The sequence below is a fragment of the Phalacrocorax aristotelis genome, chromosome 1, assembly GCF_949628215.1.
Source record: "Phalacrocorax aristotelis chromosome 1, bGulAri2.1, whole genome shotgun sequence".
In the NCBI taxonomy this organism is placed as follows: Eukaryota; Metazoa; Chordata; class Aves; order Suliformes; family Phalacrocoracidae; genus Phalacrocorax; species Phalacrocorax aristotelis.
This window is the reverse complement of record NC_134276.1, coordinates 95,658,094-95,946,451: the sequence shown is the minus strand read 5'-3', so window position 1 is coordinate 95,946,451 and position 288,358 is coordinate 95,658,094. Positions and strand designations below refer to the sequence as shown.

At 38.8% G+C, this 288,358-nt stretch overlaps 3 protein-coding genes across 6 annotated transcripts; 1 reads left to right on the top strand and 2 right to left on the bottom strand.

Annotated features, from left to right (window-relative positions):
* The first annotated feature begins 48,715 nt into the window (after positions 1 to 48,715).
* CASK (calcium/calmodulin dependent serine protein kinase) lies at positions 48,716 to 277,757 on the top strand. 4 transcript variants are annotated; one of them, XM_075098315.1, is made up of 26 exons: positions 48,716 to 48,915; positions 105,344 to 105,456; positions 143,830 to 143,935; positions 152,681 to 152,758; positions 153,641 to 153,713; positions 182,571 to 182,673; positions 193,891 to 194,066; positions 196,249 to 196,371; positions 198,814 to 198,897; positions 200,477 to 200,576; positions 213,234 to 213,355; positions 232,575 to 232,652; positions 233,950 to 234,030; positions 239,617 to 239,805; positions 240,349 to 240,427; positions 245,160 to 245,245; positions 247,053 to 247,121; positions 253,025 to 253,093; positions 254,433 to 254,468; positions 256,933 to 257,129; positions 258,403 to 258,518; positions 263,462 to 263,542; positions 263,634 to 263,714; positions 267,652 to 267,854; positions 270,097 to 270,180; positions 276,353 to 277,757. In XM_075098315.1, exons 1-26 carry the CDS (start codon positions 48,857 to 48,859, stop codon positions 276,527 to 276,529), a joined length of 2,763 nt encoding a protein of 920 aa, XP_074954416.1. In that variant the 5' UTR covers positions 48,716 to 48,856; the 3' UTR covers positions 276,530 to 277,757. The 4 variants fall into 4 exon arrangements, with proteins under 4 accessions (XP_074954416.1, XP_074954427.1, XP_074954420.1 ...); XM_075098326.1 differs by lacking the exon at positions 253,025 to 253,093; XM_075098319.1 differs by lacking the exon at positions 254,433 to 254,468.
* GPR82 (G protein-coupled receptor 82) lies at positions 162,167 to 163,697 on the bottom strand. The gene has a single exon (XM_075081944.1). The coding sequence runs from the start codon at positions 163,436 to 163,438 to the stop codon at positions 162,401 to 162,403; it is 1,038 nt and encodes a 345-aa protein (XP_074938045.1). The 5' UTR covers positions 163,439 to 163,697; the 3' UTR covers positions 162,167 to 162,400.
* Positions 175,716 to 180,778, bottom strand: GPR34 (G protein-coupled receptor 34). The gene is made up of 2 exons (XM_075098344.1): positions 180,694 to 180,778; positions 175,716 to 178,938 (listed from the first exon to the last, which is right to left on the bottom strand). Exon 2 carries the CDS (start codon positions 178,913 to 178,915, stop codon positions 177,770 to 177,772), a length of 1,146 nt encoding a protein of 381 aa, XP_074954445.1. The 5' UTR covers positions 178,916 to 178,938; positions 180,694 to 180,778; the 3' UTR covers positions 175,716 to 177,769.
* Positions 277,758 to 288,358: the final 10,601 nt, after the last annotated feature.

Sequence of the window (288,358 nt, the reverse complement as noted above, 5' to 3'; positions counted from 1 at the left end):
TTGTCTTCTATCTATGTTTTAAAGTCTGTATGGACCTCTGAGATGAAGCTCATTATTGTTATTGCTGTAACAATTGTTATTGTATTTTTCATTCTGAAGTACCAAAATATAAGAACAAGGAGTTCAAAATTAGTTTGATTAAAAGAAGGGAAATTCACCCAAGTATATATGATATTTAATTATACATGTATAACCATACCTACTACTACAGGAAATAAATCTACATGGTCAGGATCCAGATCCAGCCTACTTAGACAAAACTGATGAATGAAAAGGTACTTTACTTCTGGAGACATCTGTTGTCTGCTACTAAGTAGGGAACTAATTTCTAATTAGATAGATCTTACATAAAATGTTTGGCATTATTTGAAGCATCCTGCATTCTGTATCTTGTTTTATCTACCTGACTTATCAATATTTTGCTTTTGCAGCTAAGGACAGCCACACTATGCTAAGGCAAAAATAAACAGTCATCTGATCTGTAAGTAAATAATAATACAGTAACAGTAGTGACCCATTATTTATAGTTCCAGAACAATTTTTGCTTTAAAGTTCATTAGATTAGAAAGCTTCAGCACATTTTTCTCTGCACTGCTCCATGGTTAGTTCCCCATCAGGGGAAAACATTAGGAAGTTGCAGGGTTTAGGAGGAGCTGTTTTTTCAGAACACAAAATCAGCCATTGCTAACCTTTCATACCAAAGGTTTTGCCCATTCGTAGTCCAAAATAGAAAAAATTGAACAGAAGTTTTCTCACTGGCCATGGAATATTTTTTGCCAAGAGCTCTGGGGAGGATTTGTTACCAAATCTCCGCACTCGGTATAACAGCATGAGAAGTTTAGGGAAAGGGTACAAGTACATCACCTGTCCTATTTCTAATTCTATCATACTTTGATGGCTGGAGATACATTACGTGTGTCCGGGGACTTATATTAATCGATTTTACATAAAAGTTCCCTGTCTCTGCCATTGTATCTCTCTAACAGAAAGTGAAGTCCTCAGCCTCCAAAGATCATCCTGAAATCCACCTCAAGCCCATCTCCTTTTATGAACATTCCTGGCAGATGATGGCAATGAATACACTCAAGCAGTCATTTAAATTCTTCTGCTTTCCCAGGAAGGGAATTTGTTATAAATTTATTTGGTAGCCTCTACTAATTCATTCATTCTCCTTCAAATGCCAGCTACAGACTGATCCCGTATGTGCATTCATGTGAAAAACTTTCCCTTTAAGCATTGAGACGCCAAGACTTGACAGTAAAAATACTTGAACTTTTGATTTTATTTCCTAAAAAAAAAAATGTGGAAAACAGCACATTCCCATGGAATGTTTCTACCTTGATTAAATTATACACTTTCCACTAGGAAAAAAATCCATTAGACATTTTCCACTCTCTATTTATGGAAGCATCTGTCCACCTTCCTGAAGTTTTTCTGTAGTTCGGATGAGGGCAGTTTGCACTTTGCACCAAACAGCTTCAAAGACCAGTTCCTGGGTCACAACTAAGGGAGCACTTGAGTTATGCTTGACTTAATTGTTAATGTATATTTAAATGCTTCTCTGGGTTGGAGTTGTTATCAGTTTAGACCACAGCTTAACATTCAAGGGGCAGTAAGTTTCAATGCAAATACCATCATGCAGAAAACAAATGCACATACTCTGGAGTGACATGTCATGTGACAGCTAATTAGGAACTTCAGCTGATGAACGGTGAGCATGTATGGACACGGGGATAAAACTAAGGATGTTGTAGACTTTGCACTGCCTGCTTCCTGGATTTTCAGTACTTGTTTCGCTTTTATTAAACAGCCTCATTGTTTTGAACAACAATAAATTCTTGCAATTATACCTGCTTTACAGTTATCTTGTTTGGGAAGTTCTTTATGGATCACAGTCTTTTCTGAAATTACACTGTGCAAATATTATTACTTGTGAGGTGAAATTATCGTTAGTGAGTAAACCAAATATATGTGCAAATAAATAGATGACCTCCACTGAGGAAGTTATTTCTGAACACATTGGGACGTATCCATTATTTTGGCCTTCTACTGGCACTGAACCATAATTTCACCACCTCAGTAACACAATGAAGAGCAAATAAGAACATCGTCCCTGGGTTTTAGTGCAGGCTGTACAGAGTAGCATCTAACTACAAGGCCACAGCATCAGATCATGGCCCTGGCAAAGACTGGAAAGTCCTATTCTTTGAAATTTAGAACCACCAATGCTGAGATTTTCTTTATGATAACTTTTCTTCAGGGTTTGTTTCTCCTGTTTCAAGTGGAATATTACGGAGATACTGTTTTCCACCAGTATTGGCTCAAAAGACTATGAACATTTCCTTCCACTTTCTACCTCTGTATTTTATCCTGTACCCATTCCACCTACTTTGAGATACCTAGCTGAGATGTCTACTTTAGAAAGCTCACCACTCAAGATATGTTATCTGCCATTCAAATCTCATTGCAGTCACCGTCTCTCCCCACTAGTCCCAGAGATGTGTTTTTTTCAGCCTGCAATCTGCAGACCCAGAGACAGCTATGAAATAGTTCTTGACAGGGTTTTGAAAGGTAACCAAGAAAAACAATCCCATAGTCTGCGGGATGAAATTCACTGTAGAAGAGCTCCACCTTACACTGGCAAGTTGAAAGGAACTGTAAATCAAAAAAGGCTAAGGAAGACTCTGGCCGCTCTTAGCCACTTCAGTGACTAAACCTAAGCATTTGGTCCTGGCTTTGCTGTGTAATTAGCCAATTCTGGGCACTCTGAGAAGCAAGAGACTTCAGCAGTCCTTAAGCATCTTTGTAAAGATGGCCACATTTTTAAGCAGAACATGAAATATCTTCTAAGCAAACTTCTCACCAGTTAACTGCATCCGATTGTTCAGAAACATCCACATGGTTATCATCTCATAAGCACAGTGTTTACAGGTAGTAAAAATCATGAAAACTTACATTTTGTCCTGCTGAATTCCTAAAATTACCTAATTACAAAGCTCTTTACAAAATGAAGAGGAAGAAAGCTGAGGACAACTGCAATAAACTCTAAAGTCAACATTGACAGAAACAAGGTGGCAGGTGTCAGATTAGATAAAATAACTTGTGATGGCATACCACAATGTGGCTTCATTAAAAATACAAATAAAATTTAAGCCTGGGGTTATGAAATTGACCTTAATTTGTCTTCGTAATGACATCTAAAAATTTCAGAAAATGTTGGCAGAAAACGAAACTAAAGACAACACTGTAAAGATGTTCTATTTTTTGTACAACATAATCAAAATTGAAATAAGCCTGAGGTTGAAAATCAGAAATATGACCTGGATTCTAATTAATTGGGTAAAGTTAGGTAATTAGGTAAAAATTAATTCATGTTACCTTGAGCTTAAAAGAAAAAAACATATAACCAAATGGAGAAAGGCACTTTACCTGCTGTGCTCAGCTGAACTCATGTTGCTATGTGTTCAAAGCTACTTACAGTCTTTATATGAACCATGTAATTAAAGGGAAATCTTTACCTGTACATAAAAGCTAACCAAGGATCCAGTGCAATCACCGGCCTGCTCATCATTCATACTAGTCAACTTTTAGGTCATTGCCTTGCAAGCTCTGTTTTGGACTGTTTCAATCAGGTATTTCCAACCCAGATCTGGTACTCAGGGACTAGTTCTAAGCACTATAAATTCAGGCTATTAAACATAACTCAGCTGCAGTGCCCCTTTGGTTTTCTTTTACTGGGCCATACAGACATAGCCTGGGTCACTTGCTTTTACAATCTGAGCCTTGCTCCGCTGCCCTCAGTTTTCTAGTATAGCATCCATATACACTACATTTCTGCTATAGTTATTTTTTAAGGACACATCAAAGGGTTTTTTTAAAAAAGTTATCAGAACTTAAGTGTGAAGGTTTTGCTAATACAGCCACGCCAGTAAAGATCATAGAGCATAGGAACGCCATTACACTCTTAGCATGGGTATGAATTTTGAAGGTATGGTTAACTTTGCTTGGGAAAGTAGAGGAACAGGAAAGCTTAAAGCATTTTTGTTTCATTTTGATTTGTTTTAACCAAGTTAAGCTACAATAGCAACATTCAGGTTCCACAGCATAAACAGTAGAATTTCTTCAGCTGATTTTCATCAGTTCCACCATGCCACCCTTTTCCTAACATGGTTGTGAGAGCTAAAACTTTTCTCTCTGATGCCTAGAAAGCTGGCTTCTGTCTTAGGCAAATTCTACACATCTGAACACAAAGATCATCCTAGTATAGTTTTAGATATGAGACTTCATTATTAAATATTATGAAGGTATTTTATCTCTGTCTGACAAACAAAGGATATCAGAAAAGGTAAACTGGAGTATCTGAGCTGCAGAAAGTTCTAAAATGTTCATTAGATTAAAAAAATCAACATTAATTTAACTCCTAGCCCCAAAAGATAATAGCAAATTGCTTGTGTTTGCATTTCAGCTAGATTTTTTTCCAGCTTTCTCTACAGGTTAAGAAAAAAACCCTCGGAAACAGTGACTCCTAAAACAAACTGAACAAAGATTTATGTCTATTTGCAGAAATATTAGCTCTCAGTGGGTATGTCTGCATTCAATATTTTCTATATTATTACATGGTTTCACTGTTGCCAGAGTCTGTTCAGCTACTCTGAATATTTTTTTGCTTAAGGATATATTTTATTTCTGTTGATGGGAAAATCTGAGCCTTGTAACTTTCTGGGCTACAAATTCATAACTGACAGTCAGACATGAACGGAATTTCTCACTCTCTCTCTACAGCACACTCAGAAAACAGAAACATGAGGACGATATCTTAAGTATAAGCAGGGGATACTGATGTTAGTGTTGTTTCAAAAACTGCCAGGAAGAAACAATGAAATTCATAGGTATTCAACAAAGAAAGCTGAGAAAAAAGAATGAATTAATCTATTTTCAGCCAGCAAACATGACACACATTTAAAGGCCAGCAAAACCAAGCTCATGAAATAGGATTCCTCTAGATGGAACTCTTGAATTTGAAAGATGACAGTCATGTAACAAAAGCATCGAAACTTAGGAAATTATTCTCTTCCTCCGCTGATTATTCCTCCTACTGAAATACCTCCTTAGAGGGAAATGGGCTTATCTCACCTACTCAGTCCATGGCATGATGAGACACAGCACCCCTGTGCAGCAGACTTGAATTTAAAGGGCTTGAATAATGTGGTAAAACAAACAAAATTATTACTATGATAGAGGTTTTGACAGGTGCAGAGAGCTGTCTATCTGTGTAGCTCCTTTTAGGGTAGGATTAAAGCTGCTAATCAAGGATTGTAGATTGGACTCAGCTCTTGCCTTTGAACTTCCTACTAACACTTGTAAACCTGCCTGGACTAGAAATGGGAAAATTTTTTTTTAATAAACTTTTAATTATTACATAAATGAAGCAATTATATAAAAATACTTAGGAAGTTAATGAGCAACAGAAAATCAAATTCAATTAAATAAAACAGAATCTTTGTAAAATATTATGAAGTACTGACACAACCATAGAAGTTGCTAAGTAATATCTTAGCAACTTTGTCAACAGCATCAGAACAGCTCTGCAATGATCTTTAAGACAAGTCTGATATCTTTTAAAACCAGTCATTCAAAATATATGGGAGAAAAAGAAAAAAATCTATATACCTACAGACCTTTGGCTTTCTAAAAACACAAAGATGCCAGCAGTAACACCTAGGCGCTACAAATATATTCAATGAGAACACAAAAGCAGATGAGGCAGAAGTGCTAAAATGGCAAAGAGCTTTGCAGGATAACACATCCCAAGGGAAGCACTTGCAAGGTAAAGTATAATAATATGAGGCAGCTGCTCCTAAAGCCTCTGCACTTGCACTGAGAAACCAGGTATCAGCTGGATGTCAGGCCCTTGAACCCTCCATCAACACTGCAGTGAAAGTAACTGCCGTAACCAACTGCACTTCAGCACGGCACATGGTGTGGAAATTCTAATAGAGATACATTAGAAAGCACGATGTGGTAACAGGTAGCGAACGTTGACTTCTGCCAGTGACTGTGCAATTTTTATTCTTTGCATTCTTAGCTTCACATCTTGACTGCTGAAAAGCACTTTTCTTGGGGCTATCTCTGAAACATATAGAGAAATCTTGTCTGGCAGAAAACATAATGTGCATGACCTACTGGTACATATAAGCATGCGCTATACTCTCTCACAGCTATCTGTTTGCTTCTGGCTGTTATTAGTTACCCTCCTAAACTCGTACTGCATATGTAATACATTTATCTTCAAAAGATCACTAGTCTCATTGAATCGCTCACAGCAGTAGCAATGCTTTGCTTCCCTATTTCTGTGAAGTCCTAGGACTGCATCTGAAGATGCCAGTAGCCAGATATCCTCCATGTACGGGCCACTCCCCTGGTGCTGCCCTTCCACTTGCGGGGTTCCAAAGAGGATCCCAGCTCCTGTAGTCAATAGTCAATGAAACATACAGCTCAGATGTTACTTGCAGTAAAAAATTAAAAAATGTATGCAAAAAATCTTTTAAAAGACCCCCCCTACACAACACATGCAGCAATAGTGCCCCAGCCCCGAGGCAGCCCAAAAAACACAGTCCCTGAGAGAAATAAATTGCCACATGTAGGATTATTGCTTCAGTGTATAAAACTGCACAATGTGAAAAAAAAAAGCTGCACACAGGAGAAAATGATGCAGCAGATCCAAAATATATTAATTGATCTATTTCTATTTCTGACATAAACAGTAGGGAGGACTAGAGCCACCTACATCCCTCTGAGGTGCAGCAGAGACCTCTGTTACTGCTGCCGGAGGAAAAAGTCCCTGCCCATGAGTTCCATCTTCTGCCCTGGCACAGCAACTGGTCCCAGCTCCGGTACCAGATGAGCCAGAGTGTGGGGTGGGCCCTGGATGGCAATGCTCCGGCCCTGGGTGCTCAGCAGGTGTTCCTGAGCCTGCAAGTGCCAAGCCAACAAGTACCATGCAAAGTTTGCAATTGCCTGCTACCCCGACGCACAGCAGCAGGCAACAGGGGTGGTGATAGTTTTTCAGAAGACATTTTGTAATTGCAATTGTGTGTTTCATACGCAGCAGCCAGATGCATAGGGGGGTGGGGGGAGAAACAGCTATAAATCTATAAATAAGTAATGGAGTGTTGGGCTATGAAATTCATAGATTAATACAGGAGAAATTCTCTCAGCGGCTGCATTAACGCCAGCACAGCATTCAGCTGTTTATCACTTTGAAACGGCTCCTGCTTCTCGCCACAAAGGCCATGTGTGGCTTGCCTGGGCTCCTGTGTGCTTTTCTCATGTTCTTCTCTGGCCAAAAACAATTAATTCCCTACAGAGATCATACAGTCAGGATCTTAGGCTCTGCTAATGCCCACTTAAATAATATGATTCTGCCTTATCTAACACCGACCTCTCTGGTCTCAGAATGTGGCTTGGTCCTCACTGCCTGTGTGAGAAGTTTTGGGGGAACAAGAGGCACGTGGGGCCACCTCAAACCTATTTCTGCTCTCACACTGTGAGCCCACACTTGACTTCAGAGACCGCAAGGTCACAGCAATGTCCCACACACTTGAGACAGGTCTGCGAGAGGATTTGTTGGTCTCGGAGAACGCCATGAGCCACTCCTGGTTGTCAAGCAAGGACCAATTCAAACCTGCTGAAGCACTTCCAAATACTGCTTTTTCAGGGAGGAATTTAAAACTTCTTAAACACTGCAGCACCCAGCTGCTCACTGTGCACGCTCTGGAGGTGCTGGTACTGTGTCTTCTGGAGAGCTGCTGCCACGACCTGCATCTGCCCAGCAGATCCATGTCTGAAGTGGCAGCCATTTTCCCAAAGTCCCCTCTGCCCCCCACTGCCCAGGGCACCGCTGAGATCCCTGCATCCCCAGGGCAGCTGCTCACCGTGGTGGGTGGCTCCAAGCCTGTTTCTAACCCCTCTGTTGCAGGGAAAACGCACACTTCACCTTGCCCAGCTGCCCAGCTCAACACCAGACCTTTCCTCAGGTTCCCCTGCAGAGGGCAGGCCCCAAGTGCAGCACGGGGTACAGGTTCTTGCACAGCTCAGAGATGTACCTTACTGTCCAGCACCTCAATCCTACAGCTCCTCTCCACCTACATTTGTTCTGTCCCTTATCTATTCTATAGTGCTTCTCCAACTGATTATCATCTTCCATCATGGAAATATCATACGCTTTGTAGTTAGTCACTTTATTCCTCTGCCAAGGATGCTCTCAAGATGCTGTCACTAGAAGAACCCTGTGTTCTCTTCATGCCATAGATCTTTAAATGCAGTAGTTATACATCACTTGAGCTGCACATATTTCTTCCTAAAATAACACAGGTGTCTCCATAGACCTTCACTAGGCCTTTGATGCACTCCAGGCATCTTGCTTTTTGGTCTATTATTCAGTAGCACAACTAAAATAATTGGGCCTTAGTAGCATCTAAGACTTCACAATTTTTTTAACTCCTAATGGGGCAAGTGGTCAGGTGTGATTCAGAGCTCAGAGGAAGCTGGAAGAAAATTGAATACATGAGTATGCTAGGAATTAAGCTAGTTCTTGTTGTTTGCCTCAGTAGAGGGGTGAAAGGCCTACAGAGGAGAAAATCATAGTACCATTCTGAAAACAAGAAGATGAATGAATGGGGAAAATGTAAGTCAAAGCTCACAAAAAGTGTGGAGCTCCTGAAGCAGCATTTCATTCCCCTCAAAATGCTAGGTAAAATCCCAGGAGATTCCCATCTCAAGCAGACCAGCAAGGAAGTGCACAACTGTGGTGTGTGTGAGACAAATCTTGTTCCAACTGCTTCATTGGGTGCTGCCTGATCTTGGGCAGGAGCATCCTGGAAGGATGCACAAGGTGCCCAGACATGAGTCATTGGGACATCTATGCTGTCAAGGTGGAACACTCCCCATTTTCAACCATGGTCCTGAAATCCCAGTTACCCACAGCACGTTCATGTTATACTTTGCATCTAGTCTTTGCTATGGAGTGAATTAGTTCTCTAGACAGGGAAATTTGAGCACAGATGAGAGACTGGAGCTGATGGTGACTGACCCCTCAAAGTACATGCATTCTAAATGTGATGCTTTTGGCCTGCAACAGTTCTGCAGGAATACCCCAGTGAAGCCCTCATCTTGCTGCAGTCTCCCACACCCGCACGCTGTGCCCCCACGCACTGTGGCTTGTCACAAAAATGTGGTCCTTAGCTGCAAACCAACCCTTCCCTTTTGCTTCTAGTTTTTCTGCGTACATATGGCACATGCACAGTGTTTCAGATCAATGTCTGGAGGAGACAGGGACCTGCTTCCCTGTGGGTACATTTATAGACAGGGATCTGTAGGTGGGAAATACTGTTCTGAAAAAATACAGATATCAGGGCTTGTGGTGTGTCCTTTGCTGGGGCCCAGGAGTATCCTCCACTTGGGCAATAGGGCCCTGGCATACCAGGGAGGAATATACCTTGTGATGCATGTGTTGTCATCATTCTTAAGTACCCTTTCACTGCTATCAGAGCTCTCATGGCTTGGGGTTAAATGTTTATTAATCAAATAGAATAAAATCATTACACATATTTTTAATGTAGTCAACATTTGAAGTATTACAACCTAAAGAGATAAAGAAAAACATTGAAGAGGAACAACACAGAATACCTGTTAAAAAAGACCCAAGGTTTGAAATAGGTTGTACCGGTTGTAAACATATTCCATTGTTTAGCTGCACCACTGACTCCAAGGAAGCAGTCATGGGATATGCTCCTTTCATAGTCAGCTCCAGGAACATATTTCTGCAGTATCAAGGCGTGCAGGCTCACAGTAAGCCCAGCTGGCCAGAGTTGCCCTGGAATCAGCTCTTGCATGATCCCACTGAAATTAGTAGGGTTGAACACACTTAAAAATCAAGAATGCAGGATGCCCACTTCTATATGTCAAAGTTGCAAACTAAATCTGATGATCACAGCCAGAAATGTATGAGAGTGTGGTTAAAACATTACAGAGAAGTCTAGAGGTGGTGTGGCAAATGTTCACAGTGGTTACTCCAGTAAGCCCAGAGCACTCTGTTTAGGTAGATCATTTTTCTCCAGGTTTAAAGTAGTGGGACTGCAAGCAGACTTTGGAACAAGTGATCCAGTTTTGCCTGTGGCTGGCACAACAGAAGTCAGGAATGTTTTTGCTAAGTCATATTAGTTGTGTAAGGGGACCTGGGTGAAGTCATAGGATGGCTTCTTGAGCAAACTGTGACATACAGTAACACCTGAAGCAGAAAATGCTCCATCCTAAAAAAAAAATAAGAAAGAATTACTCTAGAGGCAGACTCTTGTTTTATTAGATGTAAATCAGATGTGATATTAAATCCATATGGTAAAGGTTAACATGTAAGGAGTACTGCATATTGATCTCAGCACTTTAGAACTGGCCCATTTGTCATTAGCATTTTATCAGCTTCACAACAGGCAGCAACACTGATACAGAATGCCTAAGAATTCACTGTAACAGTTTATGATAATGCAAGTTCTAAAAAAAATAGTAAGGCCTTCCTTACATTTGTGATGATAGCAAACAGCAGAGATCTCTAATAGCAGCATCAATTCCATCTCACAGACAAGGAAGAATTAAGATGGGAGAAAGAAACTATGCAGGCCTACCAATAAAATCATAAAGCTGATAGTAAAATGATCCAACAGCAGAGGAAAACGCAAAATCAATAGCAAAAACATATTAATTACACAGAATATGCAGAATCGTGTAGATTGGAAAAGACCTTTAAGATCATCAAGTCCAACCATTAACCTAGCACTGCCAGTTTACCACTAAACCATATCCCTAAGCGCCACATCTTTTAAATACCTCCAGGGACAGTGACTCAACCACTTCCCTGGGCAGCCTGTTCCAATCCCTGACAACCTTTTCAGTGAAGTCATATTTCCTAATATCCAGTCTAAACCTCCCCTGGTGCAACCTGAGGCCATTTCCTCTCATCCTATCTCTCCTTACTTGAGAGAAGAACTGACCCCCACCTCACTACAATCTCCTTTCAGGTAGCTGAGGAGAGCAATGAGGTCTCCCCTCAGCCTCCTCTTCTCCAGACTAAACAATCCCAGCTCCCTCAGCTGCTCCTCATAAGACTTGTTCTCCAGACCCTTCAGCAGCTTTGTTGCTCTTCTTTGGACACTCCCCAGCAGCTCAATGTCTTTCTTGTACTGATGGACCCAAAACTGAACACAGTATTTGATGTGCAGCCTCACCAGTGCCGAGTACAGGGGCACGATCACCTCCCTACTCCTGCTGGCCACACTGTTCCTGATACAAGCCAGGATGCCATTGGCCTTCTTGGCCACCTGGGCACACTGCTGGCTCATGTTCAGCCGGCTGTCAACCAACACCCCAGGCCCTTTTACACCTGGCATTTCCCCAGCCACTTTTCCCCAAGCCTGTAGTGTTGCATGGGGTTGTTGTGACCCAAGTGCAGGACCTGGCACTGAGCCTTGTTGAATCTGATACAACTGGCCTCCGCCCAACAATCCAGCCTGTCCAGGTCCCTCTGTAGGGCCTCCCTACCCTCAAGCAGGTCAACACTGCTGCCCAGCTTGTTGTCATCTGCAAACTTACTGAGGGTGCACTCAATCCCCTCATCCAGATCATTGATAAAGATTGTAAAGAGAACTGGCCCCAGTACTGAGCTCTGGGGAACATCACTGCCAACTAGATTTAATTCTATTCACCACAACTCTTTGGGCCTGGCCATTAATACCTTCTCCATTCCACTGCATATATGTCAGACTCCAATGCTTGCAAAAGCAGTGAAGTTTGTGGTATCAGGGCTCTGGTCTCTGAAACTCATCCTTCTATGACTGAGCAATTGTCCCCAAAGGTCACTAAATTAAATAGAGGAAGACAGAGATGGTAGCATTTTTCTCCCAAGGACATATGTGGATTGTAAGATTAGGCATGTCCCTGGCACTGATCTCGGTGGAAAAGTAACACCCTGCTTCCCCCTTATCGCCACATATGAACATGCCAAACTCTGCAAAACACCTCCACGATGGGCAAACTGGACTTGGCGGTGACCATGCACACTGCCAGGAGTGGGATGGGGTAGGCAAGTGGTGGGCTTCAAGCCCCTCTCTGCCCTTTGAGGTCATTGCCTCTCGCAGCCGGGAGCCGTGGTCGGTCCTTGGCTCTGGGAATTAGCCCACTGCTCAATCCTCGGGCTTACACAGGGATATATATGCTGATTCATGCCTTATTTGCAGTTCATGGGCATGCCTGTTTAAATGCAAGCAATTGGGACTGTGAGCACACAAAGTCCACGTGGTAAGGAAGGTACCGGTGAGTAAAACCGAAGCCTGCTGATCCACCTGGACCTGGACCTGTGCACAATCCTGTCAGCTGAGCAGAGCCTACACACACAACCGACGTAAGTCCTGGCCATCGGTGTGTGCCCTGCAGCATCCCGGAGGCAGGGGGCCTCTGAGTCCTACCAGCGGCTGGGGAGCAGTGGCACTTTGTGAACCCAGGAGACCACAGCGATGGTTGGCATTCAACAGACAGCCAAGCTGAGGATTTACACCACAGCACAAGGGTGTACAGCAGTTCCAGGCAGACTTTTTACCTCTTGCCTGCTGCCGAACACTGCTTTTCTCAGAAAACTGCCTGTTACAACCCAAGCTCTTTCCTGAGAAGTAGTAGCTAGTTCAGACCCCATTGCTGTGCATGTAAAGCTTGGAGAAAATGTCCATTTGCACTGCTTTCTACCAATCAGCACTGAATTTCACTTGCTGTTTTACTACATGCTCATTCAGTGTCATGAAATCCTTCTGCAGCTCTACAGACAGCTTTCATTTGCACTGCCCGCAGTAACTTAGTGCCATCAGCCAGAGATGAAGTTATTTTGGCAAGATATCTGAAATGCCGTCTTCTCCCCACAAAAATAATCATTCTGTCACAAAAACAATCCCTCTTCTGTGAGCACACCACTCCAATTAATGGAGGTTAATTGTGTATAAGAAACAACCATTCAATGTATTCATTATACTAATGAGATTTCCTTTTTAGAGGATTTATTAGTTGAAAAATAGTTTTTTTCACTTGGCTTTTAACTGCAGCAAGGAAATGTACTTGAATTTGGGAAAATCTTTCATTCCAAGGGAAAATTACAAACTGCTCTTAAAAGAAAATGGTTATTTATCTACTAGTTGGCACTTTAGACCTCACTGAGCAAAAGATCAAAGCAGTGGCTTTCAAATGCATTCATTTACTACGTGTTTTGTAATATGTGGATGTATGATATTGCAATTGCACCCCCTTGTTACACTAATTATAAAGATTCTTTTAAAGCTTAACTGGCCCTAAGAAAGCAACCTCTCTTCCCATGTCACCACCAGGTTGCTATCATAAAGCTAAAATTACCTAGTTTTAATAGCAATGTGCTGGAAAGCCAGTGGTAAGTTAACAGTTAAGATACTTTCAATTCTCTTAATTTAAAGTTTTCACGGTTAAAATAATTTGGCTGATTAAAGATTGTCCATTAAAATTAAAAGGCATGTATCACCAGAGACAATTACACTGAGCCAGGTTTGGCACTGCTACAGCCAGACTACTAGGACTTTTAATTTACAGTTAGGCTGTGTATTGCTGTTCTGCTCTCTATTCATACCCATGTTTTCAGTACAGACTATACCTCAAATACGAATCTAGTGTTTTAAAGATTAATAAAGGGATATCCATAAGAAAAAAATAGATTTTCATACACAGATATTAGCAAGCCCTTAAAGAGGGAAAGAAAATACATTGACTATGATTTTTGTTGCATATTCCTAAGCCCATCCACAGCATTTTCATATCCTGTGAGTATTTGTGCAACTTTTGTTTTGCTTGCACAAATGTTTGCACTGATGCCTCTTCGTTGGTGTGCGCCACATAATAAGCTGCTATCATAAACAAGGCTTTGCCAGGCCAGCTGTTCTGCAAAGACCTATAAAGATATTTTATCCTAAGAAATTTGAAACTAAGACATTTAAAAAGCGACCACAGTGGTAACAACTTTAAGTCTTATGCACATGACTTTATGGTATTTACCTGCTACTAGTTTATATTGCACTTTCCCTCACATCTGGGTCAAACTCCACCCTGAAGGTAAGGTTCTCCAGTGAGGTTGTCCATGTGCACGTGGACGTGTAGTCATCACTTGTTAAAGATACATAAAAGCTACATGATGCCTTGTGAGGGCAGTGCTCTGCAGTACTTAGCGCAGTTTCAATTTGATGGAAAAAGACATATATAGGATGGTGAGTATGAAGGGAAAGAAATGGGAAAGGAAAGATAATGAGAATCCAGCAAAAAGACAGACTGAAAGCCTCAGATACTCCACCATGACAACAAGCCAACTCATTCTGAGTGACTTCCACAGGGCCAGTTTCACTTATCTTTTCCAAATAATATGTCTTCAGCTTTCAAGAAGGGCTTAGCTGTGAGGACTGAAAAACAGCATGGGCCACAAGGCAAAGAATGGTGCATGAATGTTTATAAAAGCATCAACTTAAAAGTAAAAACTCACTTTCGTTGTAGGTGTAGGTTCATTTCTCACTTCAGCTGAGTGTGAAGAAATGATCATTAAGAGCACAGGCATGAGTTATGAAAATATTTAACTGCAACTAATAAGTTGCTGAACTGACTGAGATGTGATTGGAAACACATCTCTTGGTGTGGATTCCACCACTGCTCCATTTGGACCGAAGAAAGCAAATACTGGCTTCAACTCAGTTATTTTACTCCAGCAAAAACTGCTGTGGCCTTACTCATCCTATTGAATTTGCCTTCTCTTGATGTCTCACATATAGCTCCTCCTCCATGAATGGAGACAAGAGCCAGATGCTCCCGTCAGTTGAATGACACCATGATAATTTTACTAAAAATAAGTTCCAATATGCAGTTCCTGGTCATTTTGATGACCATTTGAGCTCTACTTATAATCCACTTCTCTCAGCACCCTTCCCTAAAGTCTCCCAGCTAGTCACATATGCAGCCAGTAAAACAAACACAAAACATTACTCCATCAGAACTCATATTAAGAGATTACACTCTGAGGTGCTGCTGCCAGTCTGGGTCATTTCTCAAAGCTAGCACTTCCAAAACAAACCTTTATTGCATGCCTTGGATATGTGCTACCTTCTGGGTAAATGGGGTTAGGAATATTTCATTAATGCCAATTAATGAACTGGCAATAATTAATTAATAGAGTAGAAAAGGCATAAGACGTTCCAAAAATGAAACATTTAGTAAGAGTAAATGAAAAGAAAGAAGTCTGAAGAAAAAGAATCCTCAGTCTTACTTGATTAGGTGATACTTCTTTAACCAGCAAATAGCAATCTTGTTTCGGACTGAAGATTGTTGCTACAAATAGCATAAGAACAAACTAAATCATCTAGCACTTAAAATGCTGCATCACCAGCAGGTTTATCGTAACATAATAGAATAGTAGCGCAATTACACTCTGAGATTAATATTATATAACATAATCAGATTTTTTTTTTCCTTATTTCAAATATTATTCAATAAACAGTGCTCCTTAAAAGCATCTTCAAAGTCAATGGAGGGTTTGAAATAAGTGTTGACAGAAAGCTATCAAAACCCTGGCAGGAATCTGGAACGATGTACACCGCCCCTCAGAGATCGCATGTGATTTGGTCCCCGCAAGTCTTGCACTTCAGAAATGAGGATCTCCTTTTCTGATCTTAGGGAATAAACACGAGAGAGATTAGGGGATGTGTTGTAAAATGGCATGCAGTAGGTGCTGTGAAAGGGATTTGCCTGGGACAATGACCATTCTGTAGTGAGAAACACAAGAAGCCAACAGAGGTCAAATACAGAACCTCACAAGGAGGAGGAAGAGGAAGGTATTTTTCCACAAGCAAGCAATCCAAAAAACTGTGATACTGACATACCAGCAATCCCTGTGAAGCCATAGCCTCAGACAAGTAAGTGTGAGCCTCCAGGATCATCGGTCAGTGACACGAGGACACCGTGACACAGTTCCCCAGGTTTCTTTCTTCCTGGAAATTACCTTTTCTCAAGCAGGAGCTGTTGGTCACCGTGCGCTTATACTGCACAAAGCCCAAGCATGGGATATTGCCAGTCTGAGTGAAGGTCTCTGTGGGCTATTGCAACACAAATGGTGTGTAATAATGACTGTTATTTCTGGAATATAGTTAAAACTAGCATCAGAGCTCTTCAATTATTTACTTTAAATGTGAGAAAACTATAAGCTATCATTTCGTTATCTGAGTCAGAGCAAGAACAGTGCCCAGATTAGAGAAAGAGAGATGGAGCTAGAAGGTAACAAATCCCTTACACCCACAGCACAGGGGATCAATGTCTGCTTTCCATCAGCAGGAATTGACAGCATTTTAAGGTGCTAATTGTTAGTACTGGCAATTCTGAGCTCAGTCTCTTCTGCTGTAATGAGCCCTGCTTCAAATTCCCAAATGCATGCACAGTTTATAACAGGGTGTGGGAGTGTTGTTAATTGCTTAGCTGTGCTCTTCAGGAAAGCATTTCTTACATCTGAGTGTGTATAACTATTAAACATTTTACTCTTTGCTTTGTAATTCCCACTTCTTTTTACTGTAGAGTAAGTAATGAAAGTGCTCTATCAACTTTGTACCTATTGTTACTAACCAAGACGTGACTTTGCTTCATAAGCATGTGGGAAAGTCCTTCATTTTCCATGTCTTCAAGGTATGTATTGCTTATAGGCAGGGCAAAACTGTCACCAGGTTCTGGAGTGCTCAGCATCCAGTTTCTCTGGTATTAGCAGAGATTCCCAGACCCTGCTCCTGGAATACCACAGTCTCACTCAGCACCCAAAAGCTGCTTGGTGCTGCCCAGTGGAACCTGGGTTCAACTCAACACCCTCCTCAGATTAGCCTGGGGAAAACCTCCACACCTTTCTGGAAATGGCCTGTGACAGCAGTGGAGCAGAATACAGCCCAACCAAGCATCTTCATAGGGAATAATGATAGGTTACAGCAGACACACAAACGGAGAAAATATAATACTTCCACTTAAATTAATTAAATTCATTTCTGATACGGCTTCTGGCTTCGGCAAACTTGGGTTTTTACATCTCACCAAACACACAGCTCCCTGGCCTCCCTTCTTTGTGTTGAAATTGTAAGAAGGCCAAATTTCTTGTTTGTTCGTACTGTCTAATCAGCTTCCTGGCAATAGCTGTCAGCAGCAGACTTCTTTTGACATCATTTCACTAAAAGGGACAATTTGCAAAGTATCAGTGCAACATGGAGCAAAAGGTGTTTCAGCTTTCATTTTAGAAAGCATCCACCATGTAATTCCCCTGTACAGTCTCTGTTAACAGCTCGGAGGTGCTCAGCACTTGGGAAATCCTTGAAATAAAAGAGCATTTCCTCCTGTGACTTGATCCAGACAATCCCAGGCTGATTGGGGTTGCTGGTGGAACTGAAAACAGTTTTGCCCTCTGCCTTTTTTAAAACAGCAGCCAACCATGTCAGTCCAGCTTTGCTTGTGACACAAGTAGGAGCTACAACAGGGCCACTGTCATTGTTTGTTTTTTAATTTCCCTCCATCAAATGGTACTTTATTTTCCTTCATCTTCATATGTAGCCTGCCAATCCAGTGATTCACAAATATATCTTTTTCATATCTTTAGCAAAGATATTTTAATAAAAATATTAGTTTGACTTAGGCAAACAATGCCAAAGTGTACTTCCAAGTGTAAGCCTGAATCGAAAATCAGGAGTTTGTTTTGATATTCACAAACAATGAATATTGTCTTGTAAATATTCATATAAAGGCTTTTTCTCTACAAAGGCAACCAATATGTTTGCAAGTTCATATGAAGGCACTGGCAGTTTTATAAACAACTACAAGACAGTCATCTAATAACAGAACAAAATAAATGGCAGGGGACTTAAGTGGCTATTCAAGAATCAGAAATAATAAGGTACAAATGGATGACAATATAAATATTGCCACATGCAGGGGAATAAGAGTGTGGCTTGTCTTCACCTCTGCCAGTACATTAATCCATATCTCACATATATTATTATTTTGGTTATTTAAATAAACACCTGGATTCCTCCATCTTCAGTGGCTAATCTGAAAAGTGAAGATTCCTATTACTACATCACATGGGTGAAACCAGAAAGGAATTGGTAATTCTGTTTTCATAAAAGGGACTGGTCTGTACTGGATCACTGATTCTTTAACAGAGCTCTATATTTAGTCCAATATATCTCTTAGTTTTCTTTTTAACTTCTAGCTTTAATTCTTTCTCTTTTTTTTTTCTTATTTTCCTGTCTGGAATAATTAGTCATGTTAACCTGGAGGGTACATCAGCTGGAGCATATTCATTTAGAAGTTCAACTAGAAAAGTACATTCTTGAACATAGAGCCATTCCAGAAAGCCACTTCCTGGTGCCTTGTGGAAGATAGGGAAAACACTTTATAGCTTGTGACTTGCATCTTGAAGAGGAAGCGCTCGCAGTGCCTGACACTCTTCTGCACTCATAAGAAAGATTATCAGGCTGCAGGCCCAGGAAGGGCCTACATTTTATTTCTTTGCTTGAAGTTCATGAAGCGGGCTAGAAAAACAAAGCACTGTATGGAAGAGCTGTGCAGCATGGGGCTATGGCTGCTCATGGTGGCTGTCCTCTCTTTCTTCCCCCTGCTGCCTCGGCTCAGTGATGAGCTGGTGTGGTGTGTTGACCTCCGTTGGATGCCAGGTACCCACCAAGCTGCTTTATTACTCCCCTCCTCAGATGGGCGGGAGAAAAAAATACCATGAAAGGCTCGTGGGTCAAGGTAAGGACAGGGAGAGATCACTCACCAATTATCATCAGGGGCAAAACAGACTCAACTCATGAAAATTAATTTAATTTATTACCAAATCAAATCAGAGTATGGTAATAAGAAATAAAATTGAGTCATAAAACACCTTCCCTCCATCCCTCCCTTCTTCCTGGGCTCAGCTTCACTCCCAAATTCTCTACTTCCTCCCCCCAGGTGGCACATGGGGACAGGGAATGGGGTTTGCTGTCAGTTCATCACATATGGTCTCTGCTGCTCCTTTCTCCTCACACTCTTCCCCTGCTCCAGAGTGGGGTCCCTCCACAGGAGACAGTCCGCCATGAACTTATCCAACGTGGGTCCTTCCCACAGCCTGCAGTTCTTCACAAACTGCTCCAGCGTGGGTTCCTCCCATGGGGTGCAGTCTTTCAGGAACAGACTGCTCCAGCACAGGTCCCCCATGGGGTCACAGGACCTGCCAGGAAACCTGCTCCAGCGTGGGGTCCTCTCTCCATGGAGCCACAGGTCCCGCCAGGAGCCTGCTCCAGCATGGGCTTCCCACGGGGTCACAGCCTCCTTCAGGTATCCACCTGCTCTGGCGTGGGGTCCTCCATGGGCTGCAGGTGGATATCTGCTCCACCATTAACCTCCATGGGCTGCAGGGGAACGTCTGCTCCAGTGCCTGGAGCACCTCCTCCCCCTCCTTCTTCGCTGACCTTGGTGTCTGCAGGGTTGTTTCTCTCACATATTCTCACTCCTCTCTCCTGCAGCTGCTGTTGCGCAGCAGTTTTCTTCCCTTCTTAAATACATTATCACAGAGGTGCTATCACCACCACTGATGGGGTCAGCTTTGGCCAGCCATGAGTCCATCTTGGAGCCGGCTGGCATTGGCTCTATCAGACCTAGGGGAAGCTTCTAGCAGCTTCTCACAGAAGCCACCTCTGTGGCCCCCCTGCTGCCAAAGCTTTGCCATGCGAACCCGATACAGCTGGCTGTTTAAACAATGCAGAAGATGGGACTGATTTGTGAAACTTTTCCTGTGGATCAGAATGCTTTGTATGCAGTCTTCTTGACAGGTAGAATCTCCTGTGCACTCCAAGGCTTTCTTTTCTCCTTTATTTAGGAATTCTTAATTTTAACACAAGAATATTGACTGTTGAAATCATGAGAAAGGTTATATGGTGTCAATCTCAGATACAATGTAGAATGAATTGGTACAGAAAAGACTGCAGGCAAATTAATGCATGCTGTCAGTCTAAACTCACTGTTGCCAGATATTCACATCCCGTATCTAAATTATATTAATTTTTGACTGCCCATACTGCCAGCCTGGCAGATGACTGGTTCATGTCATAGTTGTATTTTCTTCTCATTAAAAGATACTTGCAAAAGCATCTTTAAGTATATATACAAGTCACACGACAAGAAAGGGGTGTTTTTCTAGCAAACTTTGCTCTGCACATTTCTGGCAGGTTTTTCCACCACATTCCACATCAATAATGCAACAGCAACCAAAAGGCCATGTAGGCATTTAATCTGTGAGAGCTGAGGGTACACAGCTACCAGCCGAATGCTCTGCAAACATTCTCCATCACGTGCTTCCACTCCAGGGAGTTGTCATTGGAGACTCCTCGAAGTCTAAGTTATATTCATTCTAAAATATAGTGCCTTTTGACACTAAATAAAACAAACTCTTTGCTTTATTGAATTATATGAAGTGCTGCAGAAAAAAAAAGAAGAAAAATTATGCCTTTAAACCATATCCTGGTCTCACCTGAAAGAGTTACCAGGAGCAGACTAAAATTTCCAAGTGATGGCATGTAAAAGCACCCTTTGTTCAATGTATGACTTGTATATATCTACACAAAGGTATATATTATCTTTCTTACTGCACCCAGCAGAGCTACATAACACTAATGCCAGCAGGAGAGAAGGAACAACAAGAGACAGAGCAAAGAATGGGAGCAGGGCTACGAAATGAAGAGACTGAAGGACAGACAGACTCCATATCTACTCTCATTCAAGGAGAATGGAGCAATACGAATTATTTTCTCCCATGGTGTCTTCCAGACACAGCTGAAGGTGCTCTGTTTGACTTTGCCCTATTCTTTGAGATTGTTCATTTAGTTAAACCAACACACAGATATGGAAAGCAATTATTTTTGTGAAACGTGCTTCAAATAGTGAAATATTATTGACTATAACTCATATCCCATTATATACACATTGCCAAAGTGCAATTAATCATATGCAAACATTATAAACATTATCGTTGTTAACATTTAAAATCTATATAAATGCTGTTGTGGGTAATTAATATACGGAAAGTATTCCCTCGGTTAAGGAAAGAGAACACCTAAGGGATAGTATGGTAATATTATCTTCTCTCAAAGGCAAAACTGTAAAGATTTTAGTGGTGACACTGTCTCTGTAATAAATGTAGGCTGCCTGAGCTAAACACATGAGAATATATATAGCGCATGAACTTTTAAATAAAAGTTAGCTTGTTGCCCACAGAAAAATAAGAGGTTTTTCTCCCTTTTCTTGCTGCTTCTGGTACTTTCTAACTCCTGAATGCCAGGAAGTAAAAAAAAAAAACAATTAATATTAAAAATTACTGTCATTACATAGCAAATAATAGATTAAATAATGCCCAAATCTTAGGTAAGAATTCAGCTGACAAAAGGAAATATTCTTGTGCAACTGCAAAAGGAAAAAAAAAAAAAAGACACACAACCCTTGGTTTTGCTTCTCAGTCCCAGGGGCAGAAATAAAAATAGAAACTCTAGGAGGTGCAGGGACAGGAAAGCTCAGAGGGTAAGGAACTGGGCTGCCTTCACCTCTTCCCTCTTACAATGTCACAGTAATCTGCTCCTGCTCTTGTCCTAAGGATGTGTCTATGGCCACTGGAAGGTCCTTGGCTTAGCACAGTTTGGAAAAACCACTGCAGCTTACCAAAGGGAAAAGATTCTGAAAGTAATGAAGTGAAAGGATAGTCCTTCCTACCCACGTGTATATATATCTTTATACTTTATCTGCAGTATTTCTGGAACACCCTAGAACTTAGTCTTTGCATGTTCCTTGAAAAAAAGTGTACATAAACATACGGCAAACATATTCCTGGAAAGAAAGATAGCTGCAAATAAATGGGCTCTAAATTAAGTGGAAAACCCAGTGCAGGGGGAAGGACTGGAAAGATCAAGGTATACCCACATGCCATCTATGATACAGCTGCAACTGCTACTGTAAGTGCATCAGTGCAGATCTGGCTTTGCGCTGAGCGCTGCTTGGGTGGGTTTGGCAGCCCGAGCTGTACTCGGAGCTGCTACCACCAAGCTGCAGGGAGCAGCTGTGAGAGTTAATTTAAGACTGGCTTGAGCATCCTTCCAGTGTAGTGCTGCAATAGCACTGGCTCTGGTGTACTGTTTAGGCAGAATTACAAAAGTATAAAAGTATTCTATATAAAATAATGATTAATGTACAGTAGATAGATGGGTGTTCCTTATTTATTCTTTCGCATAAAACAGCACTAGGACAGTGACAATAAAATAGAAAACAAACATATCTAAGACAGACTTTTGCACACAAGGCATAATTAGCTGATGGAGCTCCTCTCTAGCACACATTACTACACCCAAAAAATCAGAAGAATTCCAAAAAAGGGTAGACATTTTTATAAACTGCGAGAAGAGAGTAAAAGAGACAAATCACACATAAACATTGAAAAACACCAATGCTAAAGGCAACAGCAAAAAATCTCTTCTCACTCTAAGGATTTAGGAAGACTACAGATAATATATTTCATAGTTGTTTCTTACACCATTTTCTAAGTTGTTTGGAGTGGCCTGGTCTCAGAAATTTCCAGCACACTGGAATAGAGGACTTCTCTGTATTGGATTTGATACAGGAGGTGCTAAGGATGGTGGGAATGATCATCACAGTTGCTCAGCAAGCATTCCTCAGACGCGAAGCGGGTCTACAGATGCTGCTTGTGAAAGCAGCTCTCCTTTGTCCTAAGATGTTGAGCAGTGATACTCTCGACAGCTCACTTTTTTACTGTATTGTTTTTATGGTCTTTAAATATGGTCTGAATATGCCTTTCCATCTTTCCGGCAGTGCTTTTTCTTTATCGCTTGCATGAGTTGTTCCATTTCATTATCCACTGGCATAGTAAATCTTCCTTGTTTTGACAGGGACTGTTCTGTTACAATTACCTGCTGTCATTGCGGTTCAAATGAAGGTGCTGCCAGCTGGACAGAGCTGTAAAGCAACACGAGTGTATTCCCCAATGTTAAAGTTTTTTTGAAAATACAGGAAGCAATTAGCTATCTCTATATTTAGAAGAGTGCTTGTATTGCAATGAGATGCTGGCAGCCTGAGGTTAGGGGCAGACGGAGGGTTGATGCTTCCCAAACTTATGAAGTTTGACTCTTTTGTCGCATTTAAACGCTCTTCATCTTATCCGCAAAACTTTTAACATATAGGGATATGCAATACTTAGCCACAAAACAACATGGGGACAAACTATACCAAACCTTTCACTAACAGTATTACACATCATTCTTACAAGGGAAACAAAAAGTTCATGACAGGCAGCAGAACTGACAGAAAGTGCATGGTTTTGTGATGGGCTGAGCACCTCTTGCCTCAGCTAACCTGAGTAGAAATCAGTAGGGAACAGAAACCAGGGCTTACCGGAATTACAGATCTGCAACCAAAAACATGAAAAGGAAAGGGAGAGGACACAGATGATGGCAGCATGGGCTTATGCATGTCACCTGCTCCACTACCAATGGATGGACAAGGAACTCCCTCACATACCTGCTGGAGGGACGATCTGTGGCTGACAGTGACCACCGGACCTGGACTGCTGGAGGAAAGGCTTAGAACATACAGCACACCTACCACCTCCCTAAGTATTTGTTCACACACTGTAACAACAAACAGAAAAAAAAAAAAAAAAACCAAAACAATAGAGCCTCATTTTAAGAAATGAACAAACACAGCGCAATATTTCAAAGTTACTTTTCAGAAAGATGACTAGAACACATTTGGAGGCCATCATAACCCTAAAGCATATTACCATTAAATCAGACTTTGCAACCAAACATGCAGCTTCTGGCAATGGATGAGTACAGACCAGAAGGTTGAAGCCATACATGCTCCTACGTGTGGGATAGAAGACTTGGAGAAAAAGAGGAATTTCAACCACAACATGATAAGTGAAGCTAATCAAAATCTAGTACATTTAGCACAGTTAGTACTTTTTGCCAAATTAGTCTTAGTTAAACAAATTATCCTCATTTGCCTTAATAAGGCACGGGAACATTTTTTGGCGTATTTTGCAACTTGTTTCCAGTGAGCTGGTAAGTCTAGAAATAATTAGTATCTGAAAAATTAAAATTAACCCTTTACTTGCTTATTTGCTCTAAAAGGTTACCTGTTAATCATAATTGCAATATCCTTTCCATTTTGCAGGCTATACAGTACAAACAGAAATATTTTCCTTCACCAAAGCAGCTTCGGTTTCATGGAAACCTAGACAGATTCCTGTAATTTTCGAACTATTACAGTCCCCAAACATTTTACTCTTGAACGTGATTATTAGATCCACCAGTTTTGTCTTTCATCTATGTGTTCCTAACAGATGAGCTGGTTTTATACCCCCTCATAAACTCACAAATTAAACTCCTACATGCTCTCCTGCTTCATAATCCGGTGCTTTGGGACAGCGCAGCTGTTACATCACTTAAGAACAAAACCGTTATTCAGATGAGCTACAACTGCCTCATCTTGCAACAGCAAACTGCAACTTACAAATCTGCATTACACTCTGTTAGCGTAACACTGAGCACCACACAATACAAGCTCAAGTGCATTCAATTTAACAATATATGAAAAACGTTCTTTCCAGAAAAGAAAAGTGACTTTTATATCAGAAGTCTGGGGTAATCTTCTGTTAATGAAGATGTTTTTGATGGGTCTTTTATAGTCACATTCATCACTGACTGCCCCTTGCAGCACTGACAAGTGAATATGGGTAACTATTATCAGGAGCAGCATATAACTGCCACTTTATACAGTATAAATAATTGCTTAGGCAACAAAAAAAATATTCAACTGTTTGTTCTCTAGACTTTAAACTGGACTATTACTTTTTTAACATAAAGAGATGTACTATAGCCTCTTACTGGAGTGCATGATCCAATAATGAGGCCTAGGGTTAAGGAGGCAAGTTAATCCATAACTCCTAAAGGCAATTAGGGTACCTAAAAGTACTAACTGCCAGGATGCTTCCAGTGACACTTGAGTGATGCTTAGTAGATAGCAAATTCAGGAACAGCAAGTGTCATGCCTTTGGAAGGTTCAGTGTGTGCTCCAGGCCCAAAGGTACCAGCCAGTTTAGGGGAAAATATGGAGGTATTGGTGTCCTTGCTTAGGCAGCAATGACAGTGTGCAGGAGGCAGGTTAAACCTTGCTGTTTCCCCAACCCTGCACACTTGCTAAATGTGGTCAATAACTGGCCTAAAATATTTAGCTCCATTTTCTATCTAACACTTGCATGATGATAGCAATCCTCATAGTGCAGGCTGCAAATGTGCATAAGCAATAACTATCAACACTGCAGCAGCTGCTGCCTTTCCAGAGGGACTGATGTGCCCGGGGGAGGGAAGCAGTGCTGGAAAAGAAGGTTTGGTCCTTCTGTTGCTTCCTAGAGATAAGAGACACGTGTGAAACAGGCCAGGGTGGGTCGGCTAATTAAGAGACAGGAGTAAACTCAATCTCCTGGTGGTAAGGATGAGAGATTCAGCTAAGGAGCCATATAGCCAAGTAAATCATGACGTAAATGAGACATTCCCTGAACAAAGCCTCCGTTTATTTAAATAAAAGTCCTTACAGAGACCTTTCTGATGAACAGATGACTGCTTCCTAGCAAGAATGGCATCTGGCCAACCCTGGGTTCACAAAGGTCAGAACACTAGGCTGCTGAAAGGTGTAAGGTAGTGAAAGAGAAAAGAAGAAAAAAAAACCGGAACCTGGTATTTGTTTTACACTCCAGAGGTAAAAAGTGGCACTTCTATTACAGTAGAAGTGTTCTCATTAAAATCTTCCTCTTTCTGTTTCAAAAGCTTATTAGTTAGAATAGAAGGAACTACATGCAGGTTTTTATAAATCAACAGGGCTGCATTTATGAGGGCTTATGATGCAATGATGCCATTTTAATAATAATAATAATGATAATTATTGGTTTACTTTTGAAAAAACTATATCTGAATATAACTTGTAACTCAGTAAGTCTCTTGTCTAGATTGCAATTTAATTTTTCAGAAGAAATTACCAACTGTGTTAGAATTTTAATCAGTTGCTATTGTAATATTCGCAGTGCTTTAAGTACATAGTTTTACACAGGGTTTAATTCCATATGGGTATGTATCCTAGGGAAACAATGCCTATTTTGTCTCTTTGGGCTAGACTCGTAGGTGACAGGTATGGCTCTCTACATTCCCGCCCAGGTGAAACCAGGTCATCAAATCACTGTACCAGAAGGGGTCCAGGTATCCAACTAAGTTAACAATGTCACCCCAAACTGACACCATAAAACACAGAGCTGTTAATTCTTTTCCCTGAAAGGTACAAAATATTTGGGAAAGCACACTCACACGGTGACTGATGTCCATAGATGTACTTCTCCTTGCCCTGGCTTAATCTCTACCACCCTTACCTCCAGGAGACCCATTTTCACTGACCTCTGAATTAATAAGCCGTTATATTCCCTGCATTTGTCTCTCTCCCACTTCTCTTTCAGTGTGGATATCAGATTCCATTTGCTGACAACCGACTTCCTATTCCTGGGATGGGAATCTGTGAGGCTTAAGCATTCTTTTTTATTTCAAGCCTTGGGAAGAGTAAACACTCCTAGACTGGATGAAGTCAGGCATGTGGGTTTTTTTTTCTTTATTCTGTTCTTTTTCCTGAGGGAATTATGTTTTCCTATTGTTTCTTCTCCTGTGTCATTTTCCTTTACTGCCCTCTTCTGATTTAACTCTTGGACATTAGGTAGGTTAGTAGTGAATAGGTAACCTACAAGTCATCCAGTATTGTGAAGGTATTATAAATATTAGTGGCACTTCCCTTACTCTGCCCATTAGAGATATTCATCATTGTATCTTCAGTGGGAGCATACACATAAAATATCACCAAGGATGCCAGACAAGAGAATCCCCAAGCTTAGTGGATAAATCAGAAAAATTAAAACAATATAACTATGAACTTCCATTCTTTCTACAAACTTCCATTTCTGCAGCAATACATTTTGAGATTATGTCATAATTTGTACATTGCAAATAACCAGATAAGCAAGGTTTGCAGCAATCTTCCTAACAAACAGACAGAGAGCATACATGCATGAATATTTTTTGACAGTATTAGTTCTGGAGGAAAAAATAACATTTTTTGCAGGCTTACCAAAAAAGCAATTGCCTTTTTAAGCACAGGGTTTCATCCATGGGGGTTTATTTAGGGGACTTTATTGTTTTCAGTATTTTTGCATTGAATTGTTTATATTGATACAAACAACTTATTCTATGCATATTTCAAATTTTGTCTTTGCTCATTGATAAATTAAATGGCCTGATATGAAATTCGAAATTACATGCTTTTATTTCTGTGTAAACAGGATCTCCCAATAAAGTAACTTATAATGCAGTTATGGAAGGAAATTATTTTAGAAATGGCAATTCTCAGTTGAACTGTTCTGCTCCCTTTATAGACTGAGTCACCAAATCTTTATAGACAAATGTTTGTCTTTACTACTTTTTGCTTTTGCAAGTACTGCATATACCTCTGGGAGCCTAAACTGGGGTGTCTTTATAAATTATTAGACTTCAGGAATCACAATGAGACCCACTGACTGCATCACAGCTTCAGAAATCCTGCTGGTGGTGGTTTACAAGCTATAGAGAACACAGTCTTAATTTGCAGGATATGCTTGCACCTGACAAAGCAATATACCTGACATAGAAAAGACAGGAGCAGTCTGTCTGGGGCCCTCTAGTCACTGATTTTACAGTCTTGTTTCTGTCCAGAGCTGCAGTGTCCCAACAGCACTTTTGGCCAGGGGCTTCCTGAATGCACAGCAAGTTGGTAGCATCCCTTGGTTTTGATCACAAGAGCCAAGGTAACCGATTGCTACCCTCCCCCAGAAATAATGGGCTTAGGACCTGAACCTCCCAAAGCCTTATCAAATCAGCTGGATTTCTGGGAGGGGAGCATCTGAAGTCAAACAAATGGACATCCTCCCTCCAGTCTGCCAGACAACAGTTAAGTGGCTGCTTTAACGTTGCTGAACCTGATTTAATCAGAGCAGGTAAGCCTCATCTTCTAATCACTCCATCATAAAAAAGACTTTGCAGCACCACCTTAGAAACTCTCCATGAGAGGACAGGTAAAGGGAGAGGTAAAGGGCTACAGAACAGCACGTGCACGGTAGCCCTAAAGAGGCTGGAAGGTCCTTACTATATCTTCACATCAGACAACTGTCTAATCATCGTGGTCTGTGACCTCTTGCTCATGGCATTTGTCTCTGGCACTGCTAGGTAGCTGAACTGAACCACAACAATTATCCAGGCTGAACTCTAGGTAGAGATGTAATTGCACACACCCTGCTGCCACTCTGAAAATCTCATACGTTGTAGGCTGGAGAGTTTCCAGGGCCCCAGGCAGTGTCTCATTGACAATACTTCTTATGTTTAGAAGCTACTCTCCTTTAATAGCCAAGATTTTGTATATTACTCTTAGAGCTTTCACTCTGTGACTTTTTAATGACTTGGCTATTAAAATCTATAGACATTACATGCAACAAAAGTGTAGCTTAAAAAAAAAAAAGAACCCCCAAACCCCTGTTATTGGTAGGTGATAATGGCTGAGTTAAAAGGGGTGATACTTCTCAGAAAGGATCACTCAAAGGGTAATTAGGAAACTCTGGAAATCTGAACTGTCCATTAAAGAGAAGGTCTCAGCAGTGGGAGTCAAGTGTAACAAGACAGACACTGATGTAGAGTGAGGTTCCTGCAGACTGCAAGGTAAGCTGAACAGAGAGAGAAGGGATCAGAAGTTGGTATGAGAAGAATGTAAGAAATTAGTTAAAAAACAGAATGAGGCACACAGAATAATATTCTGTATACAGAATATTCTACGGAAAAGATTTAAATTTAAAAGGGATACCTTTGATCAGGATGGATATGGACAGAGAGCCATGGACTCGGATTAAGAGAAAAGTGTTCTTATTTATAGGTCCAAGTAAAGAATAAAACTATACGTTTCTGGACCAAAGAGAGGACAAAGAAAGCTTAGGAGTACTAAAAACCTAAAATTAAACTCTGAAAGACTGTAAGTATTGGTTTTAAAATACAGAACTAAGAAAAGGCTCAGTATAAATATAAGACTTGTTTCCGTAACAGAAAGACCAAGCTCTCAGATTAGAATCACTTCATATTTAAGGAGCAGGGCTGTGAACATCCTTGGACTCTTACTAACTTACTTCGAATCAACTTCAGGTCTCTAAAGTGCAGGCTATAACATGTGATAGAGGACGAAGATGTTTCTAAATAAGCTTTGACACCTGAAGAGGTCCAGAATGACACTTTTATTCCTCCAGGGATGCTGTGGAAATAGCTAATTGGGTTTTTGGCAGAGGCAGAGTGCACTTATTCAGTGCAGCTCCATACCATAGAGCAGCAAATTCCTGAGCGGGAACATGCCCGTGTCTTCACTTCTGCCTAACACCTCTTACTTTTTTCACCCTGGTGGAGCATGAGCAAACTCCTCTGTCTTTGGAGTGTGTAGATGGAGCATGACCAGCTCTGTCATGAAAGCAAAGGGGTCCCAGTTCAGCTGGTGTGGTGCAGCTGTTAGCTACAACTGAGCACTCCTGCCCGGGAAGCTGTAACGCTGGTACATCCTTAGCAAAAGTCCCTACCTGCTGGATAATATAGCAGAAGATAGGAACCAGCAGTTGTTTTTCAGGATAGTGGTGGGGCAGGATATAAATGTGGGCTGAAAAGTTACAGTAAGCTACTTAAATGCATCTCTTTAAACGCTAGTTGATCTATGCTTTAAACACAAAACTCAATACTGTTCCTCATTATGAGAAAAACGTAAACTCTTTGGTGGGCAGCAAGGTCTCTGCCAACTTTGCTCTCCACAGGTCCATGTGCGACCCCGTTCTGCCGAAACCTAACTCTTTCACAGGGGCAAGGTGACTGCTTTTAATAAGGTGTTTAAATAATATGGTGGGGTGTCAGGGGAAGGTTTATACAACACGTAGATTAGGAAGCTCGTGGTTATTTATACCCAGTTACACTGAGCGAGAGGCAGGCCCAGGCGAATGGGGGTTCACAGCTTGCAGCCAGGGCAGCCGCTTCTGCATGATGGTGTAACCTGAGGTACTGCTGCACCATATGTGACCAAGAGGACTCAGGTCAACACACAAGTCCCCTTAATTATGTATTCTGCCTGCCCATCACCCACAATTGTGAATCTCTTCCTGAAGGGAATATATGCTAAAAAAGGTTTTCAAACTGAACCATGTAATTGACATCCTCTCACAGCCTGTACTGCTTAATTTTTCCTCTACTTCAATTACATCAAAAGTGAAAGCTGTCTTCCAGGAGATTTATGGCCTTTATATCACATTCCATCAAGCCCGTCAAAATTTAAGATCAATGGACAAGACACAGTGCACGAGACTTCTTAGCTTATGGACATCCACACTACTGGGGAAATGGAAAAGACATAAACTCAGCAGTACAAAAGGACAAGACTATGAGCTTGGACACATCTTAGGCACCTTCTGGTTTTCTCTTCTCCGGGATGGAAAACCCAGGCATTAAAGTGGATGTGAACAACAAAAAGATGGAGACAGGAGTCTCCACGGTTCTGTGGGATAACCTGTCATTTTGCAAATGATTGTTTATTTTAAATGGAAATATTTCTGACCTCTGGCTTGTTCGGATAGCTACAGCCATGGTCGTGGTGCAACAGCAGAATCACATCGTTCTGATCCTTGTTCTGATGTTTATATGACAGTTGAGGATTTCTCTTTATTAATAAATTGGCCATAGCTGTATTTCCTTTCTTTTATGAAATACTTCACTGAGACAGGTTTACCTCAGGGTAACAGATGGGAAGATGGCAGGGATATATAGGTCATGTGCTCTTCAACGCTGATAAAGAAATTCTTCCATGCCTATATACTGTCTGTCTCCTGCTGACTAAGATTGAGATAACTATAAAAGATTCATTATAAACTGAATATTTGAATCTAAGGATAAACATACTGCCTAAACTAATTATTATGCTCAGTTTTATATACCCCCTGTGAAAATAAATTTCCTGATTAAACAAAAGGAAGCATCTGATCATCCAAAATATAAAAGTGACACAATCTGCTGTTTTTTTCTATTGTTCATGTTGATTCCTCTAATTGCACCTTTGACTTCCAAATGGGTAGACTAGATGACACCATCTAATATAGGATTATGTCAGCAGCTGTTGACAGTCCCAGATGCTTCACATGAGGAAGACAAAATCTTCTTCTTTGTGCAAAGATCAAATAGCCACTCCATTTCCTTATTGTAATGTTTGTTTTTAAGCCCCTGAATTATGGTCGTTTTTACTATGCTTCCTCTTCAGTCCTATGCATACTGTAGTACGTTCTAATTGAGAACATAAATATCTTTTAACTTCCTCCATCTGGTTCTACTCCTGGCCTCAGGATTATAGTCTAGTATTGCATCCATTGCCATCCATTATCCATTCTATCTTTATTTAAATATAAGTTTTATCTTTCTTGTTTGATGTTTGGATTGACTGAACATCTCCTTGCTCTATATTATAATTAAAAATACAAGAACATGAAATATCTTCCCTTAACTATATTTAATGTGCACTTCTGCAGTTATCTATCCACTTTTTACCCAAGTAATCCTAATTTGAAGTTTATACGGAAATTTTTCCATGTTGTTCTTCCCAGTTGCTTCTAAATTCTTCTTTTCTGCTGCTTATTCTTTTTACATGATAACCAGAACTGGAATTTCCAAATAAACACAGCACAGATTTATTTAGCATATAAATCCACTCCTCCTTCCATGCCATTGACAGATTTGCACTGAAGTTTTCACTCAAAACTTTCTTTTTTACTGGTTGCCATTAACTTTGAGCCCTGACATCTGCATAAGCAGTCTGGGCAATTCTTCCAAAATGCAATATCCACATTAATTTTCATCTGGTGCTTGGTGACCTAGCTTAGCTATCTCAGTAGTGCTCCTCGGGCTTCTCTTGTTTTAATTATCCCAAACAATTTTGTCATATTGCAAATGTTGCCACCTCACTGACCATTCTTTTACAGATTGTGGATTACATAAATCACTGAGTACTGGTACTCAGCCTCAGGCCATTCCCCCACTTCTTTTGACATTTTGTTACCTGTCTCACTGTGTCCTGTAACAACTTTTTCTTCCCCCATAACAATTAGCTTTTTTTCACAGGTTCCTACCAATAATTTTTCAGAATTAAAATATGTCTTATCCATTTCTGTAGAAAATCTTGCATTTTCTTTAATGAAAAAATGTTTATTCCTACCACATTGCATCCATTTATGTGTCTCATACCTATTCATAATTTTTTAATCCAATTTACCCAGCAGTTAAGCAAAGCTCACAAGGGCTGTAATTACAAGATTGTCCAGAGGACTTACAATCTGTTCAGCTGCCTAATACCTTTGCAGTGCCTGATTTCCCGTTCGTGCTGTACCTCTCTGGAACACAAGCCAGCCCAGTGATGCAGGCAGAAGGCTCGGAGGCAACACTGGATTCTTGCTTCGGCTCTGCCAGCTACTGGCAGTGTAACCTTAAGTAAGTTTTTTAACCTTTCTGCATCTCCCTCCTTTCTCCAATGCAGGTGGTGCTTTACAACATCACAGGAACAGATTTGACAGGTCTCTGTGTTTGTCTTAGCGCTGATTTCTGAGGGCTTGTTAGACGTCTCCACCAGACCATTAGAAGTCAGGGTACCTGAAGCAGAGCAAGCAGGGCGCCCTGCTCCTTTGTATGTCTCTGAATAACCACCAGCTTTCCGAGGATGTCCCTTCTGGACGGGCCAGGGAACACTTTGCGGGCACTGCGTGCAGGCTGGCTCTGCAGGCAGCAAGGCTACGAACCGCCCCTCTGTGGGAGCAGACACATCTGGAAAAGCTACACATGATTTTTTCATGAAGTTGATTATTAACGTTTTGTAAAATGCCTGGAGATCCTTGGTAGGAAAATTTTACCACCTGCTAAGTATTAGCCTTCTATAAATACTTCCAAGCAGGGCACAGTTGCCAAATGTTTTGGTTCAAGTTTAACTGTTATAATGCTGGGCTGGGGGGATTTTTTATGACAACCCAAATCTTCTTGCCGAACAAATGTTTTAGACCGCTCATTTTTCTGGTTTCTTTCTCAATAGTGCCCGTTGTTTTCTGCCCTAGCCTGTCATTTCAATGGTCACTGTAATCATGGGCATAAACATTTCTTGTGTATCTTCTTTCTCAAAGCCAGAACTATACAGTCTTAGTATTAATGCACCTGTATGCTTCAGATATTAGTTTCAAGGTCTCAACATATGTAACATAATTAGAGAATCTGAATAATTTGTTCCATTATTGTCATTTTAACACTGTATTTGTTTTCAACTTCATAAAGCATTGCATAGGACCTAAATTGCAGAAAGTCGGAGATAAATTACACCTCTTGAATTTTGAATTTATTTACTTCGTCAGTAGCTTGTAGCAAAGTTCATAGCAGTAATTTTATTGGGTAAATTATGGTTGTAACTTTTTGGAAGCTTCATTTGAAATATTAGTAGTTGACATCAAAATTAGTGAAGCAATTTAGTCACATTCAAAATCATGCAAATGGAAGAGAGCAAGCTTTAGTAACGTAGAACTACTACTATTTGAATACATAGGTATTTAAATTAGTATTTAAATAACTACGTCACAGAGACACCAGCCAATGCCAGTTGGTCCTCCTACAGTGTGGGCTGGCTTTGACCTCCATGTTCCACATATTTTTTTGCTTATTTCAGCAGAACTCTTTTCTTTCTCTCTGTGAAAACACCACTTAAATGGCTGATTTCAGAGCAAAGTTTTTCTTTTCTTTTCCATATGCTGGTACTTGAATCAGAAAATATTATTCTGATTTTGTACTATATTTGCATAGGACACTATTTGTTCTTTTCTCAGTATGCTGTGTTAAAGACAGAAGAGAAAAACTGTTTGATTGTTCATGCTGAATTCCTGGCAACAACCTGTCATACTGTAAAGAAGATCCTGCTCGGGTCACTTTTTACTTAGCATCTCTCCCAGAAGCATACTAAGAAGATGGGGTTAAAAATACACAGAATTGCATTCAGGAATAATGTTTTCTTCATGTTGTATGTCCAGTCTACATGTCTGAAGATCTACTCTAAAGATTTGGTGTTCCACAGCAAGAATCAGCAGCAAAGAAATAAATAACTATCCAGGGCAGGCTACATGCTGAATTTGGTGGGAGACTCCCCAGTTCGTCTCTCTCCTGCATTATCTCCCACTTGGAGGGAGGTCTTTTCACTGCACTGGCTGAAAATGAGCCATAAATGCTTTCAGAGTGTACTTGAGTTTGATATCACCATGCAGAAGGCTGATTAAGTTAAAAAGACAAAACAAAGTTTTCAGATACTTAAAAACCCACTTAATCTTAAATATTAGAGATCCCAAGTTTAAGGAACAGATTATAGATGTGATCATTTGGTGTGCTGCAGGATTGAACCCCAGGGGTTTAAGATTGTGTGGGAAGATGGCCTTTTCTGTGTTGTCTCGCCTTCCCAAAATGTTTTCCAAAACATTTTGCTTGTCTGTCAAAGAATGACAAGGGTGCTTAAAGTTGACCTTGAGTCAAACAAAGGGAAAAAATATTTAATTTTTAGTCAAGAGCTAAGTTTAATCAATTTTTTTCCTAAGACTAATTTAAGAGAGTCTCATGAGCAATCTTCTGCTATATTTAGGGCTACTGTGTCATTTGTGTGACATGAAAAATCAAAGCATGAAGAGGAAAAGGCAAAATGAAAAATCAGGCAAATGCATAACGTAGTATCTAAGAAACAGAGCAAATGATGTTACCAGCCTCCTCTTTTTTGAAGTGAGAGGTTAAACCTAAAAGAAAACAAAAAGCAGAAGTTCCTTTGAAAATCTTAACTTTTGTTTTCAAAAGTAATTCTAGTAAAACAAGGGTGTGCTGTGTAACAGCATACAGGACTGCTGATACTTGTGACATTTTCACATTCAAGATGGAATCCCTTGAGTGTTGAAATGAAATTTTTAAATTACAACTAAATTGCCAACATTTTTTGCCTATCCACAGCAAGTTATTTCTGCAAACATTTTCAGCATTGGGAAGCGTGTTTCAGAGATGAGTGATAGTTACAAGTGCCACCCATAGACTTCAAATTACCAGACCTGAGAACATTTTCTGCGCTGCAGCTGCTGTTAGCTGACTGTATCAGCTGTAAGGCTGGCCAGTGCAGGGAACTGCAGCTTTCCAGAGCTCTGGAAAAAGCCAGGAGCTGGTGTAGAGGGCCAGGTTAAGCCATGGCAGTCAGTGAGGTATCAGACAGGGAATGAATCAGATGTCAGTCAAACATCTTGGCTCTCTATACTTACAGAACAAAGCCAGGGGCCAAAACTAAAATGCAGTAAGGGTATAACTTCCCTGAAGAATGCAATGGACAGCACAGATATCTGAGCCAACTTCAAATTAGTGAGCTTTCAGCAGAGCAAATTAACCTATGCAGAGCTTTGTGCTGTCATATACAACTAGCTTAGCATATGAGCACGCTCTCAGAAATTTAGTCATAGCTGCTTTAGTTTATGAGGTTTAAACTAAGGCATATAATCTTGCAACTGGGACGTGACGGATGCTTAGGGACCAATAGACATCCATTCTGGTTGTAGCAGTCATGGCAGAAGCTCATGTGTTCAGTCAAAATGAGCTGGGTAGCTTCAGCAATTTAAATAATAAGCCTTCATTAATCCAGCTCATTTTCCAGAATGGTTTAGGAAATGATCACACGCGGGAGGTTGATGTTATCATTAGTATACCTAGCCTGACAGACAAGAAAGGGTTTAAAGATTCCTTGGAGAGACGAATGTTGTAGGCAAATGTGTGTCTGACAGAGCTGCCAGAACCAGCTTTCTAAGCCTGCCACTCTACAAAACAGAGGATGTGGCAAAGTGCTTGAGAAACGAGCACCACCGCTAGTGACAAAGCCTTTGAGAAACTGAAGGAGTTAGAGGGGCCTGTAAAAGTATTCACAACATGAAGTTTTTTGCCACCTGCTCCAAAAAAACCCGTGGCACAAGTCCTTTATGAGCAGCATGGCAGCAGCGTGCATGTCACAAGTGCCAACACAATGCCAGTGTCCTCAAAAGGAGAGGGAGGCAATGGTCAAAAGCAGCAGAAATGGCAGCTAGAAAGGTCCACGCTCTCATTCTCCAGAGTTCAGTTTTAGCTGAAAGTGACTGAGAGCCACAGGGACTTGGGAAATGGTACTTTAAAGAGGATATTCAGCTACAGATATGGGATTTGCAAGTTAAATGTAAACCTAGGAAAGTTTTGGTGGTTGAAGGCACAGCCTCCTATTTAACAACAGGGCCATGGTTCAAAGTCCAGAGTCAGATTTTACATGAATCAGGCAGACAAAAAGCAACAGTAAAAATAGAATACGGACTTTGTCAAAACTGCTCTTACAAACAAGTTTCTTACAAAATGTAATTAAAACTATTTACATGCTGTGCCCAACACATTATACTGTCTTTACTGATAATCTTTATCATGCTAGAGTTGGGGAAAGCTCTTAGCACCAGATGGATGCTTAAAGACACTGGAGGTGTTTTTTTTAAGATGTTTTTGAAAAATGATAAAATGGACAGGGGAAACTCATGTAGGAATTAAAGACTCTAAGAGAAGGACTAGAGATTTGCCCTGATCCTAAACAAACAATGCCATTAAGGAAGTGGTAAGACTTGTCACATGGCAGAGCAAGTATTTGTTCCCAATGCAAAGTAGAAACAAACTCGCATGTCCTGGCTGGAAAAGGAAAACATAGAGTCAGCAGTCCTTTGTTCCTAGATAGGTATTTAGAGTATTCTCATTTTCGTGAGATAGTGTGGATAGAAAACATAATAGCTTAGAAAGATGACATCCCAAATTTGATTCAATATGCTAGGCCTGGTATACCTGATATAGTAATGTCTGACATTTATCAGGGTCATGTTTAACTGTTCTGCTCTGAAATATAAGTTTAGTCATATAACCATAACCTCTCTTATCTCCAGCCTCTGAAGGCTAGCAGAAAATATGTTAAAGAATGTACAGGAATGGATGCCAGTTCTGATCCATACTTAGTACTGTTAAATAACAGAGTGGTACCAACGTAATACAACTTGTTACTTGCTGACATTTTATTCATCAGAAAACTGAAGAATGCCAGCTCTTGAGCGCCTTTTAGGAATTCATGTCAAAGTCATGGCAACCAGCAGATATATGGGGAAAAAAAATGGGTGGAGGGAAGGTAAAAGGGAGACATGATCTGGGGTACTGGGAGCTGTCACTATTTTGTAAAAAACAACTGTGAGGACATCTGTAATGAAAAGCAATGGCTGCAAACAGCAAAAATGTCACAAGAAATATCCTGTGGTCAGAGACAAACTTGACACACCAGGTGGACATATGCAGAGGAATAAGTGACACTGTCTCCAAAGGAGGAGTACAAACACAGCCATTTTACCTGAGAAATTCTCACAGCTGGCACCCTCAGCTGGTTGAGATGAATTAGTTTCAGGACATGGCGCAACTGGAACTAACAGACTTGCTGCCATCTGACAGCAAGAGTATTGATACTGTGGGAGAGATTTCCAATTCCATGAATCAGTGCAGAGTACCTCAGAGACTAATTGAACATGTGCTTGTTCATTAAGTTAGATTAAGTTAGTATCTGAACTTCCTTATTATGTTAATGTTTAATTTCAGGATGCAGAGGGAAGTTGCTGAGAACCATGTCTTTAAGAGGTTCTGGCTTGAACCGGTTGTTAAATACAAGCTACAAAGTGCAATGGTCTTGTAAAGAGCTCACAGTCCCAGTAAGGCAGATGCCTATCAAACTCCAGGGTGCCTGCTGGTCATAGGACAACCCAGACATATGGAGGAGACATCTTTTTCACTTCTGTGGAAGGTGAAATCCAGACTGGGAAAAAATGATACGTTTCTCATTACTTCTTAAAAAGCTAGTAATTTGCTCCTTTTCTTTTAGGGCACCCATTACAATATTAATGGAATGATTTAAAGCATTCCCTCTGAAAGATCAAAGGCAAAATATCCCTATTTTTTATAAGGGAAACCTAGAAAATTTGCTGGAGCTACTTTCTGCTTCCCCAGCATATCCAGAGTGATTATGCCCCAGAAATGCCTATACCTGTTGACTGGCTGTAAAGGAAGCCCAGATAACTAGCTCAGATGTAGAACTCTATACTGTCATATTAGAAACTCACAAGACGAGAAAACAGAACTACTGATCACTTGCCAAAATCTTGGTTTACCTGACCAGCTGGGCACTGGCGGTAGCCATACAGCAGAGGCAATAATACTGTGTTTCCCTATATATTTTCCACTCCTGGTGTGCAGGCCCTTCACATTCTTGAGTTGACATGCTTCTGGACAGGTACAACTACTGTGGGCCACATCTGTTTTGGGATTATCTTCATACTTACATCCAAAGGCACCAAAGGAGGGACAACACAACCACCATCATGCCTAGTACTATGAGTCACAGCTTGTTCACCCATGGAATGATTTACCCATTGTTCTGACAATTACTGTAAATAAGTGCTTAGCAGTTAATTATTAGATATCAATACTAAGTTAGAAGTTTTTAAAATAGCATCTCCTTTCTTCTGAAACAAGAAAACACTTGATCCTGCTTTGTTCTTATTTGAAAGAATCAGTTACTATGACTGAACTCGAGCCTCCTGTCTGAGAGTCACCCTTTATCCAAAACTGTAATGACTGAGCACAGGCACACCTGTGGGTGTGGGGCACATAATGGACACCATGGTATTTGTAAGTCTTCCTCAAAGAGAAACCAAACAGCAAAGGAGTCTGAGGAATTTGAGTGTCACATAGTTACAGCATGGTGAGGATGTGTATTCCTGCTCTGGGCTGGCCTCAGAGGTGCTTCTCTGTTCCTGTGCCTGTTACAGCGCAGTGGTTTGGGTGGACTGTCAGCAACAGGGATGGCTTTAATTAGCCTAAAAACACTGCACTGTAAGCGGGTAGTTCAGAGTCTGAGTGACAGGCAACACGGCTGTGGAAGGGTGTGGAAGACAAGAGATGTTAAAGTAGATCCCCTTCTTCATCATCAGAGCCCTAATTTTCTTCAGTTCTTTCTAAAGAAGCCAATACATCCTTCCAGAGCCCTACAGCAACTAAAGACGAAATTATTTAGAGTTCATCAAAAAGTGTTATTTCTGTCTCTTTTCCTCACAGAAAACATAATTACTCCTAAAGTTTTGTCCGCCTAATTTACAGTAAAAATATAATCTTCCGAATTTAGTCCTCCTGGATGCTTTTGTGTTACTTGCGCTAAGGACATCACCAGCATCAGACAGAGCTTCTGATTAGGAATCATCATCCATAAAATACATGCTAAGTTAGAATAGGAATTCACAGTTATTTTAAAAGTGTTTATATATTTCCATGCTCCTTGGCTTTCCTCTGCTCCAATGATAACCTATGGATTTTACATTGGCGAAGGAGCAGAGAGATGTGTTTGATGTTGCTGTACACCTGGAGCAGTGAGAAAGCTGAGGGCAAAGTCTTGCCTCCAGATGAGCACTGATGGCCAAAAAAACCTGAAGCTGATCATATAGGCCTCACGTATAAACAGTGAGCAAAGCGTCACCGGAGACCACACTTTACCCCAAGGCAAATAACAATTTGTTCACCTGTGTGCCAATCTCCTGTCCTAACATCAAGATCCTCCTCCCAATTCTTCCCATCTTCTGTTACATTCTCCACTGACATTCCAATAGTGAGAGCAAATAGGGCAACAGTCCTGAAAATAGTCTCACATATAGCACAAAAGTGCAAAAAGTGCCTTTTCCCAAAGAAAAAAATATTTTGCCTTTGTGGAAGTATTTTCTTCCTCCCAAATGAAAAGACCCCAAGCTACTCATAAAAATCTCTGCTGAGATCCGGACCATGTGCAGTGCATAGGCTATTATCAGGGGAGTATGGTTTGAATTTCTTCAAAATAAGGGTGCTTTGGACTTAGTATGAAAACAATGTTGATAACACACAGATGTTTTGGTTGTTGCTGGGTAGTGCTTGTACTAGTCAAGGACTTTTCCAGCTTCCCATGCTCTGCTGAGTGCACAAGAAGCTGGGAGGGGAGGGGGCACAGCTAAGAAAGCGGGTTCAAACTGGCCAAAGGGATATTCCATATCATGTAACATCATGCCCAGTATGTAACTGGGAGGAGCTGGCCGGGGGAGGGAAGCAGCAATTGCGGCTCAGGGATGGGCAGCGTCAGTCGGCAGGTGGTGAGCGGTTGTATCGTTTCTGTTTCTGTTTTTTTTTCCCTTTTTCCCTTTTCCTTTTTATTATAATATTGCTATTGTTATTACTATAATAATAATTATTATCATTATTATATTATTTTAATTATTAAACTGTTCTTATCTCAACCCACAAGGTTTTTTTTTTGCTTTTGCTCTTCCAATTCTCTCCCCCATCCCAGAGGGGTGGGGGGAGTGAGAGAGCGGCTGCGTGGCGTTTAGTTGCCGACTGAGGCTGAACCATGACAGCTGGGTTTTGAGAGAACTATTAGAGCGTGGTTTTGTTTTCTCTCTCTGCTGTCTCCAAACTTCACTTTCACATCAGCTTTTTAGCTACAGCCAGAATGTCAGGCTCCCAGCACAATGCTGTGTGCAGTGGACGCTGCCTGGGATGAGAACGCCCACGGCCAGTCGCCTTGGATGGCTGCCAGAGTGCTGCTGCCAACATAAGCCATAGGAAAAAAACATATTTTTCTCCCAGTTTCTGTTTCTGTCAGACCCAAACAGAATTTCATGGGACACAGAAAAGCATACAACTTTGCCCTCTAGGACTTTTTCCCTGCTAAATTTGAAAGATCTGTTGCAAACAATCTATGAATTGGATTTCTGCAGGCAAAAGATTTACAAGAAGCTTTCTCAATGGTAACTTGGCCAGTCCGAATCAGGAAGTCAATACTGACTCCTTCCTTTGCAGGTGGTTTTGCTCTCCAAGGATAAAAGAGCCTCAAAGTTTGGGTGTGAATAATCATGCAGTGTCAGCATAACACTTCAGAAAGGGAAAGCATAAGGAAGAGGGAAGAGGAAGTGGGAAGTAACTCAGTGGCCAGGCAGAGTGGTGTTTACTTTCTTCTGTGAAGTTAAACCCTGTCTGAAAAAAAATGAGGCTGAGAAAACCAGGAGGAAATGAAAAAAAGCTGGGTGACAAGGAGGAAGACAGAATACTTGGCAAATAATTATTGACAGAATTAGTATTCTCTTTGAAAGTTATAAAACATGGTAAGCTTGGCTTACCCTAAGGCTATAGGATAAGTGGTAAAGCCATAGCTGCATCTTAGAAGTCTTTGACTATTACCCTTGTCAGCTTTTCAGTTGTATTACTGCACGTTAATAGCAGAAGTGATCTGGGAAATGCAGTAAGAAAAAAATAGGTATCTTAAACCTCATAAATAGAGTTTGGAAAATAAATTGTTGGCAGAATGAGGACAAAATAAAGGACAAAGTTGGGAATGAAAAATTAAACATAGGATGAAACTAGAAGGCTGAGAACATAAGAAATGCCCTAATGGATCCTACTTACCCGACAGGGGATAGACTGAGATCAATAACGTGCCTTTCTCGGTAGGGTTATTCTTTGCATTCCAGGTATGCTGACTTTTGTGATTTCCCCGAATGCGGAGAAGCCGATGGCATAATTTGCAGTGAAAGACTGGATTTACACCTTTAAAAATGAAAATGGAGCAGTGGAAGTAGGAGATAGTTTAGAAAGTGCATGAAAGCCTAGCCACTGTCTGCAGTCAGTTCCCCTTCCTCTTCCCCAGCATCTACATTTGTTGTACTAGGATGCTCCATGGCACACCCCTGCCTATTCCTTCCAGCGTCTGTTTATAGTCGTGTAATTCCTGAAATGGCCGAATTCCTTTTTGAACCTGCTGATACTGTTGGTGTCAGCAGCCTCCTGTGCCAGCAAGTTCTCAATGTTCACTATCCTCTGTGTGTGTATATTTTTTAAAAAAATCACTTTCATGTATCTGTCTTGAACTACCTTCCTACTTGTTTTACTGAGCACCCCTTAGGTTTAGTATTGCAGGATTCGGTGAACAGCAGTTCTGCTTTCACCTTATCTACAACCTTCATGGTTTTGTAAACCTCGACTATATCCTACCTCAGTTGTCTCCTCTGCAAATTGACAAGTCCCAGCCTTTTGCCCTCTCCTGGCAAGGCAGATGGCTCATCCTTGGTTTCTTTTCGTTGCTGTTATCTCTCTCTTCCTTTGCAAACTCTGTTGTGTCCTTTGGGAGATGGGGAGTCCTGAAATGTCCCAGCCCTCCAGCTGTGGGTGCATCAGAGCTTTGTATGGAGGCAAAATGACACATTTTGCCCTGTTTTCATGCCTGTCCTAATATGGCCAATATTTTATTGGCCTTTTTTGACTGTCACTGCACCCTGCAGCAATGGTTTCAGTGAAATGCCAGGGTGAGTCTGAAGGCTCTTGCAAGAGCTGCAGCTGCCAGTTCTGAGTTCAGCATTACACAGGGGTGGTGCAGAAGAGGATTTCCTCTAGGTGCAGTATTCCTTGCCATTTATCTACACCAAATCTCCTCTGGGCACTTGCTCTGCTTTGCAAGGCCCTTCTGGAGTTCCTAACTATTAGGGTGGCACCTGTCTACTCAAAAGAGCTTAATATATTTCCATAAAAGATAGTAGGAGGGCAAGAAATGCAAGAAGAAAAGAAAGATATGAAATGAAAATATAAGGGGGTTTTGGTGTATTTTTTTTTATTTCAGTGCTAGTACGTGGCATTTCAATATGATCCTTATGATGTGATTTTTAATTATTTTTCTGTATATAGCTGCATGTCCGTAGCATATGGTTACAAATTTGTGTTTGGGATAATGATGAAAAGATAACCAGAATTTTGAGTTGTTTTTATTACCCCGTTTCATACCCTGCACATCTTGTAAGACCTTTTTAATTTAAAAAAGTTTCAATAAAAGCATCATGGAGAGATATCCTCCATAATTCTTATTATTTAATTCATAACCCTCAGTGAGGAAAGGCTGCAACTGGGAGAAAAGAAATAAGCACTTCCAGTCAGGGTTGTTCACAGGTACACAGTACACGAGGAAGGGAAAAATAACCACAATGGCAAGGAATAGCTGAAAAAGAAACTCCATTAAGTAGGGGTTTGCATAATTTTTAAATTTTCCCGTCTCTTTTGATGTTGCCAGCTGTTCCTACCTGGGACTGTTTCACTTCTGGAAATCAATTTTGAAGGGTGACTGTGAGCTGCTTTGGCAGATTCAGATAGGCTCAGCTTTGGTTTAGCTTACTACCTATCTCCAGTAGTGTTCCTGTAATTTATGTTTAATTATGACTACAGGCTAATTACAGGTGAGGAACGTGACATTTTCCCTTACCATTCCTTGACCAAGACCTGGCTGATTACTTGAGCTGGCACTCTCTCCCAGCTGGGTGGCTGGGTCAGTATGAGCCGAGTGTCTGGCAAAGGTGTGTGGTCACCATGTCTGAAGGGCAGTGAAAAAGAATTTCTCATTCAAAAGAGGCAGGTCTTCACCAGTTGCCTGAGGAAATGACCTTTATGCTTTGCCATGTTCACGTATACATACAAGCCTGCATCTTTCCCAGGAACTTTTGAACCTGGGGGTCAATTTCAACAGAATTAGGTGGGGGCAATGCACAGATCCCAGAGATTAGCTCCAACTTCCCTCTGAAGATAGGGGTCTGCAGAAAAGAGACCTGGTAGTGTCTTCGGTGAGGAAGGGTGGCAGTGAAAGTCCACTTCTCATTGAACAATGGAGAATCGACACCATGAAGGAACTCACAAAAAAAGAACTCCACTAGGGAGAAAAATGCAGTTGGAGATTTATCTTCCTAGACAAACATCATTCACCTGTTAAGACACGCATTCGTGGGAAACCCGGCCTCCTTAATTACGGTGTGGCACGATTTGTGCACTGTGCTACACCTGAGCTCTGCAGCTGCAGACTGCCCTGCCACACAGTAGATTTCCAAGTTGATTTAGTTATATACTTTTGTAATAAGTTATCCAGGCTTATTCAGGGCTGGCTGATGACTTTTTTGAGTTCTTTTGACTGACATTTTTTTAACAAAGATTGAAAATGTCTGTGCCTGTTGTGATCAAAACATTGCCTCTTTTCATTGCAACCAAAATACATTTCTAGTGCCCAAAATATGAACTATTTTCAGTTCATAGAATTCACACTCCTAAACAATACAGCAGTTTGTCAAAATCTGGTAGGCCTACAATATTCTCTCTTATGAAGTAGTAACAGTTCATACTCATCTTCAGTGTCAGTATCATCCTCAAGCTTTGTAAGAGGGAGTGAATCAATACCTGGGTTACAGAAGCAAGTACCTGGGGCCCTGTTATACTTGGAACCTGAGGCACAGAATTTAGTGCTTCCTACATCTTTTGGACTACAGACCACTGTCAAACCCTTAAAATTTCTTGTTTGTCATCACGTACCTTATATCACATTTTTAAATGAAAACAATATAAAGGCTGTTTGGAGGTAACCGATAATTATGGTTCCATAAACAACCTTTGAACAACTTACCTGCCCTGTGGCTCACCAACAGCGTGCAGAGCATGTGTCCACACCCTGCGAAGAACACAGCCAAATAAAACTTGAGAACCCCGTAAAATTTTAAGAAATGGCTTTTCTAGTGCCCAAGCACACACTCAGCTATTTCTTAGGCCTTTAAAATAATATTTTGGATAAAACAACAACAGTGGCATGCCTAAAAATACACCACCTTAACCCGGCAGTTATGAACCTGACAGACAGGTAGCTCAAACACATGCTGCAGTGGTTTGGGGAAGGCTACTAGGGATTGTAAAGCATTTCTTTCCTGTGCATAGTCGGTGTCCTTTTCTTGCTATTTCCTCATGAAGAAGTCCCTCTCCCAGCCCCAAAAGGACTGATGCCCTGAACTGTGTTCAGACCAACCGTTACCCTTGCCAGTAAATCATTCCAGGTCTCAGGTGTGAAGTTTCATCTGCTTGTAAGTCAAACATTATTGTTACCTACTTTTTAATAAGATGTTAGATGTGCGCATTTCAGAATTTAACCTTAAACTTTTAAATTAAACCCAGAATCTATAAGGAGATGTATTGGATACATGGGTGAAAATCAAGAATGCCTGCCTGTGAAAGGGAATTACTACTTTCAAACTTGTGGCTGAAGTTAATGATCACAAACATATCTGTATATGCATTGCTTGGATGGTCATGCTATTGGGTATTGGCTGCTGGAAAACTTGGCCAACTAACACTCCTATTTTCTTCAGCCCATTCAATCTGAAACGGAGTTACAGCACAGTTCTCATTTGTTCTGTAATTGCTGATGTAGTGGTATCCTTGCTGCTTTTGCTGGTTCAGTATGCAACATTTTATGACACAGATCTGCACACAAATCCTAGTTCAGACAGATTCTTCTCACGCAACTGAAACGGTAGGTAGCTCCCGTTTTCACTCTCCCCCTGCACTGGATGTGGACAGCTGACAGGTTTGCAGGCTTTGATGGATTTGCCTTGCTTCTTGCCAGCCTAAGCAATGAATGCTACAGCTGCTCTAATAAGCATGTCTTCTTTGCTCCTGAATGGAAAACAAAAATAAATAAATAAATAAATAAAATAGGAAGCTCAGCTCTTCACATGAAAAAAGGAGCCGCTACCCTCCTTACTGGAAGGTAGTAAGACCCTTCAAGCAGGCTAGATGCCAGGGAATGAACCACCTCTCTTAGGGAAAGCCCATTTTGTTCAGTGTCTCCCATGAAACTACCTTCCCACAACAACTCTAACTCTCTAGCCTCTGCTGAGACCCCGTCCGTTAGCAGAAAAAGCATGTTTTATGTGCTGTGTCACATCAAAATGGAGCCAACTGTCCTCCAAAGCTCTTAAAGGGTTTCTTCTATTACAACAGTTTGGCCCAAAGCCTCCCATGTATTACATTTCATATTCCTTGTTTTCAGTTTTATCTGTCACACCTGGGTGATGTGGCCTGGTGTGACTCTTAGCGCCTGACATCCAGAAAATGAGGCCTCTGTGAAGTGACACTGCTGGAGCGGTAGAAGCATTTGCCTCGGCTTGGGAAGGGATGTGTTATGAACATTTTCCTTCCATGTGTGTTTTCTTATTGGTTTTTTTTTTTCTTGTTATCTTCTAATAATGGCTCTGCATATAGTCAGATGACAATTTCTGCTCAAAATATAAGTGAGCGCTCACCCATGTTGTAAAGCTTATGACTGTCAGGCCTATGTGGTACAAAAGGTACAACGGTTGTCCACATGTTCAGCTGTGTGAAATTTAGGGAACAACCTAAATATATTGGCTTCTTGTCTGCATTCCAAGTAACAGATAGTGTTTAAATATTTTTTTAAAGGTTTGTATGGCATAGAGCACAGCCTCATGGGAACATCTCTCACCTTATTTGCTACCATCGTGGAGAAGATAGATGTTATTATTTTCACAGCTTTTCCCAAATTATTTTTCTCTTTTGAATTCGTCTGGAGACAGGTACAAGGTGTTCTTGGTGAAGTATCATCAGTTCTGCATTTTAAAGCTAACCTTTAAACCATTTCATAAGATAATTCTGCTTTGACAGTTTTTTTCTGGGGAACAACTGTATAATTTACCTTTGTTAATGAGTTTTTAAGGAGTTGCATATGTGCTGAAGTACTTTGGCAAAAGTAAATACTCTGTAAAATGCATCAGCTCCTGACTAATCCCTTCAAAAGAGCTTTGATTTCTCCTACAAACCACCCAATTCAAGACTTGGAAAAGCACACACCTGCAGCTTACACAGAAAACTATTTACAAAAGATAGGTGTAACGTGTTAAAAATCATGGAACACAATGTATCAGGTAAGTACTTAGTGCTTTAAAATTCGCCGGATGCCTGAGACTTGGCTTTTAAGTAGCTTTTAAGAGAAACGACCGCCGCCAATTACTTGCCCAACTGGAAGAGTGTATCTAAGAACACTCCTAAAACGTTCCTTTCATCCACTGCTTTCGGGGGCTAATAAGATGACGACTGTTTTCCTAATAACAAAGAGGGTCCAAATTATGCTCCGGAAAAAATATATATCCTCTTCGGGAAGAAAGTAAAACAAAAAAGGCGCACTTTAACGGCCCCCGGACAAAGCTCTCCAAGCCCAGTTTTGCACAGAGGTTCTTTATTAAGCCGAGCTCGTGAGTACAAGGGCCGCCCGTCACGACAGACCACGCGTGCGTGCGCGCGCGGCCGAAGCGCCGTACCCTTTACCGAAGCAGCGGCCATCGGGACCCGCCAAGCGAGCGGCGAAGCTCCAGTCGCCCCTTCCCGCCCACGCCCCGCCGGCTCTCCGGCCCCAGGGCCGCGCTCCCCCCCGCCGCACCCCCGGGGCGGCGGCGAGCAGGCGGGGAGAGGAGGAAAGCCGGTGCCTCCGTCCCGCTCGCCACCTCTCCCGCCCCCAGCCCAGCCGAGGCGGGGCGCGCCCCCTGGCAGCACCGCCGGCCGCCCCGCCGAGCCCCCTCCCTGCGCCATGACGTCATCCCAGCCTGCGCCTGCGCAGCCCGCCCCCGACCGACCCGCCCCCCACCCCCCGCAACGGGCGGTGGGCGTGGCCCCGCGCACGATTCTGGTGGGGCGGGAGGGGTGGGGGTGGGGAGAATGGGAGCGGAAGCGAACGCAGCCCCCCGCCCCCCTCCCGCCTGCCTGCCGCGCCTGCTCGGCCTGCCGGCGCGCGCGCCACCCCCCCCTACCGGCTCCCGCCTCCGCGCGCGCGCGCCGTGACGATTTTGCGTGACGGCGGCTGGGCGCGCGCCCGCCCGCCCTCCAGTACAGCGAGCGCCTATCGCGGCCGCTGCCGCCGTTGCTGTTGCTTCTGCTGCTTCTCCTCCTCGCGCCTGGGAGCGTAATCAACGGCCGCGCCCGCAGCTCCCCGCCCCTCTCCCTCCCACTATTATCCTCCCTCCCGGCGCGCGCCCTCCCCCCCTACCCCTCCGCCCGGGAGCGCGCGGCCGCCCGCCCGCTCGGCGAGGGAGCGAGACGGCGCTGCCGCCTGCTGCCGGCCCCGCTCCCCGTCGCGCCGATCCCCTCCATGGACTCCGCGCCGCCCCGCTAGCCGGAGCCGCCCGCCCGGTGCCGCTGCCGCCGCCGCCAGGGAGTAGCCGGCTGAGAAGAGGAGGGGAGGGGGCGGGAGGGGGGTGGGGGGCGGAGGAAGGTGGGGTCGCGGAGTGTGTGACACGCGCGGGGAGCGGCGGCCGGCTGCGGCCCGCGGGAGGAGGAGGAGGAGGAGGAGGAGGAGGAGGAGGAGCGGGGAGTCCCGACGCGGCCGCGGGAGCCCCCGGGCGGGCGGGCGGCGGCGGCGCCCCCGGAAGGTGGCGGCGGCGGCGGCGGGAGCTGCGGTAGCGGTTGGGATTTACCGCGGTGGTGGCGGTTGGCGCTGACCGGCAGGGGAGCGCGCCGCGCGGCGGGGACCGTGCCCGCGGCGCCCCCTCCCCCTCCCTCCCCGGGGCCGCCGCCTCTCGGGTTGATCCCCCCCCTTGCCCCCCCCCGCCCGGACCATGGCCGACGACGACGTGCTGTTCGAGGACGTGTACGAGCTCTGCGAGGTGATCGGCAAGTGAGTCCCGCGGGGAGCGGGCGGCGGGCAGGGCCGGGCACGGTGTGCGCCACCGGGCAGGGCGGGGGGGTGGGAGGCGGCGGTGCCCCCCTTCCCGCCGGGCGCGGGGGGAGAGGGGGATGCTCTGCTCGGCACCCACCTGAGTCGCCGCGACCAGCGGGTCCCCGTGCGAGCGGTGCGGGGTCCGCGTCCCCCGTGGCTGGTGGCGGTGACAGGGCGGGCGTCTCCGCCGCGCTGCCCACCGTCCTCATTGCAGGGGAGGCGGAAGGGGGGAGAAGTGACCCGATGTTTCCTCAGCCACCATGATTAACCGCCTAACCATCACTCAGGCTGGCTGCAGCAAGCGGCAACCACTTCCCACCCCTTTTCTTCTCCTCCCCCCTATATCCCATTCCTGGCACACCCATCAAGGATTACCTATTGGGGAAGGGAAAGGGAAGATATCTCTCTGTAGATCCACCTATTCACTGGGTGCCTGCATATTTGTGCGCCAGGTGTTGGTTTTTCCTCCTCTTTGCTGCATAATAACCAGCTTGGTAGTGGCGGTAGTAGTGACGCTCGGGTAGTGCTCGGTTTTCGTCCAGATCTTTCCCTCCACTCTCCTTCGCGTGGAAATAGAGATGGGTAAGGCGGTAGGAGTGCTTGGCCTTTTGAATCTTATTATGCAACTGCTATTAAACCGGTGTTCGAGGCTTGTATCAAACCTAGGAGTTGAGGTAGTTGCTAGCGTTCCCCAGCTGCCTGTTTCGGGTAACCACTGTTGCAGGGCGGATGAAGACGACAGTTCAAGTCTCAGTCTGTGTAATCGCACCAAGTAGATGCACAGAATCCCCCAGATCAGATGCTGTTAAAGAATAAAGGCTGACCTCTGTTTCCCGCCTCCTACACTCCCCCTCCCCCCCCAATATTTTTGTGACTGCCCTGTTTCGAAATCCAGTTTTTATTTATTTGTCGTCTTTCACATATTTTCTGTACTTGTGTCTGTGTTGCAAAACGGACCTGAAAGATGTAGCAATATTGTGACTAACTAAATTTTCTGTATGTTTCTGATTCGGAAGCTGAGATTGCTGTTAGTAGTGACGCGGTTCAGTGTGCTTGCAGCTTTTTTTTTTTTCCCCTGACAGTGAATTTTATAAAAATAATTGTTCACCGTGTTTTGATTATAAACTAATAATTTTTTCTGCATGTATTGTCTTGTCTGATCTCCACCAGGATGCTTTCCAGTTTCTATCAAGTGCTGTCTACTTTCAGAGCTGGGGCTAAAAATACTCTAGAATTAATCTTTCCTTGGGATTATACTAAAATGCTAGTCTCGGACTTAGCAGGTGACTTAGTTGTCAGCAGAAGTTTCAGCACTCATTTCTGTCATTTCACAAGGTATTAGTTCCTTTCTTCTAACACAAGCAACTTTTAAAAATATTAAGCATAAAGGGCCTTATTTATTGTCATAAATGGTAAACGATCGCATTACCTTAATGCTGATTGTTGGTGAGGAGGTTCTGAGAAACAGAATTCTGTTATTAAACATATTTTGAAGACAATTTTTGGCACACTCCTTTCACAAGTGGTTTTATGCTAACCACTGCAGTTCACACACTATTTTATTTGTACCTGATTACCGTTAGAAAGAAGGCGTAGTGATTATGCATGACCGCACACCCTTTTAGAGAATCGATGATTCACGGGGGTCCAGATGTTCACACATCTTGAATGACTTTTTGTTTTGTGGTCTGTGAATTTTGGTGAGAGAGCTCAAAAACTGTGGATTAGGTATTAGCTACAGAAGTTTCGCATGAGATTCAGGTAGTATAGATAGTGTTATGATGTAACTAGATCTAGCTGATAAATATTGAATCACAGTAGCATAATGATGCCAAGAGTGCTGTAGCAAAAACAGGGTGGATCACTGAAAATAGCAGCAGTGATGGTGTGAAGGGTTGGTAGCTGGTTGTGATTGCTTAGGCTTTTCCACACAGATGTCATGCTAGTCCTCTAAGAAACATTTCAAATAAATACACAATTTCATGTATAGTTGTATAAGCACGATTCCTGTTTCTTTGCAGTACTATGCAGGTGACTTCCAGGGAACCAGGGATGCAGCATCTTTTCTAGCTTACAGATTTTGGGTACCACCTCGCTTGTCTTTAAGCAACTTGAGGGAAGCTGCTGTAAATCTGCTTTGAATTGATACATATGCATCTTGCTAAACATCTTTTAGTGAAACATCCACTAATGTCTGCACGTTCCCATGATTTATTATTGATTGGTACAGTAATTTAGTTCTTGTAAATAGCACATCTGGCCGTGATTTGCATTTCAGACACATGAAATATTAAAACATGTAATTTATCTTTCCTAAATAGGTAGTTACCACTGTCATTTAAGGTAGTAAAATGTATTTCCACAAAGGGTGTGGGAAAGAGATCTTTGCCTGTAAAATGTCTCAATATTTAGTCTAAGAGAAGTCCCAAAGTTCCCATGCAATTTACTAGAGAAATAAGGAGACTGCTTCTTAGCTGACAGTATGCTGTCCAATTTGTTGAGGTGTATTCTGATCTTTAGGATAAACTTTAAACACTTTTAAACGCAATAAACTGATCGTACTTACTTTGTGTAAACACAGGGATAATAACTTTTGGTGTGCTGGAGTGTGGAACAATTACAATGCAGTAGTGTAGGAATTAATTGATTGGAATGACAGTGACAAACTGTGTATTGTGTGGCATTTAATATGTTTAAGTTCTGCAAGCATGCATGTTTCATTTTGAATGGGTGCAGGAGAAAAGAAAGGCCAGGACGGATAGAGAAAAATTCTAGTTCTTGTTTCCTTTAGAAAAAAATTAAGGGAAATCTTAATTTGCATATCTTTCCGGTATACCTTTCCATTGCTGAAAGCTGTATAGAGATAAAAGTTGGAATAATAATCCAAATTTCTTGTTGAACTTTTTAAAGTGGCATTTATGACACTAACGTTAGTCGTGTGGTTTTACTTTGCCAGATGTGTGATGTTCTAGGTTACTGTCCTGTCTTCAGACTTGGCTGAGACAAACATACTTCAAGCAGGGAATAAATTGGGGATTTCTGTATTAGCCTTCAAAAATGTATTGGCGTTATCTCGGGATAACTTGCAGGGATGAAATCCCCAGCTGTGCCATTTTTTTCCAAATTTGCTTCTAGGTAACTTTGAAGAGATTCTCCCTGTACATTGTATTTCACTGACAGTTCGCAGATAATAGTGCTAAGTGTACTTCTTTATTTTCTATTAAAATTTTCATTCAGAATGCATTGAGTAGTTTATAAAAAGTATGAGGCATAGAGTTGAAACATCTTGGGTATTTACCTGAGGTAAAAACTGTTCTGAGTTTATCATAGGGAGTTCCACATACATGTACGTAGCAGTAGTTTTCTTTATGTCAAAGAGAGAATACCTGTCTTTAGCTGGTATTGAATCTAGAAGACCGAAGCATGACTTTTACGATCGACAGAATCCTTGTTCTGCAGTGACTTTATTTTACATTATCTGCATTTGACTTTCCGTACCTCTTAAGATTCATGTCAGTTTATGTTAGCATTAGAGGAGTACCATAAAGATTGTCTGATCTTTCTAACAATAGGATTGCAGATTGCTTAAAAATTTCTCCGGATTTTTAATTTGCAAATACTATGTAGTAAAGTTGATAAAAGTTTATTTGTGTTAAAAAGGTTACAATTGAAATCATTAGTCTTCATATCAATAGTCACTTAAACTGTACATTTTTGTAATTTTTTCTTCCATTTGTGGACCGTATATGCGTACAATCGTTGTGCATAGTAGTAGTACAGTCATTGGTATTTTGAGTACCAAAGTATAATGTGATGGTTGGTGCTAATGCTATTGTAGCTTTCAGGATGTTCTCTGCAATATGACTGGGTTTGGTCTGGTCCTTTTCTACACTGCACGCTGAGGGTTTTAGTTTGTTTTCATCCCTCCTTCCCCTGTGATGGGACAATTCTCTCTGCTTGGGCTCTTCCATCTAGTAAAGAGGAGTTAAGGTGCCTAGAGCCTGCAGGGCTGCTTCTCTTCTGCAGCCTGCCAGCATTGCTGGAACACTGTAGGAGATGCAAGGGGAAGATGCAAGGTCTTGGGGTGGGAGATGGGACAGGGCAGTTTTTTGCATTCAGGTATGGACGCTTTTATCCCATTGAAGTCAGACAAGAAGATCATGGCTGCATTTTCCATCGCTCCACTTGAGATGGAGATGCTGCTTTAGATTTATGCCTCAGTCTGTGAGTGTTAAGGAAAGGGAGGAGAGAGCCCACGGATTTCTTGTCCAAGAAATATTTTAATAATTTAATTATAGTGATAACAAAACTATCTAGAAGTATTTTGATGGTTTCAGTGATACTGTTTTTCATTATTGCCTCCATTTTCTCTGCACAGGAGTGAGAATACTGTTGAGTCTCAATTGTATTTTTTCTCTAGTACACAAGTGAAATTTTGTACCTCCAGTAAAGCCAGTGCAAATAACTGATGGGTATAATTTTGACAAACCAAATGAAAATGTGAAAAATCTGTATTATGTACTCACTGTTTGGAAAGGAGGGAGAGGGAAGGGAACTTCTCTGGGATATGGAAAGAGTTTTGTCTACTTTAGCTTTTGAGTTTCTTAGTACTGTTTGAAACACTAGTGTACTAATAAAACATTCTCAGCTGTTTTCTGTGTTAGTGTTTCAGGTGAACAGATTACAATGAATATTTGATATAAGCATGAGGTCATAATGTGAATTGCTTCAGGAAAATAACAGTAGATAATTTGAAGTGTATAGTTGCTAGAGTATCTCCGTAGCCAAGTTATCCTGCTGTGGATTTTAGCTGTAACAGTGACCCGTTTCTACTCAAGAGGCTCTGTCTACTTAAGAGGTTCAACTGTAGCTGAACACAGAGTAGAATTAATACACCTAGTTGAAGAGTACAACATTTTAATCAGTACTCTCCATTTGTGTGGCTTTCTCTAGTGTTGGTTTGGTAAGCAGTTGCATTCTTGCATGCATCCTTATGATGTGAACAAGATGTCTGTAGTAATTGGGAAATAGAGGCTTGCTTAAGAGGGAAGTTTGAAGGAACTTCATCTAGGAAAATGCAAACTGAGAAAGATTGTGTAAGGGCTTTGCAAATATGTTTTTGTGCTTAAACGCTCAAGAGAAGGAAGCCCTTGAAGGTAAGAGCAGATGAGCAAATGTATGCAGACCAGTCCCAAGTAATTTGAGGCTGAAAATAAAAGATTTTAGACCAATTTAATACTGAGATTCTGTAGCAGCTGTATGTAAGAAGTTGTGGGACAACAAAAACTACCTTGTCTTGAAGATTTGCTAAGTTAAGAGCTTGATGTTTTTATTAAAATAGTATGAAACTTTGTTGCCTTCGAGAATGAGGGCTAGGCTTTAGGACCCAAGTGATCCCTGATAATCATTTCAGTTCAAGCACAATGCTTGACATAAAATGCTCCGGGATAAAGAAATACTGTATTTTATATCAATGCCCACTCACCTACTTAACCCTCTGTATGATACACTGGCCTTCTTATCTTTTATACAGGTGTCATGACAATGCAAGGTAATTGATCAGTATTAACCCTAATATGATGTTTCCAAAGATCACTTTTCAGAAACCTGTCGTCATACTAAATGTACCATCTAAAAAATGGTGACTTCAGAATTGACAGTGGTTATTCTTAAAAGTAGGGGGTTTTACGACAAATTATGGAGTTAATAATAAAAAAACCCAAACCTGTTCCGAATTTTCCTTTTTTCCAGGAGTGAGTACTTTTTTTAATATACAGTGGGAAAATGTGTATACACAATATATTATATGAATATCCAGAATTATCATCCCTCGTTGTTTAAAAGTTAGATATCTTAAGACAGTGTACTAATCAGCTAATATGCTCACTGAAAGAACCCCAAGAAACCCTTTTCTTTTTCTTTGCATATATCAGATAAGCATGTAAGAGGATACCTAGGTAAGGCACCCGAAGCATGGGAAGAGAGAGCCTTCACTTCAACGTAGCTGTAAACTGAACTGTATTTGAACTGTATTTTAGAGTGTCAGGTTAGTAACTTCTTTTAAAAAACTTCTGCTGTATTCAGAGTGAGTTAACAATGTTTCGTGGGACATGTCTATTGGTAAAAGCAATGCCTCCTGTGTCAGAAACAGAAGTGGACAGCAAGCTTTGGTGTTTCAATTACAATAGGGTTGTTAGTGTTTAAGCCCCATTCTTACCAGAATCTTTGTTTTTCTGAAAAGAAAACAGCTAAATAAGGTTTGGAATAATTTTTGGAGCTTGACCATAAAAGACCTTTGCATTATAATAAGGGTTTAATTTTTCACTTCAGTTCGTAGGAGAAGCAAAGTTTCTTTTCAGAGCAACAACTAGAAAACTGTTACAGGATACATTTAGGACTAAAAGGACCAAGGGCTATTTCCTAATGTATTCTCAAATGACAGAAGTGACCCTCCATTGGTTAACAAGTGTCTTGCTCTTGTACTTTCATAGCTTTTTGCTGTATTAGGGTAAGAAGGGGTATCCAGAAAGTTACAACATACCTTCTGCCTTTTATTTCAATATTCAATGTACAGTGGGGCTGTACTTTCAGGCTTAGGATTTGTCAGAATTTTTATATCGTCTATATTTTGTCAATTGCTATATTGACAGCTTTTTCAGAAACCAATAGGTAAAACATGTCTTCACCATGTGAACACACCTATAATTGATGCATAGTTTTACACTCTTACAAAGTTAATTGTGTGCCCCTTAAGTTCTGTATATTTTCCTTCCTCCAGAGGTTTCTAAATACCATTTGGTTAAAGAGATCTTCACTTGGCTCCTTCACCTGTTTCTTTGGCTACCCAATGCCCTGTGTAACTGCTTGCAGGTACTCCAATTTCATTTTTGACTAACAAACATCCCCATTTTCTTTTCTGGATATTGTGGATATAAGCAGTTACTCCTAGCATTTAATATTAAGCAAATTTCCTCGGATAGGTGAATTAAGAAAGCTGTAAAGAACTTGTCTCTGAACAAAATTTTTCCAAGTAAAAGCTGGGTTATAAGTCCTATGGGGGACTTTAAACTGGTATAAAATGTGTTCTGTTTCAGTTGTTTAGGAAGCACTTTCAGCTAAGTTGAAAAACTAGTTTTATCTCATCAAAGTGTCAGTTCTGCTGTAGTTGAGACTTGAGAAACCCTTACAGTTTTAAAGTGCGTTTTCTAGGGAACACATGATTCTTGGGTAACTCATGACTTCATTTAAACTCACTGTTACCAGGGTTTGGAAGGTAGTCCACATTTGGAAATTTTTGATCCAAAGAGGTCTAGGGGTAAAGGAAAAAAGTCTTAGCTGTAGTGAGGCTGAGACTTCTCAGGTACGGTGGCCTCTAAGGCACTTAGAACTTTATGAAGTCTGTCTCTAGATGTTGTCTTGTGTGGACACATAAAGTATCCATTTTTCTTTTGTGACTTCAGGATTCATTATGGACTTTGCCAGTATCAGAGCTGTTGTCTTGGGGAGGGGGAATAAATAATAACAACAAAAAATACAAACAAACAAAACCCCAAAACCAAACCCACACTCACTCAAACCCCCCCCAAAACACAACAGAAAAACACAAACAAAATGAAAAAAGTTCTTACTGTTTCTCCTACAGGGAAGTTTAACTTGTCCTGACAAGATCTTCAGACATGTTCCTCTGTCGCCTTTATTCTCCCAATTTTGTTTTGAGGAGAGGGTCTACGAGTAAAACCTTTGGCTGCATTCCTGGTGTTCTAGCTCAGAGAAGTCAGCCGAGAGTCTCCTATTACTTTACTCCCACCCTGCTCCTGGGAAATCCTGCAGCTGTTGCTGCAAATAGAGTTGTTAGCTGCCCACTTTTCTCCTTTTTTTTTGGCTCCAGATGTTGTTCACAATACTTGAACAGAGGGGAACAGTTTTGAATAGCGGGAAAGCACTAATTTACACTGTATTTGAGGGATCTATACACCTGTAAATGGAAGGGACAGAGAAGAAGCAAGTAAGGCAGTCTTATCTCCCTTTGCCAAACCACCCCCTTACCTACCTCTTACCAGTTAGCAAAAGATAATGTAGAAGGTGGGGGTGAGGGTAGTCTGGGAAGATTACAAAAAAAACCTGGGGAATGGTGTATTTCAGTGATAGGATCTTTCCTGCATCAACAATGATCTGACCTAGTAACTTTTCCTGGAACAGAGCAGATCTTTGTGGAGCTCTTTAGGTTTGCCAGGGTTGAACTTGAATCCAGCAGGACTGGATACACTGGGTTCAGATGGGTTTAGAGAAAACATATGTCTGGTCAGCACTGGTCTAGCTATACAGAGCAGCTAATCAGGGTGGGAACTGAGGTGAAATCCTGCGTCTCTGTAATACTGCAGCCTTTTAAAGTGTATCATGATTCCTGAAGGAGAGCTGTATCAAGTTGTAGCTAGTCTGTAGATTCTGTAAACAAGGTGGTAGTAGCCTTTTTCCTCTCTTTGTCCCTGTGTGAGGCACTGTAGGAGTATATGAGTACAACTTTGCGATGAGCTGAATTAAATTTGCTGCTGCTGGAAGAGGGAGGTCTTGCTCTCTTTATGTGCTTCCATGCCCTGCGTGATCCACCCTTCCTCTGCCAGCTTTAGCATTCATCTGGTCTGTATCAGCCAGGTGCGCTACAAAAATACTCACTTGTTGGATGGGTTATTCTGCTGTTTTCACTGGCTTGACTAGACCTGCAATGCAGTCAGGGCTAGCACAAGTTAGAAGACTTCGGGATAGAGAGAGATAAGGTGTCCAGGACCTGTCCCTTCTCCCCACCTTTGACAACAATGAACTATTAAGTTAGGCCATATCATAAAATGCATTGTTGTCTTTTAAAGCATGTTTGGCTTTTTTGCAAAATAAGGAGGAAGATAGCCTCCAAACTCTTCCCTGCAATGGTAAGGAAAGGGGTGGAAAAAAGGGATTTTCTTTTAAAAGGAAAAAAGTAAGTTGCAAATTAAGAAACAATTACTAACACACACAAAAAATCACTTAGCTTTATGTTCTTAATTTGCTTCTTCCTTCTTTCTGTACGTGTAGACATTCCCCATAATTAAAACCAAGCACTAACTTAGTCAGGACCTCGCCTCATTCAGGATTTAAATTGGATACACGATAGAGTCAAATTAAAGTTAAGGAGGCAACTGTAAATCTGGGATTTTAATATTTTGAATATTTGAATTAAGTCTTTGAAGCATGTTAGCTTACAACATAGTTAGATGCCTTTCAAGTGTGCATGTATTTTGTTAGGTCCTTCAGGACTTAAATATCAGCAGTTGGATGTACTCTGAACTGCAAGCATGCGTAATGTTTGTGAAAGCTTCTATTATAGAAACCAAATCTAAGTCTGTTGCTTCTGGTTCTGATGTGATTATGTGCAAAAGTACTGATAGCATATTTAGGAAAATTCAAGAAATCAAAACCAAAATTTGCCTGAGCTGCCTTTTTTTTCAGATTTTGTTTTGTTCTAGACCTAAATGTAAAATGTATTGCATTGACCGAGAATGTTTCAATTAAAAAAAAATATTAAAAAGGCAAATATTTTAAAAGTTAGTTATGTGTTAGTTTAGATTGAAAAGTGCCAACTTCTGCTTCCAGAGAACCCTGTTTTCCTTTCTACAGCCCCCAAACTAGAGGTAATCTCTTCGTTAGTGTGTTCCTGCAAGCGTCTTAACTCCAGAGCTTCAGCACTAAAGACATGAAAGCAAAAAAAGGGGCTTTCAAAACTGAAGGGCACACAGAACTGTTTTGCTCAGTTACAGATATTAGATTAAGATTTGATTTGTTTTTACTTTTTCCTCTGTGGTAAAAATGGTTACCTGTTGGCTGGGTTTCTCGGATATTCAGCCCTTAAGGTTCAATTATCTTTAAAAGCATAAAGTAAACAGGCTGCTTAAAATATCAGGAGCTCTTTCTCTAATCTTAGATCTCAAGTGTGTCAAATTTTTTTATCAGCTGCAGGCACTTCCAATTGGAAAGTATTCAATACTTCATAGCTGCCATTGAGACCGGATACTTTCTGAACTCCTGCAGATATATTGTCTTTCTTGGACTCTTAGCTTCTTAGCTGTTTGAAGTTTTCAAAAGTTAGAATTGTCTGTTTGCTCTACTGGTTAGGGATGTTTTCAAATAGATTGCTGGCTGTAGAGCTGGTTCCCTTGTGTTGTGTGTATCAAATACTTACAACTCTTTCAGAACAGGGCTGGGAATCAGAATTTTTTTCTTTTTTGCTTAGTGAGTATGATCATCATGGATGCTTCTTTTCCCTTCTTCGTGATCTGGTGAATATTAAATGATGCCATCAAACATCAGCTGGGAGTGCTGAGAATACCTTTGCTTCCCATTTCTTCTAGCCGGGTGAATGTTTTTTTCATGTACCATGTGCTAGGGGAGGACATTAATATGTGCCTCTCAATTTCAAAGTGAATGTTCCAAGCACTGATGAGGTGAGTAGCAGCTGCTGCTCCACTGGGCATGGACCAGCAAGCTAGGTCTGAGAATGTGTCCCAGTTAGTAGTTAGGCAAAATACGTGCCAGAGCTGTTGGTTCGGGTGTTCTGCTTAGTTGTGAGATACTGAGCTATTCATTGCTGTTGGACAACGCCTTTCAATATGCTAGGATCCTTTAATTTTAGAATTCCACAGCAAACTCAGAAGTGTAGAATGTTAGAGTATTCTCAGGGGTGCAGTTTAGCAGAAAGTTGAGATCACTTTGTGAAACTTTTGTGGCTCTTTCCCTGAATATTTGTAATTTTTCAGAATAGGGCTTAGTTTCCTATATAGCTAATGTATGTTTTAAACATGTAAAGTGTTGCAGAAAACTAAGAGTTGAAAATTCTCTTCCTGAAACTGAGCCTATAACCAATTTTCAGTATTTGTTACAGTTGCCAAGCCAAGGAAAAGCATGACAGTAAGACCTTCCTGAAATGTGGTTTCAGATACGTGGCTGAAACATTCAGAAAACAGCGGTGACTTCTTAGAATATTGATACATGGTAGATGTAAACATGCATATTTTGTTGAAAGCTATTTTAAAATGCTTTTTCTGATATGTGCTAAAAACTGGTCTGTGAAGTCATTGCATTTCAAAATAAAACCTTACTGTACTTTATACCTGCTCTTTCTACCGGGTTTCTAATTTTTTGTCACGGTTTAAAAATGGGAAAAAAAGAAAAAAAACTTGAGATGTTTACTGTTTGAACAAAGCTGTAAGAATTATTCAGAACTTTCCTTTTCATTTAACTTTTTCCCTTACTCTCATCTGATAGCTTGAGACTTTGCTGCCATCTCTAGTTTCTTGATGAAATTTATCTTGAGCTGCTATTTGGTCCTACATTTTCATCTGTACTCTTAAAAAGACAAATTTTGGCCGGATTTCATGACTGACAGCTGCTATGAGAGTTTGTTTGGTAAAGCCTGTATCAGTGAAGAAGATAGCTCTGTCCTGTCTTTATTTCCTTTAGAAAACTTTGGGGAGTTTCTCTAAAGAGAAATATCTTATATGCTGTCTTGCCTCATCTTCAGATACAGCTGTAGTTAATAAGCAAACTTTTAGCACTTTTTGCTCTCATTTTGACTGTTAAACAGACTGTTAACAGAATAACACTCCTGTTACTGTTCTTACTCATACAAAACCATAAGTTTCTAATCTTAGTTCATTTCCTGTAATTTTAAGAGATATTTCAGAAAACCATACTTCGGTTTTAGAGACTAATATACTCTCTTACATGACTTTTATGCATATTTATATCTTTCGTATAGTTTTTCTCATCTTCCTCCTTCCTACACTTTTGAGTGCTTTCAGAATATCTTGAAGAAAAGATTATACGGGCTTTGACTCTGCTTCCTCTGTTGGTTGGTGAATGAATATGGAACAATTTTATTTTTTGCTGGTCTCTTCAGTACCAACATTTTACTTCCAATTTGAGTGTCAGTATATCTTAATGGTTTTTTTTTAAGAGTTCCTCTGCCAGTTTTCATTCTTTCAGCGTTTCTTTTATAATATAAAGCTCCTTGGTAGCTCTGCAAAATCTTCTTTCTGGCCTTTTTTCCCCACTTTGCCTTCCATTTCTTTTTCATATCTATACTTCCATACATTGTTTCACACTCTATGTGCTGGCATACACTGAGATCTTGTTTAGTTTTCTTCAGAATCACTGGCATCCCAGCAGACTGTAGGATGTCTGTCAGTCAGAATTTTGCTCCCATGGAAACTGTCTTGCTGCAGAATTGAACTACGATTTCAGTTTCTGAAATCAAAACTAACAAGAAGTTTCTCTAGACTTTTGAAAAAATGTCATTATTATAGTTTTATCTTTGAATCTGCAGGCAACTGCAAACCATAGTGTTGCAACCTGGATTATTTTCCTTAGAGGGAGTGGTACACAGTAACCTGTTCTGTTATTGTCTCCTGAAAGTCCTGATGACAATTCAGGTATTTAATATGTGATGGTTTGGGGTTTTTTTTCCCCTTCTTTTTCTTTTTTCCTCCCCCGTAATATTTGTAAAAGCTGTAGGGGAAAGAGCTTTTCTTTTAGCAGGTTGACTTTGCCTCTGCAGTATGAAAAAAAGTAGTTTTGTGGCTTCACTGCTTCTGCCTAGAATTCAAGGAAGAGAGGTAGTTCTCTGCGCTCTGCATCCTTGTGAGCATGTGCAGAAGAAGGAAGTTTACCTAATCTTTCTCATTGGGATAATAAGGTCTCGGCCTTCTTGTTTGAGCAACCGTGCTTCCCTACCCTATCAGTTTGGGGGTTAAGAAGGGTTTTTCAGCACACGAGCATGTTTTATACCTAATTAGTACAAACCTGTTCTAATCTTTCCTGTATACTGTAACTAGCAGAAAATATTTTTTATATTTTTCACATTTTTCTTTTATCTAATCCCTGTGGCTTTGTGGGGATTAGAGGATCATCCTCAAAGAATGCTTAAAAAATGCTTTTTTTCTCCCTGCTACTTTTGTTAAGCTGCTGCTGTTTTACGGGGTAACTCTTGAAACCTCAGGAAATGGAAAGTTTTATGCCTACTGCCCATGTTTGAGGTCCTGTTACTTCCAGAAATATAAGCCTCCAAGGGAAAGGAGAAAGTCACATCTCCCAAGCCTGAAACTGTCAAGTCTTCTGCAGGAGTGTATGTGTTCTGTGGAAAATGTTACTCCAGTAAGCTCCTTTGAAGGGGTGTGATCCTGCCCTGTTAGTAAATGAGAGATGATATCAGTGCTGTACTACTATTTTTTTTTTTTAACTTTACAACTTTACCCACGTGTAAATGGGCTGGTGGTAAAGGTTTTTGGTGTGTGTCTCGTCCCCTCCCCCCACACCCCTTCTTCACTTCCAGTAATCATAAATATGATCTTCCATCCTATCAGCTTAAATGCTATTTGGAAATTTGTTGCTTATAAACCTTCAGAAAGTATGCTGTTCATTAATGACATGCAAAAATCTTTTAATCAGCATTCTTTGGAGTGGCTCAAGTGCACAGAGGTGTGCTAATCCAAATTCACATTTGACAAAGTGCTAATCAAGTGCTTTTTTTTGTTTGGGGTTAAGACCCTGTGAAACATACAAGAGCCCTGTATTCTTGTCTGCTTTACTGGATATGAGCTGAGTTGTTATGGTCTGTATCTTGCTAAGGAGCAAATTTTTGACCCTGGCATACTTAATGCATACAGTAGGAATGAGAAAGTGGATGGTATTAATCTAATGTGAAATATCCTTTATTTTTTGGTGTTTTTCTTAGGGGGGGTGATGGGTGGAGTGTTACTTGTTTCAGATGTTCTCTATATGCTTCCTAGCCCTGTTCTCAGTAAAGCATGTGTAATCTGTTACCTCCTCCTTGCTAACAGGTAGACTGGGAAAGACTACGGCTCAGTATTAGCAAGCTGGTAGTCAGCAATGTTAATATGCTGATATGGCTCGGAATGATCCAATATTCAAAACTGTCAGTGTATTTATGAATGTTTGGTGCCATTCAGAGTGGACCAAGAAAATCATGTTCAGTCTCTCAGTATTATGTTGGGGGTGACTTGCTAAGTAAAAATGGCTAACATATGCTCTTTCATCATTTAAAATGGTTTCTCAATTTACATTCTTGAGAAAATCTGTCTACTAGTGGAAGATGCTAACTGTAGTCAGCCAGTTGTCATAAAAATAGTTTATTTAAATTATAGTCCATGTTGGTCTATGTAAACAGTTTGTAATGTTTATGTAGTACATGAAAATCTTAGATTTACATAGATGATTTTGTAAAATAGGAATTATTTCCTAGTGAGGATATTGGGAGCAAATAGTAGAAAATGTTCACAATATTAATATTACAGATCAAATTCATCTTCATCTTATACAGAAAAGAGTTTCTGTGCAAACGGTCACTTAAGAAGATTTTTATGTTTCATAGCAAAATGTATATAATGAAGTTCTAAAAAATATTTGTCAAGCAGTGTTCCTTCAGATTTGTTACCCCCTCCTTGTCATTCCTGTTCATGTTCTTACTGTTTTGGGGCCTAAAGTAGACAGAAAACAAAGTCAGGATTAGAGAGTGTCTCTTTCCCCCTGCCCCTTTTATAAGTTTCCCACTGAGTCATTCTCTTCAGAGATTTTGGCCAGTTTTCCAACTACAGACCAGTTACTCTTAAAACCTTCCATTTTTACCTGGATAGGAATCAGGGAACACTGGAAAACAAATTGCTGTATGAACAGCCATGTGTCTTCACGAAAACAGTTAAGGCAGGGAACTAGTTTATTGGAAAGAAGATTACATGTCTTTGTTTTTAGAAGGAAAGGACAGATGATAGTTTGTTGGGTTTTTTTTTTACCTCTCAGGCAAGTATTTTCTGCTTCTCAGTGGATTATGTGTGATTGTCATGGGACATGCTTTGGAGCTGGAAAACATTAGTAAGGAAAGGGGCTTTTAGTGTTGGTTCCCTTTCAGTGGTGCTGCCTTCGTGATGCGTCAAATGTGTCATATTTGGAATCTAGTTTGTCACAGAGGAAGTTCATACAGTAAACAGATTTGTCTGTCCCTTGACTGTCCCATGTGTAGAAATTATTTTTTTAAGAAGCAGGCCTGCACCTTCCTTGAATGTTCAAAAAAAGCCCAGGAAGAGGAGGAGAAGCTAAAACACCAGGTCATTAGCAGTTTTGAATATAGATATTTTTAAAAAACTTGTTTTAGTTTGTCATAATCTTCCTCCAGCTTGTATTTGAAGCCATATTCAGACTAGATACTCAATAATAAAGTAATGGTTTTAAGCTTTGTTTGGGGCAGATTCTTACAGAAAGGACAAGACTGTAAACGTGGAGTTTTCTAGCCTTTTGAAGGGAGTCCTTTCTCCTGAAGGTAAGGAAATAAGTAGTCAACTGGAAATAATAAATTTTGAAAGTGTGTATCAACCACTAAAAAAAAATATGCTGCTACCCTAGACAACTGGTTGAACTATGACATCCATGACCAATGTAAAATGATTTCTAGATATCTTAGAGCACTCTTTTCATGGCTTATTTATTCTGGTTTTGGCCATAGTAGGATCTGGTTTTGGCTGTGTGGTTGGTGTTGAGTAAGATTTCCATAACAAATGGAGGGATACCTTCTTCGTATTCAGCAGGAAAATAGCCTAGGTATAGAGGAGACCATGTTTATTCTGCGTTCAGAGTCTGCACGGAGAGGGGAGAAAAGAAGCAAGATTTTAATATCAAGAGGTGAGCAGGGAGTTGCTTTATTTTTTTCAGTTGCGCTTTAACCTAAAAATGAGAAAGGGGCCTTTGATTCAATTTGTAGTATGTTTGCTTTGAGAATCAGGAAATGGGCTCTCCATTAGTTTCGTTTGTAGGGGCTAGTGAAGGTGGCAGTTCTAGACCTGTTCAGCTGCTTCTCAATTGAATGTGGAGAGAAAAAGCAGATAATAGCAGTGACCATTGTTCTGCCTGGTTCCTACTAACATATCAGTGGGTCTTCAGGTAGAATTAAATGAGACTTGGTTTTTGCAAGGTAGGATAGATTTGAAATGTATGCTTGGGCAAACCGATTAAAGAGAACTTTACCTAGCTGCTGCAAGTCCTTATTTTAATTAGTACATTAACTTCTGAAATATGGCCTAAACTTACCCAAGAGAGTTTTAGAATAAGCTGATAGTCTGCGGGGGGAAAAAAGGGTGTGTGAATTTGTTGATTTTTAAGGCATATGCATGGCATAATTTTTGGCATGTTGGGGAAAAAAAAAAAAGTTTTGTACAACCTGCTTGGCAGTAAATCCTTCCTTTCAGCATTCGACCTTATTCCAGCTGTGAAGGTTCACGCAGTACAGCCTTGGAAGTTTTTTTCTACTTGTTGCAGCTGTACTCTCTGTCAGATTTATCATCTGCTACAATGTCTACGGCAGGCTTTCACCACCAGTCAGGATACATGCTTCACTTCTCTTTTGGCAGCCACTCATTGCCAAGACTTGTCCACACCCAAACTTGAGGCAGGTAGATGCACTTACTGTAGTATCTGCAAACCTTTCCACCCCTCTCTAAAATGTAACTGGAGAGACAAAACTACCTGCTGGAAAACTTTTATGCTGTTGCTTCCAGTCAAAGGATGTAATTTTTGCTATTTTGTATCTATCACTCATGCCGAGCTGCTGAGTTTTATCTTATTTAGTATTTTGCCATTGCTGCTTTAAGATGACTGAAATGATTATGTTTTTCCAAATATCCTCAGTGCAGATGTTTTTGAAATATATTCGCATCTCTTATGGGTTATAAGGTATAAAAGCAAATTAAAAGTTTGAGCCTTTATGTTGTGACAAACTCTGAAGGGTTTATTATCTGTGGTTGAATGACATCGAGTTCATCATTGGGCTTTTTGACCTGATACAGTAAGTGTACATTTTCTAGGGATGAAGTTCTACATTTGAAAAAAAATACTGCTTAGTATTTCTAAAGCATCATTTAATTTTTTTCCCCACAGAATCGGCTTTAGTCATATAATGTACTTTCTAAAACTATTGGTCAGTTCCAGTCACTGCTTGAATAGACCTGTCCAGGAAAAATATACATGGAATTGATTCATGGCTACATTTATATCACGGATTTTCCCTAAATTCTGCTTTCAGAGCCTCAGTTGTAGGCTGTGTTTCACTTTTACTTTTTTGTTATTTATTTAAAGCTTCATATGTACCTTAATTTCACATGGTGTTGAAAATAATTAGTACTTTCTTTTGGAGCAATAAATTAGTGATGTGCTTCAGCAAAGTCTAGAAACTCATGCTCAGGTCTCCTGATCTGCCCAGATGGTTGCTTAGGGTTGGTTTGTGCTCTGTTGTGTTGCAGCAGTGAAGGGAACAGTGCAAAACTTCTCCTCAACCCTTGAATGTTTTTACACAAGCTTTCTCAGGTCACGCCTGGCTGTTTTAGAGTACCTTGAATTCAGTGCAGAGCTCATCAAGCATTTGTTACTTTTGATGAAAACTAGGGGGAAGGGGGACAGGGAGGGGGAATTGAAAGCAACTTCCTTCTGTCCAGTGCATGGTTAGTGCATCAGCCCTGGCTGTTAGAGACCTGAATTTGACTGGGCGCCCCAAGTACTATGTTAGAAGTCAGACTTAGCTGTGGAGCTCTACAGTCCTGCTGTTCTAGCTGGGTGACTCTGTACCCAAAAATACACTATTACAGGACTACAGGTAGTGGGGAGTTTAGACTGTGTTCTTGCCTGTGAAGGCAACTGCATTGTACAGGTTGGAGCTTCTAATGCTGTTTATGCATCTTATTCAGTGCTGCTGTAATGAAGAGAACATAAGTCTTTGGAGCAGAAGTGTTACAGCCATCTAGGATTTCAGTATATCCATAAAAGTATGATCTGCTCCTTCTGGCTGTTTGTCTACAGTTCAGCTCATGAATGCTGTTTTTTGGTTGTTGGATTTTTGTTTGGGGTTTTGTGGTGTGGTTATGTTGTTTTGTTTTGGGTTTTTTTTGTGGGATTTGTTTTTTTTGGTGGGATTGTTTTTTCTCCCCTTCAGAGACCTAACCAACCTAAGTTGGTTTAATCAGTTTTTCAGTTTTAATCAGTTAATCAGTTTTTCAGTTTTTTTAATCAGTTAATCAGTTTTCTGTCTTATATGCAATAGTATAAAACACTACTTCTAGCTCTTATAAAAAGACACAAGGTATACCATAATGAAAGTAGTAAAGGTAAAAATTGAAGAATTTCATTAATTGTCTTAAAGCTTTAGCAACTTCAGAAGAAATCTTAGGAAAAGGAAGATACAGAATAGATGTTGATATTTAAATGACATGAACTTCTTAAGTTCTGAGAATACTGTGAAATTGGTTATAGTTGCATTCTAGATTTAACGTACAAAATTTCTGTAAGGAAGATAAGTATGAAGAAATGAAGACTGTAGAAAAGAACAAGCAAATATGTTCTAGAGAGCAAATATGTTCTAGAGAATACAAGGCAATTTAAAATGTAAAAAACCCCCTCATTTTCTCACTAAGAATTAGTGTTATAACATTTTATGGGAAAAGTATGGTATTGGTACATATAAGGTTAATACATCAGAAAAATAAGAATTCTAAGAGTTCTAGCAACTTTTAAGTACAAGACTGTTATTTGTGTGTTTGATAAGCAAAAAACTTCAGATAGGCTGTGAAAATGTATATGTTTTGTTTAAAAACTAAATCCTAGTTTAAAATTATTTAAAATTATTGAAAACCCGGCTGAATGGATTTTGGAAGCTCAGTTGTTAGGTGGAGCATGTTCCAGCCCAGCTCTGCTCAGGAGTGTTTACAGTTGCTGCAGGATGAGAAAGGGGGGAACAGAAGTTGGAATTGCAAGCTGCTGAGGCAGAGATTTCTACCAGGTTGAATGTGGGAGGAAGAGGGAGGGAAAAGGATGAGCAGAGTAGGTTGATAGGAAGGAAGAAATAAGGAACGGTGTTTGAAAAATAAAATTGAATAACCAACCGGAGGAGGAGGAAGATTTGTGATTGCCAGCCCGTAAGGATGGAGAAAATGGGTTGAGGGAGGGACAAGGAGCAAGCAGGTAGAAATTAATTTACAGGTTAATAACAGAGGTTATTAGTATGTTAAAGTAAGCTGTGCACAAAAATGTTGACTTAGAAACTGTACTGAGCTGAATCACAGGGGATAATCATGGGTGTTAACAGTTGACTTCTGTCAGCCATCTAACTGATTAAATTACTCCTTCTGAATCTTCATTCTTGCTCTACCTTCCCCCTTGTCCCCAGTGCTTATGGCATAGCTACTTTCATTCAAAGTGAATTGGGTTAATTTAAATGTTCGAAATATCATATCTTGCTAACCTAGTCCATTCAGGCTAAAGCAGATTAGGGAACAATTGCATGGACAGCCAAGGTGAGGGATGAAATCATGCTTCAACTCTGACAGAGGAAGCAACAGTTGGTTATAGCTAGGTTTGACTGCTCTGTTCCAGCTTGCATTCTGTGATCCTGTATGCATGCACCTTGCTGCAGCTATTTGTAAATATATATACACATTCGTAATTTAGTAAAAGTTTTTTAGTTTTTTTTAAATACAAACGCCATAATGTTATGCTAAGGTTATGCAGTTTTTTAATATCTTTAAAATATTGTTAATATATTTATCTGTTGGTACAGCCTAGCTTGAAGAGGTTTTCTGGTCAAAATTTGGTGATTCACTCCCTGTTGACAGAACTATTCTTTTCAGACAGCACAGAAAATAGAAGACTTTTTACCTTTTGATAGTCAGACTTTTTTAAATCTTGAGGTCACAGCAGACACTTTGGTTTTTGTTTGTCTGTTTTGGTTTTATGGTGTTTTGTTTTCGGGTTTTTTGTGTTGCTTTTTTTAGTCTTCTAAAGCTGAGTGCTCAATACATTCTGTGTTAACGTTATGATTCTGAGTCCTGTGGATTCCTTTTAGCTACTTACTGGTACTTCTGTTGTTTTTCTTCTGAAAGAATTAAGTTTTTCCACTTGAGATTCTCTGTATTTTTTTCTTTGTTAACATTTCCAGCTGATGTGTGTAAGTCATTGGTTTAAGGAAAAAACAAAATAAAACAAAACAAACCCAAACATCCTGTTAGTATTGCAAACTTAAAATTAGTCAGGCCAAATTAGTGTGAGTCTTAAAATTAGCAAGTGTGACTCTTTCCACCTTTCCTGTGATGTACAGTGTGAATACTATGACCAGAACAGATTTTTAATTTTACCATCTAGACTTGAATGAGTTGCGTAGAACTCAGCATATGGTTGTTAAACTGGCAATGATTTCCTATATCATATCCTCGCAGTCTCCTTGAGTAAAGGTAAGATTGTATAGGGTTACCACAGATAGAATTCAGCTTGCAGCACTGCTGTTGTGGATGGCACATTACAAAGAAAGAACACTTGATTAAACGTTATTGGAAGGATGTTGCCATATAGAAATACTCATTTTGCAAATATAAATCTGGAAATTACCTACTACTTAAGCGCTGCTTTTCTGTAAAAGATCCTTCTGTATAGATATACTAAAAAATTTAGCCATTACTCCTATAGTATTTTTGTATACTGGCTTAGCAGAAATCAAGCATTGTGATTTTTACATTTCCTTCTTAAGAATGTGCAAGATACTGTGATTCCACTCAGCTTTCCATGTCTCTCTAGAATTTTGTGATGGTCCTAATTGTCACTGAAAAAGAAGATTCCAGTGTACGGATGTAGTCAGAGGATGGGGTTTTTTGTGTCAATCCAATAGTTGTTTATATGCAGTCACCAACAGGAAATGGTGCTTTGTTCCTCCTCCCCATGGGTTTTTTTCCTGTCTTTTATGCTGCTGGAAAGAAGCAGGTGGTTGTCAACTCTCTGCCTCAGACTAATGAGACTGGAGATGCTTAATGTATTATATAGTATGAATGCAATATAAACTCTCTTGCTGCTGGCCTGTTCGAATGACTGAAAATTTATAGGTGAGAAAATGAAGAATATCCCTTTAAGCCTTTGTTGTGGACATTTCTTTCCTGTATGGTGACCCATCAGTCCAGGGACAGCTGGATGGATAAATAAGATCTGTATTGCATTTTATCTTTGGCAAAACAAACAAAAACCCCTGAAGACTCAGATAAGTGAATGAGATTTTGGCAATGAATGAGTTATGCTGTGTATGCTTACTACATGTATGCTGTTAGGCCACTAGAAACATAAGGTAAAATTGATTTCATGGATTCTTTCAGATTAAAGGGCCCTTGAGAGGTCTTCAGTCTGATCTGCTTGAAGCAGATGCTCAAGGCTTTGTCCAGTTGGGTCTAGAAAAGGATGGAGAGCCATAATTTCTCTGGCTAGCCCATTACAGCGTTTAATTATTTCCCTAGGGAAAAATGTATCCAGATGGATCCATATCCATCTAATATCCAGAGGGAACCTTCACTGTTTCTCTTTGACTGTTGTGGTACATTCTTCCACTGTATACCTGAGCAAAGACCATGGTTCTATCTTCTTGATAACCTCTTAGGTGTTGAAAGACTAGTCCTAAGTTCCCATGGTAAGGTTTCTCTTCCCTAGGCTATAAAAGCTCACTTTCCTCAGCTTATCCTCATAGGCCAAATATTGAAAATTTACTCAGATGCTGGATTTGTCAGGTTTTTTTCAAGGATCTTTGGTCCCTACTTGCAGTTGGCTCATCTCCATTTTTTTCTTGTTGTGTTCCCCCCGCCAAAAAAAAAAAAAAGAAAAAGCGAAAGAAAACATGGTAGATCAAGCGACAGCAAGGGATATTGTCTACCTAGACTTCAGGAAGGCCTTTGACGCTGTCTCCTTAAAGATCCTCATAGAGAAGCTGAAGAAGTACAGGCTTGTTGAGTGGACAGTGAGGTGGACTGAAAACTGGCTGAATGGCCAGGCCCCAGAGGGTGGTGATCAGTGGCACAAAGTCTAGCTGGAGGCCAGTTTACCCCAGGGGTCCAATGCTGGGTCCAGTCATCTTCCACATATTCACTAATGATCTGGGCGATGGGGCAGAGTGTACCCTCAGCAAAGTTGCAGATGACACCAGATTGGGAGGAGTGGCTGATACACCAAGGGGTCATGCTGCCATCCAGACACTCCCCAACAGGCTGGAGAAATGGTTTGGCAGGAACCTCATGAAGTTCAACAAGGGGAAGTGTAGAAAGTCCTGCGCATGGGGAGAAACAATCCCAGGCATCAGTACATACTGGGGGCTGAGCAGTTGGAAAGCATCTTTGCAGGAAGGGCCTTATGGTCATTCTGGTGGACACCAAGTTGAACATGAGCCAGCAGTGTGCCCCTGCGGCAAATAAAGGGTTAAAGGTATCCTGGGCTGCCTTAGGAGGAGAGTTGCAATTGCAGAGACATGGTGGGATAGCTTGCATGACTGGAATGGTGTCATGGATGGCTATATACTTTTTAGGAAAGACAGGCCAGCAAGGTGAGGTGGGGGAGTTGCTCTTTATGTGGGGGAGCAACTGGAGTGTATTAAGCTCTGACTAGGGGTGGAGGAGGAACGAGTCAAGAGCTTTTGCATAAAAATTAAGGGGTAGACAAATACGTGTTACGCTGTTGTGTGTGTTTGCTACAGGACACCTGATCAGGAGTGGAAGTTGGTGAGGCCTTCTACAGACAGCTGGAAGTAGCCTCACAGTCACAGGCCCTGGTTCTTATGGGGGACACAAACCACCCTGACATTTGCTGAAAACGTAACGCAGTGAGGCATGCACAATCCAGGAGGTTCCTGCAGATCATCAGGGATAACTTTTTGACACAGGTTGTGGAGGAGCCAATGCGGCAAGATGTGCTGCTGCACCTTATCCTAACGAACAACAAAGGTCTGGTTGAGCATGTGACGGTTGGGCACAGTCTTGGCTGCAGTGACCATGAGATGGTGGAGTTCAGGATCCTATGTGGTAGAAGCAGGGCAACAAGCAGGATTACAACCCTGGAATTCAAGAGAGTCAACTTTGGCCTCTTCAAAGACCTGCTTGGAGGAATCCCGTGGGCTAGGGCTCTAGAAGGTAGGGGTGTCCAGAAGAGCTAGTCAATATTCAAAGTCCGCTGCCTCCAAGCTCAAGATAGATGCCACATGCATGAGCAAAGAGCTTCAAGAGAAACTCACATGGAAGGAGGTTTTACAGTATGTGGAAAAAGGGACTGGCCACTTGGGAGGAATATAGGAACAATGTCTGGCTATGCACAGATGCAATGGGGAAGGCCAAGGCCCACTTGGAACAAAATCTGGTGATGGATGTCAAAGATAAGAAGGATTTCTTTAAATGCATGAGCAGTAAAAGGAAGACTGGGGAAACTGTGGGCCCACTGCTGAACAAGGAAGGGTCACTGGTGATGCAGGATGCAGAGAAGGCAGAGTTATTGAATGTCTTCTTTGCTTCAGTCTTTACTGCTAAGGCTGGGCCTCAGGGATCTCAGCCCCCAGAGGAGAAAGAAAGAATCTGGAAAAAGGAGGACTTTCCCTTGGTTGAGGAGGATTGGGTTAGAGATCTTTTATGCAAACTGGATCCTCACAAATCCATGGGCCCCAATGGGATACGACCATGAATGCTGAAGGAGCTGGCGGTTGTTCTTGCTGAGCCACTCTCCATCATCTTTGAAAGGTCGTGGAGGACAGGAGAGGTGCCCTAGGACTGGAGGGTAGCCAGTGTCATTCCAAGTCTTCTGAAAGGGCAAGGAGGACCTGGGAAACTATAGGCCAGTCAGCCTCACCTCCATCCCTGGAAAGGTGATGGTGCAGTTCATCCTGGAGGTCATCTCCAGGCATGTAGAGGAAAAGAAGGTTATCAGAAGTAGTCAGTGTGGATTCACCAAGGGGAGATCACGCTTGACCAAACTGATAGCCTTCTATGATGGTGTGACTGGCTGGGTAGATGAAGGGAGAGCAGTGGATGTTGTTTACCTCACCTTCAGCAAGGCATTTGACACTGTCACCCATAATATCCTCACAGGCAAGCTTAGGAAGTGTGGGTTAGATGAGTGGACGGCGAGGTGGATTAAGAACTGGCTCAACAACAGAACTCAGAGGGTCGTGATCAATGGCACAGAGTCTGGATGGAGGCCTGTTACTGGCAGTGTTCCCCAGGGGTCTCTGCTGGTTCCAGTCTTGTTCAACATATTCATCAATGACCTGGACGAAGGGACAGAGTGTAACCTCAGCAAGTTCGCTGGTGATACCAAGCTGGGAGGAGTGGCTGACACACCAGAAGGCTGTGCTGCCATCCAGCCGAGACCTGGACAGGCTGGAGAGATGGGCCGAGGGGAACCTCAGGAAGTTCAACCAAAGCAAGTATAAGATCCTGCACCTGGGGAGGAACAACCCCATGCACCGGTACAGGTTGGGGGCTGACCTGCTGGAAAGCAGCTCTGTTGAGAAGGGCCTGGGAGTGCTGGTGGATGGCAAGCTGACCCTGAGCCAGCACTGTGCCCTTGTGGCCAAGAAGGCCAACGGTATCCTGGGCTGCATTAAAAGGAATGTGGCCAGCAGGTTGAGGGAGGTTATCCCGCCCCCTCTACACTGCCCTAGTGAGACCACATCTGGAGTACTGTGTCCAGTTTTGGGCCCCCCAGTTTAAGAAGGACGTGGAACTGCTTGAGCAAGTCCAGCGGAGAGCCACCAAGATGATCAGGGGACTGGGGCACCTCCCTTATGAGGAAGAGCTGAGAGACCTGGCTTTGACCAGCCTGGAGAAGAGAAGACTGAGGGGGGATTTCATCAATACCTATAAATATCTAAAGGGTGGGTGTCAAGAAGATGGGACTGGACTCTTTTCAATAGCGCCCAATGACAGGACAAGGGGCAATGGGCACAAGTTGGAACACAGGAAGTTCCACCTGAATCTCAGGAAAAACTTCTTTCCTTTGAGGGTGGCAGAGCAGTGGCACAGGCTGCCCAGGGAGGTTGTGGAGTCTCCTTCCCTGGAAATATTCAAAACCCGCCTGCACGTGTTCCTGTGCCCCCTGCTCTGGGTGTGCCTGCTCAAGCAGGAGGGTTGGACGAGATGATCTCCAGAGGTCCCTTCCAACCCCTACTGTTCTGTGATTCTGAGTGTTGCCAGGAGCTTGCCAGAGGTGAGAGAGTCAGTGGGTACAGACTGAAACACAGGAGGCTCTTTCTGAATGATAGGAAACAGTTTTTTTTTACTGTGCGATGACTGAGCATTGGCACAGCTTACTCAGGTGGCAGAGTCTATATCCTTGGAGATATTTAAAAGCTGATGGTCCTCACTTTAGCTGGTCCTGCTTGAGCAGGAGGGGTGGACCAGAGGACTTCCAAAGGTCCTTTCCAATCTCAACCATTCTCCGATTGTGTGTACATGATTTAGAAAAATAGATGGTATATCTCATGTTTTTTATAAGCTCTGTAGCCAGTTTTCTCAGCACTAGGCTGAAGGCTTGAGTTTTTAATTGGACCCAACCCAGGTCTGCATGTGGCAGCTGCTTTTGATGTTTGAAAGTGGAATGGCGTTTGAATCTATATTCAATATCTTGCAGTATAGAAATAGTGGGAATGGTATGCACAGGTCTATGTGCTCAGGTTTACCCTCATCAGAAATACGTTGAAAATCTGGCTGTAATATACCTTTAAGTTTGTCATCTTAAGTTGGTTGGATCTTTCATTTAGTACTGAAAGTTATCAGACAGCATTCCAGATCTGATATCCTAGCAAACCTGGGGGGCACAGGCAACTTCCAGAACATTTGGAAACTTTTCTTATGATGCCTCAGTGCATAATCACTGCCTCATTCACTAAGTATGTTTTACGATGCTTTCTCCCACAGCGTGGTGCTATTGTGTTTAGTTCTGTAAAGCTAGTAACAGAACTGAAATAAATCATTCTTTAAACAGTTATGAGGCAACAGTGCTACAGCTAAGAAGGATCCTAATACTTTTCCACCTTCTGAACAGCATACTCCAGTTAGGTTTGTTACAATAGAAGCTGTGATCATGCGCAAAGTTTGCATGGGGTTAGGTGCTAGTAAACCTAGTCGTTGTTAAAATTGTTGTGGCTTCACAGCCTCTTCTCATTTTGCATTGTAAACAGAAGCAAGAAGTGGAATGTTTTTCAATGTCAGTCTTTCACTGCATCTGTCACAGAAACATGAATGAACATGCATGCTCCTCATAGGTTTTCCATGTGGACTTACGTAGAGAAGGGAGATAATAGGAGTAGGTGAAACACATGGATACAAGGTAGGTCTTTTTTCCACTTCAGTCTCTGCTAAATTAACGTAACGTTAGACTAGATCATTGGACCACCTTTTCTAAAGCAGAAGTGAATATGCTTTTGCACAGGAGTGGAAAAAACTGAGCTTAACCTAAACTCATTATTTAATTTTGTTTAATTATGAATTTGATTTCCCCTTCCCTCCCCTTCAAATGATAGTGGAATTTAAATAGAAATGCTAAATCAGTGGGATGTTATATTAAGATACACCTCACACTGAAAGAGAGACATAGTAAACTCAGGTAATCATTAATTGTTTTGTTTCCTGTAATAAAACATGCCCAGCTGCTTGCAGTTCATAAATAGTTGTTAGTTTTGCTTGTTCTTTTTTTCCCACTTTTCTTAATTATGAATCAAGAACTTGTATTTCTGAAGGCTTTGATTTACACTAATGTGGCCATGAGTGACTCTAATAGAGCTTTCTTTGGATTTTTTGGCATGCTATTCAAGCATATTCCTTTTCACCCCATTGCGTACACTGAGTTCAGATTCTTTTTTATTTTAAATCTTTTCATCACATTCTTCTCTTCTTTTTCAGAGTTGCATCTTTCTGCCTGCAATGACATCTGTGCAGCAATGTTTACTCTTCTCTGTTTTAGCCATGTGGGTCTGTGATTTTAAGCCTCTCTCCTGTTACTGAGACCCAGAGCCAAAATACCAAAATTAGCTTACTTAAATCCAGTTACAAAAAGGTTCCTCAATTTGTCTTGCTGATTTAGTATGCATATACAGGCTTTTACTTGAAGGTAATGTAATGAATGGCTTGTTTGCTGTGATTGTTCAGTTTGTTTGAATTCATGACATCCTTTAATGTAATATACTCTGTAGTTATTAAAGGTGTGAAGGGCTTCAAGATTAGTGTTGGCAACAGACTTAATAGGGTGTTGCTTAAGCTTTAAAATGTTTTGAAGAAACCGAGGGTCATGCAGTAATTTTTAAGCTATTGCATCTTAAATAAACAAATCTTCAAATAACTGTAAATAGGCTAATAAGGCTTATCTGGCCTTCACCATGTTTATGCTATAAATAGATCTAAAGCCAGTCCTTGGCAGCAGGCCGCTTAACAGGCTTCTGTGTGGCTTTACAGCTAGAGCTGTGCATGTCTGGGAGACCCACCTGGTGAGTAATCTCACTTCTTAAATAGACCTTTTTTCAATGGTGAAAGTAAATAAGAAAAGAAGTAAAATTTACAGACATGAGAAAAGAGGGAGGGGGCTGGATCCATCTAGTGATTTTAGCTCTTCTAAAATCTTCAAGACTTAACAGCATGCCTGTGCTACCTCAGGAATGAGATGAATAAGTTCATCACCAAATATCCAAGAAGTATTCTGCTCTAAGTATACCACACTTAAAACATCACAGTTGATATAATTTGTAATTTCAAAAAGACATAAGTAAAAACTTGGTATATAAAGAGGATCACCTGCTCCAAGCTTGTTACTCAGGGAGAGTAAACATAAAATAGCCTTCCCATAATTAAATTATACTTGAGCATGCGTCCCAATTTAGGGCACACATAAGATAATTGGAAAGGATGTCCTCAAAATCTGCTACACTAGAATGGGAGACCAGATTTCACCTGGGCAGTTTTAGATACATACTGCAATATTGAGGTTATGGGGAGTCAGACTGAAATAATTTTCTTACTGAGATACTGAATTTAAAAATCTTTTTCAGGAGAGCATGATGCTATTTCTCTCATTTAAATGATCTTGTAGACATTTGATGAATAATTAGGTCTTTAAAGAACGTAGGCTTAGATTAGTTTTTGAATCTGCTTAAAATTAGTATACATACATATATAGAAGTGGCTGAAGTGCATCAAAATTGTTCTCTATTACGCATTATCTATAAAAAAAACAAAAAACCCAAGATATGTATTTGAGATTATATACTGTACACTGTAATTGTTATATGCAAAGCAGCATGTCTTGTTTTCTGCACACCACAGTGACAAAGCTGCTTCTTGATTAACAGTGCTTAGATTTCTGTTTAACTGCCAGTAGTATTGAAACGTGTCAGTTATATGCTGTCTGTAAGCTGGTTTTGCTTTTATACCTAACACTGGCCTTAGTTTTAGTAGCCACTTGCTTAGAAGTATTGATGTCACAGGACATTAAGCAAGTTTGATTTCCAACCCAGACACGCAGAACTTTATTTTTAAAACAAAATTACTGAAACTAACAGCTGGGAAACTAATACTATCTTGTTTGTGAGCTGAAAAATAATGAGTATGGCACAAATAACGATTTGGGAGAAGCTGGGGGTTTTTAATCTGTGTATCATTGTGCAGAGTGTGTTATTAATGCATAAATGCATTTCCTCCGAACATAATTTTTTGGGGTTTAAGGGGATGGCTATAGCCTTAATGTCAGCCATGATCTAGAAAATTCTATTATTCTATAACAAAATTGTTTTGTAACATAATTGTGGCAAAGACTTTTAGTACTGGTACATAAAGACAATTGATTTCATGAGCACGTTCCTCCCCCCAATCCTGAAAAGTACTGCTTTTGCAAATACAGAGTGAAATCAAGAAATTAGTTTCACTAATACCAGGAGAGTGTATTATTTGGGCATTTTACATAGAACTTTAATTTTCTTTTAGTGTTAGATAAGAGAGAAATTAAAAAGGTAAAAATTTCTCAGGCTTGGCCCTACATTGATATCACCATGCACAGTATTCTAGAGTTGTGTTCTGTAGTATGTAGTCTGTATGCATGTAAATATAACTTACAGGGTACCTAATAGTGTCTCTTTGTCAAATACAAATTTGTTGGAAGGTTCATCTTGGAGCATTATGGAGGAAAATTAGCTTTTGTCACTGCTTTCTTGCATTGTCTTGGGAACTCCATGTACTTAAAGTTGAACCATATCAGATATTTCATGAGGCTTGAACTTTTCCAACAAAGAACTGATGTATTTTACCATGTACACAGATCACATTGATGATATAAAGTATAAAATATACATGAAAGAGATATTAATGACAGGAGCATCACTAGCACAGGCAAACGAGTATTATAATTAATCGGTTTCTATTGTTTTGGAAATGGTGTAACTTATTAATATGGTCAATGTTTAAGTGAATGTATCCTGCATGCAGTAATGCTTTATAGCACAGTGCTTAAACAGTAATTTTAGTGGTTTCATTTCTTTTGTTTAAGGTTCTGTAAACCCAAGGTTGTGGTCTGAGCAGACGCTATTTATGAATGACCAGACCATTTTCAGTTAAGTAAAAACAGAAATGAAATAGTTTCCAATTCAGCTACCAGTGAGCAGTGATTCTTTAATCTAAAACAAGAGTGCTACTGTTTTTGATTGCAAGCACAACAGTGTAAGTTAGACACAACGACAACGTTCTTGATAGCTTTCTTAACTCGGAGTTTTTCTTCTTCATAACTTTACTTGTAACTGCTTTACTTATTCCTTATGGATCTGTTAATCTTGCTGTTCAAAACCAAAGCATAATTTGAGATATTGCATAAAAGTTGATGCAAATATGTGCCAAACAGCTAACAATCATTAAAGTGCCCGTGGAATTCCTGTGCATTTTCCAGGTAACTTTCGTTATTGCATGCTGTAAAAAATTGCAGTACTAGTATTGTAAATGATAATAAACTGATCTCCATACATCTTTTCCAACAGCTAAAATACATCTCTAAGTAATACTAAAATGCTTTTCCGAAAGCACGATTAGAAGTGGTTTTTCTAATATTCCTGTGCATGAACCGTGACCTAAATATTAGTCTGTTTAAAAACAATTAAACAAAACTAACAAAAAAATCCACAACAAAGAAAAACAAAAAAACCCCCACCCCCCTCCCAACAAAACCAAACCAAACAAACCCCACAACAAAACAAAATCCCACAAACACACAGAGCGTACAGGTCATCCCCCCCACCCCCCCAATTAATACGCATTTTGTTTTGAAGAACCACCAGCCATGGAAGTTCTACAGTGGTTCAAGTAATGAAGTAACATTAAATGAATATGATGACTATAAGGAAAGGAATATATGCAAACTTAGTTCTATGTATTTCGTTTCAAATGTGTCTCAAGTTAAACTGCTTTGCTCTGCAAGGGGCTTTATTTTGTTGTGGTTGTTAAGGGTAGCATCTTATTTTCTATGTTAGATACGCAGACTAAACTCCTCTTTTGTAACTGTGTGTAGGTTTTCTAGCATGTCCATGTCACTGGCAGGTGGTTAAAACTGGACCAGAGGAGAGAGTGCCCCACTTTGTGTCATTTCATGTAATCATTCCTGTCTATGAAATTTTGGGAGTTAATGAGAGCTACTTAATTCTGTTTCTGAGACAAAACTATTGACTACCTAGAATATTTACTAGTTACAAGAAATGTTTTGGCCTTATACTTTGTGTGTGTTTTGGGAATTTAGTATTGTTAGAATAACTGCTTGTTCATGCTAAAATATTCTAACAAAATTGGAATGCAATCAGTAAAATGGATGTTGTTATGGGATTAGAGTTACATTAAACTCTACTGTCAGAACTCATTAGAGGAAGTATTGTCTTGTCTGAATGCTTTTTTAAAACCTGTATGAGTAGGACTTGTGTAACTTCTTCCTGCAAACACTATTCTTTCATTGCTGTTATGGTCTAAACATAATACACTAGAAGTATTTGCTTAATTTCTTTAATATTGGTAACAGTAAGGCTATCATTCAGATATACAGCATTTAGTAGATTTCACCATCTCTGGATTATGGTGTACTTTACTCCTGCAGTTAAAATACTTTGGGTAAATTGTGTTGCCCCTTGTTCAAACAGAATTCTGTATTGTATTTTCTAAATACACAGAAGTAAATATAATGTATCTCAAGGTTATTTGCAGATAACTTAGGGTTGATATTTTCGCTATAAAAATTCTTTCAATGAGTTGCATTGTTTTTATTAAAAACTGTGCCCTGCTGGTACTTGTGCTTATGGGTAAGTTGAGAAATGTTATATCTAGTGAATTTGGCTTATTGCTTTTATTAACAAAACAAGACTCTCTTAAATTTCCATCATTCTAATATTACTGTGTTACTAGCCTTATCTGTACATATCTATTCAGTTTAAAGCTGATCAAGCATTCAGTACAATACTTTGGTTCTGTTCTGAGCACAGGTAACAGTGGCTTGCTGTTTGCTTTGGAGAGTGACCTTTCAAACTGAAGAACAGAATGAGTTGTATGCTGATTTCATTGGTTTTGCGGAATGTATTTAAGTTGCATCCTGGCATCTACTCTGCTGGTAGTAGATTCTTAAAAATCCTGATGTGGACTGGAATAAAAACAAAAGCAGATTAGTTTGTAACTTGAGCAGCAATGTCTGGGACCAAAACTTCTACAAAAATTGTAGTGTACAGTTAAACAAATTTCACTAACCTTTTAAAGTGTCATTTTTTTGGAAACAACTTCTGTATTGGTTGCCAGCATAGTAACATTACTAAGTAACAGTGAGAATGTGAGCCAGTAAAAGAAATGGTCTTAATGTATCTACTTTTTTAACACTGATACAGTGAATGCGGATAGATTCCATACAGCCTGCATGCATCTTGCCCTCTAGATGGTCCAACCGTATATATTATGCTTTAGGGCATATACCTGTGATCTTAAAAAATAGCCACTAAATCAGGTCAAATATAAAATCCAAATATTTAAATTGGACAGTTGGTAGCTCTCTCTGTGGCTTAGTTTTGATTGTTCTCACCGCCTCTCAAAAAACCTCCAACTTCTGTGGAGCTGGCCAGTTGTAAATGATGTACATTTGAGCCAGGTGGTGTTGCTTGACCTAGAGTCCAGGAATGGGTCTTTAGTTGTCTCTTGTTTGGCTGTTCAACAGTTCAAAGGTCAATCTCTAACTTCTTACATCTGATTATACAAAGTTATTAGCTGAAATAAACACTTTAATTATTGCTTGCAATTACAAGTGTAGTGTTCCCAACTGTATAGCAGATTATCTGTATCAAGTACAGTATGGGGAAGTATTTTAAATATTGTTTTTCCAAATAATCTAAACTGTGGGTTGGTGTGCTTACAGAGGAAGAAGGTGGAGAGCCCGTCAAAATTAATTTTGTTTTTTTTAAAAAAGCAGCATAAATTAGCAAAAATTAACTACATGTACGAAAGTCAGAGTACAGAAAACCAGATTTGATCTCTTAAGGTCTAATAACAGTGGAGATGTGAAAGAGTGTAACAGTATTTCTGCCCATAGATTACATGGTGCATCTGTTGATAGAGTATCTTTGGAAGATTGCTGCAAAAGCACTTAAACATTAAAGTTAATTTAGTGTTCCCCTTGTGAATTCTGTAGGAAAAAAAGGAAAACCAAGAGACGAATTAGGCAATGTAAATAAATGTGAGATGGAGCATACTGAACTCTCCAGTCACTTCCTATATTAATTTTTCAAAGGGAAACAATTGAATTTTAATTATTTTCTTAAAATTTTTAATTTGTCTGATATTTTTCTTTTTTTCCATTTTTTTCCCACATGTCTGCCTCACAGTAGTATGACTTCGTGTTTCCAAGTCACGTCAATATATATCATAGTATAACTTTTAATGGTGTTTGAGAGAAGAGGATGGCTCTTAAAATGGGGCTTTATCAGAAATGTGTAAGCCATACTACTTCTCTGGACTGTGTCAACACATTTTTAAAAAATGCTTCAGAATTTACCAATCTAGTGCATGAAGACTAGCATACACTTTGCCCAAGAAAAAACGTGCAAGGAAGATACAATACTGTAAATCCCTTTCTGCTTGCACTGTAGGTTGTTTTTAAGTATGTGATGTATTTTTTCGTACTTGCACTGCGAGTTTTAGTTTTCTTTGTAACAGAAAAATATTTTTTTTAAATCAGCAGACCTGCAATATGGGTGTGTCTCTATTGGTATTTTATTTCAGGTTATGAATACTCTTTTGAATTTAGTCTCTTGATCATCCAACCATAAAGTCCTTTGCTGTCTTTCATACGGTAGAGTGACCTCAGAGTGTGTGAACTGAATTCTTTTTGAATTAAACTAAACTGAATAATGCGCTCTGAAGGTGAACGTAATGCTCTCCAGCTACTAATGGGTATTTAGTCCGTGGGACCAGGCTAGAGCTAGTTCAGAACAAAACTTCTGAAAACTATTTCAGTGTGAACGTTTGGATTCTCAATATTCTTTCACTCTACCAATCCATTCCTATTCCACTGCACCTTTTGCTAATGTAGACTTGTGCTCTAGTACATAATTTGAAATGATTTTTTGACAGGGGAGGTGTTGCAGAATATTAATCTTTAGCTGTTCTAGTGAATTTGACAAATGGTTTTATCTCTTAGGTTGTCTCTCTTTTTGGATATATATGGTACCAAAGTTTTGATACAAATTGATTTACTGGAACATTTTAGAGTGTGTGACTGCAGCGGTAATAAAGTATGAGGGATGTCAGGCTGGGTAGTGGCTGTATTGCTTTAGGTATCTGACTACTACCATTTAAAGATGGGGAGCTATTGCTACTCTGAAGTGGGTGGGAAAGGGCAGGGATAACCACCTTCTTCCAGTATTACCTTCACTGTAGCTCTGCTTTCCAAAGACTGAAAGCACAGGGGGTTGACCAGGTTAGCTTGGACTAATTTAAACCTCATCACATGTTGGTCATATCTCAAATCAAAAGGACAAAGGTGAAAGTTTCATTATTAATGCTCTATTCATATAGAGCTTGCCCTTCACTTAGATAAACCTGTGCATTGTCTTGCATTACCAGACTGGTTTCTTATTGAAGTGAAACTGCTGCGTGAGGTGTGTTTTTGCTTTGGGGAGGCCTTCAGCATATAGCAGGCTTGGACAAAGGCAGTGCACTTACGCTCTGGGTCCTCTGTGCGGCAGTGGGCAGGATGAAGGCCTGTGCTCCTCTGTTGGTTAGCTGCTTCTAGCTTCTGAAATATACTGTGGAGGAAAGTGAGGCAGTGACTGACCGCTTTTAAGCCAAAGTAAACTGGGATAGCCAGTTGGTGTGGAGAAGGCCAGATCCTATGGCTAAGACTTTATTAGGCTATATTATTAGGCTTTATTTGGCCCTGGGAAACACTGACGAAGTTCAACTCAAAGTCAGGGATGTTGCCTGTGGTTGGCAGGTGGGTCTAGTGGTAGTTACTGGCTCAGCTGCAGTGTCTTGTACCTTTGGTTTATTAGTTGCAACCTGGGATGGGTTTCTCACACCCAACTGGGAATGCAAGTGACACCTGAGAATGCAGGAATTTGTCACTTATTACGTAAACACATTTGAAATTACTCTTGTCTGCTTTTATAGTTTTAAGGAAGAACTTCCAAACTGACCCTCTCCTTTTCCTGCTATTTTGGGTTTCATGTAGCTCAGTGTACCCTCTACCCTAGCTGCTGTATAGGCAGCTCTATTTGTTTTCATAGCTTCCAACATAACTTTTGCAAACAGTAGAAGAGTAGATTGCTCTGAGAAGAGGACCATCGTCCATTTGTATCTTCTCTTTATTGGTAGATTTGTGATATCCGTATTTCTCAGTGTACATGAAAGGGCAGGGGCTAGCTTTTTCTCTGTTGGTATCACAGGACTGCTTAAATTCTGAATGAAAAACTCCATAAACTGCTGTTTTCTTCCCCCAAAGTAGTCTTACTTGCTCTCTGTAGAGCGATTAGAAACTTAATTTGGGCAGATTATGATGTAGCTTTTAACGTTTGGGGGCTTAAGAGAAATTTCAAAGAAATATGGGAATTCTCCTGTAAAATATTGGTAGATGGCAAACTTCTATAGCTACATTTCACTTATGCCTCCTGAAGAATTGACAGGTGAAGGAGCAACACCCCCTGTGATTTTCTTCTGTAACTGATATCAAGGGTTTACCTGGGGAGAGGGAACATGAATACCAGATGTTGCATAATTACAGTGTGCTCTTGTGAATATGTATGCATATCAACATAGAAACAGAACTAATTTTCAAAGCCTTTAGCATTCCTTTTCTGTGAGAACATCAGAAATGACACTTCTGCGGTACTCAGATAATTTTTTTTTAAACTTGTCTATGGATTTAAATAACTGTCAGCTGTTGAAAATAGTCTGTATCCTAAATGTATTCTGCTGTTTCATTTCTGCTGTCTGTAGAGGAATTTTTTTTTAAACTTAAATTCAGTGCCTGGTGTTCCTAGATAAAGACCTGATGCACAACATAAAAATATTGATTAAAATATTTGCGTAGGATTGTCTTTTGTAAGATTGTGATCTGAAGCTAAACCTTTTTCAATAGATGGGAAAGACAGATAGGGAGACAGAGGAGATGGGATGTAACTGCATTCTAACCAAAAATCCAAACCTGCGCTTGACTAATATACAATAATGAAAGTGTTTATTATAAACCATGAATACAGACTTTGCAAAACTGGAATGGGCTCCTTGTGTTGCTGTTTAGCTTGCAATTTGTAGAAGTGGAGTTTTCTGTGTGCTAAAGACAGTTATTCTTGAGAATTACAGAGCAGTAATTGCCAAGAGGACTGGTAAATTTCAGTAATGTTCTAGGTTTACGGTTCTATTGGGACTTAATTTTTTTAACTTTCCTGAAGAAACAGGAAAATGTCTAGCCTTGTTTTTCTATTTGTACTAATGCACAGATTTTATCTAATGGGTAAAAAGAGTAATGAACGTAGGAGAGCTAGTGAAAGAGGTTCTGTCAGTTGACAGGAGATATCAAGGTCAATCCTGCTGAACTGTGTTTTGCTGTTCTGCGAAGCTAAATCATGAGGTGCTTCATAGACATGAGCACTTTTCTGTCTTTTAGCAAACTAAGATCTGTGGCTGAAGAATTTTGCTCAGCTATAACTTTTACAGGATGGATTAAATTGTTGTCTGATCAGAACGACATTGTTGATAAATGCTACTGAATGCCATAAAATTTAATATCAGGTCTTAAATTATTGGGGTTTTGCTTCATTGTCAGTCCATCAAACAAGATGTTTTTGTGCCAGTGTGCTACAATAATAAGAATATGTAACTTTAAGGTAGTGAAAATTTATACCTCAGACATCTGCATTTTATGCAAGAGTGGATGGAACTGAAAGCTTAGAACTTATAGTGATGCTTTTATTGGGCTTTTTTTTAGAATGAAATACCTTTATCTGGTAACTTTCTGCAAGTTAGCTTGCATATTTGTACTTTACAGAACTCCAGTAGAATTAAATTTAGAAGAACAATCTGAGCTATTTAATGATGGCTCAGTAATTCAGCTCAAATTAAGTATTTTCAGAGAAGAAAACTAAATTTCAAAAGTGTTTTCAAAAGATTTGATTTGAACTTACATTGAAATTTCTTTGGCATACCACATTTTAACTCTGTGTGTGTGTGTACACATATGGGGGTGGGGAAGGTTTGTGTGTGTATACCTGCATCATGTATATCTATGCCAATTTCTATTATTAATAATGTACTCATTCAACTACCTCAGCTGAAACTCCATGGAAAGGCTAGATGCAGCTTGGATATCCCCTTGAAGTTGCTGTTTTTTTGAGTGAGTGCTTTGAATATTATAGCAGTTTTGCCAGGGAATTGGGTATAGGAATTCCTCATGGTATGCAAGATTCACTGCTCTAAATATGTTGCCACATGTTCATTTTAATGTGAAATTTAGTTTAGTACTATCAGCCAATAAAGTTTCCAACTGCAAGGGCATTGCTGAGCTTCTAATGAAGCCATAATTCATTATAAGACTTTATCTGGGGATGCCACAGACACTAAAGTAGGTTGAAAACTACAATATACAGCTGAGTTAGGAGCAAAACTCTTATCCTGACAGTTACCTGAACAAGCAGATTTTGTATCTAAATGACTAAATACAAAACAGCCTGATTAAAATGCTCTTTTAATTCTGGGATTGCAAGATGTCAAAGCTACTTTCTGACATCAAGGGATTTTTTGTTGCTCTTTATTTTCCATCATTCTTTGATTTACTTTTTTAAATGCCTAGCCAGGTGTGCTAGTAAGCTACTAAAGTATCTCCTGCGTTCATTTCTGTGCTAAAGTCTAGGGTTGCGATACTGCATTTTGCCTTGCTCTTTCCTCTTGGGATTCTAAACTCCACCAACTCATTGTCCTGCAGCAAAGCCTGCCCTGGGTCTTTGTAAGTACTTTCTTGTTTGTAAGTGTGAGGTTTCAACAGGCCATTGGTTCCTCAATCATTTGTGTCGGGAAGTTACCATCAATATACTCCAGAAACCCCCTGGACTGCGCGTACCCTGCTGCTTTATCCCTCTAGCATTTATCAGGATGTTTAAAGTCCGCCATGAGGACCAGGGCCTCTGAACATGAGGCTTCTTCCTGTCCTCTGATAAAAGACCTCATCTGCTACATTAAATAAAACCTCTTGGAAGATACGTCACAGAATCACAGAATGGTAAGGGTTGGAAGGGACCTCTGGAGATCATCTCGTCCAACCCTCCTGCTTGAGCAGGCACACCCAGAGCAGGGGGCACAGGAACACGTGCAGGCGGGTTTTGAATATTTCCAGGGAAGGAGACTCCACAACCTCCCTGGGCAGCCTGTGCCACTGCTCTGCCACCCTCAAAGGAAAGAAGTTTTTCCTGAGATTCAGGTGGAACTTCCTGTGTTCCAACTTGTGCCCATTGCCCCTTGTCCTGTCATTGGGCGCTATTGAAAAGAGTCCAGTTCCATCTTCTTGACACCCACCCTTTAGATATTTATAGGTATTGATGAAATCCCCCCTCAGTCTTCTCTTCTCCAGGCTGGTCAAAGCCAGGTCTCTCAGCCCTTCCTCATAAGGGAGATGCCCCAGTCCCCTGATCATCTTGGTGGCTCTCCGCTGGACTTGCTCAAGCAGTTCCACGTCCTTCTTAAACTGGGGGGCCCAAAACTGGACACAGTACTCCAGATGTGGTCTCACTAGGGCAGTGTAGAGGGGGCGGGATAACCTCCCTCAACCTGCTGGCCACATTCCTTTTAATGCAGCCCAGGACACCACTGGCCTTCTTGGCCACAAGGGCACAGTGCTGGCTCAGGGTCAGCTTGCCGTCCACCAGCACTCCCAGGCCCTTCTCAACAGAGCTGCTTTCCAGCAGGTCAGCCCCCAACCTGTACCGGTGCATGGGGTTGTTCCTCCCCAGGTGCAGGATCTTATACTTGCTTTGGTTGAACTTCCTGAGGTTCCCCTCGGCCCATCTCTCCAGCCTGTCCAGGTCTCGGCTGGATGGCAGCACAGCCTTCTGGTGTATCAGCCACTCCTCCCAGCTTGGTATCACCAGCGGACTTGCTGAGGTTACACTCTGTCCCTTCGTCCAGGTCATTGATGAATATGTTGAACAAGACTGGAACCAGCAGAGACCCCTGGGGAACACTGCCAGTAACAGGCCTCCATCCAGACTCTGTGCCATTGATCACGACCCTCTGAGTTCTGTTGTTGAGCCAGTTCTTAATCCACCTCGCCGTCCACTCATCTAACCCACATTTCCTAAGCTTGCCTGTGAGGATATTATGGGTGACAGTGTCAAATGCCTTGCTGAAGGTGAGGTAAACAACATCCACTGCTCTCCCTTCATCTACCCAGCCAGTCACACCATCATAGAAGGCTATCAGGTTGGTCAAACATGATCTCCCCTTGGTGAATCCACGCTGACTACTTCTGATAACCTTCTTTTCCTCTACATGCCTGGAGATGACCTCCAGGATGAACTGCACCATCACCTTTCCAGGGATGGAGGTGAGGCTGACTGGCCTATAGTTTCCCAGGTCCTCCTTGCCCTTTCAGAAGACTTGGAATGACACTGGCTACCCTCCAGTCCTAGGGCACCTCTCCTGTCCTCCACGACCTTTCAAAGATGATGGAGAGTGGCTCAGCAAGAACATCTATCAGCTCCCTCAGCACTTGTGGGTGCAAAACATATGGAAAGCAAGGTGATTCAAGACAGCTGACATGACTGTACCAAGGGGAAGTCATGCCTGACTCATCTAGTGGCCTCATGTGATGGAGCGACAGCATCAACAGAGGGAATATCCACAGATGTCATCTATCTAGATTTCTGTAAGGCCTTTGATACAGTTCCTCACAACATTCTTACCTCTAAATTGGAAAGAGGTGGTTTTGATGGATGGACTGTTAGATGGATAAGGAATTGGCTGGATGGCCATGTCCAAAGAATTATAGTCAATGGCTTAATGTCCAAGTGGAAACCAATAACAAGTGGTGTTCCTTAATGGTCAATACTGGGACCAGTGCTATTTAATATCTTCATCAGTGACACAGGCAGTGGGAATAAATACACCTTCAGTTAGTTTGCAGATGACACCAAGCTGAGTGGTGCAGTTAGTTCACTAGAGGGAAGGGATGCCAGCTAGGGGGACCTTGACAGGCTTGAGGAGTGGGCCTGTGCAAACCACATGAGGTTCAACATGTCCAAGTGCAAGGTCCTGCACACAGGGCAGGGTAATCCTCAGTATCAATATAGACTTGGAGATGAATGGATTGAGAGCAGCCCTGTAGAGAAGGACTCGGGTATAACTGTGGACTAAAAATTGGACATGAGCTGGCAATGTGTGCGGGAAGCCCAGAAAGCCAATCACATTTTTGGCTGCATCAAAAGAACCATGGCCAGCAGGTGTGGGGAGGTAATTCTCCCCCCGCCCTCTGCTCTGGTGAGACCCCACCTGGAGTACTGTTTCCCGTTCTGGTGCCACCAGCACAAGACAGACATGAATCTGGTAGGGCGAGTCCAGAGGAGGGCCATGAAAATGGTCAGAGGGCTGCAACACCTCTTCGATGGAGAAACGCTGAGAGAGTTAGAGTTGTTCAGCCTGGAGAAGAGAGGGCTTCAGTGAGAATTTACTGCAGTCTGTCAATATCTGAATGGGGCTTATAAGAAAGATGAAGAGGAACTTTTTACAAAGGCCTGTAGTGACAAAAGAAGGAGCAATGGTTTTAAACTGAAAGAGAGTAGGTTTAGATTGGACATAAGGAAGAAATTAATCGCTGTGGTGTGGTGAGACACTGGGACAGATTGCCTAGAGAAGTGGATACCCCACTACTGGAGGTGTTCAATGTCAGGTTGAACTGGGCTTTGAGCAACCTGATCTAGTGAAAGATGTCCCTGCCCGTGGCAAGGGGCTTGGACTAGATGACCTTTAAATGCCTCTTCCAACCCAAACCATTCTGTGATTCTGCATTTTCCTGATCAGGCAGTCTGTAGCAGATACCCACTACAGTGTCTTCCATATTGGTTGTATGCTAATCCTGACCCACAGTCTGTCACCTGGCTCCTCATCAGTCCCAAGGAAGAGCTCCATACATAAAGCTGTTCTCTTACATAAAGAGCCACTCCCCCTCCTTACTGTTCCAGCCTGTCCTTTCTAAAGCCTTGTACCCACCCCTTGCAGCAATCAGTTGTGTGAGCCAGCCCACCATGTTTTTTGTAAAACAGATGAGACTGTAGCCCTGCACCTGCATGCAGACCTCTGACTCTACATGTTAATTCCCCATGTGGTGTGAGTTACTGTACAGGCACTTCAGAAAGGCATCTAGTTGCGGTAATTTCCAAGAAGAAGTATGAGAACTGTCCCTCTGCTGTCCTTTAGCTGCTTCCTTACTTACTAAGCTTGAAATTGGTCATTACAGGGTCTCTGCTGTTCATATCACCCTGGTGTTTATTTCCCTCCCCTGTCATTCCTAGTGTAAAACTCTCCTTTACCAGGACGACCACCCTGTTGGCAAAAATGCTTTTTGCCCTACTTGGGTGGAAACTGTCACTTCCTAGAAGTTCGTGATCCTCAAAGTGGATCCCATTCTCCTAAAAGCTAGATAAATTCTTGTTGCCAACTTCAGCTGCACAATCAGTTGCCCAGTTAGTATGACATAAAAACTGCTGGACAGGTGTTTGAATGGAATAAATACCATCATAAGCTTTCATTGAAGTTTAGGGAGTTGTTTTGGGTTGGGTTTTGGTTTTCACTTGGACATGTTTGACCCAAAGTATTGGGTGTCAGGTATTTATGTTTTTATATCTTTACAAATAGTGTTGTACCATTATTTTAAACCTTGTTGCTTTCTGTGGTTGAGCAATACTCTACGTATTCTTCGTGACCTATAGCACTTATCTTTCTCTTTTTCTCTCTTTAAATTATTTTGACTAGAGGAGCATAATTAAGAAAAATAGTAGCATAATTTGACTACTTCTTTCCATTTTCGTCTCCCCCATCCTCAACTGCCAGCACCTTTCTCCTAATTCACTTTTTCATAGATGTTGCCTCTCTCAGCTGTTTACTTCTGGTTCTGCTTTGTATAGCCGTAATTCATCTAAAAATATGGTTAGACTTAAATTTACAGTGACATTTCTAGTATAAAGCAGGAGGGTGCTATGGTAGGGTTCTGTAACACATGTTCATATGTTTAATCCAAAACCAATTGGCAGCTTTAAATCATAGTTTTGTTCAAATTTGTAACCTCACTGTTTGAATACTCGGGGATTCTTCATAGCTCAGAGAATGTGCCATCATTCAAACCACAGTACTAGCTAAATTACATTTTTCTGCTTTCTTTTAAAAAGACAGGGAAGTAGGTGTGGATATGTGCTTACTCTTCATGTATATATAGCCTAGAACAAAGTTGGAAGCTGCATTTCTACTGCTGGGCTCCTTTCTGGTGACAGCAGTAGCAGCTGCCACCAGCTACTTGTGGCAGCCAAGCAAGGTAAGCTTGTGAATGCCTCAAATAGGCAGCAGGAAGTTTCTTCCTAAACAGCTTCCTAATTCTCTTTTTAGGACTCCTACCAATGTCACTAGATTGGTTATTTATTTAAGAACCTTGGTACACATAGGTGGTTTGGTGCTTTGAGACAGTAATTTAGGGAGTGACTTTGATTCTGTGTTCCAAATCAGGGACCACAGCATTTATTGCTGCAGTTGAAATCACTTTTAGTTTGATTTGAATTTAGAGTGATATAACTTGAAAGGGTACTTTGACATTTTGCTTGTTGATGTGAGAATATGTAAGGAAACAAGCTGAGATCTGCTCTTCGACCCAAGGTGTTGTTCGCCTGCCTCATTTCACTATTCAGTCCTTGAATAAAATAAAGGGCAGCTGAAAAGTGGTAAAATGTCAGATGCTGTTCCTGTCCTGGACCATGAATCCAACTTCCTATTTTTGTCAATGTCCCAAAGGTTAAATAATCACTTCCAGGAGTTGGGAATCTTTCAGTGTCTGCACCATACACAGTCATGCAGAGATGTAGTCAGTGCTCTGATTCCTCCTGATTTCAAAGTTCAAAAAATAATTTGTTGTTTGGTCTTTTTAAAAAAAGCAGTACTAAAAATCTTGTCCTCTCCTGGCAGGCTGCTAGCGTCCCTGTGCTATCTTCATATTAGTACTGGCACAAACTTCAGTACAACTGTGTCTCAGACCTGAATGGGAAATAGATCCAGGCAGTTTTTCCTTTTTCAGAATCAGAATCATTTAGGTTGGAAAAAGACCTCTAAGATCATCACGTCCAACTGCTAACTTAGTACTGTCAAGTCTACCACTAAACCATGTCCCTAAGCACCACACGTATATGTCTTTCAAATACCTCCAGGGACAGTGACTCAACCACTTCCCTGGGCAGCCTGTTCCAATCCCTGGCAACCTTTTCAGTGAAGTCATATTTCCTAATATCCAGTCTAAACCTCCCCTGGTGCAACCTGAGGCCATTTCCTCTCATCCTATCTCTCCTTACTTGAGAGAAGAACTGACCCCCACCTCACTACAATCTCCTTTCAGGTAGCTGAGGAGAGCAATGAGGTCTCCCCTCAGCCTCCTCTTCTCCAGACTAAACAATCCCAGCTCCCTCAGCTGCTCCTCATAAGACTTGTTCTCCAGACCCTTCAGCAGCTTTGTTGCTCTTCTTTGGACACTCCCCAGCAGCTCAATGTCTTTCTTGTACTGATGGACCCAAAACTGAACACAGTATTTGATGTGCAGCCTCACCAGTGCCGAGTACAGGGGCACGATCACCTCCCTACTCCTGCTGGCCACACTATTCCTGATACAAGCCAGGATGCCATTGGCCTTCTTGGCCACCTGGGCACGCTGCTGGCTCATGTTCAGGAGGCTGTCAGTCAGCACCCCCAGCCCCTTTTATGCCTGGCATCTTTCCAGCCACTCTTCCCCAAGCCTGTAGTGTTGCATGGGGTTGTTGTGACCCAAGTGCAGGACCCGGCACCGAGCCATGTTTGAACCGCACACTGTTGGCCTCAGCCCATCAATCCAGCCTATCCAGATACCTCTGCAGAGCCTTCCTACCTCCAGCAGATCAACACTCCTGCCCAACTTGGTGTCATCTGCAAACTTACTGAGGGTGCACTTGATCCCCTTGTTCAGATCATTGATAAAGATATTAAACAAGACTGACCCCAGTACTGAGCCCAGGGAAACACTGCTTGTGACCAGCTGCCAACTGGAGTTTTGTAACAACAACAAAAAAAACCAAAAACAACAACAACAAAAAAAGGAAAAATAGTAAATGTGGCTTTTATGTAAAGGCTTTACATTTAGTTTCAGGTTTTTAACAGTTGTATTAAATGTTTTGCAATTAGAAAAATAATGTGGGTTTTTCAATAAAGAAATTGTGAAATAATCATATAATAAATTATGCTGTATGTGTATTAATAATTGTCTTGTAGATTATTATAGTTCATATAGGAATAACTGTCCTGTACTTAATATGAGGTATTTTGTACGGTAGAGTCTTTTTAATGACTAAGGAGAGACCTTTAACTTTAAATTAGCATGTCAAGAGAAGAGTTGAAATCATTAACGTTTCTTTTACAGGAAGCTGGTATCTCATGTTTAAATATCTAGGGTATTTGTTACTTCTGCATACAACAGTGGGTAAGTTTCCTGCTATATTTATATAGCAATATACCTTCCAAATATTTAGTGAAGTGAATAGCTCTATTTAGTTTTAAAGGTTTTTCTTGTAGCTGTGCTAGCTCTTTCCAAGACATCTTTCATTTTTGAAGTTAGTGAGAGAGATTACCTTTCTAAATAAACTACTAAAAAGTAACTTGTTTAATGTTTAGAAAAAGGCTGAACTAGTACAAATGGTATAGACTATGTTTTTTTTTTAAGAAAGATATCTAGGCTGTTGAAATGCAATCTGTACTTAAAAAATAATAATGAAAAAAAACCAACCCTGACTTTGAACAGTAGTTTATATGCATTAAATTTATAAAAATACAAGCAACTACTGTTCAGAAACCTAACAGATCCAGGTGGAAGAGAGAAACTAAATTTTCTTGTCTTCTCTGCATCAGATTTTTCATTCCAGTACATTGTTGAAAGCTTCAGAATTCAAGAGGTCAGAATTCATTAATTTCTCCCCTGGAGAGAGAATTCAACAACCTTCTATAAATACCATAACCAGGAATTCTTTTCCCAATATTCAGCTGACTGTTCTTAATAAATCCCATAATCCTTCCATAATTTAAAATGTTATGAATGATCCTAAAGGCTGATGATTTGAGTAATACATTCAATATCTGAAATTTCAGAAGTCTTCCAACATCTTTAAAAGAAAACCTCAAGTATTTATATTTTCCTTCACTTCATATATGATCTTGATGACAACTTATGAAATTTAATACTAATCTGCATAGTTTTGAGACACACAAGACAGACTTTCTTTTCAGGATCCTTTTCTTTTTGTTCTCCTAACACATGAAGGTGTTTGGCAGTTCAGAGGTCAAACTGCTATAAGAATTACAGGAAGCCATTCTGTCTGGATCAAGATTCTTTGGATAATTTATCTTTAACTGAACAGTGCCATACCAGAGAACTTTCTCACTTAGAAACTTGGTCTCTCTCGCTGACCGCAGTAATTTCTATTTATTGGTTCCGAAGGGTCTTGTGAATTCCGGTGCACACAGAAATAACCATGAGGCTATGATTCTAAACGACAGTTAAACTGAACTCAGATTTTTTTTTTTTGTTTGTTTAAATGCAATATTTAAATATTGAGCTATACAGGAAGCAATTTTCATTGACCTGATTACCATAATAAATACTGTTTAGATTCAGGTATTGCTTTTGTGGGAGATACTGATTTCTAGTATATGTATGTGTTTTAAAAACATTGTTCTGTTTGACCATTGCTGTCTTTCAAATTTTAGACTTTACTGTTGTGTAGTGGTAACAGATTAAATGGGAGTTTTGTTGTTAGTCAGATATAGGAAAGAGAGAGGCCCTCAAAGAATTTCTGAACCTTTTGAACATACTATGATACAAAGGTGACACATGTTTAATTTTGAGGAACTTTCATATGTTAACACAGACATAACAACAGTATTTAAAGGAGGTTGTTTCCAACAAAAATGTTAAGTTTCTTCTCTACTACTGTAGTGGCCCATACAAGTTAGCTGTACCCTTCTCCATTCTCATGTACACATGGAAAATTTCTGATTTTTGTACCGCAGCAGTGTTGAGGCAGCTGAATTGTGGTGGTGTATTCCAAGCAATGAGATAACCCCTTCTATCTAGTGTCGCTTCCCTCTTGTAGTTCGGGATGCTGATTTCTTTAAAACAAAAAGTTTACAATATGATAAACGTGAAGTATTCCATAATGGACTAAAGAAAAAATGAAAACAGGGCATTAAAAGAGGAAATAGTGAAAAAGTGAAGTTTGCTCACTGGTCAGTTTTGGATTAGTTGTCTGTCAGGTTATTCTAAAAGAAAAAACCAATAATTTGAACTGTACTGATTAAACCATGCTTTTTTTTTTCCTGCAACATTTGAGGATAATTGCTACAAAGGAGGATCTGGACATTATGCAGAAAGGAAAAAACCCAAAGATTATAGTAGTGGAAATTATGAACCCCTAAATATAGGATCCACTTGAGAATGGAAAAACTGGTAACAGGCTTTGGGGTAGGCTAAGGCTGGTTGGTTGGAAACAGCTGAGGAGAAGAATGCAGCTATACTAGGTAGCCATGTGATGTAGGTGTGGAGAAGGTGAGTACGGGATTGTACCAGGCACAGTATTTCTAGCAGAGAAGAAAGCATCATTAACGTTGTGCAAACTTTTGCGAAGACCTCACCTGGAGTACTGCTCACGGTTCTGGTTGCTTTTGTTAAAAAAAGTTAAAGCTGGAACAGATGCAGGGAAGAGATTCTGAAATGAGAGAGCCTGTCATTAAAAAGTGCATTTTGTTAGGCTTGGCAAAATCTGTGAGAGAAAGAGAGGAGGTGGTAGTAAGCGAGCTCAGTTTTGTTAGCAGGACTAATAGATATAAAGTGGCCATTAATAGTCTTAAAGTGGAAATTTAATGTAGAACCACAATGCAGGAGGGAGAGATGGTAAGTCTTTTTCCTTTTGGGTGTAGGGAGCAATTCATGTGTGTAAATTCACTTGAGGGTGTAATCTTATCAAGGAATTTTTGGCAACAGTGGTGGCTGACATATTCCCATCCTTCTTTCTCATCTTGTTCTGTGTGCTATGTGTTGTCAAAAGCACTTGTAGTTGCAAAACAAAATATACACAGTGGAGCCAACTATATGTGGATTTACCTACGACTTCCTTGGTTAGATGAATTCCTTTGCGTCATTGCACCTATATTGGTGCAGGTCCTACAGGTGGCTGTAGGATAGTATGAAAAATCATTGTGGTCTGAGACTTGATTCACTTTCAGCAGCAGCACTGCTTAAGCACCCCCTGCATCCTAGCCATTTGTTCCTGGTTTTGACTGTCTTGACACAGCTCATTGTGCAGCCATGCTTTAAGTTAAATCATGCAACTGCTCTGGATGAAAAGTAATGCAGTAAAAAAGAAAAAAAAAAAAGATAAGTGGTTTGTGTAGGATATTTGGGTGGTTTTTGTTTCTTTTTGATTTGGTTCAGCGTAAGCATGCCAAAGCTGTTTCAGGGTGACAGAGTAGCTAGAAGCGTTGCTGGTTTGGCCAGTACTGCTGCAGAAGAAATGCTGGTGAAGCCACAGCCTGAGGTAGAACAAGGCTGTGTTAATACATGAATGGGATAAAAAGGTTCTCTGAATGGGAAAAGAGAGAAGTAATGATCATTGTCTCTAGCTGATGAGTCTGAAGTTACTCCACAATCTTTCTCTATTCTTTTGGAGGTCAAGCTATTATTTTTAATATATTCCCTTTTGTTCCTGGGATGGAAGTGCTCTTTTTAACGTATTTCTTCATTCTTGCTGCTTTTCTTCTCACTGTTGAATGATTTCATATCTGATGTAGTTTTATAATTTTTTTTCCAGATTTCCTTCACTGCCTCCTGATCTTGTGCACTAGATCTTTCCTCACAAAGAAGAGAAAGGGGCAAAAGATTTGGTCAGATATTAAAGGAGTCTGTTAGGAGAACAGCATCAGTTTTTCCGAACACTTTTGAACTGATGCTCTTGATTGAGCTGCTGGTGTGTTGTATTTTTCTGTGAAGTGTTACAGAATGTTAAAGCATAAAATAAAATTTTGGGGATTTTGATTCCATGCTTTTATTGCAGTATTTCCAGTGGGAATTTATCAGTGAGCAAACCTCTCCTTATTTCTCCCCTCTCCTGTTGAAGAAGTAGATTTTGTGCTTTAATTACCAGACTCTACCTGCCCTAAATAATTTCTTGCATGAGATGTAGAATTCTACCTACCCTAAGGTGAATAAGAGAGAAAAGTCATATTTATCATCAGTTTCTCGAGTTCATTACTGGTGAGGGGACAGGATGTTTCATCTCAGTTCAACAAACCGATTTTCATCCTTCTTTCTCACCAACAGTTAAAAAACAGCACCATTTTCTGAGACCCTTATTTATATCTCAGTCAAGAGAGTGTATCATAATTTATCTGTGTATGCTTAGTACCTACATGCCTTTGAAAGAAGGAACAAAACCTTATTTCTTCCATCTGGAAACAGGACACATAATCAGTTACTTTCTTGAAGTCTGAGGCTGCTAGCGTAGCATTTTAGACCTATGTACTGATTTAGGAAAGTGAAAATAGTGTCCAACGTATAATCTTGCAGCAAAAGCAAACTAGTAGTGAATCACTGGAACAGATTATCAAAGAAGAAATGAGCTAAAAATGGAATCCACAGAGCCAAGAGCCTAAATTCTTTAAGGAGGCTATTTAGGAGTTACTTGAATTTGAGGTCTTGACCCTTCTCTTGCAAATGACTGTTAATGAGTTGAAAAATAGGACATAAAATGAGGTCTGAGGACAGTCTCTTGAAAGAGCTGTTCTATGTCAATAGCTATTGCGTCTGTTTAAAACAGTCATCATACTTCAGTATCATCTAAACATGAACTTGAAATGATATGCAGTAATCTTGCTCTAAAAACCTTTCAATCTTCTGTATGTATCATGTGGCCCTTCATGTGGAAGCATGCCCCTCAGAAAGCCTCTCAGCAGCTAATGTCTGATCTTGGTCCAAAAATCTTATATGTCTTAATAAAGTAGTGCACTTACTATTCCTGCTACGGCTGCATCTTTCAGACCACCTCTTTTAAGACCATAAAACCTATTACTACAATAATTATCGAAAGCCAAATCTGCTTCTCTGTATGACGAGGTTAATAATTATTTGTAAATGGTTGTTTTCAGGGTGTGAGGTAGTTTCTGCTGTTTTCTTTTTTTTTTTTTTTTAATAAAAAAAGTAACATAGTAGTATTGTTTTTGGTAGCAACAAGTAGATGTTCTGACAAAATTTATTAATCATGTCCCTTCAGAGGTACCCTCCAGTGTAAATTCTTCTGTGGAGTTGCTTCTGATGGTAGAAAAACTTCAGTGATAAGGTCATTCTGGGTGTCTAGTTAGCTCTTATAGTGCACTGCATTGATATGACTATTCTTTTTTTAGCATGTTTCCCCACCCTCACCTCCGCATCAGGTATTTCTACGTCAAGTAACCAAAGTTTAAGTTACTCCAGCTTTTTTTTTTTATACACGAGTGTTTCCCCTGAAGTTTTTGTTCCTATGTATAAAAGCTTCCTTAAGCCTTTAAAATAGGCAGTAGTTGAATATTTTTAAGCTGTAACAATAATTTCTTGTAACTCATGTTTTATCACTTAGCTAATATTTTTAAAATTTTTAAAAATGCTATTATTTAAAGAAATGCCTGCTGTTTCCAAATCTTTTCTTGACTTCAGTTTCACTGTTTTTAAATTACCTGTTTCAAACCCTACCACTTTACTCAGTAGCCATTCTCCACCTATTTAATTATTTACAAAAACATTAAAAAAGAAAATCTACATTGTACTCAAATATTATGTAAGCACTATGATTGAGTAATTTCAAAGGTGTTTCACAGAATCACAGGTTGGAAGGGACCTCAGGGATCATCTAGTCCAAACTTTCTAGGAAGAGCGCAGTCTAGACAAGATGGCCCAGCACCCTGTCCGGATGACTAATGAAGGTGTCCAGCGTGGCCGAGTTTAAGTGATAATGTCTCGCAAAATTTTCATGAAGGCAAAGGAAGACTTGTGAGTTGTGTTTTTTGGTTTTGAGTTTTGTGGGGTTTTTTCCCTACCATCGCTTTGGTGGTCTGTATATTCTTCTTTCTGTTGGATTAATATTAGAAAGTATGTATTCATATTGGGCTGAGATCCAACAAACTGCTGTCTTGTACTTTGTTCTTTGTATGTTTTATCCTAGAGTTGAGTTAGAACACAGACTTGGTTTTGAGGATGTGAACTGTTGAAGCATACCTGTGATAGAAATGTTGCTGCTTGTGAACTCAGTTTTGTGACTTGTACTGGGATATCTAATTTTCTAAAGAAGTATCAGATCTTCAACCGATATGTAACCCAAATGTTCTTCTGTGCCACAGTCATAATAATGCAGTATTTTAAATTTTCCTTTGAGAATGAAACAAAGAATGTCTACCCAACATTGCCAGTAATGGTTTTTAAAATATGGATGCCCTCTAATGTGCTAATTGACACAGAGGTTCAATCACTATTTTAAGCTGCAGTTCTGTGTGCAAATGAGCTGATATAGTGTCTAACTGCAGATTTAGTTAATATTGGAAATACTTAATTTTCAAAAGACGTTCACTTCAATCAAAAGGAAAATTAAAGAACAAGTATATATTTCTTAATAGTTAAGCCCTGTTAAATCAGGAAAAGGAATCCAAGGCCTTTTACTTCTAAATGGAAGCTCATTTTTAAAGGAGTGCTCTGTTCATTTGAAGAGATGTCATTCACTATTTTTTGTTTTACTGACAAAATGTTCAACTTGTGTTTCTTACCTTTTTTTTAACTTAATGAAACTGAATTTGAGAGTCAAAATGTATTGTTTTATGTTAGGTTCCTCAAAAACTTGTGACTCACTTGGGAGAGATGTTGAGCCCATTCCTGGTGATCTGATATGTAAATGACTTAAAATCTCAAGTTTTGGGGTACTGAAGCATAGGCGTTCAGAAAGTGTCTTTATAGCATCCATCAGTAGGAACTCCATTCCCTCAAGTCAGCTCAGTTCATTCAGGGCGTGGAAAGGGAACAGGCTGTAGCTATTGGTTGCAAGCATTTGTGCTTGTTAGGAGGCAACAAGGTGTATTTTAATCACAACCAGTTCTCATTCTTGCACACCAGCATGGATTGGAGGGAAGGGGAGAGGAAGCAGAACAGACAGATAAAACAACAAGATTCTAGTATAAAAAAAATAAAGTTTGCAAAATATTGGTTTAAGATCTTTTTCCTTGAAGTCCTAGTGACATACGCTAAGTAAAATACTTTAAAGATTATAAAAAAGGCTTTGATGGTGTGAAATTTTTAGGATTTTATTCTAATTCAGGTGCTGTACTCCTGAAGGAGAGAGTAATTAAAAATTTATTTTCTTCATGTTTATGTCTAGCTGTTAAAAATTAACTGTTCTGTGCTAGCCAGTAAAGCTATTCAGGAGAAATTAGTTTCACTAGGGTTAAGGTTACATCAGGACCTGCCCTGCTTACTGCAAATTTTGGAAGCATGAAAAGAACTGGTTATAAGGCACCTCACCAGCATTCCTATCCACTTTTTTATGGCCTACATGTAATCATCAACCTCCTTAATAATGTATTGTAATATATTGATTTCCATCTGCAGTAGACAGCAAAAATCAGCCTGCATTCCAACTTCAGTTTAAGAAAATACATTTTGCTTTTTGGTGTATATTGCAGGTGGGACTCCAAGTGCTGGAATGTGTTGCTGCCAATGCTGACAAAATATCAGTGAAAAATAGAATCTGTCCTTACTACTTGTGTATTTTAATGACTTTCACACTTCGAGCTAGTGTAGTCTGTTGTGTGCATGCTAACTGCAGTGAAAGATTTTGAAAGCTTGGGGGGAGGCGGGAGGGTGGGTCTGAAACCATAGATTTGCATATCTCAGCAGGCATATCTGTTCACGGTAGCCAGAGAGAAATGAAATGTAAGACACATTACCTGATAATTTTAGTTTGCATGACTGTTAAAAGATGAAGTCTGTAACTTCATCTTTAATTTAGTAATTACTTTAATGCAACTTAACTCAGTTCCTCTGTTTTAATAAATAAAAAGATAAGGAGTCTGATCTATTTATAACAGTTTTGATGATTCCTTCTCCTATCTGCATCACCTGTGTATTTTAAATCTGTATAATTTGAGCTGCGGGGTTAGTAAAATGAGCTACAGAAATTGTCATTTAGTGAGGATGTGATATATGTTTCCCCAGTGGCAGACACAACTGTTGAATAGCTCCTTGTCTCATTTGAAAGATGAAATATTATACTCCTTATTCTGACTGAGTGTAATTTTTAGTGATGAGACAGGGTGGCCAGAAAGACTTTTCACAGAATCACAGAACGGTAGGGGTTGGAAGGGACCTCTGGAGATCGTCATGCTTGAGCAGGCACACCCAGAGCAGGGGGCACAGGAACACGTGCAGGCGGGTTTTGAATATTTCCAGGGAAGGAGACTCCACAACCTTCCTGGGCAGCCTGTGCCACTGCTCTGCCACCCTCAAAGGAAAGAAGTTTTTCCTGAGATTCAGGTGGAACTTCCTGTGTTCCAACTTGTGCCCATTGCCCCTTGTCCTGTCATTGGGCGCTATTGAAAAGAGTCCAGTCCCATCTTCTTGACACCCACCCTTTAGATATTTATAGGTATTGATGAAATCCCCCCTCAGTCTTCTCTTCTCCAGGCTGGTCAAAGCCAGGTCTCTCAGCCCTTCCTCATAAGGGAGATGCCCCAGTCCCCTGATCATCTTGGTGGCTCTCCGCTGGACTTGCTCAAGCAGTTCCACGTCCTTCTTAAACTGGGGGGCCCAAAACTGGACACAGTACTCCAGATGTGGTCTCACTAGGGCAGTGTAGAGGGGGCGGGATAACCTCCCTCAACCTGCTGGCCACATTCCTTTTAATGCAGCCCAGGACACCACTGGCCTTCTTGGCCACAAGGGCACAGTGCTGGCTCAGGGTCAGCTTGCCGTCCACCAGCACTCCCAGGCCCTTCTCAACAGAGCTGCTTTCCAGCAGGTCAGCCCCCAACCTGTACCGGTGCATGGGGTTGTTCCTCCCCAGGTGCAGGATCTTATACTTGCTTTGGTTGAACTTCCTGAGGTTCCCCTCGGCCCATCTCTCCAGCCTGTCCAGGTCTCGGCTGGATGGCAGCACAGCCTTCTGGTGTATCAGCCACTCCTCCCAGCTTGGTATCACCAGCGGACTTGCTGAGGTTACACTCTGTCCCTTCGTCCAGGTCATTGATGAATATGTTGAACAAGACTGGAACCAGCAGAGACCCCTGGGGAACACTGCCAGTAACAGGCCTCCATCCAGACTCTGTGCCATTGATCACGACCCTCTGAGTTCTGTTGTTGAGCCAGTTCTCTATCCACTTCACTGTCCACTCAACTGGTTACTTAACTTCCAAATAAAGTTTGAGACGACTGTGCTAGGAAGCACAGATTTTTATTTTCTGGCTCAAATTTGACCATATCACTGTGGGTTATTATAACTTCATTTGTAATAAGGCTCTGTTTCATTGCAGTTGTGAGGAAAAAGTAAAAAAGCTAACTGGAACCATAATTTATGTAAAAGGTCCTTTCTGTTACTTGTACATGGAAGCAATGGTGTCTGCTTAATTGATGAGGTCACCTCTCATGAGTGTTTTAATATTACCTAAAATTGGGAAATTCAAGCCTTTTTTTTGCTGCTGTTGTTATGGAATGTATCCAACTAATATATTCTCATAATATATACTATTTTGAGGCAGTCTGTGGCTTGAATATGAGAGAACTAGTTTTGAAAAAGTTGGAAATCTGAGGCTTGTAAATAGCTTAGTCTTCAGGTTATGTTTAAAAATATTTTTATTTCTATATGAAACTCTTACTTTGTATTTTTTAATAGAATGAGTTCATTGTGTGCATTGTTGAATTCTTCTGTGATGTCTTCGGTGCTTCACAGCACCCTTGATTTACTTAAGAGTCTTTGGTATTCCTTATTCTAAGTAGAGAACGTTCTGTTAAAACCATAGCCAAGTTTCAATATGGCTATAAAGGTGCAGACTGTACAGATATCTCTTCCACCCTCTCTGTTACAGAACTGTCTAAAATGCTTTTTTTTTTTTTTTGTCCCTGACTTAATATGCAGGAAGCAAATCTCTCAAGTCAGGTTCTAAAATGTTAATACATAATGGAAAGAAAAAATAAGTCATGGTTATGAGAGTGAAAGGTAGGGGTGACCACAAGTCTGATCCCTCTTGGAGCTGCAGTTTGTATGCTCCTCTTTAATTTATGATTCCTCCAACTATCTCTCCTTGTCTGCTCAAAGTAAGTACACACATTCAGGTGGCTGGGCAAGTTCTCCAGCCCAGACTTGAGGAAACGAGGAAATCTAAAAGTAACTTGGTCAACAGCAAGGGATATTTTTATTCATAGAGTTTATGTGAATGAACAGAAGTCAGGAGTCTATGTATAAGTAAGGATATGGTCTTGTCAGGCATCTATACCCTCTAGTGATTTACCATTCTGATCAGATTATGTTAAGAACATTATTTAATGTCATCAGAAAGGCTTTGTACGGGGAAAAAACCAATGAGAATGAAAAGAAAACGGATAATTTTAATGAAATACATTTAGTTTCTAGTAATTTTTGGCAATTACGAATGAAAACAAGAGTGGCCAATGTTATTCTAAAGCTGTGGTTTAGGGTTTGAAATGTTTTTAAATTGCTATAGTTTAAATGTGTTTATATTATTTTTACTTTGACAGACGCTAAACGAGTAAGCAGAGACTTGAGATGAGAAATTGGTACTGATCTTTATAAAAGGGGACTTTTAATAAAAGTTTACTTTTTGAAATGTGGATGGAGGATTCCAAGTCAATAGTTGTAGTCCTTCCAATGCCAAATGAAGTCAGTTGAGCCTTTTGTGTTTACAGATGTAAGTGGGTTTCTATGTACTAGAGTCTTAATTGAACATCTTATTAAAAATACCTGTGGAAACTGTTGGTAAAAGACCAGATACTGAATAATAGTGGGGTGTGGATTCAGAGGAGAAAATAGGTGTCAGTAGGGGGGATTTCATTGTATGTTAGGAGCAAGGAAAGAGTTAAAAACCCATGTGTTTTCTTGTATAGTTAGTTCTGTTTGAGCACATCAGCATAATTCACATGTATATAGTTGTGCTTACATTTTTTTTCTTTGCTTGTGAACATTAGATTGTGATTCATTGACTGTTCTGGTATTCATGTTCTGGGTCAGAAATGATCCTATTTCAAGAAAATATTTGCAAGTGTGTTTAAAGAATACAAAACCAGTATTTTAGCTATGGGAGTACAAACTAGGTAGTCTGATGAATCACATACTTTGAATCATCTGGTATGCAAAGCAATACCAAAAGCCAGTTACCAAGGTCTGTAAGTGCCCTCAGAGGGACATGTCTCCCTTTTCAGGGAACCTTTTATTTTGACAATTGTGTTGCTTTGCTCTGTGATTGCTCAGAAACCTGTAAACTAACTTGCAGTTCACTACTTTAATGGAAGAATTTCTCTTTTAAGCTATATTTAAGCATTTCTTTCACTCAGCAGGTGAATGTTCACTGAATAGATGAACTTCTGAACAAAGGCTCTTTCCAACCTCAAATTTTCCCTTACACCTTTTTGAGAAGACTTTAGAATGGATTTCTTTAGAACTATCATGTCAGTCATTAAATAAGTAGCAGTAAAAAAGAAATTATTTGCCACAACTCTTGCAGTCTTGAAACAATCCTACTCTGTTTCATAACCTATTAATTTTTTATGTTTGAAAGCTTGACCTACTGTAATTATCTGATTGTATTGTTTGTTGTTAACAATGGATGGAAGATTCTATATTTAAGTCAAGGAACCAAGAACATAAATCATCTAATAAAAGAAACTTCAAAAACTGTGTATTGGTGGTGATGGTTTTTAAAAGGTTGCCTTTGTTCTAACTTGTGTTTTGGCAAATGTAACTTCAATTTTGAAAAAATAACTAGCTTTTTATTAGTTGAGTGCAATACTAACATCTGTTTGTACTGATTTTATTAAATCTTTTTGTCTGTAACTTTTGTGGGGGTCTCTAAAGTGTCATAGATGAGAGGAAAGTATAAGCTTTTGCAGAATTTTGAGGTATTGTAATGGGAGGCTGTCTATATCTAGTGATGTCAAATAATCTCAAAATAAACCTAGTTTGTGTAAAACTGTCAGACAAATAAAACCAAACAGCATGACTTAACAATTCTGTTACTCTTACCATTGTTTTGAAGGAATAAACTTTCAGTTGCTTCACATAATAATTTCTAAACTCTAGCCTAGGACTGAAAGCAAGAATGTGTTTCTCACCTCTGTTTCCCCCCCTCCCCCCTTATTTGGATTATGCATCCAAATAAAGTCCACTTAAAATCTAATAACAACTTCAGTATGTTACACAAGGTTTCTAGAGTATAGCCTTTCTAAAGGGACAGGGTAGAGAATATGTCTTTAATATAGGAAAATACAAAACTCGTTTGGTGTTCTTTACACTAGTCTGTAGTTAAAATTATTAATTTTACATTTAATTGGCAGCAAGGATGAGAGGTGTAAGCTTCTGTGTAAATACTACACTTGAATTTTGGAATCAAAACTTTATTTAGAAATAATAGAATTGTAGCTCAACACATAGAAGAGAATGGTTTATTCATTGCTGTTTTGTGTGTGTGTGTTTCAGGGGTCCATTCAGCGTTGTGCGACGATGTATCAACAGGGAAACAGGGCAACAGTTTGCTGTAAAGATTGTCGATGTAGCAAAATTTACTTCAAGTCCTGGATTAAGCACAGAAGGTAAGAATGAACAATTAATAGAATTCTAAGCAGACAGGTTTTCTTTAATTGGTCAACCTTTTCTGTGTTTGTTAGCTTTTTAAGATCCTTTCTGGTTAATATTTTGTAGTTTTAAAGCAAGGTCTTATATCTCACATTTAACCTGATTTAACTTAGTGCATACATTTCTAATCTTTAGTAGTTCCTATAGCTATCCAGTTGTGATAATACATACAAGAAAAAATAGTAGGTCTATACTAACTCTAAGCCATTGCTATTTCTGTTTGGATTTTTTAAAAAGTGAATTTCTTAAAAAATTAATTAAGAATCAAAAAAACATACAAAGGAAGTAAAGTAAGAACACATGAGTTTTGCTTTTCCTAGTCTATATTTAGCAAGTAATTTGCTATAAAATGGGTGAAAACTTGAGATAAAAGTGTGTGAAATTATATAACTGCATACATTTTTCATATAATCAGGATTTTAAAACAATGCTGCAGAACTTCTACAGTGTAAATAAAAGGCTGTAACTCTTATTATTTTACCCTAAACAGGAAATGTTATGTCTTTTCTAAGTTGATTTTGCAACTTGTGTGTAAAGTGCTGCTTTTATGCTATAAGAAAATGAGCATAGTAACTGAATGACAATCACTGTGTATTCCATGTCCAGTGTATTTTTGCTGGAGATTATGTTCTTTTATATGGTAATGTTTGGAGATTCCACTTGTGCCATCTAAGTCCTTATGAACCCAAGTTCAGCAGCAAAAAGGTTCAATGGCTTTTTTAAGTAATTATAGCAAACGGTGTTAAGCCTTAATGGGTAGTTTGATTGGGGAAAAATCTCAGATCTTGCTTCAGACTTTACTAAAGATTTTCATTTAAATCTGATAATTGCTTACTTAAATTGCTAGTTTCTTTTTCCTAGCCCTCCAACAAAAGACATGCTTTTCACAATATTCAGCTTGTAGATAGCCACATGATGGTTTCAGTAGGTTATACCTAAAGCATCATATTTTGAGCTAGTGTATTTTTAGCAAAATTATTTGGTATCTGCTAAAGAAGTTCTGTCTGTATTCTAGTCTTTTTCTGAGCCTCATCTTAACTACTGATGCTAGGACACATTTCCACCTTTAGTGGAGTGCTGCTTTCCTCACTCCATGATAGTAAAATTCAACCTTTTGGGGCCACGAAGGAATAATTGCTGAAAGGGAGAAATAGTAGGCAAAGGAGTAGGACTCATCAGGAGGGAAAGAGAAGCCAACAGAAATTATAGGTTCACTTGGAAAAAAAATGGAGGATAGCCGTTGATGGTTTGCATTTGCTACCTGGGAATAATGAAAAGACTTGGGAGTATACTAAGAATTTTCGGGTTTCTGATTCCACTTGTGTTATATTGATATATCTAGAATTCAAGCTGGCAGATTTGAGTTAACAGATCATAAACACTTTCTGGGTTTAGTGGGTTTTTTGTTTTTGTTTTGTGGATTTGGTTGTGGGGTGGGGCGTTGTTCTTTGTTGGGTTTTTTTAAAGGTTTTGTACTTCTATGCATTAGATTTGTAATATTAAGACACATAAGCCGTACAAGTGAATGTGCAGCAAGTCTGTCATTCTACATAAGAATCTGAGCCTGTTTTTCACAAACTCTTTCCAAATTGTTTACACTTTATTTTGTTCTGCGTTGGTTTTTATTTTTTTTTCCTTTGGTTGGGTGTTTGTTGTTTTTTATTTTTTTCCTGACCTCTCCTCTATCCAGATTTTAGCTTTTTTTTTCCCCTCCCCCTAAAGTTTTTATTTTTGGCTTGTTTCTGATACAGCATTCATTACACACATTAGTGGGGAGCCATGATGGTGGGACTTGCATAAGACAAATATTAGATATCTTACCTGGGAGGAAGCTGTATTTGTAAATTGTGTTTCAGTGTAAGCTGGAATGAAATGCAAGATTTATCCTTAGGAACATTCTTTACCTCAAATTTTTGCCCTCTTCAGGACTGTTTTGGTCCTGAAAGTTATCTTTGTACAACAGCCTTTCCCTGAGGCACAGGAGAGGGAGAGCAGGACATTCTGCAAATGAGGGAGCTGACGACAGTTTCGTCTAATTTCACATACATGTAGAGTGCTGAGAGGGAAAGGGCCCAATATGCCTCCACGCTTATGATTTTGTTCTTGAATGCTTTTGCATAAGTACCCATGTGGGATGAAATGTGTTTATAGGTAAGAACTTCGTCTTTACATTTGTCAGCAGTGTCTTCTTGTGGCAAAGGCAGCCAACTGCATAGTAGACTGTTGCAAAAGTGTAGCCAGCGGTGATTATTCTCTCTACTCATCCCTTGTGAGACCACATCTGCAGTTTTGGTTTCCCCAGTACAAGAAAAATAATGATGTACTGGCATGAGCCCAACAGAGATGGACTGAGAGAACTGGGTTTGTCTAGCCTTAGGAAGAGAAGCAAAGGTGAGATTTTAGTGCTGTCTTCAAGTACTTCAAGTAATAGAAGGGTACAGAGCAGATGGAGCCACACTCTGCATATAGGCACACAGTGAAAAGACAAGAGGCCATGCGGAAAAGTTGGAACATAGAAAATTCCAAATAGAGACAAACAGACAAAAAAAAAATCACCCTGTGAGTCATAAAACTCTGCTACAGGTTGCACAGACAGATTATGGAGAGCATCCTCAGAGATGCTCAGAACTGGGCTACACAAGGCCAAGTTGCCTGATCTACTTTGACCTGCTCTGAGCAAGAGTTTGGACAAGGTGACCTCCAGAGGCTCTTCCCCACCTACATGATTCTGTGATTCTGTTGTATTAGCATCAACAGCCTACATGTAATCTGTGGGGCAATATAGCTTTAATACTCTTTAGGGACAAAATTTAGACTTAATAGCACTGTGCTTAAAAGAGTTAATTTAAACCTGATTTTGAAGCAGCATTTCAATTTAAAAAGAATATCTCAAGTGATTTTTGTCTGTGTGCATCTCTGCAGTGGTTTGGTAATAGGAGAAAAAATTAATGCTATGTAACGATGCCTGACAGCTAACAAATCTAATTTAGGCTACATTCTATTGGATTTAAGTATTAGTATTCATGGTCCTGCATACTGTGTGTCATCAGTCTCTGTAGTGTTGTAATTCAACCATCTTAATGAAGTATATTGACACCTTGTCACTGTTCAAGTGGCCGCATGATCTACTGGATTAATGCTGGCTATTTTACATGATGACAAATTCTACTACAGTTCACTATGTTTTCATATCGCAGAGATAAAAAAAATTCAAAAGATACATAAGAAAATGTGAAGCTTGATTATGTTTAGGTATAAAAGAGACTATTTTGTACAGTTCAACTAGGGGATTCATGTGGAAGAGTCCTTGATGCTCTCAGAAGCTAGTTTACTCATTAAGGTCTAATAAAAAATCAGTGTAAATAGACTTATTTTCAAATACAGTTCTTAGCTGCTGAACTTAGAACTTTTGGTATAGAGAAGTGTAAAAAGCATTTTCCTTATTTTAATTTGTAACAGCTCACACCATAGTTACTTCTTAGGTTTCTTCTGCTGCTCTCTTCACATCCCATGCATTTTCTTTTCCTTTTATTTTCCTCTGCATGGCTTTCAGTTAGCTGATCTAACACCAAATATCTATAAGTGCAAACACTATTTCTCAGGAAGAGAATGGTGACTGGCTCCTTACTACGTAGTAAAAACCAATATATGTTATTTGTCTGCCTTTTCTTAATGTCAGATTGCTCCCTTGTAAAATGCTGAGTTTTTTAATGCAATTTAAAGGGCAGTGCCCCATGCTTACAGTGCACATCTTTTGAAGTTGCTTTTCAAGATTAAATTAATTGTATTTTAGATTCAGTTATCTGTAATTCATTTTGATAGAAATGCCCTCAAAAAGAAAGTGATTACCATTACTTCCACAACCTTCTAAATAGGCTAGGCCTATTTATTAGGCTGATATATGGATCTGCACAGGTTTGTATGCATGCAAGCCACTGTGAAGCTGAATAGATGAGATGTTCAGGAAAGATTCAGGTTTCCTTTAGATCCCCAACTGGTTCTACTGTGTCATGATTTAGCACTAGTCAGCAGCTAAACACCACACAGCTGCTCGCTCACTCCCCCTGCTCCTGTGGGATGGGGGAGAGAATCGGAAGGGCCAAAGTAAGAAAACTTGTGGGCTGAGGTAAGAACAGTTTAATAATTAAAATAAAACAATAATAATGATGAAAAGGAAAATAATGAGAGAAAAAAAGAGGTGAAACCTTAGGAGGGGAAAAAAACCCAAGAATTGATGCAACAGCTCACCACCCGCTGACTGACAGTGCTGGTCCCCGAGCCACTATGGCTGCTTCCCCCAGCCAACTCCCCCCAGATAATATACTGGGCATGACGTCATATGATATGGAATATTCCTTTGGTCAGTTTGGATCAGCTATCTTGGCTGTGCCCCCTCCCCTCCCGGCTTCTGGTGTACCCGGCAGAGCATGGGAACCTAGAAAAGTCCTTGACTAGTACAAGCACTACCCAGCAACAACTAAAACATCAGTGTGTTATCAGTATTATTCTCATACTAAGTCCAAAACACAGCCCCATACCAGCTACAGTGAAGAAAATTAACACTACCCCAGCTAAAACCATGACATACTGGAAGCAGGCTGTGCAGGCAGTCTCTGCAAAATGTTTTGGTTGTGACAAAGGACAAAATTGTAGCCAAGAAAGAATTGTTTGGAATGTAATTCCTGGACTACTAGTACTGAAAAGGGCAAGATAATGGAATCAAAACTGGTATTGCTATGGATCATTCAAGAATTCCAACATTATTTCATTGGGGGAGAAAAATGTGAAAGTTGGCATCAGTTTCGTTCTTTCCACAAAGGGCCTACAGATCTTTTCTGTGACATATTTTCAGGTTGTGAGTGATTTTCTTACAGTTGAGACCTTACCCCTGTTGGTTCTTTTAATTCCTTTTTTTAGACTTGCATTTTTTAAAGTTACTTTGTTAATGCAGTTCATTTGAAAGGCTTTTTAAATTCTGAGTAAAGATGCACAACAGACTATCTTAACCTTTTGATATTGGAAGGCTGTGGTGAATCATGAGTTATTTTTTGCAAAAGTGTGTGTGTAAGGTTCTGTTCTTCCCTCCCTCTTTTTTTCAAGGGTTTAAGCAAAAATGCAGTGTTAGTGTTGAGCTCAAGTTTTTTAGTACAAAATACTACAAATCTGTATGTCATCAAATTTTATGATACTATATCATACGTAGGCTTGATTTGAAGAAAGAGCAAGTGACTCTGCTTTTGATTTGGAAACACCAACTTATTTGGAATTTCTGGTAGTTGTCAGTTCTGTGTTGTACAATATTTCATAGATCACAGGAGTTACTTCCTTCTGTGTGGCATTATTGGGCCCACACCTGAGCTACTGTGTCCAGTTTGGGCCTTCACAATTTGTGGGATGCTAAAGAACTGAAAAGGTCCCAGCAAAGGACTATCAAGATAGTCAGGACCCTACAGCTCATAATGGATAAAGAGAGGTTGAGGGAACTGGGTTTGTTTAGTGTGGTGAAGAGGAGGCTAAGAGGGTGTGTCATGGTTTCAGCTGGGATAGAGTTAATTTTCTTCACTCTAGCTGGTATAGTGCTGTGCTTTGAAATTAGCATGGAAAAAGAAAAAAACCTGTTGAGATAACACACAGATGTTTAGGCTGTTGCTGGGTGGCGCTTATACTAGTCAAGGACATGTCTAGCCTCCCATGCTCTGCTGGGTGCACAAGAAGCTGGGAGGGGAGGGGGCACAGCTAAGAGAGCTGATTCAAACTGACCAAAGGGATATTCCATATCATGTAACGTCATGCCCAGTATGCTAGCTGGGAGGGGCTGGCCGGGGGAGGGAGGAAGCAATCGCGGCTCGGGGACGGGCAGCGTCGGTCGGCGGGTGGTGAGCGGTTGTATCGTTCGTGTTTCTGTGGTTTTTTTCCTATTTTCCCTTTCCCTTCCTTTTCCCTTTTATTATATTATCATTATTGTCATTATTATCATAATCATTTATCATTATCATTTTATTGTAATCATTAAACTGTGCTTATCTCAACCCACAAGTTCTCTTGCTCGTCCGATTCTCTTCCCCATCCCACAGGGGTGGGGGGGGGTGAGCGAGCGGCTGCGTGGTGTTCAGTTGCCAGCTGAGGCTGAACCACGACAGTCTATTTTTGGCGCCCAACGTGGGGCACTAAGGGTTTGAGATAATAACAGTTGCTGGTCACAGCATTGATTCATCTGCTCGCAGTATTAGTTTGTCCAGTCTTTACCATGCTGATAGTAAAGTACATGTTAAAACTTGCTGTTGGTTTTGTCAGTTTGCTGTGCCCTGCAGTGATTAGAGATATTTTGCCTAGGAGACTTGTTATTAAAACACTGGCCTTGACTGTTATCGGTTATTTAGGTTTTGCATGGAAGCCGTTACTGTACTACAGCTACCACCTCATGGAGGCAATTAGCAATTATACCTCCTCCTCTGAGGAGTTTTTTATGGAGGAAATACAGAATGGCACCGTAGCTACCATCTTATGTAATGTCTCCTCCTTCATTACAACTTTTCAGTATCTTGAACATCCTTGTGTAGTTAAGATACATCTGTTGATATTGCTTTGGCAGGTGGTATCAGATCTGTCTAAGGTTAGTAAGCAAGTTAAGAATATAATCCAGAGATCTGTCCCAAGGCTCGATAGCTATGCGTGGCAGGGTATGTGGGAAAGTATGGGCAAATGCCTAAGACGGTGGGCACCCCCCGTGGTGTGGGACTTCACCCCTGAACAAGTGCAGAATCCTGAAAAATTAGTAGAACATTTGGAGGAAGTATGTTGTCACCCTGGCAATTCCAGAGAGATACAAATCACTGCCATGTGCTGGGGTCTGGCTTATGCCTATCGAGCCCTATTTAACACTATTCAGTACCCCCAAGGGAAAGAGAAGGGAGCTACTCCAACCCCAGCGACAAGCACTGTGGCCACCCAACCCCCTACGACAGATACTGCAGCTACTCCAACCCCAGTGGCAAGCACGGCGGCCACCCAACCCGCCGCGACAGATACTGCAGCTACTCCAACCCCAGTGACAAGCACGGCGGCCACCCAACCCGCCGCGACAGATACTGCAGCTACTCCAACCCCAGTGACAAGCACTGCGGCCACCCAACACGCCGCGACAGATACTGCAGTTACTCCAACCCCAGTGACAAGCACGGCGGCCACCCAACACGCCGCGACAGATACTGCAGCTACTCCAACCCCAGTGACAAGCACGGTGGCCACCCAACACGCCGCGACAGATACTGCAGCTACTCCAACCCCAGTGACAAGCACGGCGGCCACCCAACACGCCGCGACAGGCACTGCAGCTGCTCCAACCCCAGTGCCAAGCATTGCAGCTAAACCAGAGGACCAACCTGTGCCAGTATCAGTCGCCCCTATACGCAAGAAGAAATCATGGAAGAGAAGGTCAACTCGTTTAGAAAGAGATTACGAGGAACCAGGGCCATCACGAGAAGAGGAGGAGGAGGAGGAAGCATGTGTACAAGAAACGGAAACTACCCGATCTCTATCCTTGAATGAGTTGCGGGATATATGGAAAGATTTCGGGTGTCATTCAGGTGAGCACGTTATCACCTGGCTGCTCCGATGCTGGGATAATGGGGCCAGTAGTTTGGAATTAGAGGGGAAGGAAGCCAAACAACTGAGATCCCTCTCTAGGGAAGGGGGCATTGATAAAGCAATTGGAAAAGGAACACAAGCCCTCAGCCTCTGGAGGCAGCTCCTGTCCACGGTGAGAGACGTATCCCTTCAAAGAAGATATTGTATTTCGCCTAGGAAAATGGATGACCATGGAGAAAGGCATTCAGCCTCTAAGGGAATTAGCCGTGCTTGAGGTGGTTTATGGTGACCTGGACGATCAACGGTCCTCCAAAGATCCAGAGGAAGCTGAGTGCACACGACCCACGTGGCGGAAGTTTGTACGGAGCGCACCATCCTTGTATGCAAACTCATTGGCAGTGATGTCCTGGAAAGATGACGAGACACCAACGGTGGCTGAGTTGATTGATAAACTCCGGGAATATGAAGCGAATCTCTCTTCCTCGCTCGTCTCTGCTGTTGAGAAACTGTCCCGAGAGTTCCAGCAACTCAAAGAAGATATGTCCTACTCCCCACCAGTACGGACCAGTATCTCAGCCATTAGGAGTAATCGTCCCTTGGCTCAAGAGAAGGGATACACACGATGGGGCACCCTATGGTTTTACCTGCGTGATCACGGAGAGGACATGAAGAAGTGGGATGGAAAACCTACCTCAGCCTTAGAGGCACGGGTACGTGAGCTGCAAGGGAGAACAATTACTCAGGGGAGTTTTTCCAGGAGAGCTGCTGCTCCAGTTTCCCATAAGCAATTCTCCAGACAGAGGAGCAGAAGTGCTGATGGCCTGACTGATCTTAACAGAGACACCCGTGATTCATATTTACCGGAAGTGAGTGATGAATACTATGATCAGGACTAGAGGGGCCCTGCCTCCAGCCAGGTGGAGGAAAGGGATAACCGGGTTTACTGGACTGTGTGGATCCGATGGCCTGGCACATCTGACCCACAGGAATATAGAGCTTTAGTGGACACCGGCGCACAGTGTACCTTAATGCCATCAAACTATATAGGGGCAGAACCCATTAGCATTGCTGGAGTGACAGGGGGATCCCAAGAGCTAACTGTATTGGAGGCCGAAGTGAGCCTCACTGGGAATGAGTGGCAAAAGCACCCTATTGTGACTGGCCCAGAGGCTCCGTGCATCCTTGGCATAGACTATCTCAGGAGAGGGTATTTCAAGGACCCAAAAGGTTACAAGTGGGCTTTTGGTGTAGCCGCCTTGGAGACAGCGGAAATTAAACAGCTGTCTACCTTGCCCGGTCTCTCAAAGGACCCTTCTGTTGTAGGGTTGCTGAAGGTCAAAGAACAACAGGTGCCGATCGCCACCACAACAGTGCACCGGCGGCAATATCGCACCAACAGAGACTCTCTGATCCCCATCCACGGGCTCATTCGTTGACTGGAGAGCCAAGGAGTCATCAGTAAAACCCACTCACCCTTTAACAGTCCCATATGGCCAGTCCGGAAGTCTAATGGAGAGTGGAGACTAACAGTAGACTATCGTGGCCTGAACGAAGTCACTCCACCGTTGAGTGCTGCTGTGCCAGACATGCTAGAACTTCAATACGAACTGGAGTCAAAGGCGGCCAAGTGGTATGCCACAATTGATATCGCTAATGCATTCTTCTCCATCCCTCTGGCAGCAGAGTGCAGGCCACAGTTTGCTTTTACTTGGAGGGGCGTCCAGTACACCTGGAATCGACTGCCCCAGGGGTGGAAACACAGCCCTACCATTTGCCATGGACTGATCCATAATGCTTTGGAACAAGGTGGAGCTCCCGAACACCTACAATACATTGATGACATCATTGTGTGGGGCAATACAGCAGAAGAAGTTTTTGAGAAAGGAAATAGTTCAAATCCTCCTGAAAGCTGGTTTCGCCATAAAACAAAGTAAAGTTAAGGGACCTGCACGAGAAATCCAGTTCTTGGGAATAAAATGGCAAGATGGTTGTCGTCAGATCCCCATGGATGTGATCAACAAAATAACAGCCATGTCTCCACCAACTAGCAAAAAGGAAACACAAGCTTTCTTGGGCGTTGTGGGTTTTTGGAGAATGCATATTCCACACTACAGTCTGATCGTAAGCCCTCTCTATCAAGTGACCCAGAAAAAGAATGATTTCAAATGGGGCCCTGAACAACAACAAGCCTTTGAACAGATTAAACGAGAAATAGTTCATGCAGTAGCTCTTGGGCCAGTCCGGGCAGGACAAGATATAAAAAATGTGCTCTACACTGCAGCCGGGGAGAATGGCCCTACCTGGAGCCTCTGGCAGAAAGCACACGGGGAGACCCGAGGTCGACCCCTAGGGTTTTGGAGTCGGGGATCCAGAGGGTCTGAAGCCCGCTATACTCCAACTGAAAAAGAGATATTGGCAGCATATGAAGGGGTCCGAGCTGCTTCAGAAGTGGTTGGTACTGAGGCACAGTTGCTCCTGGCACCCCAACTGCCAGTGCTGGGCTGGATGTTCAGAGGGAACGTCCCCTCCACACACCATGCAACTGATGCTACGTGGAGTAAATGGGTTGCACTGATCACCCAGCGGGCTCGAGTAGGAAACCCCAGTCGCCCAGGAATCTTGGAAGTGATTATGGACTGGCCAGAAGGCAAAGACTTTGGAATATCACCAGAGGAGGAGGTGACACGTGCTGAAGAAGCCCCACTGTATAACACACTGCCAGAAAAGGAGAAGCAGTATGCCCTGTTCACTGATGGGTCCTGTCGCCTTGTGGGAAAGCACCGGAGATGGAAGGCTGCTGTATGGAGCCCTACACGACAAGTAGCAGAAACTGCTGAAGGAGAAGGTGAATCGAGCCAGTTTGCAGAAGTAAAGGCCATCCAGCTGGCCTTAGACATTGCTGAACGGGAAAAGTGGCCAGTGCTCTATCTCTGTACTGATTCCTGGATGGTGGCAAATGCCTTGTGGGGCTGGCTACAGCAGTGGAAGCAAAGCAACTGGCAGTGCAGAGGCAAACCCATCTGGGCTGCTGCACTGTGGCAAGATATTGCTGCCCGGGTAGAGAACCTGGTTGTAAAGGTACGGCATGTGGATGCTCACGTCCCCAAGAGTCGGGCCACTGAAGAACATCGAAACAACCAGCAGGTAGATCAGGCTGCCAAGATTGAAGTGGCTGAGGTGGATCTGGACTGGCAACATAAGGGTGAACTATTTCTAGCTCGATGGGCCCATGACACCTCAGGCCATCAAGGGAGAGATGCAACATACAGGTGGGCTCGTGATCGAGGGGTGGACTTGACCATGGACGTTATTGCGCAGGTTATCCACGAATGTGAAACATGCGCTGCAATCAAGCAAGCGAAGCGGGTAAAGCCTCTGTGGTATGGGGGACGATGGCTGAAATATAAATATGGGGAGGCCTGGCAAATTGACTATATCACACTCCCACAGACCCGCCAAGGCAAACGCCATGTTCTCACCATGGTAGAAGCAACCACCGGCTGGCTGGAAACATATTCTGTCCCCCACGCCACTGCCCGGAACACTATCCTGGGTCTTGAGAAACAAGTGCTGTGGCGACATGGCACCCCAGAGAGAACTGAGTCAGACAATGGGACTCATTTCCGAAATAACCTCATAGACACCTGGGCCAAAGAGCATGGCATTGAGTGGGTGTATCACATCCCCTATCACGCACCAGCCTCTGGGAAAATCGAAAGATACAATGGACTATTAAAGATGACACTGAGAGCAATGGGGGGTGGAACATTTAAACACTGGGATACACATTTAGCAAAAGTCACCTGGTTAGTCAACACGAGGGGATCTGCCAGGCGAGCTGGCCCTGCCCAGTCAGAATCCTTACGTACTGTGGAAGGGGATAGAGTCCCTGTAGTGCACATTAAAAATATGCTGGGCAAGACAGTCTGGGTTATTCCTGCTTCCAGCAGAGGCAAACCCGCTCGAGGACCTGGGTGCACTTGGTGGGTGATGCGGGAGGATGGAGGAGTCCGGTGTGTACCTCAGGGGGATTTAATTTTGGGTGAAAACAGCCAATGAACTGAATAATATGCTGTTAATTGCTATATGATGTTGTATGTCATCACTACTATGGTTGCATCAATGGAATGTTATCATGGTGGGAATCTCCCAATTAATAATAATAGCAAATGAACTTTCAATGGAACCGAGCAAAGTGCAGCAGTGAGAGAACAAGAACTACCAGTGCAGCGGTGATGGAACAAGGACTGACATGCAATAATCTGACCCCACGCACACCGCCTCTCTGAAGGACCCTTACAAGAGATGAAATCCAAAGTCATGGACTAAATGAACTCAATGGACATTTCACAGGCATTTTACAGGGGTGGTCCATAGACTAGGGGAATGATAAATGAAAAATCTGTATAGAGATATATATATTGTTAAAGGATGAGAAGATGGAGAGGGATTATTGAATTTGTACTGAATAGTATGGGACCTGAGCATGATGTCAATGATATGGAATAAGGGGTGGATACTGTCATAGTTTCAGCTGGGATAGAGTTAATTTTCTTCACTCTAGCTGGTATAGTGCTGTGCTTTGAAATTAGCATGGAAAAAGAAAAAAACCTGTTGAGATAACACACAGATGTTTAGGCTGTTGCTGGGTGGCGCTTATACTAGTCAAGGACATGTCTAGCCTCCCATGCTCTGCTGGGTGCACAAGAAGCTGGGAGGGGAGGGGGCACAGCTAAGAGAGCTGATTCAAACTGACCAAAGGGATATTCCATATCATGTAACGTCATGCCCAGTATGCTAGCTGGGAGGGGCTGGCCGGGGGAGGGAGGAAGCAATCGCGGCTCGGGGACGGGCAGCGTCGGTCGGCGGGTGGTGAGCGGTTGTATCGTTCGTGTTTCTGTGGTTTTTTTCCTATTTTCCCTTTCCCTTCCTTTTCCCTTTTATTATATTATCATTATTGTCATTATTATCATAATCATTTATCATTATCATTTTATTGTAATCATTAAACTGTGCTTATCTCAACCCACAAGTTCTCTTGCTCGTCCGATTCTCTTCCCCATCCCACAGGGGTGGGGGGGGGTGAGCGAGCGGCTGCGTGGTGTTCAGTTGCCAGCTGAGGCTGAACCACGACAGGGTGATGTGATAGTAGTCTACAATTACTTGAAGACTTAAAAAAATGGTAGAGCCAAGCTTTTTTTTAACAGCGACAGCTATTAAAACAAAGAGTAATGGCCAGAAATTGCTCCTTGGAAGGTTCAGGTTGAACATGAGGAAAAACTTGTCCACTGGGAGGGTGGTGCAGCAGATACAGGTAGCCCAGAGAGATTATAGGACCTCTGTCCCTGGAGGTTTTCAATACTCTACTAGATGAAGGCACAGCTGTCCTGATCTAATGTTAGCACTAACCTTACTTTGAGTTGAGGTCAGATGGGATGACCATCAGAGGTAATTTCCCACCAGCGTTTGTGTGATTTAGTGAAAATATGAGGAAAGCACCATTATAGGTTTCCTTTCTTGAAGGTAGAAAATATGAGGGTATTTCAGAGAACGAAAATCTGCATCAACTTGACTTTGATTTCTCTTTTATTACTGTCTTAACCCTATGAGAAATCTTAAAGTATTTAGTGATAGTAGTGTTGCAGATATACAGGAGCTTTCTTGAACATTCATTGAGTTCGTATGTCTCTGTACTTGAAGAGGTTGAGGCATCTGTTTATAGAATGTATAAATCACATGGTATTAGTGACACCTCTGTTAAGAATATGCACAAATATGGAATTTTGAAGTGAAGGTGTTTAAAATGTTGGTAGCTGCCTGTCATGGAGTTTATGTTGCTGGTCTTTTAAATACTACTCTAGTTTCTGTGTATGCTGTACTACTAATACAGCAGGTTGGTGTAAAAAGGTGGGAAGGATTTGAGTTTACTGTTTAGCTATGGTAATACAAAATCAAGTATAAAAAGAATGCTTTTCTTCTTCTACTTCTTTCATACATGGGTAGAACTGTTCCTGTTTTGGTACAGGAAATGTTACTTAAGCCTTTCTGAGGGGTTTGCTTGTTTTAAGTTAATGAAGGAGTTGAGTTTTCTTCTTTTCTTCTTTTCTTCTTCTGGAGAAGCTGATTTGGTTATAAATTCGACTAATTTGTATGTATAAATTTCATATATGTCTAATTGTTTAATAATTCTGCTATAACTTTCACAAACAAAGTGCCATTAGAATTAAATACTTCTGTGCAGAAATACAACATCAGAGATGGAACCAAACATTTTTCCCCAGAAGACATTTCTGTCAGTGTTGAAGCATGTTAACTGTATAATAGATACAATGAATCACATAAATGCATGAAAACATAACAAGGATTTCCTTTTCAGAACTCCTTTTTTTCTTGGTACTGGAAGTCAGTTCACTGCAGAAATGGTGCACATGTTTTTTTGGTTGGAAACATACGATTCAGTCTTGGGCAACACTTCTTTTTTTTTTTTTTTAAGTGTAAAATACAGCCTTATGTATTAGGGGCCTTTTTTGGTGCTGTTTCTAGCATGTGCCTAGATACAGACTTCCAGGAGTGGGAGTCCAAGTGTCACTGGTCAAATAAATCATCATTGTTTTGACCTCTTTTGAAGTACCACGTACAAATCTGATTGGTCCAGGGATGCAAATATGAAGTTCTAGTAGGAAATATGGCCTTTCATCCAGATCATAAGCAGAGTAATAAAGATCAGCTATATGGTATTATTTTATTTCAAGAACATAAAAATTCCTGAAACTCGATGCAAGCATATTCACAGTAGTGTTGATGTAATGCTTTTCCTTTCCATCTTCAGAAGGGAAAACATAGCTTATGAATTTATTACACCCACTTTAAAGCACATAATAATGTTTACCTAATTTTTATGAACTATTGCTTAAATAGAAGGAAAATCATTAAATTTTTATGCATTGCAAGCAATTGGGTTTTTTTATCCCTCCTAATCAGTCTCCAAAACAAGGACAGCTTTGATTGCTGTATGACTTCAGTCCCTTGCCTTGAATACAGATCTGTGATCATTTAATTAAAATCTTTACTGAAATAACTAGTATTGTTAAATATGTGAATCTTGTTGGGTAACATAATTTGAAGCATTTTTCTGAAGAAATACACATAGTTTATGCACATCTGAGTCATCTCAAGTCATAAAGGATATTTACTAATTGAGGAGAACCTCTGTACAGACTTGTACTTATGTATCACCTGCTTAATCTGGACAAAAACTGATTGGTCCTTTAAATCTGTTGGTTGAATCCTATCTGTACCTGGGAGCTCACAACTATTTAGATTGCAAGTTTCACTGAAAATTAAACTTGAAGATACTTTAAAGTCTTAATAGAATTTTTGAATTTAGGAAAAATTTTCAGATGGTGCTTGCGATTCAACATAAATCACAGAACCCAAAAGGTAAGCTGCAATTGGTACTATTTATTCCAAGCAGACTAGCAAAAAGATGACTGCCAGGTATTTGGGACATCCTGTGGTGTATTGAATACCTTACAAAAGTTTTGGAAATACCTGTTCTAGATTTGTTTTGTGGTTTTTTTGCTGGTGGTAGGGCTGTCATTGAAACGTCCATCCCAGTCAGCTACAGTTGCATCCTCAGTCAGTCACTCTGAACCTGATACTGCTTTCCAAACCATATCTCCCAAACTGTAATGAGAAAGATTGTAGTTGAGCAGAGTTCTAAAAGACCTTCTATACCCCCAGAAAGCCAAAGAAAATAAAATATCACAGGCACACTTTGCTGTTATTCAAAAATAGTATTTAAAATCTCATACTATTTCAATCTCGCCTGTCCCTTTAATAAATATTTAGTTGCATATGGTAGTTTAAGAGTATGATGACTTATGTGATTATGTTTGGTAGCTAAATATGTGAAGTATTTGGTAAAGGAGATGCCTAAGAACTCCCTGCTTTGTTTCAATGAGAAACAGGCCTGAAGAATCTAAGAAGATAACATATTGTTGAAGTTTCATTGCCTCTAAGTGCATTTACACAGGTGTGGGCCCATTCCATCAGGGCCCAAAGGTGTCGAAGGAGCTGAGAGGTATCATTGTGAGGCCACTCAGGATAATCTTTGAATGATCTCGGTGATTGGGAGAGGTGCCTAAGGACTGGAGGAGAGCAAATGTCACTTTGATCTTCAAAAAGGGCAAGAAGGGGGACCCAGGAAACTACATGTCTGTCAGCTTCACTTCCATCCCTGGGAAGGTGATAGAACAACTAATCCTGGAAACCATTTCCAGGCACATGTAGGACAAGGAAGTCAGCATAGATTTGCCAAGGGGAAGGCATGGTTGACCAACTTGAGAACTTTCCAAGATGAAATGACTGGCCTGGTAGATGAAGGAGAGCAAGGGATTTTGTCTGCCTAGACTTCAGGAGGGCCTTTGACACTGTCTCCTTAAAGATCCTCATTGAGAAGCTGAAGAAGTACAGGCTGGTTGAGTGGACAGTGAGGTGGATTGAAAACTGGCTGAATGGCCAGGCCCAGAGGGTGGTGATCAGTGGCACAAAGTCTAGCTGGAGGCCAGTAACTACCAGTGTACCCCAGGGGTCCAGTGCTGGGTCCAGTCATCTTCCACATCTTCACATCTTCACTAATGATCTGGGCGATGGGGCAGTGTACCCTCAGCAAGTTTACAGATGGCACCAAACTGGGAAAAGTGGCTGATATACCAGAGGGCTGTGCTGCCATCCAGAAGGACCTCAGCTGGCTGGAAAAATGGATTGACAGGAACCTCATGAGTTCAACAAGGGAAAGTGTACAAAGTCCTGTGCATGTGGAGAAACAACCCCAGGCTCCAGTACATACTGGGGGATAACGAGTAGGAAAGCATCTTTGCAGGAAGGGCCTTATGGTGGTTCTGGTGGACACCAAGTTGAACATGAGCCAGCAGCGTGCCTCTGTGGCAAAGAAAGGGTTAAAGGTATCCTGGGCTGCATTAGGAGGAGTGTTACCAGCAGGTGGAGGGAGGTGATCCTTCCCATCTACTCAGCCCTGGTGGAGTGCTGTGTCCAGTTCTGGGCTCCCCAGTACAAAAGAGACATGGACATACTGAAGAGAGTCCAGCAGGGGGCCATGACCAAGATGATGAAGGCACTGGAGCACCTCTCATCTGAGGAAAGGCTGAGAGAGCTGGGACTGTTTAGCTTGGAGAGGGAAGGATCAGGGGGCATGTGTACAAATACCTGAAGGGAAGGTGCAAAGAAAATGGAGCCAGGCTCTTTTCAGTGGTGCCCAGTGACAGGACCAGAGATGGGGCACAAACGGGAACACAGAAGGCTCTGCCTGAACATAAGAAAATATTATTTTTTTTGTGTGTGTGTTTACCCTTTTACCCTGAGCATGCATTAGTCATCAGGACATGTTCCTGGGCAACTAGCCCTAGGTGGCCCTGCTTGAGCAGGGGTGTTGGACCAGATGACCTCCAGAGGTCCCTTCCAATCTCAAACTAATATGTGATTCTACAAGTGCAGCTTCATAACTTCTTTGATGGGTGGATGGCTGTCTTATGATGGGCCTGGGAACAACGGTGCAGGGTATTAATTAGGCTCTCCCCTGTCCCACACACCATAGTCTCTCTGTGCTCCTTTGTTGGGTGAGCAGATGAGGTTTTATGACATAACCTAACAATGTTTTTCTTTTCTAAAACCCCAGTTGAATTATAGCTGCCTTCTTGCTTAAGAAAGCAAACTGTTTGAGAAGGAGTTTGAGACAAGTAAGTTTGTTTGAAAAAGAAATCTAGGTTGGAGGAGGAAGCAAGGATGTTCCTGAAGTAGTAAGCAATGCCTGGAGATTTTATCAGTGCAGTAAGCCAAATCACAAAGGTGCGTTTCTTAGCTCTCTTTGTAAAGCAAAGTCATAATTAAATTTATGCAAAGAAATCTGGAAATACGCTTTTAAAAAGATTTATTTTGAGGATGCTCTCAAGCCTTCATTCTTAAACCTTCTTGTCTTTAATCTCTCTACAAAATGCATGAGGTATGTCCAACTTCTGTTCTGAAGAATGAAAACGCTTTCCAAAACACTTCTGTCTTTGTACACAGTCTGCACTCGTCTAACAAATCATGATTCTTGCCAATAGTCCAGAAATAGGCTTCTAACTGTGCTTGCCATAATTCAGGCTAGTTACAAACATAGGGAAGATAATAAGCATCAGCTGTATTTTCAAATATTTTCTGTTTGTATGTGAGCATGTATTCTGTTCTGGTTTGTGCAATCAACAAAACTCAAGATTAATTGCAGCTGAGCTGCAATTTCTGTTAATTCGTTGATCCAAAGAGAACTTCCTTTGACTCTTAAATGTTGGGTTTTGGTTTTTTGTGAATCTAAAAATATGTCACTGTGATATAATAAATAATGATCTTTATGCAATATCAGTCTTCGAGAACTGCTTTCATGTTAGAATGACAAACCTGATCTTCATGAAAACTTTCATTCTAACATCTGCATCAGCAAATATTTGACTAATACATGTAGTATATAGAAATTGAGAAATCTCCATAGTATGTCATTGTGTGGGAGAATGGAAAAACTTTGAGAAGAAAGTTCAAAATGTATGGGGTTCAGGAAGTTGTCACTATGTCATTTGCTTGTGAGAATTAGATACTGTAGGTCACATTAGCAGATACTAACTTGTACAAATGCAAAGGTATCCATCTTTCTTGGGTGCAAGTCAATGGGTTTAGTCCAGTTGTAAACAATGCCAAATGATGGCTGTGTCTTCCAGGGTAAGAGTTGCTTCAGTAAGGGGAAAAAAAAATCTTGTAATCTTTTTAAGTAAAGAAAATGTTTGGATAAAAAAAAAGGTTAAAAAAACCAATTAAGTCTACCTGATATGAAGGCAGACAGAAATATTTGTTGCTTGGAAGCTATATTGTAAAACAGTTTAAATTAAAAATCTTGGCTAACATATAGAGCAGAATATTGGACATTTCTAGCTTCCCAGCAAATAGAAGCATTTTGATTTAAATAAATCAAAGACCTGGAGGTCTTGAGGAGACCTATGAACTTAATTCTGTTTCTTAAAATCTTTCTACATTTTACCTGCTATGCTAGTTCTACCACATCAAATATTATCATGTCTGTTGTCTTCCAGTGTATTAATTATTTTAATAGAATGAAAGAAGTTAGGTACAAACAGTAAGTGGTTGTCTATACAGTTAGATTTAAGATAAAAATCCACTTCAAAAAAACTTCAATGAACATGTTATATGAATTCAGTTTTATCTTTAATACTGCATTTAATTTATTCCTAATTCTATGTTTTTAAACTATTACATGTATAACCAGTAACTTCAAGAATTTGAGACAACTGTCATTTTTCTTGCTGTAGAGTATTAGAAATTGAAGACGTATGGTTTTAAAACACTTCAATCATGTAACTACCTGAAGACAGAAGGATGAGAATTATATCTAACTAAGCACTGCAAGATACTTGCATTTTCTTAGGGTTATAGCTTAGCAATGTTGGGTTTTTTAAGTGCCAAAGGCTTGAAGGGAGAGACCTGTTTAGCTCTGTGTATTACTGCAGTCTGAGCACTCTGAAACAGCACTTACAGGTATGGCATTTTCCAACTACCAGTCATGTATTTTACTGAAGGCACTTATCACGGACACCTGGATAACCTACTCACGCTGAATGTATTGTATGTATTTGATTGCCTGGTATGAATCCAACCAACAAATATACACAGTGTCAGTAAGTAAATTGGCAATGTAAATAAAAATACTGTGATCTATAGTTTGTTTACTTAAAATCTATGACAGAGATTTTTCTTGGGGGTTGTTTTTTAAGATCACTTCCTACACAAGTAAGACTTACGGTGAGTTTCTTTGTTGGGGCAGGGGACTGATCTATGTATGTATTTTGCCTAAAATATTCACTGGTCAAATTCTGTCTTTTTTGGAAGTTGCTGTAGAAGAAAAAGCCTGATTGCAAATGAGACTGGTGCTAAAAAGTAATGTTTTATTCTCTCAGAATGCCTTAGCATTTGATAAGGCTCTTAAATGAGGATTTATTTTTAATACTTTACAGAACTGAGAAATTGCTTTAAAGATACATTCCAAGTTCCACAGAAAGTTATTAGCAGAGTCAGCAATATAAAATCCAAGCTTCTTGATTTCCTCTTGTTTCCCAGAAAACTAACTAAAGTTAGGTTAAAAAATATATTGTTTGATCTACTGTGACAGAACCAACTATTGTAGGTTTCTTAATATCTGTCATTTTTAATGTTGCCTGTGCTATAGTGACAATTAACAATTGCAGGTCCTCGTAAAAATATTGCCTTAGTTTATAGCATCATAAATAGAAGTACTATTTCGCCTGAGTAAGGTAGATTTTTTTTCCTTAGCCAAATCAACTAAGTATTTGAATCCAGGATGCCACCACATAAATGGTTATTACAGTGTGTGTGTGTTACACATCAGTGTTTTCAGGTCTGTACAGGTTACCATCGCTGTATTCTCTTTTGTCCTTGTAGTTTCTTTTGAAAAGCAGTGCAAAACTGGAGCCTGTGTTTCCAGCACAGGGCTGGATGAATGGGATTGATATGTTTGGAAAGAAGCTTTTCAGCTCTAATGTTGTAGTTTTACAAGAACCTCTGTTCTGCTGCTGCTGCAGAGTGATAGGGCACCTATCACCTCTGTCTCTCAAAACCGTATCTGTTTGAGGGGAAAACCAGTAAAGAAACTAGTATGCCCTGCAAATGTAAGATGCTAACCTCTGGGATTATTAGATGCCACATACCATCCGTGCAGTGTGTGAGTGAATCTCACTGTTTTGCATCTCCTCCCCTTCCCCCTCAATAAGATGGGCTGAACTGATTTAACATTTCCTGTCTGCTGAAGGGGGAGGGAAAGCCCTGTTTCTTCAACCCAGGTTCCTTACTATGCAGTCCTGTTGCTTCATTTGCATTGGCTTTGGTGCTTTATTGACCTTTGGACTGACTGATTTATTTTAACTCAAGCTGGGGGAAAAAGTGAACCGACGACTTGCACCCTAAGTCTCCTAGTCTTTACTTTCTTGTTGATTGGCTTGCTTCCTTTTTTAAACTGTGCCTTATTTAGAAACCTGTTAGGGTCAAAGAAGAATTACCTTGTTAAGGGGAAAGAAAAAGTGAACGCAGTTTGAATTTATTCAGCTGGGTATTTTGATACTCTCTTTAGAGAAAAATGTTTCTGTATATGTGTCTTAGTCTAGAATCTGAGATAATAAACCAGTGTGGTATGCTTTGAAAACGGAAGAGAGGTTCACTACTTTTAAGGGCTTCCAGTGACTCTCTTTAACACGAGTGCGAGCTGGGATTGGAATAGGAACTGTAGGAGCATGTCCTGTAAATAAGTGTGGTTGCTACCTCCATTCCTTCCTAAATAGCTGGTAAGCATTGTTTGTTTTTTCTTTTTGCCTTAAATGACAAGCAAAGAGGCTAGCTGGAGAACGTGCATACACAAGGTAACATTAACAAGGGGGGTGAGAGGAAAAAGCATCACATTTTATCAAGCTGCTATCCTTATCTGTGCTACTGTCCATCTGGTAGGACTGGTCAGCAACTAAATATCAATTAAAGATCTGAAGATACATATTCTGTTCTAGAAATTTCCTGGACTACCAGTCTTCTCCCCGCAGTTTCCTATTTGTGTCACGTCCTGTTCTGTTTGTGAGTGTGGAGCTGCCTGTGTGATTGGCCCTTCTTCAAGGGAACTGCCTGGTTTACTGAAGGCACGCGTTCAGTTGGGATTTACTGCTTTTGTGTCATCATCCCCTCCCTCCCCCATCACATATCCAAAAGAAGAGTTTACTAATTTGGGGGAATTTCAATAAATTCAATTTATTGTCAGTTAACAAACTTTTGATTACTGAGTCTGGTATTGAAACACACACACACACACTTAGGCACAACATCCCTTGCTTCCCTGTTCCTGGCCTCCATTCCCCTGGCCACACGTAGTCTTCAGTCCATTTGGAGAGGCAGCAGGCAGGTGGGAGATGGGGTCAGCGCATGCTGCTTCCTGCAGCGGTGGCAGCCTCTCTGGCGCCATACCTCTTGGCCCTGCTCAGGTTGCTGCTCTGCTCCAACCCCTGCTCTTCTCCCCTGCTCCAGCCTGCTCCTGTTCTCTTCTGGCTCCTCACTCCTCCCACTCAGGCCTTGCTGTTCCTTATTTTGTTTGGGGTTTTTTTTTTTTTCTCTCTCTTGGTTTTTTTGGCGTTTACTGCCCTGTCTTAAACATGTTTTCACAGAGACTCTATGAAGTCCTCTGGATCAGAAGCGCCACACGTGGCTGATAGGATTCAGCTGTGCCCTGTGGTGGGTCCATTACAGAGCCAGCTGTGTCCAGCATGGGGCACCCCTGCAGCATGGGGCACCCCTGCAGCCTCTCCTCTCGTCTTTTTGCACTGAGGGCACCCCTGCAGCCCCCTGCTACCAACACCTCACCAGTTATGCTGAAAACACACCCCACACCACCAGTCTTTTATTAATTTGTATGAATTTGCTCTTCTTTTTCGCTTTTTGCTCTTTGCCAGTCTTGCTTTTTCACTGCCCTATTTGAAGATATTTGCTGTTGTCAGGTAATGTTGGGCTAAATTGATTAGAGGGGAAACACAGCTGGAGTTCAGTGCAGGCTACTGTTTTGTTCCTTGCTTATGCCTTCGCATGTTACAACACCAGAGAAATTTCTGCCTTGGTTCTGTTGTATTTAATAGCTTCGCTCAGTAGAGTGTAGTTTGTCACAAGTTTTGAGGTATTATGGGATGTACTCAACTAACAGTCACAGCTATTTACAGCTTCAGGGCATGGTAATCTGAGTTGCAAATGCTGGTCTGTGGACTGAGGGCACAATCATGTGCCAAGGAATGCAGCAGTCTCCAGAAGAAAAAAAAAATCTTTTACTATCTATTCTGGATTTTTATAAAGATAATTTACATCTTGAAAACTTTTTCTTTTTAGGTTTTCCATGTAGTGCCAACTACTGCAAAAAAAATTGGTTTCTTCAGCGAGATAAAAACTGATGGGGAGAGATAGTTTCTTTATAAAATTGGTGTCTTTTGGGTTAGTATTTAGAAGTGTGGACTAGATTCTGGTTTAGTATTCCTACAGATTGAATTTTCCACTGCAGTTGTCTGCGGCTGTGAGAGTTTAAGGAATCTTGTTTCTTTCATAGTTGGATGGAGTCTGTCTGGCAGCAGCTCTTGTCATGTGTTAATAGGAAGTTGACTGGTGTTCACTTGGACGTTTGCATATAGAAAAGTTGAACCTATTGAAGAAGGACCCAGTTCCCAACAGAGTTTAGAGGTTTGGAGGACTGCAGTGGGGCAACACTTGAATTTTTTTGCAATGTGATATGTGTTATTACTTGTTTGTGTAAGTGGTGGTCTGGGTAGCTGTCTGAAGTGGTACAGGGAGGACAAACTTCCCTACAGTTAATTCTCCTCATGCTGTTCTTTAAAGGTACAGTGTTTCCTCAAGTATTCTTCGAAAGATTAATTCCTCCTAAAACAAGATGTTAGCTTTTGCCACAGAAGTACAGTGTTTTGGGAGTGCAAAGAGTAGTTATGTTTTACATCACAGACCTGCAGAGGAATCTTTTGAATAATAAGACGACCAGATTCTTAGGGCAGGCCCAGTGCTCTTTGCACTGATGTATATATATAGGAATATTCATTCCTGTGTACTGACTTAAGAGGAATAATGGCTGCAATAAAGGTCTACTGTAACACTGTCAAGGTGGACCACTTTTCAATTGTAAGAAAACACTCTAAGTGCAGAAATATGTTGAGTAACATCTGCAGCCTTAGTATTTGCTAAACAGCCAGCTGGAGCTCGATTCACATTTTAAACAAGTGATATACTGTGGTATATTTCTTTCAGCAGTGAAGGCTACATGTACATTCACTTCTGCTCTCTTCACCCTCCGACTGCTCTGAAATTCCTTCAGCATCTGGTTGGGCTCAAAAGGGGACAAAAAGAAGTGTCTTTGCAATGTTTCTTTTGCTGTAACTGTAGGGCACGCATTCTGGTAGCGCTGACTGGCAGAGAGTTAAAGCTGGGCAACTGTCCTTTCACATTTACTAGCACAATCTAGATGGGCATGCTTTCCCTGTTTGCTCTTTGGACTTGTGGCCATTGGGTGATTTACATGTTGCATTTTGATGTGATGCCATAAGATGGCAGCCATTGTAACAGTGTGCTAAAACAGGAAAAGGAACAGTTTTGTTTGTGTAGAGTAACTTACGTTGTTCCTCTAGTTTTGAGATGTAAATTATAATTTTCATTTGGTATACAGGCTTTTGCACAAAGGCTAACCCAGAAGAGTGTTCCTGAGGTCAGGTGGTTTGCTTTGGTTGTTACAGCAATGGAGTTTAGTCTATCCACCTGAAGTTTCCGAAAAGGATGGCTTGTTTCACGTATTGAGACTTCAAGAAAGAGCTTGTAAGAACAAGCAAGCTCTGTTCTAGGCATGTCCAACTCCATTCTTCAACAGATTTTAACCACTCAAAGAGTGGCCAAAGTCCAACTCAAATATCAGTATTAGGTGCTTATACTGAAAATGTGTTATAGCAATGAGGGATATGTGTATACAAGAAGCAGAAGAAAATTTTTGAACTTTTAAAATTAGAAAATGGAAGTTTTAGTATATTTCCGTACAAACTTTTTGTGCTTACTGATTACATTATGTGTAAACGATAGATGTATATACTGAAATTCCTTTCCAAAATAGAGATGATAAATCAGATTTCATTGCTATTAGCAGGCAACTGGTTTTACATCATTTTTATCATGTGAATTTTGTCAGTATTTTGGGAACGTGAAGATAAATTTGCAGTTAAAAGGCAGGAAAACAAAGAAAATTGTAAGAGAAATGGTTGTTACTTTTGTGCAGTATTTACATTTATACTTACATACAGGAAGTTAAGGTTCTGTCAATGTTTTCATTAAAATCCATGGGCCATTGTAACAGTCCTCAAAGTTTAATTTGGCATATAACTTCATAGATATTTGGTACATGTATTTTTGCAAAAACTCTTAAAAATGGGTTATCACAGATACATCGTTGTCTGCTTTCTCCGTTCTTTGATTCCAGTATTCATTGCTGGCAACACATTGTACTTTTGTGTCTGTTATTGTTCTAAAGTCAACACTAACATCACTTGAATAATATTGCTTGTGGTAACAAAAGGTTAAAATGGATTCCAGTTTCATGACTTTGTGGCATTTGGAAAACAAAAGATGAAAGATGATTTAATTTAATAAAGCACATCTCAAGAATGATGAGAAGTTCAAAGCTTTAGGCTCAGGTCCAATGCTAAAGGTTCAAAGGTTTAAAAAACTGTGTTGAGAGCTTTAATTTTTTTTTCAGCTTAAGAATGTTATGATAGAATTTATTGTGTTTTAAAATCTACTTACCTAGAAATTACAAATAGGCTTTCCAAACTGACTGTAGTATGGGGAAAACATAGGACATATTTATGAACTGTATGAATTTTTCTGTGCTCCGAGGCCATTTTGTTTCCCTAATTAGTTGTTCATGGATGAAGATTTATGCAACAGGATGTTTTAAGCCACCAAATCTTACTTCTCTATGGTAAATGGAGACTGAAGTACTGTAGCTATTAAGAAAAAAGTAGTGCAATAATACAGGTACAGTGTGATGTGCTAGAAGGCGCATGGATGTACAAAACATTTACAGTGTGCTTGTATCTGTGAAGATGTGTGAGGTCTAGCTCAGCACCAGTCCAGAACTGACCATTTGGAGGGTATCAGCCCCATTTTCTTGGCACTCCATTTCTGGGAGTGTTTGTTAGCATATCCACAGTTTGTGTGTAGCTGAGCTAATAAATCATCAAGAATCAAGGTCACTGTGACCTTCAAGTGACCTTACGTGGAGCTAGCTCAAGCCCATCATGGTGTATTAATTCAGGTATTGACTAGGAGACACTATACTGTATCATCATGCCCTGAAGCAGCATAGCTGTTTTGCATATACTGCATTTTAAGCTAATAAACTCTGCTAGACCTGAGCTGGCTTTTAATGTTGTTGCAGATGCATATACAATCTGCACGAACAGCTCATGGATTTGCAAATTTGACTTTTTATGTCGAAGTTGCAGGTGCATAACTCATCTCCTTCCTATACTGGTGGATACACCCCTCCCTGCCTCAGTTTCTTGTCGTCTTCTGCCTACTGCAGTACTCTGGAAAAATGAGAACCTGGTTGTGCAGCATGAGACACACTGAACAGGTTGTTTCACCAGAGGAGGTTTGTGAGGGAAGGGAGGTCAGGCTTGAACTAGTATTTGCTTCCTCCTTCAAGGAAGGGGTGGGGAGCACATCTTGTGCAACTAGCCGTGCATCACATTATTTTCAGGATCTGGACAATGCTGTATTCAACCTGAGAGTCATGTTGTCATGTTAAGACATGGTTTTGGTTTAGTTGTGCCGACAGGAAAGGTGGTCTAAAGAATCTGTGGAATGGGTCAGGGCTCTAAATTCAGCTGACCTGTGAGTGTTGTGTTTTACATTTCCAAATACCCCATCATGTCAATGAAAGTCTTTATCATTGTGGTATTTAATGTAGACAGATACTTACTCTTTTTTTTTTTAACTTGTGAGGAAAGGAAATTTGATTCTTTTGAACAAAAGAATCCTGTTAACTGTTTCTTCCAGTGCTCTTATAAAGCTGTTTTGCAGAGAGGATACAGATGATTATCAGTTATTCTAGTTCTGTGGACTTCCAAGATACAATAGCAGACACATGAATTGACCTTTTAATATATATGCAAGCTTATTGTTGCCTCGCACTTTTGAGCAAGAAAAATAGACAGAATTTATAAGGTTCTGTTCTTACTCTAATTGGTCATCATTTAATATTTGGATACCAAAGAAAGAAAATGGATCTCATGCTGAGTGTGCAGGTGTGAGATAATACAGGTTAGTTGCTGGAACAGATCTGAGTCAAGCCTTTTAACACCTGAAGAAGGTTTATTCAGTTCTGAGGGTGTTTTATATGCAAGTACTGAGTGTAAGTACTTAAATAATCTTTGCTCTGTCAAGCAGGAGGAGCAATCCATTATCCCCAGCTGGTTACTGCAAGGCTTTATAGATCGATGCCAGTCCCTAGGAATGCATTGTAACAGCGAAGGAAATTGTTGTATATTACTATGCAGTTCTTGCCGTTGGCATCACCTGGAATTTCAGAGGCAGCGGGAAACTCAGAAATTATTTAAAAAGCCCTGCAGTGTACTGTTTTCAAGTCTGTATCTCCTGCTTTCTGATATAATTTCTAAGTTCACAGATTGGATTAGGTGACCAAACCATTTCTAACTCAGTTTTTGCTAAGTATGAATTTTAGGTATTTTTTTGTTCCTCACTCATCACCAGAAAATAGAGGGGAAATGAAATGCTGTTTTCTTAATGCTTGGGTGAGATTAAAGAAGTAAACTCTTCATGTCTGTACTGGTGAAGAGGAATTGTCCTTTAAATATCATGACAAGTGTGTGAATATTATGAAAGAAAATATTTCTCAGATAACCTTTAATTGCAAAAGGTTTCAAATCAGTTCATAGGCAAAACTGGCATTGGATAGGTTCTTTGTGGAGATATGTTACTTCTGCCAGTTTTGGCAAGTTTACAGAGAAAAGCTAAGTGACTACTTGTAAAATGTTGCAGTATTTTTGGCCTGTTGTACAATCCAAGACAAGTTAAGCAAGTTAAAACCTTATTCTTAGAGCTGTGACTTGAATGTTGCTAGAAACAAGTTTGAGATGAGTTGCACTGGTTTCATCACTAACATTTGATTTCTGTGGAATGAAAGGGGAGATATATTCTAAAGGCATTGGTTTCAGAGGCTTGGAGGAGTATTGCAACTGCAGAAGCAGAAAAGGGAAGATGTGCTCTTTAAAACGCTGCAACCTTAATAGTATTTTATGAATATGTGGAAGTAATTAGAAGGCTAATTAAAACTTTTTGGTTCTTAGCATGAAATCCTGAAAGTGCTGGTAAAGAATGCATTCTGTAATGGGTTTTTTGTTACTGAAGAAAGACATGCACACCTGTTTTACAAAACTTGCTTTATAATGTGTCAGTTAACAAAGAAAAGAAAGAAAAATCTATGGCTTTTGGTAATAATTGCAAAGAGAAGCATGTGCAGAAGGGGAGCAAACGAAAACTGACTTTTTTCTTATCCTCATGTACTACTGCTTGGAAGGAGTTTTCTGGTTCCTGGCATTGTTCTGTCACTCAATCAAAAACAAGTTTTGATATGGTAATTGTTTTCCAGCATGCAGACATCACTCTGCTACAGGATTTCCTAGTTAGACAGAATTGGTATAATCCTTAAAAGTTGCCAGATAGTTATCTATTTATTACTCAGCATGCATCTCCACAGTACACTGTAGATGCTGTTCTACAGTGCAGTGTGCTGTGGGGCAGCTTTTGGTACTCAGGCTGTCTCAGGACAGCAGTGTATAAAGCAACTTGTACTCTTTTACCTAACTGAGGAAAAGCTGTAAAGTAACCTGTGCTGCATGCCGCAGGTACCACAACTAAAATGGTGTCACTCACTGAGCTATGTGACATTGTAGAATTAATTTCATCAGAGTAGACTGATATTTTAGATGCTGGGTTTGTCTGGGTTGTCTAGACTTGATATAGGCAAAATAGACTATTTCCTTTCTGGCATTAGTGAGCAACTGGTTTCATATTGGGTATGCAGAGCCCAGCAGTTCAAGGCCAAAGAAACTTTGATCAAAGCAAACAAACAAGTAAATTTTTTCTGTATGAGAAGCATCTTAATCAGTCAATGCCCTCTCCCGAGTGCCTTTGGGCACTCTGTTTCCGCCTGTTAGTGTTCGACAGCAGCAGTGTAATGGTTTATTTAACCCTTCTAGAACAGGAGTTAGGGACGTTTTGTCTAGACTAGCTGAATCTGGTGAGAATAGATTTCCTCGGTGGCTTTCAAATTCCAGACTTCTTCCTGTAAAATTGAGATTCTTTGTTAATATCAGAAAGTAAATTCCCCTGCCATTATGTTCAGAAAAAGGCTAGGCCACAGAAGAAAAGACATTTCAAACCAAAAGAAAACTGCAAATATTATAATGATAAGGAACAGAAATAACTTTTAATTTTTAAGGATCAAGTAACATTCTTTCCTTGAAAATGTTCTGTTGCCTTCAAGGGTACCTACTTGATGTAATGTCATTACATTTTAGTACATGAGTACTAAAAACTCATTTGAAGGACTGTAAAGGCTAACCTCTAGTTAACATGACTGCCTAAGTGAATTTTGGCCAAAATATTAAAGAGATGTCAAAGTTTGGTTTTAAAATTTTTCTGGCAATTGGAATTTAACTTGGATAGTGATGCTCTTAGCTCATTCTGAGATATACATTACCCGCATTGCCTTGCCTGAAGGCTTAAGAGAAAACCTAAACACACGCATACATGCACACACACACCACCCCTGCAGCAAAAATAAAACCCAAAACCAAACCAAAGAAAACAAAACAAAAACCTCACCCATTGTGATTTACCTTTAAAAAAAAGATAAATTCCAGTTATTTAAGCTGAATTATTTGCAAGTTCTAGCTTTCTAAAGCTTTTTGCTGGACTTCAGAGCAATAAACACACTGCTCTGTTATAGCTTTGTGGATTAAACAAAGAACTTCTGGCTCACAGTAGCAAACTGTGCTTAAATGTGTTCTAGTTGTGTAATACAAGTATCGATGTGTGCAGCATAGTAGATCACTGGTGTAGTCATCAGCTCTGGGTGGCTTGTGAGGCGTAGTGGAGAGAATGGTCTTCCACAGAATCTGGATACTTTTTTTTTGTTGTTCTTAGGTCTGAACTGTAATCATCCTTAATCAGATCAATGGTATGAAACTGGACGAAGCTCTCTGCAGCTAAGTAAATGCATCTACCTTTCGTATTCAGTTGCTGACTACGTTCCAGTTCAAAGTAGGAGCTGTGTTGCCACCTAGTGAGAAATCTGTAGGTACGCATGTTGACTTGGAGTTGCATAAACATAGGAACTTACAGAGAGAAAAGAGAAATAGGACCTGACTTATGAGTTCATTTTTCAACTTTAATTTGAGTTTCACTTAAATAAATGAAAGTATAAAGATACTGCAAGTTAGCATTTCCTGATAATACTGTGAAATCTAGTGTTCTTAACTTTCTGACTTATTTTGTCTTTGGGAGGAGGACAGCAATGTTACAGACGGGTGTGATTTGACGTACTGTCAAAGATTTTAAGCCAGTGCTGCTGTTGAGATGAGTAATGCTGCTGTAATCTGGCCATTTGTTTCTATTGCTGTGCTATCAACACTATTGTGTTCGTGTTTGCACAGATAGACAGAACTAGTCTGGTTGAAAAATAGCTCTGAGGGGAGGGGAAAAAAATTGTTTGCAGTCGGACCGATTCCTTGGTCCTGTCTATTATGCAGTTGCACAAGCAGTTGCACTAGCATGAAGGGGAGAGGTGGTGCAGGAGGGGAGAACGAGTTAACAGAAGAGGGAACAATTGTTGCTTTTAATGGGGCTGCTAGTTTTAAGTGTTTATCCATTACTTTTCACTACAAGAAAAAACAATCTGTGTAACTTAATGAAATTATGACCTTCCAGTCATTTCAATAGAGACCACTGTGACCTTACAGCAGAGCATTTTGCCAGTTCAGCGCTCCAGCCAGTGTGTAGCATTCTTTTGCCAAAAACAAATTGCATCAAATAGGTTTTCTATTTTTTTTTTTGTTTTATTTTTAAAAGAAGTTTCACAGCATACTCTGACAGATGAGCTTCTGCACATACCCTTCCACTTCCCTCTGTTAAAGAATTCATTGTATCACAAAATGCTTAAAATTGTGGTTTGTAGTGTAACGACATGTGGTCTATGGTAATTGGGAAGGTGTTGGGTTTCAGACTATTATGCAGTGCTGCATAACAGGTGGGAACATGGGATTTAATATAATACGGTTATCAGTAGTGAACCCACTTTCATAATTTGATTGATCATGGCTTGAGAGTCAGTGACCATTTTCGATTTCCTTTCATTACTTATTGAAAGCAGAGCAATGTTGGGAGACAGGGAAAATGTTTCAGATTTTACAGCAGAGGTTCCAAAATATCTTCAGCAGGAACTCCGTTTCTGTTTGGAAGTCCAAACTTGTGACAGAGAGAACCCTCCTTATTCCTTTTTTAAATCAGTTTATGGAGTCTATAAAAATACTTCTGATTAATGTGTCCCCTTGAGTTTGTGAAACACTTTTGAAACTGCTACTTTGCATCAGGGAGAACTACTAACAGTGTTTTGAAGTACAGATTGTGCATCTAAAGAAAAAAAAATCTAGGAAGTGTCCGTTTCACTTTGCTGTGTTTCCCCTCTTCTTCCTCTGTTCCCCTACCTCACTAAACCTGCTGTTGAGCATAAACCAAGAGGAGGTAGAATGCAGAAAATCATAGAGGAGAGATATGGGCTTATCCAATCTTTGTTCCCGCCTGAGAAAGATTAGATTAGATTATTTTTTTTTTCATTGTGGTTGGTGCTTTGTAAAAAGTTGCTAAGAATTATCATTTAATTAAACAAAATTAAATTATTTGCTTTTCATTATCTGCAATAGGCAGCTGTTAATATTCTTTCAGACATTCTTAAAAACTTTTATTAGTTCAGAGTTGATTCATTACCCAAAATACACCATCTTATTTATGAACCATTGCTTATTTGTATGCCAATAAAAATGAGGAAATGAGTAAAAGGAAGGAGGGTTTGCTTTCATGCACACAACCATGCAAACCAATTTACCATATCTGTCAGATATGTGTTTCTGGACAAGTCTGGTGGATGTATCAGAAGTTGTGAGAGGAAAGTGTTTTTTTACACCCACTTTCATGTTCTTCATAGCTCATGGAGTATGAACTGAGGAAGGAAAATTGCCTTTTAAGTGTCCCAAGACACCCAGCTCCAGCTAAAAAACAATTAACATGTTTATATTTATGTCCAAAAACTGAGAAAGAATAGAGTAGAAAATGGAAGTTATTCAGAATTTGCTGAGTGTCTATGAAGTCTGATTCTACAAAATTGAGATTTCCATAGGTTTCTGCATGGGGGGTGGGGCTCAGAAATGGATTCTGATTATTGAGCATTAGCTGTAACTGCATTTTGTTTGTCTTTCTTCATGTCATCAGTTTGATTCCAAATGCTACAGTAGCATTAAAATAAAAGATACTGACTGGAGATGGATTAACTCACATTGTCATTGTAAGTGTTCATTACCATGGTGTTTTTATCAAGGGCCATTCACAAGCTATATGCATTTGTTTCTGTTTGGTATATGTATTAGGTATGTTTGTTAAGGTACAGATTGATTATACAATAAAATGCTTGGTGACAATGGAGACACTTTGCCAGGAAAGGTATGTGCTTGTAGTTGTACTTGTGTTTTGCAACATCCGAAGCAGCTCCAAGTGCTGGCTTTCCTAGTCTTATTTGCTTTCTCCTTCCATATTCCTTTCTTGTCTTTCAAGCCAGCTTCTATACTTGATATTGCTCACCAAGCCATTTCACACACTAAGACTGCGTGACATCGAGCCAGTGGGGAAAAAAATGAATGTTTTTTTACTGAGTTACCACTGAAATGGTTTGGTGTATGGTGTGACAAGCTCCAGGCTGCTGCACAGTGGAGCAGAGGGCAAGATATGTGTGGGATGAAGGGAGAAACAGCCGGCAGTTAAATCAGCTTGGCAACTGCGGAGCTTTAGCCACCCCAAAGTGTGCGGGAGGGCAGGCAGGAAAGCTTTTACTGCTTATTGAGACGAGGAGCCAATAAGTGGTCAGATGTATCTGTGTGATGAGGAGTTGGTCACATACACCAGGAAGGTAGAAAGTGCGGTTTTAATTAAGAGAAAGAGGAATACTCGCTTGTGGAAGAAAAAAAAAAACCCAAACCCCTTTGGGGCAGAAACATCACCATGGTTCTGTAGTATAGGAGTTTCGTTGCCAATGTCCGTATAGGATGTGCCAACCTCCAGCTGTTCATTCCTGTTGCAGTATGTTGGCTGTGCTGAGAGCTTTTATGACTTCCTTGCTATATTATTAGAATATCAAAGCCTAAAAGTAATTTTCACAGAAGAGCAAGAGTGAGCAGAGAGGGGATAGGGAAACTTTTTTAGCTAGTATTGCCCTGAAAGCTTACCTGGTTTTGGAAGTGTGACCTCAGGTACAGTATGATTGATTAAACTAGAGTTTGCTGTTGTGCAGGGTGTTGTGTGCTTGTTACATGCTGTCTTGAGACAGAGGTGTAATGTGGTATGCTCAGCTTGGGGGTAGTCAACTCTTCTGGAACCCCTTGAAGCGCGGTGTCTAGTGCAGTCTTGGCTACTAGGAAATGGAGCAGACCTGTATTAAATGTAAGTGGCAAGTTTTTGTAATGGGAGGCTGCAGGGTTGGCTTCCATGGGAAGAAGCTCAGGGCTGCCCTGCACTGGTCACGGCTGGTTCCATACAGCTCCAGCAGACCAAAGCTGGAAACCATCAGCCATGAGTGTGGTGCTTCTGCGAAAATATATTTAAGGAAGGGTAGGAAACACTGGAGCAAGGCCTGGGGAGCGTGGAACAAAAATAGGGAATGCCAAGGTCAGGGAAGGAGGAGGTTCACCATGGCAGAGCAGATATCCCCTGTAGCCGGTGGAGGACCCATGCTGGAGCAGCAGAAAGGTGTGAAAACGAGAGTGCATCAGAGAGGAGCCGCTGTGTACTGAGCATGACCCCCACCCCCCTGCACCACTTAGAGTTGGGCGGTAGAGGAGTCTGGAGTGAAGTTGAGGCTGGTAAAGGGGGGAAGACATTTGTTGGTTTAATGTTTATCTTTTTTATTCCCTCCACCTTGATCAATGTCTTTTAATTGGCAGTAAATTAACTTTGTCAAGTAAAACTATTTTGCTCACAATAGTAACTTTTAAATAAGAAACCTCCTTGTCTTTATCTCAACCCATGAGCTCTTTTGTTCCTGTTCTTTGTATTTTCTACTCCCTGCCCTGCTGAGAGCAGAGAGCCTGGGTGGGAGTTCAGCAGCTAGCCAAGGCTAATCCACAAGTCAAAACACCAGTGCATTTGTAGACTGAAACAGTTGGTGCTGAGGTCTCAGTGTCAGCCTTATATGTGCTTCAGGGTGTTACTTTAAACTAGAACTAGTCTGGCCTTGTGGCCTGTTCAAGACTGGAGTGCATCAGGCACATTTCTGAAGCACATCATTGAGTTTAGTTATATCTGGAAGAATTCCCGTTGGAGTCATCAGCAGCTTCTTCATGATGCGCACCCAGGGATGGTAGGTGAGAATGACAGAACCAAATGAAAAAAGCATATTGATTTCCTTTTAAAACTTAGTACGACCACATCTATTTGAATTACATATAATCATATTCTCACTGTACAAAATATATAGGAGCATTTTAAGCAAGAAGTTTACTACTGATGTAGATACTTCCTTTCAAAATACTGTCATACCGAAGCTGTGGCTGGAGAACTAATCTTTTAAAGGACTGAGCCTGGAAAATCAGAATGCTGTACGTTTAAAAATGAAGTATGTCTTCCATCCTGCTAAGAAACTTGATGCTGTCCTTCACCAAAAAACATGTGGCTGCTACAGTCTGCTTGTCACTTTTAAGATGTTAAAATGGTGCTATAATCTAGGCTGCTAGCGAGCATCTCATTTTTCCATGCTACAGGATACCACGAGCATATTTTCAAAATACGTTCCGTATGCATTAGATGTTGTAAAACCTTGGGTGTCAGATTTTGAAAGGAAAGTAGGTGTTTGCCAGAATTGTCAGAGATGCATAGGATATTAGGTAGCTAACATCCATGGAAATTTTAAGTGATGCTCATGTTCTGTATTTCCTATCAAAGACTGACATAACTTTCTTTAAGGTTATTTAGAGCAGTTATTTGTTTAGTGCTTCCAGTAATTAATTTTCAGTGTTGTTATCCAAACACAGGGCTGCATTTTCTCTCTGTGGTGGTTGTAACTGGGAATTCCCTTTTCCATCTTAGAAGTCTGAACTTTCATGCAATTTTAACATTTCAGTGTCTCTCCCTAAATAATTAGCCATTTATAAAATGGAGACTTCAACACATCTTCAGTTGCTTAAAAAAACCTCAAAGTTTTGTAAACAGACTGTGAAATTCCGGAACGTTTACTGGTAACAGTAGTTTAATGATTTTAAATGCTTTTCAAGTTATGATGTAAAGTATCAGACTGTGTGCTAAACAAGTTAGATGAAACATCGCTTCTTTCTCCCTATTGTGGAACAATAACTTTCATGCGGTTGGCAGACAAACTTTTAACACTTGCGCTTTTAAACCTTGCTCTTCTATTTCTTATCTCTGTTGTCATTAATGTTTAATTTTGAAAGAAGTGCTGACAGAGAAGGCTTAAACAACAGAACAGAAAGTCATTTCTTCAGCCATACCAAGAAAAGAATAGATAAAAATGTTCAAAAAGTCTTCAAATATAAAGTAAAATAGTCCAGCAATGAAAAGATGACAATTTGTTTTAGATTCTAAGACCTTGTCTTGCCTTAAGGTATGTTCTTTTAGCTAAGTGTGCTTTACCAGATAAGGAGACTGTTCTAAATATGAGATGCATAACTATTAGTAAATGGTACATGTCACCTCTTGCTGCTTAAAGCCGACTTAGTCCGTTGGCAGATTCTAGAGTTGTTGTGAAGCTCTTTTAGGTGTTTAGAATATGAAAGGCTTATTTTGATATGGGATGTGTGGGACCTTTATTACTATGTGACATGGCTAAAATAGCAAGAGGTTTAGAAAACTTCACAGGAGGTAGTAAATAGTTCCTATGATGTTATATTCAGAGTGATAAGTTACAGATAATACAGTGGCTCACAAGATAATGGGATTTTTCTTGGGAAATCTTCAGTTACCTGCTCGCAGCCAAACATCTGCTTGGTTTTATGTTCATAACTGGAACAGTATATGTAGGCACTTGGGATTTTAATTACCTCTTGAGGAACATGTGGAGATGAAATTTAATCCAGTCTGGTAAAAGCATTTGATAAGGGATTGAGTAGGCAATGATGTAATTTTTTTAAGTGAAAACAACAAAATGTATGTGCCATCTCTGCCTTTTCTCCTCCCTCCCCTTTCCTTTTTAATGGTCTTAAACATGGCATATTTTGACATTTGGATCACAGTCCAAATGGCCTGCAGAGTCTCTCACCTCTTTTCTGCCCTGTAGCTTTGCTGAATCAATGTAGTATGTACTTGTCTGTCTCTATATACCTAGTTTTCTTCTTCATCCTTAATAGGTCTACTGTTGAATAAGTCCCTGCTGGGGACTTTGTAGTAGGACTGCTGTAGGGCTTTTTTCTGCTGTTAGCTCCAAAACCCCTTAGTCACACAAAGCCTTGTTCTGTGACTTCTGTTCATTTGTTTTCCTGTTTGGAAATTTTATTTTCCACTTTCTCCTTCCTCTGCTGCCTCAGTCTGTGAGCAATTGTTTCACTCATGCAATATTACGGAAAGGAACAAGGTAAATGGCAGCATGTATTTTCTTCCTCACAGTTCTACTTCTCTTCAAAATATAAATAAAGCCTACAAGAAACTAATAAAGTAAACAGCCAAAGTAAACTATTTTGAACACATTTTTTTACCTGTAAATAAAGCAGAACTTTTCTGTAGTTTCCTGTTGGATTTTCACTTTGCTTTCCGTCTAAAATAGGTATCAGATACCATGGTGAAGTGTGGTAGCATTAAAGTCATTGTGAGACAAAATAGAAGTGCCATACTTTCTGGAGATCATAGTCATCCACAGAATCACATAGTTTTTCTATTCTTTTATGTTATCTGCTGATATGCTTACCTGTGATCTTATTTCCGAAAGACAGGATGTGTACTTCAGTGAAACACAAGGAGAGCCTCAGTGTCTAGAAAAGAGGTGGTAATCACTTAGTGTCAAATCAATGCCAAGCATGATGGAAGGGAATGTTACAATATGGTTTTAGTAGTTCCTCTGCATGAAGGTGATGTAAAGGCTGATATGCAAGTATTTTCAACAATGAAAGACATACTGCTGTTTTCTTACTTGATAGAAACTCTGTATAAAGGACAAATTTTACATTAGTTTCTTTATCTGAATTTCTTCTGTATCAGTGAGAGAAAGCTATTTGCTTCTTTTTGCTGCTCTCTTTGAACTTCCTAAGATGACATTACATAATGGTTTCTAAGGGGTTGCTCTGCTCATTTTGCTTTTAGATTATATTTGCAAGAAGGGAGGAAGCACATGATGCAAGTGTAATATGTAAGTTCTAGGAAGAAAATTTTTACTCTGTGAATATGAACATTTTTCCTGGGTTAAAATTCAGTCATTTCCAAATTCTGAGCATTTTTCTGAATTTATAGATGACTAAAAGATTGAAAGTCTAGCATAAATCTGAGTAACCTGTTAAATGCTTCACCTGAAAGAATGTTAATCTCGTTGCTTGTATTTTTGAATATTATTGATTCATTTTAGAAGTGCAAGAAGGCACATATGAAAATGGTGCATTTTAAATTTCTTTCTACTACTGTAGCACAACAATATGGTAAACATTCTCAAACCCAAAAAACGTATTTATATTTTCCCATAAATACATACGTAGGACATTCTTGAACAATTAACAATTGTATGGAAAGAGAATAGAAAAGTAAAACGTCTACTTCAGAATACAAAGTAGTATTTTCCTCTCTTCTCAAATTACCATCAAGGTTATTCTTTCAGGATCTTGATATTTTTCTGGAATACTAGTCATAAGTTAAAAAAAGTTTCAGGATGATTAAGTAACAAAAATACTGGATTGTTTCAACAAAGCAGCAAAAAAACCCCGCACTAAATTAATTTTCTTTCATTTTTTACTAGCAGAAGGATTGACTTGTGATCAGAAAAAGTAAAACTGTTTGATTAAAAACTAAATCTCTCAAGCTTTGAGAGATGCCACAGTGGTTTCTGCTCTTTCTTTATTCACTTTTTCTTCTTTTTTCTCTCTTCTCTAGAACAGAGATGCGAGCTAATATATGCTGGTTAATTTATGCAAGTGTCATTTCATATATTGTGATTTAAAAAAAAAAAATCCATATATAAGAAGTAAACGGCAAGAATTTTGAACATAAGAAAAAAACTTCTTTACTTATGAGGGTGATCAGATATAAGTTTCCTAGACAGGTTGTAGAGTCTTCATTCTTGAAGATGTTCAAAACCCAGCTGGGATGTGGTCCTGGGCAGCCTGCTCTAGTTGACCTTGCTTTGAGCAGAGGGATCAGACTAGAGACCTCCAGGTTTTAATAGTTACGTAGTGTGGTAAAAGAGCCTGTTTTCTATATTTGGAGATAATTTCGCAGTGCTACTGGATATTTAGGATTAAAATCTTGGTATAGTCTGAATATGTGTGGAGATCTCTAGGTCAAACCAAGAAAGCCTATTAAGTTTTATGTGTTTATATTTTCAGATCTATGTGACTTTTTAAATTTAATTTCGCACTTAAGTTATGAAGGAGAATAATCAAATATCATCTCATCAGTGTTCTTTATAAAGGTGAAAGAATTTAATAGAAATTTCAGATGTGTACGTGTTTCCAAATGTTGTGTTCTAATCGTTTTCAATGCTTTTTTTAATTTAATAGCTTGGTTATGTAGCTAATACACTACCTTATTATCTTCCACAGATCTGAAGAGGGAAGCCAGTATTTGTCACATGCTGAAGCATCCTCATATTGTTGAACTATTGGAGACATACAGCTCAGATGGAATGCTTTATATGGTCTTTGAGTTGTAAGTTTCTCTCTTCCATTTTACCTCTCTCTTGCATTTGCTAAATAAAATCCTAAAAGTATGTCTGCTTCCACCTGCTTGTTTTGTAGCTCAGAAGTCTTGAGTGCTATGGAAATATTTTTTTATGGCAAGTACATATTGTCCCAAGTGAAAAAAATTGTCACACTGGCTAAGTGGCTAACATCAGGCTGATTCGTTATAGCATGCTTCCTAAGGGCAGACATACTGTTTCATTGATGGCTTCCATGTCCCTAATAGAATACATGAGAATGAGTTAAAAATCTGCTCATAGTCATCATCTTTGGGAAATTGATGATATTCTAGTCCAGGTGTGAAGTTTTGTTTGTTTGGTTTTTTTTCCAGACTATTGTTTCTTTAGCACTGCTTTTCCTTTACTTGACAAGAAAGTAAAGCTTGTTGGAGTATTTAAGTATTCCTGTAAATCGCTATACCTGTTCACATCACCTGAAAAGAGGCATTTGTCTAAAAGCTTTGTTTTGGAAGTTCAAATCTAAGAGTTCAGTTACCATTGGCGTATGGAAGGTGAACAAAACATGACTTTTCAGCAGTGTAAAGTGGGTATTTTTAATCAACAACGAGAAACAAGAAGGGGGGCAGCCCCTAAATTGGCACATTCCTTCTTTGGGGGAAAATTATTAGCCCTTCCTGAGTTTGTTTTTGTCCTGCCCGGTTAGCTAAAACCTGACATGCAGAATGCTAACTGTGCGTCTTCTGTATTCAATCTTCCTTCTCTTCTCTGTACCTACCAGCTCTTCTTTTTGTGTTCCCCACACATGCATTCCTAGTGTGTCTGGGCATATACCTCTTTAATTTCTCTGATCTTCCTGCATTTTGTTTTCTGATGCATTTAGCCTGCTTACGTTGGAGCAAGACACATCATGCCGGTGTGTTAGGTCAAATTGGTATGTCCCCTAAAGCCAAATATTTGATGCGAGATATGCACTTAAAAAATAATTCTCACATACTAGCTTTACGATTGAGGTAGAGAAAAAGTTAGGTTGCAAGAGCAAAACAAATTGTTGAAAGCTGAAAGTTGTTGCTTGAAAGTCTTCTGCTTTTTTTTATTTTAGGTGAGTTTATAAACCTATGATTGGGTGAAATAATTGTTTTATGCTTTCCTTGCTGTAATTTATCATTCAATACTGACTTGGTTTTTTATTTCGTAAATCCCAAAGCGTGGACCCAGGGACTTTAATTACCCTATTATGAAATAATTAGGTACACCTCGGGGAGACATACTATGATAATTAACAAGATTTTGAAATGGAAAAAAGGTTTTACTTCTATTTTTACCATGCCAGTAGCTCAGAAATATGATACAAAAGCAGTAAGTATTTTTTAATGATAAGCCTAGTATAATTTATGTTTGTATACATAGAAAGTAGTAAGATTACTAAGTAAATACTCTACCTGACTCCAGGCCACATGAAAGAAGGAAATATGAGGCTAAATTATTTGAAGGATAATAATTCTTGACCATCTCATATGTCCTTGTCTCCCTTGAACAATATAACACATCACTCTCTTGTAACGAACAGAGATAGAAAATGAGACACTTGGAATACCTGTGCTCAAAATGTAGCAGGGAATGGAACAGTTGTGGGCACGATGAGTTATGCTCTAGGGGGTGCTTTGGTAAAGTGATTCAACAGAAGACTGATGTTTGCTGTGAAGTAAGACTGCATTGTCTGAGCTTGATTGGTTTAGTAGCATACTATATAATTGTGACCATAAGAAGAAACTTCTGGTTAGTACAAAAGCATCTATGTATTTGTAGGTAACTTATTTTCCCTCATACTGCTTTCTATTCAATATGCTATTATTATAACAAACTTAACTGCTTTGCAACTAAGTTCTGTCTAGAGTGATAAAATATATTTTATTAGGGTCTAGTTAATCTGAAATGACAGAAAAGGGAAATGTGACACAGATCTTAAGAGGAGATATAAGCCCAGCTGCTGATGGGCTATTTGTGGACTGGCAGGTGCCTTGCATGAAAATTAATTCACGGCCAGCACATGAAATGCACACAATAACCAAATCAAAAACTTTGTGCCATCAGTTGTGCCTAAATGAGACATAGGTCGACTACTGTTTCATAACAAGTGAGCTACATGGAGCGGCTGCTTAAATGACCCTGAGTATCTTGCCAAATCTATTGTAACAAAAAAGTACAAGTTAAATAAGTAAACGCAGCATGTATCTGTTAACAAGAGATTGTACCACTCAGGAATAAATACAATCTGTGCCCAATTTTGACAACTTTTGTTACAATAAACATTAAAAAAATCAAGTCACAATTTGTAGAAGCACTGATGAACGTGAACAGTAGCGATGATGTTTAACACCAAAAAATTAGCTATGTTTTTAACCATTATTTATACACAGATTCAAGCACTCTTTAGAATGGGGTGACCATGTCAAGTTACCCATAGGTTGCCATTAGCCATGAGGTACTGCTGTAATAAACTGCACAGAAGCAGTTGGCCATAATAGATTAAGTGCGTGCAGAGTACAAAGCAGGCTGTGTCCCAGAAAGTCTTAGTCTTAATGTAAAATTGTTATTTTAAAAGAATTTAGATATTATTATATCATAAATAAAGTATGTGCCCGTGCCAAGTGATTTCCCACACATACCCCCGAGCTGCTCCCCAGAAGGGTGAGGGACTCTTTCTACTGATGGAAGAGATCCACTGCAGCCTCTAGAGAGACCTTGCAGCTGAGACAGGGTCAGTGATAGCCTTTATCATACAGGCACAGGTTTCTTTCCCATTCTGTGGTGTTATTTGCTAACAGCTTTATATCAAATGGATTTATCATTAGTCCCGAGTTGACTATGACCTTTTACCTAATCCAAGCATGCAGTCAATAAGAGCACATCAAATAGACACATTTTACAGTGTCAAACTGGATGAGAGCAATCTCTTTTTTTTTTAAGGCTGTGCCTTGCAAAGAACAAAATAATATACGAAACTTTCCTGCTATTTTAAAAAATTACATTGGGGGGGGGGCAATCTTGTTTATTTCTTTATTTGTTCAATATTGTGCTATTCTAGGCAGTGCTGACCCTGTCACATGATGTTTGCTTGGTAGTTCCATGCATGTGGTGGGGAGGAACACTATTTTTACATAGAATGCTGTTTTCTGTGTGGTATATAACTATCGCTTTTGCTTTTATATTCTATTGCTTATTACTTTTTTTTTTCCTAATGACTGTTGGTCTTTATCAATAAGAACACTTTGAGAAGGGTCAGCTACTTGCAATTTTTCTAAAACAAAGTAAATTCCATTTGAAGTATCTGAAAGCCATGTTTTAGACTTAAAGTACGTTATATGCTGTTTATCCTCAGTATAGTCAAAGTACGTGGACTGAGAATACTTACCTTTCATGCTGAAGAGCTCGGATATATAAGTAGTGGGTGAATTGCAAATATCTTAATATCTGGTCATTTGCAGAATATTGTCTCGCCACTATATGTAGGTCGTTTTGCTTTTCTTAGAGCATTCTAAGAGAGATTTTTCACATGGGATATTAGAAGAACTGATCTTACTTATATTTGCCAGTTATATGTATATAACTATACAGCCTAACTTTGCCATTTAACCTAGCTAGCATGTAAAAATGCTTTAGTCTTAAAGTCTCAGATTCATAAAAGCAGTACTTTAAAATGATTGCAGTTACTTAGGTTTACATTAAGCACAAGCTGGTGAGCATTTAAATGACGGTATATTAAATCCTGCTGCTTTGTCGAAGTGCTTAGAGGAAAAAAAATGGAGAAAATGAATGCTATCTCTTTATTCTGCTTTGTTACAATACTGCAAAATAGCACAGCTTCTTAATTTATGGAGTGAAAACTTTTTTTCATTATTTTACTTAATCATGTCAGGATTTTGGTTATGGTTTTATTTTTAAATGCAGTCTCACCTGTATTCCTTCACCTTTTATATGGCTTTACTGTACTTCTTTCATACTTGCATAATGCAGTATCTAGGATAAAAATAAGTCTTAATTGTTAACTTCTAAAAGTAAAATCAAAAGAAACTAAAATCTGTATTTTTCACACCAAAACAGGTTGCTGTGATTACTGAAAGAAGACAGTTTCAGATGCTTCTAGGTTTAATGTTTGGGCCAGATTTTCAAAATATCCAACAAAAGGAAAAACTTTCAAATTCATTTTTAAAAGTTACAATACACTTAGAGAAGTCATTAAATTAGAGCTTCTGTCTGTCTTAACTTCAGATGTTTAAAAATTCCTCCGAGCCATCTCTGTATGTGCTGTTTTTTCCCGTGTACTGAAAGGGAACCTAAAGTGACTAACTCTAATTTTAAATGCTTTAAGAAAACCAAATTCCACCAAGTATTAAATATTCTGACGTCAAACTCTGACATAAAGACAGATTTTTTGACTTGATAAAACTCATGTTTACACTGTGTTTGTATTGGGGATTTTTTTGTTGTTCTTTTAACGTGTTACGCATATTCAGTACATTGTAGCCTCATTACTTGTGGAGACAAAGTTTAGGCAATTATCTGGTCTGGGTATGGTGTTTCTCTTTTTTCCCTGATAGCCTGTAAACTATTGCCTGATTAGAGTCAAATGAAGCAATAGGGAATTTAAAGCTAACTTACATTTCAGGAGAGAGAGATTAGGTTTTCATCTTACGTTTGCTTAGTATTTATTGATTTCATTAATTTGATGGACAGGAATTAATGGGAAAACAGACTTCATTAGTTTTAATGCTTAACAAGCAGTCTTTGGGGGTTTCCTGTTGACAAGGACAGACATAGAAATCAAGATTTTTATCTTGGATGAGATTTTGGCTCTTTTAAAATAAGTAGCAAAATTTGGCAGAGCAACTGAGAATTCAGAGCATTGAGACATTCATGCACTGAAATCTTGGCATTATTATGACTTTAATTATCACAGGCTATTAAGTTGCGTTATTTTAGTAAAGCTTCAGAAGACCCACTTTTACGCAAAATTAATTGGTAGAAGTCAATATAAAATACCTATGCATACTTGTATTTTCAAGAGTTTGTATAAATATGAACTAATTCACACAGCATTACTGTAAAGTGAGTATTTTTGTATGGCCTCATGATACTGGCTGACATATGGAGGTTTTAACATTAGAGTATGGAGTAAAGATTTCAGGTTAGGTACAGTCCTACTGTTATATTACTGCCAAAACCAGTGCTTTTTAAGTATGTATATGTTCTTTCTTTCATGCTATTTAGTAGCTTTGACTATCGCTATGAAAATGCTAGTAAAATATTGTTTCCAAGCATACCTATTTAGAGTTACTTACGTCTCCTAAGATCATCTTCTGCACTGTGATTTAGGAATTAAGTATTACTCTGTAAAGTTTGTCCATTGTTTGTAACTAAATGGAATGAGTAAGTTTATGAGAATTACTGAAACTCATCTCTTGGCTGCCATCAAAATGGTAAAAATACCTCAATCTAAAGTACTGAAAAAGCCTCTAAACAGATGCTGAGAAGGTAAACTCAAGAAGATCATTTAATTATCTGGAATGAGCTAAACCCTGGATGCATGGACAATATATAGGAAATAAGAGTTTCTGTACTTTTTGGTCTTAATTTTCAGAGGTTGCTACAGAAGGCTTCAAGAAAACGTTAATACTATATTTTTAACGTTAATTTATGGCAGTTTATTTGTATTCAGTGAAGATGGCAAGTATATAAAAACTGTCCAACTGAAAGAATAAATGCCATTGTGCACAGACCTTTAACATACATGGTACAAAACTCAGCACACTCAGAAGCAATATGCCAAGTCTTTTTTTTTTTTTTTTCTTCCTTAAAGTATTAATTCAATTTCCTAAAGCAGTGTTTCTCAAACTTTCTGATTCTTCATCAATATATTAAGTTGTAGGCCACATCTTATTAGGCCGTCTGCAATTTCAAAGTTATCATACCCCAGTATTAAAATGTGGATCTCTTCTGGAGTATACTCTCTATTCTTCAGAGTGACCCTTAGCCTCAGAATGTATTTCTGCATTAAATATGACTCAGGACTAAACTTTCTGGGCAGGTTGCAACTTATCACCAGCTTTGTGCAGAACAGTAGAAAGATTTTCAAGGTACAGAGTAGCACTGATCAGAGCTATGGAAAGAAACATTTTTCCAAAGGGCTGAGATCCAGGCACAGTTCTGCTAAAAATATGAAAAAATCAATAGTAGAATATGGGAAATTGGGGGATATAGTTTGGATAGATACCCAAACAATTCAGACGTAGTGGTAACTCCCTGTTCAGAGTTTCTTTAGCTGGCACTTTTAAGTGTAAATACCATAAACTGTCCCAGTCAGTTTATGTAGCTTCCGTGAGTGCCCTCCACTGGTATCAGACGTTTCCCTCTCAGATTATGAGTGAGGTGTAATTTTACCAACCTTTTTGCATCATACACCTGTGTCTTCAGCATGTGTATGTCTCTGTGTGTTTATCTGAGTGGATTTAAACTAACTTATTTGTTTTATTTTTATGGTTTTCAAATGTCTAATGCCGATACTCCTTACAAAACCCTGAGACTTCCTGAACTTCCATTTCATTGGTATCTCAAAACTTACTGCTCTTGCATCACATAAGCCTTTCAGTTTCTGCAAAGTCATCTTTTCATTGTGATATTTCTGAGATTTTAGTCTGTTAGTGCACTGAATTTTCTGGGGTTCCTTATAACTGAGTCTGACTCTTGCTTTTGCAGCCTCAGATAGATAAAAGTCTCAAATTCAAACTGCCACTTACTGTTTCAAAATTTAAATGAAAAATGCTGGTACATATAAGTGGGAGGTGGAAAAACATGTTAAAGACTATTCCGATTAGAAACACCTTGTTTAATAGAAAAGTTAGTGTAAAGGAATGACATTTGGCTCAGTGTCTCAGCAACTACTGACACTGCTAAAAATCTTGAGCGCCTCTAGATCTTTATTTTTCTGTAGTTTCTAACAAGTCAGAGTGTAATTAGTCTTCTAAAGGGTTCTGCTGCTTCATGGGAATGACATCTCCTAATTCTTGGTAGTTAATCATATATTTTTTGTGTTCTGCAGTGCTTGGTGATGCTCAGGTTTCAGGTTTTGTTTCCTGTCTAACTGAAATAAATTGTTGGGAGGAAGCATTGAAAGGAAGATTGACATGAGGGCTTTTTTCCAGGAAGCTAGCTAAATTCAGATTTATGCTGTTCTCACTGAACGTGACCCTGTTGCCACTATACAGTACTATGTATAGTGCAGCACAGTATATTCTCGCTCTGAGTGATACTTAGCTCTGTAACAGACTAGCTGTATGAAACTGAGCAAGACAGAAAAATTACTAGGAAAACCCCCAGAGCAATATATTGATGCAGTGATAAGCAGTCATGGTTTGGCAATATGGATTTCCAATTTGAGGGGCTTGTGAAATCGGTACCAGGTGCCAAAATAACTGGCCAGGAAATTTTTTATCCACCTACTTAGATGAATGCACATTTCTTTTGGTCACCAGTCTTTCTTATAGTTGTCAGTGCTCTATCCACATGATAGTGTATTTTGCATGGGGATACCTTTTGGATTTGTTTGGGAATTAAAGCTTCTGCATGTTGCTTGTGACTCTTAATCAGAAGTTTTGCATTGCAGCTCTGTAACAAAGCAAAAGTGTTTGCACGCTGACATTCTGGGTAGCTTACCAAAATGGCTCTGATAATGTTGGCTTTCTAGACACCTTGCAAAATTTTTTTTTCCTTCCCCTTGAGTCTGGTGGAGAGGAAAAAGAAAAGGTGTGAAGGCTGAAAATGACGTTAAAATCGATATTTCTGTAAGTGCCATGTTAAGCATGTATTATAATATATGATTTTTATTGTTCCTGTTAACTCTTGTTACTCGCTCCTTCTCCATCAAGCAGTGAACATTTTTAGATATAAATCTGTCTTGGATTACTTACAGGAGAATGAAAAGGAGGGCAGTTATGCCACGCCAGGTTGCTTTGTTTTTAGAGAAATGGTAGTCTAATTTTAGCCTAAGGACTATTAATATGCATACATCTAAAGGTGTTATACTACTCATTGTGGGAAGTTAGGTTATTGGAAAGACTACTGACAATTAGGAGGGAAAAGAAGAAAGTATCAAATATCAGAGCTAGTGATACGGTATGTGCGCTGTCGCTGTTTTCTGGTGCTTTCAGTGAAGCTGAGAGGTGTGAAATATCGTCTTGGCTTCTTAATTATGCCTTTGAGACTGCTAACTGGAAAGACTATACTACATTTCTAGAGCATTTTTAAAATTCTTCATTTAAAATTCAGTTTAAGTAATATTTTTGTATAACTACAGTCTTTATTACAGAGTTGCACTTGTAATGCCTTTAAGAACACACTTAACATTATATTGTGCATTAACTGTTAACTTGCAGAGCCTTCTTACACAGGGCATTGACTTTCTGCTGTCTTGCTCGTGTTGCTCAATGAGCGGTTTAAGCAATAATAGAAATGTTGGGTTTTGCTGATGTTTCGAGAACTGTTATATGACCAGAGAGGCATGAAACAGTTAACCTGTGGCAAGACACTTCTATTAGATTACCTATTAAATGCTGGTTTAGTTAGTGATGCATTGTACATGTATCCAGAGTATTTTACGTAAGATTTACATAAGTGAAATAAGCAGATTTTTTGGAACATTTTTATGTAATTGATTGTAGTTATCAGTCTTAAGCATTTTTCCCTTTTTTTACCTGCAGTATGGATGGAGCAGATCTGTGTTTTGAAATTGTGAAAAGAGCAGATGCTGGATTTGTGTACAGCGAGGCTGTAGCCAGGTATGTATTATAATTTTAATTAATCCCACAGCATAAATGGAAAATAATGGAATATACTGTTGTACAATCTGGTAGCTAAAAGTTGGAATACTATAAATATTCCTGTTTCCACATTCTGAATGTTTATTACAATAATTAGCATAATAAAAGTAGAATTTTGAAGCATTTTGTCCTTGACTATTTGTGTATTTGGATGGAGTTATTGAATAAAATATGATTTCAAATCCAATACTTAATTCTCTGTCTTTGCCTTTTATGGTTCTCTCATATGATGGCATTCAGTGACTTGCCTGGCAGGTGTGAGTGTTTTGGTCTTGATAGATGGAGTAGTCCTTTTTTATATATAGATAGATATAGATATATATGATAGTAACGCTCTACCTGATGCAGCACAGGATGCTGTTAGCTTTCTTGGCATTGTAGTATGGTCAGTAATCTGTTAGGGGATCCTTTGGACACGGGGGAGAAAGAAGTTAGTTGTCAATCTGCATCAAGCAAACCAAGATCTTGGTTCAGTCCCTTTCTAGCTAAATCAGGCACTGATACTCACTTTTTTCCTTTCTGTGTTTTGTTATAAAAAAGTGAAGGCTCCTGACTTCCTCCTTATATGAAGTAGAATTATTGAACCTTTGAAACATTTACAAAATGGAAAATGCAGATTTTCCTTTTCTAATTTTCCTTGGCTTCAATCAGAATAATCCTCAAACTTTAGATTTTATTATTTATTATTATAAACACAAACTCCATTCCACTGAACTCTGTATATTTAAGGTAAAGTTCGTTGATTAGTTTTATACAGTTTGACTCTTAAAACTTATTGCTATTCACATATAATAAACTATCTCCTGCAGGTTTGTCATATACGATGTCTTTGTTTTTCAGTCATTACATGAGACAGATATTGGAAGCTCTACGTTACTGTCATGATAATAATATAATTCACAGGGATGTAAAGGTAAGGGGTTTTAATTCTTTTTTTTTTCTTCACCACAGTAATACAAAGTACTGAATTTTGATTTCTGTAATTTAGAGGAACGGGGAAGCTGTAGAAGAGGAAGCTATATTTGTTGAGTGTATGTTTACTCTTACTGTGCCATGGAAAATTAGTGTCCATCTCTAATTGCATCAGTATAGAAGTTTTAGGAGGTCTTTATTCACAGAAGTCATATGCATTTGATTGGAACTTACTTTGAAAATCAGTTTAATTTCTAGTTTTTGAATGTTCATATGAAATCTGCTTGCATTTTTTTCTTGTTAGGAAAACGTGTATATAAATCAATCGTATAAATTAAACTGGAACCAATAGATTAATGGCATCGTTTTGACAGCATAATGATGGTCTTCATCCAAACTAAGATTTCAGAAAGATGTGCATGCTTAAATGCTACAGTATTGGTAGTGTATCTGCTTTTTGCAAGCAGTCGTAAACATTATTATGAAGACTCCTCTAATACAAACAAGTTTTGGAGGAGAAATAGAATGTTTAAGAACAGTGTATGTACATACTTATTTTGGTCTGGTGAATTTTGTACTATTTCTATGGATATTTATGGAACTAGTTTATCCCAAAGTACCGTAATGTAAATATTAGGGAGTTTTAACCTAAGTGGGTTTGACTCTCTTCAATTTGAACATGCATATTTTTTGTTAATGTAATTTTCTAAGATAGTTATTCCCACTTGTCTTCTCTAAGAGTTTGCTTTTATCCAAGGTGAGTCAAGCACTATAGGAATTAATGACAATTCTAATGAGATCTGATGCTGCAGTTTGAGAAGTGAATCTTGGGCTTTAGTGAACAGAGAAGATTAAGAGAGGGTAAGCTGTGCTTCAGATTCCTACAGGTGATCTGTGAGGGAAGAGGGTATGGACTGATGATTGTCATTTAAGGAGTCATTTGGTCTTGCATACACAGGCATTGCAGACCTTTCCCAATCTCTTTTTCCTTTCCTTCTAAAATCAAGAAAGTTATCCCATGTAATAGGCTTTTTTAAGTTTGGTATTTTACATTTGCTTACAGCAAATTCTAAAGGTGGCCTCTTAATTGCTGGTAAAATGTATCATCTTGTTCTGTCTTGAGGGTTCTAGATTCTTTTACTTGTTCTTTTTTGGTACCACATGACAATTTCAGAACTAACATAATCTTTGTGTTGCTGTGCATTCCTGAAAGCTACATCTGTTTTTGTTGGATCATTTTCTTGAACAAAAACAGATTTCAGTTTCAAGGGCCTCTGAGGGAGGCCCATTTTACTAAGTGTAAAATGGGAATTTACTTTGCAGCTTATCCAGACTCTGAAAGCTTTAAAATCACTGCTTTTATTAAATAACATCCTTAGAAGTAAACCTGTTCAATTACATGAGTGAGAAAGAATTTTTAATGTATCAGTCTAAAGTAGTGTGGACCAACAGAAAGTGTTTCAACTTGGCAAAAGAAATGCAGAAGTATAAATATAGGGTTTGGGTGTAGACCATATTAAGCTAACTGCAATATCCCAGCTCTAGATGTCACTGTAGACATTGTTTTGAAAGGAAGTAGACTAAAGGACCAATTTCCAAATTTTCTGCAAGGAAGAAAGCAAATTAATAAAAATCTATAAGGTTGATACGGTCATACTACGTTTTTTCCCCTCTTACGCTTTCTGTGGATGTTATAGTGAACTGCAAAATGTTTGATCGTTATCTGATGTACAGGAAAATTTGCACTGTATAGGCCCTGTAAGAATTAGGTGTCTTTTAGCCACTTTTGTTCTCTCAACTGATTAGGAAGAGTTACAAGAGGTACTCCAGTTTGCTGTAGTCTGGTGCCAGACTTCATCTGACTTGTCTAAGTGGCAATATCTACCAAAGCTTCTGGAGCACTACAACCACAGCCTACAATAAAATCCTGTGTGTTCCCAAGTCACCTCTGGTGACAGAATCAAAACATGAAAACTTTCACAAGATAGCCTGTAGTTGTCGTAATTTCCTTCATTGCTCTGTGAGACGAGATGTTTCTTGAGCCTCTGTATATCATTTGACCCCCCTTCAACATTGCTCAAAGGCTTTATAATCCATGACAATTGCACCTTTGCTTCACCTTCTGTTAATGCGATCCTGCATTCATTCACTGCTTGGAAGTTAGATTATATGATAAGGAAAGTAGAAAGTGTTAATGCAGGAAGGTGGAAAACTCAAGACAGCTATGCATCAGAAATGTGAATGTCAATAATTTTTTCCCTTACCACAACATTTATTCCTATTCTGCCAACCCAGTAATGTAGGACTCGGCAATTCCTTTTATTCTTTCAGAACCTTGCTGTGTCAGAAATAGCCAGAAGATCACTACCGAAAGTAGCGACATTGAAATAGGGTCTTTTCCAACATAGAATGTTATTACACAGTAGTTCATATACAGGATTATCTTTATGTAAGAGAACAAAAAAAGGGAAATGGGGGTAATATGGGTCTGAAATGAGATGCATGTCTTTTTCCATAAAAACCTTGCTGGAGCTTGAGTACCATTTGTCACTGAACTCACCCGCTTTCTCTTGAGCTGTCAGTATTAGACAATAAAGAAAGTATTTTGTTAAAATAGTCATTAAAAAGTGATGAATGGGAGAGGACCTTTAAAACAGGACAAAGAAACAGAAGAAAAACAGCTTATCTCTTTCTTCCAAATCTCCACTTCGCTATAATCTGTCCTGCAAAACAGTGTTTTCTCCTACTTCACCTTCAGGAATAAGAAAGTAACAAACTGGGTTAGCTCTGCATTAAAGTGGGTTTTTTCTGTTAGTGTAAATATAACTGAGGATAATTCTCTTGTATACAACAACACATTTATTACAGGTAATAATGCATATTTGGAGATTTAATGGAACTAAAACCAAGTAACCAAAATGTGTTCTATAGCTGTAATCTTTCTTCAAGACAGAGAAAAATTTATCATATGCCTCTGCAACTCTTAACTGCGAAGGACATCAGTGGTCATTGAACTTCGTTAAGTTCTGCAGTATAGAATTATTTTAATAATTACAATTTTAAAAGCTGCAAGTGGTGGTTTTGTTATAAATAGGTGACCTTGAATATTACCAATCCCTATGGCAGTTAATGTGGTGTGGAGCACCAAAAGCAGCATTGTGCATTTAGTGCAGTCACATTTAGTCAGCATTCAGTATTCTGAGTTGTTATATTCTCAGTGTTTGGGAAAAGTTGCTTTATCCTGTCGTGACAGGTTCACTGGGTTACCTGTTAGTAAGAGGACAGACTAACATTGATGTTGCTAGAAGAAGTGTAAGTGTATAAGTTATGAAGCAAGACAGTGTTCTATAAAAAGTGCATTTTTTTCAATGTTCAATGCAGATTTTTTCACCTGTTTATTTTTGCAAAAACTGCAATGGAATGTTTGGGGGGTTTTGGTTTTGTTTGGTTTTGGGGGTTTTTTTGGTTCGTTGGTTTGGGGTTTTTTTATCAGTAAAACATTAAGAGGTTTTAAAGTCTTCCATTGGCCTATATTGTGATGCTTATGTAGTATTTTATATAGTTGCCAAAATCTTTTTATAAAAATACCTTTTAATATAGCTGAAACGATTAGTTTAATCACATCCAGAGCTTTAGTTGCTGGGGTTTTATCCTTATTTCACTCCACATACTCCAACTTTGTTCTATGATTTCCATATAGTTTGAGCGCTTGTATACATTTTTGTGATCACTAAAATGATTGGTGTGTAGCTGAAGTCAGGGCAAGCTTGTTGGCTAAATGTAGACATAAAAAATTTTTATTATCGGTTTTTCTTCATAGTTATGAATGCTTGTTTACACCATGTGATCATCTAAATAGATAAAACTGCTAAAGCAAAAATACACATATTCTGCCACCTCTGCTGTTAAGATGCATTTCAATATTTCTGCGACTGGAAGTAAAAACACTTTTTCCAGAGAGTGGGACTAAGCATTACACACTGTTTTCCTGGTTTCAGCTGGGATAGAGTTAATTTTCTTCCTAGCTGCTGGTATAGTTATATATATCTATTTATATTTTTATATCATATATATAATTATATATATGTATAAAAATAATATGTATTATTTTATAGTGGTTTGAATATATTATGAGAATAATGTTGATAACACACTGATGTTTTAGTTGTTGCTAAGTACTTTTTATACTAGTCAAGGAGTTTTCAGCTTCCCATGTTCTACCAGGTGCACAAGAAGCCGGGAGGGTGCACAGCCAGACAGCTGACCCCAACCGGCCAAAGGGATATTCCATACCATATGATGTCATGCTCAGTATATAAACTGGGAGGAGTTGGCCAGGGCGCAGTAGTCGCTGCTCAGGAACTGGCTGGGCATCGGTCAGTGGGTGGTGAGCATTTCGACTGTGTGTCACACAAATGTGGTGCACAGTTGTGTATATTCTTCTATTATTAATAGTAGTAGTATTATTAGAATTATTATATTTATTTTCTCTTCCATTGCTGTCCTATTAAACTGTCGTAATCTCAGCCCATGGGTTTTAGTTTTTTCTGATTCTTTCCCCATCCCACTGGGGGGCAGGAGGGTGCTGCTTGGTTGCCAACTTGGGTTAAACCATGACAACTGTGTTGTGTGTCATATACTAATCTCGGTCCATGTGACTTGAGTCTTGATCTGTGAATAGATTTGCATGTTGATTTATGTGCTATACAGACTTAATTAACCATATGAATTCTGAAAGCACGCTCAGTTACCGCTTCTGTCTTTCATTGCCTAAACTACTTGTAGTTAGGCACTTCAGTGTTTGCTAGTAGAATTCAAGATTCTTATTACTCTGCTTTTTGGTATATCTAGAAAATTAGTAAAGCTTGTAGGTATGTGTTTGTATATGTTTATGTAAGTGTATATCAAACTGTGTACAAAATAAGTAGAATAGAAGCTGTTCTTTAAGACCATCTTCTCTATCTAATCTTCGAATATCCAAAATGAGAAATCTGTTGCATGTTACTTTTCTTCTATCCTTTTCACTTTGGCATGGAACCTGTTTTGTACTTTCTGGGGACAGTCAGGAATAACTGGTGCTTTTTATCTATTTTCTAGAAGTTATTAGACACTTGTGATCCAGTAGCAACTGCTTTGTGAGGATTTTGTTACATATTAAATTGTTACAAGGTTACTAAGGCTGGAAAATCAATAGCAGAAGTAGAATTAAGGTGACCTGTCTGTCCATGTTTTTCTGAGGAGCACTTCCTCATTCAGTGCAGAGGTTAAGAAGCTCCAAGAATAAAGCTTTCAGTATTTTTTCCTCAATGTTTCTTCAGCTGGTACTTTTTCCCCCCTTTTTATGTTCACTCCTATACATAGGCTTCCTAGCTCAGAGTCCCCATTTCTTGTTTTGTCCTGCCCTTTTCCTAACGTACTGTTAGCTGTCTGCTGCGTGTTCAGAAGCAGTTTTGCTGAGAAGTATATATATGCTGCTTGGCCTAACATCTACATGCTTTCTGATCAGGAAGTTTATATATTCCAGCCGTTTGTCCAGCCAGTCAGAAAATGCATGTCTTCTGATCGATGAGTTGGCCACCCATGCAGCACATTTAAATGGGTTAACCAGAAAGCAGACAGACACTTGCAGTCCTTTAAACTGCTTTGCAAACCACATGCTGTGCATATTTGCCTTAGGATTTTGTGGTCCCTGCTATGGAAATAAATTATTTTATTTTTTACTATACAATTCACAAGTCACCTGCTAACTTCTGAGTTGGCACCAGGATGTCTAAGCAGTGCAAGAAGTTCAGCGCATGAGGTGTGTTTTGCTGAAGTATTTCTCTGTCTGTCCCTCATGCCTTTCTGTTTTGGGCGATTTTTCCTCCATGAACTTTTCGATCGAATGCCAGGCCAACGTATTACTCAATTTGTAGTTTCTCAGATTACGTGTACTGCACAAAAGCTTTTCCACTATTTAAAACAAGGAAAACTGATGCAATTCAAAAATTTACAGGAGACATCATCTTGAACAGACTACATAGAAAAAAAGTAAAGTATATATAATTTTTTTGGTACTATGTAGAAATGGTGAAATGGGATATTGCTAAGAGTCTATCACAAAGTTATATATTAGTAGTAGTTCCCAAAGTTTTATCCATTTTCTTGCCTTTTTGATAAATGCAGCACTTGGGAACAAGTAGTTGTGACTACAAAAGTGGAGGAAGCATGACTTAAGCTTATGCTGTCATCTGTATTAAGCAAAAATCCACAGGCAGGCACTCTGCTGAAGTATCCTAACTGCATTCTGTATAAGGAATTTATGTAAGGAGGGGCAGAAGTAGTGGGTTCTCGGTTTGGGCCTGTGCAGATTATAAGAACACCTTGGTAGTAAACAGCTTTGTTCAACCCAGACTTAGAGCTACTGATCTAAAACCAGCCATCTAAGCAGCACTGTGCTGTCTGGAGGACTTAAACTGCTCAAATCAATACTGCTGTTGTAGGTATTTGGCCATTGATTGTGTTGCATGGTCGAGCATCCACCCACACAAACTGGCTTCCCATGCTCAAGGACTGTGTTTGCAGAGCAACTTTCCTACCGTGCTTTGTGGAATTAGACCCTGAATCTGCCCACTTAAGGTTCTTCCATAAGTCATATGCTAAACATCACATGGGAATCCTGTGAAAGAAGCAATCACTAAATTCCACTGTCGGGTAACATTGTATGTTACCTATGACTTTCTGTCTTTTTCACTTGCATCTTTAGTTAACTTCTGCAGAACATGAAGCAGCTGTCAGATTATATGAATTCTTGAGGTCTTTCCTAGAAAAGACCTAATATTTTATGTCTACTGGCACTTGGGTCAGTTTAGTGTACCTGTCATGGAACTCAGTGGTAGGGTTGGAAAGACAGAATTGCTTACTACATTTTATTGTGACATTTTGGGTGAGTGATAGGATTTCTCAGAATATGTAGTATTTTATAGCACTTTTACACTCGGTAAACTCCTCTTGATCTCAGTTGCAGAGAAGATTATACCAGCAAAAAAGACCATTATGTAATCTTATGTGTCTTCTATGGAAAGGATACAAAATAATTGAAGTCTCTACTTAAGTCATCATGATACTTTAAGGTCTACAGTTAAAAAGAAAACAACACCCCAACAACAAAAACTTCTGTCTTGCACTGCTCTCATACTGTTAAATGATCATTATGTGTTTATCATTGAATATATTTTATATACCAGTAAATAATAAGCATTTATGCCTTCCTAATTAAACCATAGAATTTACTTCACAAGATTAGACTAGGAGTATGGAAATTCCAGTGATTTATTTTGCTGTTTGTTATTTTTTAAACCCTAAGTACTACCAGAGGTTAGAAATAACTGCATGTATGCATTTCATCCTTTTTTTCTTCATTTAATATTATTGTACATTCAAATATGTTGCAATTTTGTAGATCTTTTGTGCTTTATGCACTCTTCTATAGATGGTCTGGATTTAAACATTGCTGTGAAGGAGGTGTCTTCTGGAGCAGCATGTGTTAATCCACCTTTGAAGTGGAATTAGTATGTAGCACTTTTGTGTCAGTACGCTATCCTGAGTACACAACGGCTGCGTACCAATAAGGAAGCCACTGCCGCAGCTGTTGGAACATGACTGCCATGGGTAAGCCTGCAAGAAAAATAGTTCGCGACCAAGTTACAGAGCACGTATAAACCCATTCTTCTCAAACACTAAGTAAAAACCTAGGCCACTAGAGTTTCTCTTCATCTGTGGATACTTCACCCCTGCAGGTGAAGTCATCACCTTCAAAACTTTCTCTTCAGAGTCACCATGTTGCAGATGTAATTTCAGGAATACTGTGGCCATGACAAGAAATGTCAGAGCAGGGTGATAAATTAGTTAACTCTTAAATCTGAGATTTCTGCTGGCTTAGTACAAAGCTGTAATAAAGCTTTTTCTGTGAAGGCTATAATTTTAAAAGTGCATAATTTCTTAAGTTTTTTACTCCTAAAAAAAACACTATAGCAAAATCTTAATGTGATGGACATAGCTAAAGTAAATAATGGCATTATTTACTAACTTTGGAATAAGATGTCATCAAGAATTTTTCTTTATGCACTAAAGCATTCTAGTATCTCACGATGCATTCTCCATTAAAAAAAAAAAAGGAATCAACCTTCTACCCAAATATTCCTGAACAAAAAATATGTGTTAATATTGAGTGTATTTTATAGCTCTTCCTGCTTCCTTAAGCCTTTGATACATGGTTCAGCCATGCCAGAAAAAAGCATCAGTGCTTTGTTCAGCCTTTTTTATAAAGGAAACCTGTGTCTAAAACATGGGACTCATTTACTGATGATGGAAGAGAACTGAGTCCTCAACTTCAGCCTAGTTTCTGCCTTCTTCCTTGATTATTTAGGTAGAAGACATTGTCTATAGGTCAAACACAAAATGCCTTTTGCATTGCATGGATAAAGGGGTATTACACATTTAATGTATTAATCACTCAGATTCATTTGGATATAAGCATCAGATTTATTATGGCTAACGTTGAAGTAGCAAGCAAGAGCATTTGAAAGAAAAAAGAAAAGTAACAGGTTATAATTTTATTTAAATATTTACATTTTGTGCAAAGTCTGGTTATAGGTAGTTAAAATGAGTTTATAGTTCCTTATGTTCTACTAATCTTTATATATTCCTTCACATTTCAGTTGTCTTTTCAATGAAAATATCAGCTTTACATTTGTCATGTTCTGGTGTGGATTTTGTAAACAGGCCATACAGACTTTTCTTAAATGTGGTATCTAGCAGAAAGATTATAACTGGATCTAAACTACTCTTGGCAGCAGCAGTACAAATAAGGAAATTTTTAATTTCCACCAGATAGTTTAGCCTTAGGCAGTCACCGTTAAGCAGTACATAAAACAGTGGCTTAAAAATATGGTATGGAAGAAAGCAGGCAATTAATATCATCTGGATGACAAGAATGTTTCTTTTTACTGTTTTGTAAATTAGATGTTTTTCTGCAATACAGGTATTTTTTTGTATTTTACTCAGCTGTCTGGTAAGAGAGTAGTATGACCACAAAACTGTTGTAAAAGATACAAAAAAGCATGCAGTGGCAAGAAAACCTGATATCATTGCAGCAGAGTCACCAACTTCTACACTGATGCTGTAGCATTTCTTCGATTCTTCCATAGTCTTTGCGTGGACTTTATATGCTATAGCTATTACTGTTATGCAGAGCACAGCAAGCCATATAGTAATGCACAAATATTTAGCAAATTTTGGCTGACAAAACTTTTCAAGTACACATCTGCGGAAGTTTTTATTAACTACTTGACAGTATTGTGCGCCACAGTGTTTGTTCAGTGTTCCATACTGACCTAGAGCAGTTAAACATAAAATTATAATAGTAACATACTTGCTGACATGTATAATGAGAGTCACAAAATGATTTGCTATCCTACAAGGTAGAGAGTTATAGGTCCATTGGTACCCTATGGCAAAATACACAGCCAGAAAAGGCATAGTGCTACATACGAGTAAATTTGCAGTGACAAGGTTTACCAGGTAAATGTATTGTGCTCTTTTTGTGAATGCTTGCCTTGAAAATATCCAAGCAGCGAGAATATTTCCCAAAATCCCAGCAGGAAATAGGAGAGAGTAGATGACTGGTAGAGCTACAGTAGTAGCTAACGATGGCTGAAGACATTCTGGAGTTGTCATTGATGCCATTATTTCTTGAAGGAATGGTCAGACCTGAAACACAATTAAAAGACTTATTCTTCTGTAATGTGCATCTAACATCTTTATTTTTTGCTGTTGTTTTAACTGTTCCTTTTTCTCCCCTACTTTTCAGTGTTACTAACTGCTCTTTGTCCTCTGGGCTTATCATTTTGAGTTTGCATGAGGTTACTCTTTGGGTGTTCTCTTCCACTAAGATTCTGTGAAGAAAAGTTGGCTGATGTTAAACCCCAAAGATTGTATGTGCATAGAATCTAATAAAATAAATGAGGAAACAGAAGGTTCAAGCTAGGGTCTAACAATAACTTGTGTGGTCTTGGTTTGTTTCTCAATCTTCTGGAACATCTGTGACCTACTTTGGAAACCAATTCTAGACTATTTTAACTTAAATAAGCCAAATAAGTGCAAAGTGTTACTTTAATTGCAGAAATGCAGAGGAGTATCCAGTACCTCCATTTAAATACAAATTAAACTGCACAATGCAGGAATCTGGCTAGATGCATTTATTCTGTGCTGATGTCTCTATCTAATGTTACTTTGTTCAGAGCTCTTATCTTAGATGTACGTTTTGCATAAACAATTCAGTCTGTATTTTTAAACATATGAAATGCTTGTGGAAAACTGCAATATGTTTATTTTTACCAAGTTCATTTTTCAATCTTTTCGCCATTTCCAGACTGCAAATAAGAAGTCAAAGGTCTATACAATGGCTGCATATAAAAACTGACATTTCCGCTTCCTAATCTATAGTGAACAGAGATTTTCTTGCACGGATACTATTTTAGTGAAGTGTATCCTAGTTAGCTTTTGTTCCATTTAAAAGGGTATGGAGAACATTAACAGATTTCAGACTTACAGACTGATAAATTTTTTTTTTAAAACAGCTGTAAGCAAATTAACTCAGATACCAAAGAGGATTCTGTGTAGCTGTGGTAAAAAGCCCACACACTAAGTCGATTATATAACAAAAACCTGTAAAAGTAATATTCAAAAATTATGCTGTAGACCATATTTGATAACTTGCAAATTAAACCAACTTTTATATCTGTTGCATTTTAGTGTACACTATGTCCCGTATGGATGGTTGTACCAAAATGTATTAAATTCTTTTATTACAATGAGTTAAATTCACAAAGTAATCATTGAATCCAGTCATTTAGAAGTCTAATGATCATTTTTGTGTCAATGCCCAAATTTTGTCAAGTGAAACAACAAAGTAGTAGTTTTAAGCTTACCTATGCAAGCTGCAGGCACCTTCCTTTGCGGAGAGGAAGTTTTTCTGTCTGATGTCCGTTTTATCTCCACTGCTGCAATGAAAAGGATTATATCTGAATCTGGAAAGTATAGTTAAGAACAGTATCTCTCTGACATAAGTAGGTTTTCAGAATGTGCACTTTTCATTTACAGTGTCAAAAAGCAGTTAGGCATTTAAAGTTCAGCCAAGATGATGCTGTCTATGCAAAAAAGACTTTGAAATTAGGTCAGGATGCAGCTCCATTAGACAAATAAAAAGAATGAGATCGTGTAGAAGAACGATTGTAACAGTCCTTTAGTCATGTAGGTATGGCACAGAAGCACCTTACAATGCTTTATATACTGCTTTCCTCTTTTTGGGGGTAGGAGGGATTTTTACTGTCATTCTCTTTAGGACTGCCCCTTTCCAGAATTTTTTTTTAAAAAAAAGTTGCTATTTTATGCATGAAAACTTGTATTTTCAATTACATTTAACTGTTCTTCAGTTCCAAGGGCTATCACAAAGCTGACTGTCTAGTCCCGAAACCCACATGCAATAATACTGTATCCATGTCTGTCCTCATATGAGTGACCAAATAAACACATCTCCTATGTCTTGTCAGGTGATGAATGGTGTAGAAGCAATTTGCAGCTGACGTGTTCTATGCATCAGTTGGGGAAAACCAACTCTGTGTCCAAAAAATACAGTATTTTACACAAATAATCCAGAATTGTGCACAGGACAGTTCTCTTCATCCACAGGAAGAGTTTGGTCACGGATCAGTCAAGCTCTTTTTAGCTCTGCTGAGCTTGTGACCTTTCAATTTTCTTGTGATACATCTGTCATTGTCAGATATGGCTTTTCAACAGCTGTAAGTTCCATTATGAGAACAGAGGAGATACCATATAAAAACTTCTGCAATTTTGGTAAGGTTCTTGTTTTGATGGTTTTGCTTTATGCTTAAACATACACTGTGAGAACCCACCTCAGTGATCTAGTATCAATTTTGTTGTTCAGCCTCATTTATAATTTTATATTCTCTCTACTAAAATGTTGGACATTTACACTGGTTGTCTATTTAGACAACATAGTTGATCTCATTTAAGATTAAATTTAAGTGAGGGGAACTTGCTGTGGAGTATTAGTAATTAGTTTGTAATGCTCTAACTAGTTTGCATGTACTTTAATTCTTGATCCTGTTAGATTTAGTTAGAGTTTGTTTTTACTTTTTCCACTCTTGAATGTATGATTATATTAACATTTGTTCTAACAGAGAGTCTTGTATTAATTAAATATTTAATAGTCTTTTCGGTAGTCTTAGAAGTCCTTACAAGTACTGTGGTGTTCCATTCAGGTTTAGACACAAGAACGCATATCTTGAAAATATGCTAAGAGGAGACATGCCAAAAAATGGTGTGAGCAATTCCAGTAGCAGGGTTTTTTAAAAATAATAATAATAATAATTATTATTATTATTATTCTGTTGGTTATTAACTGTAGCCTGTAGTGTTTATAATTTGATGACCATAACTCTTGCTGCAGGAAGAGGTAATGCTACATTTTTTTCTGAATTATTGTATGGTAATGATTATTATGGTGAATTACAGTTTATCAGACTTCATTTTGGAACTGATTAGTGAGATGAGTAACAAAGGAATGGGATACTATAAGTTTAAAAAAAAAAACCCACCACCCAGAAATACAGTTGCAGTTGGTTCTAACCTGTAGTAACCACCTTCATTCTTGTAGTGGACTGTTTCCATTCATCTTACTTATAAAAGACATATTTTATCTAAAATATATTTGATGATACTCAAATGGTAGAAGTGCATCTTTTATGTGATTCACTCTTAAGTCCTTCAGAATTTTTGTGGAAGGGACAGGTAGTATCTTTTTCTTTTTAAAGCACATTTATGTCTGTGGTTTGAGAGTTCTATGAAGAAGTTGGCCTTGCTTTGTGATAAGTGCAAAGATGTAGTACCCCTCTCTGTATACAAACTTAAAGGAACCAGGACTCACAAGCAAGATAACTTTTGAAAGTAGCATGTGCCAGAATATATTATTCTGGTATATTTTAAATAATTGGTCCAGCTTGTTAAAACATGGGCTTATAAGTAAAGCCTGGCTTTTTTTTCTCCTCATTTTGCTTATCATTTTGCAGTACTACAATACACCATTAGTCGTTTCTCTGCCATTCATGTTCTTACTTATACACTTCCCACTCTAACAGCGCAGTTTGAATGTTAAGGCTTTTTCCAGCTTCATCCCTTCCCCCCTGTTATTCTCACTCTCATGTTGTCTCTGAACAACTTCTGTGCAAGGATTTTTCCTACCTATTCACTCTACAAGCAGTGAATAGTGACAGCGTTGTAGCACCTTCTCCGCTCTCTTGGATTCCACAGAGCCCTCAGTAGTTGGGATTTTATGTAAAGTATGGAAAAAGTCTGGCAGAAGGCTCCCAGTGCTACAGAGAATATATTGCAAATATATTTTTGATTGGTGGAACATTATCCATGGGTTCTTTTCTCTGTACACTTTATTTGTACTGCGCAACACAGCTCCCTCCTCTCCACCTTGATTCTGTATGTGCTTTCAGAGAAAACATTAAACTAAAGGGTCCATATGTGAATTTTCCAGTTCCAGGAATCATGTGACTCTCACTTGTTTATCAGTGATGTAAGTTGCACTCCTCTTTTACAGTTTCATTCACGTTGTGAGGGAAGTTGTTCAATTAAATTTTTTCCATGTTGTGTTAACAAAACAATTTATACTTGTCTGCCCCCATGAAAAATACCAATTTGCCAGTTAGAACCATAATTACAGTTAACTTCAGAGCAAAAATGAAAGTTAATGGAGTTTAACTATGGTAGGCAGGTAAGCCCCATACAGCCGCTCACTCGCCCCCCCCTTACTGGGATGGGGAAGAGAATCAGAAGGGTAAAAGTATAAAAACTTGTTTATGATTTCTGTCTCTTCCCCCTCCTGTTCTTGTGGCTGCTCTGCTGCAGAAAAGGCTGCTTCTGATGCTTCCTCCTGTTCCCTCTAACACGCTCTGGTCAAATGTGTTGTTATATTGAACCCTTTGAGTCCCACATTTGGTGCCAAAAAGGGTTGTTGTGGTAAGAGTGTTGTGGTCCCAGTAAGTTGCTAAGCCCCACACAGCCGTTCGCTTGCTCCCCCTCCAATGGGCTGGGGGGGAGAATTAGAAAGGTAAACATGAGAAGACTCACGGTTTTAAATAAGGAGAGTTTAAGAAGTTTAAAGAAAAGGAGAAAAAAATTAACACAACAGAAACAAGTGATGCAAAAAACCCCAAGTGCTCATCACCAGCTAGCCAATGCCCAGCCAGTTCCTGAGAAGTGGCAGCCCTGGCAAACTTCCTCCCCGGCTTTTATTTCTGAGCACAAGGTCATATGGTATGGCCTATACCTTTGGCCATTTGGGGTCAGCTGTCCTGCTGTTGTGGTTTAATGCCAGCTGGCATCTAAGCACCACACAGCCCGTTGCTGACTCCCCCTGGGGTGAGATGGGGGAGAGAATCAGAATGGTGAAAGTGAGAAAACTCATGGACTGAGATAAAGACAGTTTAATAGGTAAAGTAAAAGCCACGTCCACAAGCAAAGGAATTCATTCACTCCTTCCCATCAACAGGCAGGTGTTCAGCCATCTCCAGGAAAGCAGGGCTCTATCATGCATAATGGTTACTTGGGAAAACAAATGCCATTGCTCCAAACATCCCACCCTTCCTTTTTCTCCCCCCAGCTTTATATGTTGAGCATGACGTCATATGGTATGGAAAATGCCTTTGGTCAGTTGGTGTCAGCTGTCACGGCTGTGTCCCCTCCCAGCTTCTTGTATGCTCCCAGCCTGCTCGCTGGTGGGGTGGGGTGAGAAGCAGAAATGGCCCTGACTCTGTGTAAGTGCTTGTCATGTCCCAACCTGAGAGGAGGAGGGAGAGCAACCAAGGTTCTAATGATCCCCTCAGACTAAATTAAGGTGAAATGACACCAGTTGATCAATTAAACATTTTATTTCAGTGCAGAAGTAACTTGAACTTGAAAAGGCCACTCAAACTTGAAAACATGGAAGAGTGTTGCCGGTGGGGTTTTTGTTAAGAATATTTGTAAAAGAAGAAGAGGAAAAGAGGGGGGGAGGGGAGGATAGGGAGATATTACCACCCGTGGATCCAGCACCAATGATGACAGATGTGATGATCTGCCGGTGGTGGGGTGCATCAGTCTCTTTGTTGTAGCGTCTTTTATAGTCTAATCCTCGCCTTCAGTTACGCCTTCTGTGAGCTTATGTGGTTCTTGTTCCAGAAGTTTCATGATCTTCTGCACAGGTGCCATTGTGAGGGGTGGTCGCAAGGGGTCTTTCGAACAGTCATAAGCCCCTTCCTCAAATAAACTTTGTATGACCTCTTCAAGTTGCTATGTGAGGCACAACAGAACATTGGACTGTGTATCCTCTAATGTGCCCCCTCTGCCCACCAATTTCCCAGCCTCAGTTCACTACATCCTGCTTTACAACAGCGTTTGAGACATTAACTCTTTCAGTCCCTCACAGCACTGCTCAGCAGTAACTAAAACATCCCTGTATTATCAACACAGTTTTCAGCACAAATCCAAAACATACCCAATACTAGCTGCTATGAACAAAATTAACTTTATTCCAGCCACAACCAGCACATTCTCCACCCTTTATTCCATACCATTTACATCATCCTCAGGTACCACACTATCCAATGCAACCTCATTAACCACCACTCCCCTTCCCATCCTTTGATATAATACACAGATATCATTCCCTTAGTCTGTGGACCACCCCGGTAAATAGTCCATAAGATGTCCACCAAGTTCATTTAGTCCATGGCTTTGGGCTCCATCTGTTATGGTGGTCATGCAGGACAGGAGAGGTGGTGTGTTGCATGGAGTTATTGGGCACCAAAGCCAGCTCAGGTTGGGTCACTGCTGCACTTGCGCTGCTTCTTGCAAGGCTTGTCCTCCATTGGTTCAGGTGGTTCCTGCTATAGTAAATCCTATAATGTGCAACTCAAATGCTGGGTTGCAACAATTTAAAGGTATTTCCATTACAATCTCCACCCCTGGTCCTTTTGGACCAGTCTATAGGGTTTAACATTGCAATGAGCTCCCCTTGCCCCTGCTCTGGCTTGGACTTATCCACAGACTGCAGTCCCTTAGGGGCGTACCTGCTCCAAGTGGAGCCTTATCTATGAGCCACAGTCTCTCCAGGGGTACACCTGCTGTGGCATAGACTTATCCACAGCCACAGTCACTTTGAGGTGCACCTGTTCCAACATGGCCTTACCCACAGCCACAGTCCCTTCAAAAGTAAAGCTGCTCCAACGTGGCTTTAGCCATGGCTGCAGTCCCTCCAGGGGTGTACCTGCTCTGTCATGGGCTTATTGATGGCCACACACTTTGAGGTCCTCCAGCATGACCTCATGCACAACCACAGATGCTTCAAGGTATATCTTCTTCAGCATGGACTTATCCTTGGGACACAATCCCTTCAGAAGTATACCTGCTGCGGCACAGACATAACCACAGCCACAGACACTTTGAGGTGTACCTGCTTTGGCATGGGCTTATCTACAGACACTTTGGGGTACCCTGCTCCTGTATGGACTCATCCACAGGTCACAGTCCTTTTGACTCAGATTCACACTGGACTTCCAGCCTGTCCAGTATAGCAGCACAGAAACAGCAACAGTACCCTGGCCATCTGCCAGCCCAGGCGCCTGGCCATTGCTGTTATCGGAATGTTCCCAGGCACAGCAGAGTGAGGTGATAAGCAGGACAGCAAGCAGTGAAAGCCGCTAATGAGCACCGGACTCTAGTATGCAGTAAGGCAGGCAAGCCCCATGACAAGCACAGGAGCCTGCAAGTTAACGGCTAAACAGCAATAACAACTATAAATTCAATCTAGCACACTCCAGTCAAACCTGTTGTTATGTCAAACCCTTCGAGACCCACATTGGGCACCAAAAAGGACTATCGTGGTTTAATGCCAGCTGGCAGCTAAGCACCACACAGCTGCTCACTCACTCCCCACCTGGTGGGATGGGGAGAGAGTCAGAAGGTTAAAAGTGAGAAAACTCATGAACTGAGATAAAGACAGTTTAATAGATAAAGTCAAAGCCGTGCACTCAAGCAAAGCAAAACAAGGAATTAATTCACTCCTTCCCATGGACAGGCAGGTGTTCAGCCATCTCCAGGGAAGTAGGGCTCCATCATGCATAACAGTGACTTGGGAAAACATAGGCCATCATTCCGATGGTCCCCCCCTTTCTTCTTCTTCCCCCAGCTTTATATGCTGAGCATGACATCATACGGTATGGAATATCCCTTTAGTGAGTTGGGGTCAGCTGTTGTCATGGTTTAGCCCCAGCCAGCAACTAAGCACCGCGCAGCCACTCGCTCGTTCCCTCGACCCCAGTGGGATGGGGGAGAGAATCAGAAGAGCAGAAGTAAGAAAACTCATGCATTGAGATAAAAACAGTTTAATAATCAAAATAAAATAGTAATAGTAACAATGGTGGTGATGATGATGATGACAATATAAAGAAAAGGTAAATAATGAGAGAGAGAAATGAAACCCGGGGAGGGGAATAAGTGATGCAACCGCTCACCACCCGCCGACTGATGCCACCAGTCCCCGAGCCACAATCGCTGCTTCCCCCAGCCAACTCCCCCCAGTTAATATACTAAGCATGACATCATATGGTATGGAATATCTCTTTGGCCAGTTTAGATCACTGTCTTGGCTGTGCACCCTCCCCTCCTGAATTCTTGTGCATCTGGCAGAGCACGGGAAGCTGAAAAAGTCCTTGACTAGTGTACACGCTACTTAGCAACAACTAAAACATCTCCACATTACCCACAGTTTTTAGCACAAACCTAAAATGTAGCCCGTACTAGCTACTATAAAGAAAATTAACTCTATCCTAGCCAAAACCACGATCCCAGCTGTGCCCCTCCCAACTTCTCGTGCCCCCGAGCCTACTCACCGGTAGGGTGGGGTGAGAAACAGAAAAGGCCTTGACTCTGTGTAAGCACAGCTCAGCTGTAACTAAAAGGTTCCTGTATTATCAACACTGTTTTCAACACAAATCCAAAATATAGCTCTATGCTCCATCACATGTAACAGTTACTTGGGAAGACAAACACCATCACTCCAAAGGTCCCCCTCTTCCTTCTTCTTCCCCCATCTCTATATACTGAGCATGACGTCATATGGTGTGGGATATCCCTTTGGTCAGTTGGGGTCAGCTGTCCCGGCTGTGCCCCCTCCCAGCTTCTTGTGCACCCGGCAGAGCATGAGGAGCTGAAAAAGTCCTTGACTGGTGTAAGTGCTACTTAGCAACAACTAAAACAACTCCACATCATCAACGCTGTTTTTAGCACAAATCCAAAACACAGCCCCATACCAGCTACTATGATGAAAATTAACTGTATCCCAGATGAAACCAGGACAGGTCATTTGACATGTTACAGTGTAACTTTCAGCAGACCTCCCAAGATGCTTCAGGACTGTTTGCTCTTCAGTAGTATTGGTTTGCAGAGCCTGGCATTTTATCCTCAAATTTGGGAAAATTGATTGCAGGAAAAAATACATAAGCATTAAATATTTTCAAAAAATAGTAAAGATACCTGCTTTTGGTTTTTGGTCAGTAGTAATTGTTTCCTACAAGACAACACTCAAATCCTTTTCTGAGCCAGTTGATACATCTGGCCTTTAGCATCCTGAAGCACTGATTAACACAGTTGTGGAAATCCATAAGTATTTTCACTTGTCTGGTTGTTTTTTGGGTTTGTTTTGTTTTTTGGTTTTTTTTTTGTTGTTGTTCTAACTGCTACTCCTTTAATGTCACCCTCTGACAAAGATCATAGTCATACCTGTTCCCCTCTTCTGCGCCATACCTGCCATTATAGACTTGTGCTCCCTTTCAGATTTTAATTTCTGAGCTGAAGAGTTAATTTATTTAATGTAGTCTGTATAGAATTTGTATCATATAATTATACAATAGCACAATGGTGACTTCTCAGTTTTTCCCTCCTAATTTTAACAGTCTGTTTGCTATTTACTGCTGTTGAGCAGAGTTATATTTTTAATTTTTTTTAGGTTTGACTACCCCGAATATTTGTCATCTCCTTACTCTCATTCCAGATTGTAGTGTTAAACATGTTCATAAATGTATCTATTTGCAGATTCTTGGGGAATATCATGAAGGAAAAAGTCTATGTGTTTTTAAGTGTTCTTTCTGATTTGTAACCAGTTCTCAAAGAAGAATTAACATCTAACATTCTCGGGTTTCTTAGAGCTTTTAGTAAGTGACCTTGCTGAAGTCCAAGTACAGCATATCACCTTTGTCCCAGTGCTTCTCAGCTCTTCCAGAGAGCTCCTCTCTTATTGATTTTCTGGTACATAGCTTCCCCCAAACAAATCTATTCAGTTTTCCCTCAGGTACCTTATATACACTCAAGCTTGCCTAGTTTTATTTGTCTTTATAGGTGCTATGGATTTGCCTAATACAAGCATTAGACGGTAGCTCCCAAAATCTCTTTAAAAGATCTGGGTCATGTTTGATGCTTGTGTACAGAGGCTGGTTTAAGTAACAGATTATCCTGTACTGAAATGCTTTTGAAACATTTTAATGTGTAGCATGTAGTCCTGGGAAAGTGTTACTCTTCGATATTTCTTCTAAAATGTTGGGGTTTTTTTTGAAACCTTGTCTGCTGATATTGTACATGGCTTCCTTGGTGCTCCTTCTTTACAATCTGTAAAGAATGGCTGTTATGCAGAACACATCTGGTCAATGGAAATAGGTATGAGTGTTTAAGGCTTTCCTCTTGAAGAAAATACTGACTAGATTTCACTGTTAAAATATTAAAAACAAAAAAGCCCATGTAATACTATTCAGATGATGGACCAGAATCTTGAAAGTTGTACTGCAAGACTATTTTCCTGTTTCCTTTTATGTATTTAGTTGCTTACAAAATGATGTTATAGTAACTAAGTAAATGCTACATAATTTACAAAAGCATGCCCAGCATACTGCAGTGGTTTAGTTTTTGTCCTGTGGAACACATTTCTATTTGCCTTTGACTTTAAAATTCAACTTCACTTGTAGCATTGAAGCCCTGTACTATTACTTGGATCTTCAGAAGAGATCTGAGCTTATTTTTGCAGTCATACAGTATCCATGAACTGCAACCCTTGTAAATGAAAATTCTGTTTTAAACAGAACACTTTCTTCAAAATAATTTTAGAATTCAAATTTTGTTCAAGCCTCACTGTGTCATTAGTGTCCATCCTGTCCCATGTTCCCCATCCCACCCTTCCCAGCCTGGTGCCATAGAATCATAGAATGGTTTGGGTTGGAAGCGACCTTTAGAGGTCATCTAGTCCAACCACCCTGCAGTGAGCAGGGACATCTCCATCTAGATCTGGTTGCTCAGAGCCCCATCCAACCTGACCTTGAATGTTTCCAGGGATGGGGCATCCACAACCTCGCTGGGCAACCTGTGTCAGTGTTTCACCACCCTCATTGTAAAAAATGTTTTGCTTATATGCAGTCTAAATCTACCCTCCTTTAGTTTAAAACTATTGCCCCTTGTCCTGTCACAACAGGCCTTGCTAAAGAGATTGCCCCCATCCTTCCTATAGTTCCCCTTTAACTACTGAAAGGCTGCAATAAGGTCTCCTCGGAGCCTTCTCTTCTCCAGGCTAAACAACCCCAACTCTCTCAGCCTGTCCTCATAGGAGAGGTGCTCCAGCCCTCAGATAATTTTTGTAGCCTTCCTCCTCATGGCCTGCTCCAACAGTTCCATGTCCTTTCTGTGCTGAGGGCTCCAGACCAGAGCTGGATGCAGCACTCCAGGTTGGGTCTCACCAGAGCAGAGTAGAGGACAGAATCACCTCCCTCAACCTGCTGGCCACACTTCTTTTGATGCAGCCCGGGATACAGTTGCTTTCTGGGATGTGAGTGCACATTGTTGGCTCATGTCCAGCTTTTCATCCCCCAGCACCCCCGAGTCCTTCTCTGCAGGGCTTCTCTCAATCCCTTCATCCCGCAGCCTGTATTGATATCGGACATTACCCTGACCCGGGTGCAGAACCTTGCACTTGGCCTTATTGAACCTCATGAGGTTCTCACAGGCCCACTTCTCCAGCTTGTCTACCTCTCTTTGGATGACATCCCATCATTCTGGTGCGTCAACTGCACCACTCAGCTTGGTGTCATCTGCAGACTTGCAGAGGATGAACTCGATCCCACTGTCTATGTCATTGATGAAGATATTAAACAGTACTGGTCCCAGTATGGGCCCCTGAGGGACACCACTCATCACCAGTCTCCATCTGGACATTGAGCCATTGACCTCTACCCTTTGGATGTGGCAATCCAGCTAATTCCTTATCCAGCAAACAGTCCACCCATCAAATCCATATCTCCCCAGTTTAGAGAGAAAGATGCTGTGGGGGACCATGTCAAAAGCCTTACAGAATTCCAGATAGATGGCATCTGTAGCTCTTCCCTTGTCCACTGATGTAGTCACTCCATCATAGAAGGCCACTAGGTTGGCCAGACAGGACTTGCCTTTTGTGAAGCCATGCTGGCTGCCTCAAATCACCTCCCTGTCCTCTGTGTGCCTTAGCATAGATTCTAGGAGGATCTGTTCTATGATCTTCCCAGGCACAGAGGTGCAGGGCCCTCCTTTCTACCCTTTTTAAAGATGGGCATAATGTTTCCCTTCTTCCAGTCCCCAGGGTCTTCACCTGACTGCCATGACTTTTCAGATATCATAGTGAGTGGCTTGGTAACTGCATCAGCCAGGTCCCCTCAGGACTCTGGGATGCATCTCATGAGGTCCCATAGACTGGTGTATATGCAAGTTCCTCAGATAGTCATGAACCTGATCTTCCTTTATAGTGGGAGGGGTTTATCCCCCTGGTCTCCATCCTGTGGTCCAAGTGTTATCAATCAACTATTCACAGTAAATGGCACATGATTGATGACACATGATCAGTGTCATCAATCAACTATTCAGAGTAAAAGAAATATAGGCAGAGAAAGAAAGATGAGATAACGTATATATCTTGTGAAATGATGGTTTATAAACTCCACTAGATTTACCAGAGTTGATGTAACTATGTGGAACTACTATACTGCATAGGAGAATTGCAGAGGACAAGCAACATGCTATTCCTTGCACTATACAAATACAGAGCAAAGACAATTATTGCTTCAGTGTACATATAATAGGATGACAAGATGATGGATAAAAGATGGTGAAAAAATATTACACAATTTTTGTGAGAATCAGTTAGAAATTATTGTACAAATATCTTAATAGTATGCTGAAATTTTTAAGAAAAAATGCGGTTACCATCATACTTTTATGAAAATTACATGTTTGTAGGAATCTCTCGCTTGAAGATTAAGAAACACTACCCTTTTTTGTAAATAAAATAAGATAAAATACACTGGCTAATCACTGTAATTTAACATGTTTATACCCAGTTTCACCAAAGCTGAATGGAGTAAAATCACATAAAAATTAAAACAAGTTTATATCTAGCAGAGGTGAAGTGTTACCTTTACTTTGTTCAATAGGAGTTTTATGAGTAGCATCTGTAAAACCACAATATTGTACATAATTAGTAAAAATCCACAAGTTCTGACACAGATTTGGTATAAAAAGTCACATGATCCATCAGAGAAGTTATTGGTAGTTGTATTAAAACCAACTTCTTTACGCCAGCTTACTTGAGCAATATTGTTTGTATGTGTTCAGGATAATAAATCCTTATTTTATGGAGCTTAACATCTAGTGTCTAATTAGTTCACTTTTCTGGCTTGTCATGGCAGACATTTAAGTTGTTTTTTGTATAACAGCCTCTTTACTCATCTTTGGGTCTAACAACCCCCACCTTCAGCCCCTTGTTTTTTAAACAATGTTGCAGTTTGAAATTTTTATTTGTGCCTAAATACATAAACCTGTTTGGTTTTAATCTGAGAATACAGTTGTATCTATGGGACATTGCTGTTACATTGCTGTTTACATAGGATCAGCAATTATCTGGATTATTTTAATCACGGGAGAAGGGAAGGTCTGTGCTGGGGAGGAATTATGCAGCTGAAATGCATGGCTTTGGATATCTGTAAGTAGACCAGAGACTGAGCCTGAGCAAAGATCAGAGCTTATGTGTCAGGTATTCACAAGAACTATTTTTCCTATTCTGTTCTTTATGCTCAGTTCTGTGAGTTTATTATGCTTGTTGAACTACTTTGTGTAGCTGCAGTCACCAAATTTGTCAGACTTTGAAGGAAATATAAGGTAACTGAAAATACCCATATGTCATCTCTCCTCCTTTAATTCTTAATTTTCTGAAAGCATTGCTTACTTTTTCTCAGGTGTTCAACCTTGACATTCATTAAAATGTTGAAAATATAATAAGGGGCTTAGGAGGCTTGAATATTTTAATTTTTCTGTTTAATAGAACAAAGTGTATCTATTGTAATTATAACTGAATTAATGGAAGTCGTATTCTTCATTTTTAAGCCGCATATGTTGCTAAATTCTCAAATGTTTTCTTGGGAAAAATACTTCTGTAAATGTAGTTAAAATGCTGATCTCTTTGAAACCTATTAAAACAGAAAATTACATAAAATCTGTGATGGTTTATATAGCTCTTTAAAATAGGACACAATTTACTTTTTGCAAAATTCATCTTTTAATCACATACACAAGTTGGTACTGTTAATGTCTATATACAAGATTCCTTATACAGGTTCAAACCACTTTGTGGAAATCTCCTTAAACGGTTAGTGTTCTAGTTTAGTCCAACAGAAGATGTCAGAGAACTTCCTGTTTTGTTTTCCTGGATAAACAAGAGTGAAATACTTCTGAAAAGTAACTTCTCATTTTCACAAACAGAAGTAAGACTTCTCATTTCTTAACAGGAAGAAAGAGTCAGGGTTAGTAGCTGTATAGTATTGCCATTGATACATCTTAAATTGATGTCCTGAAGTGACAGAAAGTAGTATCCAGTCATTTAAACAATCAAATCAGAGACTTCTTCTTTAAAAAACTTGAGTTTTTTAAAGTGGTAGTAGATAATCGCTCTTGTGTATATTGTCCAAGTTTTATTTCTGAAGTGCTTTCCAGGGTAAAGCTTGAATCTCCATGAAGTCTTCTGCAAATAAGTTGGAATACAGTCTTACGGACACTTCTAGACATTAGGAAATACATAACTGGGTCTAAGCAGCTGTTAAAAGATGAAAATATGAGCATCACCTCATTGCATTTGTGAATGATTTCCTTCCAATAACAAGGTGGATTTTGTAACTGTGATGTAATGTAGACAAAACGGAACATGTGGTACGGAACAAAACAGATGGTGAAAATAATGAGTACAATGAAGGAATTCCTTGCTGTCTGGGTGTATTTTCCTGCATTGGGAAAATCTGCTCTTTTCTTCGAAATTTTCAGAAGGTTCTTGGCAATTTTAACATACGAAAGTATCAAAAGAAAAAAAACTATCCAAAAAATTACTACAATAATATAATTTAAAATTGCTTCTGTCATTGCGTCCTGTTTATTTCGGTAATGAAAGCACAGAGTAGAATTTCTGTCCTCACTCTTAAAGAAAGATGGTGCAACCACCATTATAAATCCTGCTAGTGCAAATGCCCACACGGTGCAACAAATATGTATACTTCGTGTAGTACTTAACATTTTAGGGTGCTTCACAGACTTATTTATTTTTACATAACGATCTAGACTAATTAGTCCCAACAGTACTATGCTAATATACATGTTCATATAAAATAGAGTTCCTACAATCTTGCATAAAATCAGTCCAAACATCCAGGTGTTTTTGGAAACATGATAGAGTATTCGGAAGGGAAGACAGAAGATCAGCAAAAGGTCTGCAATGGCTACATTTACCAAGTAAACTTGGATAGAATTCCTTTTCTGATGAATGCACAGGAAAGCAAACAAGGCTACAACATTTCCAACCAACCCAATGACAAAAATAATAGAGTAAAAAACTGTCAAAGCAAGTGACAGTGAGTTGTCATCCATGGGACAACTGTCATTGTTTTGAATTTCTGAGGCATTTATGGCTACGTTAGTTTGGTTACTCCAGAAGACTTCTTTGTATGGCAGAGTGGTCAGTAAATCAGCTGAAGCTGCAGCCATCATTTGTGAGGACTTTTTTAGCTGTTCTGTAGGGATGCAAAGAGAAATTTTCAGAATTAGATTGCCATGGGACCATTTTCAGGTTTGCTTGCTTTATTGCATACAGTCATGTGGTATGAACATAAAAGGCAATAACTAAAAAAAGTAAATGCACCAAAGTATCTCTGTAGCTGAGTAGAAGGAGGGCTTTTAGCCAGATATCATGCCTAGAATAATCGGCTCCGTTTTTCTTCACATGAAGTAGGCAAGAACAGACAGTACAGAGCGCTCACACAGATAACTATTTTTGTAATTGCATCTTTATTACTGCCTTGTATTGTTTTAAAAATCAACTGTTCTGTTTTGCTGAAAATTTTAGAATATTTTTTCCTTTATAAGTACAAATATTTTTTTTAAGTTCTGATGTTAGGATTAGTCTTTCTGACACGGTAAACTTTAATTAAGATGCAAAATAGGGTAAGCATGGCTAAGTGAAGTATCCTCAGTGTTGATACAAATTACCTAGAAATATATCAAAACAATTTAAAACTCATTTTTAAAAGTACCCAGGGTCTCTTGCATGCAAGTCACTAGTTTTCAATTAGAAAAGCAATTGTCAATTAATATTTATTTGTCTATGTAATCTGTTATAAGTAACACTGTGGGTCAGTACTCTTAGAGTGGCTTGTTTTTAATAATTTATATCTTTATGTAAATTGAAGTATTTTTTCCTTTCCTTGACTGTTAAAAAATCAATATTACACAAAGAAACTAATATTGGCTGGAAACCACATTAATGCAGTAACAGGTTGTTTTCACATCTTCCCTTTTTTTCATTGTTTTCCTTGCTTTCATTTAAAAGTTTTTAATTTCACTAAGCTTATTTTTGACCAGGAAGGTATAATCTGGAAGATAAAGGTCAGCTTTGATCAAAGAAGGAAAACCAAAAAATGTGTGTTTACAAGAGTAGAATCACAGCCTGTGTAGAATCAGTTTAGAGAGGTGGGTAAGACTAATTAGTAATGATACAATATTGTCCTCAATTTGTATAAAGTAGTAATAAAAGATTTCATAAATAAGTTTATTTAGATTTTTTTTAAAAGGGGCAAGGTTTTTTCCACTAATCTCACAAAAACTTCAGAATTGATTTTGGTACTCTGAACTTCATTGTCTAACAACAGTAACAAGAGAAAACAACAAAATTTGCATGCTAGGTCTTAAAAATGCAAATGTGTGATATAGCTACAGCAGTGAAAATGGTAGTATTTCAGGTAAAATTCTTAGTAAGGCCTAAGATACATACAGAACCTGAATTACTGGGAGGACAGTCTAAAATATTTTAACATCCTACATTGGCTGATCTTACAATGGCATTTAATTTGCATGATATGTTAGCAGTGTTAAAAATATTTCCTTTTTCATATTTGGTATTTCATATTGTCAGGGCAAGAAGTAATTTTGAAAGTTTATTAAAAACATGATGCTTTCAGATACATCTTGAAACCTATCTACTACTATAATTTCTTGTTTATGTTTCTTTTCTATAAAAATGCTTAACATCATGACTTGCATAAGTAGCAGCAAGTTTTAGGTCAACAAGAGAGAGAAAAGTTAATTACGCTGCAAATGTATTAGAAACAACTTTTAGCTATCGTAAGTTTTGTCATCTGTAAGCAAGCAGGCATGCTTAAACATAGGTATATTTAAGAAAGGGTTTGAAGGTCAGTAGTACCTTTGCAGTTAAGAAAAATTTTAATAGAAATTTATTTTACTATAGCTTGAATATAAAAAAAGCCACTTACCATTTGTATATTGAGAACTACTGCTGATTTTCAAAACTGCTGGTGAAGGCAGGGAGGAGTAACATGCAAGTCCTCTTATTAGAAAGCTAAAGTATCAGCTTCTCTATGAAAGTGATAAGAATCAGCTGACATAGTGCAATCAGCAACATGGGGAAGTTCAGCTAGCACTGCAACTCTTTTTTTAAAAGATGTTTTTATCTAGCAAAACTCAGTCTATTGAAAAGATCAATTTTGCTGTTAATTTGGGCTTTCCTGGGAGAAGTTCTATAATAAAGTTTTACCTGATTTTTACTCTGAATTGGAGATTTGGATTTTTTCCTCAGAAACATTTTTTCTGGTGAGCAGCATCAGTGGCTTTCTTTTTGGACGATAATCCAAATGTTGGTACAACCTGTCTTCTTTTTAATACTGTCATGGAAATACTATCACTTTTTCAAATGTAGGGTGAAGAGAAGTGAACACCACAGTGAAATGGTACATTTTGCTTATGTTGGTGTAGTTCTCCCATCTATCTTCCTCCTTGTCTGGGGTTAGAAATTTGAGGTTGATTTTTTTCACTCGAAATGACAGCAATGAGAATGTGAAAGTGCTCAGTGTGCAGCTTAGCAATTTCAATAAAGTAGAAGTGAAATACAATATTCAGAGTTAATACCACCTGGTAATACCATTTAAAATAGGATGTAAGGGATTGAAAATTACATTCATAAATTGCAAATTTAGAAATGGATTCTAGAAGTCCTGATAGAAAGTAGCCTAAATGTAATTATCATCTCAAGAACATTGTCTTGACTTAGTATTCTCCTTAGCATTTGAAATGAAAATTTCCATGTTAACTTTCTTAATATATCATCTGTTTAGGAATCAAGCTTTTATGGGATTCTGCAGATTTCAGTTAGAATTGTAAAAAGGCTATGTATATCTTGCCTGAAGGTGCTTGTTCTCATACAGTTTGAACTTTTTAAAAGAAAACATGGGCCGTTACAGATGATGACTTTACAGGTAGTCAGACTGAGCTTGTTGGAGCTCCTTTCCACTATTTTGAGTTTCTAGTTTTGTAATTTAAGCAGTAATATATTCTCAAGAAGCGATATACAAATCTGACAGTCTTCCTTTTAAATAATACGGTTGACTGCAAAGGGAGGCTTTGAGTAAATGCAAGAAGTTGCTCTATATTAAATGCAGTAGTTTGGCGATGTGTGTTAAATACTAAATTGTGTTTTAATAGGTTTTGTCTGTATGTTGCTTCCTCCTACACCATCCAAACTGTTGTATAATACTATTCAATTTTTATACATTACACCTCACTCTTGTTAGGTGAAAAACTGTCTCTGGAATCCAGTTCAGAAAAACCGAGCTATTTTCCCCCTCACTGGAATATTTATTAGAAACATCACAGGGGTGTTCCTTTTCTTTTCTGCAGTTGGAAAGTGATCCGTGAATTCTGTGATTAAGGCTCAAAATAGTTTTATGTTCTCTGTGTGAAGGATAAGATCCCACAAAGTGTATCGTAGGCAGGATGTTTCTGCTGGAGGATTGAAACAGTGTAAGGCTTAAGGGTGAAAGGTTAAAAAAAAAAAAAGCAATACCAGGTAAGAAATTATAGGTGTTTATCTCCATTTTATTATGATTTCACTTTGTGTTCCATGCGACTTCTGTTAAGTCCTGGAAGGATTTTACTGTGCCTGGGAATTTGAAAGGGAAGTCAATGAGGAAGGAGAAGTCCATGCCAGAAAAAAAAAATATCTGAACTTAAGAAATTCTTTCAAAAAGACCCAAAGATTCTAGCTTCTGTTTGCAAATTTATAAAAATAAATTCTAAAATGCAAATTTTATTTCTCAAACAATCTGATAATTTCTCTGTGTTTTTGTCTTTTCAGCCACACTGTGTACTGCTTGCTTCAAAAGAGAATTCAGCCCCAGTAAAGCTTGGTGGCTTTGGGGTAGCAATTCAGTTAGGAGAGTCTGGGCTAGTTGCTGGAGGTAAGAAATGTTCCTTTGAAGTTATATGATGTATGCATGTGGTACAGCAGAGTTCTTCCGACACAGAGTGGCCTACAAAACAAGAGCTCAAAAATAATCTTTCACTAAAGACTTCCTTAACATTATAAATGCATACAGTTAATCTAGTAGATGTAACATTCTTGTGCATACATATACTGAGTATTAAATCCCTCTAAATGTTACTCAACAGGAGCTGACACTGATTTGATCAAAATAAAATTGGAAAAAAGCAAAGAATTTTTTATTTTAATACAAACTTTGGCATAATTCTCCCATGCTTGGCAAAGCAAATCGTATAAAAATGCTGTCAGGATTGAAATGTATGCCAAAGCAATTGAGTAAGGACTTACTACAGCATCCTCAATGCTCCCTTATGTTTCTTAGGCAATTTTTATCAGAATGCTACACTGTTTAATAGCAAAATCTTACTAGTTTTCACATATGACTCTTCTGTGTTTTAATATTTAATTGTAATTATTGCATAAGGCATCAATATCTTGATACGTATGTATATTTTTTGACTGTGTTTTGTTTTCTGTGGATTTTATTTCCTCTAGCTGCCTTCCATATTGTTCCAGACAATAGGGTTATGCTTTAATCAGCCTGCACAGATGAAGACCCAATCAATTTTCTGATGCTTTCATTGCCAGAGTAGGAGACCACAACAAAAGATGATGTTCATTTTACTTTTTTTTTCTTCAAAACGAGTAACTTTCAGTACCATGCTTCTTCAAAAACTCAGATTTCCTAATCTAATTACTTTAAGATCTGTGTCCATTTGGCTTTTGTATGCTCTTTAAAATAAAAAGCAAATCCAATATAAGTATACCAACAGTTTCCATTCTCTTCCAGATATCACTAGTACCCTGCAAATATCCAGGTATCTTATTACCTAGAGACCTAGATACATCTTTTCAAAGGAAATACCCGTTCAGTTAAGCTGCTCTTTCCTTAATAAAAAGGTCACTCCTTTCTTTACTTTTCCTGAGTTCCTCAAATTTTTTGTACCTCAGCCACTGCTTTTTTTAGTGATAGTTCCTACACTTTTCTTTATGATTCCCTCATTTTTCTTCTTTGTATTCTCACTGAGCAACTTTATCCATTTCTTCTGTTTCAGCTGCTCTTCTGGAGGTAGTCAGATACAGTGTCCTTTCTTTCAGACTACTAGCTGTCTTGCAAGAAACCTCAAGTTCAACTTGGAAAAAAAATCCTGCATTTTTCCCCAAATTTGTCATGTCCTTCCTTTCCTGTTGCCATTCACTGTTCTGCAATCCCACTCATCGTTCATGTGCTCAACCTCCATGCAGTTATCAGTACTGGTCTGATCTTTCTTATTCTTTGTAAAAATGTTTTCATTCCTTTCTGGTTCTGTTTGCAGTATGTAGAGAAGCTTTTCTTAAGCATCATCAGTGTAATAGTTCTTTATATCTGTATCTTTTGTTTCATCCATCTCAACTCCTGCCATACCAGTCTGCCTTCATTTTTTTCCTCTCTCTCTCAACTGTCATTTCCAATTTACATTTATTTCATTAGCACTTGTTACTTTCAGCTTCAAATTTCTCTAGCTTTAAGGGATACCCAGAGCAATTCCACTTCAGTTATATACAAGGGAAGGTCTCAGTTCTACTACTTGTTTCAAGCTTTCTCCTTAACAGACTCCTTATCTCTTTCTTCTCCTCTTCCATTCCAGTCTTTATACCACAAACTGCATCTGTTGTCTGGCAGGTCTTTTCCCTTCCAGAGTCCTACCTGAAGGTATATTACTAGACAGTCCCCTACACAGCACTTGCAAGATTTGGTTTCTTCAGTCTTACAACATCACCCCATACGTGTTATAGAAAAGTTAACAATACTGTCTGTTTGTTTGCACTGGGCTGCATATTTCTTTTAAAAATTGTTTATCTATGTATATGTTTAAGTAAGTTGTCTATATGCCCTAAGGATACGTTTTGTTCTGTAATAAGAATAATAGTAGTAATAAATTACAGGTGCTACTTATTTCTCAGCTGTCTCCTAAATGAAGTAGGAACTCCCCTTATAGAGAAGTTTGACCAGTATAATAACCAACCTGTTCACTTTCACATTCTTTTTCTAATTTTTAGTGAAAAACATTGATTCAGCTTAACATAATCAATTATTTCCCTTTCAGCATGGCAATTCCTGTATTTGGTGGTTAACACATCAAAAAAGAAATACTCTGTTAAATAAGGGCTATTATGGCATTAAGGTTCTCTTACTGATTCTAAAACCCCCGTGCTTCTAACCCATTTCAGTTCTCAGTACACCTTAAAATTTTCACAATACTGAAAACACACTGCCTTATATTTACAGGAAGTGCAATACTTATTAATCTTTCTGTATCTAGGTAATGTGTATTACCACAATACCCCAGCAAAATATACCCATTACTAGTGTAAACCCCCCTGTAGATGACCCTGGTATTCAAGAACAGAAGTCTTTCCTCTTTATTTTATGTTGCTGGGAGTAGTTTTTAAACCAGAAAAGTCAGCTTTCCTTTAGAAAAAGCATGTCAACACTGAAAGTAATGTAACTGTAGTAAAGTTGAACTGATGGGACTCTTCCCTTATTCTTGCATAAAAACCCAGCCGTTATGCAAAAACTCTTCAATATCTACGATGATCACCCTCTTTTGTGGTAGTATTTTTCTCCTGAAATAGGAGTTGCTACATCTAAAACATTCATGTGTTACCAATGTTCTAAAAATATTTTTATTTTTGCTTTCATGCATTTGCCTTTGTGCCATTTAGCTTACCTTTTTACATTGAAACACCTGTGCCAGACAAGACCAGACTGTGTGTAGCCCAGGAGAACACTAATAGAAAGGAATTTTCTCCCTCAATGTCTTCAAAGCCTCCCTTCTAGGGTACAGCTTTTGCTTTGTTTGGGATGACAGAATTTTTTTACCAAAAAAAAAAAAAAAAAACCCACAAAGTTTTGTTAAGTTTTTACAAAAAAAAACTTAACAAAAGACATATTTTTTTCCACTGTGCGTAAATTGTTTGGGGGAGGAAGGGATTTTTGTAATAAAGTTCAACGAAGTCCCAGGCATTGAAAGTAGACCAATCTTTTGATTTAAGTCCAAAGATAGATTTGTGTTGTTTAGAAGGATTATAACTAGTGTTCTCTTGAGCAGATAGAGGGCTATTTAACAGAATTATAAGGGAGCTCATGATAACAAGCTATGACATCACACTAGATGTCTTTAATGAAAATGTCTGTGGAATAGATTTTAGGAACATCACTGTGTTTTAACAGCTAACAACCCAATGGAGTTTCTTTTTAAGGGAGTTTAATTATTGTTATGTAGGTGTCGAAAAAAGGACATAGCCATAACTCATTTTTCATAAGACCAGAGGGAAATGTAAGGAAATACTTCTTGTTCCACTGTGTTTGCCCATAAGATGCAACACAATGAATAAGAAGCATGTGTCATCTTCTGAGTCATAAGCAATTTTTTCATGAGCTACCAGTCTCTGAAGGTCTCTTCATGCAGTTCTTGTGATCAGAAGTGGAAAATTTTGCTAAGTGTATTCATTTGAAGCATTGGAGTAGGTACTTTGAGATGGAATTCTGGCAGTATACACAGTAGTTACAGATCATCGTAATTTATAAGTGAACTCTTTTATGGAACAGAATGTAGACAGGAAACAGTTCATGTTTGCATGGTTATGATGCAGCTGGAGTAGTGGAACCACTGGGAAGTCAGTGATTTAATGGAGCAATCTCACATTATGGTCTCTGTCTTCTTCCTTGAACAATTTTTCTTTTAGAATGTGGTATGAATTGTCGCAATATATTCTTAAATAAATGTGACATCAGATTTATCAAGAAGCATCTTGGATGCTAAATCCTGGGATTTTTAGCTAGTATATGGTACAAGTCTGACAGAACAAAAGCCATTGAGTCCGTAAGAGCTATTTCCTCCGTTTAATCTACTTATTTTCTCCTGGTTTCAACTAGTGCAAAATATGTATAGGCCTAAGCGGTATGAGGTTCTATTCAAGTCTTATTTATGGATAGTTAGCTGCTTTTCACCTTTTACCTTTGGAAGCTAAATGTCACAGCAAGATGTCATCGGTACCATGATGCTAATCTGGTCCAGTATTGATTTTTATATATTATTAGTTACCTCCCCAGAGTTGCTTCACAATCCTATAGTATCTTCAGGTATCCTAACATAACCATCGTCTTCTTACTGGAAAACATCTTATATGTTCTTAATAGAAGTACAGTATATAAATATCAAATGTTCTTGTTTCTTCGTCAGCGAGCCTTTTAGACGTAATACAAAGATAGCAAAGGAAGCCATTATCATAAATTTCCCTGCAAATAAGACTATGGAATTTGGGTGGAGGGTGGGGTGGATCTTTTAAGTTCCTTATTTTTGTTTTCTTTCCATCAATGTAAAAATAATCATAGAATCATAGAACAATGTGAGTTGGAATGGACCTTTAAAGGCCATTGAGTCCAACCCCCCTACAATGAGCAGGGACATCTTCAACTAGATCAGGCTGCTCAGAGCCCCGTCCAACCTGACATGTTTCCAGGAATGGAGAACCTACCACCTTTCTGGGCAACCTGTTCCAGTGTTTCACCAAATTGGATCTTCTTGGTGGTTTTATAAACCCTGGTTTAAAAATCATATTTTTGAAAGGATTTTTTATACTGCATAGACTTTTTTCCTTTTTATCATCAGTGTCTGAATGATACAGTGAATCTTTCTTTTGTTTTCCAAGGAGAGGTAAATGTTTGAGCTCCTACACAAGTATTCTTCTTTCACTTAAATGGTAGTGTTTCATTCCTCTGCAAAGCAAAAGCACTATTCCTTTTTTTTTTTTCTGAAAAATAAAAAAAATGTGAGCGTTTTCAAAACTTTGCCTCTGATAGACTTTGTTTTATTTAAAAGGTACAACTGTGGTTTACTGTCTCTCTGAAATTCCACTTCACATCTGGGTCGATTTGAGAGTGCCTACAGGAGGCTAATGTGTTTAAAAGTCCATTTAGGTTTACTTCCTCCATCATAGTTTTATGGCTGAAAAGGCCATTTAATCAGTTATTATAATTTGTCTGGTTAACATGTGATCTTTGCTTTGTTCGTTTTCTGGACACTAATATCCAGTAGTCCAATTGTCTGTTGATGCATCTTTTAAAATACATTTTCTTCAGACAGTCTTCTGTGCTGAAGCTGAATTGCCTTTTTTTTTTTTCCCTTTTTTTTTTTTTTTTCTTTTGAAATCTATTCATCTTCTCTGTACGCCTGCTTTAAGCATCTCTATTGTCTGGAGTAATGTGGAAAGGAATTAAAAGTAGCAAAGTATTGAATGATCTGATCTGTTGTGTGTGATTCTTTGATTCCTTCCACATTATTCTGGACATCCCACTCTTTTAGAAACTCCTTAATTTATGAACATATTTCTTATTACACTATTGTGAGAGGTCAGATGGTGATGTTTATTAGTACCTCACATTTTTTTTCCTAAAAATTATTTGTTCCAGTTGTTTCCTTATACATCGTTCAGATACTACTGCTGTTGAAAGACTCTCCTTCTGGTATCTTGGTCATCAATCCCCTGCCTTAGGGATGACAAAATCTGATTGGGTCTCTGTATATACTCTTCTTCTTGTGGAAAGCATAGCACTATTGTCTGGAACAATATGGAAAGAGTCATAGAAACTAAATTGTCAAAGGTAAGTCAAAATTTATCTTTAGTGCTTGTGAATGATATCAGATTGACAACACCTGAAGACTGAAGCTCTCTGTTTATACACAGGGAAAATCCAAAAAATTAGCAATTTTATATATTTCCAGACTACCAACATGCCTCAAGACTTGCTGATAAGGAAGCTTACCTCTAGAAGTAAGATGTCTAATGTCTACCAGTTCAGGCATTGAGTGCTTCCTAAGTCAGCAAACACTTTGATGTAGTCATTTATTTACAATTAATTGGATGGAGGCAAGCATCACATTGAATACATACCACTGCCAAGGCTTCATATAGTGGTGATTTTCAGTTATTGCTACTCTAGAACAGATAAGAAGCACATAGACAGAAAATGGATTCAAGTCTTCCGTGTAATTTCTTCTCACATACAGCTACAACTAAAAATCGTGTGTGTGCGTGCATGCAATATTTATTTAAATAAAACAATGTTGATATTTTTTCATGGGCAGTCATTCAAATATATCCATGAGTGTTCTTATATCCTGAAGAATGAAAGAGCTGTAGAAGGCAGAAGTTATTTATCAAAGAGAGAAAAATGCCTTTGCTTACTATTCTTACTTATTCTTACTTATTCTTCTATTATTACTATTTGCTTACACTGCCTCCAAAAAGATGCAAAGCTTCTCCCAAAACACTAAAGAAAATTCAAAAACTTCTGAAATATTTTAAACAATTGAACTGTTGAGAACAATTTTAAAATTTTACACTGGACATGTTTAGAAGGCAAATCTTCTACTAGATAATTTTCAGCAGAAGTGATACTTGGTCTAAAGAGCAGTAAGTATCCATGATTTTAGAAAACTTTGCTGTCTATATATTTTGTTTATCCTGTTACTGATATTCACCTTACAGTTCTTGTAGTCGCAGCATAGGAAAAATCCCTATCTATGTAAGTTTATTCATGTGCTCCATTCATTTTGCTGAGCTGAGTGCAGCTCAGAAGCAAGCTCAGCAGTCCTTGCTCAGGTCAGTTTTTTAGAATAACATCAAAATCATCATTTACTCCTTTGATGTACCCAGTGAAGTAGTTAGTTGTCACGAGGATGACAGCTGCCCCAGAAATTACTTTAGCCTTTTTAAGTTTCTAATGCATACATACATACGTATATGCATTTTTTGGCCCTGTTTGACTGGACAGTTCAGTCTCAACCAATTAGGTGTCTGTTTGTTCTGGGTTTGCTTTTTCATGGAGATGAAATTGTGATTTCCACCACCATCACTGTCTAAAGTGTCAGGATCTTGTAATCTGCACTAAAATGGTTAAGAAACCAAATAATTCTGTAATTATTTTCAATAATTAGCAGTGGTAAATGGCAGGGTTTTATTAAGTTAGCCTAGCCTTCTTTCTCATATCATTTGTGTTTATGGAGTTCTCATTTTAAATTTAAAAGTGAATATTAAGGTTTAGTAGTACTGATTTTTTAGCATGCTATTAAGTAGCATCCATTTTTCATCCAGTTTATAACAGCAGTCTGTTGGGGTCTTAAACAGCTATGTAGAATGTTACCTATTACTGAACTAGTCTAGTCCTGCTTACAGCATCAAACATTATATTAAAGTGGATTTTGACGGTATACTGGTTTTGAACCAGGGCAACAAAGATCCAGTTTTTCCACCTGTGATCTAAGTTCTTTAACTTCCAGGAGAGGAGAAAGAAAATTTGGGATGATCAGAGAGGGAGGGTGTTTTTTAATCATAACTTTTAAGTGTCAGTTTGTCTGTAAAAGCTCTTGAGTACTAAGCAAATATGCAGCCTTGCATTCTGATGTGATGTCATCAGATAAAACAAAACAGGAACCTTGAAGTATCAAGAGGCTATAATTTGTCTATTGTCACGTAGAAAGTAGGGAATAAACCTCAAGAAACTTGTTCCATTAGAAAAAATAAAAAAGCTCATGGGTTGAGGTAAGTACATGCAAACTGCTTACCAGTTACCATCACATGTAAAACAGACTTGACTTGGGGAAAACCAGTTTATTTTATTGCCAATTCAAATAGATTTGGGTAGTGGGAAACAAAGACAAAAATGAATACACCACCTCCCCTTCCCAGGCTCAACTTCACTCCTTCGCTCCTCACTCCCTTACCCCCCAACCCCAAGTGGTGCAGGGGGATGGGGAATTGGGGGCTGTGGAAAGTCTATAGCAGCCTCTGCTGTACCTTCCTCCTCACACTTTTCTCCTTCTCCAGAGTGGGTCCTCCCATGGGCTGTAGTCCTTCAGGACAAGCCTGCTTCTGAGTGTGTCCTCCACAGGCTGCAGTTCCTTCAAGGAATATCCACCTGCTCCAGCATGGGGTCCTCCACGGGCTGCAGGGGAATCTCTGCTGGAGCACCTCTTCTGCTTCCTCCTGCTCTATCTTTGGTGCTCATGGACTGTTTCACACATATTTTCCCACACTCCCCAGTGCTGGGCAGTGTTCTTCCCTTTCTTACACACACTTTCCCTGAGGCACCACCATCTTGGCTGTGGGGCTCAGCTGTACCCTGCAGTGGGTCCATTTGAACCGGCTGTGTCCCCAGCCTCTCCTCACAGAGACCACCCTCAGCCCCTTGGCTGCCAGCACCTTGTCACCCAAACACCTACACACAATAATGCTGTTGTATTGCTTATGTAGCAGGTGTTGCTGCTAAGTATGCTATTTTACACCATAACAGAAAATGTACGATGGGTAACTGTTGTCAAGGACATATTTTCCTCAGAACAAGATGTTCTATAGGTCAGCCTTCACTGTACTGCAAATGCCCAGCAGACTTAAATTGGCAAAAAAAACCCAAAATGCAAACCTTTAGGTCTACTTCTCACAGCACATAGTCATTTTTTTACCATGTTCATCTCTGCAATTGTTTACGTAAAATACAAAGAAGGTCCCGAGCTGAGAGGAGCAGCACGTAATATTGGAAACACACATTAAATCAACTTAGATATAATTTGATACATAAGATTCTTAGTTTCATTAACTACTCAATCCAGACAACTCTGTATCTCCCTTTTTTAAATAGCTATGTCTTTGTGATATCTTGTCTTCTAGTGATTTCTGCTGTTTGTCTTCTGAATAATCACTTTTCTCTAAACTTCCCAGATTTCATAACAGCATTTAGAAAGCCTGGTAGGAAGGCAGAATCTTCACAGTATATATGATTTTCCATTCATATTGATAAAAAAGATTTGAATGAGCTTTATTACCGCAAATGTTTTTTTCAATATGTTAGCGAGGTTACACCTGCTCCAGAATTGCAAATGCGTTCCTCTGCACCCAAATGCCAGGAAGTTTACCACTGAGATAAACAAGACTTGGGTAAGCCAAGCTGTTCTGTGGTCTTGCATGATGTCTTCTGTACTAAAGATTTCCAGGCTGTGGTATGTATACCACTAATGTTGCATGAGCAGTCTAAGCGGTGTACAAATACTGTTTGAACAGGTAGGTGTTGCTGCTTATGTGCATGCATAGCCTGATACAGAGCTGGAAATAGTGATGCTTTTGCTGTCACAAATGATGGCATCTTAGGGGAAAAAAGTTAGGAAACCCTTATAGCTAGAGATTTGTAGGCACATAAAAAAAAAAAACCAAACCACCCCAGAGTTCTCAGCAACTTGTGCATACTGGATATATATACTTTCAATTGGCCTTCCCTGTCACCAGGCATCTAAAAGAGAAAGACTTTGGGTCACTTAAAGAGATAATTCTCCCCCTTGAATTTGTGAGCTTGAAGATTTGGCTTTGAGGTTTATCACTTAGGTTGAAAGATACATCATAAGCCTATAAATTGTGTATAACCAACAAGAAGAATTAGTGATCTTTCCCCCGTCCACCTCTGTCCTTCTCTGTCCAGAGTAAATATCCTTTCTCTTCCCCCAGTGATATGAGGGATGAGATGAACATGCAGCGTCTTGCTGTTTCACTCTTAATTTTAGCCTGAGAAGGAACTGCCCCTTTGCTATCACATCAGCCTAGACTGCATAGACTTTTTAAGGTGCTGACCTAGCTTAGTGGTAATGTTCCTTTGTCACAGGCAGATTCCTAATGTTTGTCTGGCAGAGGGATTGCCGAATGAACTGGGAATGAAAAGGTTTAATACAAAGCCAGGTGAAGTTGTCTGACAATGGTGGTGTTTCCTCTTAAAAATAGTATGGTGAAAAAGCTACTGTCTTTCTGTCCATTTTTTAATCCTTGTTGATGCAAGAAGGAGTGAGTGGGGTCTAGTTAACAGAGCATGGTTAGATCATATTCCTGCGTTAGGTGGTATAAATGAAGGATGGTCTTTACTAAGTAAGCTACTGCCAGGTAGTCTCCTCTGTGTTTGTTACCAGTGCTGTGACTTAGCTAACTCACGTTCAAAGGGTGTGCAGGATAAGCTGGCCTAGCGAGAGTCTATTTACAGGATGAGACTGACTTAAATACATGCCATGAAAACACCTTGGATTCTCTAGGCTACATTGTAAAGTCTCCCAGCCAGCACAGAGTTGCTGCAAGCCTCGAATGGAGCCTCCAAAGTCCACTGTAGTATCAGTGAGCAACAATAATTTATGAAGGTGGTACAAGTGGTAACAGTCTGCCACAGTTGTGGGGTTTTTTTTCTTCTGTTGGTACTTGGTGGAACCAGGATAGTCCAAAGACTACAGTATTTGTAAGAGTCAGTGATGCCCTGAGCATTCAAAGCTCAATTCTTGCAAATCCTCTGCAGTGGAAACAATGGGAGACATTTATAGGGAGAGGTAAAATGTTTGTGGCTTTTATCTGACTTAATGTGTTACACAGAAATTGAATAAAGTCATTCTAATCAGTTTACCCACTCAAAATATTAGTTGGTACTAAATATATTTTGTTTCTGTGGGTGTACATTCATTACCAATCCAAAATCAGTACTGTCCCAGAACCATCCCTATGTGGCACTCATTGAAAGCACTCTGTGAAACAAATTAGCATTATCTTTTTATCTGCAGTAAGATATTGTCTACTTCAAATAAATGAACAACACGTTTGCTAGCATTTTGCATTCTTGCTGGCGGTTTCAGTAGACTGGCTCAGGTTTGGGCAGAGCATCAGACCAAACTATGCTCTTGCCAATCAGAGGCAGCTTTTTCAAGTAAACAGTGTAGACTAGATCTCTACAATATCCTGTTTCAAGGGTTGTTCAAACTGATATTTTTACTTTTATATGGCATGTTTCACTGAAGAATCTTACTGCTTTTATATAAGTCTTGTTTCACAGTTTGCAGGTTAGGAAATTTCTCAATTTATAAAAGTATAAATCAAGCAAAAGGGAAACTACTTATTTGTCTCACTGGATATATTTAATGAATGCTCAACTCTAAGAAAAAAAGAATTGTGTTAAAAGTTTAACCCATGAACAAAACTTATTAAAACTGTTTTAGTTTAATGCAGTGATATTCCTTATTTCCATGTTTGAAACACATCACTTTGACTCAATTCTGTTTTTATTTCCATTTAGGACGTGTAGGAACACCTCATTTTATGGCCCCAGAAGTGGTAAAAAGGGAACCTTATGGGAAGCCTGTAGATGTTTGGGGTTGTGGAGTGATCCTTTTTATCCTGCTAAGTGGTTGTTTGCCTTTTTACGGAACCAAGGAAAGATTATTTGAAGGCATTATTAAAGGAAAATACAAGGTAAATGACACTATACCTGAGTCCTTTTCCAGTGAGATGAGCTCTGCTGGTAAAATCTCTGGAAGTTGATTTCTGTATTTAGCCTGGTTTAAATTTGAAGCTTATAGAAATCTGTGTTACAGGAAGAGAGGTGGCTTTTTTCTCTCCAGTCTATCTTGTTCCTGCTGTGTTTTGTATCAGTCTGAGGAATTAGAATACAGAAATATTTACTCAGATGAAATAATAAACAGGTGCAACAACTAGCCGTTAATTGTACATTGAGCTCGATAGGATTACATAAGGTTTAGCTGTGAAGTATAACATACTATATGTTACCTTATGTTTATAGATCAATTACATTTTTTTAATCAACTAAAAGAACTATTATAAAGGCTGGTCATCATATTGCCTTGATTTAAAACAAAATGCATGTTATTGTAGAAATGTAGTTATGCGTTTTTCTTTTTAGTACAGTATGTAGTAAAGTGCAGCTGATGATTCAAAAGGAGACACTTGCAACAGAAAGCAAATCAATGTGTGCGCAGGATAAGTGTGTTTCACAACATAAGCACCGTAGAGCCATTACAGAGGCAAATTGAAGCTTCGACTTCACTATTTTTGCAGTTTTGTTCAAGATCGGTTTTGCTCTACTTTGCAACTGAGGTCATATATGAGCTGTGTATTAGGAAATGAAGAGTGGAAACTCCTAAAACTGTCTGATAGTCTGTAATATGGTTTAGGAAGTATTTTGTTATATGAACTTAACAGTAGTCTGCTAAAATATAAGTGAGAGCAGTGGTACTGTGCTTGGTAAGGAGCACATTTTTCATTCTCTAGATATTGCGTTCCTAGAAACAGCAGGATTTCTTCATGGCGCTAGTTTGGGGATTGCATAGACTGCTATGTTCCAGTTTCACTTTATGGAAGATTTCTTTATGGAATCTCTTCAGCAGCTAAAACCTTCTGGAAGTGTAAAAGTTAACTTTTCTTTGTTTAAAAAAAAGTCATGACCAGCACATTGTGCCTTCTCAGTTCCTTTTCTGCTCCTGTTTCCACAATAATATGTCTATTCAGTGAAAATTGTATAAGGGTTTCAAAACAGTCTTGCTGCAAATTTGCAATTACCTTCATTTTGTTAGACCTGAAAAAGAAATGACAAACCACAACTGTAAATGTGCATGTCATAGCCAGATGATGTTCCCGAGTACTCCAATTTAAAGCACATATTTTTCGTAAAGACCGATTTTAAGTAAAATTAACCTCTTTAAATGAACAGATTATAACATTGAAAAGAGACTGGTTATAATTTTGATTTTTCATTTAGTACCTTGTAAAATTAGCAGTGTACCATCTAAATAAAACGTAAGTTCTTCATAAGTTAAAGAAATACTAGAAATAGCTTAAGAATCCTTTAACACAGAAAGAATTTTCTTAGTATGGTTTTATCGGGTTTCCATCATCTTGACTGGTTGGACACAAACCTGCATATGCACAAGATGAAAATGTATTCTAAATCATCCTTCACATTGTTGTCTCCTAAAGATACAATTCTGCTCTAAAAAGCGTTGCAATTGCTTATATTGCTGATCACATGTCAGTATGCTTTCCTACCTGCATGGCTGAGGATGCTTAACTGTTTTAAAGTTGAAAGGAATTTATTGGGAAGAGCCATTGTCGATGATACCTGTGGGACAGGACTGGAGTAGTTCACAACACCCGTTAGCTGACACCCTTCTTACTCAGCATCACTGGCATGAAGTTGTGGGTTGATATAGATAGACTGTCATGCTATTCCTTATATTGATTTCAGAAGTAGATTTAATTTTGACCCTTATCATATGCATAGTTAACGGTCAAACAAGGCTAATTATTTTTTCTTTTTCTAGTGAAGGGTCACTTTTATCTGAACAAAATGTAGCATAGGTAAAAAATTATGCTGTGATTATAACATAATACCAAGGATACATCAGTTTTTATGTGATGCGGTGGTTACTGTTTTCAATTTTTTGTGCCATTTCAGTAGCAACTAATGTACAATTCTGTAAGTTATTAAAAGCTTAGAAACTTCCTTTTACATTTATTATGATAAAATGCTTACAAGTACCCACCACTGTTAAATCTCTGCAATTACTTTACATAAAAAGTAAGTTCTTTTCTGTATTCTTATTACTATTTTAATGTCTTTTTTCTTGCTTGTGATCAGATGAATCCTAGGCAATGGAGCCATATTTCTGAAAGTGCCAAAGATCTGGTACGCCGTATGCTTATGCTGGATCCAGCAGAAAGGATAACAGTATATGAAGCACTGAACCATCCCTGGTTAAAGGTAGTAAAAGCAGTTGTTTACATACCAGTTTCCTCTTCAAGGGAAAAATATTTATTTCTTTTTTTCTTTGAACTTTTCAAAGTAGACATGGCATTGTACAAAATGTGTGATAATATGCTCTAAATGCCTTGTAATATTAGAGTCTGAGATTTTGATAATTGCCAGGCTTGAACTCTTGCTTAACAGCAAGAGCAAACTCACTTAGGCATCTTCAGCAGCATCAGAGTATAGGGCATAGGGCTGTGTAGAATAAAGCTTGTAGAAGGTATTCAGGTGTCTTTCTGTGGCTCTCAAACTCCAGAGGATAAATTTCTGATCTCATCTTTGCTCATTTATATCTAGACTTCTTTTCTATTATGCATGTAGGCATGCAGTTTATTGCAGTACACTATGCTACTTAACTGTGCTGCTTTCTTACATTAGATTCCTGAAATATACCACCAGAGTGAAAGAAGTATGGAGTGGTGTGTTGATCAAAGTCCGCTGTAACTACATAAAATTACATGGCAACTGGTAATCAAATTATTTTTCAGTGGTGGCAGAATTTACAACACAGTTTGAGTCAGTGAAAGAGTAGTTGCTGGACGCTGAAGATTAACAGCAGGAGCAGGAGAATATACACCTAACTTCTCAGCAGTCCCATTAATAGGCAGTGCTAAACATTGGAGTTGGAGAATGATGGATGTGTTGCAGATTTAAAAGGTGGCAAGTACTGGTTCAGAGCGTTGTATTTTGTTTGGCAGAAACTGATTAATTAACTAGGTTTCTTTGTTATCCTCTATTTCATATTTTCTACAGTGTGGGCCCAGGTAGAGAGAGTCATAATATCATTAACTTAAACAGGGCACTTATTTGGAATGGGTGCTATTCTGGTGTTCGCTCCTGGACTGTTTGTGTGTTCTACATCACACAAAAATTGCAGGAAAAAAGCCACAAAAAAAGAACCTGGGAAGCACAGGCTCGTATGTTCTTCTTCTCCCGCTAAGGAAATGGTCTAACTGCTACCAGATGGAGTCTTTCTTCCACTTCTCTGCTCTCTTTCTGGCTCTGACTCTTCTATTCCAAGCTGCAGAATGGTCTAGCTTATAAAAGGAGGGCAGGACAGGAGTGTGCACCCCTCAGGAGTAACAGTGGTTAAGGCGCTCTTATGAATATTGGGAAACTGCAGGTTCAAACCTTTCCACTCAAAAAGAGCCAAAGTTCTGTCTGTTCATCTGGGGCATGCACAGTGCATCAAATATTTCAAAGAGAATGGACACCATGTTTGGGAATCCCAAATGATCATACTCCAGTGATTGAGTCTGTGGTAGACACAGGTGATCTGGTTTTACCTGCTTATAATTTGACTTTTTCCTCACTTTGTGAGCTTACCCACATTTAGATGCCAAAGCAAGGGTTTTGTTGAGGGTTATTTTGGCAGAAAATTTGACCATTTTTATTGTTTGAGCAGCTAGGCTGATCAGGCTATTTAAAAAGATAATTCTGTAATGTGAACATGCAGGTTCTGCCTATATAGCATAGCACTTTAATGCCTGTGGTCTCTTTCTGATCTTATTTGTTGAAAGACAAGGAAGGAGAGAGGAGATTTAGTTGTGAGACAACTATTTCCAAGCTTAGCCCAGCATTCTGGCAGTCAGTCCTCTCTTATTTTTGCCTCCAGTTAGCTGCCTTCCCTGCTGGCTCAGAATTTTCTTCTAAACCACTTATTGATGGCAGCCAAATGCAGCACGAGACAGAGATATCTTTAATGCCATAGAAAGACTGAATTACTCGTGCCAGTGATTTCACTCTGATTCAGGAGATGCACGTGATAAACATTTACATTAAATTAATAAGTATGTAGCTTCTGTAATGATTTGGGGCAGGGGAAGAAAGTAGTCAGCTGCTGCAAGTTCTGCCCCCACTGCCTGCTGTTCATTGGCAAGTTTTTCATCTGCATCTAAAGTAGAGAATTTTTCCTGTAAGCTAGCACCTGGTGTCACCAGCCATCGAGCTGGCACTTCCTGCTCTGTTGGACACGTAACCTGTCTCCCAAGCTTACCTGAATTATCAAGCACCTCTTTAAAAAGTGCTTGAACACATTGCTTCACTGGGATTTGTGAATCCCAAGAAGCAGAACTACTTAGTGCTTACCAGCTTCAAAGTTCAATGCTAGCCACAGACTGACTAATAACACAACAACAAAACAAAAGGCTAGGGTCTTATACAAAGTGGGAAGCAAAATTACAAAAAGAAAATATCCCTGGCCCAAGTTAAGAATTCTTTCAAAATATTTTAATGCCTCTGAGTTTCTTGAAGTTTTCCATAAGTTGCAACAAATTCTCATTCTCCTTAGGATACTTATTAGCTGGTACATCTCTTGCTAGTTTCTTAATGTTGAGAGAATATTAACAGATTGTATTTAATGTTTCTTTGGTTTTGTTCTTCGTGGTTTTTTTTAAGGAGAGAGATCGCTATGCGTACAAGATTCATCTTCCAGAAACAGTAGAACAACTGAGAAAATTCAATGCAAGACGAAAACTAAAGGTAAAATCAATGTAGTTTAAAACAGTATAATTACTTGAATTTTGTGTGAAACTTTCTTCATTTAAAAGTGCTAAGAGAAATCTATGCTCTGAAGTCAGCAGAAGTAAAACAAAAAATTGAAACAGGACTTCAGAGTTGTCCATTGCAATGATGTCTTGTTAAGGGTGTGTGTACTGTCTTTCATAGTGCATAGTTTTCAAACTGAATTTCAGCGCAAATTGTCTGGTATCAACCGAGGTATGTATGACATCTTCACCAAATTAATTCAGTAATTCTGCGTAATATGAATTGTTGGAGAGAATAGTACAATGGCTTCTATTATTATTGTGTTACGTTTGTAATAAAAGGAACATAGTGAAGTTTTAATGTCTTTTTTCAAGAAGAGCAAAGATGTGTTCTTCAGTTTATCCCCCTTATGTTTCACAGTACACAGGATTATTTCTCAGCTGTGTTGAAAAGAATGTGAACAGTTTAGCCCAAAACAACGTGGTTTCCCTTCAGTTCCTATCTTGGAAAGTTTAACAGAAACATTTTTAAATTCACTAAAGGTTGAGAAATTGTTAACAGAAACATGCAGCATTACAATTATTGAGGGTTTTTATAATTTGTAATAAAACACAGAATCAGGTATCCATGCTGAGTTGCTGCTTTGCAAAAGTTTAATGTAGCTGCAAACACAAGTGATGATTAGGATGCAACAGTTGCTGTAGTTCATGATAAACAACACTTTCTCGTAGGTGGTTTGTATGTCCAGGTAATGCTTTCATTAAAATGTTAGCTAGTACATTTTAGAATATGACCTGTTTTGCTGCTCTAGGTGCAGTTACAGGTGTTTCCCAGATTTCTTCCTGGGGAGGCCACTATATTTAGTCTCCTGAGAGATTTTATACCTGTTCTATTTGTTTTCTACCCTTTCATTCACAGCACTGTTCTACAAAACGTTTCCTGAAATTATATGTTGTCCATTTTGCCTACTGCCACAACTGTAAGATATTAAAACCTCAGTGGCTAAACTGTAATTTACTTGAAGAAGTAAATATATGTCAGAGCAGATAACCGTTTATCTGGATTTGTAACTTTGTAACACTCATTCTGGGAGATTATTACATTTTCATATAGCTATATTACAGATGTGAAATACCCTAGTGCTGTCAGTGTCAGATTCTGACAATTTCTCAAATAACAACATATGTCATTGTTTTGAAGAGTGAATTTTTATACTTGCTAAGCCACAAAGTCTAGGTAAGAGGGAAAGAGAAAGAAATTAGTTCTTTTGTTTACATTATACTATGGGAATTTATGCCTTACACTTATTATTTTTAAATGCTTTCCCATAAAGAATTGTTCTCATTAATCCCCTCACAAGCATATATTTACTGTTTGTTAGATTAGTGTATGACCAGCTCTCCTGTTAGATATGGTTATTGGTAACAGTGCAGCAGAGTTGAAGACTATAAAATTTATTCAGTGAGAAGGTCAACACACAAGAGACCTGGGGTGATTGAGTGATCCAAGGTGTCTGGAAATGTTTCATTATCCTTCTTTGCGTCGTTTAGACTTTGTTGGTGTTTTTATTCAGGGGGCAGTACTAGCAGCTGTGTCAAGCCACAAATTCAACTCCTTCTATGGTGACCCCCCTGAAGAGCTGCCAGACTTCTCTGAAGACCCCACCTCCTCAGGTATTTTTACAGAAAGTGTATTTACTGCAGTCAACCTGTTTTAATTCTGTACTGACTAGAGTACCAAGTCTTTACTAACTTCCCATGATTTCATAAAGTTTCATATTAAGTTAACTTTTAAATGCGAAACAAGAAATAGTTTTCAGTTATAGTGGTGTTAGTGACTGGAGAAAATGAAGAGAAAATCTCTGCACAGTTGTAAGTTTATACAGAAATTCTGTCTGATTTTTTAATCTGTTGTATGCACATTTAATAACAAGTAGTGCTATAACCTCGTATATCTCTTTATATTACTTGAGTGTAAAAGCTTATTGAAATTTTGTTGTGAATTCTTAGGCAGGAGCAAAGTTATTTATAAAAAGATACCATTGTGTACCAGAGTTTATTGGCTTCCTGTTTTGGAGAACAGTATGATTAAGATGTCTCCTCTTTAAAGCACGCTGGACAGTATTTCTGATATTATAACCCAGACCCCCAAATCTTCAGAAAGAGACAATACATGTACTTCAAGGACCTCCCAACATACTTCGAAGGAGAAGATAATACTTCTGCTGTGCTGTGAGCACGAGGCTAGGCCTTGGGAGGGCAGTGATATTACTCCAAGCAGTCCTTTCATGTTTGCCTCATATTCAGGAATTTAAATAACCTGGCAGTCCCTATATGAACACAGCCCTGTCATAGTTATGTATCTTATTTTTGACATAACATTACTCACAGCATTTGCAGTGCAAAAGTCTGGGTTGGTCTATCTGACGTACAGTTAGGATTTAGGATCAAGTTAAATTAATTTTTAAGAAAGATCTAAGGCCAATAGGACCCTCTCTTTTATTTTTCTAAACATCTAATTAGTACCGGCAGAATATTTTAGTTATACACTGTCTTCACTGTAAGATGGTTCAGGAACTTAATTACAAGTGCTGAACTGCTGTGTGATAATTCTCTTTCTCAATGTTTTTATAGGTGAAAAAAAATTACTTATTGATTGAATATGTTATGTTCCTTTTCTGCTCATTCATATAAGCAAGTAATTTTTATAAGTAATTTCAATGTCATTAATATAGGAATTGGGGACAATTTTTATTGTCGAAATTGTTAAATTTCACTTCTTGGAATGCAAGTTTGAGCACTTAAAAGATTGCTTCGTCCTTAAAGATGCACACTGCTCATAATTTCCATAGAAGTGAATGGGAATCTCAGATCATTTATTGCAAATGGGCAATCACAGCCTCATGGCTTAACTTCAAGCGGCCAGCTTCTGAATACTTGATGTACTTGTAAGTCAGAATTCATATGTTCTTTTAAAGAAGGAATAAGTTGGGTTTACTTCGCCCAGAAATACTTGCAGTGCTTTAATTTTTGTCTCCAGCTACTTCCCCCATTTCAATAGAAAGAATAGTTCAGCAACATGATTGGCGGTGGCAGCTTTCCTAATCTAAAAACTGCAGTTCCTCTTTCCAGTTTCAGTCTCACATCAACAGGGCATGTGTCTTCCTCATAGGATGATGTAATTGCAGATATTAATACACGGCAAAGGTACAAGTTCTATTTCTTCTGCTCACAGAATACATGAATACAGTACACATGTAAATTCTACAGAATATCTGTGCTTGATCCACTGTTATCTGGTGTTCTTCTCTGAAATAATTGAAATAATAGTGTAGGAAAGCGTAGTTACTCTGTAAAATAACATTGTTGATCTCACTGATGGGAGATGACAGTGATCAGGAAACCATACTAAGTGGAGAGTTTTCATGATGTTTACCTGACTGACTACACTAGCTGATCAAAATATTTAGTATCTCCGGTAGATACGGAAACCTATTTTGTTTCCTCTTCAGAAGTACACTAATAAAGTTTTCAAATATTTCTAGCTTGTTACGATAGGCTCTTGTGATGTTCCTAAACTGAACTAGTGTATAGAAATTAGACATAAAACTCTTGAATTGTAGTAGAAACTTGACTATCTTAAGGTTATTTAAGTTTCCTTCCTAACATCTCATAACATTATTCCAGATCATAAACTGTAATGAAGGGTGTTTAATATTTTAAAAGTTGCTGCCTATTTAATCCTCCCATCAAATTTCATGAAGCTTACCATTAAAATTAAATGTTTTCTTAGAAATGAGATAAAGATGCAGAAATATAAATGTGTTTTAGGTTATGCAAATTGTATTTCCTGTCCTCCTCCAGGTCTTTCTAAACACAGAAAAGGAAAGTTTCACTTCTGTTGTTTTCCAGATTAATCTAGAGGTGTTATTCCTCAGAATTCAGTGAACATGGGGTTGCTGAACTCTTTCAGCATCTTCCTATACTACCAGAGTAGTAGCCTGGGATTATGAAGGCACTATAGGTAGCAAGTGAGATGACTTTCTTAGATGCAGAATCACATAGGATATTCTTGTTAGAGAGCTTTCCAGTGAGGGTCAGCAAATTGTGTAGCTAAATTAGATGGGAATGAACACAGGTAAATTTCATTTAAAGTCAACTAGTTATTTTTCTGTACACATCTTCCTTTCATTCGTACAGAGTGTGTTAATGATTCTTGGTTCCCACACCTTGTTCTGGGTCATCTATTTCCTCTTTCATCAGCAGCTGTCCGCTGGAGGATGGAACTGTTTTGACTTGAGAAGCTGAATTCAGGAAGACCATTTAGTTTACTTTGGAGTTTTAAGTAGATTCAAGATGTTTAGGTTTTTAGGCCAACAGTTAGAAAAGCCAATAAATCGAAAAGGTTTTTTATAACTTTTTATTTCCAAAAGCCTTTTTGTAGCCTCATTTTCAGAACTACTGAGTCAGCATTAGAGTTAAGCCAGTGGATAGTCCAGTCTTTGGAAAACTGCATAACTGATTTTTTGACTAAAACAAATCCTACCTTTTGGTTAAGGGACTTTCCCCTATAATGCCTGCTTGAATTGCTTGGTTTATAGTGCTCATATTCTGAATGTGACTAACAAGTTTCAGAGGAGCTTTTTGCTGCAAACAATTCTAAATTCCTGTAAGGCATCTTATAATGCTGTGTTTCAGTTTAACCACAGAGAAAGTACTGCAGCGTATTTTATAAAAGAGTGACTGACCAAATGTACTTATTTAGCCTAGGCTAACAATTAGCACTGTTTGCAGTACTTCCTGAACATCTATGCACTTTCTGAGCTCTGTGGTAACAGTGTGAGGTGATGAACTTAGAAGCAACACTTCTGCATTGCACAGAAAGCAGCATGTTAAGTCTACATCAGTGTTTCTAGTTTGTTTTCTCAAATTGCAAGGCACAAATTTCATGTGGCATTTTCATAAATGCATTTTGATGTTTTGTCTCGGGATTATTGTATGTAAATTGAAATTTTCATTCATTTTTATCTTGTTAGAATCTATATTGTCATACCAAATAAGAAAATGTTAACAGTATGAGATGTTGGGTTTCAAACTTGAAAGTAATAATAATGGGAAAAAAGCTAAATCTGATAGTCTTTCAGAGTGGGATCAAACAGGAAATGCATGTCCAAGTTGTAAGATGCCTGTTTCCGACATACATGGAACTAGCTTAACTCACAAGTTAGTGAGTGGTGAGTAGTTTAATGGGATTTAGATTCCATGAAATACAGGCAATATAAGACCATATTTTAAAAATTATCAGTCTCATCAACATGAGGAAGAAAAAAGAATACTGTTGTTATGCAAAAATTACCACTGATTTTGTAAATATTTGCCAAGGGTCTTGTGTAACATTGTCAAGTATGAGTGCCTGGAAAAAAATTGCATTCACCTTTTAATTTGCTGTTATTAACTCCTTATCTAGTATTACAGGTAAAACTGACTATCAGTTTTGAGATTATGAGTTTGAGTGTTTCCAATATTTCATCATTATCTTTATGATTTTTTAGCCATTTAATCTTTGTTCTGGTATGTTTAAATACAAAAACTTTAAATGTATAAAGTCACTATTAATTAAAGTCAAGAATGAAGTGGTTGTATTTCTAAATGGTTCTCATAATGGTTCTCACAGAAGCCTTTGGAAAAAAATCTATTCCAATATAATATTGCGGACTTCTAGTTAGTAAATATATTAATTAATAAGATGTTACACTTCATCTGCAGTATATTGAAATAGTTTGTCAGTTCATCTCTTGCGATATTCTTACTGGAAATCATTTTTTGTCCATGAGTTTTTTCAAATAGTTTAACCAATGTTGGCAAAAGTCTGGTATTATAGATATCTAACGTTGCATACATGTGCTATCGTCCCAATGCCAAGTTTGTTTTCCTCCCAGCCCAGTCCGCAAGTCCCATTTGCTTCACATGTAGAAAGCATATTTTAAAAAGGGGGGGGGGGGGGTGTCTCTCTTCAGTTTGTTCACACTATTTTGTGGCTAAACTAGTGTGCTAGGTTGCAGCTTTATAAATCGCTTTTTCTGAAATCTTCATGCTGTTTGTTGTTTGTCCAAATGCTGCCTTCCTACTAGGACTTCTAGCAGCAGAAAGTAGGTATCCCTTTGTTTTCCTTTAAGGCGTATCATTCAGCTATGGTGTGTGTCTTTGCATGTTTAAAAATCAGCTTTCTTCTCTTCTCTTTGCTATTTCCAGTTTTAATACTGCCTGTTCAAGAAAAATAGCCTGTATGTTTTTGACTAAATGTGTCTATAGCTTTGAAAGTATAATTATCCAGAAGTAATATGACTTCCAGGGAATTCTGAAGATTCTAGTTTAGAGGCAGTATTAAAATTACCTGGGTTTTTGTTTTCAATATTTGCAACACAACTGAAACAAAATTTAATTTTCATTAAATTAATAAAGGATAAAGTGGTTTGGTTTTGTGTTTTAGTTCCAAAATTAATATTTTCATGGACTAATGGGCTTTTTTCTCCTAACACTAAACATACACTGTAGTATTAGTTGTATATTATTTTCTTGCTGTGCCCTTGCATGAATTTTCTTGATCATTCTGTGTTGATGTGGTACATGATATATGCATATGCATTGTGTATATGCATACACCTGATTTAAATAACTCTCCAATATGTGTCTCCTTAATGAAGGAATATTATTGACATGTAGGGAGGAGGTTCTGCTGCAAGTTAGCTGCACGCTTCATGAGGGAATGAAGGCACAAGCACTTCTAAAAGCTGCAGACTGTACTAGACAGAGAAGGTGTGAAATTCTAGACAACTTTGATACAAACCGCAACCATTTCACAACCAACAAATTCAGCATCTCAAAATACTGGCTATAAAAAGTGGGGGGGTTCCTGCAGCATTTTAAGATTTGTAGGCTAACAGTTCTTCTTCTGTCCTAAGTCACGGCATCAAGACATATGTCCACGTCTCCATTTCTGTCAGTCATAGACTTTTGTTGTTGTTGCTGTGGTTTGGTTCATTCTTTTCATCTTATAGGTTGTTGGGAATGTTGTTCCTTGTCCTCCTATTTCCCCATCTTAGAATGCTGTCCAGTAATGTAAGAGCGAGAACTTGGTGGATTTTTATATAAAAGTTTTGCAACAGTATTATTTTTATACAGTTGTAGGGAAAAAAGAAACCTCATACAGAGCCTCTGCTGCTGACTTTTGTTTTCTGATTGTACGTAGACACTTTCTTCAGTAAATTTACTGACTGGTAGGATGTGCTGCCCTCATACCGGTCAGAAGAGGGTTTCCATGTATTTTTGCAACGAGGAAGAAAGTGTTAAGGAAGTAATAGTGAAGGGCATTCCTTTGTTAAAATAGCTTAGTTGCATGTGAGTGTGTTACTTGTAAGGTCCAGATCTGGTCTGAAAAACAATACCATCTCACTACTATTTCTTTACCACCACACTAGACTACCTTCTGTCGTATTTGTGGCTAGATTTACAGTGAGAGATAACTGGGAAAAGGAATTGGTGAACTATGTGTAAAGGTCCCAAGTATGGAGACAGGAGGCAGCTGGAGACATGTATACACACAGTTAGTTCCCCTGTGCGTGCGGAATGAAAAGACAACCATCTTCAAAATCAGGCATCTCCCCTCCCACCTCCCTCCCTCTCTCCTCCTCACCCCCTCCTTTGTTGTGTTTCCATATATAGTACTCGCCTCTGCATTCTTGCTTGTATTTGGGAACACTATATCTAGTTTTCTCTTCTTTGTTTTTTTTTTCCTCTGTTCTTTTTTCTTTGTTTGATCTTTTCCTCTTTCTCCCTGTTTTCCTCTCCTGAACCTATTGCCTTTGGTTTTCTGCTCTTTTACACACCCTTCTTTCCCTTCTTGTATTCAATAGGTGTTCTTACCTTCTTTCATTTAGTTGTAAATCCCAATACCCTTCCATCATACCAACTGTCTTCTTTCTGCAGTTTCACTGTAGTCTCCATTCTAGTTCTCTCCCTAGGCTCTTCCTGATTGTTTTAGATTCATATATATAAAATATATAGTGTGTATATATATTATTACTGTCTTCATTGCTTCCCAGTAACATTCACAGAACTGCGTGCATGTAGGAGCTTATTTGTAAATTTTGAGAGTATCCAAACTTGGCTCTTTGGTTTCTGTACAAGAAAGAAGAAGTAATTAAACACTATATAGCTCAAATTTGAGCAGGATAGAGTCCTTACTTGCCTTTCATTTTAATTACACTGTTGTGTATATATGTGAAACATGTATCTCCCACCTTATTTTAAGCTATTATAGGCATATACATACACATGCTTTGGCTATTGTCTGTCCTTACAGAGATAGTTGCTCTGGAATATAGTGAACAGCAAAGAGCAACAAATTACTGTGTGAGGTTAGAGGCATCTCAATTCCAGTGATTATTGCAGATGTAGTTTAAAGTGATGAAGAGCATCTGATCCTCAGTTAGTTTTCTCTTAATCTAAGAAGTTACATCAGCACAAGTAGTGGAAAAGTCCCATCTCTGTAAAAAGGTTCTTTTCTCACCTTTAACTGAAACAGCATATGTTTAGTATTTTCTTTACAGTTTTTTTTACTTTTTTCCTGTTAGTACAGTTTCATGTACGTTTTTAACTGCTGTTCGCTGCTACTAAGCCAAACCTGGCCTTGTATATAAAGTGGGCATAATTATGCTGATATTGAGCCTAGATTTTAATGTTTGGCTTAAGTAAACTGTTTCAAATGAATATGTCAATGTGATTTGAAAACCTCAGCTGAGACACACCTTCATTTCCAAAGCACTTTGATATAGTGCTTAATTGCCTTAAGTGTTAAACATTTATGACTTCTGGGTATCGTAATCAGATGCCAGCAAAACAAAACTACTGGAGGCACTGATTTATACAGTTATCACTAAATAGGTCATTTAAAGGTATAAGTGTCACTGGAGTTTTAAAGCAGAAGCAAAAAAAATCTTTATTTGTTGTATGTGAAAACTAAAAATAAAATCCATGAAACTTGAATCTCACATTACAGAGTTGGTAAAAAATATGTCATTTTCACTTCACCAGGAGCATTCTATTCTAATCTTACAGTATTTATAGATACTACTTTCTGAAAATAACTGCACTTTATAATAATACCCATGCTTTCTTTTTATGAGATTGTATCCAGTGACTTCACTTAGTGATTCTAATATTTGATCTCTCTAAAATCTAACAATTTCTGATGGTTTTTCTTCTGTCCTTGCTGTATGTGCTAGCCTCAGACCTCTTCATAAACAAAATGAAATGTAAATCCTACCTTCTGAAATGCCCGTACTTGAGAACCAGGATTGATTTTTAATTTCATTTCCAGCAGCTGCACACATGAAGGCAGCCAAGAGATGAAGTTGGGAGAAATCGGCTTGCGTTGATTGTAGATTGACTGGCTTAAGGACTGAATTGTGATACATAGAGAAACTGCCAATAGCAGCTAAACTTGGGTTGGTCATGTAAAAACCACTGTAAAATCTTCAAGGTGTAGTTACTTATCTATTTATACAACATGTAGAACATTTGAAAAGCTGATCCAAATTAAGGTAGTTTATAAAAATGAGCAGGATTAAAATGAGTGGTTGGTGGCAGGAATTGAATTTTATACATTTCTACAAATCTAAGATGTTTAGGTTTTGTCAGTGTCTCTTTAATAAAAATATGCCAATAATGGTTTTTATATGGTCTTCTACAGAGTCATATCCTGGAATACTAATTGCAGGAGGCTTGTGAAAAGGTCATGGGTTTATAGTTTTCTATTTAAGCAAGGTCAGGCTTCCTCTAACAAGTTTTCATTGCTCAGAAGAAGGGTTATGACTGACCAAGACTTATGTGGGCATTTGTAATCTTCAATATGAAAAAAATAAAACAAAGAATTATTTTAGCCTCTCTCAGAATGTGTTTGTAGTCAGAATGTCTTCTTTGTGTTTTGCAGCAAGATCTGAGTCTTCTTACCTGAAGACTTTTAGTCATACACTCTCGCAGATCACCAGTGCACGAAAAGAATGTGGTAATTCTCTGTACTGCCTGCTGCATAAGAAGTCAGTTTTACCTGCCTTGCTTGCTGAGCCTCAGAAAAGCAAACTTTTGGGGTGTTTTGTGGTGGTGACGTATTACTATTGGAGAATATATAGACAATTTTTGGAGTAGTATTTTAAAGTTTTCTTTCCTTTTATTCTCTTTTGTTCTCTTCTTTCCTCTTCTGGGGAGAAGTAAGCAACTCCGACCTACCTGTAAAGTTCACTTTCTCTAGCCAAACCATCTGTTCCAGATTAGAATAGCTAGGTGCCAGGATGTAATAACAGCACTCATATTTTACCAAAGCTTTGTCTGCTTGCAACTTGATGAACCAGTGTCCATACCTACTTCAGGTGTTATTAAGGGCACTGTATGAGAACTACAAAGACTCTAGAGAGAGAATTCAGCTTTAAGAGAGAGCTATTTCTGAATGGCCATCTCTGTAAATGAAGTAAGAGAATCTGCAGGAAACACCTATGATAACTCTGGCTCCACACTGGGTGAAGAAATAATCCCAAGTTTTTGCCTTATAAAGCAGATATATCTAACTCACAGATAATAGATCTGCCTCAGTAGGCAGAAAGCTACTCAGTTCTTCTCCATATTCTTAAAAGCAATTTTGGTCTTCCTCAAGAAGTCATTCCACTAGGTATAAAAACACTTCATGTACTAGTATTGACTGCAGAAGACTGTCATAAGCATTCTTTTTTGTTTTAATATAGTGAGAGCCCATAGTTTTCAACTTTTCAGACTTGTCAGCCCCAAGGGAAATGTGAGTAGTTGCAGCCATCCTTTCTTAGCTAGTCTTACAGGAATACAAGAAAGACAAGGTTGTGTGTATGGCCTGGAATATCACTGCTCATTTGCACACTGAGAACATATGTGCAGTTGCAGTAGGATCCACAGTTACCACAGTCTTCTCACAGAACCATGTTTGGTGCGGATTTTGTTACTGTTACTGTGGAGAAGAGTCTTCTACTTTTATCAGTGGAATTACAACCTTTCCTGAACAATCGTATGTGTATATATTTTTATAGTAACTTAAGGTGCAGGGTGAGATTCATCTCACCTAAGTGATTTGGGCTACTTGAAAGTTCTGTGGCAGTAAGCAGAATTTTCTAACAAAGTTTACTTTAGGGAGTCTTAAAACAAACAAACAAAGCCAGTCAAATTAGTGAAGTTGGTTTTTTTCCTGGCTTCCTAATATTTATGCATCATTCTAATTTTTATATTGATAGATTCTGTCTGTAACTGCTACAGACCATGCGAAATCTGAGCTTTTAGATTGTGTAAGTGTATAATAGCTCACTCAAGTCTTTATCATCTACGCTGCGGCTAAAACGGGTGCATTTGCAATGGTGATAGATTTAAATCCTATTTCTAGAGGATACAAACTTTAATTATAAATAGTGAGTGCTTTTACACTTTCCCCAAAGGTTAGAAATTTAGCTTAAAAATGATCACTTTTTTATGCAATAGCATGCTGCAGTATGTGGCTACTATGGTATTTTCTCATGCAGGTGCATGTTATTTGTAAATGCATGAAAGACATGGCGGTAGGTACTGCATAAGGTTGTAGGTAAAAAAAAAACATAAGGTAGAACTGTGATTTTGAGGCATTAGCAAAGTCACTGCCAGGAATTCTCATTAAATTCGTTGATGGTATTCTTGGAAACTTTCTCTTACAGCCATCTATTCAATGCAACCAATGGACAGGAGAAAAAAGGCCTAATGAATAAAGCTTAATGTTTTGGAATACCCAGATACTCAAAACGTTGTTGATATGCAAATATTAAAAAAAAAAAAAAAAGAAAACACACCAACAACCCCAAACTTTTCTTTCTCTTTGAAAGACCTCAAAGTATTCCACCAAATAAAATTCCCAAAGTAAGTAATACTGTCAAATAAATAATGTGGTGGTCCAGAGCATTCAGTGTTTCACAATAATACAGCACTGCAGACAACTTTGAACATACTTCTGTTGGTTCTGGTTTTGGCTCAAGTTTTAGTGGTTATGAGCAACATTGAGCAGTATTAGAGACTCTTAAGATATCCAAGCCTCTGAAGTGAATCTTCTCTTGAGTTTTCCTTAAACACTCCGCATACACAGAAAGAGCTTTGAACCCAGAAAGCAAAGTTTTGCTAGAAAATAAAATAATTAATTTAAACTCTGAGCATGACAAGAATAGAAATAAAAGAATTCTAACAAATTTCCTTCTGGCGAATTGCTTTCTGGAAAGTCAAGCACTTTCCTTCAGGCTTGAAGATCTCTTAAGTTCATCAACCTTTAACTGACATACTGAAAATGTTAAACTCAGTGCAGTCCCTTTTGGGTCCCTAGGTAATGTTTTTCTTCCTTGCCTTTGAGGCTTAGCTGTGATCTCTCCATGCTCTTACTAGCAGATTCCCACTCCCTGTATTTTCTCAGATTTCCTGCTGTGTCTCCCAGTGTGGAATCTGTGGTGCACGTAGAGGAACATGGACAGTTCCCTTCAGCTGAGCATGCTTATTCATTATCAAAGACAGAACAGCTTTTTTCTCTTCTTCAGTGCACCTGACCCCATGCACAGCAACTATGACAAGGCAAACCATTAGTTTTATTTGCTGAATAGCCACCACTTTTTTAAAGGAACCTAATTTAAATTAATACATCAGTTGGAAATAAGTAGTCAGACACATTTGATAGGAGAGGACAGAGAAGTCTTACCGCTCCTGAGCCGTGAGTTGTGAGTGAGGGGAATACTGTGATTCTTACCCTTGGTGTACAAGGAAGTGTGAAGAGAATCTTGGATTGAGATTTGTACTAAATGTGATGCAAGTGTTTCTAGACTTGTAACTTACTTGTCCTTCTAAGCCATGAGATCACAGGTAGGTTTTGTGTATTTTTATGTTTATTCCAGTTTTTCAAGGTTTTTCAGAGAAATAAGTGAATTTAACTTGTATCCTTGTGTCGTTAAGAGGGGGTTGGGCTTTTTGTTTCTGTTACATTCTGAAAATGCAATAGACTACAAAAGGGCTGGAGTGAAGGAAGGCTGGTGAGAATTGTTCATACAGTGGAGGGCAGAATTTCAAGAAATACAGCAATTTTTTAGATATCTATCTTGACAAAAGGACACTGGCAAATGAATAAGTAAACAACAAATATATTAAGGATAAATTAGTGAAATACAGAATGTGTAGAATTCTCTATTCAGAATTAAGAATTTATTTATGAAAAAGCACTCAGCAGTTCACTGTCAGACACCAGCATTTTGTCAGACTAACACTGGATTTGCTACCATCTTTCCAGATGCTTATACCACTGGAGAAAAACTGAAAACATGGGCTGTGAGTGTTTAGATAAGGTGAAGTTAGCATTCTAGTAATGTACACAAGGGACAGCCAGCACTGATACCTGATTTTTAAAACAAGTTGTTCCACAAGGAACCAATAGGGGCTGGTTTACTATGGATTTGTGTTGTGTTTCTGTATCCTCCCCTGCTGTGTGTTCAACTCACCTCATGAACTTCCAGCTTCCACAATGCCTCCTGTTTCTCCTTTTCGTACCCATATCCCTCACTTCTCTTTTCACCTTTACACCATATAAAATCATCCCCATCTTCCTATGACCCCAAACAATCCACTGGTCAAAAGACAGCAAGTGCTATAAGTGGGTCTGAGACAGCCAGGCAAGCAGAACAAACAGAACAAAAGCCAGAGCTCATGTTACAGCTCTTTTTTCTCCTCCAGAGGACACAGCAGTCAGGTCTTTCACCCTTCCCTCCTCTATCCAGATGCTGATTTTAAAAGAATTTGTGAGAGCATAGGTTCACTCCAATTTTTCCTGATTTGCAATATGTATTTGCAATTGGCCAGCAGTTCAAAAAATGAAAAAAAGAGAAGGTTGGGGTGAGAATGGTGAGGTCAGGCAGTGGGGCAGATAATACAAGTAACTTTGTAAGACGTCATTGGAAACCAGGCTAGCATAGAACACTGCTAAGCTTAATAAAAACAGGTTTTAACCTCTCTTCAGTTAAACCATTTCTTATGTATAATCGTACTCTATATGGGCACTGTAGATTTATGTAAAGTTTATTCAGTAAGTTTTCCTGTAAAAACTCCAGCTTTTTGAAGTTCCTGTTGCAGTTGTACCAGATTAAGTGAAAGTTTCCGTTTCCAAAGTTCAGTTTACCATGAACCTTTGCTTTATTGATTTTTATTCTTTCTTCCTCTCCCTCCCCCCCCCCCCCCCCCCCCCCCCCATTTATTGCCCCATAGGAGCAGTCTCACAGGTGCTGGACAGCCTGGAAGAAATCCATGCACTTACAGACTGCAGTGAGAAAGACTTAGATTTTCTTCACAGTGTTTTCCAGGATCAGCATCTTCACACGCTACTAGATGTAAGTTTTCCGTGATAAACAATTTGAATGCATTTCTGTATCTGTTGTTCGTTGGATAATATTTTGTTTTATCTTGAATATATTCTCTTTTTTGCTTCATACCAAGATGAATTTATTCAGGTGTGGAATTTAACAATCAATTAGCACTTTACACAAAAATACATTTTAGGACTACACATAGAGAATATGTTAGAATATATAAGTGATTAATGATTTGTTTTGAATCAGAATAGGATGTTTTCTTTTGATAAGGGCTGGATTTTATTTTTTATTTTAAATGTGAACTGTAAATTTGTAACTGTACAGATTCATTCCTTTTTCATTATTTTTAAGTAATGTAATAATCTTTGACCGGTCCTATGGATATTCTTACAAGTATGACACTTTTTGTGTGAAACACCTAGGTATTCTTGTTTCTGTCCTATTCTTGAAAACAGTATGTGATAGGCTCAGTCATTTAAGCCTGTATTGTTCTGTGGTTCATGAGCATTATTACTCCATAAGACAGCAGTGGATGTTCCACAAGAAAGTGTGCAAAAATTACAAAGCTGGAAGAAACAGGTTAGTGCTTCCTGAAAGGCATAATCAGGATCTGGTTCCCATTTCTTCACTGTCTTATCTGTAAGCATAGTTCACTGTCTGGCTACATGTACAAATCAACTGTGATATCAGAATCTTTTTTTCTTCCAGAAAACTAAAGTGCTCAATTTTCAAAAGTAATTTTGAAAAGCAAGTAGTCTGGTGTTTGAGAGAAAAATGCTTGCACACTGCTTATCTTTCTGTGCCTTAAGGCTTCCTGTTTTCAAAGTTTCTTGTTATCTTGTCACATGCAGAAATGCTGTTTATATTTCCCAATAGTTTTTTAACCAAGAAGGCCTAAAAGCAAATACATTATACTTTATCCAAAATTGTGTGGATTTGGGAAAGCATACTTACAGTTTTGAGGTAGAAGTATTTGCTGAACTTCAACTCTCTGCAAAAACAGGGACCTTCAGCAAGACTGCTGGCTTACACTCCATCCCTCACACTGAGTGCCAAGACCCTCATTGAAGCACAAATTCAAAAGCATATCATGCTGTCATTGATTTCTGTGTCTACACAGTATTGGGGTCTAAAATAAAGGTCAAAAAGAAGCAGAAAAAACTTTCCGTGATTTTTCTGGGATATGTGGATACTTCACGTTGAAGACAGAGGACTTGTTTTCAGGCAAGACAAACTTTTTCTAGAGCAATCTACACATTCCACTGACAAAAAACTCACAGTGGAACCAAATTCACAGAGGTATAGGCTATGTCCCCATTAACAAGTACTGCAACATAACAATAGCGGATCTGTAGAGCAAAGCAGTTCACCCTGAGGACCCAGGGTCGACAATTCTGTGTATTTTGAGGGCTTCTACTTTATACTAGCTATACTGCGGTCCTATGGACTGAATAACCACCGGTCGGTGAACAGCATCTTCTATTTTAGTGTCATTTGAGAGTAAATATGGTCTGGTAACACTGTACAATGAAAACCAAATGGTAGGTGGGCATAATCAAAACGTTCATTTTAAATATGCACTCTTGAATCAAACCAAAAGGCTCATGTGACCATATAGATGATGACCATTTTATGACTATTTAACAGCTTGGATACGTTAGTGAATATCACAAATCTAATAAGATGTCTATGCTTTTTACCCAATCAAAGACACACAGGAATAGGAGTCACTCCAGCTATCTGTTATGCAGGCAGATGATTATGGTTATAGAAGCTTTAAAGAGTTTCTGAAAAAATGTTGAATACTTTAGTTCCTGTATGCAGCTTTGCAGGGGTATGACCTGAAATTAAATGATGCCATAGTTCCTTTGGTGTCCGAACTCTTTACAATGTAGTAGATGATTTGTACACTTCTTAGAATTTCTTTAGTGGTTGGTGAATAGCTGGCTACCTGGATTCTGTGCATCCTTCAACTTCAAAGGATTCAAATCTACACATACTTCCTTCCAGAAGAGGACCCAGCTTCAGGGTTCTGGACTGGCCTGTATTGCAACCTAAGCCTTCTGGTAAAGCTTTCCCACGATGTAGCTGCCCATATGACTCAAGGAACCAGAGGTAGTTAGCTGTTAAGTGATGAGGGCATTGCTTTGGCAAAGTGTTCTACAGTTCTAATCCTTGTTCTTGATAACGGTTTATGCATTTTACATTAAATGGTCCTTGGGTAAAATTATACAAAGAAGGGATTAGGAGCTCATGACTTCCATCTCCAACTCCTCTTACAATTTGCATTAAAATAGGAATCTTTTTCCCAAGTGTAAGTTCATTTAGCTTGTGTTCCAGATGCTTAAATTGCTCTGTCTTTATATATTGCATGCCTACAGTATAGAAAGGTGATCAGATAATATGAATGAGAAATAAAAATCTGAACAGGAAGAGAATAACATGAGTGTAATAAGAACCGAAACACTTACATCACTCATGTGGGAAGGTTTTAGATATTTATTAACCATTATTATGTTGTCATGTAACTTCTGGGCTTTGGTAAACCAGATGTCCTTAGTTTAAATATTTTGCTGCATGACAGGTCTACCAGATGTTAACTCACACTTCTGTAATGCTTTTGCTTTACAATACCAGACTGGTTAATAGTACTGCACTAATGATCTAGTATTTCTGTAATGGTCCACTGTAGCCTTTTCAACAAGAAAAAACTGCAATAACTTCATACCGTTTTGCCATTCCTTTCTTTAAAAGTCACGGTCATTCTCTTAGACAGAAAGGGATATATTTGAATGCCCACTATAATAACATATTTGTGAGAACAAAATGCTACCAAAAGCATTTTTGTTTTATTATGCTATGTGGAAGGAGGGTGATAGAATCTTCCCAATGATACTTTGATTAGAATAATGCAAAATAAAATACTAAAAGATTGCAATGACATGAAATACATATTTGAAAGACTGAAGCAAGTTAAAGACAGCATTATTTGAAAGGGTAGCTTTTTCATTTCAGTAACTTGAATGTGGGAGACTGATCTCTGTTTATACTATACTATAGTTTATACTATTCCAGTTTCTCTCAGAACTCTTAAAAAATCATCAGTTCTATTTGGATGAAGTTCCATCAGGGAAACTGTTTATTCCTCAGAGTATTTGGGGTTAATGAGGCCACCAGAACAAGTCACCTGTAAAGCATTATATTCCACTAAGTACAAATTTTATGATCTGTTGTGAAGTTGTGGCGGTCACTTTGCATTAAAACTACTGTTCCTCTTCCTTGGCCTTTTTCCACAGTTAAATTTGTTCTCATGTTCCTACTCTTTCTCAAGAGTTATCCTTATTTTTAGATTAGGCACATGATGGTGGTTTGCTTCTGCTGCTGAAGTGCCTTCTTTTGCTTCTGAACTAAGCCTTTTTCTGAAGAAAAAAGAAAAAAGAACAGTCTTTGTAATAAAGAGTACAAGTTATCCTCATGTTGGTTTTTTCAGGTAATATAGATCACAAAATAGTCTTCCTTCTCAGTAATTTATTAACTTAGGTGTTATGAGGACTGGCACCTCTGAAGGCCGTATAAAGAAGGGTACCAGTCATCCCATCGATTGTTTCTAATTGATTCATTTATGTATGTCTGTTTAGACAGCTATCTTAAGACTTTTCCACTTCACTTGGGTGCCAAAGCTGTTCAAAGCAAGGGGGAGAAAGGTGCCAACTACTGACAAAGTAGTTTATATTCACTCTGGGTCAAATCCTGCAATACACCAGCATATCCTGATGTGGGCTTATTGAATAGTTTCATTGTGTGATTTTTTCATAATTTCACAGAATCCCTCTATTGTGTTGAGTGGGTTTTCTTCTGTACAAAAGTTGCACAATTCATTATTAAAAACCTAATTTTGTGTATGGGGGAGAGTATAGAAGAGGGCCTTCTAGAACCAACCATTTAGAAATATTCACTGCCTAAAAAAATGTATTGCTTAATAATTGATCTTTCTTGTAAAGTAAAAGAGCAACTTTGAGTTGGACAGATTTTTTTTTCCCTCACTTCTGTTAGAAATGTACTAATCAAAATTTTGGTGAATGCTGTAGGACGTTCCTGTGTGTGACTTCGAACTGTCTGCGTTTATGCCTCTATATCAGTTTTATAGATTGTTTCATTCTGGTATTTCATTTAGATAACGAAGAATGTAATGAAGTTAAGTAGATGATATAAATAACTTTATGGAAAACAGTACTAAATTTAAGTAGTGAAGCAGCTTTTTATTACCACTGACAGATTTTTAGAAGCCTTATCAAATGCTTTGATTAAGATTTTTTAATTGACTTTCATGAAAGATATCCTGGAAGGCTTTTCTGTCTTTTGTCAGCAGTACTGGTAAAGACGTTGGAAATAAATGTGAAGAGGTTGCTAATTTTGGAGACATTGGCATTTGGCTATTTTCTGTATCATGACAAAAGATTTTACTTTAATGATTATTTGTTTTGAAAAGCATACTGGCCTTTAAGGCTGTGCCTAATAGGGAAGATCTTCGCACATTATGTTTCATCTCTATCACTGCATCAAAAGAAGCAAGTTTTATTAAAAAGTAAAACCAGAAATTGCTCTTTTGTGCAGCTGCCTACATTGGAGGAGGCAAGAGAAATCTTTCTTCTGTTAAGTCGAGTAGTTTGGTCACCTCTCCAGGGAGACTTTATGTGGGTGATTTTGAATGCAGATGTCATTCGATTTACAAGTGGGATTTTCACTCAGCAAGAGAACAATATCAGCTTTTGTGTGGCTGGGGCCTCTCCATGCTACTGGCTTTGTCTGCATCTGTCTGTCCCGAGTCTCAGTTCTCTAGGCTGATATCTTTTGGCTGTTAATTTAAGAAGTTTGTTACATTATTTTCATAGATGGAATCATTAAGGTAAGTGTTGTTATTTCTGCGAGTATATCTGTGATAGAAGCATTATGAACTTTGAGGAAAGTTTATTTTACATTTTGCTGGCGTAACACATTACACATATTTGGCTTTAACGAAATGAGATTAAATAGATTTTGGAGTAGCTATATGTATCATGTCTATATGCGTAGCCACTTCTTCCCTTTAGAATTTAATTTATATTCATAGTGCATATATTTAAGGCATACTGATTTTTCAAGAGAATCTCACTTTTATGTCTGTTATCCTTTGCTGCTAATGGTAATGTTTCAAAGGAATATGCATTTGTGTGCACTTCAGACTTCCCTTAGTATTTCTTTTGAACTCAGTCATCCAACCCGATTTGGTCCTGAAGTCCAGACTTTTAAGGAAACATATTTTCTCTTTTGCTGGAAAGAATGTTGTTGGGACCTCAATTTAGCTTCTTACATGGTTGGCTAAATCCTTCTACTGGATTTGTTTCGGTTTGTTCTGTTTATCCTCTCAATGTTGGACGTTGGCATGGTAAATTTGAATGTCTTTTGTAAAAGTACTAGTTACTCAGCAGTGTGCAGCAATGGCTGATACTATAGTTCTCTATCTGAAAATGTTTTGAACTCTTCATACGTTTATCCCTGATTTGCCCTTTTCCAAGCAAAGTGTATTAGTTTAACACTTCTGTTATATCCTTTGGAAAAAAAACAAAGCAAGAGACATTTTGATTTCTATTTGCAGGATGCTTGCATTTCCTTCTTCCTTTCTTTTCTTTTAAATCATTAATAGACTGGTGGAATATCTATCATATGATATAGAAAAGAAAATAAAACCAGCAGCTGTGTATAAAAAGCTTAACTATTCTCATGAATCATTTAATTTTTCTGTGTTCTGGTTTGAATAAGAATGGCTTTCTATGTGAATCACATGGTGTGGTTCAAGTTTTTTGGATCAACATTGGTCCTTACTGTCTTGAGTACTGATTATGTTAAAACTAGTAAATGAAACATGAATGTGTTTCTTCTGCAGAAACAGATCAGAAAGTGTATTTGTGCTAGATGTTGTGCACAGACAGAATGTGTTATGCTTATGTGGAATAATTCTTCCTCATTTTTAAAACACCTTGTTTTCCTATTTTCAATTATCCTTTAATTGATATGTTTGCAAGACAAAAGCAAATGGAAAATATTTGTTAAAAAAAAAGAAAAAGAAACTATGTTGGCAGGAAGACACCTTGCTATTTGGGGAACCAAATCTGGCTTTTATCCCAGTCCAGCAGAGGCAGCATGCTCAGCCCCAGGGAGTGGGAGGGACTGTCTCTCACACTGCAATGGAAACTCTTTTCCCAAGTAGCATAGAAGAATATTGACCAAGCCTTAGGGAGGACTGTTTGAAGAATTCCTTCAGCAGGTGGGCTGGATCATCATCACCAGTGCAGTATGCTTTTTCTCTAAAAGGTAACTTCTCTGGAAGGCCATATCTGAAAGAACACTAAAAGCAAAGGTTATTCTAGAATTTCTTCTGCATTATTTTGTAATCATTCCCTAAAATACCTTCCATTTTCAACTTCCTTCATCCCTTTGTATTTCCTTTGCTGTGTTTCTGGAACATGTAGATCACTCTGCTAGTCAGCATCATCTCACTGTTTTCTTGTTCTTCCTGTTTCTGTGTCTTACAAATTTAAATAGAATATTTATTTTTATTTATTCTTCTGAGCAGAAACAATTTTTGTTCCATGTTTTTATAATATCTTACGCAGCGCTGATATATGACTGGACCTCTTAAACACAAGACTAATACAAATACAAGCTAACAGTAACTTTTATATTGATTAAGATTCATTTCTGAGAAATGTATTTATCCACCACTTTCCAACAATGCAAAATTCTGGGTCACATTGCATGACACTGTGGTAGTTGCCTTGTTGCACTTAACCTGATTTCTTTCTAACTAATGTTCTGTCATTTCTGAGTATTTATAAGCATAGTACTGATGTGGTGAATCATCAAGCGAAATTCAGTTTACTAAAGTGTGCACTTTAAATGAGAATTGCACTATTTAGCCCATTCCTTTTGGCCTAATGTCGTCTTCCCTGTGTCAATGGTGCATCATTGTGAGTGTCTGTGTAAGTGTGTGTCTGTGTGCATCAACATATCTTATTCCAAAAGCATAAATCTGCAGACTTTTTTTTTATTGAGTAGAATTAAAAATTCCCTTGATTACAGTGTATTTTTATGTTATTGGGCTCTGATCTCTCAAAGAACACTAGACTTGTATTCCTGGAACCTGTAGAACATTTAACTAACTAAACTGATACTGTTTTGATGTAAAGAGGATAATTTTCATATTTGACTTTCTACATTTTTTTCACTTCTTTTTATGTTGAGTGTACTTCAGGTTAGGTTCAGTTCCTTTTTAACCATAAGGGCTACCTCTTGGGTTTTTTTTCCTTGTAAAACTTCAGATTCTCAAATGTATTATTTTCCAGGAGCTTGGGACTTACTCTGAGAAATGGAAAAAATTAAGAAATGCTACAGCACCTGGGATACAGCCCACAGATCTTGAATAACACTTCTGCTTTGTTGGTGCTGGGAGCTTTCTTCAGAGTATTTCGGTCTACACTCAGTTGACATTAAAATACCCAAAGGCAATATAGTAACAGCCCAGTAAGCTATGCTTCTATCTTTGAAGTCAGTCAGGCCTCACTGCCTTCTACTCCCAGTTATTCAAGTAGTTGGCCGGTACATGTTGACTGTTCTTTGTACTAATGAGCTCATTGCAGTATATTTTTATTTTCAGTATGTCATTACAAAAAATTTACATGGATAGGGAGGAACAAAAATGGTTGTAACTGCAACATTAGCACTTCCTGGTGCAAGATATGCTCAATGTCACAAAGCAGGTGAGAAGCTGTGTTCTTTGCCAACCCTCTGTAATCACTGTGGATTTAAGTAGTTTTATATGGATTCTGTATCCCCCTGGAATGAGGTTCGCGGTCGTCAGCATCCTTTTCTTCAAGATGATGATCTAACTGTGAAGAGTTAGATCCAACTGACAGAATTGGGAATGAAGCCTGTTTAGGCTTAACCTGAGTCTGTAGTACCTGCTATAGGTCATTAGTCCATGTTGGAAGGGGTGGGGCAAAACGGCAGCAAAGGTTGTTCTGTAGGGTGTATCAAGGTGCAGTCCATGTAATGTAATTCTCTTTATAGCTCTTCCTGTGTTGAGGGATTAGTTTTCCCTGGTGCTTATAGAATCATAGAATCATTTAGATTGGAAAAGACCTTTAAGAGCATCAGGTCCAACCGCTAACCTAGCGCTGCCAAGTCCACCACTAAACCATGTCCCAAAGTCCCACATCTACAAGTCTTTTAAATATCTCCAGGGATGGAGACTCAACCACTTCCCTGGACAGCCTGTTCCAATGCCTGACAACCTTTTCAGTGAAGAAATTTTTCCTAATACCCAGCCTAAACCTCCCCTGGTGCAACCTGAGGCCATTTCCTCTTGTCCTATCACTTGTTACTTGGGAGAAGAGACCAACACCCACCTCACTACAACCTCATTTCAGGTAGCTGAGGAGAGCAATAAGGTCTGCCCTCAGCCTCCTCTTCTCCAGGCTGAACAACCCCAGTTCCCTCAGCCGCTCCTCATAAAACTTGTGCTCTAGACCCTTCACCAGCTTCGTTGCTCTTCTTCTGACATGCTCCACCAACTCAGTGTCTTTTAAGCTCACTTTTATCTGATCGGGTGCTTGATGTCATCTTTCAAAGGAGGTTTGCTTTGTTTTTATTAAGGTCAGCTTCAAGTAGATAGCTGATGCAGCAAAAAAAAAATAATCAAGTGATCATGTTATTGAAATAGCAGGACCTGTGTGTCCTTGAAATTACAAATACGCTAAAGTACCTTGTGAGGTAATGATCTACAGCCATGTTTTTCACAACAGTAGTGCTGGTACATTCCAGAATGAGAGTGGGGTTTTTTTTATTGGGACCATTGCATTTCATTGTGCTGATTTTCCGACTGCTATGCTTGTTGTCTTGGTTCTGCTGTTGCAAAGCAGTATCTTTATCTCATCCTATTTTTACTTCCTTCCTTTCCAAAAGAAGTTAAAGCATTTGCAATGTAAATGGAGAAAAATCTGGTTTATGATACAAGAATGGAGTTGAGACACCACCACCCCTACCCCACCCCCCAAAAAAATAAAGGAATGGCTGGAGGGAATAGTGGCAGAAAGTTCCTGAAATAAAAAAAGATTAGATGGCATACTGAAGATGTCTTGTAGTCTATAGTGGAGGCCTGAAGGGTACCCTGGAAATCTGCAGTCAGCTCATGGCAGCAGAAATTGAAATGTTCCCTTCTCCTTTGAGGAGGCAGGAGAACATCTTAGTCAGTCTACTTAATTCTAAATAAGTTTTCTTTTGTCACTATGGTTTTAAAGTGTAGCATGTATTTATTTAAGATTATTCAATCCCAGGCTTTGCTTACCACACTTCAAATTTGAGAGAACATATGTTTACCTATGTGTATCGCATGTGATGTAGAATTTTGCTAAATTGCAACCTATTCCTCCTTGGCAAGTTATGTACATGTACTGCCTGGCATATCTTTTTAAAATCTGTTATTGCTTGTTGAGAACTGCAGATTCTACAGCCAATAGAATTTTTATGATGAGTATTAATATGGGTTTTCCTTAAAATATGGGACAAATTATTAGGTTAAAGTCAAAATTTATAGTGGAGTATAATGCTGTCAGATACTGGAATCTGGATTCATTATACATGAATGAGGCATTTAGAGGCACCTGAAATTACATAGAAGGAAATAATGTATTGTGATTTTGAGGAGGAGCATAACTGTTTATTATCAGTACTTCTGTGACACAATTAAAAAACAAAACAAACAAAACAAATAATAAAGAAAAAAAAAGGGCTTCTTGGTATATATGAAGCAAATCAAGAGGTCCAATTTAAAAGGGTGGCCATGGAAAAAAACCGCACACCCCCTGCAGTTTAATTTTTTTTTCTGTAATAATATAGTCCTTTCCTTAGCTTTTTTGCCTCTGAAGTGTGAAGGCTTTGAATTTGCTGAGTAAGTGCATAGCACATGGTAGTTTCTGCTAAAAAGGAATATGTTCTACAATAGAGTTAAAATTTGTTTGTAGCTCATGTATGCTGGAGGTAAAAAGTTAGCCCCTTGCAAAGAAATAAAACATGCAAGTCGGATACTAATGAACATCTTGACACTTGACCATGTGGTCTGAACCAGTACAAGTACAAGTGTGTCTTTGTATCTGCTTTTAACTACATCAGTTTAAAAAATAAAATTAGGTCAAATATTGATTTAGAACAAACTGTGAAAATATTTGATGTTCCATGAAGACTGTAAAAAGCAACGTGCCATGTAATTAACAAAAGTAGAAATATTTCCTTTATCATTTTAAAAACTAAAATTGCTGCTTGTCCAAACCAGTAGTATAAGAACTACAGCTGAAAAATGGTTACACCCACATATCTAAGCACAGTGGATTTAGTGTATGGAGCTGCACTGAGTTGTATAGTCTTACTTTCATATTGAACCTTGTGTGGTTTCCCCACAGTTCATGACTGCTTGTAGTTTCACTACAGAATTGTAACCTAGTGAAAGAATTTAAACATGGATACATTTTCACTTTTTTAAGTCTTGATCAAAAGATAGATACAACAGATACTCCAACATTTAGATATCCCTACATAACAGAATGGAAAACCATTCCAGTGCTCTGAAACCTTAACCTTCTAGTTCCCCTGCTGTTTCTATGCATACAAAATATATTAATGCAAGATTTAGATGATAAAAGATTGAGTGGTAATGCAGGTAACGCCACTTGGCATCCCTGCCTATTGCCAACACTGGCAAAGGGCTATATGCTTTCCTTCCAACTGTCATGTAACCAGATTGCTACCAATAGGCAGACCCTGTGAAGGCAATGCATACACAGTCCTTTGGCTGTGTGCTTCTTAGGGGTTGGGGGGGATGTGTTTTCCCTCTGAACGGAAGTCTACAATCATCTCAAGGTTCCACCTTAATAAAACAGATACCATATCTGTCACCTTCTGTCCCTTAATTTATATTCACCCTCAGTAGAATGAATCTTGATCGTTTGTGCTTTTCTAAGATGCTGTTCTGGCAATTGAGTAGGACCACATCTGACAGGCAGTGTTTGCTGCCATGTATAGCAGACACTGAAAGGTCAAGGAATTTTATTCTAGTAGATCAGTTAACATATTTCTTCCTTCTCCAGTAGTAGGGCATTAGCCACTAAGAAACATGTAGTATCCTCTGCATGCATCAGAAATGTGGTCATTAACAACCTGCTAACATTTATTAAACATTTTCCAGTTGGCATTTAGCTTCATTGGTATGTCAGTTTTGCATGGTCAGAATTTCAGGTTTTGTGTATGCAATACAATGAAATTTGTCATTCTTACTTTCTAAAAGGCAATTGTTTGCCAACTGAGTGCAGTGGGAATTGAACTAATGCACAGAGAAAATGTTTTGCCCAGTTTGGTTGGGTATCCTCTCCTCTCTTCTTCCCCCCAAAAGTTAGGCTCTTGATTGAAAATGAAACAAGTGAAGGAGGCCAAATGTGGAACAGCCCCAGAAAAAGGAAGCAGCTTGGAGTAAAGGTTGAAAATCCATAGGGTTGATTGAGTTTACCTGGCACCATTTTTTCTTACCTGTTGTTGTAGGTACAGGCGTTAGAAAATCTGGTTTTATGTTCATTTCTGACACAGGTAACAGCAAGGTAACTCTGGTCTACAAGTAACTCATTATGAATATGTGAGAATACAGATGACTTTTAAAAACAAATTACAGTGGGCCTGCATTTTGCAGACAAAAGTTCCTCTAAAAAGAAGAATAATTATATTTCAGTTCTACCACATAAATAATCAAAATTACAGTGAAATTCAGGGTTCTACTTGCTATTTTAAGAATTTTTTTACCTAAAAGATAATTTATGTATTCCCTGAATGTGAACATGTAGAAAGAAATTGAGTATTTCAAATTAACATAACCTCTGTCAGGGTTACTAAAAGTCTGAGTGCCTGAAGTAACAAGTTGCAATGACGGCAGTTCTGTGGGATGACAGAAGCAAACTCTTGTCTGTTCAGACAGAATTAATGTATGGCTTCAGACTGTCTTGTTTGCTGAATGCTGTGTCGGAGAATCTTCCTTTTAGCGGATAAACTACTCCCTGACGTCTTCTGTTGGAGTAGTTTTGTTCACTGTTTAATTGCACAGCATGTCACTGTGTAAGGAACGTGAAGGCAAAGGTTGATCGTACTCCTGTTCTACAATAAATGTATCACACAGAAAAAAGTTTGAAGTTGTGAAGGGCTGTAACCTGTTATGCTCTAGAGGTCACAAAGTAGAAGCTTAAATATGCTTTGGGCTTTCGTATGGGATGGGACTGTAACATGTGCTGTAGAATTATGCTGGGAAATGAGTGTTAGGTCACTGATGCTAAAATGGTAACAGTGAGCTTCAGGCATAGTCCTTAATATTGAAAAACAGTGGGTTTAAAAGAAGTTGAAGATAAAGCCCCTGATGACTGTGACCTTGTTATTCAGTGTGTTTTCCAGTAGGATTTTTTATCTTCAGGGATGTTTCCTTGAGGGCGGAGAATCCCAAGAAAAGAGGCACCCGTGGGAAGGTTATAACATTTTGCATGGAAAGGGAGATGTGAAACAGCACTGGCAGAAGAAAGAGTGAAGTGGTCCATCAGTTATCTGATTGACTCTTTAATTTTAGCACTTCTTTGATATTACTGCTTGTGAATATTATTTCATTCAGTAGGTCATGGATTTCTTTCAGACGTGCAGCACATGAAACCTCTGGAGTACCACAATAGGGAGCTGTGAAAGGTAACAGAGCAGCAAGCCTGTTTGTTCATAAATGTTGCTGTGCAAGGGGCAGCACCTCCACCCGAGAATTTTTTTTATAGTATAAAAACCTAAAAGTGATGAAAAAGAGTCCTCTAATATAATTTTGTTGCATATGGTTATATTGTTCAGAAAGCAAACATCAAATTTAAAAGGTTATGTTTTAATGATTATTTCTAGATGTTTCAATGCAGGGTTTTAATATTTGAGGATGGCAACCCAGTATCTGTCTGCTGAATTGTAACTGAATCCTCACAAAATGTATATTTGTGTTGAAAGATCATGGAGGTTTATGCTCTAGCAGTTCAGTAGCCCTTGTTTTAACTGAAGTTTCTTTTGCATCACAGAAACTTACAGATTTTGGATACATAAAATACGTACTGATTTCACTGTGTGACCTAGCTTTGATTACATTCAAGATTAGACCAGGCAGGGAGGCTAGATTTCTGCTAATTGTCATGTATCTAATTTTTTCATTGTAACAGGGAATGGGGTTGCGTTCGGACAGTGTTCTGACTCCTCTTACAGGAAATGGTTAAAAAGGAATTTCTGCACATCTGAAAAACTAGTCAAAAGAGAAGAGTTCGTTGTTTTGTCTTGCCTGCCTGATTGTGGATTAGGCTGAGGGCTGCCTGTTTTTAAATATCAGAAGAAACAAGTTCTCTTTACACAGGCAGAAGACAAAACGTCTTGACTCCTATGAAGAAAGCTGGTCAACTGGTAGTGACACTACTTGACATGTTGTGGGTACTATCTTCATAGCATTTGTGTTCTAGAATGCTAAATTTAAAGTAAAACTTGTATTTCTAAGAAGCAGTAGTATTCTGTTAATTAGCTATAACATCAGTTTAGGTTTGTTATATCAAGTTTCGTTAATATATCAGCTGTACTTGTTAAGCTTTTCTAGAGCAAGCTCTTAAATTTTCTGCACAGCAAATGCAGAACTGGTGCTGAGGAGTGAGACTGAGATGCAAAGTATTCAAAAGCCTGGAAATTCCAAAGGATACAATTGCTGTGGCTTTTTACAACAATTTTTTTAAAAATTTTTATTTATTTTTTGGTTGTTATGTTTATGCTTATTGCTGGGTGAAATTGGAGGCTGGGCTGCTGGGGGGAAGGGGCAGAGTTATTTGCTGTCACTTCAAAACAGAGCATCTCAGCAAAAAGAAAACCCATCATTAGGGCACATACAGGTTTTGTCCTGCTGAAAGTCTGTTTATATTACATAGAAAAGCATTCTACTGAGGACAGTGAAGAATGAACCAGTTAATTCTGTTCCACACGAAACCACCTTTGAATGGTTCCTGAAGGACTTTGGGTTGCAGGGCTGCTGAAAGGCAACAGCATTGTAAACAGGCTGGTTTTCTGTGATTAAAATTGTGTAGCTAACTGCACATAGTAATGTGTTCTATACCACAGGAGTATATATAGCCTGGCTGTAATTGCCATTGATGTTTACTTTAATCTGTGATGTGTGCAAACAGGTTTTATTGACAGTTTTCCAAAACATTTTTTAAAACGTTCATGTAAAGGTGTGTTGGATTCTTATGTCCAAGGCTATAAAGATTCTTATTAATGTGTATAAATGAAACCTCTAAATCCACATGCTTTCAGAGACAAATTACAGAGCTATAAATTCCTTCTTCTAAATTGCTTCTGCTATAGCTATTGTTTAAGTGCAAAACTGTTTGAAAAGTATTGCAAAATAGCCTTTTTTCAAAGTTTGCAGAGAAGGTAGGGCTGCTTCACCAGTTCTGGTGCATTAATGCATAGTATAAGCTTTGCTCCTCTTACCAGGTTCTGCTGTGTTCTGGCAGAAAGCTTCTAATCATTTTCTGTAACCATTAAAGACTAATTATTGTCAGAGTTAATGCGGTTTTTGACATGGGCTTAATAACACAATACTAAAAAATCCTGTCCAGGCAGAACACACAGTTACAAAAATTGGAAATGAGAGATACAAAATTAATATCCTGGATTCGCCCTTCTGTTTATATGAGTACATACCAACAAGAGACATTTTAGAATCAGACTTTTTTTTTAATGGCCTAAAATTTCTGTGAAAGCATTGATGAAATAGTATATTTGAAAAATTGAAACATAAAACAAGTACTGAGAGGTACTCATACTTACTTTGTTTCTGAGTTTATTTATCATTACTTGATATGTTTTTAAAGATGCATATCTTAGTTGCATGTTCTAAATTTTGCTTTGACTACATAAAGAGTTAATATAGAAGTAGTACCTCTGATACAATCTTGTACATAATATTATTTTAATTTTTCCTAAGGATACATTAGAAATACATAATGACATGTGAACCTGAACAAGGTAAATGTTCATGGGGTTCATGGGGTATTGCTGTATATGTATTTATAGATTTGAAAACAGTCTTGTTGGTTTACTGTCTTTGGTGTGTAATAATTGCGTTTGTCTTGTGTATTGTAACTTGTGCCACTGCTTTCCAAAATAATTCAGTGTTATAATACATTATGCCAGAGAGAGATTGCATGGCCTGAAAAAAGGTTGTTTCCAGATGAGATTAAGCGCAAACACTGCAGACACTGCAACAGTTTGGTAAAAATACTGACAGGAAATTTTTCTGTTCCTAACATGAAATGTCAGTGGTGAGTACAGCTGTTTTGTTGACAAAAAAGGATTAAAAACAGTTTTAGGTCAAGGCAGTGCTCACCATCATTTCAAGAACCATAGTTAAAATCCAAGAATTTGTGGCCCATCTATAAAAAGACAAAGGAATCTTGACATGATGAAAGCCACAGTCAGCTCCTGTTTTAAAAGTAATTCAGAGTACAGAGATAGTAACAACTAGCTGAGTATCTAAAGTGTGTTTAAAAGAATATTGTACAGGAATTGACATACTACATTTTTCTTTGTCATTCATTTGGATTTTCTCATGTGGAAATCTTCTTTGACCTCACATACAAAAATAAGTCATTCACTACTGTCTTTCACTGTTGGCTCCCTTTAGGATAAATCATAAAACACCAGTTTTATTGATATAGATATCATTTTCCAACAAATTACAAAATAAATATTTACACTGAAATTTTAAACCTTAATCTGTTGTTTATAGAATATGTGGCTAGGAATAGCAATTGTAATTATGTAGCCTGGTCCCCTTGTAAGCTAAAAAGTCCATGAACTAACTTGAATTAGAGTATACCGTTTCAAAAATGTCTGTTTCTGATTTCTAAAAATCCCCAAGAGAGTAAATCAGTTACACCCTTAATTACCTGCAGTGTTGATATTTGTGCTTTAATTCTACTATGAATTTGTCATGACTACTTCCTATTACTCAAATCATGTGATAGTTTTGTCATTTAAACTGAATTCCATTATATTATCAAACTTCTGTGTTATTTAAGCATTTTATAATATACCAGGGGGAGATGACCGATCTTTTTGGAAAGCTTTTTTGAACCCATCTCTGCCTTTTGACATCCTTCATGTATTTTCAATGTAGAACTGAACACTGATCTATTGTGGTAATGCCACAAACACATATAAAGATCTTATTTCTTAATTGGCATTTTCGTTATGGTATGGCATTTGGCTGTAGTCTTCCCTGGGAGAAACTCATACATAGCTGACTTCATGCTTTCTGGCTGCCTGAGATTCCCCCTTCCCCCAGCCAAGATAGGTCCTCCTCCTCTTTTAAGTATTACTTGTATTGTTTGTTCTTAGATGTATGATCTTTTATTTGGGCAGAAAATATGCTTTTCTTTTACCTTGCATGCAGGGATTAAAGTGATGATAACCCAGTTAAACAAATGAAAAACTGTATTTCTTTTTTTTCTTAAATCACTATACCTTCATGAAATGTCCCTGGTTTTAGATAGGAATTTACCATTTAAAAATCCATTTCAAGTTGGAGAGGTTCAAGTTTCTTTTCAGATTTATTGTGGGTTTTGTTTGCATCTTAGAGTTAAAGTTGAACAGAATTTTAGAGAAAAACACATTATACTCCTGGTAAAAAGGTAATGTAGCGTAGGCTGTTCACATAGTGTGTCCATTAGACATTGGAATGAGTGCCTTCCACTGTAACGAGCTTTGGAGGTAGAGTACCCAAGAAGATTCTCCTGCTCATGCTAGTGAGCTAGTCTTCTACTCCTGGAAACAATGAATAGATCCTGTGGCTTGGGTAATATATAGGCTTTAAGACATAATGCAAATATGAAGATTTTTCTTTTAAGTCATGTCAGAGTCCCTTCTAATGGTTCCTTGGAAGCAAATCTCAGTAACACTCCTGGAAGATGAAATTTAGGTGCTATGCCTCCTTGTGAAGGTGCTGTGGAAAAATAAATGCACCTTTGTTTAGTCTGAACTTTGCCTTGATGTTTTTCTAAACATTCTTAGAGGCACTTTCTTCCTACTTTCCTTTTTGCCTCCTTCCTAGTCTTAGAAGATAACTTATCTTCTCCCACAGTAGTGAGAAAAAATTGGTTCTGTAAACTCTCGGTTGTTTTGGATCACAATAACATAGACTTGAGTGAAATCAGCAACTTCAGTGACTTAGCTTTTAAACAATTGTTAGAAATAACTAATAAACATAATTTCATGCTAACTTTTCTGTAATTTCGTTAATCTGAAATAGGATGTGTGTGTGAACCAGAAAAATACATTCAGTAATATTTATGTTGGGTATCATGCATTTTCAACAGCCCCTACTATGCTTTACTCAGTACACAGTGCTTGATGGAGTTTCTTAACGGGTGTATAAATGTGATACTTAATAATTTGGGGTTGCTGGAGTTTGGTTAGGTTTTGTTTACTTATTTGAGACAAGGTAAAAGAAAATATTTGTGTCTACAGGTGAAGTATCTCCTGAACTATAAGCTAGCAGAAAGCTCTCATGTTAAAAACTTCAACAGTGGTCAATGTTGCTTAAACTGTTGAGTATTGCAGTGTTTGGGCAGCACAAGGTGAAGTCATTGGATGTAGAAAAAACTGATTTAGCTTGACTCTTCTACTTTTCCTTCCCTGAGACAGCGGTAGAACTGTCCTGCAAGCAATGTTTTTTTGGAAGTGACATTGTTTCCTCTTTTTGTATTTATTTCTGATGGGCTTGAAATGTTCATCACGTGCATTAGATTGTTGAGGAGCACAAAGAAAATTATGATATCGGATTGCATTTATTGCAATTTACATCTCTTCTAAAACTGAATAGTATTTCATGTGAGAAAGAGAAGAGGACACTTCTGTAGCTTGACAAGATTCCCTTTTTCAAACATTCAAGGCCGTCCTCAACCAAACAATGGAGCTGTAAGCTTCTCCGAGGAAGCTCCTGAGAACTCCTTGCTGAGCAGCCTAAATGAGGGTTCTTACCAGTTCATCCTTTACAGTTGGGATTTGCTGATTGTGTTAGAGTCCCTTGTGTATTTAGAATGTTTGTTTACATACACTATTTTGAATTTCAGTTGAATTTTGAGTTTTTCCAAAGTTGATGTCCTAAAAATAGCTGTTTGTATCTTTTTTTCTGTCTCTATTTCAGAGAAGTAGCCTAACACAAATAGGAATTAATTACAGGCATGACCATATATATATTGTTTGAAATGCAAGCCAAAAGTTTTTAATTTGAAAATAGTACCTATGACAATGCCTTTTTATTCTCAAGTATACATTTATTTCTTTGAAACATGCACAATCTTTTAGGTTTGCATGAAAGAGAGCCTGTAAGATCTATCTATAATTTGAAGTTGAAGGTAGATCTCTCTCCTGTTGTTTTTTGCATAGTTAAGGGGGTTTTAAAAGATTTTTTTAAAAAAATAAGCAACCTGGAAGGTTTACTATTTCTGATTTAAATACATTGGCATTCTTCTCTCCAGTAGAAAACCCTAGTAAAATAAGGGGACTCTTTTTTGGTGAGCCCTCTTCCTTGGAAAGATTTGGTTTCCTCTCCTCCAAAGACTTAGGCTTTTGTATCTTTCTATCTTCAAGAGCATTTTCCCATATTCTGAGATTTATGTAAATTACTCTTTGGAACGTCTGATGATTGATTTATTGATAAAAGTGTGATATGTGGATCAATTTGATTTTATAGCAGAATATATCATTTAAAGCATTTAGTCAAGTTTCATAGGATCGCTTCTAGTAGAAGATTATAGTTTCTGTAAATCTGTGGAAAAAGCATGGGAGGTTTGCAGAATCCCTTAACCTCTTGAACTTTCCCATGTCATCTTATGAACTCTGAATCTATGGTACTGTTCAAATCAGGAAATGTTTAAAAATGAAAAGCCAAAACCCTAAGCTGCTAGATTTTGTATACAAAACATCTGTGGGATTTGCAGTTTCACAATCGTCTTAATCACGGTAAGATAAGCAGGCTATTGTTAGCCCTCGTCATTACTTTATGTAAAGTAGCATATGATTTCAGTAGTTTGTTTTCTTGTTATTTCAGCTTTACGACAAAATAAACACAAAATCTTCACCACAAATCAGGAATCCTCCAAGTGATGCTGTACAGAGAGCCAAAGAGGTAATGGCTTTAAAATATACTTTTTACTTTGAAAGCTTGTATTTGAAGCGGAACATTTTTTTTCTTCATTAAGATATTGATATGTGTTTGGGCTCATAATCTGAATTATTTCTGGATTTCTACTGTTGCTTACTTAAGTTACCTAACGTTGCATAAACTTGCAGAAGTCCATTATGTCTGTAAGGATTATATATATTACTCAGTTTTATCATTTAACCTTTGCTGCAACAATAGTGATCTTAAAAGGAATACTCTTGTTGCGTAAACACAGTATCTTTCGTGTTGAGTTTATATGCTACTTAGTCGCAAAAAAAAGATGTTTCTAGGTATCAGCTTTTTAAATTGAAAAACTAGTTTATCATAGATAGTTCAAAGAAGGGCAGACCTAGAAATGCAATGAAGGTGGCCCATTAAGATGAAAGATAAATAGACACAGATTTCTTAATTCTTATACCTGACAAATAGTATTTTGTTTATTTATTGCAAGTAGTAAAAAAAAGGGGGTTTGTATTATATATTATCAGTAAAAGTAAGTACAGTTGTTGGGGGTAACGTCATAGGAAAGCATTTTATAGTACTATTAAAACAGAATGAACAGGAAGACTAAAACACTGTAATAACTGCAGTCACATTGATAGACACCTGAAGTCTGATTCTGCAAAATTTCCTGGCAGTTAATCCTGGGGGATGCTTCCAGAAGCAAAATACTGTGCTTTTGTTGTCCAAGTAGTTGCATGTGGAAAATAAAGGTGAAAGTATGAGGTTGCAGGCAGATGCCTCCTGCATCCTCCCTCCCCCAATGATAAGCTGAAGTATGGCTCAGATTTTATAAAATCTGGAGTTTGGAGGTGGGGTAGCAGATGGATCACCTACACTTGATGTCTTTAACAATTTAATTTGTGTAGAGAAGGTTTTATGAGTATTCTTAATTCTGCTTTTAAACTGATTGTTTTAATAAGTTGAGACCATATGTGAAAGTAGCATTGGTGGTGGTGATATGTGTAACCTATAAGTTAGCACTTCATTTCTATCTCCATGTATTTAGCTGTTGGAGGAATACTGTCAGTTGTAAAAAGAGCAACTGTGTGCTTCAAATTTCTGCTTTAATGTCTCCCAGAAAGAAAATTGAAATGAGGTGTTTTATTCTCTTGGTGGGGAGATCACATTCTCCCAAGCCCTTTCCATGTCAAAAACATTTGGAGGTATTCTGACTGACCAGTGAGGGTTTTAATTTCTTCGATTAATAACTTTATTTAAAAGAAAGTTATTACAGGCATTTCTCCTACTTGTCTTGCAGGTATTGGAAGAAATTTCATGTTACCCAGAGAACAATGATGCAAAGGAACTAAAGCGTATTTTAACACAACCTCATTTCATGGTAAGCAAATGCTACTCTTGTTGGGGGACTTTTGTTGGTTGTTTTTTTTTTTTTATATTCTGTATATTAGAAAACTTTAGTAAGTTCTCCTTTAAATCCACAGGTGATGAAACTGCACACAATACAATAAACCTATTAATAAATATTTCTAATCTGCTGGTCTGGCAAAATAGTTTCTATTACTACTACTGTTGGTCCCCACCACTGTGCTGAAAACTGTCAGCAGTTTGGAGCAATTTAATTATGGAGCAGTTTCACTGTCTTTTTGGGGGGAGCTGCGTTGCACATAGAAAGAGTTAATTCTTTTGGATGTTCATAAGCAGAGCTGGGGTCCTCCTTTTTCTTTTTCCCAAAGTCTTCTTAGGATAAAGGTCTTTGAAGTCATTGCAAAATAAGTGTTTATTTAACATTATTTACAATAAATCAATAGCTTGTACAGTCTAGTGAATTTATGTTACATATAAACTCCTACTGTGTCTGTTTCACAAACCTGATTTCTGAGCAGTAATTGTCCTAATTTCAGGGACATGACTGGTTAATAACCTGGTTCCAGTTACTGAAGTCGTGTCTTCTGAAACCACTTAAAGGACTTCTTTTGTTTATGCTGTGGATGGAGTCCACAAGTTCAGAAATAAAAGCACTTGCTTAAATCTGCTATACATTATTGTCAGTTTAAAATCATGAATTTGACTTCCCCCAACACAAGGATTTTAGGCCAGCAGCTTTGTGGAATTTGCTCACCTGAAAGCTGAATTACTGTAAGTCTGAAGGATAAACCTAATTTCCAGGAAAGAGTGAGCTGAAACCAACCTTATATTCAGGAGTAAGATGAAATCTGGATAGCTGCATGTCCCAGTGTGTTCTTTTGATGGCCACTGTAGCTTTGGGTGCATTTATTTTAGTACTTTAAATCAGATCAGGGGTGTGTTTTTGAAGTGAATCTCCTGATTGCCCCCTTACAATGGTTTGGCTCGTATCATGTAAGAGTCTCAAAGCATGCAAACTAGACTCCTTTCAGTTAAGTTAAACTCAAAGATGTACACCAGAAGCTCAGCCAGTGTAATCCAGCAGCTGATGGGCATTCAGTCCACATGGCAAGATGGAAGCTGCTCAGAAGTAAAAACTCCTGCAGTGCATTCAGTGTGTGCATCGGGTCCTCACTAAAGCAATTGTTTTATTTGTCAATCCATTCCTATTTTATTGCACTAATTGCTAATGCAGACGTTGGCTTTTTATGTTGTCCTCAGCAACACACTGATATGTCATTGCCTGGAGATGATACCTATCCGGAAGTCTGTAACAAATCTGGTTCAACATTTAACAGGAATACTTGCTTGAAATAGAACATAAAACATGGCGGAATGGTACTCAGCCATAGTGTAAGAACAATTTAAAAAAAAAAAAAACACCAAGGAAAGAAACCCAAGAACAATACTCTGTCATAGTCAACTTCTTTATCGGGAATCTGACAGGTTCATTTGTTTTACGGGTTTTTTTTGCATAATTACCACACAGTATTGCAGAAACATTAGGCACTGTGGAGAAAGAGCAATTTTTAAGCATAAATTATTTTCAGCCTAGGTATCAATAAAAATGATTGTGGCATATAAAAATTTAATGTATCAAATCAAGCAACAGGAGAAGTGAGTTGGAAATCATATTTTATAGGTATCTATTCCAACCTGATATTCTCATAAATTTAAAACCATCTGTCAGAATTCTTTTGCTGCAATTCTATAAAAAGTGGGTTTTTTTAAGAAATAAGCCACATTTCCATAAGAAGTATTTTTCACGAGGAGTAATTTCAGTAAGTTAATCTATGGCACCCCAAGCTAAATTGCTAGCTGATGGAGTCCCATCCCTTCTTCCCATGTTTCATCCCCTCCCTTGCAGCCGTTCTGATACTCATCTGACACTGCACTTTCGTAGTGCACTGTGCTAAACTAGCAGAAAACTGCTACAACAAAACAATGATCAGTTTAGCAAAAAGAATTAGGGACAACTGGGATACCACTACAGCAAAAATGAGCAAGGGGACAGAAACACACAGCCCGGGATAAGGAGGAAAGGCACAAACATGTAAAGCAGCAGTTAAATCAGCATATGTTGGCAGCAGAACCATACCTTTAGGGTGCAGATACCAGAAAGTCTCCATATGTCAGAGGCAATCCCTCCTCTCCCATCATTCCCACCCCTGCTCCCAGGCACCCCTTTTATAAGATAGCAGACCTTACAAAATTATTCTTATGTGTGCGGCATTCTGCCAAACTTTCCTTCAGAGCCAAAGCCTTTAAAATAGATACCCTTAGGAAAGGGAATAATTGTATAAAACAATATTGTCAGCCTATACTCAATGTGTTTACCAAGCATTGTACAGAGCAGTACTCTGGTTAGGAAGTTGCTGAGCTCTGATGCACAGAGGCTGGAACAATGATGTGTAAGTAAGTAAGATCAGTAAGATAAGTAAGATCATGTGCATTAACAGCTGTATGATAAGAGTATTTTACTATTATGTATGTTATTATCTAATCAGAAGACAATGGTGTATAGTCTGTCTTGTTTACTTAAAGACAGTGTTAGTGGTTTAGACTATGTATGGACCTTTACAGAACCAAAGGCAATGAAGTTTGCATTTGTAAGTACTCTCACTGGGACTGAGATCTTTGAGCTCAAAGTTTTTTTGTTGCTTTATTTCTGTTTTACCCTTGTGTGCCTTATGGGTACCGGAATAAAATATTAATTTAGTCTGTATATGCTTAACATTTTAATTTAAAGAAATGTATGTAAATTTTGCATAAAGGTCTTCCAGTAGATAATTAATTTAAGAATTCTTTAAAAGATTATCAAGCATTTTATTTGTTGTCTACAGATTTCAAGGAGCTTTTATTCCATTACACAGCTTTGAGTAGTTTTTCAAATTCTCTGGTTTTATCTGTAAAGGGCTCTATCATATATGTTTAGTATGTGCCAGCAATTGAAATGTTTGCTGTACTAGGAGACTTCTGTACTACATATTGAAGTTTTATCCATCATCATGTGCCTTCCTACACTGTTTTTTTGCAGACAATGATCCTGTGATATAGTAGAAAGCAGTTGTTCTCACTAAACTTATTTTTATCAGGATTATCATGTTCTACAAAGGAAAAAGAGACAGGAAAAAAAATTATCAAAATTAACAGAAATGCATGAAAACAAGTGTTTAATAAAGTCCAATAGCAGTCTTTGTATTACATATTTTCAATGTTTAAAGTGAGCTTGCCATACTTTAATATCTGGTGGTTCTGAAGTTGTGTTAATTTTTGTTAATATATTCAGAAGTCATCGAGTATAATTATGAACCTTTAAAAATGTTCAAATTATCACATTTTAATCTCCTACAAGGTGTGTATTATTGCTAAAACTATAGTATAAAGCAAGGCAAGTATTTGATGTGAAACAAATGTAAGGCCCTGAAATGCTTAAGAAATGTAAAATTAAAGCATAGAGAGTATAACAGATACAGGCAGGTGCATGAAGCTGAGTAAGTAGCTTTGAGCTGCTTGAGCTGAAGAAAGCACAGAAGATCGCCCTACTCTGCTAAAGAGTGCAAAGCCAGGACCACGCACACTCCTACAATGGGTGTTTTTCATAACACCCAGAGCTGAGGAGTGATTGCACATGGATGGTCTAGTCTTATTTGGGACAACTGGAAACAGTTTTCAGATACTAGAATGAGAATTAAGCTAAATCCCTAAACCTATATAGGAGGATTCACACCGAAGTTTACACCCAATTAAATAAATCAAATTAAGAACTGATTTAGATAAAGTAGTTAAACTTACATAGATGGGCCAGATATCTGAATATAAAATGTTGCTTCAACAGTACAGACTAATACAGAGGAATTTTGGCATGTTTGAGCTTAGTGGTTGACAAAATAAGATGGAAAAACAGAAAATGCAGATACAGTTTAGTATTTAACTAAAAATAGTATTTGTGTAGGTGGGCTCAAAATAATGGAAAAACAGGAGGGAATGTGGGCAGAGCATTGCTAGTTTAGGGAATTCCATTCCATCATGCTGAATTCCCAGCTACAATTTGAAACTGATTTGAGGAAAGGGAACTTAAACTGTTTATGAAGGTGTTGTTTATCACATGGTGCACTTTAGAGGTGCTAGCTTGGGAGCAAATTTAGGATTTTGCAGGGGCCATAAAAATCCCATTTCTGCCCTGGTTCCACTTCCGAAATGCATCTTGTAGGGATGGGTTTTTATCACTTTTTTTCAGTTTAATCTTTCATCTTTAATTGAAGATTTTAATTGAAGACTAAGACGTTGCAGAGTCAGATTTCTCTGCCAAAACAAATTCTAGATGGTCAATCTCAAGCCTTGCAAGATTGATGGGTTTTGAAAGTTAAGAACTATGAGCATTGAAATGAAAATTAACAAGATGTTGATATAATATTCATTGAGATAACTGTGGTGGTGGCTGATATCTCTACTATTGTAGAGAAATTGTAAAAACTACACTTGATTTGTCAATCCTTATCTGAGGAGCCCGTCCATTTGGGTGTAGAGGCAGGATTTATCTCAGGTCCTTGATGAGTTATAATAAGAGTAGAAGTAGCATGTTCACATATAAATTTAGGTTTTGGACAGAAGCAAGCTAGCTATAATATACTCATTATTAAGAGTTGCATGCAGATGTGAAATGGATGTGATACAGGGCTTTTGAAGATATCCTGGGGAACAGTGGAATGTCATACCATGAAAAAGCCTGGAACTATTGAATACTGCTTTGCAAATGTATACACCTTGTCCAACTTTCATCTTGTAGATAGCATGTTGCACTTTTAACAGGTATGCAGGTTTCATATCTTTGCCTTAGCTTAGAGTTCTTACACAGTTGTTCTGCTTCTCCAAGTTATTTAAATACATTTAATCAATTACGTGTTGTACCAGTCTTTGCATGAAGAAACAGAGTAAAACTAATGAAGTAGCATTTGAATAGTTTATTGGTTTAGATTGTAATTTTTATCAGGTATTTTGAACTCAGTGTGGTTGTGCTGGGTCTGTGCTCTAGGGGAAGGGGAAAATAAGAAATTGATTATGCTAGTAAACAACAAAAAACAGTACTTCATTCTTTCAGTCAGTACCGATCCACAGTGTTGCCTTTCTTAGAATGAAATACCACGGGATCTGAATACCTTTTCATTTTACTAGGGTAATTATTATAGAACAGTTTGCTCAGAAAAGTAGCTTCCTAATTCTGTGTCTAGGCACATAAATAAAGATGTATTAATTCTGACACCTTGAAGGTGTTGAGAAGATGGGGGAGAGGGAAGCAGCATCATTCTACTTGGGGTATCTACAGTAGAAAATAAGGTTTACTCATGCAGATTTTAAAGGCTAGGTATGTGTGTATACCTTTGCAGTCTGCTGAAATTTGTATCTTAGACTCCCTTAAGGGAAAAGTTCCGATATAGAAAGTTGGGCACAAATATCTTGAATTTCTTTTAATTTCTGGAAAACTTAAAAAAAGCAATGAATGAGCGGGGGCATCAGAGATGATGGACGTCTGATATTTTGTTGCTGTAATCTCCTCTAGGCCTTACTTCAAACTCATGATGTAGTGGCACATGAAGTTTACAGTGATGAAGCACTGAGAGTTACACCTCCTCCCACATCTCCATACTTAAACGGAGATTCTCCAGAAAGCGCCAACGGCGACATGGATATGGAGAATGTAACACGAGTTCGACTGGTGCAGTTCCAGAAGAACACAGATGAGCCAATGGTACAGAGAGAACCTCAGTATTTTTCTTGACTCTGTACTGGTAAAGACCAGTATTATAATGATGTTAATGGTAGTTTCTGCACTTTGAAGTAGGGTCGCCAGTATAATTGGAATAGTTCAGCAGCCATTTTAGATACTTATACTCCTGTGTATATCCTTAACTTAAAATGCTATGTGTGCATTCATACTACTGCTGTACCACTAGAGCTGTTTTTGTTTGTTTTTATTTTGTTTTGTTTGTACTACCTTGTAGTAGTTATAGCAGATTAGGCTTTAAACCAAACTGGACCCTTTGCACTTCAATACAAAATTACGTTTTTAACAAACCAGAATCTTATATGCTCATAGATTAAATTATTGCATCTTCACTTATAAATAGCATCTGTTTTCATTGCTCATATTTAAGCAATTGGCAGAGTTTTTATTTTATCCTTAAAATTTATATCCTGCCTTCAAGCTTTTAGGAAAAATTACTGTTCTTAACCACTCAGGAATCACACTGCTTAATGTTTATTTTAAGAGTACAAACATTTCTTTTTGTAGGGAATCACTTTAAAAATGAATGAGCTGAACCACTGCATTGTGGCAAGAATTATGCACGGAGGAATGATTCACCGGCAAGGTAATCATGTGTCATAAATAGTTCTGTCTTCGAACACAATTACTTAGATCATTTTGTACAAACCGTGTAATGGTACCTGCTCCTCATTTTGATTGTGACTATTCCATAGTAGTGTACCTCTGTGTCTGGATGGAGTCCTGTTACCTGCCTTTTTTACCTTCCAGTTGTAGATGTCTCTGAGAGTTTTGAGATAAGGGCCCACTATGTTTCGTGTAGGCCTTAATTAGGGTAATGGGAGTATAGCTCAGTAAGAGATTGAAATGCTAATAATTTCTGGAGCTGTACTTGTTTAATCCTCTGTTTATAAAAAGAAAAAAATCCTTAGACTAGTTACAATAGTTTTTCTTGCAAAAATGGAAGAGCTTTGTTCAACAAAAAATTTCTCCATATATTTTCACGCAATTCTTGAGGAACTTTGTACTTCTGATTTTAAGGCTCATAAAAATGATTTGTGAAATAAAAATGTTTCTTGTGCCTAAAACTTGAATCTTTATTTTCACTTCTTACTACTATAGTAAACCATGTCGATATACATCTTTTCTCATCTCCAGTCTACTCCTTTTTTCCATTTTGTGTGTCTGGATCAGATGTCAAAAAATATCTGCACTTTGTCGTACTTTAAACAGATAAAATTCCCTGCTAGGATGTTAGCTGCAAATTTGTATTGCACTCTGAAAAGGGTTACTTCAGTTTTTCCAGTTTGCCATCTTTTTCTTTTGATGAACATAAAAATATTCATCAGTTGTCAGACCAAAGTTCCTTGTAGTCTACTGTTGTATTTCAAAGCAAGCTAGGAACAGGTAATTAGAAAGACAAAATATGGAACAGGGAAAGGGTACAGCAATCCTTTCTCTGATATATTCACTTAGTCTCCTTGACATGATCAAACCTGTCAAGAAGCGGGAAAGATAAAGCTTTTCATATAAGAAAAGATGTAATTCATATAAACTTCTGTAATTCTTTAGAGGACCTTCTGAACTGAAATTTATTTGGCTTCTAAAAGTGAATTTTAAAAGGAGATTGCTCTAAGATTCACAGGAATAAGGTTTTTATCCAAATGTACTTAGGTAGTGGTAATCCTCTGCAGAACATTGTTTCACATGACTGTGTGCCATAATGGGGGTCATAAAAATTTTAAAACCTGTTAAAACTGGGTAAAAAATACCCCAAGTGTGCCCATTAGAACTCTGCTCTTTTCTTTTTAATTATACAGTGTCTTTTATTTCTAAAAATTTGGGAAATTTAACCCATTTTATATGTGCTTCATCTAACTAAGGTAGCCCTTTCTGCACATAGGTTTAATTTGAAAATGAACTATACTTCAGTGTTTCTGTAGTATTGTAATCTCTTTTTTTAATGTTTCTAATTTTGTTAGTGCTCTAAATGCCTCTCAGCTTCAATGTTCAAACTACATATATTTAGGATAGTTTTACTTAATAGAACAATGCAAATGTAGGTGGACAGTGATCTCAAGCACCACATGTCTTTGAATCCTATTGACAGGGTCTGTGGCTTTTATTTGTTTCAGGGTTTTTTTATGTTGTTGATTCTGCTGTCTCCTCTTACTGGATGGAAAACTGCCAGGCAATAGCAGCAATAGCTAGATAACAGATCCACAGGGAGGGTTACCGGAACTGTATAATTTCATTCTAGCAATATTAAGTACAAACTGTGCAATTCCCAATCACAAAATAGTAGCTGCTGGGAAGTCTGCCTCCAATCTCTGTGCCAACTGAATCTAGTCCTGCTGATTACAGTTGTCCTTATTCAAAAGGTAGGGAAGTGGAAGTAGGGAGATAGGCTTGTAAAGGTGCTATCTGCTTGCACCCTCCAGAGGATTGAGCTTAATGAAAAGGAAAAGGAAACACCAGTTTCAATCATTAAAAGCCATCTTTGCTTCCTTGTGTGCTTTTTTTAGCATAAGTAAATGAATTGTATCTTAGATCTCAGGCTTTTAATTATGTCTTAGCTTTCACCTTTGTGTCTGTGCCTTAACTTAGCTCAGTTGTTCATTCGCTTTTTTTTACCTGTGGATTCTGTTTAGACTACTCATACTGTAAATATCATTTCAGGGGATCTGCATATAGCCCGAGCAGCTCTCAGTATCTTAACCATATGTTTTTTGCTGACAACTGGTTTTGGTCTGTATGTGCTTGAATGTGAATTCATTCTTAAAATGCATTTAAGAAGAGGTCCTAATATGGCATTTTAAAAGATTTCCAAAGAAGAGAGAGGACTTACTGGTTGCCCATTTAACCTCACCAGGAAAACAGCAGTTGTACATTGTCTATGCTACATTCTCAGAGTAACTTGATGTAAAACTCACACCGATTTTTAGAACACTGATACCCCTGATAAAGATTATTCAGTTCAAACAAAATTTAAGTATTTACTTGGTGGAAATATGATTATACATTCACAGCCTTTCACATTCCAAGCTACAGAATTTGCTTTTGGCTACAGAACATGTTTCTGAATTGGGACGCCAAGAATTTGTTCTGCCTTCTTCCTAATAGGGAAGGATTTCCAATACTTCTGTGCAGAGCACAAGCACACATTTCCTAAAACTGTCTTCACTCTGACTTGCAAAGACAAAGAAAGAAATAATTTACTCCAGAAATACATCCATTCTTTGTTTTTACAGATGTGTTGTACACGAGTAAGCCATGAATAGCTTTAGTTCTAAATAAACATTGCACTGCCAATAGAACAGGAAACAAAAGCAACCAAAATTATATGGTTAAGCATAGGTATCATGAGAGCTAGAAATGGTACGGAAGACTCATTATTCAAAGATGTCAAGAACACTCTTTCCAACAAGAATATTTATAAAAAGTAAAAAGTTTCTGTAAATAGTAAAAGCCTCTTCCCTCAGATCGAAAATATCTGCCTATGGTTTATCAATGCATCCACCCCCCAAAACAGAATGACCATCTACTGCAAAAAGTCCATGCTTTATTCACAGCTCTTATGTATACTGCTGCATTCCAGGCATGAACAGAACAGTATTCACTCTGTCAGAGTAACAGAGATGGGAAATGCTCCAGAAGAAGGGATTTTATTTAAGCACACTATTTAAATTATTAGATACAGGGATATTACTGAGTCTGATTCTCTTTTTAATATTTAATTCCATCAGATGTATATTTTGAATAATCCCAAAGAATCTTTATACTATTCCAGGGTATATGCTCTTTCTGATTCAGTATTATTGTTTAATAACAATTACACTAACTTCAAACAATTTAACTTTGGTATGATCCAGTCAACACAGAGCTTCATGGTTTTTTATAATATTTCTTTAAGAATTGGGTATTGAATGCCTTCCTGAGAAAGTGAGAAAGTCTGCCAAAACTGAACTTTCGAAGTGTTTCACTAGAGGTTTTGTCATTCATATCCTAGATGTGAACTAGATTAATTTGAAATTCAGATGAAGGATTGTTGCATTCACATTCAGTAAGCTACTAAGTGTGATAATTTTTCCACTGATGAGTGGAAAAAGAATTGTGATGAGTCCTTTTTTATAATTTCACTATCAGCAGTTCAGGTCCTGCAGAATTATTTGGAGCATTTAATGTGGCTGAAGGACTTACTCTTGAGAGTACTGAAAGTTTCTGTAAACTTTGGGCTCTCTCCTGTACCACTGCCAGGTGAGCGTCTGTTACACAGAAGAGAGGCCAAAGGGAATCATAGCAACAAAGCTTTTCAGGATGCTTCTCCTTGGTTCAGGCTTGTTTGTGTGACCTTTTTTCAGGTAGTTTTCCATAAATATATTTTAGTTTAGGAAATGTTTGCCAGTTGCTAGTTTTCCAAGTAAGATGAATTGTATTAGGTACAGTATTTAGAGAAGGATACTTGCACAAATTATTTAAATCATAGAGCAGAAAGAAATAAATGAAGTAAATGGTCTTGTCATATTTTATTATATATGAAAAACATCTGAGTAATAATAAACCATGGAAATTTTTTTTTTTTTGAGAACTGCTAGAGAGTTGGGTTGGCTTGAGCTACTCAAGTCAGAAATTATCATCCAAAAAGAGCCTCCTAGGCTGCTTCTAATCCTGAAGATAATTAATTCGTTCACTGCCTCCTCCCTATTGAGCTTTTGTAGTGTCTTAGAGCCATGTTGTAGCATGCCATTCCCATCCCAGGTTCAGCAGGTCAGTTTATGACTTGCCTGAGCTAAGTAGTTATACGTTTCATGATCTGACATTGTAGGTAGTCACACCAACTATTTCATTCAAGCTAAAGTCAAGGTTGCATACAGAAAATGCATATTGTAACTATGGCAAATCAGAGAAATGAAAAAATACAGCAGTCTGACAGATAAAATTAAGACTATATCCAGAAGCCAAACTGTATTAGGCAATCATCAAATAAAATACTGCTCGGATATCTCTGTTGAACGTTTCCAGCTGGCTAGTTGCAGGTGACTTTCTTTTCAATGGGTGGGTTTTTGCAGTGTCCTTGTAAGGGACTGATATTTTCCCCATGTACTTTATAGGGTGCCTGGACATCTCATGCTGGTGCATTGACTGTACTCTGAAAGACAGATTCGTAATCTTTGGCAGCTAGTACATAGCTACCAAAGTCCTTTTCTGAATCTAGCAAAAAAACTTATGTTAATGTTGTTTCATATGTCTGCCTTCATATGAATATTAGTACTGTCTTACAATTATCTCAATTCGTAAAAACATGTTTGAGGTGACTGTGTGTTTGGTTAACTCCATAGGTACGCTACATGTAGGGGATGAAATCCGAGAAATAAACGGAATCAGTGTGGCAAATCAAACTGTAGAACAACTACAAAAAATGCTTGTAAGTGCCTGAAATCTTTCTCGTGTTCTTTGTAAAAGTGCCTGTCTTAATTTGACAAAACTTCCATGTAATTACACTGTGACTTCCTATTTTCCTTCTATTCTTGATAGCCTACATGTACATGTAACACAAAGTCTTCCTGTTTTCAGCTGTTCAAGCCTTCTACAGGCTCTTCCCTGGCTTTTAGTAGTAGCTTTTTTGCACACTACACCCAGGAATGGTGGAAGGCACCTCCACGTGTCATTTTATTTATTCCATTTAGTTGCACAGAAGAGATCATTGACACTCAACCAAACCTGACAGATGTATGTCTGACCAGCTCTTAAAAACACTTGAGTAATGGAGGTTCCCTGAACTCTCTGGACAGTTGACATTAGTGTATCTCTCTTCTATATTTCAGAAAGTTTTTTCTAATGTCTGAGTTTCCATTGTTGAAATGCAGGAGTTTCTTCTCTTGTCTCTGGTAGGCATATCAGAAAAAATACCTCTTTCCTCCTATTACTCATCCCAAGTTAGACTATTTTAAATCTCCAATCTACACTAAGTGTAGTCACTGAGTATACTATGAGATAAAAGAAACTTTTCTTGCCTTTTGGTATAATTGCTACACAAATACAAAGACAATAAATCATAGAACCATTCAGGTTGGAATTAACCTCCAATCTCCTGTACAAAGGAAGGTCAACCTTGAGTTCAGCCCAGGTTGCTTAGGGCTTTGCCTAGTTAAGCAAATATCCAAGGACAGAGATTTGACCAGACAGGTGCCTCTTTGGGCAACCGGTTCCAACACTTAATTATGATCATAGGGAAACGTGTTCCTTATATGTAGCTGGAATATTCCATCTTCAATTTATAACTATTGTAGTTCATGGTTATTGATGTTACAAAGGAAAAAAAATATTTTGAGCTCAGACAGTCTGGCTTTTTGCAGGAAAACTCCATCTTGGGCCTAGCTAGTAGAGTCAGTTTGATATTCTATAACACTTGCAAATTTTTCTGCATGCAACCCTGATCTTGGGATCCTGGATGATACCACTAATTCTTTTCTTCTGTTCAGAACTATATATCTTAAGTGAGTCCAGGCAAATAGCTTTTTTTTTTTGGCTCACAATAAGCCAGCCAAAGAGAGAAAAACTCCAAGATCACTTGAAGTGATCTGCTTACCTTTCTGCCCAGATCGAGTCCCGCAGTTGTCAGCCTTGTGGTGGCACTTACATTCAAACTGTCATTTAAGAAAATACAGTGGAGCAAATATGTTGCCACTATCTGCTGCTATTCTGCAGTTACTACTTGTAGTAAATGCAAACTAGCAGATCCCATGTTCTGTTCTGATGATAGACTATTTCTTACATTTCTACCTTTGGTAGAGTAATGTGCAGCTTTCCAGAAACTGTGAATATGCTTTTGCTACTTAACATGTATGAAAAGGAAGAAGATGCCACGTTAGTAGCAAAGACCATGTGGATCACAAGAATATAGCTACAAAGAAAAGATTGATGCGTAAGAAACCTCCACATCTGTGAATTCCTCACCTTAAAATACAGCTGTAGGTTCTAGGCATTCAAAAGCTGGTCAGGCGAACAAACTAGTAATGTATGTTTATCTTTTAGATTGATGAAAGACAATCTAAATATTTGTTTCTAAGTGAAATGACAAATAAGCCACAGTATTTTAGCTTTTCTGAATGTTTACTTTAGGAAAACATACTGCTGCTCTCAAACTATGGTGCTTTCCTTTCAAGCGCTACTGATTTGGCGATTTTATTTTCAGCGTCTTAGTCTTTAAACAAGTGCTTCTCTTTTTGCAGAGAGAAATGCGTGGAAGTATCACCTTTAAGATTGTGCCAAGTTATCGCACGCAATCTTCATCCTGTGAGGTAATGAATTTAATGAACCATCCCATTTCTTCCTTAGTCCTGTAACTAACTGCCTGCTGATGGCTGAATGTTACTGCTTTCTGGGAAATTGTTTCTGCCTGTCCTGTTAGATCACGCACACCAATTTTACAACAAAGATAACGGAACACGAGTAGGTCCCGCCTACCTACCTACTCAGCCCTGCCTTCATATTCATCTCATCAGCACCTTAACTAACTCTTTACAGCCTATTGACAAAAAAATAGGAAAGGGGATCCTCAGCTCATGCATTTAGGAAGACCCTTTAAAAACAAATTACAAGTTAAACTCATTCTCCAGGAAGTCTATTAAAGTTCCTAAGCTGAGGAGCAATCCTCCTTTTTGTAGGCATTAAACATTATTTTACTGCTTTGGGCTGTTAAGGGTTAATTGAAGAATCTGTTTCTGTATAACCCTGTTGAGGTAAATTTGTGATGGATGTCTGTAACAGTTACATGTGGCTTAATATTATGTTTCCATGAAAAAATGGTATTTGTCATTACAGAAGAAAAACAGATTTGGAGTTAGTTCTTGTTGAACTGGAAATTTGGTATTATGGTTTTTGCACAGTAACATGTAATTCCCTCATGCTCACAAAGTTATGTTCCAGATTGCAACTGAAGGGAATTAAACTCTAGAAAATGGCTACTTGAGAGATACTGTTCCAATTTAAGCATACAGCTGGCATATGAACTATGTAGATGATGCCAGTCTTTCTGTGCCACATGCTTAACTGCGCAAACAGTTCCCAAATTAGAATTCCAAGAGTGAAATCACAATCCCTGTTGAAGTCAAGTGCCTTATCTTAATTAGAACTGTGATTTCACCCTAATTGTTTTTGTGTCTCAGCAGATGCTAGAACACACAGGAACTGCTATTGTGATTGTCAGAACAATCTGTTTGAAAGAAAAAAATTACTGCTTTTTGGTTGCCCTCCATACTGTTAACAAAAGTCAACAAGAACTAAAAGGTTTTAGAGGTAGAAGGTTTGACAAGTTTTTACCTATGAGGCCAATTTTCTTAAAAGGTATAAATATGAAAGCAAAAGATTTTCATGAAATGCAAAGGCTTTAAAAAAATAACTCAAATAGAAATTCTAGTGTGTGCTGACAAATTTATGTTTTGCCTTCTGTCCTGTAAATAGCAGTAATAATAAAAGATATCTCACTTCCCAGTATTAAAATACAGAAATTGTTGAAACTGTATACCTGCTGGGAAGATTATTATTTGGAGAAAATAATTCAGCATCATCTGTAAATTAATACCATTAGGTATCATTTTAGTAGTAGCAGGTCATCTCTTCCTTAGCTTTGTGTCCTTAGATTCTTCATGAAGGTTCTTATTTCATGGAAGAGAGGAAAATGGACTCATAACTTCCTTTGGAAAAAACAGCAAAACTAGAAATGTGTGAACAAAGACAGAGGGGAAAAAAAAGGCATATCTATTTATCCCACTTTGTGGCATTTAGCATTCATTTAATCAGAGGTGGCTGAGTTTGTTCCATGCGCTCAGCCACACTGTGACTTTGGCTAGATTTTCAACTGTTACAAAAAGCCAACATTTTTAAATCAGCCTATTAAAGCATCAGTAGTCCTTTGTAGAGAGATAATTTTTCTTCACAGAATTTTTAAGGGTTCTGATTCAGATAATGAATCAAACCCTTAACCATTGATAAAGGCTTATCACTGTTGAATGATTTTACTAAGACACAAAAAGCTTGCTTTTAGCGCTCTCCAGCAGGATAAATTCAGAGATATTGGGTCTTCAGTAGTATAATGTTACTAGTTAAGGTTATCTTTTGGTCTGTCCGTCCCCGCCCTTCAGTCATGGACTGGTGCTCAGCTAGTATAGTATTACCAGAAAAGGAATATAAAACAGAATCAATAACTGGGTTTTTTTGAGACTCCTACCATGATCACATCATTGGATTACAAAATATCTTGTTAATCTTGAATAAGGAAAACTAAATATTAGTAGAATCAGAGGTGATCTGACTTAGAATCTGTCTATATGCCTTTATATACAAAGGTGAGGGGCGTGCAGTATGTTTTTTTTAAATAACTGAGATTTGCATTTCACTTGCCACATTTTTCTTCTTTTGTAGGCTTTTAAGAGAAGTGTTGTAGTGGTGTTTTCTAAATATTAAGCCACTTCTGCATATTTAGGGAAGTCTCGTCCCTATAGTATATAATGGTACTTCAGTGTCTCTGGGCAGTTTCCAAAATCTCAGCTGAATAATTTCATGTTTCTTAGAGATTTGTGGCTTTTCCTGCACCCATGCCTTCCATTCAGTTACCAGGCCTTCTATTTCATGGATTAGACTTGAAAACGGGATACTTACGAATTCCCATGCATAAAAATTTGATCAGCTGATCTACTCTGAGATGATGACCTGTTTAGTCATTGGTGTGGCAAATGGCCTAGTTACTCAGCTATCTAGATAACACAGTGGCCAGGATGTTGTGTTTTCTGCTTCAGATAACCAGGAAATTACAGACATACGCAAATATGAACTTAAGTAATTATTGCAACACACTCTTCTTATGGCTGATGACTGTGTATGCTGTTTATATGTTTCAGCTTTATCGAACTGAGCAAGCATTTTGCTCTAGCTATATATGCATTCTTACTTTGTACTGCCAAAACACCCCCCAGTAACTTTTTATAGTGTCAGATAGGTGAGAATGGTAAGGGAAGTACTTTTTTTAAAAACAAAAAAAACTGTCCTTGTAATCATCCATTATGTTTCAGATTGTTTTCGTGAAACACTTAAGTTGTTTCACTAGGAAGAAAAGCCTGTGTGTGTGTGTGTGTGTGTGTATATATATATTTTAGAAATCTGGTGGTAATCACCATGGATTTTCTCCTTTAGTCTTGCCATGTTTCCATTAGTGGTCAGACTATAAGACTTTTTATAGTCTTAAACCTTTTTTACAACTGTATTTAAAATATTGCCAGAAAGGTTCCTTGAGCAAGGCTAAAATTGAAATGTATTTTCAGGTTTTTGGAAAGTCTCCTTCATTTTTTTTTTTTGTGGATCTGGCAACAGTTTCATTAATCTAGCTGTTCTTGGCAGTATCTGATTTGATCAGGCCATATCTAATAGACATAACTGACTTCTGCTGTAGGTTTGCATCACAAAGGGAGTTATTTATCATTAATAATCCACACCTAAGAACAAGGAATCAACAGGAAACTAGTTTTGCCATCATTCGGAAATAATTGTGATTGTTTCCTCTTAAGGATTCAGCTGCAGTGCTTGAACTGAAGAGCAACGATCCAAAAATTGCCATTTTGTTATCTGGCTTGGGGCTAGACAAGATTGGTAGGTCTAGATGGTCAAGTTATACTGAAATATTATGATAACACTTCTACACTGCTCAGAATCATTGGGTCCTCCAAGTGTTTTTCTGCTCTTATCCCAAGGAGAACTAGGGCTTTTTCTGATTTACTGGAGAAACAAACTCACAACCAAAACTGAAATTTTCCAGTCCAGTTCTAAGCAGCCCTAGCATTCTACAGGAATCTCTCTACTCATTGATTTGTCTCATTAGACTGTGCACAATACGGTTTTTCTCTTAACTTTTGAGTCTGACATTTTTGGAAAGGAAGACCAGATCCCTAGGAAATTAAGCACCTAAATGCCTTTGAAATTGTGGCTGAACTGCCTAATTCTTTAAAAATTGTACATATGCCTCTTGATTAGTTTGATAGATTAATTTCTTACAGTCAGTACTGAAATCACCAATAGCACTGAAAATGTGTATTTTCCTCAGTATGTTATGTTGAACTTCTGCTTTGAGTAATACGCTCTCTTCAGTTCAGAGTTGTTGGAGGAATACAAATCAAAACATTCTCAAACCAAGAAAATTTCCTTCAAAGGGAGAAGTCTTCAAGACAGTCTGGAAATAGTGGCATTCTCCAAGTTACTCTAAACTTGTTTGTCTCCAAATGGCTCAGGTGCTTGCATCACTTTCCAAAGCTTCCCCTTGCAAAAACATCACTGACTAGCAGATATAATAAACTAGGTTTACCAAAAAAAAAAAAAAAAATAAAAAAAAAAAAGAGAGAGAGAAAATACAGTAAAATTAGTGTTTTACGTCTTCTTGAAAGTGAGAAATTGGCAGAGACAGAATTGCAAAGAAAGCAGAAAATCTCTTTATAAAAGAAGGAAGTCACTGCTTTTTTGGAGAACAGTACCTCCTAGCTTCTCTCTGATAAAGGTGATGCTGACAATTCCGTACACACAAAAAAAGGAATAACAGTTCCTTTAGGCTTTCCTTTTTTCTATTTTTTTTTCAGTAATGAATAGTTTATTTGGTCTCATTTGAACATTTTAAACTTGTTATGCTGGAGGGGTTTTGTAAATAGAATTAGAGCTGATTTCCCCCAGTCCATTACATGTTGCAAACAGCTGTGGGAGCTAAATGAGCCTTTTGTTCTTATGTATGTAGCAGAAGTATACAGACATGCATACTTTGAACCTCAATGACTTTACAGCCATAATATTGTCAGATCTGTCGTCAACTGTGTTAAAAAGAAAGCAAGCCTCTAGACAGCTACGCATGGAACTTTCTGTGAAATCATATCTAATGAGTCCACAAAAAGTGCAGAAGTTCTAGTTGAGTTTGTTACACATCGAGTGTACAGGCAGCAAAGAGCAATAAAGTATCACCCATCATTTTAACTTTTCTTGATGCTTTTAAATAGCTATGAGTGCTATCACATAACTGGTATAAGTTCAAGAGTATTCGTAGAGGACCTTTACCTGATTAATATTGTTGCATGAGCAGTTTAGCTCCAATCTTGGATTTTAATCTGTTCACAAAGGGCATTTGTATTGCTAAGATGTGACAGGGATAAAATTGTTTTCTTTGAAAAGTATTTTAGCCATTTTTTCCTGCTATCCTTGACGTTATGCAAAATTACCAGACATTCCTAAATTGACCTTTGACATGGAGTAATATACTCCAAATGGGGGTAAAGCGGATTGGTTTTTTTCACAATGTATGATTGAATTATTTTATTTCCTGAAGAGATGCCTCAATTATCTGATCCTAAGGAATTAAGTACTATAGAATCAAAATGGTATATGAAGAAGATTGTTCTAAAAGTGACTTTCTTGCCTCTGCAAAACCCAGTCAGAAATTCCTATTATAATTCCTGTAGAATTTCCCAGTATGCACCCTGCATCTGCTGTCTCCCTGCTGAAGTGTAGGGCCACACTGGTAGTCTGAGTTAAGCGAGGTGGCATTTTTAAAGTGATATATTCTGGCGAAGTTTAATGTTTTTAAGCCTATAAGAATGTTGGAGGGGGAAAAAAACGCAGTATGCTGTAAAATGGATAAGGAGGGAGGAGAGAGCATCCAGCTTTTTTCTCATGTGTTAGCCTCAGTGTCTTTGAGACACTGCAGAGAGATGCACCTTACAGAGTAGAAACTGATCGACACTGACCTCCACCACACGGCTGAAAAAAAGATTTAGAAGTGTTTATAAAATGGAATATATGCCTCATTCTATTCCAAGTATTATTCAGCATATTACTTTCAGGTAATTGCCTTTAACAAAGACACCAGTATGACTAATGGCCTTTAGCATTGTCAGCCACATGAGATCTAAGAGGTCCCAGATACTCAGTAATGGAAAAGCTGTTTGATTGCTAGGCAATATAAGAATAGTTATTATCTAGGATACATGAAAGTGTCAAACCTGAATCTTAAACTATGAAAAAGTTTTCAGGTTTATGGAGTTTGTAGTGTGGAAGCTTTCACAGACAAAGCAGCTAAGCAAATGGTTATAAGGCTGTGGATGTAACTGTTCTTTTAAATATATCTGTGTTCCTGTGACGGTGTTGTGTTGTTAATGAACCTTGTGTCTTATTTCAGAGAGATTCCCCCTCTACATCCAGACAGTCCCCAGCTAATGGCCATAGCAGCACTAACAATTCTGTTTCGGTAAGACTTCCAGTTCCACACAGAGAAAGTGTGAAAGTTTTGTTGGTGCTCATCTGCCATTACTGTTATACTTATCGTGTGGTCAGTGGAAAATTTTGTCCTGCTGGTAGAACCAAGGTTGTTACATATGTAACTTCCCATTTTCTGTTTTTAAGGGTTTTTTTCCAACGTATTATTCTCATTAAAAGCCATATAGTGAATTAAATGTTAATAACTGTAATGTGACACTTCAGTCATCCTTAAATCATTGTTAGTAGTTTCCTCAAAACTAAGCAAGGTTTAAAGTGGAAGTTTTGTTTCCATCCTGAACTTTGGAAGCAGTGTTTGAAGAAAGAATAACTCTGCAGTTGGTATTTCAAGACATTTTAGACTCTTTTAAGTTTTGTGTTTTGAGAGACCTCTGGAACATGTGCTGGTTTCCGCTATCTGAGTTAACGAATTGGTGTGCCCTCTGCTGTTGTGGTACGTGCACATACTTTGTGAAATATGAGCCTTGCCTGGGTATGAAAAGCAAAAGGAAGTGGCTTTAAACTGCACTACAAACCAAGCTATTATCATCACATCTTTAACACAAAGTACTTCTCTTTCATATGTATTCAGGTGCTGTTGATCTTCTGTTTTTCTAAAGTATATTAATGTTAAAATTTGTGTTGTTCATCATTTGTCATTGTTTGGACCAATGTAGTAACCATACATGCAAGCTCCTTCAGTAAGAGTGCTGTCAATATCATGAGTTCATGGGACTAGCTAAAAAAAAAAACAAAACTGAGCAACTACTCCTTTAACTATTAAAAAAATTACAACTTAGAAATTATTTGCCACAAGGTAAAGTGCTTATTAATTAATACAATGAAAAATAATTGTGGATTAAAAATTTAAAAAATATTTGTGAATTAAATTGAATCTGTTACAGGATTAGTAGTTATCTTACTCCTCAGCACAGTTAACCACATTATACATCTTTAATAATACAATTTTTCATATTTATAATAGTCATTCTCTTTTAAAAACAAGACTAAGTGTTAAGTGGAAAAGGCATTCACATAAAGAGCCTCTTTCACTTGACAGTGCTTTTGTGTTGAAGATGCTGAATTATTTATTAAAAAGCACATTCTCTATCTGCTTAAACTTTTTACCTGCTTTCTTCAGCTTGCTGCTAAACAGCCTGGGTTTGATTTTTCTTTAAGAAAAAGATATTTCTAAACATGGGTCAATGCCTTATTCTTTTGTCTGACTTACCATTTTACTGTAATGTAGTATGAATCACTAACAAATGGTGTTGTATACCCTTAAAAAGTAAAATGAAAATTTCTTCTCCTGGGTTGACTTTATTCTGCAGGACTTGCCATCGACAACACAACCAAAAGGACGACAGGTGAATAGTCATCCTCCATGGGAATTTTTGTAAACTTAGCTGCTAGTGAACATCCTGCTTATCTTTTCCCCCTCATATTCTGTATGTGCTGGACTAAAACATTTAAGCTTGGAAAATTCATTCCATTCTTTTCATTTTTTCCTTTAACTCATTTGTTTGTGGCTAATTCAAAATAGCATTTTTTTCATGTGTCTGTGTGTGAGAGTTACAAAGGCATTGTATATTTAACTGCAGATGTTGTTTTAGTTCAGAATGCATTAATAGACTTACTGTTGTGCAGTGACCTGTGCAGTTTTTCAATTTAAGGGAAAGCTCAAATTTATATTTTAGCTGAAATTGAGACTAGTATGGCAAGTGTCCAATACTCTACTCCAAAACATTGTACTGACAAAGTTCAAAGCTTGAGTTGGTCTATAACTAATCATTAACATGAAGAAAGCTCTTCAAAGAAAAACACTGATTTCTATTAAAAGTTGATAAGTCTGAAGATAACCTCTTAGATGTTCAGTCCTAAGGCCTAGATTGAGCAACCTCCCTTAACTTCATTACCTTGACATTAGTACCTGTCATCATGGCCCAAAGAGAGATCTTACTTCTCCAGAGAATTCCAAGAAAGCCCTTAAGGGCTCTGCGTAGGATTCCCTGTGATTCCCTTTGCAGTTTTAAGGAATTTTTTTTTTTTTACTGCAGCCCCCAAATCAACCTGTACCGTCAAGTGATTTGTGATTCATCTTCAGTAATTGCTCCATTTATATATAGCTCTTCCAGAATCTTCCTCTGAATCTTAACCATGGACTCAACCTCTTACTGTACCAAGGGTTTTAATAATAACTCTTGCAATTCCATTCAAAAGAGTCAATGGACTCCATCATCTTTTTATACTACTGTCTGATTAAGTTGGCTGGAATATCTATTACAAGGCTGGATTGTCCTGACTTCATTTCCCATTTTTAAAGCTTACAGCTATATGGTTCTTTCAACTTTCTGTTGTCTTCAGAAGTTTCCAGCTGCCTGAATGTAGTCCTGAAAAGACTCCATGAAAGACCTTGCAAGCTGTTATGTTAGGTTTTGGTTTTCCTCTCATGAGGTATTTTTCTCAGGAGAAGAGAGTTTGTTCGAGGCAATATCAGAACAATGGCTTTCCTCGTACTCACACCAGCTGGTTTTTTTGAGTCTTTCCCATTGAACCAGCATACTTTTCTGGTAGCTTGTCATCCTTGAAGACAGTAAGGGCTTGGATAACAGATACATTGCTCTCTGTAAGGAAGTCTGTGACATTGCATCAACAGCCAATACATGGTGGATAATGGCTCAAACTGAAGCAGGAACTTGAAAAGCAAGGAAGTTTCTAGATGGTAAATTGCTGGTCATTTTTCTAGATTTATTTTAGATAAGGTTATGGGGAAATAAGGGGTTGATTCAATACTGATTACTTTGTAGAAAGCCAATTTCTAAATAAACGTAGTTAGTTTCAAAATATCCTATTTTCAGGTGATTTAAAGAAGTTGAGTTGCTTGTCTAAACTCACACACTCAGTGCACAGCAGAACAAGGGTCAGATTTAGTGTATTAAAAGTTGAGTTCTATATTTGTATTATCATCTGATGCTCTCACTGTAAACAGATAAAAATGCATCAGGTACAAGATAGTAGTGATTAGCCATTTTAAGTTAATTTATTCATAGGTTGGGTTGCAGACTGGATTACTAAGAAATGAACTTTTTTAAGTGCCATGAATACTGCTAACACTGAATAGTTACAGCTATTTTTGGTGCAGAATTTGAGCAAAGTTGAAAAGTGTTACAATTTAAATGAAGGGTATTACTTTCCAAAGTAATTTTTTTTAAATCTAGCTAATTTTTTGTAAGAAAATCAGCAATAGAGTATACATGCCTGTCTGAGATGCAGAGAATTGCCAGACTCCTCCCAAGTAACTCTATGCGATAGGTGTAACACAAGACTTCCTGTTTAATCTAAAAAAAAAGGTACTAAATTTTCAGTCTAAATACTAAAGATCAGTAATGTAGCCTAGAATTCCTTTACACTGTCCAATAAAATTTACTGTCGTAAAAATTTTTAATACATATCATGGGACTTCAGTTGGGAAGCATAATACAGTTCTAATTGTAAGCTGCTGGCTTTTAGTCTGCAACGATTCATGATAGTTAATATTGATTTGAGGGACTCTATCAGTTTATTACATGTGTTCATTTTTACTGTTTGGGTTTTACAGTATATAGAAGACATTTGCTTTCAAAATAACATTATATGTCTCCATTGTTCGCTTGGAGGTTTTATTTCTGTTTCATTTTCAACTATCACTTACGCTTTTGCCATTTTGTTTCATCCTTTGCCTGTTGTAAACAGCATGTGTAGCTACATGCACAGGTCGAATTTTCACCTGTTACTCTTAATACTGTACCAGTAATAATATCGCAGTGTCTTTTATAAACTCTTTTTTTATAGATATATGTAAGAGCACAATTTGAATATGATCCAGCAAAGGATGACCTCATTCCTTGCAAAGAAGCTGGCATCAGATTCCGAGTTGGTGATATTATCCAAATCATTAGCAAAGATGATCACAACTGGTGGCAGGGTAAACTTGAGAACTCCAAAAATGGTACTGCAGGTCTTATTCCTTCTCCTGAACTTCAAGAATGGTATGACTTAAGTTTTCTACAAAAATGAATTTAGCTTTGGTTTTTTGTCTGTCTTTCATGCTTTTGATTGTTATACAGCTAGTTTTTTGTATAGTTTTTTTCTTTTTCAACAGAAAAGTCTGTATATTGCCTCAGTTTGTGTGGCTTTGATTTTTTTCTCATATATGCGTAGCAGTAAGGGTTGTATGCAATATCGTATGTGTGGTTACATTAGAAAAATAAACACCTGTGTTAGTAAACATTGTTTGTGCTTTCTGATATACCATGGGAAAGTAGGATTGAGGGCTACATATAAATTGTTTGTGTAAGAGGGTCAAATTAATTTCTCATTTAGGTTCTATCATTATTACTGCTTACATGCAAGTGCTGCAGGAATAAGGTGTTAGCAAGATGTCAAGCAGAAAGGTTATTATGGGAGTTTTGGGGGTTTGTCTCCTTTTCATTTCTCATGTGAAAGCCAAAAAGTAGAAAGAAATCAAAGTGCAAAGATTCCTGAATGACAGATTCAATGAACAGCAATGGCACCAAGTACCACAAAAGCAATGCAGAGCCTTTAAACAACCTCTTGCAGAAGCTGTTTAGTAAATATTTTAAATGTATCAGCACAAACTCTGGCAAGCAAGTCCTGGGCCATGAAAGTTGTGGCCATAACTCAAGAAAGTTGACCAATATGGATAATCTAGCCCAAAATGTTTCATATGAGATTTGTTACACAAATGAATTAGAGTGCTGTAAAGGGTTAACAGCATCTGTGCCACCTGGACTGACTAAGGGACGTTTTGCTAGAAGAGAAACAGGTAGGTGAGACATTTCATTCCATCTCAAGAGCTCCCTTGCAAGCCCTGATATAAGGGAGGCACTGGTATGCATTGCAACAGGAACACTTGCAGTACTTCATCCTAAAGATTGACCTCAAAACAGTGCCACAACACAGCACAACCTCCTGTGAAGTAATTTAGACCATAGGTCTTTTCAGACCTCATGCTCTTCCCAGTCTAATCTGCTGCAAAGTGGTCTACAACCATTTTAGTAGCTACGCTTCTTCCCATGCTCACTTGATCTGTGAGCTTTAATGACCTACCACTGAGAAGATATTCTTTATATCAAAATGCCTCTGTATATAAGTGTTTAAGTCATCAAAAAAAAAGGTCTTGAAAAGTTTCACTGTACTCTTACACTATTCAAATGTCGTGTTTTTTCTAATTTCTTCTGTGTGGCTTTTTAGAAATACATTGATTGCAACAAAAAAAATTTTTTGTCCTCCATACGCCAGGCGAGTTGCTTGTATTGCCATGGAGAAGACCAAACAGGAGCAACAGGCCAGCTGTACTTGGTTTGGAAAGAAAAAAAAGCAGTACAAAGACAAATATTTGGCAAAGCACAATGCAGGTATGAAAAAAGAAATGCAAGTATTTTTAAGAGGTTAAATTTTTTACAGTCTAAACCTTGCCATTAATTGTTCAGCTGTCACCATTATATAAACCTGATGAGCTACTTAGGAAAATATAATTAAATTCTAATTATGCTAACATTACTCTGTGTGTTCTTTACTATTTAAACATACAGCTTAATCAGTGAGAGGCAAGCTGCAACAAAATAAATGCATCATAATATATCCTAATAGAGGCTTCTGTTGGTTTGGGTTTTATATTTAATGGAGCACTAGAAACTCAACAGGACATGAATTTCGCACTCTGTATAACTGACCGTGCTCTGCAGAAGACTTTTCAGTAGCATCCTTGTTAATATGGGTGTATAGTTATAGATTATGTATGTTAAAACATCTTGAAAGTGCATTTTTCTTGAAGCATCGCAGCTGGAAGTGGAATAAGAGCCAATGTGTAGTCAGTGTGTTATTTACAATTACCAAATAGAACAAACTGTGGAATTTTTTTGTTTGCAGTGATTTCTGCCTGAATCCTAAGTTTTGGTTTTCTATTTAGACTGCTGAAAAATTTATTTGTTTTAGAAAATTTTGAAAATAGACGTGTAGAGTAAGAGGTCCTTGCTGAGCAAAATTCATTCATTTTAATAGTAAAGAAGTAAAACCCCTTTGTTCATGAGTGGAATTTATTTCTTTTTAATATGAAATACTCAATGTGTTGAAAGTGCTTCTCTTGCTTTTGCATCGATATCCCATACTGTGATGATAAACATGTTGTTGTGGTCTCTTGGGAGACTTGTGGAGATTTTTATTAGAATTAAAAGATATACCTGTCCAAACAGTGTAATGAAAGTATTTTTTATATTGCATTAATTTCTGGGGTTTGTTCAGTTGCATTCTTGCATGCACCAATTAAACAATATAAACCTGTATTTTCACATTTCTCCTTACCTGTGCAATCTGTGTGCAGTATCAGAGCTAATAATTTATCAGTACTACAGAATTTATGTTTTCTTAAAAGTCACTTAAAAGTAAAATCTAAGAAAGTCAAAGAACAGTAATTGTATTTTTTTATGTTTTAACTTTTCCACTTAATTGCAGTAGCACTAAACCATGTTTTACTAATTCTAACCTTAACAAAAACTGTTGAGAATAAACTGGATTTTTATGACCTGAAGTCTTTGACAATACTGAGTTTAAAGTATTATCATTTGCTCCCAGCATGCATTCCCACAGCGTTGCTACTTCCTTCAGTTGTGCCCTTATAACTATGCATGGCCATGCTGTTAACTGGATTAACTGGATTACAACTCAACAAAAAACATTGATTCTTTTTCTTTAGGACAGTTACATGTCTTAATACAGTTCATAGTGCAGCTACATAGTTAGTAATGTCAGTGTGACTAAGCACAGCATGCTACAAAGGAATAAGCAAAGCAAAAAGGATGGCCAGGGAAGAAGGAGCAGCCAATATTTCAGGAGCAAAATGAGCTCAAAGACTTGTATCAATTAAATCCCTGAAAGGAAGGTAATCCTGACTTTCCTATCTTTATGTAGGGTGGACATTTTGAAGAAGGTTGACAGCACTTCAAGTAGCACAATTTGCCTGCCTTGGTGCTTGTCACCATCAGTGCTGTTAGTCAATTCACATCAGAGTACAGTGTTTGCCAAAAATTAGAAAAATGAACATCAAAAATTATCAAAATTATCATAAAAGAAAGTGTTCTTTTCAGAGTACCATCTGACACTTCCCCTTCCCCCTAAGAAGTCACAAAGTTAATGAAAACGCAGGTTGGAATCAAGATTTCTCTTAGAAATCTTTATTGATCTTAGTGTCCTTGAGGTATTAAAGGCGATGCCAGTAATATTCCAGGGAATGACACCAACTGTAGGATATAGATTCACTGAAATGCTGTGGTTCTCACGTGAGTTTGTTAAGTTTAACTAAGGTGGTACTGACTTTACCTTCTCTGAACTGCTCTCTCACGTCGGGTATTGTTAGTCTGAAATATGACAACACTGGCTTTTGCAAGCTTTCAGTGCAACTGAAAGTCTCAGATTAAAAACCAGATATTTTGCTGGATCCAAAATAAGTATAATTAACTTGAAACTGAGAAGTCTAATCCAGATGCCAAAATATTGCTCTTACAAGAAAGTAGAATTTATTTCTCTTATATCTTAGTACAAAATTCAATAAATCATTTAGCAGTGTGTAATCTATTTGGACTTCCCTGTTATTTTTGACGACTTAGAGATAAGACTGAACTGGCATGCTGAGAAATGACCTAGTAAAAGAATTCATAGTCAACTAAGATTTGTGTGGATAGCCAATGATTTGAGAGCTAAGATTTTGGTGTGATGTATTGGGATATTACTGGAACTAGAAATGAAATTACTCTGCAAATCAGATATAGTTTATGAAGTAAAGAGGAGAATATTCCAGTTGCTTTTTATAATTAAAAGCAAATATATTCTCCTTTACAATAAAAATATCATCCCATTCTTTTTTCCTCCATACCTGATGTTAGAGTATTGTGTCCTTCAAAAGACTATTTCATGATCATACATCTTATTGTTGTAAAGTCAGTTTTAGACCGAAGCCCACAGAAAAAAATAAATATCCTTCATTATTAGGTTCACTGATGTTTTTATAAATACTCTAGAGATATACTGCAGTGATATCTAGATATATTTTTTATTTATTTTACTGAAGCATTATTGCAGGACTTCATAAAAGAACACTCTCTAGAATATACTCGAACTATGCTTCATATTATGCATAATGTAGAAAATTGCCAAGCTTTTATAAGATACGTTTATCATTTCTTAATGTTATTTATTTGCCTTGTGTTTAGACTATTGCATGGTAAAGTTTATTTTGTGCATATACTTTTTATTTTACTAATATATTACGAGCCATATCTCAATGACCCCTGTACATTTTTCATGCTGTCTTACTCCCAATGGCCTCTGTGCATGTAAGTAACCTGTCAAGTGACAATGCCTCTTTATTTGCTTCTTACTGTTTCCTTTCAAGAATTTCTTTTCTTTATTAGCTAGTAACACAGAAGCATTAAAGTTCAGTCTTTAAATGTGCCCTGTATTCCTCATATCTTGTGTATATTAAAAAATTAATCCTTTTTCTTTTGCATTTGAAAACCCTACAATCATTAGTTAACTCCATGTAGACTGAGACATATCTCCATGCTGCTAGTTTGTGATGGAGGCATTAATATGTACCATTTCTGTTGTTTGTTCCTGTTGTTTGTGTCTAACATAATGTGGGGTTTTTTCAAGAAGAAAATAAAGGATTGATTTTTTTATTATTATTTAATGGGAAAAGATACTCGCAGGCCTAGACGGTTGGAATGGTAAAACTGTTTGACATGTTGTTGATCTTTAGCCCTTTCTAATATAAATTAATTACTAATTAGTTTATATAGTGTGAAAGTGCAAAAAGGACAGTAGTAAGAATTCCATGTTTGTAGGTTCACGGAATGAAAGAAAAATATTACTAAATTCTTGCTTGTAATATTTGGGGAAAGGTTGAAAGAGATTCTTCTTTAGGATGAAATTCAAAATGCTTCAAATGGACTAGGAAGTTTTCATATCTGTATCTTTTCAAGGTCTTAAATAGTTGAGTATGTCAATTGACTAATCTGTAGCTTGACCAAATTGAAGTAGTTGTACTTTTTCTCTGAGGTAAAAAGAAAGATCTGCCCTATAAAAAGACATCTATTAAGTTAAATCCTTTGCTGCTTTAACTGGGACTTTAGTACAAAGAGCATGTGCTTTCTGGTAGGCTCCACACTCTTAAATGCTGATCTTGGTGGGGACTTCTGGAGCAAGCAAACTAAAGCTCCCATCACTACCTACTTTCCTAAGGGGTTTTGGATAGGGGGAGGGGGAAAGGGATAAATCCAGACTCATCCTAAAAGGTGGATGGGATATGGTTGAGGTGAATACACAAGCTTAGGTCGTGGAAACACTCAAAGGATCCCATGCCTTAGATGCAGTCGCTCCTCCCTTCTTTTCATAGCACACATAAATACAGAACTGAAAACTCTTGTTCGTTATCCTGCTCACAATTGCTGATTTGGGTTATCTTTATAAATAAAGTTAACTCCCTCCTGGCTTTGTTTTTCATTAGAATTCTGCAAGAATTACCACAGATGATGTGTTACTGGGCACAGGAGGAATAAGTTGTTTTTAATGAACAAAACTTGATTTGTCAATCATTACATACCTTGGCAATTGACAATAGATTGATAGGCATGATGGAATTAATCCAATTTCAACTGCAATTGAAATTATATCTGAAATCATACTTTTACAATTTTTCCCTAAATATGGTAGAGGCTCTTTTATGTAATGCCATCACTTTTCGTTAGAATTCTTCATTCTGTCACAAGTTTTAAAAGCATGACAATTTAACTAGCATGTGTGTTTAAAGAGAACTCTAATTACAGATAACCTGGTGGTAGTTTTGAAGACTAAATACCACAGAGTATTAAGACTCTTCTCAATACATTTCTCATAGATCTGTTAAAACATGATTATGAAAGTATCCCTGTTTTTAGTGTAAATAGATGTTCTCATATTGTATTCATGTTGGTCACTGTCTACAGATTTTGCTTTAGTATTGCAGTTTCTTAGGAATGCGGATGTGAATGGCATGCCATTTTAGCTAATTTTTGTGGTCGCTGAATACTGCATGAAAGGACGTGCAAACTTTCCTGAGCGTTTCAGTAGCTTCGTTACCGCTTTTTAACAGTTTTTTTAAATGAACACTTCTGTTAAAATTGCATAATGAAATGGTTTTCTTTTCCATAACATATTACTTTGTATTTTAAATCTAAAACTTGCTAAAATCATGATTTGTAGTACAATTGTCACCCTTCATATGCCTTTTTTTCTTATCCCTCTGGGGGTTTCTTTTGTGTTTTAGTGTTTGATCAATTAGATCTCGTCACATATGAAGAAGTGGTAAAACTGCCAGCATTCAAAAGGAAAACACTAGTCTTACTAGGTAATTTTGAGTTATTATTCTGGACATAACAGCATCGTTTTGAATCCTTTCTGGTGGGAAATTTATAATTCATTTTTGTGTTGCGGATTAGGTGCACATGGTGTTGGAAGAAGACACATAAAAAACACACTCATCACAAAACACCCAGACAGATTTGCTTACCCCATTCCTCGTAAGTAGCAATGTTCAATGTAGTACGAAATTGTTTGTAGCATCTTTGACAATATACCCATTGTAGTACTACATGTGTTCAGTTCTGCTGAGGTGAATCCTATCTTAAAGGTGGGAACTGTGATAGGACTGAGTATATTTCTTCTTTTGTTTTTTTTTCAGAGGGAGGGGTGGTAAGTAACACCACTTTCACATCAAACTTTCCCTAGTATTCACAAAACTTCTTGTTAAGCACACTTCTCTAACCCAAATGTTTGTTAATTTCAAATGAAGGCTAAAACATTTTTCATTTTTCTCTGCTAATCTTACCTTTACTGTTCAGGTAAGACTGGAACAGCCATGACATTGAAAACTACGTAATTCCCATGAGAAGAAATATAAATGGGATTTAGAGCAAACCTTTAATGTGTACCTTATCTGACTATTTTAAATTACTTTTCACAGCCTAGCCTTGACGACTGGTATAAAATAACTTCAAGTTTCCAGAGATGGCAATAAGAAAAAGAAACCGCAGTTAACTTCACTACTTACAAGTGGGTTGTTACAAGGAGCACAGGGGTGTTTTCCCTTCATGACAATCTCTGCCAATAACAATAGCAGGAATTGCATGTCCTACTACATGATCTCCTGGAGATGCCCCCTTTTTCCTCAAGCTATGCATTCTGAAACAAGAGCATCCAGCAGCTAAATCTGTCCACTCTATTTCAGGCTGACTTCAGAGCCACCATACATGGCTAGGAAGCGGCATTGATGGCCATTATGCATTAATTTCATTTTCTTTATACCTTGTTAGTGCTTTACTTTAAAATTACACTTAGGTGTTATTCTACTTGTAAGGATTTTGTTGCTAAAAAGTATTATTTTTAACAACTTATCTGTAATCCTATTTGGAAGGGGAAAGGATTACTTTGCTGCTGATTTAAGTTCCCCAGGCTTACCCGCTAAGGAGTTACACAAAGACCTGTGCCAGCAGAAGGAAAACAGGAAGACCTGGCCCTTCTGAAAGCATGAACCATTAGACCACCCCAGCAGCACGGTGAAACTGCAGTTTGTCACACCAGTGTTTGTATCTAGACAGAAAACTCCTGGATTACACACTTTAAAAGTGCAGTGCCAGGAGTATGGGATGTACATTGTAACTACGTTATTCAATACAGGCAGGACTGTATGGGGGGGAAGGGAGTAGTAACCCAGCAAATATGTTCTCCATTACAAAGAACTAAACCAAAGAGTAATCAATGTTTTACAGTATGCTTTTCACCCAGTCTCTCTCAAGTACTAACTGTATTGCTGTGGGGAGGTAGAATCTGAACTAGTTATTTTATCTTCAAATACCTGTTCAAATGGACTCACCCATACCATGACGACCGCGTTTTAGATAGCCTGCATTAAATTCCTGCTCTGTGGGAGCACTGAAATTGTTTCACTGATTATATAAGGAGACTAAAAAGACTAGACTTCAAATGAGGATGAAATTCAGGTGCTTAAGCATCAGTATGGTGTTCCGACACCTGTTTTAGACATCACCTGACCTCCAGCCCTGCTCCAGAAAAGCAGTGGTCTCCTTTAACGCCTCTGTTATACCTAATAGTCGTATCTGGATGTTGCAGATTTAAGGCATTTAGGGCATTTAAAATAGCACTTTATGCTGGTGTTTAGAGACCCAAATTACTTCCTTATATTAGTGATATAAATAGATCATATAAAATATATCGCATACACTTCAAGTATTATGGGAACCTGATCTGTCTTTCAGCTGACTCTAGGTAACTGAATTTATTCCAGCTCTCACGGATGGATTTTACTGCATTTTCTTTATTCTTTTACAAAACTGTGGTAGGAGTAGGTAGCTTTTGAGAGAGGCCTTAAGTTGAGTATGGAGTTTTGGGGAATGCTTTATGAAGAAATTATCAACCTACTTGAAAACCTGATCATAAAGGTCATGTCACACACAGTGGTAGTTAATTAAAAGAATTAGAAGACCATACATCCATTACCACATAGGTCTGCAGAAGAAATATATTCGAAAAGTACATTATTGCTAAGTAGCTTTTATCTCTGTTGATCACAAGTAATCAGGCCCTCACCCGCTTTTTAGACTTACACTTTCACACCCAGAAGAAGAAAATCTCATGAGAATTCAAGTTAAAAAATGAAAATACAGAAATGTTTTTACAGAAGAAGAGGATTTGGGGGGAATGTAAGAGTATATAAGTTCAGTAGATCTAGGGCAGCAGTGAGTAGTATAGTGATATTGTATGGTTTGTATAATCTGTTGTTCTTTAATTCCTTAAAATAATGACTATGATCTATAATATTTTTATAGAACTTTTCATCTTTGAAATATGCTAATTAATCCTCAGAACATTGTTAATTAATCCTCAGAACACTAATAGGTATAACTAAAAATAGAAGTTTAGTTCAATTTTTTGATACCTTGTTTGAAATTATGATAGAGTTGCTGGAAGATACAGGGTTAGATTGCAAAGAGATGTGGTGTTTCACATATGTCACCAACATAAACGTGACAGTGGAAAAATATGAAAGGAAATCAGTGTGTGAGGGCATATTAGAAGAAAGATAAGCAAGTGGACATCAGCATGCCTCTGGGGAAAAGAGGAGCAGATGACCTACAAAATCACAGGGTGGTTGAGATCCTTACCTCTCAAAGTCATCTGGTCTGATCCCCCTGCTCAAGCAGGGCTGCCTAAAGCCAGTTGCCCAAGACCGTGTCCAGGTGGCTTTTGAATATCTCCAAGAATGAAGACTCCACCGCCTCTCTGGGCAACTTGTGCCAGTGCTCGGTCACCCTCACAGTTAAAAACTTTCTTACACTCAGACAGAAGCTTCTGAGTTTCAGTGTGTGCCGGTTACCTCTTGTCCTGTCATTGAGCACCACAGGAAAGAGCCTGGCTCTATCTTCCTTACACCTTCACTTTAGATATTTGTACTCATTGATGAGTTCCCCCCTGAGCCTTCTCTTCCCCATGCTGAACAGTCCCAGCTGCCTCAGTCTTTTCTCATTAGAGAGATGCACCAGTCCCTTACTGGACTTTCTCCAGTATGTCCATGTCTCTCTTGTACTGGGGATCCCAGAACTTGACCCAGCACTCCAGGTGTGACCTCACCAGTACTGAGCAGAGGGGAAGAATCACCTTCCTCTACCTGCTGCCACTACTTTGCCTAATGGAGCCCAGGGTACCTTTAGCCCTTCTCTGCCATAGGGGCACACTGCTGGCTCATGTTCAACTGTCTACCAGGATCCCCCACAGGGCCTTTTCTGCAGAAGTGCTTTCCAACTGGTCAAATCCCAGCATGTACTGATGCCTGGGGTTGTTCCTCCCCAGGTGCAGGACTTGGCACTTCCCCTTGTAGAACTTCACGAGGTACCTGTTATCCTGTTTCTCCAGCTTGTCAGGATCCCTCTGAATGGCAGCACGTCCCTGTGGTGCACTCCTCCCCACTTTGTATCAATGGCATCCTTGCTGAGGGTACACTCTGCCCCATCATCCAGATCATTAATGAAAATATTGAACTGGATTGGGCACAGTACTGGCCCCTGGGGTAAAACGGAGATGTTAACTGAATTGTTTAGAAACTATAAAAACTGAGATCTGGCCTTTGTTTGCTGTTGAAAGCAGCTGATAGGGTCTTAAGTCTTGACCAGGTAAAGGTTATTTATGACCTTCTGTTCTTCCTTGTTACCTTTTGATTTTTACCTTTTCCACATCCCTTCATGTCCTGTTTTTCCCAACCCACATCCCCCAGACTCCTGCTTGTCCCAGCCCCTGTCATTCTGCCTACCCCAAGCTCATGCTTGATTGTTCTACATGTGATTTGACAGGTCATCATTTAAGGAATAAGTATTGGCAAACCAAACAAAAAACCATATGTAGGCTTAATATTGCTTTTGTACTAAAAATATTTTTTATTTTCAGACACAACCCGACCTCCAAAGAAAGATGAAGAAAACGGGAAAAATTACTACTTTGTATCACATGACCAAATGATGCAGGATATATCAAACAATGAATATTTGGAATATGGCAGCCATGAGGATGCAATGTATGGGACAAAACTGGAAACAATACGAAAGATCCACGAGCAGGGACTAATTGCAATACTTGATGTAGAACCTCAGGTAACTAATTCAATATGTATGAAAACGGGACTCACCACAATCCTTCAACCTTATTTTATTAAGATATATTTATTTTTATTGATTGCACACTAGATAAGTAATGCGTACAGTAATGTGGAACAAAAGTCCCTGGAACACCACAGTATCAATCTGTGAAGTAGAATTCTGGTAATCATCTGGTTAGAAGAACTGCAGAAACAAATTCATAGTTTAGCTTGGTATGCAAACACTATAGCTTGAAAATCTTACCATGTAACTTTTTAATGTATTAGTCTCATGTCCAGTGAAATGTATCAAAACAAGTGATTGTCATTGCTTGCCAGGAAAAATGTTTCCGTATTTTCAAAAATTTCTCTTTAATGCTGTATTAGAGGGTAATCTTGTTCCTGGCTGACTCTTGGCTCCATATCACTATTAAGCATGGTCAGAAACATTTGTGGTCAGTCGCCGATACTGATCCTGTTTGCAAAATGACCAGATCACTTCTGTTACTTTATAAACTCCTTTATGTGTTGCGATATCATACTTTCTGGAAGAAGGTAGGAAGGAAAACCAGGCTCTCACGAAACACTAATAGTTTGTTCATTCATATGTAAAATCTTCAGTGGAAAATTCTGATACATTTCCTTTGAAACATCCATGTAGTCATGACTTCAAATTCACACAGATGTTTATATGTTTTGTTATGTGGAACAACATGAACGTGGACAAGCATGATGTTTATATTATTCTAGCAGATTGAAGGAAATGGGAAGAAAGACAAATTAAAATAGTGGCCATTAGTATCTATTTAAAATGCTGCCTTCCTTCTTCGTGAACTGATTCAAGAGGTTAAAATTTTTTAAGAATTTCATAAAAGAAATAAGAAACCTGACTAAATTATTTAGGACAGTTCAGGTAGTATGTTGGTGTGGGGTGTGGTGCTATTCTGAAAAATAAAACGCCACATTTAACAATATCCAAGGAGAGCAGCATTTACAGTTAGTTCAAATGGAGCAGCTGTTACAGCAACTTTCGTGATAAACCTTTCAACTTGCATTATTCAGAAGCATTACAATTCTCAGAAGCCATTTTAATCTTTGTAAGAATACACTTACATTTGATAACAGTCGCTTTTGCTACACTTCTTCCAGCACGTGTCTAGCAAGATTCTTTCTTAGCCAGCCTTCTCATGCAACCACCTCAGCTCATTAAGCCAACCTGTCTGTGGAATTATTCCTTACACCGCTTGCCTGTTTTCCTTTGGGTACTCTTTAATCTTTGAACTCTTAGTTGTATGAGTTTTCTTGACTTTCACATATGGGGTTTATCTCTTGTTTAGAGATAAACCTCCAGCATAGATGATATAGGTGGGTTTCAAGCAGCAGGGATCAAAACCTTTTAGCTTGGGAAAAGGATGGATTGGGGGTTTTTGTTTGGTTGTTGTTTTGTTTTGTTTTTTTAAACTGGAGAAGACAGGAAGTGGAAGGAGCAAAAAAAACACTGACCTTTAGTAGTCTTACTTCATCTTGTCCATCCATTTGAGTTCAGCTGAGGTACGTTTACTTGTTCTCCTGCACTGAAGCCTAGCTTGGATCTGTACCAAAGTTTCACTTCTGGCATCTCTTTGTGTCACTCAGTAAATTATGACTAAGTCAACTTTTTAATGAGAACTCTTTTCTTTTGCATAGATTTGGTTCAGGGGATTGGTGCTGCATTTACTGCATTAGTGCTAACCTCACTTTTTAAAAACTTCACTATGCTTACTTTTTTAAAACTTTGAACCTCACATCAGATTTTCGTGTGTTTCAGAAAATAATAATAAAAAGTCCTGATAGGTGGAAAAAGTCAGACAAAAAAAAATGGTATTCTAATCAGTATTTATTCTAAAATACAGTTGGCTTTTTTCCTTTCTTATGGCATGACTGAATTTTTTTACCTGGTGTTAATCATTCAGCTTAAATGCAAACAGAATTCTGCATTCTCTGAGACTGTATGGAAAGAGCCTCTCTGAAAATGCTAAAGCTTTCATTGTCTTGAAAACTCATTTTAATTAAGGATAAATATCCAGTTTGACTACAAAAAAAATGTAAAGTAATGCAACAAGTTAAGTGTCTGTATTACTAAGGTCTTGACTGCAGATCAGTTAAAAACAAATGACAGCGGAGTAAATCACAATTCTGTATCTTGCCATTGTGAATAAACTTATTTCACATTGATTGTTGGGGGATTCTTCTAAAGTATCTAATTTTTTTTCACCTAGGCATTGAAGGTCCTGAGAACTGCAGAGTTTGCTCCTTTTGTTGTTTTTATTGCTGCACCTACGATTACCCCAGGCATTAATGAGGTATGGCATGTTGTAGTCTAATGTCCTATCAGAGACAGAATTAAGGATGAGATTCAAATATGCAGATAAGACTCTCTAATTGTTTCCGTGTCTGTAAATGGAGAGGCAGAAAGACAGTTGAATGGCAGCGTTATTAGTTGATTGAGATGTATTGTTTATAATCTGATTTTTCTAATTTAAAATATGAACTTCAAGCTGAAGGATCCACATGGCGTATTCTAAAAATACATATTCTTCTATTTCATTCCCTGCCCTAGCTGAAAGACCTATTTCCAAATCCTTGACAAATCATTAGCACAAATTACTCAATTCTGAGCTGCAATGCTAGCACTAGATTACAGCTGGCCTGAGCTGAAGAAATGGGTACGTGTGACTGTGCTGTCATCCCACCTTTATCTTTTAGTATTTTTTCAATATAGTAAATATATGTCAGAAATAAGCTTATTAATTTTGAAGACTGTTCTCTAAGAATTGGAAGCTTTGACCAAAGGGGTAATGGCTTGTGGAATAATGTTAAGTATTTATGGAGGTCCACATGCTGAATTTCCTACTTAGTTTTTATAGAGTATCTGCTCTGCAGATTGCTACTGATTACAAAGGTGATATCAAGCAATCCTGGATTTGGCTTACAACAGGGGAAATGGTGTTTATACAAACACTTTATCTGCTCAGCCTTTTTTAAACCATGATATTAAGGTATTTCATCAATTGGATTTGACCACGTATCTGTTCCAAATCTCCTGGATGTCTCCTTCATCACGCAAAAAATTAAGTCAGAAGCCATGTCTCTACAGCCTGTTTCTGTAGAAATGTAATTACAGTGTCATAAGTATGAAACTATGGCATCACTGCAGAGGCTTGCAGGAAAAGAAGGAACAAGACAATCATATTTAAATGCAAATACCCTGAATGACAGTTAAAATAACAAGTGGAGAGTGAAAAATATTGGCCTTGAGCAGCAATTTTGCTGTCAACTGAGACATTCTACTAGTTCGCTGTTGCTGAAGGGACCGATTCACTCTAACTTGCTTCTGGGACATCTACTGCCAGTCTGTGCTGGCCATGGCACTTACCAGATCCTTTAGTGAGCTACTTTAGCTCTAAATTGGATTTTTCTGAGTTTTCAAGCAGCTCACAAAGGCTCTGACAAACACCAGAGCCAGAACAAGCAGTGAAAGCACATAACCAGGAAGAGAGATGGGAGGGGGAAGAAGGATCTTTTAACTTTCACAGCAGTAAGTTATGTCATTTCACTGTGTCTTACGGATCCATACCCTGACTAGAAAATGTCACAAGCGTACAGATGAAGATCTCTCAGAACATCAGAATTTGCAGTGTTAGTGAAGTGACAGTTTTGTCTAAGTGCTGGTGTTGGCATGTGCTGTAAATCAGTACATTGCATTTTGTGCAAGCAAATGGCATGGCATCTCTTAAAAAATAGCTAGAATCTTTCTTAGGATGTGTCAGGCAAGCATTGTGATTACAGCCACACTCAGGCAACCAGGTACCCTCTGGAATTACGTAATTGCCTGGGTTTGTTGCCTCCATACCTGTGTCTCAGCTCCCAGATAGTCTTCCTTGGCCTCACTCATCTGCCGGTGGTACTTAACTTCTAGTCCCAGCTGTAGGATATAATACTGAGGCATTCGGGACAGTTCATACAGGGTAAAAAATGTTTTCCATGGTACACTGGTAAAAGGACAGAAATGTACCTTTTATAGTAGTGGTGGGAAAATATTTGTTCATGCCAAAGAAATATTAGTAGAAGTATTATGTTCTAAACATTTGCATCCATGCTGTAAGACTGTGTCTTTATTTTAAGCTCTTGTGACTAAAGTCTGTGTGCGTGCAGGGTTTCACTCAGGCACATGAATTGCTGAACTGAGGCCACACTTAAAAAGCATGCTAATTTATGGATCAATTAAACTTAAGGAAAGGGAGGGGCAGGGTATGGTAATAGCAACAGACCTTACCCAAATACAGGATCCTATTTTCCAGGGTTTACTGGGCTGCATGAAGGGAGGTATGCAAATTGTGTCTGTGTGTTAGCAGCCTGCAAGGCAGCGAACAAGGGTGGAGAGTGTGTGCTTCATATTTCCCATTCATGCTTCCTTTTTGAAAGATTCATTTGCATAATGAGTATCCTTTCTGTTTATCCTCTTATCCTGCTTTGTTTATTTTACTTATGCTTTTGGAGAACACTTCTGTAAATGACTGTCCTTTTTTCCCCCCTTATGTTTTCTTAAATTTCATCTTTGCTTTTCTTTTCATTTTCCTGCACTCGTCCTAATTGTACATAGCTGCCAAAATGGTGCAGAAAATTGCCTGTAAGTACCAGCTAGGGGCTAACAAGGTTGTCCTGGTTATTTCAGTAGTTTTAGAATGTAGATATGCTCGTTCCCATTCAACATTGCTTTCACCACTGGAGTAAAAATTTAATGTAGTAATGACTTCAGATATCTGCGCTAAAATTATCTGCTAGTAAAAAGAAACTAGAGAATAAACTTTCTACTCTTACAGCTGTACATCTGAACTTTGCTGTAAAATCAGTGCAGAGGCCTGATCTTAAAAATATCCCTCTTGAGACACTTTAGCCTATTTTGTGGGATCACACAAAATATCTCAATAATCAAGGACCACACAGCAAGAGTTAGGAGACAAAATATTATGTTTTCCAACTGAATATAGCTGTGCACTATGAGCAATTCTGCAAAGCGCAAAACCAATTTAAATCATATGCGAAATCTCCCAGAGTGTACCCATCTGTCTAATCACAAAGAAGAATTAAATCAGATTATTGCTGTGCCAAAACAGAGAGAGGAGAGAGCATATTAGGGACCATTGGAGTAGTTCCTCTTTCCTCCAGCTATTTTCTACCTCCCACTTCCCGGACAGCAGCAAAAAGGAGTTGACAGGCTCCACTTTTGTGATCTAAATCTTTACTGAGCCATCTGTAAATCTTCACTGAGCCAAATTCTTCTGAACTTTAGCTATGCTTCCTCCCTTCCTACAGCCAAAGTATAAAAGGAATTTTTCTTAATAAGTTTGCAGTCCACCAGCTGTTTAAATTGAGGAGAATTTCTTTCTGTTGGAGCAAAATTGTTGGAACGAAGGCCTGATGGTGTGTTTATACATTGTTCACAGCCTTAGAAGGGGATATGAGGAATTTATTAGGCTGTGCTTTGACTGTCACAAGCAGCAGCTATTGTCCTATGTACTTTAAGGCCATAAAAACCCAGCCTTCAGAGACTGACAATATCGCTGGTGGCCATTATGCACGTGGAAGAGATTTCTTTGATAAAAGCCATGTTTCACTCCTTTCTGTCCCAGCTGTGGTGGAGAAGGTGGAGAAGTTTAGGAAAGTGAACTGAATTCTAGTGATAGGAAAGAAAAGCCTGTTCCAATAATGGACACACTGCAACTAGACCCACATAAAATGCCTATTGCATGAGAGCTGAGAAAAGACAGATGTTCTGCTCCCAAATGTGAAATTATGGAAGTTGTGGCCGTCCATTTGTCTGTCTGCAGCTAGTTGAACATTTTGATAAGTAGCTTCTTTCTTGACGCTATTGAGAGCACAACTGCTGGAGAATATTCTTGGAGGATAGCCCAGGATGTTCACTATTCAAAATTTAATTAAGAAATTTTAGAGAAATTGAGAGGAACTTACTACAGCAAAAATTTTGAGGAAGTGTTGGCTTCGAAGATGAATTTTTGCATTTAAGACTTACAGGCACAGAAGAAACACTTGGCCAAGCCTGACATGGTTTTGAATGTACATACAGATACTCTGTCACAAACACAGGTGAAATTTGGTTCTGGAATAAAATAAAAATAAGAACTGTAATGTCTTTTCTTTTTGCAGACCTTGAAAAAGTTTGAACTTATTTGAAAACTGCTGCAATGGCCTATCCCAAACTTATTACTGCCCCTAAAAGTATATGAAGAAAGTAATGTTTCACATTTCCAACAGGATAGGAAATTTAGATATTCCAAACTACAACCCACTTTGATCCCAGTACAGTTGGATCTAGGAGAAGCTAAGTCAGAAAAATATTAAAATGTAATGAATTTTTGAAACTCTTAGTTTTGTGACATCTACGTGTGCAAGGTAAATATTAGTATTCATTCTTCTCTACTTACCAGTTGTTTTTTTTTAAGATGAGATAGCCATAAGTTTTTCAGATTTTTATTGTCGATCACAGTAAGATAGATGCTTTAGTGAGAGAAGTTCATTCTCATACTTGTAGGTAAAGATGACACCGATGGGAAATCTGAATAGCAATTAAAAAGCTACATATGACTTAACAGTTCTAAGGCTTCATGGGGTTTTTCAGGTACTGTTAGCCTTGTGCCATGAGGTTAAAACTCTTTTAAAGGTGCAATATGATTTTGCTAAGACTGGCTTTAAATATAAAATTAATCTTAGCTAGTTATGTTTAAAGCACTGAAAATATTCTGCTTGACAAGTATGATTTTTTTTTCCTTTGTAGGTTAATTTAAGCAGAAAAGTTTAGATCCTTTGCCGATATAAATTGATGTCTCTTTTGGAACCTATAAGAAGCTGGCAGTTTACCTAACTAGGTTTTTGGCTTAAAGACACTGGGCCATATGAAATGTTCCACACAAATATTTAATATTCGTAACGATCCATATTGCCCAATGTGTTAATAGCATAAATTAAATTTGCATGCACTGCTATGGAAGTTCCAGGCATCAGTGATGATGCATAATGGTCTGTACAAAGAGCATCCCTTGTACAGAAGCACATGTGAGGAGTATCTGTCTGACTTTGAATGAAATTTGTAGTGATTAGCAAGTGAAGGTGACATCCTCCCCTCGTTTGAGGCTGCAGCTTCAGGAAAGAAGCAGAACTGTAACTTTGGTACAGAACTTCTCCTCCAGAAGTGGCTGGTTTCATAGCTACAGGGAAGGAGAACTGTCTTAGAGCAGGTTATTCCCTTCGGAGGACCTGAAAGCTGATGTTCCACAACTACTTGTCACTGTAATTACAAATACTTGGGAAGTTTAAACAGAAAAAAAGGGAGGCAGGGGGAGTCTCTTATTAGCTGGATAAAATTCTGTTCCCAGGGTAATTTCTTGTGAAAACAGCTATAGGCACTGTGTACTTCCTGCAGCCTAACACTCTAATAACACGTATCCCAGTTGATTGATCAAGTAGGGTGACCCTGTAGATACTACAGAGCAGCAGGAGTCTATACTGTTCATATGTAATTTTGCCCCATATTCACCCAAACCTGTGGGGCGGGAAGGACTTGATTAGTTTTCTGTGGCTATTTCAAGGTTCCTGAAAGCAGCAAATAATTTTTTAAAAATTTCTAATGGAATTTGCAGGAAGAGAATTCAAACATATAATTGCTGCAGACCCCTAGAAAGAAGCCTTTTGCAGTCCTGCTCCCTCAGAAAGGCAGGCCTCACTAACAAAGCCCATCGCTGTAGCGTTGCTGGCTGCAGTCCAGCAGCACATCCACCACGTAGGATGCGCTTGTTTCTGTAAGGACATTGACACAAAGCCCTGGAGAGCACCAGTCTGCTGTCGCTGGCCCTTCCTGAGCGCAGGCTGCATGGTTCATCTTCAGGATCTCACAGTCAGAGATGCTGGAAATGGCATCCTCTGAAACAGGAACCGCAGAGTAATGCGGAGTGAGAACTTCCTTATCAGTAAATGATTATTAAAGGAAGTAGACCCAGAAGACTAATGTTGAACAGAAAACATGACCAAAACCGGGAACAGCTGATACCTGACAATATACCCTCTCCTGTTTCTCATGTTCTTACCTGGACATAGGCCCAATAGCTCGTATTTGTGCGCTTTGTACATTTTATTCATACATGGTCTCCGTTGCTTGTGTCTGTGCTGCTTTTCTAAGCTTCCATCCTCTGCCTTGCTTTTTTAATGCTAGACTTGTGTTTCGTCTCAAGTAATGACAGTAACCGAGTGCTGTTTGAATGTCAGCTTCAAGAGAGAAATTGTGCCATTTCTCCTGTGTGATTTCCATAGATTTAGGTGGGGGATCTAAACCACCTAGGCCTCCCTAAGGCTTTTTTGCCCGTTTCCTTCTGTGTAAGCAACAGTCAGAGTGCTGTTGTAGGAGAGTATGAAAGGATCCAACTTTTCTCTCTCCCATTTTCTTTTCTGACCGCCGGACAGGATGAATCTCTTCAGCGCCTGCAGAAGGAATCTGAAATCTTACAGAGAACATATGCACACTACTTTGACCTAACAATTATCAACAATGAAATTGATGAAACTATCAGGCACCTGGAGGAAGCCATCGAGCTTGTGTGTACAGCCTCACAGTGGGTCCCAGTCTCCTGGGTCTACTAGACCAGTCACGAGAATTGAAAAAAAAAATAATCTGTCATTACTGGGAACCACCTCATACATGGAAAACCTCTTCGTTATTGACCTTGTGTCAACAGGTCTTGGCCCCTAGAGACTACCTAGATGTAGTGTGACCTAAAATATAATTATTGTCATGTCCGAATAGATAGGAGGAGGGGGAAAAAAAATTAAACACTAATTTAAAGAGACAGTATCTTTTTTTTAATCATTTCTCCTAAACTTTAATAAAATGTATCTTTAAATATATGTATTATTCAGTCCTTTGGAATGTTATATTTTTGGAAATCATAGCTTTTTATTTCAAGGGCCCCTAAAAACTGCACAAAATAGATGCTGCTTTCTATAATCTATTTTAATAGTAATAATAATATGATTCTGTTACCTTAACTTGGGGGTGGAACACTACATTCTTTTTAGAGTCTGATTTTATGGATTGGAATACTTTGCTTTCCTTTATTTATTTGAAGTAATTAGTCTAGTGGTTACGAAACAAATTCATAAATTTTAAAGGCCTTTTTTCGCGCTTTTTTTTTTCTAGGATAGTATTTTTAAGTACTTTTGTGTAACATCCAGATAATGTGATACTGTCTCTTTGAAGAACTCTGTAAAACTTTTAGAAATTTGAAATTGGGTCTTGACTCTTAATGCATGTGGACAGTCGCAAGCGTTCATGCCGTTGGTGTATCTGTGTTGATAAAACCTGTAATCTACAGCAAAGTACATTCCGTTCATGGGAACACGTACCCAAGGGAATAAAGTAAAATATTATTCTGACTAAGTTGTAAACCTATGCACATCCCTTGCATTTTGGGCAACTTTATAAAAAAAAAACCTGATTTTTATTAATAATAATCATGTAGTGAAATGTGTTTGTAATTTTGTCTCAATTTAATTTGTTGTAAGGTGGGAGGGGGCAATTACTGGTTTCACCATTTCAGATCTGTGTTGTCTGAGAGTATTAACGTTTTAATTAAGTTTAAGCAAAGAAATGCTGATTTTTAATATGTATGTAATTGTTTAAAAATGCACACATTTTAAAAGAAAATACTGTGCAATGAAGAAACCAGTTTAGGCATTGCGATAAACTGACTATTCCAAAAGACTCATCTACAACAGCCCTGTAAATTCCTTTAAAATGGTAATTGACTCTACAGTCTGACCAATTTTTTTTATTTTAAATATACTTCCTTTTATGTGTTCAACAATTAAATGCTTTTGGGTCCTTCATTTCATCACAGGGAATTTCATGAACAAATCAGTGACTCGTGCAGTCCAAAAAGGTTTCTTAAAGTCTGTTAAGGGAAGGCCCTTGGAGGGGCACGGCCTGTAGTCTCTTCCAGGGGCTCTGCTCCGCCTGTACGAGCACAAGTTCAACTAATCTAGAATTAGAGCAGAGCCAAGTAAGAAAATGTAACCATGTGCTGACCTGGTGTTTTGCTTCCCTTCTTCACGCTCTCACTGGCCCGGATGGTTTGCATTTTTTTCTGAAAATGGTTAACAGAAGGAAGCGTTGACACCTCTTTTTAGGTGTCAGAAATACGGCGTTCCTTAAAACGATTTATCTTCAAAGCTTGGTTGGCTGTGCTGTTTTATAGCATGAAGTTTAGTGTTTATATTAAAATGATACAGCGTTCTCAAAGGATTTATCCTCAAAGTTGAACTATCAGCTGTAATTGATCTGTGGGCTCTTCCAGTTGTTGGGACCACCGCACCATCAGAAAAGGTTCTCACCTTTATCATAGGGGTAATTATCATAAAGCGCATAGGTTGCTAATTTTCTCCTGCACACTCCTGCTGCTGGCCGGGTGGTCAAATCTCTATTCTTGTAAAATCCTTGGGCGAAATCTAGGTTCAGCTAGGCATCCCATCCAGCCAGGTCAGGCAAGGCGTTTATTTTGTGCAGCATTCATAGCACAGTTTGCAGCCTGCAGTGTGGGAGGGAACTTGATCCGTCTCTTTACCTCACCTGCTGAACCCACTTATGCTAATGCTGGAATCATAGTTCTGTGTCTGCGTCCCAAAACAAGTACTGTAACCGAGTCCCTTGAGTTTGGGGTTTGTGGAGTACTGGAAACTAACTGATGAGAAACTCTCTGTGTGGGCCTCGCAGGAGCAAGCCAGCGAGTAAGAGGGAACCTATCAGAGGGATAGTAGCTGCTCATCTATTCTGAATTTAGCCCTGTAAAAGGGGATAGGTGCAAACCGTGAATTACTTAGTAAGAGGTAATTTTTCAAGCAGTCGTGCCGTGTCATTTTAGTCCTGGATGAACCTTAGCAGGTGGTCCCATAGATCAGCTGTTGCAGTGGTAGCATTGCACACCAGCTGAGCTCATCGAAGGGACAGGTTCATTCACTCTCGAAACTACCTCTTTTCCCAGTAAGCACAATGATGGGAAGACCTACTGAAAATCAAGCAGTGGAGTGTTTCTGATGTTAGAAATACAAACTTCTCTGGTAAGCGTTGATGTCTGACTTCAGTGACACATTCTTCATCTCAAATGTTTATGACATTCACCGGGTAAAGTAATTTTGATAATTTGGGTATGGTCCACCATAAATGTTTTGACTACACACTTTTGACTCTGTTAATATGAATTTCTTGGAGTTTCTTTGTATCCAGCCTGTAAGGAAAGTACTCGTAAGCCCCATGAGGGTGCGTCTGCCTTATATAGATGACAATAAGTAGTGATTTAATGTAACTAATACGCTTTTCTTAAGTGGAGCTACCATTCAGTTCATATCACGCAGTATAAAGGCTAACTTGGAGAGCTTTGTTGCTTTTATTCTCACTGTATAGTCTTTTATCAAGAGACAAAAACTGTAAAGCACATCAGTTAGCATACTGTCCTGCCCCCTCTTTACCACAGACTGTTTTCCTTGTAGGAACCTTCAGTAGCGAAAGATTAACTCGGAAAAACCCCTCCCCCGGGCTTTAAGTACAGCTGAACCACGCAGCCCAGTGAGCTCCGTGAACTGGTTTCAGCACAGTCCCAGGAAGGACAGAGCAAGTCCAGGACTCGTCAGTCTGCCCGATCCACGCCTCCCCTGCCTCCTGCCCTGCCCAAACCCTTCTGATGTGTCTCTGTTATTCATGTGGTATGTAGAGGGCAAAAGGCTGCCATAAATTCAGCTGGAAGCTTCGCTTGCATAGGGAAGACTCATGCAGGTGCAGAGCTAATGTTACGATTTTTAAATTTTTTTCAGTCTTCAACTGGAGAAGGGTCCTCATAGTAGTGTAAATATCACTGCAGAGTTTAGAGCACCTCTTGGACTTCTCTAAATTTATGCTGAATGTGACCTCAGAAGCAGCCCTGGGATTGGGAAGAAACAAATATTTCTGTTTGCCCCTTTTATACTTCATTTTAGTACAGGGGCTCATAGATTTGTAAAGAAAACTTGATCTTATCAGTATGCTGCCTCTCAGTCTGACTGATGCCTGTGATTTCAAGGTGTTAAGTTGGTCCAATAAATGTTCATTAACCTCTGCTTCCATTTACTTAATAAAAGTACATTAGGTTATTCAGCGTCTCAGAGTGGTAAGATTATTGCACGGAAATGGTAACCTAGTTTAGACGATCCTGGCCACTGACACGCAACCCACAGCATGCAACCATTTAAAATCAGAGGGACATTTTAGTCTCGTCACCAAAACTGAATTCTTCCATATGGTTTAGCATTGGTTTTATTTCATTTGGGTCAAGAAGGATGCTGTGTCAGTAGCCTATAAATGAAAATACCTCTACCTACTTCAGAAACGTCATTATCTGGTGATTTTGAAAGGCCAACATAGAAGGTGAGACATTACAGCCTGAGCAGCACTGAACTGGAGTGTGTTCTTCAAGAACTGGATACTAGAGCCATTAGGAAAAGTTAATGCACAGACTAACCAGTGTTTGTTCCATTTTTATTCTTTTCTCTAAGGAAATTCTTTTAGAGTGCAATTATTTAAACAAACACCTGGAAATGCTGCCAAAGCTCACATTGGTTTTTGCAAATCTAGATTGAAATATTAAATGCAAACAGTTCTGGTCCCGTTCTTTTCCACTGCAATTAGTTCTCGCTCAATTTCAGGCCTTAAAATACTTGGTAGAAGAGGATTTGTGAGAACTACAGGAAAAGTACACTTCTCGACTGACTTGACTGAGAGTCGTGTGTTTTTATAAGCTAAATTGGCAGAGTATGAGCTAAAGCAGACACCACAAAAAGTCTTCTTTCTTTATGTAGAGCATATTCAGTTTCTTACTCAGCCTGTCTCTCAGACTAGTTTCTTCACTACTTTTAATGAGCTAAGAGGTACCCGTGACTCTTTTACCAAGGAGGCTGCTGCACATTATGTCAAATAGCAGCATATAAATCAAAATATCTGCACAACAAGAAATACATCATAGACAAGCAGAGCAGAAGTAACTTCCGCCGAATGAGCGTGCCTTGCGTGTGTACCTTGAGGACGAGTGCACAAGCTTAAGTTAGAGGACTGTGGGATTTTTTTCTAATGCAAAGCCAGTTCCAACATTTAAATGCTTACCATGGGTTTTCTTCACTTGCTGATACACACAGTTAGCGCACCTACAGCAGTTTTTATTTTCTTCCCCTTAAGTGATTTTTAGCATCTTCTGCTCCAATCCTGTGAAAGCTGGACTGAAGCAAGTACAGAAGCTTTTTGGCTTCTTATGATTTAGCCTCAGAGTTAAAGGCTTTTAAAACCTCTTTCCCAGATGTATCCACTACACAACTAATTAATTCTTACCTTCTTACCTTACCTTACCTACGTTTCCCGTAGCAGTAGTCTCAGTTAAGATTTTAGAGGGAAAGTTGATCGCTTTTCATGTAGTCTTAACGTTTCTAAGAAAAAATAAAAGGGGGGCGTATATGCATGCCCATGCATTCTGCTGTATCTCGTCTTAGCAACTTCCATGGGAAGATTGGTAACAAGCAACTTAAATCTGGCCACATCTCTACCATATGTTCTTATGACTGATATGTAACCTGAGCCTAGTTTTGTGTTGTGAGAGAGAAGTGAACTAGTAGCACATTCATGCTGTATCCTTGAAAGAGTTCATGTCAAGTATTAGCAAAGTAATTGCAAATTTTCCCTTATCAGTAGCCATAGCTTATTTTTCTATCTGCATGAAGGAAATGGCCACAGGGAAGGGAGGAATTTGCTTCTTTTTAAGTGCAGCTCATCTTGAAGCTGAAACATGAGTCTGGTTTTCTCCACTGCCGGCCATCCAGGTGGAGTCTTCGCCTTTACCGTTTTTCAAGAAATGCTCCTGGTAGTGGGGCAAGGCCTGAAAATAGCAGGGGTAACATGCAGACTGTGATGAACGTCACAGTTAACAAACCAGGGAATATATCAAAAGCATTGCCAGGCTTTTAAGAGAGAGATGCAGCAGAGTAGGGAGAGCTCCACTGCATCAGCCCATGCCCAGATCTGCTATTCTGTCTAGCCCAGATTGTTTGCTGTGTCGGTGGCTACTAGCCCATTCCAACAGCATCTGTTTTTCAAAGCCCAACCTAGGAAGTCCACATCCCCTTTTCTAAGCATCACCTTCAACTTGCCCACGCTGTTGCATCACCACTAACATAACAACATAACATAACAATTTTCTGTTATAGTTTTTATCATAAAATATATTTTATATTAAGTTTATGGTTGTAAAATAATTTATCGTTTTATAATAAAATTTTATTAGAATTATACTGTTATAATATCACATGGGCTGGTATGTTGCTTTCCTGCATTTAGTCAGGAGCCAATAAGTAGGAGACAACTGAGGGAAAGAAGTAAGTGTTTTAGAAAGAGAAGGTGAGGTGCCTGGGTGAATCGAGATCAAAGTAAATGATCAAAAGACCTACCTGCACTAAATAAAATAAGATGAGAATGAAATTAGAGTGCCTGGAAACCCTCAAAGGTAGGTTTCATTTAAAAAAAAAAAACCACGCAGATCATTTTCCTGTGAATTGGTTGTGTAAGGTGAAATTCATTCCTGTGCCAGCAGCCAGCACAAGGTCTGTGCAGCAGGCATGGCGTGCAAAGCTTCAGCAGGTGTGAAGAGAGCCTGGATTGAGGCTAACCATCCATACAAGAGGGAATTTTGGGGCCAGTGGGGAACAAAATTTCAGCCAGAGCTGCTGATGGCTGCCAATCTTCTGCTGAATTCCTCCTGAGATGGGATTTTCAAACCGTTATGACAGCAGCGAAGTAGGAAGTTGTCCCTGCTCTTTTGGCACCTTTCCCACCCAAAAGGCACTCCTACAAAGGTCCAGTTTCTTTGAATGGAGCTGCAAAGTTAGTTTATTTCTGTTTGAAGTCTGTATTCCTGACACCATTTCAGCTGTCGCACTGATGGATGGGCAAACTTGTTCGTTCCAGTGTATCAAGCGTAGACATTTCATATGTTGTTACCTGACTAAAACCAGTTGGCTGTCTGTTATACTTGTTTACTTTCTCAGGAAGGATTGAACAATATTAGCCAATTAAACTAGACTTTGATACATCAATAGGATTAGATCGGCAAATATTACAGTCCTGCTGGACAAGGAGTTGACACAGGTCCTTGGGAGTGGGATCGCCTTCTGTGCTCTGCTAACCTCGGGCCAGGTGTGTCCAGAGCTGGACCTCGGGTGTCACAGCATCCACAGCTGAGACTCGGTTGTAATGGTTGTCAGCAGTTGCTGGAGTACCCAGTACAGACAGGGTCTGAGCCAAGAACGGGGAAACCGAGCTCCACTCCTAAAAGTGACAGCTAGGAGGAAGAAAGTGGGAAAGCCCCATGAATCAGAGCGAACCTGCACATCCCCAGGGGATCCTCTGGTGAAGGTCATTGGGCACAGAGCGGAGAGACCTCACTCGTCTCTAGAGTTTGTGGTCATTTGTGTCCCATGCTGTCTGTGATCTGTGCGGCACTGGTTACCTGGCTGGTCCACAAACACTTTCAAAGCAGAAAAAGGGAGCTTCATAACTCCCACAAGCCTTACTACTTTCTAGGTCTCTCCTTCTAAACAAACCCAGTCTTTTCAGTCCTGGCTAATGAGAAATCTTAGTTCCGTGACTCGTCTCCTGTCACCAGACTTGATTTCTGCTATCTCTTTTCTGAGGTAGCAAGATATAAGCTGGAAATATTCCAGATCAGGATGTATTTACTAGCCAATTGCATTATCATTTGCTATTTTTCCTGTCCCAGTCTTTGTTGTTTACAGCATTTTGTTTGGTTTACCTCAGTTGATCTACCAGCCCTTCACAGCAAGTCTCAGGTCTTTCCCCAAAATCCCAGCCATTCCTGTGAACAGTTCAGGTTGTGTCTTCTGGTATGTATTACATATGTCAACATCTGTTTTAACTATCACATTGCTCCTAATTACCTGGCTTTCAAGTAATTTGGAATTCATCAAAACCTACTTTAAGCTTTGCTGGCCTAAAAGAATTCTGCATCTGCAAATTTCACCGCTACTTTTTGCCTATTAAAAATAATCAGTCACCTCTTTCAGCACAGATATTTACGACAAGCTTTGTCTGATTGCAAGTTTATCATTTATTTCTACACTTTGTCTTCTGAATCTTTGCCAGATTCATACATCAAAAAACTGCCTGTCCACATGGTGTCTGATAAACATCTTATTGTCGCAGCATATTGAGACATAATCATTCAGCATGGTGAGGAATTGGTACTGCCAACCCCATCCCAATGTATATGCACACAGCTAGTTGTCCTTTGTTACTGATTTATCACATTTGACCATTTGCCTACTCCTGGCACTGTGCACTCAGCTTTGTTTTCATCATCAAAAGCCCAGAAGTAAAACCCCACCGAGCTACGCGTATTTTTACACCTGCCTACAGGATGCAGTTCGCTGTGAGTCCAGCAGATCCTTACCCACCAGGCACTCACTGTCTCCTTGCTTGCAGCAAGAAAGCCTTGCTTGTCCCCTTGTCTGCACTTGCAAAGCCCAAGCATCCCTAGGCCCCGCCTCCCTACTCCCCAATATCGCTGCGCCAGTGAGCCAGCCCTCCGTCTAAGCAAAACAGAAATAAAAAAATAAAACCATTATTCAAAAATTAATGCCCACAGTCCATGTCCTCTCACCTACAGGGATGTCCTATTGATTTCCCAGCATAATCCCATCTCACCCATCCAGAGCTGGAGCAAACAGCTGCCAGATCCAGACCTTGCTGCCTGTCCTCTGCTGCTCTGTCTGCCGCCCAGCTCCTGCCCCGGGCAGACACGAGGGATGTACGCATCCAGGAAGGTTGTGAGGAGCAGAGGTTACAGGAGAGGCAAGGCAGCTCTCCAGGCAAGGTGCAGGAGCCGGTCTGCAGAGCACTGCTATTGATGGGAACAGCCCCTTCCCTGCGTTCTCATTCTTCAAGAGCCAGTTCAGGACACCAGTTTTGTGCAAAACTGACCCAGGGCGGCCGTTCCTAACCCAGCTGTCACACAGCTGTGAAAATGCTAGCGCTAGCCCAGGAGAGAGGGAGAACAGGACCACTACCTGAGACCTCCACCTCATTTGGGCTACAATGCAAGTCAGGGCTGTGGTGGATTGAAGCTCCCACACAGCCGCAGCTCTGTGTTGTGTGATCCCACACGGCACGCTCTGTACAGGTGTGCAGAATTGTGCTGCTCCTTTCTTATTAGACCAAGGCACAGCTTGACTCTGTTCCAGCTGAAGCCAGATAACCCCCAGCGATCGTTATCATAGTACACAGTCAGATCTGATCAGTTGTTAGATGTTTACTTGTTGCTCATCATTTTAATTAAAGAACATAAGTAACCGACTCAGAGGCTGCTTGTGTCTTGTTTCAGAGAGGATGCGGGAGGAGATGGAAAAGCTGCAAAGATGTCAGCTTCAAAAAAAGCTGTTTTCACTAAGTAGGGCTAACGACAAGAGTTAAGGACAAAAGTCCTAGAATAAAAGCATTTTTACAGTGTGTCTTAAACTGTAGTGCAGGGCCTAGTTTGCCCTATCTGGGTCCTGAAAAAAGAGAACACCTCCCTCTGTACCTTCACATCAGGTCCATGAGTAAATGATATGGTGCAAACAAGCAACTGAGTAGGATCTTTCCAATTTAGCTTGTCCCCCTTTCAGATACAGCAATTACATTTTCCTCTTATTACCCCAGTTTAAGCCACTTACGCCCAACCTGACTCATAAAACTTTAGGGGAAATAGTTGGTGTCCTAACCACCGGAGAAGAGGGAGGGGGCAGCTGTTGTTTTTAACTGGGACATTTCAGTGAGCCAGTTTCAAGCACAGCAGCCTTGCTGCAGCAGCACAAGGAGGGCAAGGGTGAGTTTTGGCTTGGAACAGGAACAAGCAGTTGCAACCAGTGAAAAAAGGGTGAGGGAAACAAGGCGAGGGCAGAAGAAGGACCCCTTAATCTTGTCTCGTTGCAAGCCCATAGCCTCATCAAGACGCTCCTCTCACAGGTCAAAAACCCTGTCTTAGATGCTGAACAAGCTCAAAGTGAAATTAGCTGTTAAGCCAAAAGGCAAATAAACGGGATAGGCACGTAAAATAAGCCATGGGATGGTTGAGGATAGTAAAGCTAATGGAAATTTTAGGTCATTTTAAAATGCCTTGGGATTCTTCACAGAGAATGTAAGATTTATGCTGTACAAGTTAAGAATCATAGAATCATAGAATGGTTTTGGTTGGAAGGGACCTTTAGAGGTTATCTAGTCCAACACCCATTAACTCTAAATCAGTCCTTAAAAGAGAGAGATGAAGAGGGAAGTACATTAAAAGTCAAAGGATGTGATGAAGGTCAAAGGTGAGAAAAACTGCAGAAGTAACCAACTTTTTGCATTCAATGCTAAAACTAACCACAGAGTACAAGACCAGGCTGGTTCAACTAACCACAGGGTCAACAAAATCAGGCTTTGGGCAAGATCTAGTCTGTCCAGAAAGATCTGTTTGTATTCATCTTTATATTAGAGCTTAAAAGACCAGCTTTCCCCCAAGACAGAGACCTTCCGGTGCTGATCTTGTGCATGTTTATGTTTTGACCTATAGGTGCTTCTTCATAATCTAAAATCCAAAGCTTGTCCAACAGTTGTCCACTTGGTAGTATCCCTTGACAGAGTTGCTTCCTAGACCTCATGCATTTTCAATATTAAGATTATTTTGTTATGCTTAAAAAAATTAACTACCTGTTTTTCTTTAAATTAATACTCTTCTTTTTAATTATTATTTGTGGTCATTATCCCATGGCTAGCATTTTCCATAAAGCTCTTTTAAAACTGTTTTGGAGGTCACTGCAGCAGATTCTTCAAACTCCATGGGTCTCTGTCAGATTGGGGTGGAGGGAAAGGAAGGACCAATACTATCAGTGCTTGTGCAACAAACACATACCTTGACTCCCCAAAAGCAGACATTTAGAAAGGTATGCTTGATGTAGAAAGTACTTTTTTCTTACCCAAATTAAGCCTATCTTCTGAAGCTCACACTGGGGCAGCAGTGATAATTAAAGGCTATTTTCTTGCAAGGCTTCCCGTACTCCAAAGGAGGAACAGCAGTTTTCTGGAATAAGAAACTTTAACTCAGTTGGTTTGGTTCCTCTTGAATTTATGACCACAAAAATTGTCAGGGGAAAACTCAAATGTTTTTTAAGAATTAGCTAAAATACACAACGACCCACTTCAAAATTGGCAATGAAGTTCCCGAGTCTCAGCTGGACAGCATCTGCTGCCTTTCTAGCAAAAGTTATCTTTATTTACAGTGATTCTTCCTACCCTGAACTTCATGTTTCATTCTGAACCAGAAAAACAATATGTAGGACTCCGCAAGATAAGCAAAATAATTAATAGCTACATTTCACAGGAGGTTACTGGCAGGAGCTGTATATTTAATGTGAAGAAAAAAGGGACAAAAGGTCAATGTTCTTGTTCATGACTGAGTATGACCCCTAGGAATGCAACGAGGGGGCAGAATTCTGAGACCAAGAGATGATATCCAAAATCAGGTCTCTTTTTTTTTTCTCTGTTTACTTTGAACACTTCTCTTTTCTAATTTAATAGCAATGGTCGCAGAGCACAGAATACAGCTGCACCAGTGAAGAGCACTGCGTTAACAGGTACCGTACATTAAAGCAAATTGCCTTCCCCCAGGACCTCAGAGGCTTCGGTCTGGGAATACCAGCTCTCCAAACAAACTTCAGTCAGGAGGTATATCCTAACACCAGGCAATTTGTGAACGTCCTTCCCCACTGCTTCAAGTAAATGCCGGACACCTCACACTGAGGGCAGGACTGAAGAGTGCCCACATCGCCCTTCCAGATGGGGCTTTGCTGAAAATGTTTGTAGTTAGTCCAGATACTGTTTTGGCAGATGTTTTCAGCCATTTTCCATGCCTTCCAGATTACAGGCAGTCAATGCAATGAAAGTCGACCAGTCAGTCAAAAAAAAAAAAAAATTGTTTGAAGGTTTCCTTCCAGCTCCTACCCCAGCTTCTGCCTGACCTGGGGCAGGGGTGCAGAGTCTGTGCAGGGCAATGATTTTGTAACCTGGGACCCTACTGAAAGTATATCACGGGTGAGAGCTAGAACGATGTCCTCCCCAGTGCACGGGATGACATCACTTCAACTGAAGGACATCCAGATGAATACCGATGAAATGCTCGCCCCGGCACTGTCAGGCCATTAGGGGTTTGCCCTCACCAGTGCATGGTGAGCAGGGCACTGGAGGATGTGAGTGCAACTGCATGGTTGTGCTTCTATGGCTGCGTGCGCCTGTGGGAGTAGCATCAGAGTGCATGGAGGACGATGTTGCCCTGAGCACTGATGAAGTACTCCTTGTACTCGTGATTTCTCCCT

Coding starts and splice junctions, on each gene's coding strand:
- GPR34 (XM_075098344.1), bottom strand. CDS start 178,915: ATGATGGCTGCAGCTTCAGCTGATTTACTGACCACTCTGCCATACAAA.
- CASK (XM_075098315.1), top strand. CDS start 48,857: ATGGCCGACGACGACGTGCTGTTCGAGGACGTGTACGAGCTCTGCGAG. Junction 213,356..232,574: donor ATCTTCACACGCTACTAGAT/GTAAGTTTTCCG, acceptor TTGTTATTTCAG/CTTTACGACAAAATAAACAC. Junction 247,122..253,024: donor CGCAATCTTCATCCTGTGAG/GTAATGAATTTA, acceptor GTCTTATTTCAG/AGAGATTCCCCCTCTACATC.
- GPR82 (XM_075081944.1), bottom strand. CDS start 163,438: ATGGCATCAATGACAACTCCAGAATGTCTTCAGCCATCGTTAGCTACT.